The 242918-nt window shown below is 41.1% G+C and overlaps 12 protein-coding genes and 1 long non-coding RNA gene across 34 annotated transcripts; 8 read left to right on the forward strand and 5 right to left on the reverse strand.

Moving 5' to 3' along the window:
- Window positions 1-937: 937 nt before the first annotated feature.
- On the reverse strand, window positions 938-75809 carry LOC118214445 (nebulin-like). Of its 10 annotated transcripts, XM_035394394.1 has the most exons (133): window positions 75728-75809; window positions 74968-75097; window positions 74557-74634; window positions 70013-70063; window positions 68872-68988; window positions 68630-68737; window positions 68273-68377; window positions 67805-67909; window positions 67408-67512; window positions 67196-67300; window positions 66568-66672; window positions 66213-66320; window positions 66011-66127; window positions 65044-65145; window positions 64845-64952; window positions 64509-64613; window positions 64144-64242; window positions 63661-63765; window positions 63373-63480; window positions 62945-63058; window positions 62278-62475; window positions 62052-62159; window positions 61572-61670; window positions 60698-60802; window positions 60468-60575; window positions 59659-59970; window positions 59349-59555; window positions 58748-58852; window positions 58331-58438; window positions 57868-58179; window positions 57561-57767; window positions 56755-56859; window positions 56385-56492; window positions 55936-56247; window positions 54943-55149; window positions 54744-54848; window positions 54369-54476; window positions 53969-54280; window positions 53148-53354; window positions 52919-53023; window positions 52555-52662; window positions 52093-52404; window positions 51629-51835; window positions 51354-51458; window positions 51035-51142; window positions 50615-50926; window positions 50172-50375; window positions 49863-49967; window positions 49517-49624; window positions 49092-49403; window positions 48658-48861; window positions 48370-48474; window positions 48045-48152; window positions 47617-47928; window positions 47153-47356; window positions 46876-46980; window positions 46568-46675; window positions 46130-46441; window positions 45769-45972; window positions 45070-45174; window positions 43763-43870; window positions 43277-43588; window positions 42908-43111; window positions 42250-42354; window positions 41425-41532; window positions 40146-40457; window positions 39800-40003; window positions 39562-39666; window positions 38590-38697; window positions 37833-38144; window positions 37364-37567; window positions 36996-37100; window positions 36775-36882; window positions 36365-36676; window positions 35866-35970; window positions 35636-35734; window positions 35187-35288; window positions 34723-34830; window positions 34288-34599; window positions 33897-34001; window positions 33683-33787; window positions 33481-33585; window positions 33184-33291; window positions 32908-33018; window positions 32471-32668; window positions 31783-31887; window positions 31020-31124; window positions 30705-30809; window positions 30513-30620; window positions 30158-30271; window positions 29527-29724; window positions 28913-29017; window positions 28515-28619; window positions 28142-28249; window positions 27630-27737; window positions 27318-27425; window positions 26882-26986; window positions 26658-26762; window positions 26255-26353; window positions 26031-26135; window positions 25821-25925; window positions 25099-25203; window positions 24624-24728; window positions 24398-24502; window positions 23728-23832; window positions 23273-23377; window positions 22910-23014; window positions 22251-22352; window positions 21828-21929; window positions 21223-21330; window positions 20874-20978; window positions 20378-20482; window positions 20184-20288; window positions 19585-19689; window positions 18729-18839; window positions 18443-18553; window positions 18051-18152; window positions 17813-17917; window positions 15234-15347; window positions 14765-14869; window positions 13499-13603; window positions 11279-11392; window positions 10669-10773; window positions 9746-9850; window positions 8951-9043; window positions 6879-6971; window positions 5504-5596; window positions 5018-5125; window positions 4457-4643; window positions 3998-4090; window positions 3699-3836; window positions 3362-3465; window positions 938-1921 (listed from the first exon to the last, which is right to left on the reverse strand). In XM_035394394.1, the coding sequence occupies exons 3-133, from the start codon at window positions 74611-74613 to the stop codon at window positions 1748-1750; spliced, it is 18285 nt and encodes a 6094-aa protein (XP_035250285.1). In that variant the 5' UTR covers window positions 74614-74634; window positions 74968-75097; window positions 75728-75809; the 3' UTR covers window positions 938-1747. The 10 variants fall into 10 exon arrangements, with proteins under 10 accessions (XP_035250285.1, XP_035250287.1, XP_035250293.1 ...); XM_035394396.1 differs by lacking the exons at window positions 6879-6971; window positions 8951-9043; XM_035394402.1 differs by lacking the exons at window positions 52555-52662; window positions 52919-53023; window positions 53148-53354; window positions 53969-54280.
- Window positions 75810-79909: 4100 nt separating this feature from the next.
- Window positions 79910-90732, reverse strand: LOC118214156 (voltage-dependent L-type calcium channel subunit beta-4-like). Its single transcript, XM_035393798.1, has 13 exons — window positions 90209-90732; window positions 89098-89217; window positions 88666-88788; window positions 88106-88233; window positions 85403-85482; window positions 85087-85106; window positions 84577-84657; window positions 84235-84293; window positions 83461-83570; window positions 82882-83033; window positions 82423-82518; window positions 81639-81824; window positions 79910-81356 (listed from the first exon to the last, which is right to left on the reverse strand). The coding sequence occupies exons 1-13, from the start codon at window positions 90251-90253 to the stop codon at window positions 81267-81269; spliced, it is 1290 nt and encodes a 429-aa protein (XP_035249689.1). The 5' UTR covers window positions 90254-90732; the 3' UTR covers window positions 79910-81266.
- A 792-nt stretch (window positions 90733-91524) lies between these two features.
- On the forward strand, window positions 91525-99655 carry LOC118214157 (very-long-chain (3R)-3-hydroxyacyl-CoA dehydratase 2-like). 3 transcript variants are annotated; one of them, XM_035393800.1, is made up of 8 exons: window positions 91525-91606; window positions 92028-92291; window positions 94001-94118; window positions 94760-94778; window positions 95132-95220; window positions 95576-95697; window positions 96445-96623; window positions 97121-99655. In XM_035393800.1, the coding sequence occupies exons 2-8, from the start codon at window positions 92116-92118 to the stop codon at window positions 97201-97203; spliced, it is 786 nt and encodes a 261-aa protein (XP_035249691.1). In that variant the 5' UTR covers window positions 91525-91606; window positions 92028-92115; the 3' UTR covers window positions 97204-99655. The 3 variants fall into 3 exon arrangements, with proteins under 3 accessions (XP_035249691.1, XP_035249690.1, XP_035249692.1); XM_035393799.1 differs by having other exon boundaries at window positions 91579-91606; window positions 92009-92291; XM_035393801.1 differs by lacking the exon at window positions 91525-91606 and adding an exon at window positions 91770-91785.
- Window positions 99656-100190: 535 nt separating this feature from the next.
- tmem177 (transmembrane protein 177) lies at window positions 100191-102531 on the forward strand. Of its 4 annotated transcripts, none has more exons than XM_035393806.1 (2): window positions 100191-100210; window positions 100919-102531. In XM_035393806.1, the coding sequence occupies exon 2, from the start codon at window positions 100969-100971 to the stop codon at window positions 101896-101898; it is 930 nt and encodes a 309-aa protein (XP_035249697.1). In that variant the 5' UTR covers window positions 100191-100210; window positions 100919-100968; the 3' UTR covers window positions 101899-102531. The 4 variants fall into 4 exon arrangements, with proteins under 4 accessions (XP_035249697.1, XP_035249696.1, XP_035249695.1 ...); XM_035393805.1 differs by lacking the exon at window positions 100191-100210 and adding an exon at window positions 100400-100504; XM_035393804.1 differs by lacking the exon at window positions 100191-100210 and adding an exon at window positions 100409-100522.
- A 909-nt stretch (window positions 102532-103440) lies between these two features.
- Window positions 103441-113065, forward strand: LOC118214160 (leukemia NUP98 fusion partner 1-like). The gene is made up of 4 exons (XM_035393809.1): window positions 103441-105885; window positions 110248-110490; window positions 110997-111080; window positions 111476-113065. The coding sequence occupies exons 1-4, from the start codon at window positions 105724-105726 to the stop codon at window positions 111647-111649; spliced, it is 663 nt and encodes a 220-aa protein (XP_035249700.1). The 5' UTR covers window positions 103441-105723; the 3' UTR covers window positions 111650-113065.
- Window positions 113066-114106: 1041 nt separating this feature from the next.
- Window positions 114107-119941, forward strand: LOC118214159 (transmembrane protein 45A-like). 2 transcript variants are annotated; one of them, XM_035393807.1, is made up of 6 exons: window positions 114107-114297; window positions 116857-117061; window positions 117569-117781; window positions 118272-118456; window positions 119197-119342; window positions 119786-119941. In XM_035393807.1, exons 2-6 carry the CDS (start codon window positions 116872-116874, stop codon window positions 119877-119879), a joined length of 828 nt encoding a protein of 275 aa, XP_035249698.1. In that variant the 5' UTR covers window positions 114107-114297; window positions 116857-116871; the 3' UTR covers window positions 119880-119941. The 2 variants fall into 2 exon arrangements, with proteins under 2 accessions (XP_035249698.1, XP_035249699.1); XM_035393808.1 differs by lacking the exon at window positions 114107-114297 and adding an exon at window positions 114308-114901.
- A 2373-nt stretch (window positions 119942-122314) lies between these two features.
- LOC118213563 (vesicle transport protein SFT2B-like) lies at window positions 122315-131693 on the forward strand. Its single transcript, XM_035392509.1, has 8 exons — window positions 122315-122526; window positions 123112-123201; window positions 124434-124519; window positions 125606-125687; window positions 126486-126521; window positions 126708-126766; window positions 127392-127421; window positions 127637-131693. The coding sequence occupies exons 1-8, from the start codon at window positions 122461-122463 to the stop codon at window positions 127674-127676; spliced, it is 489 nt and encodes a 162-aa protein (XP_035248400.1). The 5' UTR covers window positions 122315-122460; the 3' UTR covers window positions 127677-131693.
- Window positions 131694-137088: 5395 nt separating this feature from the next.
- LOC118214463 lies at window positions 137089-138809 on the forward strand. Its single transcript, XR_004762620.1, has 3 exons — window positions 137089-137216; window positions 137362-137503; window positions 138347-138809. It is a non-coding gene; the product is annotated as an uncharacterized LOC118214463 (long non-coding RNA).
- A 2616-nt stretch (window positions 138810-141425) lies between these two features.
- Window positions 141426-166246, forward strand: LOC118214283 (glycine receptor subunit alpha-2). The gene is made up of 9 exons (XM_035394142.1): window positions 141426-142149; window positions 143788-143924; window positions 150804-150871; window positions 154469-154692; window positions 157046-157128; window positions 159636-159773; window positions 160976-161190; window positions 164172-164321; window positions 165483-166246. Exons 1-9 carry the CDS (start codon window positions 142082-142084, stop codon window positions 165756-165758), a joined length of 1359 nt encoding a protein of 452 aa, XP_035250033.1. The 5' UTR covers window positions 141426-142081; the 3' UTR covers window positions 165759-166246.
- Window positions 166247-167335: 1089 nt separating this feature from the next.
- On the reverse strand, window positions 167336-176813 carry fancb (FA complementation group B). Of its 2 annotated transcripts, none has more exons than XM_035394136.1 (9): window positions 176679-176813; window positions 174664-175646; window positions 172908-173063; window positions 172509-172601; window positions 171588-171716; window positions 170828-170994; window positions 169690-170096; window positions 168727-168967; window positions 167336-167852 (listed from the first exon to the last, which is right to left on the reverse strand). In XM_035394136.1, the coding sequence occupies exons 2-9, from the start codon at window positions 175618-175620 to the stop codon at window positions 167375-167377; spliced, it is 2628 nt and encodes an 875-aa protein (XP_035250027.1). In that variant the 5' UTR covers window positions 175621-175646; window positions 176679-176813; the 3' UTR covers window positions 167336-167374. The 2 variants fall into 2 exon arrangements, with proteins under 2 accessions (XP_035250027.1, XP_035250029.1); XM_035394138.1 differs by lacking the exon at window positions 176679-176813 and adding an exon at window positions 176437-176597.
- A 20-nt stretch (window positions 176814-176833) lies between these two features.
- Window positions 176834-198817, forward strand: mospd2 (motile sperm domain containing 2). Its single transcript, XM_035394139.1, has 15 exons — window positions 176834-177204; window positions 177300-177357; window positions 179393-179548; window positions 181170-181256; window positions 181983-182137; window positions 183781-183841; window positions 184522-184560; window positions 184878-185002; window positions 185450-185626; window positions 190870-190988; window positions 194087-194180; window positions 194722-194818; window positions 195448-195577; window positions 195674-195773; window positions 196139-198817. Exons 1-15 carry the CDS (start codon window positions 177172-177174, stop codon window positions 196340-196342), a joined length of 1635 nt encoding a protein of 544 aa, XP_035250030.1. The 5' UTR covers window positions 176834-177171; the 3' UTR covers window positions 196343-198817.
- A 4754-nt stretch (window positions 198818-203571) lies between these two features.
- LOC118214284 (ankyrin repeat and SOCS box protein 9-like) lies at window positions 203572-210265 on the reverse strand. 5 transcript variants are annotated; one of them, XM_035394144.1, is made up of 8 exons: window positions 209280-209313; window positions 207354-207925; window positions 207116-207195; window positions 206641-206748; window positions 206162-206312; window positions 205526-205660; window positions 205035-205226; window positions 203572-204442 (listed from the first exon to the last, which is right to left on the reverse strand). In XM_035394144.1, the coding sequence occupies exons 2-8, from the start codon at window positions 207439-207441 to the stop codon at window positions 204276-204278; spliced, it is 921 nt and encodes a 306-aa protein (XP_035250035.1). In that variant the 5' UTR covers window positions 207442-207925; window positions 209280-209313; the 3' UTR covers window positions 203572-204275. The 5 variants fall into 5 exon arrangements, with proteins under 5 accessions (XP_035250035.1, XP_035250036.1, XP_035250034.1 ...); XM_035394145.1 differs by having other exon boundaries at window positions 203572-204439; window positions 207354-210265; XM_035394143.1 differs by having other exon boundaries at window positions 207354-209885.
- A 150-nt stretch (window positions 210266-210415) lies between these two features.
- tbl1x (transducin beta like 1 X-linked) lies at window positions 210416-238340 on the reverse strand. 2 transcript variants are annotated; one of them, XM_035394140.1, is made up of 16 exons: window positions 238197-238340; window positions 237189-237379; window positions 220463-220566; window positions 218199-218344; window positions 216862-217081; window positions 216290-216422; window positions 215994-216141; window positions 215828-215891; window positions 215574-215671; window positions 215029-215089; window positions 214738-214859; window positions 214459-214533; window positions 214168-214274; window positions 213344-213509; window positions 212821-212922; window positions 210416-212450 (listed from the first exon to the last, which is right to left on the reverse strand). In XM_035394140.1, exons 3-16 carry the CDS (start codon window positions 220518-220520, stop codon window positions 212424-212426), a joined length of 1527 nt encoding a protein of 508 aa, XP_035250031.1. In that variant the 5' UTR covers window positions 220521-220566; window positions 237189-237379; window positions 238197-238340; the 3' UTR covers window positions 210416-212423. The 2 variants fall into 2 exon arrangements, with proteins under 2 accessions (XP_035250031.1, XP_035250032.1); XM_035394141.1 differs by lacking the exons at window positions 237189-237379; window positions 238197-238340 and adding an exon at window positions 224773-224856.
- Between the last annotated feature and the right edge of the window lie 4578 nt (window positions 238341-242918).

Here is a 242918-nt window from a genome sequence, read left to right on the forward strand (position 1 = left end):
GTGTTCTCTCCAATTACCTTAGTTTTAGTTTCCTAATGGCTCTATAAAGCACGCTGGTTTACGCCTATAATTGACCATAATAATTCTTAGGATACTTGCAGTCTACCGCTGTACCTGGTGCAAATGTCAGATTGAGCTCATTAAATAGGCTAATTTAGACCAGAAGTTGGCACAAAATCCTGAAACGGATCAGGACTTGTTGTGGGAACTTTCAAAGAAGTCGCAGAGCTTGGTAAAGCTAAATGGATGATCGACTAAAATTATTCTCGAAAGAGAGAAAGCATACGTTAGCAACAGGGAACGTGCTGTGTTTAAGATGATGCAAGTAGTTCCAGTACTCCCCTATTACAAGAACACTGCATGTTTGTGTGGAACCCCGCTTAAATGACTGAACCGCATTATCAGCCGTGTCTTTGTATAATCAGCCTGGGTAACTACTCAAAGTCTGTGCTTTTGTTGCTGTTGACATACGCAGGGATTTTGGTTGCTTTGAATAAGGTTAAATGGTGAAATGTTATGATGTATTTAACTAAGTAGGTAGCTACACTCCACTGTGACTAACGTAGCAGCTACTTGGACAATCCTTAGCTGATAAAGAGGTTAAGCCTAACTAGATATCTTGAACTTTACATGGATATCAGCTATGTATTTTTTACTGTATGGGTGTTCTGTCGCGTAGTTAGACAACACAGACAGGCTGCCCTGGCAGGGAGGAGGTGGGAGTGCAACAGTGAACCAGACCAGGAAAAAGGTAACACTGCACAGGGTCTGGTCCACTGCACGCTGCCTCTCCTGCCTGCAAGGGCATCTGAAACAGCCTAAAATAAAACCTAGGGGAACCGCTGACACGGTTCAACCCTCCAGCAATGGAATCACCCATATCAGATTTTTACATGAACACAAGTGTTAGTACAAAATTGACAAGGAGAGCCAGCAGTGATAGATCAGACATGGGAGATCAAGTGCTGCGGCAACTCAGTGTGCTTTATTAGCTACTGCTTCTGGTTACATGGCTTCCTTCTACCCCCCAGGCCCAAACACACATGCACTAGTGACCAGCATTCAGCAATGGAGGGAAGAGGCTCCTCTTAACTTTTCTGCCCTGGTTTGACTTCTCAAGATCTGCCAGCTCTTTGTCTTCTTTTCACATTTTCAGTTTTCATTTTCAGTGCTATGTTTCATTTTTGTTTCAGAGTTTTGTTTGATATTGGTTCTATTAGTCCTCCTTTCAAAAGGAAAGCATAGAAAAGTTTGTGTACAGCAGTTGAAACCATCCCTTTGTGTGTGTGTGTAAGTGTTTGAAAACTAAAATTCAGTTTCATTACACCAGTACTGAATGTGGTGCCTGTAAATGGTTTCATATACAAAATTACAGGCCTTTTCTCACTTTCTCGGTTTGGATGTATGTATTCTACAACAGATGGGATATATATATATATATATATATATATATATATATATTAGTTATTCATTAGTGTCCCATCATCTACACGGAGGAAGGAAAACAAACAGGTTAACGAAGTGGCATTTGATAAACATGCCGGAATATTTTACTGCACGGCATCCCTATACTGTCCTGTCACATTACAATGCAGCATGAAACACTACCCATTAAATGAATCTACATAGTCCATCTTAACTAACTACCCAAGATGGTTTATAAGTGGCAAGCTTTTTACTCTGTGGATGTGTGCCATACCCACTCTGGGGGGAGAGGGTGGGGTGGGGAGAGGGGCAGGACTTGTTTTTAGATGGCCTCCACATAATTGGCTGGCAGCATGCCTGTCTTGCCGGTTCGTTGCACAGTGCCGTACATCCAGCCCTCATCAATGGATTGCACATTCAGAATGACGTCACCATCCTTGAAGGACACCTCATCCTTATCTGCGGCCATGTAGTCATACATGGCGCGGACAGTTTTCTGCAAGAGAGGAAGGAAAGAAATGGTATGAGAGACAGAGATAGGATGAGAAAGGAGACAGATGGGATTGGAGATAAAGAGATGGACGGCAGGAAACTTGGGATAAGAGTGGAGAAAAGGATGAGTGGATGAAAGAGGTGAGAGTCCATGGAGGGTGGGGTGGAGAAGCTTTTTCATTTTGATGAGAGAGCTGGCCACTGCGTTCCTGGTGGGATTTGTCATGGAGTCAGAGCTCCTGAGGTTCTCAGAAGCCAAGCCTGACAGAGCTGTCAATTCTGTCTCGGTCACAAGTGTAGCTAAGATGGGATGAATAGCCTGTTCTCATTAAACATTTTTTTCTTAAAAACTTTTGTTCTTAAAAAAACACAGTAAACAGGCCTGAAATAAAGTGTTGGGAGATGGTACAAAAGAGAAGGAAATTATTTCCAAACGTCTGCAAAACAAAGCTAGCCTGTCTTGTGCTGTTTGGAGCCCTCGTTCCTCTTGCCGTTCCATGTTGAGCAATAAATCTGCAGTTGATCAGTGGAAGTTTTTTGCCCAGAAAAAAGACAATGACGCTTTGGTCAAAAAGAGCCAATTCCCCGCTGTGACCTTTGACACAGGTTTGGCGATGCATCACCCCTGCGATGAGTGTGGGCCAATGTGGTCCCTTTCCTATAGGGCCTAGGGTGTAAATCTCACTTGCAGCAGTCTGTGAGCTGAGGTTTGGGTTCTACAGGATGGCTGTTTTAGGCTCCACAATTTGCTCTCCATTACTGGATGTAAAAAAGTCAAATCACTTACTCTGTTTTGAGAAAGTGACACCTCAGAGATGAAGAGGCTTTCTCCCACAACAAGTATTTTATTGCTGTGTGTTTTTGGACATGTGTTGGAAGGTAAAGGACCATGTAGGCTCTATACTCACCCTGTTGCCTGTTCCCACCAACAACTGATCTATGGCCAATTGTACAAAAGCCTAGTTTCAGGTTGGAGTAAAATGTCTTATAATAATAATAGGCCATGCAGCCCATTTAGACTTTCCTTTAGTTCCTACCGCCTAGAATCAGGCTGTCCAGTCACATATGAAAAGGGCAGGTGGGTGCAGGTTTTTGTTTTAGCTCAGCATGAAGACACCCAAATATATACATACAACAATCTAATTACTGTCGTAGTGGTGGGATAAAACAATAAAACCTGTACCCACATCTACCCTTTTCAAATAAGACTGGACACCCATAAAATCACCTTAATTCATCTCTGTGTGAGAGGCTGTGCAGGAGGCTGTGCTATTTATGTGACTGCAGGGGAGTGAGTAGATGGCTGTGTAAGACGTTGTGTAGGAGACAGGAGTGTGAGTAGGACACAGTGCAAGAGATTGTATGCAGCAGATTATGCAGGAGACTGTGTAAGAGATTGTATGCAGCAGATTATGCAGGAGACTGTGTAAGAGACTGTGCTCACCCCGGTGGTGGAGGGCTGGGAGGGGACGGAGGACACAGCGGTCTGCTGGGTGGCCACAGAGGAGGAGCGCTGCTGCAGCTCCACAGTCTTGGTCTGTGTGTAGCCTTGGGGAGGAGATATACACATCATTACTTCATTGAGCACACAGGTGCTCTGCTTTAGAGCTAAACCTGACATATTTCCCTTTCCTTGTAAAATTTGTTTTCAGGTAAATGAACAGTCTAATTCGTTAAACTTCTCCAGAGGTATGTTATTGGTTTCTTACCTCCCTATGTTAAGCTTCTCCATGTTCTGGAGTTGGTGTTATTGCTCATTTACAGGTGTAGGTATAGCTTACCTGTGGAGGAGACGCCGAAGCCCTCACTGTAAAGGGACAGGCGATGGTCCAGATTCTCAGAGAGTTCTGACTTCTCGTCCCCAGCGCTCATGGCACTGGTGGAGCGGGAGTGCTCCTTGCTGCGGCGCTGCACCTGGACTGTAGGACACAGTCACCCAATCAGCACGGTCATATGACCACGCGATCAGTTCAGTCACATGGTCATGCTGTCAGACAGTCACACACTGTCTACAGCTGCAGGGCCCACACTGCTGGGCAGTTAACAGTCCCCCTGGTGGTCATCAGAGCCGTGCTCCTACCTGACATCATGTGCAGACTCCTGGACTGGATGTTGTCCTCAGCAGGGTCGTAGTCAAAGACAGAGCCAGGGTTAGTGCGCCACACACGCAGGTCTGTGAGGGAGGAGAGGAGACGTTGCTTATCTTCCTTGCCACAGGAAGGCAGAAGAGTTACAGATCTCTACTACAGGAAGGGGGAGGAATTACTAAGCTCTGCTGTAGGAAAGGAGAGGAGTTGCTGACCTCTACTACAGGAAGGGGGGGGGGGGGAGATATTGAACTCAGACCAGCTATCAGCCCAGTCCTACTGGTGTCACGGTGTGTGGGCAAACTGAGTGGATGGCATCAGGACTACTGCAATCAGGGTGTGTGAGCTGATTGGATACCAGCCCGGTCACACTGGGATCAGGGCATGTGGGTGAACTGTTTGGATGATATTAGTTTGGTACTGCTGCGGTCGGGGTGTGTGGATGAGCTGACCTGTGGTGGTCTCCTGGTCGTGCTCTATGGTCCTTCTCCTCTCCATCTCTACCACACGCCTCTGGATGCCGCGGTAGTTGATGTCGCTGAAGTCCTGTGTGTTCTTCTTAACGCGCTCAGTCACAAGATCAGACACCACTGGGGTGAAGCTGCCTTTGGTCTTTTCAAATTCCTGGTGGTACTTCACCTGCCGGACAGACCCAGAACCAAGAGTCTTAGATTTTGACGCAAAACCAACAAAATTAAGCTGCTAAACTGTGTTGGTGACGGAAATTATTTGAATTTGTATGTCAAAGTTAAGGGAAAATGCAGGCCTCTGGTCAGCCAACGTGTTAACAATATACCTCAAACATATCCAATATACCTGCTAACTGTCTCTGGAAATAAAGCATGGGAAATAAGTGTTCACTGTATACTTTGTGTTCCCATAGAGCCCATAGAACCGATTATGCTTCATGGACACTAACCAAATACACCTACCCTCCCCTCTCCACCCTCCCCTCTCGTTCCTCACTATACCCCCCCTATTTAAACAGTAGGGTGTAGAGACTCAAGGCTTACTCCAGAGATTATGCGCTGGGAATCCTTCACACGCCTCATCTCGGGCGTATCCAGGACAAAGGAAGCCTTCCCCTGGACTTGCTTACGGAAGCTGTCTGAATACAGCACCTGTCGGGCGGGGTGGGGGAGGGGGGGGGGACGACGACGCAGAATATGCATGGTGAGGGAAGACATGGCTGCGTGGCAATTGCCAAGATAAGCCACATGGAGAAGAAGCCAAAATGATGGTGCAACACAGACGTATGCCTCAGCAGAGGATGGACTGTATTAGTGCCTCAGAGGGATGAATTAGGGGGATGGTTCACTCAGGAAGGGAAGAACAGAAGGATACAGGGACTGAGTTAGTGGTGATGTACACTTGACACCAAAGCCGGTGGAATTAAAGCAGAAGACAGCAGAAGACTTTAATCATTAAAGCAACTCTAATAATCCACCAGAAGAGGGAGTTAGACAAGTTATGCGCACAAAGACAATTCAGTGGTATACCGAGCTAATGTTCTCCTGGGTCCGCTTGACCCTCTCCATCTCTGGAGTGAACACCACGGGGGTGCCCTTGGCAGAAGCGTCCTTATACAACACCTATGGGACAGAAGGAGAACACCCCCCAGAGGCCGTGAGAAACTATGGGGGGCAGTCCACACCCACACAGATGCTCTGCACATCCAGGCTTCTTCTGCATAACCAAGATGAGCGTTCCAAAGCAGTGCACCCAGCCACAGCACCTACACCTGAACACCTGTGATATACGATCAATGGAACTGAAATGCACTTGAGAGGTGGATCAAAAAGCATCAATTTGATATTAAAAACACAATGGAAAAATACTTTTTAATGCTAAAGGATTGGGTTTTGTCAATCATTGGGATGTGAGGACTGCACAGTCGAGATTCCATTAATGCTTCCTATTTTCAATGACATAGATAGAATTTTACGTATTTCCTCAGTTTACATTTCAAAGAAAACCAGATTTAAATTTATTATGGGATTATGTAGGCAGATACTGACTATGAAGGTACATCTGGAGAGGGTGCTTCCAAGAGGTGAAAGGAAGAGCACAGGATGGAAAAGGGTAATACTATGGAGTGTAGTGCTAATGGCTGGGACAGTAAAAATATACAACTGTGCAAAAAAACAAAAGCAGGAATTTTGAGCAGGAACACTGACACACTGCCACATAATACAGAAACAGAGATGTGCTAAGAAGACATTTCCACCAGAATATTTAGTGTGAATTCTCATTGCTCTTCACACCACACTACCATGGGTCAACAGCAATAATAAAAAAAATTCCTTGCAGAAGTTTTTGTGTTTTTGACATTGATACCTAAACACCACTATACTACTAATTTATTTTTAATAAAAGGAGCTACAGACCACAAAGTGTTCTACATTACAAAAAGTTAAAAAAAAAAAAGTCATATTGTTGAAAAATGATGTGATTAGAAAAAAGAACATAAAAAAGTAAAAATATATACATTCAGTGAGGGTTGGTGGATATGTTTCTTGTATATAACTCACCTTTTGTTAGGATAAATTCCAACATTTATGATGATGATAAACTATAGTATTATTTGCCAGACAGTCAAAATTTATATTTAATGTGTTTCTTCTTTTTTTTTCTTCATGACTTCACGTTACATTGTTTACTACAAACATCACAAACATTAATAATGACACTAATTACTCCAACTAAAGCGGTACAGGGACATGAGTTAGTGATGATGAACACCTCACATCACAGCCGGTTGTATTAAATACAGCACATAAATATAACAGATTTTAATCGTTAATACAGCCCTAATAAACCACCAGAAGAGGGAGTTAGACAGGTTATTTGTGTAGGCACACTTAAGTGGTATACCGAGCTAATGTGCCTCTGGATGCGCTTGACCCTCTCCATCTCTGGAGTGAACACCACAGAGGTGCCCCTGGCAGAAGCGTCCTTATAAAACACCTATGGGACAGAAGGAGAACACCCCCAGAGGCTGTGAGAAACTATGGGGGGTGGGGGGCGGGGTGCACACACATGGTCCGCACATCCAGGCTTCTTTTGCATAATTAGGATGTTTGAGCGTTCCAATGCAGTGCACCCTGCCACAGCACCTACATCTGAACATCTGTGTTATAACATCAATGAAACTAAAATACAACGGAAAGCATACAAGATGGAGATAAAAAAACACATAGATTTTTTGTAAAAAAAAAAAACACAAAATGGGGAAAAAATTGCTAAAGGGCAGTAGCTTTGCATTGACAGAACTGCCGGACAAGCCAGGCCAGCAAAAAAAAACAAAAAACATAAATGATATGCGACTGAGCATGCAGACTCGCATTGTCAAGAGCGACAAGCCAATGTCGCTAATGAGTAGTTGTCTAGTTATCGTATCGTTACACCCACTGTTCTATATTGATCACAGTTATGACCAGAAGAGGCTCTGGTGGGACCAAAACATGAAGAAAACCTAGCATATAACAAATGGCCTATGAGACTGTAAAATAATCCAAAGCAAGGTAAATTAAGACCCTGCATGTACCAATTGTACACGACTTGCAGTAAAAGCATATAATAGAAGGTAAATGTTGGCGAAGTAGCTAGGTAACTAATTTCACTGCCAGATTACTCAATTTATGAATCTCATCTAACAAACCAATTTTTTGGGCAAGTAAAACAACATCCCATTGCGCTGGCCAAGAAAGCAGAAAACCGTTGTCGGGACCATGGAAAGAGCACTAACACTGTCGCGGGCATTGACATTTGTTATTAAAGACGAATTTCACTGGTGAAAAGCCAAGTTCAACTTGGCTTCCCTTGAGGTTTTTTCAGGCAGGTTGACCATTATAGTCGAGCTTCACACAGCTCTAGTTATCTCTGATTGGTTATATATCTTTTCTTTTTTTTTTTAATCAAGGGATGCCAAATGCTCCTGGCTTCCACTGCAAGAACAGGAAAGCAGTACTCTCTATGGACAGACGGCAACATGTACTGAGAAGGAGGGGTCTGTTTCGCAGCTATCACTAGTGAATCTGAAGGAGCATTCACAAGCCAAAAAAACAAAACAAAGTAAACGCTCAAATGGAGATAAGAACAAACATATTCTCTTTAAAAAGTTTTTTTTTTCCTCTCTCTCGGCAAATTTTGGAAGAAGCTAGCCTCTTTTGGCTTCTATGAGACTACTGTTGCCTGCGGGGACATTAAAAAAATATACTATCGTACAAAATAGGACCAGGGATACTGAAACACTGCAACATAATTCAGACACAGATTTGCCAAAAACACATTCCCACCAGAACATTTAGCGCAAATTACCATTGACCTTCCACCATGCTACCATGGATCAACAGCAATGATGAAAAATTTCTTGCAGGAGTTTTTGTGTTTTTGACATTTGTATCTAAACACCACTGAACTACTAATTTATTATAAATAACAGAGACTACAGACCGCAAAGTTGCTGAAAAATGATGTGGTTAGACAAAATAGCACAAAAAGTAAAAATATAGAGAGGGTTGGTGGATATGTTACCTGTATATAACTCACCTTTTGTAAAGGTAAATTCCAAAATTTATGATGATGATAAACCATATCATTTGCCAGACAGTTAAAATTTATATGAAAAAAAAAGTTTTTCTTTTTTTTGTGACTTTACATTATTTACCACTAATAACATGAATGCTATTAATAACGCACTAATCAATCCAACTGGCAGTTGGAAACACAAATAAAGTGCTTCAGAGAGAAGAACTGAGGGGATGTCTCACCCAGGAAGGGAAGAACAAAGAAGGGGTACAGGGAGTTAGTGATGATATACAGTCCACATCACAGCCGGTGGTATTACATACAGCAGAAGATTTTAATTGTTAATACAGCCCTAATAAACCACCAGAAGAGGGAGTTAGACAGGTTATTTGTGTAGGCACACTTAAGTGGTATACCGAGCTAATGTGTTCCTGGATGCGCTTGACCCTCTCCATCTCTGGAGTGAACACCACAGGGGTGCCCCTGGCAGAAACGTCCTTATAAAACACCTATGGGACAGAAGGAGAACACCCCCAGAGGCTGTGAGAAACTATGGGGGGTGGGGGGGCAGGGTGCACACACACAGTTTGCATATCTAGGCTTCTTCTACATAATTAGGATGTTTGAGTGTTCCAAAAAAGTGCACCCTGCCCGGCACCTACATCTAAACATCTGTGTTATACTGTAACATCAATGAAACTGAAATACATAAGAAAACAATCAAGCGGGGGATTAAAAAGTGTTGATTTGTTAAAAAAACAATGGGGAAAATGTTTTTTTTTTAATGGTAAAGGGTTGGGTTTGGTCAATCGTTGGGATGTGAGGACTGCACAGTCGAGATTCCACTAATGGTCCCTGTTTTCCGTCACATATAATTTTATTTATTTCCTCAGTTTACGCTTCAAAGAAAAATATATGCATTATGGGAACTATGGGATAGATAGGCAGAATCTGACTGTGAAGGTACATCTGGAGAAGGTGCTTCTATGGCGTGAAAAGGAGGGCACAGGATGGAAAAGGATAACACTGCAGTGTAGTGCTGGCTGCTGGAACAGTAAAAATATATAATAAAGAGAAGATTTCTCTGAAGTGTATAGTAATGTAAAAAGTGCACACCAAAAGAGAACCAGGCCTATGGTTCCGCCCTGCATCTCCCAAAAACAGGACTGCACAGATGGTTGCACCCCATTTCTCCCTTTCCTGGCACTTACAGTGCTGAAGTTCCTCTGGTTCTCACGGACCCTCAGCATCTCTGGAGTATCCAGAACTGGAACATAGTGGGACATGGTCTTCTCAGCCTCCTCCTTGTACTTTTTCTGTGAGTCACAGAAACAGACTCTGCGTCAAACAAAGGCCTAATCCAGACCAGATTTAGACCACAGCAGTGGTTCCCAACCCTGCTCCTAGAGATCAACTATCCAATTGCTTTCTCATCTGGCACACCTGATTCTACTAATTAGCAGCTCAATAAGATCTATAACTGTTGAATGAGGTGTGCTTTCTTAGGGCTGGAGTGAAAATCTACAGGAGGGTAGATCTCCAGGGTTGGGAACAGGGATGGGAGTCATTGAACCACGGGGTCTATTTGTTTGGGCCATTCTATGAGTTTTTTTTTGTTAGCTTATTTTCAGTTTTATTATTTTAGACCTTGAGTTATTGATATTTTATTTTGGAGGTAGATGTTTATGGTTCAACCATATTTAGCCTGCTACCCTGTGGAGTTACAGTACGTTTGTGTCTTTATTGTGCAAGCAAACCACACTGAAATAAAAATATTTTATTGAAAGCAAAAATATACCTCAAAAGTTTTGAGACAAATATTAGATAGCAAAAAATATGAATTTCAAACAAAAAATATTTAAACTATTTTCATTTGCAGAGGTATAGGTGATGTGTCTCTATTGGCCAGTCCTCTTTGAACTGGCAGTTTGGCTACACCAACTGGCCGTTCCTACGTGTGTTTGTAAAAGACAAAAGTTGTTCTTCACTGATCATAAGTTAACATAAATACTGTGTAAACCATAGATGTAAACTCTGCAGTTACTTTGGAAAAGGAGAGTGAATGTTTTTAAAGCATACTTGTGCTACGTGTAGGAAATGCGCCCCTTTCTGCCATGACCTCTGACCCCCTCACCTGGCTGACGATTTTCTTCATCTGCTGGGCGTGGATGATATCCGGGGTGTCGATGACGGAGGTGTAGCTTGCACGTTCCTGCACAGCCGTCTGCTTGTACTTTGTCTAGGGAACAGAGACCGGGGTTCAGGAACAGGACACCATTGCAGTCTAACTATTTACATCAAAAAATGTAATACATATTTTATGCATAATGTGCCCTGTTGTGTATTTTCATTTTGCTCATTACGGTGTGCTATTGTGCCCACGTACCAAGGACTGCTCCTTTTTGGGGAGGACACCCAAATTCAAATACTTTTTCACAAGAAACCTTTTCCTGGAAGGCTTGACTCCTTCTAAGAAAGTAATTACGAGGGGCTTGGTGGAGAAAAATAACCTTTTAAAAATATAGGTTTGTACTATTTTTCTGATTTTGGTTTGGAGATGTTTGTGGAGTATTAACAGTTGCGCAGGACCAGTCATGCATGCTATGCCAGGCCTTTTCACAGTTTAACAATGTGTAGTTATTCGGTCTTAATTTTAGTGTGCCTTCCTATGTAGTCTATGTAAAACTTGTGGAGAATATTCACAGTGATACACAGGAAGGGTACTGCAGAGGGCAGGCACACACCTGACTGAGGATGTCTGTAGCATTTCTTGCCCTCAGCAAGTCTGGAGTGTCCGTCGCCAAAGCCAACATTCCCTTGCCCTTGATCTCCAGTTCAAGTGCCTTCTTGTACTCTTTCTGCAAAAACCCCACAGACGTTTACACCTGTCTTCTGCACATTCCTCACTATGCTTTATATTTCATACTGCAAATTCATTAAAGAGTACAGTACATCTGGGGAAAAGGATGAAATTTCTGCATTTCAGAAGCTGGTTAAGCATTAATCTGTGACTGAAAATCGAAACCAATGCCATATTATCAGATTTGACAGGTGCTACCATTAAGAATTAGACAAGGGAGACTTCTGTGAACCATTAGGGAGGTTAGAACATGTGACTTGGAGCTGTGGTACTGCAGAGGATCATGGGAGAGAGGAAGTTATAGGCAGGATGATGAGACAGAGCTGGGAAGTTACAGGGGTGAACATTAGTGATGTCATTAATGGAGGTGGCTCAAAAGGGAGCAGCCCTATTGGCTGAAGAAGTGGGGGGAAAGACTAAAGACTAGGAATAAAGAGGAAGATTGCAGCTCCACCTGTGGTATTCCTTCCTTGTATGATGTCCTGTACCTTCAGCGTTGGCTAGTTCTCTTCATTGTTGCCCGGGGTAAATAGACTTATTGTGTTTCCCAAATTATTTTGTTGAGTCAAAGTAGCACCTGACTTGTCTGTTCTTGATAGAAACACATTAAGCATTTAATAGAGTAAAGAAAATGTTTTGCAGATTGATCTGACAATAATACAAAGGTGTCAGCAATACTGAATGAGTCAAAGGATGGCTGGTATTGCCTGCTTATTGCACACATTCTACACAAAATCAACAGTGACAGGATCCAATCAGTCATCAGTCATAGTGAATTGGTTGAAGTGTCGTAGCTGCAATGGTTCTACATACTGTAGATTGTGTCAGTAGCTGCAGTAGGTCTATAGTTACTATGTGGCTGTAGCTGCTGTGTGTCCCTTTCAGTTCTGCTGATTGATCCACTTATCCCTACACTTAACAGCTGTGTGGTTTGGAAAAAGAGGTGTTGAAGAGGCTAGTGGACAGGAAAGAGATGTTGAGGCCAGATAAATCATATCGATGAACGCGTTTTGAAAAGTGGAAGGGTGAATTATTTAGAGAAGTTTCTCAGGAGAGTGAATCATGCATGATGGCTGCACCTAAACAGGGTGAAATGGAGAAACTAACAGCATTCATTGGATTACGGGGATAGTGGCGTTATAGGAAGTGGGAGGTAGAGCAAATCCAGGATACACAGTAGACACCTCACCAGACACTGTGCTGCAGATTCTCATTGTGAGAGAATGCTGTCTTTAACAGGCTCCTCAAAGCCCTGCTTACAAAAGACAGGAACATAAAATCCACCTGAAAAACACGTGGATACCTCAGAATAGTCACCCCATCACCTTAAACGTGTGTAACTGAGGTAAAGCAGCAAGGGCAATTTCTAACTCAGATGTAAAACAACATGGTCTTATACTTGGGTAATGGCACAACTGTTCTGTAAGTCTGAGAAGAAACAGCATAGTTTTTCTGCAAATCTGAGGTAAACCAACACAGACATTCTGTTATTCATGGATAAAATAGTTTGCTCATTCTGTGACTGTGACTTAAAAAGCAGCGTCATTCTGATGTTCTTCCTGGGGCTGAGCGGAGACTGTGGTTTGTGTGAAGGTTGGGCGTTCTGTATGGACTGTATGTGCCTGTGCCGGACACTGTTGGTGAAAGTGATACAGGCGTCATGTGACCAGATGTTTCTTAATGTGTCAAAGAAGATTTTTAATTCACGGGACCATCAGCACAGTACCTTCTTGTTCTGGTATTAGGGAATAATTCACCAAGTTCTCCATCCTGACACCACACTGCGCCAAACACAATGGGAAACGACCCACCCCAGTCTGGCTCGGGGTGCTGCTTTCTTATCATGACAGTAAAAGTGCCCCATCTTGTGAATGCATTGCAGTGGTTCATTGGCACCTTTTCATTCCAGGACAATTGCAAGAGAAAAGAACTCACCGCAAGGCTCTACAGGACAAGGCTTCTAAATTCTATAGAGGTAGGAATCTTATATTAACCTTTTTTCTTATTGGATCCAAGCCTTAGATTAAACAGAGCAAGGGGCTTAGCCTGTTGTAAGGAAGTGTGACAAGTCCTCCCCCTCCCACCCAACCGGAAGCCCTCCTACCTCGCTTTGCATATGCTGGGCCTCCTTGGCCGACACATAGGTGGGTGTCTCAAAGTCCAGCATGGCCTTGCCCCTCTCCTTCACATACCTCTCCTTATACTTCACCTGCAATTACAACAACGTACAAAGCCACACATCACCTCAGGGCAGCCTTCCCAGAATCCCCCAGCCATATCAGCTCTGAATGTGTTCAAGTCTAAGGTTTATACTGAGGTCTTTGACCCAGTCAGTATTAATGGTATTCATACTTCTGCAAACTCAAGGCTGTTCTCTCTTCTAAGATGACTATATCTCTAATTTTGTGCAGCTATAGTTTTTCACTATGACAGTGACTAGACGACACGTCCCAGACCTCTCCTAAATAATATTCAGGCTTTAGTTTCCCCGTGTGTGTATCCAGACCCTTTCCATTTTGAGCTAAAAGGAAAAATGATTCTAAATCAGCACTACTACTCTGAGATGCTTTGTGAATATAGGTCCTGTTCCCCAGGCCTGTATTTAAACGGTGAGAGGTTTGTCACGTTTGTGTTTGTTTTCATGAAATTATTATTCTAGGGGGATCATCTTCCATCTGTAAAAACACATTGTCATTGGCACTTTAAATTGTAAATCTCTATATAAATGTATCCACGTGTAATAATGTGTGTGATGCAAACATTTTTTTTACTGTTTCTTTAAAATGGAGCAGTGCCAAACAACATGTCTAATAAACATTTTCACATGATACTATTTTAAAGGGTAATTAAATTCAAATGAAATTTTACAATGGAATTATGAACAGTCATATGTACTTTCTTGGCCATGTAACAACTGTTCAACAGACTATACCACAAGTAAATCACTATAAAATGGGTGCAATACCCCTGAAAATGAATAATGTCCTCAGATAAGCTCCTTCAATGCCAAATCATACCTATTTTGTCTAATCATCTCCATTCAAAAGTCAATTAGTCAAAGACTAATTTTATCTGTGTCAGCGAAACTGGCCCTATAAATATTAAAGATTAAATATTATAGCAAGTGAATCGTTCTTTGACATGACATTGTCGAATGACAGCCAAATATATCCATGTAAGAATGAGATAAAATAGATGAGAGAATATATTGTGGGCTATTAATCTAATAGGTTGTTGGATATTAATATGTAGTGGAATATTAGTAGAATAGATGGAAGGACATTAATCTAATGGACTGTGGAATATTATTGGGTGTAGGAGAGCTCCAGGGGCTGATGGGAATGGGGATTTGGTTTAACTGGTGGCTTACATCACTAGACAGCTTGCTGGTGCTCAGGTTGTGCTGCATAGACAGGGACTCAGCCATATCCGTTACCGGCTTGTGCATCTTCTTCAGATCACCCTTATATATCACCTGTGAAATAAACACATATCTCAACCTTATATTTCAACTGTGGAGAAACACACATATCTCAACCTTATACTTCAACTGTGAGAAACACACACATCTCAACCTTATACTTCAACTGTGAGAAACACACACATCACCTTTGCACAGCGCCCTGCAGTCATATTGTATATTTAAGACATTTTATTTGAGATCAAAAGATGAATACGAGACAAAAGTACATGTACTTCACCTTTGAGACAAACATTTTACAATTGCAATCACTTACAGTGGCAGACACTCTTATCTACACACACACACACACACACACACACACGCACACGCACACGCACACACACACACCTTAACTCAGGATAGCAGCGACTCTCACCTCACTTGCTAGAACGTTAGCCCCCTTCATGGTCTCATACACCATACTGCTCTTCAGGTCATACTGCGGCCTCTTTCCCTTCATCTCTTTGTCAAACTTCTCCTTGTACTTCAGCTGTAACGGACACACGATCAGTGTTACTCTCATCCACATACAGGCCTACAGGCAGGTCCCGGGGGAACTGCAGTGCTCAATTAGTCCTAGATAACAAAATGCAATTTAGAAATGGGGAAAGAGATTAATTAGAAGGAAATTATACAATATGATAAGTGAGATTCCACCATAACAGACACATGGAGAGACACTACAATACTCTTATATTCACTCTATTCAGCCAGTTGTGGAAAGTCACTTATTGTGGGACAGTTGGGGACTGCAGCTTGCCTTCTAGGGCTAGTACTGTACAGTGACAGTTTTCAAATGTGAGATGATTTACATATATTTTCTCATAAATTTGTATTAATGTATGCACTACAGTACTCCGAAAAAGGCATTCTGAGTCAATACAGACAAAATACAACACGACAACATAAACCTCATATATACAAGATATATATGGGAAAGGGAACAAAAATATCTCCATTCCAGAGTTTCTGTAGAAAAACCAGTGTCAGTGCAGGAATTTGGGTGATGAGAGTGTACAGTATCACATCTGCACCAAGAGGAGTGTTTGAATGGCGTAGGATATCTGCACCAAAAGCAGCTTGTGGACTCCAACAGTCAAATTAAATGAATGCTAATGTGTTATGGGCTTATTGTCCCATTTATATTTTTTTCATTTCTGCTAACATTTTTTTCCCAAATTTATAGACTTTTAAAGATCTTTAAATTACCTTTGATGCAGTAATTCATCAAAAAAATATAACTCTTCAAAAAGAAACAATGCTGCCACCTACTGCTGGAGTGACACAAATGTATTTGATTGAATTTTCTGTACACCGTATAGTTAATAATCTTTCTACCTCTATAAACCAGCTTTATTTCTATCCCTATACTCTGTTCTAACAATAATGTGTAGAAGGAGGATACTTATCCAGGATTAGTGCATGGAGATAGCATCTCATTATACCACAGGCATACCATGGCTTCTATTCAATAATTGGTTTGCTAATCGTTCAGTTAGCCCAATTAACAGCACATTTGCACAGACCTCTTGGTGTAGAGGAGATGGAGGGATGCAATAACACATTCACCATACTTCTCTGCCTGATATAAAATGGACCACACATTGCTGCTTGACCTGAGAAGGACCACACACCTCCCAGACAGGCACCGCTGCCATAACACGTATAACACACACAAAGACCAAAGACAGTGAATGGGTTTGTGTCACATTGATAAACACATTGGCTGTCGGTCACACTGTGAATGAAAGTTGAGGTGCAGTGAATGAAAGGAGGAGAAAACAAGCCAGAAGGAGAGAAGCATGCGGAAAGGAGAAAACGTCCAAGAGCACAATCAGAACTGAAATATAGCAGGGAAAAGAACCTACTATAGGGACAGGGAAAGATATCATCTAAAAAATAAATGACATGAACCAAAAACAAACTAGAAGAAAGAAATCTCCCTGCTTTAACGCAGCAGGGCCTGCCACAAGGACATCCAGAAAATTGGAAATCGGTCAGTGGGAGACAGGAAGATGCAGGGGCAGGACAAGAAGGTGTGGTCCGTTCCCCCGGGTTTCCGGGGGTCCTTACATTACTAGTCAAGGCAGTCACTTTCTTAATGTGGCGCATCTGGGGGGTGTCAATGGAGGCGACTCCGTGGAGGGATGGCTCCCCTCCAACCTACAAATTGCAGTGAGACGAGTGGGGTAAGAGAGGGTGGGGCAAGGGGGGGGGGGTGATTGACAGGACAAGCACTTGGACAGGGCAGGATACAACAAAAGAAGAGCTGGAGACATCAAAGCACTGACATCACTGAACGTCAACACCGGGGGCCGGATACAGTCAGTACTTAACGCACTTAGGGCCTGATTTACTAAGGCCTTTAGCATATGCAAAATCTTTTAGCACAGGCAAAACTAATAACACAACAAATGAATGATGCAAAACAAATATTGGTCATGTTATTGTACTAAATTTACTAAGACCGTACTAAAGGTCTTAGTAAATCGGGCTCTTAAACTTTTTAAGGGCATATATAATTAAATTAAACCCTCCCGATTAACCTGATACCATATCTCAATAAAGTCAATTTCACTCTCTGTTTTGAGATGGGGTGACTGGAAGGCTCCTGTCAGTGAAAAGTAGTTTTGTTGAATGACGGACACTTTGTTGTGACTTTGTGGTCAGACCATTTTCAAATTCCTGCTTTTGCATTCTAAGGCTACAGCACAGCATAGTACTAGAAAGATGATTTCCACAGTGGAGGCGGACAAAGTGGGACATACAAGAGGCAAGGAGGAGGTATCAGCATGAGATGTGGTCTGAGGAGAACTTGTGGCGAGTGAACAGACATCTTCGTGTCACTAGTACAGAAGTAAATGTTCACTGAGGGACCAAACAGCACAAACACACAATGATCAGCTTGACCCAGCAGCTCTGTCTGAGTTTGGGGGGTGTTGGTGAAGACCATACCTCACTGTTCAGCTTGGACACCTTGGTTGCCAGGGTGATGTCGGGGCGTTCCTTCAGGGATCCACCACGGTGTGCTTCCATGCGGGCCTTTTCACGATAGCCAATCTGCCAGGGACACATTGCACCGTTACCCAGAACCATTTCCCAGCACAGCTAACAGCACATGGTGTGGCCTTCTGGGTAATGATGTTCTGACTGCGCTGACTGAAAGCCATGGACGTGGCTCAGGCGCGCTCACCTCACTGACAAGCTTGGCCGTGTGGGTGGCCCTCTTGATGTCAGGACGGTCGGCCACGGGGGTGTAGTGCAGCTTGGTCTTAGCATCCTTCTTGTAGGCCACCTGCAGCAGAATGGGAAGGGTCAAACTTAGCAGCTCTGTCTGTACCTGCAAGTTCATATATCTCCAATAAAGGACCACAAAGTCAATCCTGAATAACCCAAATAACAAGGCAGGGCAATAACAGAGACGGGGGTGTCACCCTATGTTCCTACTTGGGTCGCAATGCAAAAAAAAAAAGTACATTTATGCCTCTTCCTGACAGAAGCTGTGCTCTCAGACGTTGTTGGAAAAAGCCATTTTATTGGCTGTCTAATCTGTCGGGAAGCAGAGGAGGTTAGAAGGCTGCTCACGTTGCTCTGGTTCTTCATGACGTTCATGGCGTGCTTGACGTCTGGTGGGGCCAGCATGCTGTTGTACTTGGACTTGCCTTTCTCCTTCTCAAATTTCTCCTTATACACATTCTGTGGAGATGGAACAGACAGGGTTTGTGAAAAAAAGACCAGACAAAACAAACAAAAGGATATTTGTAAATACCCCTCTTTCAGTGAGGGAAATTAAATCCAGGGTCTACCCTCTCTTTAGGCAGGACATTGTGAGAACTGTTGTGTTTGGATAGGATTTCATGCGTGGACTCACCCTGCTCACAATCTTGGTCACTGCCTTGCTATGGGCAGTTTCACGCGTCTGGGGCAGGGTGGTGAAGGATCCACGCTGGCGATCTTTTTTACTAGCCTGTTTGTATTTCGTCTGGAGAGGGAGAAGTGAGAGAGGGGAAGTCATTTATGGCCCCTTGTTACGAACATGTACAAACACAACCCGGATTATACAAACACTGCGGGTCAATTGCAGTGTGACTTCAAGTTGGAGACTAGCACGGGATTTTTTGGAGACTTTCCATATTTTCCGGATGTAGATCAAAATCAAGACCAAACTGCCTCAGTACCGACTGCAGTGCGCTGTCAAACTCATTAGTACTGTATAGTCCAATTGTGTACAACAAGGGCTAGTCAGTTCCAGGATATTGTGCCAACTTCGGCTCTTAATTATTTAATTAGCTTAATTATATCTTGATCTGACATTTGTTTAAGTACCAGGTACAGCCACAGACTGGAAGTGTATCCTCAAGATTTTACTGTGCAAGTGCAAACCAGCATAGTTTACAGAGCTGTCAGAAAATTAAAACTATGGGAATTGGTTGGAACAAAAACCAGTATGCAGACTGTCCCTCCATGACCAAAGTTGAGCACCTCTGGTATAGTCCCATACTAATCCTGATTGTATACTGATGATTGCATAATTATATTCAATCAAAAGTCACCAGTATTAACTATAGCAGTTAATGTGCGGATAGAGGCATTTTTGGTCAAATAAATTATTGTTTCATATGCCCTCCTAATGCCAAAAGGGAGGCAAATAATTTTGGTCATCACAACACTTACATTATTACATTATTGAGTTATGTGATGGAACTATGGGAGCATTTCCTCCTTACCTCAGAGGACAGGGAGGATACGGATTTAGCGTGGAGGATCTGGGGAGTGTCCGGCACTGGTATGCACTGTCCCTTTGCTTTCTCAAACTTCTCCTTATATTTCAGCTGGGGGAACAGACAGAAGGGTCAATGCAATGAAAGGTAATTTTGGATGTGCACACAGTATAAATATGTGTGTGTATTTTTGTTACTATATACTATATACAATTAATATAATACATACCTATATTTTATTCAGGTATATATTTCTATTATATATCTGAATAGAATTACTCATTTATATATTCATGTGTATACATCAATGTGTTATTCTATTCAGTTACATAACAGAAATATAATATATTGCTATTTTTACTTTTGTTTGTCTGTTAAACTTACTAGCTTATAGAGTGTACACTTAACACGCATACTGCAGTGAAAAAAATGAATAGAAAAATATTTACAAACAAAAATGAACATACCTACAAAATATGAATACTTTACATACTTTTAAACACATTATTTCAATATATTTCTGCATATGATGCACATTTGTGGGGTTCTTGTGTTTGTGAAATTGAGCTGAACGGTGGTGGTGTGCTCTACGGGATGGTGCTCACGATGCTGGTCAGCTGAGTGTTCTTCTTGCACAGGGCCAGGATCTTGTCTTCTGGCACAGAGAGCTTGCAGCCCTTCAGCATCTCCCTGTCATACTTGTACTCAACCTGTGGGGATGGGCAGCCTCACTCAATATGCTAATGAATACTGCTACCTAATAATAATAATAATAATAATAAAAATATGTGGTACGTACATCGCTCTGCTGGAAAGAAGTCTTCAAGGCGTGAATAAAGTCTGGCCTGTCCATGGTCCAGTGCCACTTCCATTTAGCGGCTTCATACTTCCTCTTGTAGTCAAGCTACATGGGAGCCACACAATGTTTGAGAGGAGAGGGGAGAGGAGATACAGAGGATTCAGTGAGCATTGTGGTATCACACCATGATTGGGAAGGTTTGGGATTGCTGAACTAGTGTGAGTTGAGTGTGTGGGATGCTGTTAGATGAGTGTGTGACAATTTGAAATGAGTGTGTGAGACAGTTTGAGATGAGTGTGTGAGACGGTTTGAGATGAGTGTGTGAGACGGTTTGAGATGAGTCGGCTTGAGATGAGTGTGTGAGATGGTTTGAGATGAGTGTGTGAAACAGTTTGAGATGAGTGTGTGAGATGGTTTGAGATGAGTGTGTGAGACAGTTTGAGATGAGTGTGTGAAATGGTGTGAAATGAGTGTGAGATTAGTCCTGGTGTCTCACATTGCTGATGTTCGTGTAGGCCTCTTTTGCAGCGCGGATTTCAAATGCCCCTGGGTCCACGTTGATGTGAGCTTTGTTCTTCTCATACAGTTCCTTATATTTCAGCTGGAAAAGCACAGGGGAACAGTCAAACACATTGGACTGGAACAGAAGCATTCTGGACAGTACATTTGCCTTTAGTATGAGGTAATACCTCATCTACACATTTACTTGCCTGTTCAGTGAACAGTCTTATACAAAGCAATCTCATAAATAACTCAAGGAAATTACACTTTTCACAAGTCCCTGTGCAGCTGTATCTGAACAGCAACTCTCTTCAGTATTAGAGGGGGATTGTGGGATACCATACCATGCTCAGAATGTCTTTAGCTTTCTTCACGTGCAGCTGGAATGGGGTGTCATGGCCCAGGGTGTAACCCTTAGCCTTGGTCTTGTGGTATTCCATCTTATACTTGATCTGAAAGAGACAGAGTGTTACATGTGAGATATAAACTATCCAACACATGCACTGCTCCTGCTACAGTCCACAAGCATGATTATATTTACTTAGTGGTTAAAATTGTTCTCATTCTACCATTATACAAGTCTGCATTCAGCACATCTGGTGTAGATCAAGGATTCTCTAAAGGGTTAATGACTACACTTCCGTTCTCTGATATAAGTATGCCAGATTATGGACCATTATTCCTCATTGCCTGTCCACATGTGGACTAACAGAATTGGTTAAAAGTCCTGCTGATTTGCATTAATCTAAGCTAGTTTCATCAATCTAATTCATTATAGTCAGAGGACATGCAACAGGTAATTTTAAAGCATATATTTTATTTGGTAGTAGTTTGAATTAATACGGACTCTCTGGTTTAGCTGTTATATTTCTAAGGTTGTCCATACAGTTGTAGTGGGACAGAGGGTATCCCGGAGGCACACAGGCCGGAGAGAGCGGGTAACACTTACATCACTTCCCTGTCTGCTGCGCACGTGCACTTTGTGTTCGGGCGTGTCCAGTATAGATGTGAACTTGTCTTTGTTGAGCTCATACAGTTCCCTGTACTTCCACTGAGGGGGGAGAGCAAAAGGTTAATTATTATTATTATTTGTAGAAGTAGTAGTAGAGAATTTAGAAGTAAATATCTTTCTATATATAAATGGTCTACACAAACACAATGATAGCAACTATCTTGAGCTGTGCATACATGCTTTTGTCCATGATAAATTACACAAAGAAAGTAGTACAATGTAAAAAATAATTTAGCTGATGTGAAGATGTTCTCACTGCAATACAAAAATGATCATTATATAATTGACATAAACATACTGTAATCATTCAGGCATGGGCCTACAGAAATAGCTCTGATTGGCAGGGAGGACAGGGCTTACCTGGCTCCTCCCTTTGGCCTCTTTGGCCAGGAGGCTTCTGGGATCATCAAGAACCATGGTGTACTTGTCCTTCGTCTTCTCATAGACATTTGTGTATGCCCTCTGCACAGAACATCACAAGGTCACAGACAGGAGAGTCAGAGACCACAGATAAACAAACTGCACAAGGCACAGCAGCATATGCTCAAGGGAAAACTGAGGCCTAAATTAAGTGTGATTAAAAAAAGAAAAACATAAATTATGTACAAAAACAGACATTGTTCAGAGGCTCATAACTTTAGTGAATCCCCTTGCTGGAATGTTTTTGCAAATTGGAAAAACAAACTCCAAATCAAAAATCAAAACACTATACAAGTCGGGAGGATCCTAGATTTAATAAACAATATATTTATAAATTGTACTTTTTTCAAATGTACATCTGTTTCCAATTATGAGCATTTTACCTTTCAGGCTGAGAGTCCAATTTAGGTGAAGCAAAATAAAGCGTGTGTTATCCGAAAATGTAAGATATGGCTGTTACACACTATGCATACAGAATTATGTGTCTGAATGTAGTGGCATAATATTAACTGCACCACCCTGGTCTGTGTGTACACTTCACACAGTACAGTAATACACTACCTTGACGTGCTGTGGTCCTGCGATTGGATGTCACTTACATGATCGACGAGGTTGGAGGCGTGCTTAGCAGTCCGGAAGAAGGGAGTATCACTTGTGTATTTAAAGTTTGCTCTGTTCTTCTCAAATGACTCTTTGTACAGCGTCTGTTGACCAAAGACAAGACGGGGAAGATCTCAGGGAAGGAAACAACTCATGTTCTTCACAGAGCTTCAGAAATTGTTCTTGCGCAGTGCTATACAGTAAAAAGCAGCTAAATCGGAATTCCAGTGAATCTGCTGATCGGGTACATAAGACACCAGACGTAAGAGGGCTGTAATTAATGCTGAGTGTCTCCATGGTGCTCGGGCATGGAGGTCCTGAGGTGGTGCTCCTCTGTGACTGTGCATGGTACGGCTGCTTACCCCACTGTAGAGCTTCTTATTCTTCTCTGCGTGCAGCAGGTCAGGGGTGTCCCAAACGTAGCACCCAATACCCCTCAGCCACTGCAGGTCCTCTTTGTACTTAACCTGATTTCGGGAGGAACAAGAGGAATTTCACATTCAGAGTATAGCATTTCATTGATACAGCTATATACATCCCATACACCACAACTATATTACTACTAGTTCACCATTCCACCAGTCTGTATGTAGTAGTAATATACTATAAGAAACAAGACCAGATGTATTGCAAACAGAACCACTGTGCATGATACTGAGCGAATGATCACATCCACCAATCACTGAATGATGTGTGGATGCTTGTCTGTGTTCCATTGGACGTGATTGAAATGTGGTGATGGTGAAGGGAGATGCTGCAGATTTTCAAACCAGCTTAATGAGGCTAAAGAGTGAGGCTGGCGGGGGGCTACACTCACATCGCTCGTGGCGTCGCCCACCATCCTGTGGTGGAACAGCTCGGGCCGGTCCGGGATGGACCTCCACAGACCCAGTGTGCCGATGTACTTCTCTCTGTACTTCACCTGCAGAGAGAATGAGAAACAGACAGAAAGAGAGAGAGAGAGAGAGAGAATATGTGAGTACACATCCACAAAGACAAGGGAATGATAAATCCTCTGGAGCCACAGACAGTGGATTTCAGCACAGATTCTCTAGAATGACAGCTTTATTAACCTTATTCTTGACATTGAAAATTCTGATTGAATTGGATACATGCTCATGAAGCAGAGTGACCAATGAAAACTATGTGATGATGTGTTCTGACCTTGGGCATTTATGTATGGTATGTATATTCCTACACTGTACTATTGCACTGGAAGGCCACAACTGCCTGCAAGACCTGGGGGACTGCACTGTCTGCAGGTTTTTGTGTTTTCCTTGCAATCAGCAGCCAATCAGGTTCGGTTTATTCTTTAACCAATCAATAACTTAAATCTTGAATCTAGTACCTAAACACACCAAAAACCAGCAGGTACTAAACTGTGGTCTAGAGTAAGCAAGGAGACTGAACTGAAGCAATATAGAAGCTGACTATCTGGTTGCTATAGAGGGTCACTCCCCATACTTCCTCCTGTTGGAAACACTGACCTCGCTGATGTCATCTGTGACCCTGCGGTGGTAGGTTATGTCCAGTGCATCCTTCACTGTGTGGTAGCGTCCCCTGGCGCGCTGAAAGGCTTCCTTGTAGCGCAGCTGCAGAGAAGCACAAAGAAGCATATATGAGGCGCATTCTAGTTCCACAGTTCCAGAGGCTAATGAACAACCAGCCTAGTTGGGGGTCAGCTACTAAGTTCCAGAGTTACTGTGTACTCACATCACTGGCGTTCAGGTAGGACTTCTTGGCTCGTACCAGCAGGGGCGTGTCAGCGATGGTGGTGTACCTGTGCTTCAGCTTCTCATACTGACTCTTGTATTTGTTCTGAAAGGGAGAGGTGGGAGATTCCCACATCAGATTAGTCCAGCTAGTGTGGACGAAACAAAGCGAAACCAGTTTCGTTCTGCCAGCGTGCATTAGCTCACTCTACCAACAAGTGTAAATGGTAAATGGACAGTGTCACTGACAGTGTCACTGTAGCTTCCACAATAAAAGTAATCTCACAGATTATCTCATCAGAATGCGACTTTACTTTGTATAATATCAAAAGTAAATCCATCCATGTCAGGTTTCCTAAACAATGGCTGACAGAATTGACTAGAAAAGTGCAGCTGTAAAGCACCGGAAGGAAAGTGCTGCTGAGTTCTAGGACTGCAGTGAAACAGGGCAGCACCGGGAGACTAACAGGACTCACCTCACTGACCACGCCCTTCATGTATCGGGAGTGCGTCATGGTGGGCGTTTCCACCTCAGGCGTGAAGAAGGCTCGCTCTTTAGAGGCCAGCTGTGTGTACATGTACTGCAAGGAAGAGAGTGGGGGAAGAGGGGACAAAGGCATTCAGGAGTGGCTTAGCATCCCATCATGTTGCTTAGCATTTGCTACATCCTGCATAGACTACTGTGAAACGGGGTTTGATGTTCAGGTACATTTGAAAATATTTAGAGATCACCGCGTATCTGCTAAATAACACACTGAGCTGTTGCTTCTCCAAAACGGGTTTGATTCTGATGAAGACACTGTGTGTGTTGAATCATTGGTCTACTCGCACCCTATTTACAATAAAAGCTGGAAATGAGCTCCAAACTGTTTTCTTTAAAAATATTTAAATTTATATTTAAAAATAACAAATTTGTTAGGGTTGTAGTGAAAACCTACAGGATGGTAGATCTCCAGGAACAGGGTTGGTTACACTAGTGTAGGCTAACCAGCTGAAGAGCAGTAGCTGGTGAGGAAGGACACATGTTCATGTACAGGCACAATCAGGCAGACTGCACTAGTTCCAGTGCAGAGAGTGAAGTACACAAGATGCGCATCATTACTGCCCCTGTACCGTACTGGTTTGCAGATTCGAATGGTCAGTGCTGTAAGGCATTTTATCGGTGAGGAAGGAGCTAGCTATGGTCAGAGAGTTGTACCTTATTAGTCAGTTCCTGTGCCCACTTGGCTCTTAGCATCTCCACACTGTCTGGTGTGGTGGTGCACTTGGACTTCTCCTGATTGGCTTGAGCTCTGTACACCAGCTGATGGAGAGAAAGAAGGATCCCAAGATCAGGGTCTGCAGCTGCTCACCGAACTGGTTTTATTATCACATTCTTTGCATCACCTGATACCAGCTGAGTACTTACATTGCTCAAGTGTTGCTTGAGCTCGGCCACGCGCTGGTACTCTGGAGTTTCCAGCACCACGCGGGGGGTAGCATGCAGCTTCTTTGCCTCCGTGTCATATCCAATCTGGTGAAAAACAAGGAACGGGTTAGACACACAGAAGACATTCAGACATATGTCACAGGGTCTACATTTGGAACTGTTTCTCTGTTGCTTCGGGAAGTGTTGATTGAGAGGACACACACCCTTGACATGGTCATGTTCCGGACGTGCACCATCTCAGGGGTGTTGTATAGGAAGCAGCCAATGCCCTTCAGCCACTGCAGGTCCTCTTTGTATTTATTCTGCAGGCACAAAAAGTACGTGTACACACACACACACACAGGGCAAACCACACACACCAAATTGCTTAGTGTCTAGTTTGTGACAGGAAAATGTCTTCAAGTAATGTCAAGTGTGAAAATGTGAGCAAACTAACATCTGTTTTTACATTTTGCATGTATAGCCTGTTTGACCATAGAAGCTTCAGAAACTAGATAAACACCCTTATATTCATTTTTTATGACTTCTATACATATATTTGCTTCTGTAATTTTTTATGTAATGCAGTTCAGAATGAGTTCAAGGAGCTGTTGGGTGGTGTCGTACATCGCTGGTGATCTCGCTGACGTGGTAACAGTGCATCAGCTGTGGTGTGATAGGCAGGGAAATTAGGTTTCCTCTGTTGTTGAAGTACTTCTCCTTGTAGCACAGCTGTAAAAGGCAAAAACAAGATGCTTTGTGATTTTCCAGCAATTAGTTCAGAAAAGCCAGCATGTAAAATGAGTGAGGCCCTTTGCATGTAAACGGATGCATGTTTGGAGTCTACGTACATCGCTGACGGCTTCCTGGGTTGCCTTGACCTGTTTGATCTCAGGCGTATCGTAGGTGGGGTGAATCTTGTCCTTCTCCCTTTCATACTGTTCACGGTACAGGCGCTGGCAAAAATGAGGGGTCAGAGCAATGTCATTCATGTTGAATTTGCACTGAAAGATTTAGGATTTGGTTCATTTCTGTTCTCCATTTTCATTTCTCCATTCCCACAAGTGGACTTATAACACACACATTTTTATAGCGAACCATTTCACCTGCATGCATTCAGTGTGTCAGCATTGAGATGAAGCTTGATATTATGGAACAGTTTGCTCCTTTCTCTTATCTTATCAGTCCCGGATGTGGGACTGTGGGCCTGTGAGAGCTGACGTGCCCGTCTGATGGACAGATGAACAGGTACCAAACAAAGAGCAGGCATGACGTGCTGGGTCTTACATGGTTGATGATCTCATTGACCTTCCTGTAGTTGACAAAGTTGACACCATCGGGATCGATCGTGTAGCCCCTGGCCTTATTCTGGTCATACGCTTCCCTGTACTTCATCTACAGAAAAAAATTACATGTATGCCATTTTATAAACACACCCATCGGAAACATTAAGATAATACATACCATAAATATTATTTGGATATTTCAACAGAATGAAGAAAAGAATAGACAAATGATCAGCGAGGAAGGACAAGAAAAACAACCGCACAAAGAGGTGCGCAATTTCCAGCACTTGACGCTGAGTGACCGTGCTCTTACATCACTGCTCATGGTGCTGTTGATCTTGGCCTGTTTGATGAATGGAGTGTCCGGAGGGATGGAGTATCCTGTGGGCGTGGCCTTCTTATTGGCCTCTTTGTAGATGTACTGAGAGAGAGAGAGAGAGAGAGAGAGAGAGCGAGAGAGTGAAACCTCACAATATCCCAAAAAAGGATCTCTACAATTAGTTTTTTTCCACATTTACTCTTTTTTGGCAAATGAGTAAAAATTAATAAAATAACCTTTTCCAAGGCATTTATTTTAACATAACCTAAGAGATGCCCTGTTTGATCATGTACACGTAATGAGTACTGTATGTTTTTGTTTCTGTTGATATTTATGTTTGAAATGAAGATAAAATCCATGACAGGACGCTGAATATAGTCAGTGCAGGTGTGCTTTAAATGTATTTGCAGTGCAGGTGTGCTTTAAATCCCGATGTACATCACACTGAATGTAGTCACAGTGCTGCATGTAGAATGTAGTCGGTGTTTTTTTAAATGGTAACTTACGTCACTCTGAATGTAGTTGGCCAGCCGCACTCTCTCTGTGTCGACAGTCACGGCAGGAGCAGTATTCGTGCCCTTGATATTGGTTTCATAGTCTTCATGGTAATGATGCTGATAGGGAGAGGGAGAGGAAGAGAGAGGGAAAGAAATAGAGAGATGAAAAATTGAACACTGTATGTATCATCACAAAACCTGTGGTAAATTTGTGTAACACAACATGCCATGAATTATAGCCACCTTTACATCCTGCAGGCATTTCCTAAAGCCTAAATGACATAAGTTTTGTTAATGGACTATGCAGAGAGTGTGTGAGATGGACGTGCCCGTCTGTGTGGAAATGGAGGTGCTGAGGCGCCAAAGCCTCGCTGGTACTCACGTCACTGCGGTTTATTGCGCTCTGCTTGCAGGTCTCATACACAGGGGTATCCATCACCACGGTGTAGTTCTTAAAATGTTCCAGCCCCTTCTCTCTGTACTTATTCTGAAAGGGGCAACATTCATACACAAATTACTCTGCTGCTGTTTTTCAACTGTACAGAGAAGGCAAAGAACAGAGGAATAGTAAAGAAGAAAATAAATTCAGGGTGGTGAGGGGTAGCAAGTTAGGAGGAGGTAAAAGATTAATGAGGGAGAATAAGAGATGTAGAGGGAGAAGAAATTGAGAGAATAGTTTAGGAGGAAGTTTGGGGCAATAGAAAGGGTCATAAGGAAGGTGAAAAGGAAGAGGAAGTGAGCAGGAAGAGGATAAGAGCAGGACAGGAGAGCCTCACCCACCTCGCTCTGCAGGTTGTCGGCGTGTTTACAGCGCAGGATCTCGGGCGTGTCCCACACGTAGCATCCAATCCCCTTAAGCCAGTTCAGGTCGTCCTTGTAAAAGACCTGCGGAGACACAGAGCCTCAGACTTAGAACCACACACACTGCTCTAAATGTGGTTAAAAAAAGGTGTCGTCGTAACATCCTTTCATTTATGTTTTTAAATTATTTTGGCTATACATCTCTACATCCAAAAATGAGCAGATATTTAATTTTGCCTCCTTCATAAATTAGTTCTCTATGAATAGGGCTAGTTTTAGAGCTGCTAAGTGTATGTGTAAGTACTGGTGGTATAAGAGCAGGTTTGTGCTGTACTAGAGTATGTGTGACAGCAGGCCTGGTATAAGAGCAGGTTTGTGCTGACTAGAGTATGTGTGAGAGCAGGCCTGATATAAGAGCAGGTTTGTGCTGACTAGAGTATGTGTGAGAGCAGGTCTGGTATAAGAGCAGGTTTGTGCTGACAAGAGTATGTGTGAGAGCAGGCCTGGTATAAGAGCAGGTTTGTGCTGACTAGAGTATGTGTGAGAGCAGGCCTGGTATAAGAGCAGGTTTGCAGGGCAGGCGGGTCACTCACGTCGCTGAGCTGCTCATTGACCTTGCGGGCCTGGATGTTCATCTGCATATCAGGCAGGCAGGTCCACTGATGCAGGTATGTGCGATAGCCAATCTCGCTGACACTCTTCTGGGTATCATGGGCAGACACTACATCCAGCATGTCAGGCGGAATGTGGATCTTGGCCTTGCTCTTCTCATAGTTCTCTTTATACAGACGCTGGAACAGACACAGGCCATGTAGGAGGTCAGAGTTAGGATGGTAGTAGGGTCAGGACAGACAGACATACATACATACATACGTACATACATGTACGTATACATACACACATGCAGACAGAGATAAACATTTACATACATATAGATAGACAGACAGACATGAAAATTTGTCATGTGGAAATTTGTTAAAAAGTATAATGGAAATTATTGGGGAAAAATTATAAAAATGATCACTAAAAACACTGCAGCCGTGAGGGTGAGCCAGAATTGACTATACTGTAAGTAACTGCACGGTGGTTTGACCACATTATACTAAACTACACTGCAGTTTAACCACGCCATATTAAACTACAATGCAGTGTGACTGTACCATGAAAAACTACATTGCATTTTGATGTTAGGATTTCAGAATATGGAAGGAAACTGTGACTCACATCAAGGATTAGTTTCCCGGAGCGGATACACCTTGCTGTCATGGGGTCTTCCTCCAGGGATTTGGGCAAAGTGTACAGGGACTTGAACTTCTCATAATCTTCACGGTACTTCACCTAGACAAAGAACACACACCTAAGATTACAAACGCACTCTCACACTCAGACCGACTGGTTACTATGCACCAGTGCATTCACACTCAGACCAAATAGCTATTGTAAATACCACCAATCACACTCCATCCACACACATATATTTGTGCGCGTGTGTGTGTGTGTGTGTAATAGAGGGAGGGAGAGATAGATATTGTCGGGATAGCTGATATATTGCTGAGATACCGTAGCTTTAGTAACTTACGTTGCTCTGCATGACCTTCAGCTGTTTAGCGTGGACCATGGCATGGGCATCTGGAGGCAACGTGTAGCCGCTGGACTTGACCCTGTCCCAGGCGTCCGTGTAAACTTTCTGAGAGACAAAAGGAAGAGGTGTGCCCAGGTGTACACTCATACACAGCGCAATACATACATTTGGTTAATTGTTACTGCTTACATTGCTGTACAGGTACTTCAGGTTATGGCATCTCATGTAGTCAAAGGTGTCCAGGATAGTTGTGTACAAGTGCTTCTCACTGTTGTAAGCTTCCCGGTAGTTCAGCTAAAACAACACAAGGGTACAAAGCATTCATTCTCAATCTACCACACATGATATCCACAAGACGCAAAATAACAATATATGCAGTACATACCATGTTACATTTAATATGTAAATACTGAAACCTTTAGTAAGTAACATTAAAACACTGCAAGAGTCTAATGGTAAACCATTAACAGGTTAAAGGTTAACCACGACGGAACACAAACCCACATCACTGGCCCAGGTGTGGCCCAGGATGGCAGTGACGTAGACCGGAGTGTCCGTCACAATGGAGTAGTTATTGAATTCCTTCTTTCCCTCGGCTTTGTACTTCAGCTGTGAGGACGGAAGACCAAGAAATGTCACAAGAATGACAAGAAAAACAGTCACATTTTACCTCACCAGCCAAACAACGCTCAACTTGTTTCTAAAAACTGTCTTTCCAATCAACAAGGTGAATGTTAGTGAATGTTAAAGGAGATACAAAGATAATAACATCCAATGATTTGTAGGCTGTTATAGGCTAAATTATTGAATAAATGTCATATTTTTTCCTAACATTAAGAAAAGAATCTTTGAATTAATCGCACTCCTCCATCCTCCTGTCCACCTGAATTTAAAAAACTGGCATTGTCAAACAACTCTGAACTTTCCATTTAAAACTGCACAACAGTGATTCATCAAATAGGCACAGTTCACTACAAACATTCTCTTGACTGTAGGTTTGGACATGTAAAAAAAAACCCATACTTATTCTTTCAGTACATAAGTATTATTATTTAAAAAGACAAAGCATGTTGACAGATTGTGAAGTGAAGTATTGTATACTGCTGCTGTAAGTATAACATTAACTCTTATAGGACCAATACTTTGTGGTTGCTTGATTGGAAAATAGATGATTAGGATTTGCTAGAGGATGTGAACACTAGTACACTGTGAAGTGCTGTGCAAGAGATGCGGTGTGTGGCAGGCAGGTTCCCCTTGCAATACGCACATCACTCTGCAGCTCGTAGGACTTCTTGGCTCTGAGAATCTCAGGTGTATCCCAAACATAGCAGCCAATGCCCTTCATCCAGTTCAGGTCATCTTTGTAGAATACCTGAAAAAGAGACCAATCACCCCTTCAGACCACACCCATCTGCACACGGTCCTGGTAAACTTCATTGTCTAATATTCCTATCCTAGGTGGTCTTTAATTCATATACTGTTTCAGTTTTATGTATTTATCATGTTTGGACATGGATAATACTTTTCAGATGATATTGAACTGTAACTCTAGATGAAGAATGTAATATTGAAGAGTGAGACATAAATGAAAAGAAAATGGACCCCTGCTATCTGATGAGAAATTGCTTGGAGTTTCCCCTTTTATGGGGATTAGATTGCTCTGCCTGTGAAAGAGACGTGTCCATGTCAATCATAGAGCAAGTGCATAGTTTTTGTCTTAATCACAGTGAATTCCTAATTAAATTATATATAGCTGTTTTTCAACCCAGTGAAAATGAGACATTTAAGTGACTTTTGAGATGTGGCCAAATGTGGCCAATATGCCATGGCTTGCAACTGTGTGAGATGTGAGGAGGATCATCCTTATCAGTTTCTGAGGGAGACTTGCAAGTTTTTTAAGTGGAATAAAAACAAAGTTGAAGTTGGGGGCAGACAGAGGAAATGGTGAAACTCACATCGCTCAGGATCTCATTGGAGGCGCGAGCACGGATGATGTCGTTTTGTTCAGGGTGGCAGGTCCACTGGTGCAGGCGGGTCCGGTACTGCACATCACTCAGAATATTCTGGCAGCGCTTGGCCACCACGTGGCTGATCATGTCGAATGGGATATGCAGCTTAGTCTTCGAATCCTCATAGTCCTTGGTGTAGTGTCTCTGTGACGACACAAAAGAACGCCACGTCAAATTCACTGGGAAAGACTAAGCACGGTTTAATCTAACTGGGAGGGAGGAGAGGCAGCGATGAGGGGGACACACATGGTGAGTGCAGGAGAGCAAGATATGGCATAGAGGGGCAAAGGAAAGAGGGGAGAGGCAGAGGAAAGCCTGAGGAGTGCAGGAGAGAAAAAAGGTGGATAGAAAGAGAGAGGGAGGAGAACTAGACATTCTCTCACCATAGGTTTCATCTTCTCCACATCTGCGCACCGCATCACCTCGGGGAAGTCCTGAGCCATGTGCGCCATGTAATGGCCTTTGGCATGCTCATGAGCATCCAAGTATTTCACCTGAACGGGTACCACACCAAAGAAAACAGCAACAAACGGTCAAAACTTTACTGGAGACAGGCAAGTCTTTCGCTAAAATACCAAGGTTTTTTTTAAAGAAGATATACCATTACATGGTAGCTGATAGCTCAGCTCCCGCTCAGCTAAGATGGAAGAGCTGCTCACCTGACTGGCGAGCTCACGGCCGTGTTTGGCTCGCACCAGAGGGATGTAATTCTGGTCCAGCGTATAATCTGTGGCTTTGCTGCCATCCCATAACGACTTGTAGACTTTCTACAACCACCAAACAACATAAGAGAAAAAGAGCTGAAGAAAACCTACACTGTGAAAAAGACAGACAAAGATAAGCAAACGCAGGTGGATATAGTCTCTTTTCCCGCTTTGTTTCCATGTGGGGCGTGACTGAAAGAAGCAATGTAAATAACCATTATTATTATTTGTCATAAGTATTTTTCATTTTACCTCGCTGAGGTTCTTTGCCACCTCCCTTGAGTGGGCTAGCTGGGGAGTGTCTTCAGACCCAATGAATCTACCCTTCTCCAGGTTGAAGCTCTCCTTGTACTTCAGCTAACAGAGAAAAGAAAACAAAGAAAGGGGTTTATAAACCAGTAGAGGATCTGTTCAAACATTTATAGGCTTTTTCTGTTTTCTTGAGAATACTTACATCACTCAGGTTGAAAGCATTGATCTTGGCTAAGACAATTTCTGGACGATCCACAATGAGGGTGAATTTCCCAAAGTTATCTATGGCATCCTTAGTGTAATGTCTCTGAAATGAAAAAAAGAGGTAAAATGGTGAAAAGAGGAGCCATTGTAAATGCGAAGCAATATAATATGATAAAAATGAAATTTTTAAAATGTCTGAAAGTAGTACATACATTATTAACGAGCTCCTGGGCTTTTCGAACTTTGACATGATCCACAGAGTCCATTGCTACCCAGCCACAGCCACGAATCCACTCCATGTCCGCTTTGTAAACAACCTGAAATGTACCACATGACAACCACTCATTTTCAGAGAGTAAATAATTTACTTTCAACATGGCAATTTCTATGTGACTGGCAAAAAAGTAACAGAAGCAAAATATGAATGTGCGTGCACACGCACACGTGCACACATACACTGTTATGATATCACACTCATAGAGTACACCATATATACATATTGTATACACACCATATATCTGGCCTTTAATATATAAAACACAAATTTGAAAGATAATAAAGAATCAAGGCTTTAAACTGATCACCACTTAAGCTGTTACTTACATCACTGTTGAGATCATAGGCTTTCCTGGCCTGGATGACATCATTCTGGTCTGGCAGGCAGGTCCAGTTGTGCAGGCGAGTTCTATAGTTGTCATCATTGACCTGAATCTGGCACTTTTTGGCCAGCTCAATGGCCAGCATGTCTGCTGGGAGGTTGAATTTAGTCTTGGACATGTTGAAGTCCTTCTTGTAGAGAGCATCGCTGGCAATCTTAGCTGAGTTCAAGGCCAACATGAGCAAGGGATCATCCTTAATGCTGAGTGCTCCAATGTGGTGTCCAACTTGCTTGCGGTATCCTTCATGGTATTTGTACTGTAACGGCAAACACCAGAACAGGCTAAGAAATCTGAAACATGTTCACCATTGGCATTAGAACATGCCATATGACCCTTGGCCAATGCGAGGTCCCCCACCCTGCTTCCCATGAGCACTCACAGCACTCTGCATTTGTGAAGCTTTAGTGCACCGCTGGATGCCCACGGCATCTGGGGGCATGAAGTAGCTTTTGGCCTTCAATTTGTCCCAGTCCATTTTGTACAGTTTCTGCAGAATAGAGGATATACATTACTATTTATATCCATGATTATAATACTAATAATAAAAATAATGATCACTGGTATAACAACAACTGTCGTAATTATTATAATGAACAATAATACGTGTCATTATAATAAGGTGTATACACACCTATTTATCATCAAACTCAAAACAATAAAGATTAAAAAATTTAAATTGTGGTATGAAAAGGGACTACATATAACTCAACAGTAAAAAAAAAAGACAACCAGAATTTACTATTAGAATAAAATAAAAAGCACTGAATTATGGAAATATTGTGTTTAAAAATGACTGATTTCTCCACCAAAGCTCCCCATCATTTCCTGTTGGAGGCAGCATACCTCATTGATGTTTTTGGCGGCCTCCCTGGCAGTTGAGAACAGAGGGGTGTCCAGCATGGTATACTTCAATTTGTCCTTGTGCCACTTCTCACGATATTTCGCCTGGCCAAAAACAAAACAAAGTAATAATGAGGCCTCACTGATTTGGAAACAGAGCAGGAACAGATACAGTAATTCTTTAGTTTATGCATATCAAAGAATCCTCACCAGTAAATTACAATTAATTTGCTTTTCTTAACCATCTGAAATGTATTTATGATTTCTTTTAGCATTTCTCTTGTTTATGAGATTGTGAAAAGTGAGCAAGAGAGAACTCTGCATTCTCCCAAGCTATAGACTACATTTCATGGCTAATAGGAGGTAATAAAGGGATAATTAGGGCTTCAAGATAGCGCTGTTGGTTTTTAAAAATCAGAGTGAAATTTTCTTAATGAATTCTGTCCACTAACATCATTGAGGACGTCCGCAGCGTTTTTTGCACAGACTAAGTCCATCCTGTCGACAGGTGCAACAAACTTCTGCTCGTCCAGTTTGACTCGGTAGCCTCTCTGCGTGAGGGAGATGAAAAAGAAGATACGGTTCAAAAAAGGTTCTCACAAAAACTCACAAAATTGAGAAAATTCTTCACTGTTTGTAAAAAAAACAAAAAACAACTTGATCTAAAGCAAACAGCACTTACATCGGACAGGATACTCTGGGCATTCTTTACTTTGAGCACTTCTACGGACTCATGTGGGACCCACCCAATTCCCTTCAGCCACTCCATGTCTGACTTGTAAACCGCCTGCAAACAACAATACAAACCACCAGGGTCACCATTGCTTAATTTGAAACACATTTATCACAGTCATCACTTTTTTTTTTTATATCAGCCATAAACAGTCTCTCTGTTCATGTCTTTTTCACTTTTATTTTTTACCTTTGTTGTGATTTATTATAACACTCCATTATGTTTTTTTTCTGTCATAACTTATTATTTACCTCATTAATAAAATATCCTTTATTATGGAATTGTTACAATGAATCATTTCTTTAGCAAAACTGGTTGCACAGCAATATAAGTGAGATATAAAACTACAACAAAACTACAAATTTGATATTCGTGAAGAATGTTTTTATAGGTGTAAATTCATACAACACAGTTGATTGATACTTTATAAAGATTGTGGTAAACATACATCACTCTGTAGATCATACGCTTTCCTGGCCTGGACCACATCATTAGCATCAGGCAGGCAGGTCCAGTTGTGCAGGTAAGTTCTGTAGTTGGCGTCGTTGACCTGAATCTGGCACTTCTTAGCCAACTCAATGGTCAGCATGTCTGCTGGGAGATTGAATTTGGTCTTGGACATGTTGAAGTCCTTCTTGTAGAGAGCATCGCTGGCAATCTTAGCTGAGTTCACAGCCAGCATCATCAACGGGTCATCTTGGATGCTGCGTGCTCCAATGTGGTGTCCAACCTGCTTGCGGTATCCTGTCTTGTATTTGTACTGCAAAGAAAGAGATTTATTGGTTCATCCATTTTCATTTTTGCAAGATGGAGGCACTAACTTTGCTCAGAGCACTAATGACACAGATGCGCACTTACATCACTGGCAATGTCTCTGGAAGCCTTGGCACTCAGGACAGAGATAGCATCTTGTTTAATATGATACGCCTTCGCCTTCTGGTTGTCCCAGGCATAAGTGTACATTTTCTGTTGAAAAAAATATAATATAATTGAGAAATGTCAAACGATAACTGAGCTCAAACAATACGTCTGGTAGCCACAAAATTATGAAGAAATAGATATAAAATCAATTTACATACGTTGCTGACGCTCAGGGCATTGGCCTTGGCCAGCTCAATGGCAGGTGTGTCTGGCTTCATGTGAATTGTATTCTTGTCCTTTTCCCAGTTTGCTCTGTATTTCCTCTGCAAAATAAAAACAAGTGTTAAGACAACTGCTCTTCCTTGCATACTTCCTCCATTATTAATAATAATAAAATTGCTTAATCTTGTAACGTCAAACAACATTAGCACCTATGTTTGTGCTGTGTGCTGATTTATTAAAGAAGGACCTGTAGTCTTATAAGAGACAGAGGTGGCATGGAGGACAGGGGTACACAAAGATGAGGGAGAGATAGAGAGAATGTGACAGAGTTAGGGTGAAGGTGTGGATAGCTGAGGGTTCTCACATCACTGATGAGTTCAGAATTTTGCTTGGACAAGACAAAGGCAGGAAGGTCAACAGCACTGGTGAATTTGATGGTGCTGGGGGGCTGCCGATAGAGCCGGTCATTGAGAATTTCTTGGGCGTTCTTGGCCTTGTTCACTTCCAGGGAGCCCTGTGGCATCCAACCACAACCACGTAGCCACTGCATGTCCGCTTTATATGCGATCTGTAATAGAGAAGCACCAGAAGTTCAGCTGAGCACTGAGGGTCTGAGGCACAGTTTAGCTGAGCACTGTGCTGGTACATTGAGACACATTTAAACTCCTTGTGTTGAACCCCACCATTGAGGCACAGTTAAACTCAAAGTGCTGAGCTCTTGTGCTGAGGGGAAATTAACTACGTAGTGCTGTACGAGTGCACTGAGACACAATTAAGCTCAGAGTACCGTGCCTGTGTACTGAGCCATAGCATAAAAAAAGAGTTTCACTTACATCACTATGCAGTTCATACACCTTCCTGGCTCGGACCAAATCAGTATTGTCAGGTAGGCATGTCCAGTTGTGCAGGTAATTCCTGTAGATTATATCATTGATTTGGCGTTGGCACTGCTTGGCCATATCCAAGGACAGCGTGCCTACTGGGAGGTTGTACTTGGTCTTGCTCTTGTTGAATTCGTGCTTGTACAGGAGGTCACTGTATATTTTGGCAGCATTGACAGCATTCATGATCAAAGGGTCGTCCTTGATGCTGAGCGCTCCGATATGGTGTCCCTGCTGCTCGCGATATCCAGTCTTGTATTTGTACTGGAAGAACACAAAGAATTTGAAGTCTGCATGTGCATATTTCATTACATGTTCCAGGGGCATCCGGCTGTCACTGTACCATACCAGAAATCTTAATTTGGAATGTGAACGGTTTCAAGGTCAAGAAGGAAATGATGAGGGTCTTGACTGGTTAATTGATTCACTGATTGGAATGTGAAGTGTGCATTAAAACCCTGGGCTATTTAATATCAAGTAGGCTCACCAAGGTGAGTGTTATTTTTGCCAAAAAGTTTGGGGAGGTTTGAGGGATTTCTGCCCCTGATACATTTCATGCATTAAACCAACAAAGTCTTCACTTAAACTGCCTATAGTTTTAGCTAGAGCAGCTAAGCATTTTTCACCCCTCAGTTAGGTTATCTTAAGCCACAGCAAGCTTCAGGCCCAATTAAATTTTATCTAAATACTCCCACATTGAGAGACTCACATCACTGGCGATGTCCCGAGAGGTTTTGGCTGCAAGCACAGAGACGGCGTCCTTGGGTAGGTGGTATCCCTTGTTGATAATATCAGTAAAGCCTTCTTTGTATTGTTTCTGAAAAAGAAAACAAAAAACCTTATGAGTATAACTGAATACTTTGCACAAATACTCCTATAAATCTTATATTTTTAACACAGTGCTTAGCTGGATATATACTGAAACAAATTAGATTAAGCACCTTCCTCAAGGGTACAATGGTAGTGTCATACTCAAGCCAGCAAGCCTGCAAGTACATCTCAGTTCCCTAACACATTTGAGTAATTAACTGTTTCATCCAGAATACAAACAAAATATTAACTGAAATATTGGCCAATATTAACCATCACACTTTCTGTTTCTATTCTGAAACCAATTTTCCAGTTTTTGAAAAACATCTGACAACATGGACATCACTTCAATAATAGAGGTTGCTTTTGTTCTAATTCATTTTGAGTTCAGAAAAAAGCATAAAAATGGAAAGAGAGTGAGTGTATTTTTATATGTTAGAGTAATTCGCAGTAGGTACTGTAGTATAACACGTGTGTCATATTTGCGACCACAAAAAACTTTATTATGTTAAAGAACTCTGGTCAGTAATGTGCTGAGTTTACAGTAAGAGTATAATGCAATTAAAATTAGTATTCATGTACTTTGCAAGCTTTAGACAAAACCTGTCTATATGGCGTTTTAACCTATACAGTATAGACTTTCAGGAAAGATTATTGGAGCATAAAAACCAATATAATAAGTTCATAAACGTAAGATGAGAAGTTCCCCATTATTTTAATTTTCTCCAGAAGAAGGATAGATGTGGGGTCTAACAGTTATGTGAATTGTGCAAGAAAAAGGAGCAGAAAAAAATATGCTACAGCTAATATTCATCAGCTTCTTCCAGTAGGTTCCTAGCAGTGAAGAGGCGACGGCAGGGGGTCCTCATACCAGGCTGGTGTTGAACTTATTCTGCTGGGCCAGCAAAATCTCAGGTGTGTCGGGCATAATGTGGATGTTGAGCTTCTCCTTATCCCAGACCTCACGGTAAGCTTTCTGCGACAGGGGAACATGGAGCATTTTCAGAAACAACAGATATAATTTCTTCAGCAAAAGAAGACTCAGCTCATTAGATCCAGGAGCGTCTACACTATTCACTCACTCTACCCTTTGGCGATGCGTGCTATACCTGATTCATTAAATGATTGCTGGCTTGAGCCAGAACAAAAGGCATGGCGTCAGTCTTGCTGGTGAACTTGAAACTGGTGGGGTGCTGGCGGTACGCCCTGTCACTCAGGATCTCTGCTGCTTTCTTGGCTTTCTCCACTTCCAGTGAGCCGGAGGGAACCCAGCCCACACCTCGCATCCATTCCATGTCAGCCTTGTAGACATGCTGAGGTCAAAGGTCAGAAATCAGAAGAAATTTTAATCAGACAATGTGGCAGCAAACACATCAGTAAAAAACAGACCAAGTTACAGTCTGAGGATACTGTCAGAATTTGACCTCAGTGGTTATGAATTTTTAAAGTACTTACATCACTGCGCAGATCATAGGCTTTCCTGGCCTGGACCACATCATTAGCGTCAGGCAAGCAGGTCCAGTTGTGCAGGTAAGTTCTGTAGTTGGCATCATTGACCTGAATCTGGCACTTCTTGGCTAGCTCAATGGTCAGCATGTCTGCTGGGAGGTTGAATTTGGTCTTGGACATGTTGAAGTCCTTCTTGTAGAGAGCATCGCTGGCAATCTTAGCTGAGTTCACAGCCAGCATCAGCAACGGGTCATCTTGGATGCTGCGCGCTCCAATGTGGTGTCCAACCTGCTCGCGGTACCCTGTCTTGTATTTGTACTGTAGCAGACAAGATTTATATTGTTAATGCTTCAGTGTCTATTTCCATCACACCCACCACAAATATTTAATGTTTACATTTAAACCCTTTAACCTCTAAGTTATTCATGAAATGATTTCCATGAAACACAAACAACTTGAATATTTTTAGCTGCGGGCCCTGACAGGAGCAGAGTGATTTGTGTTGTGTGAGATGCCAGTGGACATCTGATGCAGCAGCTCATCAAATTAGATGTAGATCCAAAGTGCTTTTCTTCATCTAAATGGCATACTGGTATTGGACAAGAGAAAATATTTTGTCACCAATCCTTGATTGGTTCAACAGTTGCACATACAATTTTCTTTTTATTTTTTTGACTGTTGACTGCTTACATATGCTGCAAATCTCCACTGTAACACACCTAGTTGTATTGACTATAAATCAGGCTTAAACTCAGGTTGAAGAGCCTTGCTAACTGTAAATGAGGAGGTATTTTAATACAAAGTTTCTAAACACACTTTTGGAGTAAACCAAGTTGTATGCAGTGATGAATGGTCTTTCCCAGCGGGGCAACAAGTAACGTTACACAGGCTGAGCTACGCTATGCTTGCTAATTATGCTAAATAGCAGTGTTGATAACAGAGATTGTCCGATTGGCCGTCTGCCAACAAATATATTGTTTCATCAGAGAACAAATTTATTCACAAAATGGATCACCATTCAACGTTATTGAAGACTCCTGTGACAGATAAGTACTTATGATTACTTTCCCTAACCATTTTGTCATGAATTTCTTTATGACCGCAGCCCCTACAGACGCATTTTGCTACATATTTTTTAATATGCATTAATGCATATATACGGCTCTGGATTTGGACATTTAATGCGGAGAAATCAGGGGAATTTCGCAAAATTGCAAGCCCCCGCAAATATTGCGGAGTTTGGTTGAATTTGCATTAATTATTGCGATCGCAAGATTATACTCACATCACTGATGATATCTCTGGAGGCCTTGGCAGCTTTGATGAATACGGCATCGGGTTTAATGTCATGGCCTTTTCTGATTGCTTCTTCCCAGCCTTGGCGGTAAAGTTTCTGCAAAGAAGTTACTGCTGTCAGAGACGTTCAACCGGAGAAGGCATCCCAGGTCTGACCATGTAGCATGCAGAGGAGGACTGGAGAAGCTTTTTAAGCTTTAATAACAGGGGTAAAACAAAGAATATCACAGCTTTAAAAATATCACTATATGACTTTCTTCTGACAACAACAGGCCATTAAGCCCATCAAGAAGTGCCTTCATTTTCTACTTCCTAGAGCATATCTAGTACTGTGACAAACTTGGTATGAACACATTAAAGATTTATGCTTTTACTACATGGCTTGGCAAGCTAGGCCATGCACTGACCATTCAATATGTAAAAAAAAAAAGGACTTCTTGATATCAGCGTGAAATGTATGGTCAATTAATGTCAACCTGTGACCCCTTGCTCTGCTGGAAGAACTCAACGTGAAGCATCTTTTGTCAGCTACTTTACTTCCTTTTAAGAATGCAAAAACTCTATCAAATGCAAAACCTGAACAAATAAAGCATCCTTATGTTTTCCGTGTAACTGTTAAAGTGCATACAAGGAAGAAATGTATTGTCCTTTTTTGTACTTCTTCAAGAGCTTTGACCTTTATAAAACTGTCATGCCCAGAAGTGGACACAGTCTTGTAAATGTGGAAAAGGCTCTATGTGCTAGCATACAATTCTGAGTGTGTGGTGGTGGTGGATGAAGTGCAAGAGTGGGTGGAAGGACAGCGCAGGCTAACCTTGCTGAGGTTGGCAGCATTGGCCTTTGATAGAACAATCTCAGGAAGATCTGGCATCTGGTGAATTTTGAGCTTGTCCTTCTCCCAAGCTGCATTATACAATTGCTGTGAAAACAACAACAACAACAACAACAACAGCAACAACACATACACACAGTGGATATGAGTTTACAGTGAGTTACACAGTGATTGGTCTGAGACTCTAGTGATACAAAATTACACATGATTCAATGTGAAAAAACATGAACCTAGACAGACTTATCTCCCACTGAAATTAAAATCAGTCTGCAAAGAAAGCCAGTGTTTCCCTTAAAGTAAACTTTTATTGTAAATCCTCAGCTCCCTGTTTATAATATGTATGCACATTCCCTTTAAGAAAAGATCGTAATTATTGCATGAATCAACACCTGTCTGCTAACCACTACCTTGAACCAATAAAATATTATCAACAGTACAAACAGCATACATTTTCAAGTGGGTATATTATTTATTGCATATAGTCAATTCTGTTGTATTATAATTTTGATAATGTTTCTGTTTTGTGACATTATAGCATATTTACAATAGCTATAAGCTTTTTTAAAAAATTCTCTTAATCTGATTTTGTATGAGGTTTTTAAAAAATTTTTTTTTACAAGATTGGAAGTAGCCCACAGACCTTGCTAATAATATCAGCGTTTGCTTTTGCCAAGACCATTGGCATTGCATGCATATCGCTTGTGTATTTGAAGGTTTGTGGTTTCTGGCGATATAGACGATCATTCAGGATCTCAGCAGCCTTCTTAGCCTTCTCGACATCCAGTGAGCCAACAGGCACCCAGCCTGTTCCCCGTACCCACTCCATGTCAGCTTTGTAGACAATCTGGGGTCAAAGGCCAGAGATCAGGAGAAAGTAGAGTCAGACAATGAGGCAGCAACCACAGGAGTCTAAAACAGACAGACTTCCGTGATGGAAAAATCACACCTTACAGTCTAAGGATACAATCGGCATTTGATTTCAGTATTTTTGACATTTGAAAGTACTTACATCACTGCGCAGGTCATACACTTTCCTGGCCTGAACAACATCATTAGCGTCAGGCAGACAAGTCCAGTTGTGAAGATAAGTCCTGTAGTTGGCGTCGTTGACCTGGATCTGGCACTTTTTAGCCAACTCAATGGCCAGCATGTCCGCTGGGAGGTTGAATTTAGTCTTGGACTTGTTGAAATCCTTCTTGTACAGAGCATCACTGGCAATCTTAGCCGAATTCACGGCCAGCACAAGCAAGGGGTCATCTTGGATGCTGAGGGCTCCAATGTGGTGGCCAAGTTGCTTGCGATAACCTGTAAGGTACTTGTACTGTCGAAAAAATAACGCATGGAATGTTACCATGATGGCAGTTCTTACATTTCCATCACCAGACAATAACATGAACCATCTTTCATAATGTATTTCCTAACAACAGGGATGTCAAACGTATTTAGTGTTATCTAAACAACAGCTAAAGCAACCTTCTGCAGAGGAGATACTCACATTACTGGCAATGTCCCTGGAGGCCTTGGCTGCTTTTAAGGCGACAGCATCAACTGGCAGGTTATAGCCATTCCTAATAACCTCTTCAAAACCCAGTTTGTAAATTTTCTGCAAAAAAATAAAATAAAATCATTTATGTATGTATGCATGTATGTATGTATATGTTCTGTCAACCCATACAGAATTACCACTACGGAATAAGATGATTCTGACAGAGGGTGAATGTTTAAGCAAGTTTTCATGCAATTTTTGAAAATGAAGATAAATATCTCGGTATGATAGTAGGGTAGAAATGAGAATTTCAGAGAATAGAGATTACGAAATGATGAATCAGTATTATACAACAGCTTCATACTTAAAAATACCAACACAACATTGTAGTGTAGTCACGTGGACTAATTTTGAACCAACTTCATTTGCCAAAGGTGCAGTATGTAAGTTTGTTGTAGAACACTTTTGTTAATATTTGGTTAAATTCCCATCACATACAATCAGATAGCATAAATTAAAAGGTCTATGAAAAAGGCTCTGAAATGAGCCACTCCAAAATTCACCATGCCTCAATCTTAACAAGCAATCAGGACAGCTCTCTACCTCGCCTGCCTGTCAATCATCCTGTTACGTTCACAGCGCTGCCAGAGAACTGAACAGGCCAGGTGGGCAGAGCTACGCAGATAAGAGCAGACATTTTTCAAGTAAAATCTGATTAAACCCATTAGCTTGTAGCCGCGAAAGCAGCTGAGTTGATGGTGCGACTGGTGACAAAATAAACTGGCTGAAGTGAGCTTCCAAACGATGCGAAACTCTGGTTCTGACATCATACATTTGAAAGCTTCAAAACTATATTTTTACTCTCAATTTTGCATAGGACATACATATTATGAAAGCCAAGATATTGTCCTGCTAAAAGAAACCCTAAAACGGCCAACATTTCTGAAATAAACATCGATTTCTAACTGATTATGATTGAATGGGTCACATTACGTCCTCTCTCTGCAGTACTCAGATATCAGGCAGCATGTGTGCCAGTGTTTGGAGGGAGGGGCTTTGGAGGGAGTGCTGAGGGGACGGGTGGAACTTCATTTTTTTTTTTTTTCAAAATCTACCTCTCTCTTGCGTGTTTATCCAAACTTACATACTGTACCTTTAATGAATTATGAGACATTTACAGTACACAGAGCTAATGGGAATTTACAAAGCATGTATTTAAGAAAGTAATAATGGACATAAGATGAGACTGATTTCACACTGGAGAATGACAAAGTCTCTTGAAAGCAAAGTTAACTGTGAAAGGAGCATGGGCGTACCGGGCTGATGTTGAGTTTGTTCTGCCTAGACAGCATAATCTCAGGGGTGTCAGGCATGATGTGGACTTTAATCTTCTCTTTGTCCCAGACCTCACGGTAAGCTCTCTGTGAAACGGGAATACAAGCACAGTTTGAGAGGGAACTGAAAAAAAGAAATAAAAATTAAAAACAAGATCCCTTTTTTCTTGAGAAAAGTGTAATTTTGTGTATTTACAGTTGTTTTTTCATCTGCCAATTTATTTTCTTGGCAGATAGTGATCATATGGTGGCCAGTTTATTTAGAGAAGATCACATCTGACTATCCATTTATACAGCTGGACATTTTTTCTGAGCAAGGCAGGCTAAGCTACTGGCCAACTTCTCTGTAGAGCAAGGCAGCACAGAGGTACACCCCACTAGCTGAGCTGCACAGTCACAGCACTAGAGGAGAGCACTTCCTGAGCAGCTTCTACTGGCTGACCACAGCTGCCCCATTGACTAAAGAAAGTTGTTGGTGTGCCATGTCCCCCCCCTGGAAGATTATATGCCCAATTATTCACTGGCCTGCAGAGCTGCTGTCCAGTCAGTACTGGCATGTTTGAGATTCAATACCTGATAGTGGGGTGCATCCACAAACTAGAACACACTTATTAAGATGAACCACACAGTAGCCCCACATACATCTTTTTCTCCACCCTTTAGGTGCATTGTGCACAGTACCTGGTCCATTATTTTGTTATTGGCTTGAGCCAGAACAAGGGGCATGGAGTCTGTCTTGCTGGTGAACTTGAAACTGCTGGGGTGCTGGCGGTATGCCCTGTCACTCAGGATCTCTGCTGCCTTTTTGGCTTTCTCCACTTCCAGTGAGCCGGCGGGAACCCAGCCCACACCCCGCATCCATTCCATGTCAGCCTTGTAGACATGCTGGGGTGAGAAATCAGAAAAATTTTAATCAGACAATGGGGCAACAAACACATCAGTAAAAAACAGACCAACTTCCATGAGGGAAAAACCACCCCTTACAGTCTGAGGATACTGTCAGAATTTGACCTCAGTGGTTTTGAATTTTTAAAGTACTTACATCACTGCGCAGATCATAGGCTTTCCTGGCCTGGACCACATCATTAGCATCAGGCAGGCAGGTCCAGTTGTGCAGGTAAGTCCTGTAGTTGGCATCATTGACCTGAATCTGGCACTTCTTGGCTAGCTCAATGGTCAGCATGTCTGCTGGGAGGTTGAATTTGGTCTTGGACATGTTGAAGTCCTTCTTGTAGAGAGCATCGCTGGCAATCTTAGCTGAGTTCACAGCCAGCATCAGCAACGGGTCATCTTGGATGCTGCGCGCTCCAATGTGGTGTCCAACTTGTTTACGGTAACCTGTCTTGTATTTGTACTACAAGAAACAAGGACCAGTTTATTATGAAGATTATTTCAGGCTGTATAATATATTCAGATAACAATATTTAGGTCATTATGTATAAAAATAAAAAGGATGCCAAAGTAAGAATAAAGAACATACATCACTGGCAATGTCTCTGGAAGCTTTTGCAGCAACAACAGAGACAGCATCATGACGCAGGTTATGGCCCTTCTTCTTGGCTTCTTCATTAGCAAGTTTGTACAGTTTCTGAAAGTAAAAACAAAGTGAACCATTTAAAATTGTACAACAATTTTTACATCAATTTCTAACATAATTGTGATTCTTTGTATCTTTTTACATGAAAAGCAATGCATATGTATATCGTTGCAAACAAATTAAAATGGTGGAATAATTTTAATAGGCTGCTGTGTGTGGAAAAATTTCCTCTCTTCTGATTCATGGCTTACCTCACTGTAGATGATCTTGTTCTGTTGTGCCAGAGTTATTTCAAATGTGTCTGGCATGATGTGAATTTTGGTCTTCTCTTTCTCCCACGCTTCAGTGTACAAGCGCTGTAAAAATATAACTGAATTAACTGGAAATAAGTGAATCTGGTCACAGTCAGCATATGAATGCTCAGGATTCAGTACCTGATTGTGGGGTAAATCCACAAAGTGGAGAAATTTCTTATCAAGATAAGCAGCATAACTAGTCCACTGACATCTTTTGGATTGTGTACTGTACCTGATTCATTATTTTGTTGTTGGCTTGAGCCAGAACGAGGGGCATGGAGTCTGTCTTGCTGGTGAACTTGAAATTGCTGGGGGGCTGGCGGTAGTTCCTCTCACTTAGGATCTCTGCTGCCTTCTTGGCTTTCTCCACATCAAGCGAACCAATGGGAACCCAGCCTAAGCCCTTGAGCCATTTCAGGTCTGCTTGATATGCAGACTGAGTAAACACACATCAGAAGATGCGAGAAGGTTAAAATCAAAATTGTGTGAACTGATCATGTTCTAGAAACTCTACTATGACTGAGAAGAAGACCATAGAGATTGTTTTAATTAAGTTGCTAACTATGTGCTAAGGTAATAGAGATACCAATCTTAATTTATTGACAAGTAAAACTGAAAACAGTGAAGAAAATAAATACCCTAAAAGACTTGAAAATCCATCATAGATAATTGGTAGTAGAATATATTCACACTTACATCACTCTGCAGTTCATACACATGTTTAGCATGAACAACATCATTGGCATCTGGCAGGCAAGTCCAGTTGTGCAGGTAAGTTCTGTAGTTGGCATCATTGACCTGAATCTGGCACTTCTTGGCTAGCTCAATGGTCAGCATGTCTGCTGGGAGGTTAAATTTGGTCTTGGACATGTTGAAGTCCTTCTTGTAGAGAGCATCGCTGGCAATCTTAGCTGAGTTCACAGCCAGCATCATCAACGGGTCATCTTGGATGCTGCGTGCTCCAATGTGGTGTCCAACCTGCTTGCGGTATCCTGTCTTGTATTTGTACTGCAAAGGACATATGGTTTAGTAAACATATGGGTGCTCTTGTTATAAAGTTACTGATAATGTTGCTTCAGTTGTGAAAATTAACATCACCAATTTAGGAAAAATAAAGAACTTACATCACTGGCAATGTCTCTTGAGGCTTTTGCTGCAAGAACAGAGATGGCGTCTTCACGCAGGTTGTGGCCCTTCTTCTTAGCTTCTTCATTAGCAAGTTTGTACTGTTTCTTAATTGAGAAATGAATCAAACCATATTACATTGCAAAGCAATCTTTATATCATCCTACAAAAGCTAAATGCAACAAAGTAACAATTTCACTTTTGAGCATCATATTTGTTTTTGCAAAAACACACTAATTTCATGAAATAACAGGCAATGTTTGTGGAAAATCTCCACAAACAAAATACAACAGCTGAATCATTTAAAAAGGCTGCATAGCTTACCTCACTGTAGATGACCTTATTCTGTCGGGCCAGAGTTACTTCCAATGTGTCTGGCATGATGTGCACCTTGGTCTTATCTTTTTCCCATGCTTCAGTGTACAAACGCTGTAAAAATGCAAAGGTCATTGCAAGCATTTTGTTCTTGTGTATTTTAGTTATTATTTGGAATTCAGCTTCAATTTTTAAAAGCAATTATAGTATTTATTTTGTAAATCAAAAAATTCCACCTACTAGTAAGGTATTGCATGGTTTTAAAGTGACATTGTTATGATAAGATGGTGTTCATACCTTGTTGCCAATTTGTGCATTGGCTTTAGCCAGAACCAGTGGCATGTCTTCAGTTGTGCATGTGAATTTGAATTTGCTGGGGTGCTGGCGGTAGAGATTCTCGCTCAGAATCTCTGCTGCCTTTTTCACTTTCTCAACCTCAAGTGAGCCAATGGGAACCCAGCCTAAGCCCTTGAGCCATTTCAGGTCCGCCTGATATGCAGCCTGAGTAAACACACATCAGAAGATACGAGAAGGTTAAAATCAAAATTGTGTGAACTGATCATGTTCTAGAAACTCTACTATGACTGAGAACAAGACCATAGAGATTGTTTTAATTAAGTTGCTAACTATGTGCTAAGGTAATAGAGATACCAATCTTAATTTAATGACAAGTAAAACTGAAAACAGTGAAGAAAATAAATACCCTAAAATACTTGAAAATTCACACTTACATCACTCTGCAGTTCATACACATGTTTAGCATGAACAACATCATTGGCATCTGGCAGACAAGTCCAGTTGTGCAGGTAAGTTCTGTAGTTGGCATCATTGACCTGAATCTGGCACTTCTTGGCCAGTTCAATGGCCAGCATGTCTGCTGGGAGGTTGAATTTGGTCTTGGACTGGTTGAAGTCCTTCTTGTAGAGAGCATCGCTGGCAATCTTAGCTGAGTTCAAGGCCAACATGAGCAAGGGATCGTCCTTGATGCTGCGCGCTCCAATATGGTGTCCAACTTGCTTGCGGTATCCTGTTTTGTATTTGTACTGCAAGAGACAAAGACTGGTTTATTGTGTTTGTCCTTGTTACTCAGGTATCATCTTTTCTAGTGAGGAAAACAAATGCCCTTAAGCATTGTTGGAATTAAGAAAAAACTTACATCACTGGCAATGTCTCTGGAGGCTTTAGCAGCAAGAACAGAGATGGCGTCTTCCCGCAGGTTGTGGCCCTTCTTCTTAGCTTCTTCATTAGCAAGTTTGTATTTTTTCTGAATTAAGAAGCAACACAACATGTCATCATAACATTGCCCAACACAAAGCAAGTACAGGAAAGTAACAACTTTACCTATTAACATCCATTTTGGAATTCATTCAGTTACTTTGCGTGCATTTTTTAAAATGCGGTGCTTTTGAATATCGCTGCAAACAAACTAAAAAAGCTGAATAATTTAAAAAAGCTGATGTGTGCAGAAAAACCACACCTCTTCTTTTACGTGCATAGCTTACCTCACTGTAGATGACCTTATTCTGTCGGGCCAGAGTTACTTCCATTGAGTCCGGCATGATGTGCACCTTGGTCTTATCTTTTTCCCATGCTTCAGTGTACAAACGCTGTAAAAATGTAAAGGTCATTAGAAGTTTATATATATATATATATATATATATATATATATATATATATATATATATATATTCAGTTCCAATTTCTTTAATTCATTGAAATATTTATTTTGCAAATAAAAAAAATATTCCACCTACTAGTTAGGTATTGCATGAATTTAAAGTGACATTGTTATAATAAAATGTTGATAATACCTTGTTGCCAATTTGTGAATTGGCTTTAGCCAGAACGAGGGGCATGGAGTCTGTCTTGCTGGTGAATTTGAAGTTGCTGGGGTGCTGGCGGTAGAGCTTCTCGCTCAGAATCTCTGCTGCTTTTTTCACTTTCTCAACATCAAGTGAGCCAATGGGAACCCAGCCTAAGCCCTTGAGCCATTTCAGGTCCGCCTGATATGCAGCCTGAGTAAACAGAAGATGCGAGAAGGTTTAAATATCAAAAATATATGGACTGATCATGTTTAAGAAACTCAGCTATGATTGATATGAAGAGCAAAGAGATTTTTAATTCAGCTACTAAATTTGTCTTAAGGTAAAATTCTGCATATAGTGACAAGTAAAACTGAAACAAATGAAAAAATAAATAAATAAAAACAGTAAAATACTTCAAAATCCACACAGAGAAATGTATTCACACTTACATCACTTCGTAGTTCATACACATGTTTAGCATGCACAACATCACTGGCGTCAGGCAGACAGATCCACTTGTGCAGGTAAGTTCTATAGTTGGTATCATTGACTTGAATCTGGTTCTTCTTGGCCAGTTCAAAGGACAGCATGTCCACTGGAAGGTGAAATTTGGTCTTGGACTGGTTGAAGTCCTTCTTGTAGAGAGCATCGCTGGCAATCTTAGCTGAGTTCAAGGCCAACATGAGCAAGGGATCGTCCTTGATGCTGCGCGCTCCAATATGGTGTCCAACTTGCTTACGGTATCCTGTTTTGTATTTGTACTGTACGAATCAAAGAATGGTTTTGTGTTTAAAAGTGTCTTTTTCATGATGTATTATGACATGAAAAAATGACATGACAGCAATGAGAAATATAATATAAAAACGTACATCGCTGGCAATGTCTCTGGAAGCTTTAGCAGCAAGAATGGGAATGGCATCTTCACGCAGGTTGTGGCCCTTCTTCTTTGCCAGTTCATTAGCAAGTCTGTACTGTTTCTGTAAGGAAACACAACATTAATGGCCATATCTCCAATCATATCATAGCATATAGAACATGTTTTCTCATAGAGATCCAGACTTGAGGGCCACATATGGAAGGCATTTATACTTTCCTTCAAGTGCGCATCAACAGTTTAATCCTCCATTATTCTATGTTATGGTGTCCAGTATAAAATGATGAAGCTCTTCCTCTGAACACATGGCTTACCTCACTGTAGGTTATCTTGTTCTGTCGTGCCAGAGACACCTCCATGGAATCAGGCATGATGTGCACCTTGGTCTTGTCCTTCTCCCAGGCCTCAACATATGCATGCTGCCGGAAATAAGTGCATTTGAACTACTGACACCTTGCAAGGAAAACACCGAGATATAGCCATCGAAATTTCTAAAATGTATACAATCCAACTTCACAAAATAATTTTTTTAGCAGGAATACATTATTGGAATGGGGATCTTGGATCCCAGCCACCAAAGCTCTCTCACCTTGTTGCCAATCTGCCTGTTGACTGTCGCCAGAGCAACATCCATAGACTGCATGTCTTTTGTGAACTTGAATTTGCTGGGGTGCTGGCGGTAATGCTTTTCATTTAAGATGGCTGTTGCCGTCTTCGCTTTCTCCACGTCCAAAGAACCAATGGGGATCCATCCAATACCTTTTATATAGCTCTCATACTCACTTTTGTACACATTCTGTGGAGATTATGGACAAAGAATTCATTTACATATAAGGCCTTTTTCTGATGTAAATCTGCCTACAGTCAAGCCGACCATAACAATAGAAACAGGTTGTATGTTTCCATTTCAGTTTATTTACTCTGCAGTAGTCACCCAGATACCTAAAATACTTAATTGAATCTCAGTCAAATGTCACACAAAAGTGCATTTTATGTTCATGGATTATGTTGTTTCCTCAGAGACAGAGAGGTTGTCCATTAAGCAGTACTTACATCACTTGCAATAGTCTGCATATTGCGAGCCAGCTGAAAGCTCATGGCATCAGGAAGAAGCTTGTTGGTTGGGATTATCTGTCTATAGCCGGCGTTGGAGACCACGGCAGAGGCCTGTTTGGCCTGAACGACACTGAGCATGTCCACAGGAGCGTGGTACTTCAGCTTGGCCTGGTGATAGTCCTTTGTGTAGTTCCTGTCGCTTTGTATCTTGGCCACGTGCATGTAGTGCACCAGCAAGGGGTCGTCTTGCAGGCTACGGAAGCCTACGTGTTTACCCCTGGCTTGCCTGTAGGCTGACTTGTACCTGTACTGTAACAGAATAAAATATTTTTTGATTTATTCAGGGTTTTTAGTGACTTTCTGCACCACATCGTTGTCAAATTTCCTTGAAGCAACAAAATTTTATGAAAGCTTCGAATAGCTGTAGACATGTGGAATATAAAATATAATGAAACTTACATCACTGGCAATATTCCTGGAGGCCTTTGCTGCCGTAATTGAGATGGCATCTGGTTTGAGGTTATAACCTTTCTTGGCTAATTCCCCCATACTGGCTTTGTAGAGTTTCTGAAATGGAAAAAAAAAATCAGAGTTTAGATTTTCTTGGTAACATAGCCCTTCCAACAACGAAACGAAACGAAAAATACAAGCACACCACACACAGTTTCAGTAATGTCTTAATATGTACAGATGTGGGGGTACTTGTTGTGTAATCTGGAATTTACCTTGCTCATGGTCATTGTGGTCCCACCACACCTAGTATTACATTTCTCATAATATACAGTAGAGTACACACGGCAGCCATATATGTAGTAAAACTTACATCACTCATGTTGATTGCATTAGCTTTTGCCAGAGCGATCTCAGGACTGTCTGGCATGATGTGGACTTTGAGCTTATCTTTATTCCAAGCGTCTGTGTATGCTTTCTGCAATGCAATGGTAAAAAAAAATTAATTAATACATATTAATGTATAATTTTAACTAGACATATATATCCGAATATATATGAATATATTGCTTTCTGCCTACTGTATTTTACTCAGTACATACCTGATTCATGATCTGATTGTTGGCAGTGGCAAGAACTATATCCATGGAGTCCATCAGTTTTGTGGCCTTGAACTTGGAGGGATGAGTGCGGTACCTCGCGTCACTCTGTATCTCTCCACCGATCCTTGCAGTCTCCACTCCCAGTGAACCAATGGGCACCCAGCCAATTCCTCGCATAGAGCTGTTGTAATCACTCTTGTATTCATACTGGAGATAAAATGGCAATCAGATCGGAAATGTAGTTAGCCTTATGGTATTTATGACTGAGAACCTTGCCATAAGACAGGAAATCAATATGTCAAAAAGAATATAGTAATATTAGGTATGGCGAGTCATTCTCTCTTTCAGATAAAATAGTGATTTTTTAAAATTATTTTTTGTGTCACTACAGGGTAGTGCTTTTCAGAAAGTTACAACTCATAACTGCGTTCTAGTGCTTCGCTTGTCAATGCACAGTGCTTTCCTAATAGACAAGGAGTGGAAGCAAGGATTACTTTGCCACTTAAACTTGGTGAGGATTTTTAGTTATTTAATGAGTCAGGGCCTTGACTTATTTTCTCATCTAAATGATTGCACTGTATCGTGCAGTCATTGAGCTGGGGTGCTGAGTATACAGATAATTGGGCAGAAAGAAAGATAGATTTCTAACACTCCAGTGGAATGTGCAACACACTCAATGGAAAGGTTGTCTTTGGAGGGTTTCGATCCAAATATTAGTTTGGCCCAGTTGTGGTAACAATTCATTGAGCGAGCCTGTCAGTTTCACCAGAATGATGGTGATGGCTGTGTCAATATGCCCGCTGAATAAAAGTGAAACTCACGTCACTGGCGATGTTGTTCATGTTACGAGCCAGCTGCAGGGGCATGGCGTCAGGCAGCAGAGTGTAATGGTGACGGATCTGTCTGTAGCCGGTGTTGGTGGTCACAGCAGAGGTCTGCTTGGCCTGTACGACACTGAGCATGTCTACAGGAGTGTGATACTTCAGCTTGGCCTGGTGATAGTCCTTTGTGTAGTTCCTGTCGCTTTGTATCTTGGCCACGTGCATGTAGTGCACCAGCAAGGGGTCGTCCTGCAGGCTACGGAAGCCCACGTGTTTACCCCTGGATTGCATGTAGGCTGACTTGTACCTGTACTGTAACAGAATAAAAAAAATTTTGATTTATTTGTGGTTTTTTGTTAATTTCTTCATCATATCCATGGGAAATTGGAAATAAACTTACATCACTGGCAATATTCCTGGAGGCCTTTGCTGCTGTAATTGAGATGGCATCTGGTTTGAGGTTATAACCTTTCTTGGCTAATTCCCCCATACTGGCTTTGTAGAGTTTCTGAAACATAAAACAATCAGAGTTTAGGTATGATGGGTCACATCGCCAGTCCTGCAACCATGATTTGGGAAAAAGAGGATACCACACACAGTGCCAGGAATGTCTCATAATATATACAAATGCGGAAATGCCTGTAGTGTAATTTGGAACTTAATTTGCTCATAGTGATTGTGTTTATTGCATTCCCATTGCACTTAGTATTACACATTCTCATAATATGCAGTACAGACTGGTAAAAATGGTGGCCATACATGCAGAGAAACTTACTTCGCTGACGTTGACTGCGTTAGCTTTTGCCAGGGCGATCTCAGGACTGTCTGGCATGATGTGGACTTTGAGCTTATCTTTATTCCAAGCGTCCGTGTATGCTTTCTGGAAAAACATCAAGCAAAAATCATGATCAATCTAATGAACCACCACGAAAAGGAACTTGCTTTCAGCCAACTGTATTGTACTCAGTACGTACCTGATTCATGATCTGATTGTTGGCAGTGGCAAGAACTATATCCATGGAGTCCATCAGTTTTGTGGCCTTGAACTTGGAGGGATGAGTGCGGTACCTCGCGTCACTCTGTATCTCTCCACCGATCCTTGCAGTCTCCACTCCCAGTGAACCAATGGGCACCCAGCCAATTCCTCGCATAGAGCTGTTGTAATCACTCTTGTATTCATACTGGAAACAAAAAGGCAAAAAGAGAAAGATTTAATGGTTTGATTTCCATGGTTCTGGAGCCTATGTATCAGGCAACCTATCATTCTAAGATAAATAAAGCATATTCACTCAAATTATGTGAAAAGGCAAACAAGACACAGTGAAAGCGGAAAGTCAACATGTTCACTATATACACAAAAAACTGGTCAGTCATAGAAAATACTCTTGACTATATATTACTAAAGTATTGCACTCATAGACTAGTTAAATGTGGACTCCTAAAACAAGCATTTATCTTTTCACACAGTTTTACATTTATTGTTTTGCGTTGTTTCACAATGTTTCATTCCAAGTGCATCTTTCTTAGACATATCTTTACTGTGTAGAGTTATTCTGTTTTATGGCATGTTCTCTGCGCTAAAAACCTTACTATGGGAATGTGTTTTGCAAATTTTACCTGTGTGTATTTAACATAATTCCCAGCATGTTTCTTAGAGCTTTCTAGCATAATTCTGAAAGCCCTCATTGGAAAGGCTTAATATTTAGAGTAGACAATGAAATAAAAACAGACCACAATTATGAGCTCTGTGGTTATATTGAGGAATGTAAATGCTAAGGGCTTGTTAACCCAAAACCAGCACTCCCTGCATGGTAGCAGTCAGTCAGCTCTCAGTGCCAAAAGGAGGGGTTTCAGTCCCAGATGACCATTACACTTGCACAGTGATCAGAATGACACAAATGCATAATACATGTGGATTCACAAGCTTAGCTTTACTTTCACAACAGAGGGGACAGGGCTACACTTACGTCACTGGCGATGTTGTTCATGTTACGAGCCAGCTGCAGGGGCATGGCGTCAGGCAGCAGAGTGTAATGGTGACGGATCTGTCTGTAGCCGGTGTTGGTGGTCACAGCAGAGGACTGTTTGGCCTGTACGACACTGAGCATGTCCACAGGAGTGTGGTACTTCAGCTTGGCCTGGTGATAGTCTTTCTTGTAGTTCCTATCACTCTGCATCTGGGCCACGTGCATGTAGTTCACCAGCAAGGGGTCATCCTGCAGGCTTCGGAAGCCCACGTGTTTACCCCTGGATTTCTCATATTCTTTCTTGTATTGATACTGCATAATGGGAGGAAACATAAAGCAATGGCAGAAATGTGACTGTACGCTCAGCATAGTTCAACTGAGCAAAGGAAATAAATAAAGGTGATCATATCTGTGGAGCATCATGTTCCAAAACCTTTGTGCACACTCACGTTGCTGGCGATGTGTCGTCCCAGCTTAGCAGCAACAATGGGAATAGCATCTGGTCTCATGTCATATCCCTTGGCGATGTGTTTCTTCCAGGCATACTTGTAGACAGACTGTGGGGACAGACATGTTACCCTCTTTAATTCTTGTACTGCATCTCCTTTACATCACTCCATTATAGGAGAAAAAGGATCATTACAAGCGATGAAACAGGGGAGCAAAAAGAACTAAAGTACGCTAAATGGAGTACTGAGAATTCACACATGAAGAGAGCAGCCATGCTAACAAATGTACATTTAGCAAAAAAAGAGTCTTTGGAGGCTCTCTGTAGTATATGTGCACTGATCGCAGTGGTTGTGTTTTGTGTCCACTCACCGGGCTGTAATTTGCAGCATTGTATCTGGCTTGGAGAAACTCAGGAGCATCAGCAGGCAGGTTGTAGGTGTGCTTGACCTTCTCCCCAGAGGCCTTGTATGCAATCTGGAGGATAGGAAGAAATGTTTATTTGTGAAATGTGACCAAAAATACCTACATATCTGTTCACACCTGTACATACCCATCCACACACGTGCATACCTACATACTCACATACATTAACATGCTATTATACCTGTACAAACCCTCATACAGTACATATTGACATACATGTACATAAACCTGCATGGAAATACTCACATACATGTTCAAACAAACATTAATTAACATACCCACTTAGCTAAGCTACATGGCCAAAAGTATGTGGACACCTGACATCCAACATCTCATCCAAAATTATGGGCATTAATATGGAGTTGGTCCACCCTTTGCTGCTATAACAACCTCCACTCTTCTGGGAAGGCTTTATACCAGATGTTTCAGCATTGCTGCAGGGATTTGCATCCATTTAGCCAGAAGAGCATTAGTGAGGTCAGGCACTGATTGGGTGATTAGGCCTGGCTCGCAGTTAGCTTTCTAACTGATCCCAAAGGTGTTGGCCGGGGTTGAGGTTAGGGCTCTATGCAGGACAGTCCTGTTCAAGGTTTCTTCCTATTTTCAGCCAGGGAGTTTTTCCTTGTAACTCTCACCCTAGGCATTCTTTTAAGGGGTTCAGGTCCACATCTCTGTAAAGCTGCTTTGTCACAATGATCATTGTAAAAAATGCTATACAAATAAAATTGAATTTAATTTTATAAAACACTCACATTGTCCAGCTGCTTTCTGTTGGTTATGGCTAACGTCATGTCCATAGAGTCCAGCGGGCTGGTGAACTTGAGGGTGCTGGGATGCTGACGGTACTTCTTCTCGTCCAGCACCTGTCCCGCGGTCTTGGCCTTCTCCACATCCAAAGAGCCAATGGGAACCCAACCGATTCCCTTCACAGACCCCTCGTAATCTGATTTGTAGTTGTACTGCAGAGTCAAGTACACACAACAAAACATGGGAATGATGTGATGGCTGGCAGTGGGTTTGGGTTGGTTATTGGGTAAAGGAACAGAGTTTGGGACTCACATCACTGGCGATGTTGTTCATGTTACGAGCCAGCTGCAGGGGCATGGCGTCAGGCAGCATAGTGTAATGGTGACGGATCTGTCTGTAGCCGGTGTTGGTGGTCACAGCAGAGGCCTGTTTGGCCTGGACGACACTGAGCATGTCCACAGGAGTGTGGTACTTCAGCTTGGCCTGGTGATAGTCCTTTGTGTAGTTCCTTTCACTCTGCATCTTAGCCACGTGCATGTAGTGCACCAGCAAGGGGTCGTCCTGCAGGCTACGGAAGCCTACGTGTTTACCCCTGGATTTCATGTAGCCTAACTTGTACCTGTACTGTAAGGTAGAAAAACATTCCACTTGTAATAATTCTGTGAATGCACAGCACCTTTATAACAGAATATCCAAATTGCAAATATATGTTCTGTCTTTTATAGTACCGCCAACCGTATTGCCAATTAACCCAGAATTCAAGCATCATACTTACATCACTGGCAATGTCTCTGGAAGACTTGGCAGCAAGAATAGGAATAGCATCTTCTTTCAGGTGATGACCTTTGAGCAGATCCTTTTTGAAATTATACTTGTAATAAGTCTAAAAAACATGAACAGAAAAACACAGATTAACAGCTTATACGAGTTTTAGCGAGTTTAGTGAGAAAGTAATTTCTTAACGCACCACATTTGTAACTCGTTCTGTATATTGGTACATCAGACTGCATTTATTGTTTATCATTCTAGACCATGTCAGTATTTACCTTTAACAAATGGCTGAAATGAGGAGGCGGTGTGTGTGTATGTGTGTATATACATTGTGTGTTTGTCTGAGTGTATGTGTGTGTGTGTGTCCATATGTGCGCGCGTGCTTATGTGCGTGCACTTGCGGACACAAGTGTTTACCCACCTGGCTGATGTTGGCAGCATTATACTTGGCCTGGAGAAGCTCTGGTGTGTCTGGAGGGAGGTGATAGGTATGTTTGACCTTCTCTCCACTGGCTCTGTAGTCTCTCTGAAAGCACACATGCCCACGAATAAACGTGAGTTATATACAAAAACAGGTTTGTAACAAAGAGATGTTTTTGGAACTGAAACTGTGCAACTGAAACAGACAACATGATTGCACGTGCATCTGAAATTAAAGGCACTGACATATGTACATTGTCCCAAAGGGCTCAATCCTGTGCCAATTTGATAGTTTCCCTTATGAACGCTCAACTGGGCGACATTATTCCCAATAAAGGGCCAGCTGTACAACTGCAACATTTTATCATTACTTAATCTACTAATTAATTATACTGTAAGTATATATCAGTAAAAGTGGAAATATTAAATCCAAAGTATAATGCACATATTAGTGAACATTAGTGGATTATAGTTAATGTGATATTGATGAAAATGATCCGGAAGGTGGTGAAAAATATGCATGTGCCATTTCACTACATGCTGTACAGTGTTGACACATAGATTTTTCCCATAAAGGTGAGAAGCAGGCAAACTCTGCTCACCTCGTTCAGCTGCTTGCTGTTGGCTGCGGCCAAAGCCATGTTCATCGAGTCCAGTGGGCTGGTGAACTTGAGGGTGCTGGGATGTTGACGGTACTTCTTCTCGTCCAGCGCCAGTCCTGCGGTCTTGGCCTTCTCCACATCCAAAGAGCCAATGGGAACCCAACCGATTCCCTTCACAGACCCCTCGTAATCTGATTTGTAGTTGTACTGCAGGGATAAAATAAACACACACCAAGAAGTGGGAATGACGTGATGGCTGGCAGTGGGTTTGGGCTGGTTATTGGGTAAAGGAACAGAGTTGGGGACTCACATCACTGGCGATGTTGCTCATATTACGAGCCAGCTGCAGGGGCATGGCGTCAGGCAGCATAGTGTAATGGTGACGGAGCTGTTTGTAGCCAGTGTTGGTGGTCACAGCAGAGGCCTGTTTGGCCTGGACGACACTGAGCATGTCCACAGGAGTGTGGTACTTCAACTTGGCCTGGTGATAGTCCTTTGTGTAGTTCCTATCACTCTGCATCTGGGCCACGTGCATGTAGTTCACCAGCAAGGGGTCGTCCTGCAGGCTTCGGAAGCCCACGTGATGGCCTCTGTTTTTCATAAATTCTTTCTTGTACTGAACCTACAGAGAAAATCCAAAGAAATGTTGGAATCGTATCTTTGTTTTTGTCACTGTAAACAGCAATTCAGTCAGAAAGGGTGCTGCACCTCAGTGTATGTAAATCAATTAATATTTGAAGCAAAAAATGTTAAATAGAAAGAAATTATGCACCTTGATCTCTTCTAAATGGGTATCAAGATAAAATACTAGAAATTATAATGTAGGAAATCATGCATTATTATATGATTCATGTTATATCATGACATGCAAGGACATTACTGATGGTTTAATAGCGGAGTGTGTATATGAGGGGTGTGGCCTTACTTGAATGGGGATGTGTGTGCATCTGTGTGTCTGGGTGAGTGTGTTTGAGTGGTGTTGTTCATGCTGCTGAGGTTGATGGCAGTGTGTGAGTGTGTATTTGTGTGCATATGAGTGTGTGTGTGTGTATGTGTGTGTGTGTGTGTGTGTGTGTGTCTGTGTGTGTCATTGCAGTGGATGTCATCAGTGAGACTCACATCACTAGCTGCATGACGCGCTTTTTTTGCAGCGATGATAGGAATAGCATCGTTCCTCATGTCATATCCCTTAGCAATGTCTTTCTGCCAGGCATACTTGTAGTTAGTCTGAAAGAGATCATCAAGAAAGTCTGGCACATTTGGAATAAACGTTTAAGGTTTCACACAATTACTGCTTCTTGAAGAAGGGAGTTTAGGTGGAAGGGGAGGGAGCAGTTAGCCTTACGTACCTGGCTGATGTTGTAAGCGTTGACCTTGGCTTGGAGCAGCTCTGGAACATCAGCGGGCAGAGAGTATTTCTGATGGACAGCTTCCAGCCCTTTCTTATAATGCAGCTGTGAGGGGAAAACACAGTGGGAAATTAAATATCATCTAAAGGCCCACAATTTCAGATTGATGAGAGTGGTTGTACACTGCACACATCAGATAGCAACGACTTAAGGACAGCAGCATTTTGAGTGAGAGAGGGGGGATTTATTAAGAGGGGGCACCTCCCCCTTTTCGTGTCTGTACTTCCCGCTCCCGTCTGCTGTCTGTCCTGGCCCCTCGCTGGTGGAATGACCTCCCCGTGACGGTCAGAACAGCAGAGAATCTGACTACCTTCAAACGCAGACTAAAGACTCATCTCTTCAGGCTGCACCTCTCCCCACCCCTCCCTAGCCTATAGTTTAGCTCAATGTACCTAGTTAGGCTAATACGATCACGTTAGTTTTTATTTGGCAGGTTTGTTTTTGTCTGATTCTGATTAGGCAAATGTGATTTCAGTGCTAGTTTGTACTTGGCAGGATTGTTTGTTTGCTGAACAGGTTACTCTACAGGGTTGGAGTCCTGATCTATGTGGTCACTTCTGGCACTACAATCTTTACTTAACTCTAGTATGTTTCTTTTGCACCTCTGCACCTTGAACTAATGCACTTGTTGTACGTCGCTCTGGATAAGAGCGTCTGCTAAATGCCTGTAATGTAATGTAATTAAAGAAACGTATTTCACTTTGTCACTGCATGGGCCCCCTACAGTAGATTGAATAATGTACCTTCTGTCACTGCTAGAATTTAAGGCAGATGTAATGTTGTGTTTGTCACTTTGGTGAACACTAAAACTCACATCACTCCTTTGGATCTGGTTGACTTGGGCCTGGACCATCACAGGGTTGTCTTCTATGGCAGTAAAGGGGATGGTGTCAGGGTGCTGTCTGTAGTTCCTCTGAATGGTATGGAAACACATTGAGATGGAGAGGTTGCATTTTACAAATGCTGAAAAAGCACATCAAACCCAGGGAAAATAATTGATGGACCAATTTAGTTGTACAAGTATTTGATCCGCCACAATGATGGCCATAAAATCCCACATGGTCTCAATAAGGTATGTCCAACCAAACATTTTCCCTCATGTTCTGAAGTTTTCATGACAGCTAACAATTAGTTTTAATCTCATGTTAAATGTAAAGTGTCGATTGTATTTTTTTAGAGAACAATTAATTTCTTTAATAAACCTTTGGTAATATACCTTTAATAAACCATATTTGGCTTTGAATTCACCTGATAATAAGCATTTTGAATAAGCATGGCCGTTATTATGTCATACCTCACTAAGGACCTCAGCAGCCTTCTTGGCTTTCTCCACGTCCATGGAACCGTAGGGAATCCAGGGGGTGCCTTTGGTGAAGTTGTTGTAGTCAGACCTGTATTGATTCTATGGTCAGGACAAGAAAAAAAAAAACAGCACATTAATTTCCATGCATGTGATAAACACAGCAGAGTCCTCCCCGGAATGTGAGTTTCCATGAACCAGGACGGCTGACAGTGCTCACCTCACTCTGCAGAATGTTGGCTTTTTTGGCGAGGTCCAGCGACACACTGTCGTGGGGCAGGAAGTAGCGGTGGTGGAGTTGCTTGTATCCCATGTTGCTGGCGATGCCCTGAGACTTCTTGGCCAGAGTGACCAGCATCATGTCCAGTGGGGTGTTGAACTTAGTCTTGGATTTCTCATAGTCCTTCTTATACTCACGCTGGAAGATATTTGTTAATAATAAAATTGAATATTTGTAAAGTGCAGTTTGTGAATTGTTCATAATAAGTACTGTACTCATATAATATATTCAGTAGTAAATAGGACACTATCAAACAATTCAGCAATTCATGGAAGACCATTCATTTATAAGCAATATAAAAAGCATTGGAATGTTTTCAACATTAAATTCTGTTCAGTAAGAGGAGGTCTGAAGCTTTGTTTAGAAGGTGCTAAAGTATCACTGTCTCTGGTGTCCTCAGGTAAATCATCCCAAAATGCTCATATATATTTTGAGAAGGGTCTTGCACCAACAGTGGACTTCAGTGGACTGAAGCATGAACTTCAACTTCACAAACAACTTTGGTGGGTCCACAGCTGCAGCTCGCAGCTCACAGGGGCTGCTAGGCCCAGTAGGGTGTGCTGTTGGATTAAGTTTATTCACACTGGAAAAATGGTGCCTGACTTACATCGCTCTGCATTTTGGCCACGTGGACGGAGTGCATGATCTTAGGGTCATCCTCAATACTGAGAGCGCCAACCATGTGGCCTTTGGCTTTCTCATACTCCTTCTTATACTTTACCTGAAACAAGAGAGAATGGATATATGCATGCAATTAAAAGGACAATTAAAAGTGAGCAACTGTCCAACCCTGAAATAACCACTGAGCTCTAACTTCAAGAGGCGGTGGGTCATAGGGCAAGATGTTATGCAAGATGTTCAGCCCCCTGTGAGAACATACCTAGTAACTGCTTAATCTGTTTTTTTTTTGCATAGAATGCAACCGGCCCCATTTCAATCCCTCTAACATGGCTGTAAAATGCTTGTCCTGATTAGGTACATTCTTTAAGTGCACAACATAAAAGTAGTCCCAGGTGCACACCAGGGCTCACTTACATCGCTGGCAATGTTGGTGTGGGCACGAGCCGCCAGGATTGGAATTGCATCGAACTTCACCTCAAATTTCTTGGCTTTTACTTTCTCCCAGTCATCCTTATAACATTTCTGAAAAAAAGGTCAACATGACATGCTTTTAAAAGCACTGATAGAGATGAAAAAATTTGAGCATAAGGAAAAATTGATATATTTAAACATATGATTGTTCAGAATGCACACATAACCATATTATTGTTTAAATGAATGAAATTAGAACTTAAATGTTCTCTCAAATGGGGTTGCTCTCACATCACTTAGATTGTAGGCGTTGACTCTGGACTGAACAAAGAAGGGGAAATCAGGAGGCAAGGAGTACTTAATTTTTTGCTTTTCATAGTCTTGCTTGTAATTGAGCTGAAATAAAAAAAACACACACACACAGGATGTTAGTCTGCTGCATTCTCCTACATAAGGGACATTCAGTACTGCCCTCTGTCCTCTGATTCATGTTCAGGGGTCTTATGCATCCATTTGGTTCATTTGGCAGGTGTTATATTGGCACCACATTTTAATAATAAAGATTTGTCATCATGGCTTATGTTGTACAATATATAAAGAAGAGGTAACCTCAACTTTTGTTTGTTGCAATATCATTAAGATCAGGCAGTTTCCCTGTATGTTGTTTGGTATTATTATCAAAAGTTTAGATTTTGTATGTTGTTATTTATAACCAGACATAATAATTAATTACCTGTCTGAGGCAATACCAAATTGAACCCATGTGAAACTTACATCACTAAGCTGTTTGGCGTTAATGGCAGCCTGGACCTGGACTGGAGAGTCTGTGACTTGGGTGAACTTGACCGTGTCTGGGTGCGTCTTATAAAGCTTCTGAAAAGAGAAATGGCAGACAACAAAGAGAACAAAGAGCATCACTCAAACTGTCATCAAGGAATGACGTATATCCACATATGAAGAGAAGACCTGCGAAAGAGGTCAGAGCTGAAAGCTCTCCAGGATCCCATTTTAGGATTAAACTCCAATGCTTTTAATTATTTCACACAATGAAAATATTTTTCATGAGACTGTCTGTAAAAACAAGCAATCATAGAAGCTCTTGGTCAAGAAGATGAATGCTAATCAAAGAGAGTTCTTACATCGTTACACTCTCCTAACTTCTTTATGGCTTCATATTCAGGACTTAATGTTTGAGGAAAGTAGCATTTTGTCTTCATGTCTTCATAATCAGCTTTATAATTTTTCTGAAAAAGACAAGAAAAAACACATAAATTTCTTTAGGGTGCACTTGTATTTGTAAATTTGTATCTAAGGTACATGTCTACATTTATGATTATCGTTATTATAATTTTATCTTTAGTGAGTGCACTGTTTTCAGATTTTATGCAACGCCAGACACCTCTGGCTGGAAAAATGAGTGGCTTCTGAAAACTGAACTATACAGAGTTCTGGAGATGAGAACGATTTGCACTTACCTCACTCTTGAGCTCCTCCATCTTCTGACAGTGTAGCATGTAGACATCCTCATAGCTGCCAATATAATGTCCCTTTATCTCACGATCATACTTGTCTTTATAATGTAACTGTGAAAGACAGAAAAATGCAATCAGATCACAGCACCACCAAAAATAATCTTTATTGATATTGTTTCTGTATTACGAGAGGCATACTTACATCATTGAAGTTCTTTAACACGCTGTCCACTTTGAACTTGGGGGTATCACAGTAGTTGATACTGGAACCTCTTGTTTTCTCATAGTTATCCTTATAAACTTTCTGTATAGAGAATAAAACACAACAAGCACTGATCATAAGTAAAGCGACATGACTCACATATCTGATGTTGACTGATGACACAGTTGATGCCGATGACAAGACTCAGATCTTTGACTGTAGGACTCAGTTTACACTTCTGGGAAGTTTCTGATGGTTTATATCTAGTTTCCCTCAACAGAACAGCAGTCAGAACAGCACTTTATTCTTCTAACTTGCACTGCTCCTCATCATTAGACACAGGACTGGTTCTTTTCCAAGACTGGTTAAACAACATTATCATTGCTTAGTATTAGGTTCATAGATAAGGGGCCATAAATGTGATATAATCCACAGGTAATTCCAGAGATTTCATTTCCACCAAGACCAGTGCTACAGCTACCTTTCACACCTCACTGATAATCTTATGAGCGATCAACAAGAGCCCTGTCATTCCTCGTGTTCTACTGCCTATCTCTCTGTGAACTGGCCTGTGCAGTACACTAGCATCCTAAGAAGAGATGGAGCAAAAAGCCAGCAGGTTTTTTGGGGATACCACCAGGATACCATGAGGATGTATATCATCATCATAGACATAGCATTTAAATATAGCACAAAGAGCACTAACTTTGCTGAAGGGGTAACATAGTTTGAGTGGCATTGATTTGTCAACACTAATTATTCTGTATGCTATTAAGGGGCATATAATGGAGTATATATGTAACATCAATTAAAGCCAAGACTGACTTTATTCTCCTGTAGAGAGACAAGGGTGTGTGCGCAGGGATGGTTGCATAGAGGCATGAATCAACTATAAATGATGAAGCTTTTTTTGAAATCACAAACCCGTGATTGAACTGAAAGGGAGGCTCATTTGGCAAAAACGTACATCACTCAGAATAGTGCCGGCGTATCTCATCTGTCTCAGAAGGGGGTTTTCTGTGGCTGGGAGGACGTTGTAATCAGCATCAGCTTTGGTGTCCTCATAAGCCTTCTTGTAATTGACCTGCAGGACAAGCAGAAAAATAAAACATTATTACTATGGAAATGCACACTGTTGCTCACAGATGCTCATTAATGTTGATACTCACTGTGCTGGCATTGCAGCCAGCCTTCTTGTGTGTGCTGTACTCTGGAGTTTCCGTCTGCATGAAGTAAATCTGGTCTTTGAACTCTTCAAAGTCCGCCGTGTATTTTTTCTGGAGGGGAAACAAAAATAAAGGATGCCATTGTAAAAGCGGGAGGGGACAGGTGGGCATCTAGAGAAAGGAACAGATCAGCTCATTTGAACTAGCTGAGATCCTCATGCAACAAACATAAAGTATGAAGCAAACCCGCACAAAAATATTCAGTTTCACAAAACTACAGACCACTGTAGACAAATTAACCAAACTAAGATATGCCATGGCACTATATTTTTTCTGTGGACTCCAGGGTAACACTTACATTGCTGAGGTTGTCCATCGCCATTTTTCCGACAGCCACATCAAAGTACGGCGTCTCACACCACTGGCCTTTAACGTGCTTGTTATAGTCCTCATGGTACTTCAGCTGAAACAGGAAACAGATATGAGAGATCAGGGTAATGGTCAGATATTTTTCTTGTACATTGTAAAAAGTAAAAGACAATAAAAATCCCAGATGATCCATGATGCTCTTGTAAAGAGACTGTGATTTCAACACTATGTCATCATGAGGTTGCTGTGATGTCATGGATGCCTTAGCAGAGGGAACATTTGGGGTAAGTACAGTATTGGGGTGGGGTATGTGTAGTATAGGAGTACAATATAGGGGCAAGCACAGAATGGCGATATATAAAGTATTGGGGAACAGTACATTGCAAAGTGAAATACAGGACTAGATGCACTGGGGTGAGATATGTGTTGTATGGAAGGGTACAGTACAGGGATTAAGACAGCACAGGGGTAAATACAGTGTGGTGGTACAGTATATGGTTTAGGGCAGTACAAGAGTAAGTACAGTATGGAGATACAGTATAGGGCTTTGGGAGGTACGGAGGTAGATACAGTATGGGGGTACAGACATAGCACTGGAGTTGGAGTGTTGTACTCACATCACTGCGCTGGGTGAACACTTTTTTGGCCAGTTCCACATCTGGAGGGTCAGCCAGTGAAGTGTACTTGGCCTTTCGCTCGTCGTGACCTTTCTTATACTGTATCTGTGGGAGGCGACATGCAGGAGACGTGTGAGCTGTCAGTTTGCCACTTTTGCAAAAGGGCAGAGGTAGGTTGTGGCATTCGGTTGTGGCTGGTACGGAGTACTTACATCACTGATGATCTCCTGGGCCTTTGCCACACGGCGGAGCTCAGGGCTGTCGCTGTAGGGGTAGTACATGGTCTTATCCTCGTCCCATGACTCTGTGTACAGTTTCTGTGTGAACAACCAGACACAAGCATCCATTTTGCATTCCGTCTCACCAATAACCAACATGGCAATTTAAAAGTATAATTTGTACCCTTAAGGTTTTGCTGCATATGCACATGGAAATACTATTATGAGCTGGATTATTATAATGAGCACTAGATTATAAATGAAAAAAGCAATGTGCAAACGCAATGTGAAAAGCATCAGAATCTTAAAAAAGATTTTAGCTTCTTCTGGTAGAAAATGGCTGTCATTCAAGGTAGCACCGTTACTGCACTATGCCCTTTGTGAGCAATACCTTGCTGTAGTTGGCAGCATTCTTCACTGCCAGGACCAGCTCTGGGGCATCTGGGGGGAGCAGGTACCTGTCCTTAGTCTCTTCCCAGTTTTGCTTGTACAGAACCTACAGCACACCAGCACATTTACTGTCACATTACTCAACAGAGTAACAAACATGTCCACTGTCACTCTACTCCACACGGTGGCTTTTTACTTCCATTCTGTGAACAACACTGACACACTACCACACTCCAACACACACCAATACGTTTACAGTCCAATACAGATCAACATATTCACTGCCACACTGCAGAACATAGTTATGTACATTTACAGTTACATGGTTATCTCTCTTTATTATCTCTCTATTTCAACAAACTCCTACCAGTAAAATAATGTTTAGTATAACATGTTTAGTATAGGCTATGAGAAACTCAAAGAAGTTCTCAGTGAATCATGCTGATGTACAAAATCCAGAATCACTTACCTTGCTGACCAGGTCATTGACATGCTTTGCGTGAACAATTTCTCTGGCCTCGCCATCGTAGTTGCACTCCTTCTGAGATCTCAAACCATCTATGCGATATTTCACCTTTAAGGCAGAAGAACAGACCAGGAATCAATCAGGAACCTATAACCTGCAACTAAATACCTTTGCTGAAAATAAACCGAGCCAGGCATGTGCTATGGATTGTATCTTTTGAGTAATAAATGTGAAGTTATGGTCTTAAAAATAAGCTAATTCCACAGAGATATCCCTTGATCCGAAGTGGTATGTAAAATGGATGTGTAAAAATCTGTTTCTGAGGTGGCTGGTGGGGGTATTTTTGCAGGATGTACACACCTCACTCAGCTGCTCCTGCGCCTTCTTAATCCTGATCATCTCAGGGGTGTCAGACGTGATTTCATAGGGCTGGCCTTTGGTCTTGTCATAGGTCTCGCGGTACTTGTTCTACAAGGCCGATGGAACAACACCAAAAAAACAACAAAAACAAAAACAGAAGATCAGGTTTGAGGATCACTTGAATAGGGAAGGACAAGGACAGGTGTGCTGGATCCAGGGGGTGGTGGGGACAAGCAGCTTACATGGCTGAAGAGGTCCATCATCTTCTTGCTGTGGGCCAGGTAGGGAGTCATAAACTTGGAGGTGTCCACCTTCACCCTCTTCCTCACCTTTCTTGTAGGGAGTTCCCCTGTCTTCTCCTGAGGAGAAAGCAGTGATTAAGAACCACCGTGTGGCGTATGACAGACACAGATACCAACAACAACTCTGATGCAAAACCACAAACACAGTGATAAAAACATGGCATGGAGGTAAATATTAAGTGCTTCTACTTAGCAAGATAAATATCAACTGCTATATTCTTACAGTAAAAAACAATGTGTCCATCTTAGCATTTATGTAAAGAATTCATCCACATACTTCCAACAGTAAGCCATAACTCAAAACTGAAACTGAACTCAAAAATAGAGCAAATGCTGCAGAAATACACTGGATTTACATGGTAAATAGGGACTGAACAATTATGTTCCTCATGTAATAAATGTATTATTATAATTGTGTTATGATCATCTTTACTTACCCATAACAGCTAACCAAATATAAAGAAAGACATTTAAAACAATTCATCACATCACGTAAACATGGCAAATTTTGTCACTTGTTCTGTGCATTAGTACCTCAGAAGTGGATACACAGCAAGACTGCAACACAAGATTGGTAACACAGTAAATGGAGCAGCAGCCATTTTGAGATGCCAGCAGCAGAGAATGTTAGTGTGATTAGACCATGAATGCAAGGGACCAGGTTAGCAAAAACAACCTCCTGCTCTTATACCAGCAGACCAATCAAAGCAGACAAGGAAATGACTGAGCGCAACCACGCTGAATGCACCTTCAGCTCATGTGCAGACACCACGTTGCTAGCATTAGAGCTTACTAAGCTACATAACAGCATTCTGTTTTGGTAATGATCTGAGACGTTTGCGAGTAGTAGCTGGTTTTGTGACTAGCGTCCATGTAGCTGGAGAGCTAGGGTGTGCCCTGCTGTGAGAATGACAGACAGCCATTGCGTGAGAATTCAATCGATGCGTTTTATTATTTTTAAGTAATGTCCTCAAATGTATGGTGTAAAGGTAGACCCAAAACCAGCCCCACTCAGCACAAAGCACATTCTGTAAGCAGCAAAGAAGCATCATTTTCAGCATTGTGAGAATCCTTCATTTACCTCTGAAACCCATGTTTGCGTAATGGTCTGCGTCGGACCCTCCTCAAAATACTATAAATATAGGACAAACTCCAGTCATTCAGAATGAGGATAAAGAATAAGAACAATTAATATGCTACTGCATATTGTGATTTTTCCAGCTCTGATGCACAGAGGGCATTAGTGTAGAGGTTTGTTTCCCGAGCGACTATACCAGCCACTTTACAGGTCTGTGTCATAGCCCTGAACACTGAGGAATCAGATATAGTCCTTACAGACTCAGAAGTATTCAAATATTCCTGAAGATATTGACTTACACAGAAGTCTCACTTCACATCTCTGTTATCAAAATATCTTTGTTGATGAAGACGCAAAACAAAGCTTTTCTGACCCATTATCTTGCATGCGCTGCGCTACCTGAACTTCATGCTTATTGGTGCCATGTGTCTGATCTACATTAATTCATATTCAAAGTGTAATATTAATAGACACTAGTTAATAGTAGAAAATGAATCACACGTTTAAGCTCTTGGAGAGGGTAATCTTATAGTCAATGTGGATACAGATACCACTAACCAGTTACTTTTGAGTGACAGAAGCCCTGGGGAATATCTGGTTGCTTGATGACTTTATGCTTGATGTAATTATTTATCAATCCACTGTGACTCTCATTGCAGGCTTACGAATAGGTTTCCAAAACAGCCTAAAATAGCGATGAGCTATTTGGGCTGTAAGGCCCACCAAAATGTTTATATACACAATATACATATATGGATAATTACATAGAGATGAGACATGTCATGTCATTGGACATGATGTCACATTACAAATGAAAAAAACTTAAAGTAGCTTCATAAATGAACAAGTACATTGATAACCAATAAGACCTCACTGATGGGGACTGCTTGGATATTTATTGGTAGTTCCAAAAGGGATTTTGAAAGTAGCCAGAAAGTCCACCATTCAACAGCATCATTGTTCATTGTTTCCAACATACTCTGTGATTAGTGGAACACTTTTCTGGAGATATCACAATCATATCCTTATTTTATTATACCTGCATGCTGGCAGGAAGTGAGTGGCTGCAGATTACGCCTTTAAGAGCTGTTATTTTAGACAATATTCCACTCTGAAAACTGACCTACAGAGCAGGATGCTTGCTGCCTGCAGCCTGCACCTATTTTAACTTTATGACTCTGAACGATGCTGGTGGCATTTTAGCACTCTCTATTTCAGAACCTGACACTGATGATGGGACAGTCCGCAAAAAACCTCCAAATGTCCCTGCTTCCTCTGCACCGTGCAAGGCTATGACACAGAGGCTGCGCTGCCAGAGCTGAAAACTCTAACACACTTTGATTCACAATATGCCAGATGTAAGGGGCTTCTGCCTTTTCATCTATGGAACTGCAGAGACACGAACGCACAAACACATGCGTTCTCTTGCCAGTTGAATCATGTTCCACCACTGCGTCCACTTGCAAATGAGGAGAGATACAGTTCTGCAAACTGCCAGGTGTGTGTCTGCCTGTAGGTCTGTGTGTTTATGCCTACAGGTGTATAAGTCTGCCTGTAGGTGTGTGTGTTTATGCCTACAGGGGCATGGGTCTGCCTGTAGTTGTGTGTGGTTATGCCTACAGGGGCATGGGTCTGCCTGTAGTTGTGTGTTTATGCCTACAGGGGCATGGGTCTGTCTGTAGTTGTGTGTTTATGCCTACAGGGACATGGGTCTGTCTGTAGTTGTGTGTGTTTATGCCTACAGAGAGATGGGTCTGTCTGTAGTTGTGTGTGTTTATGCCTACAGGGGCATGGGTCTGTCTGTAGTTGTGTGTTTATGCCTACAGGTGTATTAGTCTGCCTGTAATTGTGTGTTTATGCCTACAGGGGCATGGGTCTGCCTGTAGTTGTGTGTTTATGCCTACAGGTGTATTAGTCTGCCTGTAGTTGTGTGTTTATGCCTACAGGTGTACGAGTCTGCCTGTACTTGTGTGTTTATGCCCACAGGGGCATGGGTCTGCCTGTAGGTGTGTGTGTGTGTGTGTTTATTTATTTGTTAAATTTAATGCATTGGCAATAATGTGATTTTTTTTCAAATATTTAATTTTGAATATTTGAGAGATGGCAGCTCTTTGGAAAGAAAGAGGAAAGAGAGAAGTTTACGGAGGGAAATAGAACAACTCTGAATACAGCCCTGTAGATTTCACAGTTTATTCCACAGTTGTTTTTTCCTTCTCCCTCACCCTCACCTCTGCACTCCCCCCCCCCTCCAATAGCACCTCCCAGCCTCCCTACCAGACTGCAGAAGTGAGAGATCAATGCAATGACCTCACAGACTGTGATTTACTGCAAATGCCTTCTCGTCTGACTGCTCCCTGCTTTGCAAAAGAGTTCCATTTCCATATTAGTATCCCAGCCAGGACCTGCCCCTCTCCCTGGTTCCACTTTAGTATCCCTGCCGGGACCTGTCCCCTCTCCCTGGGTCCACTCTAGTATCCCTGCTGGGACCTGTCCCCTCTCCCTGGGTCCATATTAATATCCCTACCACCACCTGTTGCTGCTCTATGGGAACTGCTCCCACTGAAAATATTCTCCAGAAAAATCCAAAAGAAGTGCATTATTTGAGTGATAATCCATTCACAGCATCTGATAATGAAGTGTCCTATCCACTGGATAGCAGAGAATCAGCATGATTCACTATTGAATATACCCACACCTCAGCATACGTATTATGTATGTTTGTGCCAGATTCATTTTAGGCAAGATATGTAGAAAAACTCTGGTACTGCAGTTCCATAGATTCAGAAAGACAAGCCATAATACTGTACATTAAAAACAATCAATCCCATGAAACCAGAAACAAATGCTAAAAATGGAAGAGTTTGTCTTAAGTACAAGTAAGTAAGTAAGAGTGTTTCTCTCCAATGTATGGGTCCAAAATATGTCACAATGGTGTAATAGCAGAAAACTAATGGCATTGAGTCAGAAAACATTATCTGGACACAAAGCATGTGAAAGGGTAGCTTTTCCAGAGCTGTTACAGAATCCTGGAACAGTGTGTAGCTGAAGGTAAAGGCATGTACAGTAATGTGTAATCTTGGACTACAGTTCTACTTTGACTTTAGAATAAAAAAAGAAGAAAAAAAAACAGATTAGGATTTCCAAAAATAGCTTCCTGGGTGATCTGCTTTGTACATGGGAGTGTTACTTCGCTGAAAATGAATATATTAGCAAAAATAAAAAAATAAATAGAATAATTCATAGGTATTTATTTGGTAGTGATGTAATATTAGGTCATATTTTTTTAATCAAGTAAGTATTAGTGTTAAGATGCAAGTATCATATGTAAGTTCCACTTATATATATATATATATATATACATATACATATACATATACATATATACATATATATAAAATAATAAACAAACAAAAGTATGAGGCTAAATTTTAACCCTTTTTAATGAGGAAATAAGAGATTAAACTGTTAACCTTCTGCTTTCACTCTTCCATTTAGCATTTGTTCAGAAGCATATCTGAATAAAATGGAAGAACTGTAAAAAAACACACATTATATTTGCACAAGTATACAGACGAAACAAAACAGCTGTGAACTTTTAGGGAAAGAGCAGGAAAGGCACAGTTGCTAATAGTGAGAAAAGTGTTTATAAATAAACTCATTACTTGTTTCAGAGTCTCATTTCATAGAGACTGACCACTACTGTGTAAATAAATACTGTCAACAATTATATGTAATTGGGTAGCCTAGACTGTTGAATCCTGTCATTTTACGAGTAAGGCTGTTGTAAAATGCTTTAATATGGCTTCATACCATAGATTAAATTTGTGTGTGTATTTTTTATTTTTTATGTTTTTTACTGCTTCTCAGTTTTTAATGGTGATTTCACTTGCGGCAGGCATTAATTAAAAATTTACTCAAAATGATTTACTCCAGAAAGTTGCCTACAAGGGGAAATATTCTGGAATGGAATGTAATTAACTGGTAATAAACCCTTCACCCCGGAAATGAAGTTTACAATAACGGTTCTAACATTCATTGAGGTATATTTTGTATGGTATGTACAAACAGAAATGTCAGATAAACATTTTCCTGAATTCCATCTATCTTTTGGCTTTTGTGCATAAAGTCGAGTGTTAGCTGAAGGTATAAGTGTCTCTTTATGTGTATGGAGGTCATCATCAAATGCTGATATGGGTCTGGGGGGATCTAGTAGAAATGAAAAAAGTGCCAGATGTTTTATATAAGAAGTGATTTACGTCAGGGTGGATGCTTGTCTGCATGAAAAAAGACGCCATACTGAAACAGGATCTAACTTTCTCGCAGAAGCCTGGTTTGTGAAATGCTGACCTGGAAATTATCAGGAGTCAGCTATTCATAGGTCACTCATACCTGCGGGCATAGCTTACCTACAGTACCAGGGTTCGAGTGAGGCACAGTCTGAGGCCCAAATTATCGCCCTACATTTTGTATCATAATCATATGAAAAGGTGACAAGTGTATGTGCCTGTGATGTGGAGGGATACGCTGGACAGAGAAAGAAAACTCACCTCTATAAGCTCTTCCTCAAACTCATCATACTCTTCCTCTATTTCTTCAGTCTGCATGATTATGCAGCTTCAGAGACTCTAAAAAGATAAAAGACATTAAGCTGTATTCCTCTTTTCACAGGATAAGAACACACGGCTGCATTTGTACAAGTCCTGGAGGCTACAGAATGATCTTCCTTTCTAATGTAAAGGGGAAATATCGGGTGACTTATACTGTAGGGATTTAAAAATGATTTCAAAGTTCATTAATTACAATTCAAACAGCAAGCATGAATCCTTCTATAACGTTTCATTTATTGCTTGATAGAGAATTAATGCAGAATTATGAATGATGGAGATATTTAAGTTTAAAAACCAAAACGGCATTAAAAAGAATGCAGGGATGCTGATGGATTAAATGACAGAACTTACCGTTAAGGTGAAAAAAAAAATCCCAAAACTTCTTTTCCAGCAGCTTTACAGTAAGGAAGCTGCTCTCTTTCCATCCACCAAGGGTCCCAACAAGTTTATTCCACTTTTGTGTTCCAGCAGTTCTTCAAACCTAAGAAAATTAATAAATTAATAAATTGTTCAATTACTGCTAAAGAAAAACACCAGAGAATCCACTGGGGAAAAAAGTGTAAATTGACTGAATTGAGTTGGAATGCTGTCTGAAGCCGGAGGCTTTGACACCCAAAACCTCAGGATCTGCAGCTCGGGGTGAAGGGCCCTGACAGCTGCCCCAGGGACCCTCAGATATTTGTCGTGTCAGCTAATGCCAGTGCCTGATTGGACGGCCTTCTTTAGCAGGGTGAGCTTCAATGCCTTCTGAGGCTGCAGGTTAAATATAGGAACGTTCTCCACTCCCTTTTTTAGGACCAGTCGCAGGCATTCCCTTCAAAAATGATGAATTCACTCATTTCTCAAAAATTAAAAAGATGAAAACAAGGGACAAGGGGGATTAATAAAATCCTGCCCGCTTTTGCGTAGGTTAGGGGCATGCCAGGCGGGCGTCGGCAGTGACCCAGGGTGACCTGCACCTTCCCAAGAGCGGTTGCCGCGCCGATAACGAGATCGGGCCTCATCAAGGGCACCTTTAGTGAGCTTTTTCTTTTCTTTTCTTTTCCAGTGATTTCCAAACCCAGGCCATGCAGAGAAAAAGCACAGAAGTGAAAAAGGAGATTGCTCTTACCAGTGATCCTAAGGTTAAAAGGTTTCTCACACCCCCAGAGCCTCCACAGCTCTTCCCTCCAGAGAAACTGTGGGCAAGAGCAGCAGGCCACCCCTGCTTCACAGTTATCATGTGGTCCCATGGGCCAATCAGAGAGTGGCTCTCTCGGGTTTCAGGGGGCTAAATATACCAAGTTAACACCTGCTCAGCAAATCCATGAAGAAAGGAATATTAGGGAAAACTATCAGGGGCCTATTAGACTTGTTAGCAGAAATCCAAACACACGTACACAACACAAAGCAAGATATATGGCATTTAATGAGTGTCAGTACAGCAGTACAGCTTGGTTCGGTTTTCTGGCTGAAACTTCAAGACCAAGGTACACTGAGAACCTCTGAGGTGAACCTACAGGGGTTTAACTGGAACCAGAGCCACCTAGGAACGGGGGAACATGAAATCTGTAAGGACAACTTACTGTCCTCAGTGCTTACAGCAGTCTGGATATCTCTCTCCCTCCCTCTCTTGCTCTCTCTCTCTCTCTCTCTACCTTCTTCTCTCTCTTTCTTTCTCACAGTTCATTTGATTTCAATGGCACTTTTTCTCTCTCTTCTCCATTTGGTCTTTTTCTTACCTCTGCCTCTCTGTGATTCTCGTAAGCATCGATGTACAGTGTAACTGGAGAGGACAGGCCTTTGTAGTGATAACTGTCATAATAGTCACTGTACAGTGTAACTGGAGGGGACAGGCTTTTGTAGTGATAACTGTCATAATACTCACTGTACAGTGGAACTGGAGAGGACAGGTTTTTGAAATGATGACTGTCATAATAGTCACTGTGTAGTGTAACAGGAGAGAACAGTCGTGTACAGTAAAAACTTCCTCTGTGCACATGTCGACAGCTGCCCTCTCTAATCTGACCCTTTGAAAAATACCTCAAGGGTGAAGTAAATAGAAAGCTGACTGTTCTCTGTTCTAATGGCAGTGAGCATGGAAGTCCCCAAACATTTCTTCCCTGTGTGAACAGCTTCCTGTGATCAGAAGCCTGAGCTTCATCTGTGAATGTATGCTGAAGAGCCGATCTGCATGGTTTAATCTCACAGTCCAAAGTTTACATGCACGTGTGCCATTAACTGATTTGTAGCAGACAATACAGCAAAATAACACATACAGCAATGAGATTGGACAGCAGTGTAGGAAAACTGTGGTGGTAACACAAATCAGAATATATTTCTATTTAAAAGTAAATTGATTTGTTTGAAAGAACATTTTTCAGTGCTTGTTAAAAACAATATTAGGAATATTCATGGTATATACGGTAAGTATAGTCTGCATCAGTGGCCAAAGAATCTGACTTTCTGAACTAATAATGCATTTTTCTTTGAACAAATATTTAGTCCTTTTTCAGAAGGGTGTACGGTAACGTTAATGTACAGTATGTGGTGTTGCTGGGCCAGTCGGGGGCAATCTTCCCTCTGGTCAAATAACACCAATGTCCAAGTGCAGTGATGTGGACATTGTGCTGTACGACACACTGTATTTCCAATGAACCATTAAACCGAGGTCCCGACTCACAGTGGTCATTAAAAAATCTGACATTTATTACAAAAACTAGGGGGGACCCTGTTGTCATGGCTAAGTTCCCCAGCTGGCTCTCTCAACCTTCCATATGATCATCTCCCAGTTTAATAGGCTAAAAACCTTTCTCCTTCAACCCTCCTCCACCTCAGCTGATGTGCAATGAGCATTCTGGCACAAAATATCTGCTGTGCATCACCCAGGTGGATGCTACACATTGGTTGTGGTTGAGTAGGGCATTGCCCTCATCACTGTAAAGAAAGCACTAAGAAAAAGATTTAGAAAAAGCACTATATAAATGCAAGCTATTATTCTTTTTTTTGTAGTAGTAGTAGTAGTAGTAGTAGTATTAATAGTAATATTATAAAGCGCATCTGTTAACAACACACTGTGTGGACCAGTGTGGTCATCTGGGAGAAACAACCTCCACATACAGTCTGGACTCACTAAGCAAACAGCTGTGGTGCAGTGAGTGTGAATTACAGCGCATCATGAATTTTCTTGTGAGGCTGCTCTGTTCTCTCTCTCCTGTCTCTTTTTCCTCCCTGCTTGACTGTCACGTCAACACAGGGGACAAGTGGCAGCCAGGATGGGGGGGGGCGGGGGGAGTTGGGGGTCGGTGGAATCTGAATAGCAGTGACAGCTGTGGCTCATTTTCACATTGCTGCAGACACACACACACACAGAGTGACTGAGGACTGCCCCTTTTGCAAATAGGGGTTTGGGCATCTGAAGTTACTTCTAAAAAATGCAGAATCCTGCTTTGAAGATTTCAAGTCCTCTTGAATGGTTGTGGTGGGATTAGACATGCATACACAAACACTTACTGTATAATCTCTCTCTATCTCTCTCTCTCACACACACACGCATGCGCGCGCGCACACACACTCACTCAGGCTTACCTTCTCTCGCACACTCGCTGCAGTCCCAGGCGGGATGTTTTTAGATTCCAGCTCCGTGACTTGGCCTCCAGGTTGCTGTTGACTTTATGAGGAGTAATGGCCCATCTTATTTACAGAACTTTAGGTCATATCAGCTGTTCTGTTCTGACCAATTACTTCACATTTGCATTATTCATATTGGGCATGTAAGATCCTGATTGATCTCCCCACAATCACCAACTGTGAGGATTATATATATAAGTCTCATCTGCACTCTCCTAAATTGAAGGGCTGACTAAACTGTGCATCCAAAACTGGGGAAAAAGCAAAACATGGGGCTTCAAATAAGTGATGTACTGTAAACCTGAAATACAAGCTATGTTCTTATACTCAGCATAAGAACATCTGTGCAGTCGATTTCAGTGGTGACGGATAAACCTGTGCTCTCAAATCTCTGTTGTCCCCCTCTAGTGGTCACAAACAGTGCCAAGTTGTTCTTTTATTATTCTTGCACACTCATCTTTCACTCACTCTCTCTCTTGCTCACACACACACACACACACACACACATACTACATCCCCCTGGGCACATTATATACAAGATTTGCCATTGAAAAAAGAGAATAGTTTTCTGAGCATTATCCACACGCACAATAGTGACAGTCCTCTGAGTGGAACAGCGAGAGTTAAATATCATGAAATAGAAACAAGAGATTGTAATTCTAGTTAAATTTAACCAAAAACCAAATACTCAGTCCAGCCATGTTTTAAATAGCTTCAGTGATTAATGTATGAAGTTTTTCCGTGTTTCTTTCCTACACTTGAACCAGCATAATCATCCTACTCTTGTGAGCTACTGTTGTGAGCTGAGAAATCATGGCATGCATTTTGATGGACATAAATGTCTATATATTTGACTTAGGCATTCCTAAATTAACAATACCATCAAATACCTGCCAGTTATGTCCATTACTACTTCTGTCACAATAACTGTCGGTGACCTACAACTGTCAGGGTTAACAATTGGCTTCCAGTCAGATCTCAGGGGAGAAACGCTATGACTGGCACGTGTGCTGACAGCACAGATTAGAGAAGTCCCATTAGGCAGCTGAATGACAGGGCAACTGGGCATATCTCAACAATGCCCACGTTCAGCTACGCCGCCACCCAGTCCAACATTCTCACACCATTAACACAAATGCCTGAGAGAATGTCACAGATTAGCAGGGCAGGCACTGAGCCACAAGGGAAACACAGGTGGTGTGGGAAACGGCCTACGGTACTATGCACAGTACAAAATGCTCAGCAGCAGTACAGCCGAAGTGTAGTAAAATGGGAGGGGAGAAGGTTTAAGTCATTCTTGAACATGGTATTTGACATTAACTACTTCAGTAAAGTATCCAGTTGTGTAAATGGACAGTATCTGTACGTAAATATGTTATGTTTCTCTGGACAATTGAGCCTTCTAACAAAGACATAATGTAATGTAAAGCAGTGGCTCACCACAAAGTTTAGAAAAACACTTTTTTGAATTCATTCTTATTCTCTTTTGGTGATCAGTTTCATTTTCTTGGTTATTACATTCATTCATGCTTGCAAAGCCTGAGCAGCTTAGTGATTCGATCCACATCAGCTGTAACAAAAAAGCACAAATTGAGTTTACTTCAAAATAATAGAAACACACAGGGATTATGTACTGACGAAAACCTGCATTGTGGGGAAATAAATATTTGTAAGGCCACAGAAGAATAATATACAAGGCTTTATTTATGTACTGTACTTCAAAGATTTTACTTGAACCAGATTTAAATTATATATATCCACTTCCCATAAAATCTAGTTTATGTCATATATTAAATTACAATAAAAGACAATATATGCATGCAGAGCTGAATTTCCATTTAAAACATCTTCATCACAACAATGCTTTTCTGAAATTAGATTTGAATGTCTGGGCGTTGCTGGGTAACAGGTAGACACATGACTGCACACATTTGCATAGTCATTTTTTTTATTTATTCTTCCTTCATTAAACAGCATGCCTATAGAGAATACTGAGGGTAACTTTGGGTAAACTGTGTATCCTTAGGGGAAAAAACAAAGTCAACAGCTAAATCAAACCAAATGATTCAAATTCAATTTGGTACGCCAGGACTGCCAAATAGGGTTAGTAGACACAGGCTGCTGTGAGCTCTACCTGCACCCGCACATGTATAACAGAAGTGGTGGAATCACCTGAAATCCAGGAAAAAAAACAAATACAACTCTCAGCTATATAAAATGTCCAGGAGAAGCAAAGAATTCACTGAGGTCCATTTATGTACGTTGGCAGTCCTGCTGGCACATTTAGTTCTCTATTTATTAGACAGGGACAATGTATATCATAAATGTTAATGCACCCAGCATATTGACCTAGAGTTATCTGAAATGCTCCTTTTCATCTGTAGTCCCTGTGATGATATAGAGTGGGACCCACCTGAGGGTCACTGAGACACTGAGGATCAGAGACAGCACCAGATTGGGCCAAACTGCCCCTCTCTGACGCACCATTTCGGGCCAAACCACCCCTCTCCGACCCACCACCCTGGGCCAAACTGCCCCTATCTGACCCACCACCCTGGGCCAAACCACCCCTCTCTGACCCACCACCCTGGGCCAAACTGCCCCTCTCAGACCCACCACCCTGGGTCAAACTGCCCCTCTCCGACCCACCACCCTGGGCCAAACTGCTCCTATCTGGCCCACCACACAGGGCCAACCTGCCTTTTCTAAACTACCAAACTGGGCCGATCTGCCCCTAAATGAAACATGTCATTTCTTTTTATTAATTTATCTGATTTGGAGTTTCCATCCTAAGAAATTCCATATGAAAGCAAGAGGTTTCCAGTTTCAGTAGCAAATAGAATACTACAAGGTACCCAACTGGGCGAAGTCAGAGAAAAGAGCATTTCCTTTAGCAGGAGCCAGCCTAGGTAGAGTCAGAGAGGGGTGGTCCCAGTGGGAGGGGCCAGAATGGGCTTTGTCATAGTTGTATAGCTGTATGGCACCTACTCCTTCGCCTTCTGAGAGCCAGAGAATTGTGGGTGTGGTTGTTGTGAACACACTCATTGGTAGTTCTCGTTTGATGTCATCAGGCTGCGACGCTTGATAGGGGAATGGCCTCCTGTGTGGTTGCTGCTTCTGATTCTTTGGCCCTGCAGGAGGAATGCATCACATCGGTAATAACATCACAATTAAACAAAATATTCAAAATCTATCCTGTGATACTGGAGCACTTCATGAATTTGCTTTAGTCCTTTTTATTCTGTAACTTGAACAGGGTGGTGAGGTAGGCGATGGGTGTGTTCCTGTAACCCGGACAGGGTGGTGAGGTAGGAGATGGGTGTGTTCCTGTAACCCAGACAGGGTGACGGGGTAGGAGATGGGTGTGTTCCTGTAACCCAGACAGGGTGACGGGGTAGGGGATGGGTGTGTACCTGTAACCCAGACAGGCCAGCGGGGTAGGGGGACAGCACGGTGGGGGCCAGGTTGCGCCCCAGCAGTGGGTTGAGCGGGGTGCAGTTGGAGGTGTGGGTGGCACGCCAGTATGCTTCCATGTACTCAGCCAGGTGCTCACACGCGTCTTCCAGCTGGTTTTCATCTAGGATGATGTCAAACATGTCCTGTGAGTGAGAGGGAGAAAAGCAGAGATGAGCAGGGGGTGAGTGAGAGAGGTAGGGCTGAGTGAGAGAGACAGGGGATTAGTGAGAGAGATAGGGCTGAGAGAGAGAGAGAGATTCAGGGTGAGTGAGAGAGGTGGGGAATGAGTGAGAGAGGTAGGGCTGAGAGAGAGAGAGAGATACAGGGTGAGTGAGAGAGATAGGGGATGAGTGAGAAACATACAGGGTGAGTGAGAGAGATAGGGCTGAGAGAGAGAGAGAGAGAGAGATACAGGGTAAGTGAGAGAGATGGGGCTGAGTGAGAGGGAGAGATACAGGGTGAGTGAGAGAGATGGGGCTAAGTGAGAGGGAGAGATACAGGGTGAGTGAGAGAGATGGGGCTGAGTGAGAGAGTTGTGGGTGAGTGAGTGAGATAGGGATGAGTTAGTGAGTTATGTGAGATTAGTGAAATGAGGGAGTGTTGAAAACGAGGATAAGGGTAAGGGCTATGTGGCTGACAGTTGAGCTAAAAGAGCTAAAGGACAGATGACAATCATAGAGTATGGAGCATGAGGGAAAGGGGGGAGGGCAGTGGGTGGGGCTTGCAGGTAAGACAGCACACCGGTGGGCACTGCGCCAGCTTGTCTGCTGCCACCAGCTGCACATTCAGGTATCTGCTCTGGGACTTCCCTCTGGACTTAATGAGGCGCTGCAGGACCTGAGAAAAACAGGTAACAGACAGATGGACACATCCATACTCATCGAGAGTAAGATCTGCAGAAAGGGCAGGGGGTTCTTTCAGTTTGTCCAACTAGTCACAAACAGCTTCTGGGATTCAATCAAATATTAAGGACTTCCTTCAGAAACATTAAAACTGATTTTACCAGATGCTTTTCCAACAATAGAAGACCTTTAACTGTACTAAAACAGACTGTTATTACCCAATGAGAATACAACTGAGGACACAAGTCAAGTGAGGAAATGTGAGAAGCAACGTGGTTTAAAAGTGTTCATTTCCGCATGCATCCAGGAGAGGGCAGCACTGACAACAAATTGCCAGTAAAAAGGCGCTGTAATTTACCTTTGGAGAGGACACTTTGACATGGACGAGGATGGGTGCTAGGGACGTCTTCATTAACTGCGCTGGATGGTTGATTGTGTCGGCATCCAACACGACCAGCTGCAAGGACCTGCCGAGTTCAAAAATCCTCTCCACTTCGCTCTGTACTTCAGCTATGAGAGACAAAAAATGAGCACCCATCCACACTAAACTCACACAATCAAATATAATGAAGTGCCACCTAAGCCTGGCTCATATTCAGTGTGCTGGTCACCCAATGGCAGTCTTTTAGAATAAAGCTTTCACTTAAGTAATTTCACTTGTGGCACTCAGCATACACATAGAAGAAAAAAAATACAGTGCTCAATGGTTCTCTGACACTGACATGTGTAAAATCCATGCAGTACTTGCTGAATACATAAAAACATGGACTTTATTTAACAGCCTAGTTGAACCTTACAGAAGGTGCCACAAAGTTGAAAATAAATACTATTTTCATCTAACCTTATTTTATGCACTATTCTCTATGTAGTCAATTGCTCTGGCAAAGAATGTTTGCTAAATAAATGAATGTAAACGCAATGTGTTCACCGGGCTTACCTATGCTGGTCCTGGTGTTGGACCGTTCGATGATGGCCCTCTTGCTGGGGTTGTTCAGAACTGACCGCTTGGCTAGCGATATGTCTGCTGTGACTCTGGTTATAGATATTCTACAACAGAAAACAAAAAACATACTGCACATAAATGCAGAGCTACTGAAATGATATGGTGACTTCATCCTTATGTGAGGTGCTGGATGGCTCATGGTTAAGGAACCACGCTGTGGTGAATGGATGAGCCTCAAGGCCTTGGATCAAATTTGAATCCAGACTGTGCCAGTGCCCACCATGGCTGGTAATTCCACAGGGCGATGTGCAATTGGCGCTTGCGCCACCCAGGGGTTGGAAGGGTTCAGTTGTTTAGGGATCCACGTTCAAGCTATCTAGCAACCACTGCTGCTTGAGGCCGATGGACTGTACGTGAAAGCAGCATATGAAAGGTCATCCTCCGACTCCACTCTGTGCAAGCTTATTTCAGCCTAATCTAGCAGAGCTACAGTACAAACCAACGCACTGAAGTCTATGGAAAGGTTTGAGCAAGAGGTTTTATTTGTTCTCTCAAACATTGACCTTGCGTAATTATCCACCTATTACACTAAGCTATGTCATTTAGATAAAGTGTAATTAAACTGATCCCTGGAGGAATGGAAGTACCTTACGCTTATAAACACAAAGGAAGGTCTCAGCGATCTGTTATATGGCTCTGTGGCCCAGCCAGCTCAGAGCCCAGCCAGCAAAGCGCTTTGCCAGGAAAAGGGCCAAAAAGACACCTCACCTGCCATCGAATCTGTGCTTGAGGAAGTCAAAAAGCGCTTTCTGCATCATGTCTGTCACCTATACAGAAAGGAGAGGGAGAAAGCGATGTAGAAAGAGAGATAATTAAATTGGAAATCGGTACACATTCAAAGCGTTCTGAAATGATGACAGTTTGACTAGCTCCATTCATTCCCAATGGCTCAGCCAGACACAATACATGGTTGAAATGTGGAAGCACTCAGAATGCCAAATATATTGCTTCACTAGAATTGCCAAAGAGTTTGTGTGATCATAAGGGAAGGGGAAATGTTCATGTAATTATAGACTTAGCCAATGGAAGGGAGAGAGAGGCACTGTCTACCTCGTATCCCTTAAGCGATGGTCCGACCAGAACCACAGGCCTCATAGTGGGGACCACATCATAGGGGGGGATGAGTTCGGCCTGCAGGGGAAGATACTGAGTGAAGCACAGCCTGTTCCACCATCAACCAGCAGGGGTTAGCCAGATAACGCATGGCTGTTCCACCATTACAATTGCAAGTGTACATTTTAAAATCACAGGTACATTTTGAACATCCCAACCTGGTTAAAAAGACACTTGAATCACAGCAGCTAAGTTATTGTCTTTTGTCGTTTGACATGTCTTTTCTACATAAAATTTGCAATTATTTAATTTAAATTGGAAAATTGGAATGACTTGAAATTGTTACTTGAATGATGTAGTCAGATCATCATTAATTATTTGATGATAAAGTGGGATATTTATGTCCAATACATTAAACAGAGATGGTGCATTAGTGCAAGCAGTCCCACAGCAGGTGTATAAATTTAATGAAATATACAATACATACACTTTATTTTTCATACTCACCACTTTCTGTTTTTGTTTCCCTATAAAGAGAAAGAAGGAAAAAAGTTATTTTATTGAATGCTAACAGGAGATGTTTTGTGCTCAAGCCTTAATGAACACCCAAACATCTGCCAGGTTCCATGGTTTTGGTTTCATGCTGAGATTAAAGTTTTAAACCACTCCAACAGGTAGGAGTACCCTAACCAAACCCTCTTTGAAGGCTATTTCAATTTTCAATTATCATTCTGATTGTTAGAATATAAGGACAGCATAATTCTTGATGGACAGCTGAATCAATGACAGCCCCAAATGCAGCCTGTCCTGCAAGTAAACTCACCTGTGGAAGAAGGGTTGGGTCTGACATTGCTGGAAACCATCTCTCCCAGGCTGGAGGAGGAGTTCCCACTTGACTTACCACTGTGTAGAGCAAAGAGTACAGTGTTATTCCATCCATCCATCCATTTTCTAACCACTCAATCCAAGTCAGGGTAGCGGTAGCAACAGGGCAAGCTGAGGAGCCCAGACATCCCTCTCCCCAGAGACTTCCTTCAATTCTTCACAGGGGATCCTAAGGCGATCCCAGGCCAGCCTGGAGATATAATCTCTCCAGTGTGTCCTAGGTCTGCCCTTGGGTCTCCTGCCAGCTGGACGTGCTGGAACACCTCCAAAGGGAGGCTCCCCGAGGGCATCCTAATCAGATACCTGAACCACCGCAACTGACTCCTCTCAACATGGAGGAGCAGCAGCGCTATTGCAAGTTTCTCCCAGACAGCTGAGGTCCTCACCCTATCAAGGAGGGTAAGCTCCACCGCCCTGTGGAGAAACTCCAATTTTGGCCGCTTGTATTCGCGATCTCACTATTTCAGTCACTACCCATAGGTAGTGACCATAGGTGAAAGTAGGAATGAAGATCTTCTGGTAAATCGAGAGCTTTGCCTTTTTGCTCAGCTCCATTTTCACCACCACCATCTGATACAATGCCCGCACTACTGCAGCTGCTGCACCTATACGGAGCTCGATCTCCTGATCCTTTTTAACCTCACCCGTAAGTAAGACCCTGAGATACTTGAACTTCTCCACTTGGGGCAGTTGCTCCCCCTCACTTAAAGGGGACAAGCTATCTTTTCCCGGGAGAGGTCCATGGCCACAGACCTGGAGGTGCTAATCTCCATCCCAACCGCATGACACTCAACTCCGAACAGGTATAGACTAGTGCTCATCACAGGTCACAGTACGATGAGGCCAAAAGGACGAGAACATCCACAAACAGAAGAGATGCCACCCCTATGTCCTCAAACCGGACACACTCCAGGTCCCAGCTGCCCCTCGAGATCCTGTCCATGAATACCAGGAACAGGAGGGGAGACGAGGGACACCATTGGTGGAGTCTGAAACCCACACTGAATGGGCTTGACCTACTGCCAAGAATGCAAACACAGCTCTCACTCCGAGCATAAGGGACCGAATGGCACACAGTAGCAACCCTCAGCACCCCACACTCCCACAGCATCTCCCACAAGATACCCCGAGCAACACAGTCATATGCCTTCTCCAAATCCACAAAACACATGCAGACAGGAGTGTTACGGTGGATCAGAAACCAGATCACAGTGTTACCGTGCATCAGAAACAAGAGCACAGTGTTACTGTGTTTCAGAAACCAGAGCACAGAATAAATGAGAGGCTAGCGAATCATATTATTAAAGACATACTATGCAGGATTCTTAGCCTCATTGTGGTCCTGTGTTTACAATCAAATAAGTCTCCTCCAGCCTCACCTCCATTGGGGGCAGGAAACACCCATGAGTGCAGCAAGCACAGCTAGCTGGATAGTTAGAGGTAATGTTACTTAAAGATCCAACAGAAAAAACTTTGCGTTGCTTTGCATTCCCTTGATGAACTTCAGCTGTCACATTTGAGAAAAAGTAATTCCAAGGTTGACTCTGGTTTTTGAATAAGCTCTGTCAGCTTGTCATTTTGCTTTACTGTACTTGTGCTTCTTCACCTTTCCCATTGCAGTAGCTAGCACCTACCCCACAGGCTCTGTAGCCATACCCATCCCTCACCAAATAGAAAAGAGAGTCACACCCAAAAACATCCTGAACACATCTGAGAAGAAATACAGACATAGCAGCACATATTTGCAAGGAGAAGCTTGCAAAGAGATTGCAGTGCATCATAAATATGACTGAACATGGCCATTTTCAAGGTAAAAATCCTGCATAGTATTCCTTAAATTTGAGGAAAACAAAGCACAGCACTACTATGTGATAAACAAAAATTAGTGTAACTACATCTCGCAAGGGATGCAATAAAAATTCCCATCCCCTGGGGAAACATGTTTTCTCCACCTCTATGAAGACAAATTATTTCTCATCAGGGACTTTAACAGGTAATTGGAAAATGATTACAGTACATTACACTGTGAATTTACGTACTCCAGTGAACACAAATCCTTCTACATCAGTAGCTAAAAAGCAGGTAATTGCTTGAATCATGTTATTAGTAAGCAAGCTTGCAGGTGTTCTACCTGGATAGCTACCCTCACATACACTAACTAAACGCTCGTGTTAGCATTATTTTTGTCACGTACTGTCATATTGCATTTCATTACACAGTTGCTCACTGGTGACCAGTACATGGCATGTAACACACAAAATAAACTCTAAAAAGGCACATATCAGCATGGGGGTAGACAAACGAGCATCATCATGGGTGAAGCTATCTACCCAGTCAGTGCAATAAAATTACAAATGCTTAGTTAGCATACTGTATGTCTAACCAATAACAAATATTGAAAAACCAAAATATACTCACAATCTCTTCTGGAGAGAATGAACATTGCATTAGCCTTTTTCCTAATCTAACAAGCCAGACAAAAAGCTAAACTTCAGGCATTAGTCTGATCACAGAAGGATGCATCCCTCCCACCCCACCATGCCATAATTCTCCCCAAACCCACTGTATTACCCATGGATACACGCCTGTTTCTCCCCCAGCCCCAGCCTTCACCACCCCACCCAGAAACCCAGAGCCTTACCCATGAAGACGGCCCTGCTTCTGCTCTCTCAGGATACAAATTTTCTCCAGTTTTAGGGGACTGGGGATGAAGCCAATCTCACTGCCTTCTTTCACCAACCTCCCAATCCACCAGTCATTACTGTACTTCTGCATGGCAGGACACAGAGAATTATTACTGCATGGCATAGTACTGTTTTAGGTTATTTTTAACCCTGCTGCTCTTCTTATACACAATTTGGAATTACCAGATGTGCCTCTTGTGTTGCTACTGTACACACCAGCTGATTTCACACAATACAGAGTACAGTACATTGCAGGACAGGTGTATTTTTCACTGATGATGACTGATGAATGCTTGTGACTGCTTGGCAAGTCGCCAGGGGTAAATACTGCAGTGGTTACCCAAGGAACTCTGGCTGTCTTTAGCGAAAACCTACTCCTGACAAAATTAGCCAATCACACCATTCAAGAAAGTTATCCTTCTTTCTTAGCAAACAGCAAGACAGCATCATATGCATTTAGATAAGAGCATGTGCCACTCCAAAGGAGAGTAGGTGTGCAGCGAAGAGGAAATGCTACCTCTTTAATGTGCAAGAAATCCTTGGCATCAAAGGAGATTGCTGTTCCTGGCACAGGAACGTCCACATCAAGGGCACCACAGTAATAGACATTGGTCTTCACCGCAAATGCAACTGCTTTTGTCTGTAGAGAGAGAGAGATTTATCTTTTGATGTTGGAAAATGAATATGCAGCAAAGGCATTCCCTTCCAAAGGCAAAAATGTGGTATCTCCAGTCAGAAAAGCTAGAATTTGAGCAGGAGAGGAGATCAGAGAGAAGACCCTGAACAACATCATGCCATTTTGAGTTGGAGATGGTGTGTTTTCTTTAATACATCTTGTGCTGTTTGGATGCCGTGCAGGCACAGAAACATGCTCTGTTTTGGGAAGTCCAATTTTTGAAGTGTTGAATGAGGTTGTTTATGTCATCCACAGGGTGGAAGAGGGCATCACCTTGGCCCTCTCCAGCTGCAGGGCAGCCTGCTGCTGCACATCCTGCCGGCCACCCTCCTGCTCCTCCTCCACAGACACATCCGAGTCCGATGGCCGGCTGGTGTAGGAGTCCGCTGAGCCCTGGAGGTTGAGCACAACCATTTCAGCTTTTCACCCCAGCTGAGCCTCAGGCAACTCAACACAGCCACATACAGCAACAGAAACCTGTCAAATGTGGGTCCTGATTAGGGGCTGAAGTTGTAATTACTCTGTTAGTGTATCTCACTGTGACTTTGTCTGTACGGTCATTCAGCCTATTAGCTCTGTTGCTACTGCACATAAAGAAGGCAAACACCCAATATTTGGTGAAACAAGATGTCAGTGTAACCACTAGGTCAGTGCCATAACACACTAGGCCACTCTAACCCTGTCATTACCATTACAAACACGAGTGACTGAGTCTTTCAGTAAATGTGAGCATAATTCAGCCTGTACAGTAACACGACCACTTACACATTGCTCTCTCTCTTTCTCTCTTACACACACACACGCACACACACATACATACACACACACACCTTTAGTAAGCATTTTCTCAGACAGGGATTAATCTGGCGTTTGTCCACCCCTGTAAATCAGACCAGAGCAGAACATCCATCCATGCAGAAACCATTTAATCAGACCAACTGTATAAAAATACTGCAGAGCCCTGGTTGTAGCAAGCCACGGACACAGACTAAAATGATTGTGTCTTCAGTTTGAGAGATGCGTGACTGAAATGCTGACAAAGGATGTCTGTGGCTAAATAAATGTGGAAACAAAAGGATCACCACACATACACGCACTCACACACACCATGCATATAAATACAAAAACACAAACATGCACACATACATACACAAGCACACACACACACACCCTACATACATTCATGCACACAAACACACATTATTAAATACCCAGACCTCCCCCACATACACACGCACACTCCCCCCCCCCTCCCCCCCAAACACCGTGCACCCTCCCACACTCACAAAAAATATACATCATGTACAAAAATACCCACCCCACATGCATGAAGTGTACCCCCATTAACACACTGCATAGACACACATGCCATTCCGAGACTCACCGCCTCTGAGTCTTCAAATCCATGCAGATATAAATTGTCGTACATGGAGATTTTATAATCCAATATGCACCTCTCCAGTGAATAAAAATGGATAGGAATCAACCACAAAAAATGTGTAAACCACTGGGGAAGATGTTTACATGTGTTTGCTGGTGGAATCCGCTTTTCCTGAAGGCTGTTGATTCACATGATAAGACAGTGAGGTTATCCCAACAGGCAGTGAAACCCTGGCATTATTTCATCTGCCTTCCAAACACAGAGCAGGAATGGGTCCCTCCTCTGTCATAGCCTGGTCACATGACCAACAGACCAGTTGCTGATTGGATGGACGTCTCTCCAGTCAGGTTGGTTGCGAATCTCCTTTGATTATAAGTAAAGAAGGCGGCGAGTGGGTCTGTGCCTGGAGAGCAGTGTTTTTTTATCGATCTATTCTCTCTCCTTCTCCATCTTTTCATTGCTCGCTCTTGCTTTCTCATTTGTCTCTCTCCTTTTCTATCCCTCCTATATCTCATTATACTCTCATAACATTAAGTAACTGTAATACATTTATATGAGAGTGAATAATATGTAATTAATGCAATGGTCAATAAATACAACGTTACAAATTAAACCACTGATCATAAACATATGAACCCCATTAAGGAAATCAGACCAAATGAGACACCTTGACCATATCAGACAGTGATGCATAACAAGCCATTTCAGTACATCTCCAAGAAAGTTTAAAATGTTCTGCTTATACTAATTGAACAGTGAGAGGCTATGTTGAATATATAAAACTTGCAAATTAATGTACAATTTATAGTAAAACCAATTCTTATCTGGTGTTATTTTTCACTTGTAGGCCACTATTGTAGTTTTTAAGATGAATCTGGAAATGTTTTAACATGTTTGAGGAATTAAATTCTGTTGTGATGATGGGCTGTATTCAGCCTATATTGCCTTTTATTGCAAGATCTCTAAAAGCACTTTAAGTTTACCCGTAAGTGTATTTAAACCACTACCACATGTACCAATATAAAGGGAAGACAGAATTTTTTCCAGAAAAATAGTTGATTTCAGATCCTTAATTAATCATATCCAGCCACAACCTATAAAAACTATTCACCAGAATGAAAATCTACTTTTAAAGGCATAATTTGTACTTTGAAAATATTATAAAATAACCATGCACAGTCATAACTATGCACTGGCAACCTCTGTCTTTGCACACATTTGCCAAATGAATGCTCCTCTGCCTGAATTTATTCTTCCAAAAAATGTGTTTCAGACATTTCTGGGCATGACACGCTTGTGGGGAGGGGTGGGTGTGGCTCCAGAGCGTGTAGGTGGGATCAGGTTTCAGCTAAGAGTTGTAAAACGGATAAAAACGGATGTAAAATTTAATGGATGTGACAGGTGAGTAGCTAGGCCTAGGCGAGTAAGAGGACACATCGTTGATTGTAACCAAGCGCAGGGCCACAGTATACATTAACTATTTGTAGCACAGAGGAACTACTGTTAGACCTTGACTGCTAACTAACTGGCTACAAGTTGAACCCATATGTTAACACCTGAAACAAGCATTTCAAATACAGGTATTTGCAGATGTAAAATGAAGTTTAATTGTGTGGTTATCAGACATTTAAGCAAAGAATTCGGCGAACATTTTACAATACGTATCGTTTTAGTTAGTGGATAGCCTACCTGTTAAATTGTTACCGCTCATCAAAACTTAGCTGCATTCGGTAGGCCTACTTTAGCTAGTCTACAGCAAATGTCCTAGCCTACATCACCATTATTAGCAACTAAAAACCGTAGGCACTCCATGTCGCCACAGATGTCGCTGCTTGGCGAAAGGACGCCATCGGGTTTTAAGATGGGGCAAAGGCACACCGTATGGCGGCTTCATCCCATTTCCTGCATCGATGAAGGAACGAGCAAGACAGCGATCAGTTTGTGAGTCTGCAGTCATGTCAGCACCAACGTCTATGAGAGCCAGTAAAGCTGGTCACAACGATGTGGGTCACCGGCGCAAGAGGGAACCAGCAGGAGCGTTGGCAACGGCGTATCTGGTCATATACAATGTAGTCATGACAGCTGGGTATGTATTTAACACAAATGAGCAAACTAAATTAGTCTATTGGTATTTGTTATTTAAAACACATTAGTAGCTAGAAGTGTTAATCCAATAACTGTCTGCTGCCATGCACAAATGCGTAGTCTACCGGCCATCTAACATCCAGCTTCCAGTCGATTGTTAGACTAACGCTAGCTAACCACACTAATTTATCAAACGGTTCAAAATTAATTGAAAGCGCTGCACCTTCACTAAGAGGCTACCGTCAGCTAACTAAATTGACGATTGATAATTAACTAATCCTAAATAGCGATGTTGTTTGACATTGCTGTCAGTAACTGCGTTTGGGCCAGTCATCAATAGCTAACTTAACTAATCGAATGGTACCGTTATGTGCTAGTAGGACGTCATATAAAATGCGGTTTATGTATCATTATATCCTGAATTACGAAAGACTTTTTCATAAATTAGCCGTACCTATTTTAACATTTATCTAGCTAGTTTAGGGCTTTCATCTTGTGTGTGGTTGGTTGGTTACAGTCACTGTGAGAATGCTCACCACATCAAACGAATCCACTTACTGATCTGAAACGAGCTAGCTACTGTAACAATTTCCGGTCTGTGTCAGTGCGGTATTCAGTGGTTGTTACCTGATAGCTGATTTGCGGTGTTAATTTACTACGATTGAACTACGCGTAGCTACAGTGATGTAGCTACAGACATACCAAACTAGCTGTTAGCTAGCAATGTTGCTGGTTTAATCAATCCACACATCATAGGTAGTCACAACACTCTGAGCGAAAGCAGTTAGACTCGTCAAAACTCATTTACACTGTCAAAACTGGACAGCCCGACCTTCGACAAATTTAGGTTGAGTGAGTATGAAGTCTAGTTTGTAGTGGTCATTTTTTCTGTAGCTAGTAGGCTAAGTGACCACTGTCAAGTCTTCCCATAGGTGGTATAGCTACTGAACAGCAACCATTTTGAGCTAGAAGGCTCACCACACTGAACATCAGCAGAGGCAGGAAGAGGGGATGTACTGAGACAATCTGGGTATGATTAGATGGCCAAATTGTGAGAATTTAACTGGAACTCTTGCTTATTTTCCATAAGTACCACACTGCACAGCATCTCTCCCCATCCCTGCACGGAAGTAATGTTTTATATGCTTGGTCCAAAAGTAAAAATGGCCCTACTGGTGTAGAAAACATTTCAGCAGCAAACTGTCTTTCCCATAGCATTCCCCAATTCAAATGCAAGCCCCAGACTGATGTGTTGTATCCTTCAGTCTCTATATTATCTGGTTATCTATTGTCAAATAAGCATCGAGTGAGATTACCTTATTTATAGAAAGAGAACACACGCTATTGTAATGAAAACGGATTGTTGGCTTCTGCTTTTCTTTTGTGATTTCAATAGACAGTTTTCCTCATTATTTTTTTTTATCAATAAACCAACAATTTTATATTATCTGTTGCCTAGTGGACAGATCTGTCAGTGGTCAAATTAAATGCAAAATTTAGTCTTCCTTTTTTGATCTATAATTGTAGGCTTTTTTTGTTCCTGACATTTGCTCTGGTAAACCCCAAAATGCAGTCCATACAGATCACCTCCTGGGTTTTGTAGAAGTCAGTTTGTTCAGGCAGATATTCAGTATCTCCTGGGAGAATCAGCAGAACCCTCAGGCGCTGTCAGTGTCTGGCTGTATTCTAACATCAGATGGGTGGTTTCAGGTGGCTGGTCATCGCTGTAGGGCTGGTGCGCGCATATCTCGCCAAAGGCAGTTTCCATGGCTTGTACTACTCCATAGAAAAGCCTCTGAAATTCTTCCAGACTGGAGCCGTTCTGGAGGTGAGTCCTGATGGCCCATGGCTATGCTTTGTGGCTTAACCACACTCAGAACACACAAATATGATAAGAGCTCTCAAGCCTATGATCCATTTAATTAGTGAATACATTTTCTGTGACTCATCTTGTATCAAACTGTGTTTGGTATGCCTCGAAGAAGAAAATTTGTGGTGCACAGTGAATTTATTTATGTTTGGAAACCACTGTGAAGATGTAGTATAAGATATAGTATAAATTATATCTTGGCCTGGATTCAGTCCAGATTTGTCCGTAACTGTAACTTATAAATACAGGTATTTGTCACAAACAGAGTGCCAAAAAAAGTAATATTTATTGCAAGTCAGTGTTAAGGTGAATTATTGGTTGAGTCCAATGCTTTTGTGTATCATAAAAGATATAATTTTTTACTTTAGGTTTTGTTGCACATAATGAGTTGTGAGTGTCAGCTTTAGTGAATCAGTCAGAATCACTGTCGTGGACATTTTGTATGAATTTGGTCAGCCGCTAAAATCTGGGTTCAAGAAGCCATATTTTGCCAAGGCGTGTGCTAGTGTTATTTTCCCAGAAGGACACGCAGAACTTTGAATCCTAATTTTTACATTATATTTCAGTTAAAGTGCTTTCTCCTCTCCTTTTCTCTGCAGATATTGCACTGTGCCATTGGTAAGTTTGGTTTCATTTCATATTAGTTACAGAAGAATATGAAACTGCACACCAGTATACAATTTTGCACCTACTGCCATGTGAAAGACTCTTCTGTCAGTGAGTCAGTTAGTGCTAATTTTATGAGAGACTGAAATTCCCTTGTTTTAGGGAACCATTCACACCTGATTTACAGAGATTGAAGGATAAATCTGACTGTTTTGATATTCAGACAATCTCCAGTTGCATACTGACACATTTCACCACCTGCTGCCCAGCTGTTCTTGGGATATGTTGTGTTTTGGTTCAGCCACGCGTTCCTGTAACATATGCTTGTTTTTGGATGCATCTGGGTGTTCCTGTGCTTCTGGCAGGCATTGTGCCCTCGTCTGTGGTCCTGACGGGGTTCCAGGTGATGTCCCGTGTGTTCCTCACTTGGGCTGTGACTCACAGCGTGAGAGAGGTGAGCGACACATGTCACACAGGAGCATGCTACTTCCTCAGTATGCGTTGATCTGTCTTTTAATCTCTGCAGAAGCGGCTTTGCTTAAGGTACTCCTAGCAGAAACTAGAAAGATTTGAACATCTTTACTTTTACTTTGTGTGCACCTGCAGCAGTATTAATCTTCAAAATTATCCTTAAATTGTCTAGTTGCTTTTGTTCTGTATTTGCTGTGGCAAGGACAAATGGTAGTTGTATACTCATCTGGCTAAAATGGTTCTGTAAAACCTCTTCCAAAGGAATTGTTTCTGAGAGACAGTGTTGTGAATATCTGTTTCCCTTCTCATTCTGACTCACTGCATTATTCTTTTGTCAGGTTCAGAATGAGGACAGTGTTCTCCTCTTTGTGGTTGCCTGGACCATGACCGAGATCGTTCGTTACTCCTTCTATACCTTCACCCTGCTCAACCACCTGCCATACCTCATCAAGTGGGCCAGGTAGGGCCGTCCAGCTGGCTTTACACATGGAGTCTGAAGAGCACCTGAATGCTAAATGGGTCAAGATGATGCCATAAGGAAGCTCATGATTAGCTTGCAGTTAGGGTTAGACAATATTTTGGATGTTCACACAAGTTACTGATGTTCTGCAGATGTACAGTGGCTGGTATAGGGACATTTGAAGGTTCTAAAGCGGGAATATTCATTTTTTGTAGAATAATTAGACAATATACTCCCATAGAACCTCCAGAGGCAAAATGTTGCTGTACAAGCTGTTTTGGGGTTTCATGAAGTGTATTTTCCTACTTGTGACCACAAGCTCCTGAGTGCCCATTAACCAGACATAAAGCCAGCAGGTCATCAGAAACCTCTGTAAACATCTGAAAGGTATTTCATTTCACACACTGTTTGGACTAATCTAAAACATACACTAAATCTGAAATAATATTTAAAAATTGCAGAAAGAGACCTGTCCCTTTAACTGTGGATGGAATTTATGAATGAAGGGTCACATGTAATGAGAAAATGAAGCCTCAAAATTTAGCCGGCAGTCAACTATATCCGGTGGCCGTGCCAGAAATTTTTCCCTGGAGGTGCTAAGGGGGAGGTAACTCAATACATGGAGGTGCTGATCATTTTTTAAAATTGCATAATTGTAAGAAAGTGCTTGGGGGAGCTGTGCCGGCACTATGCAGACTTATACCCAGGCACAGGTGTATTTTAGCCTCACCTTGTGTGCTTGAGCAGGTACACGCTCTTCATTGTGCTGTACCCCATGGGTGTGTCGGGTGAGCTGCTGACCATCCACGCGGCCCTCCCCTACGTCAAGAAGACTGGCCTCTACTCCGTTACACTGCCCAACAATTACAACTTCTCCTTCAGCTACCACACCTTCCTCATCATCACTATGGTTGCGTACATCCCCCGTAAGTACCCGGCAATCACATTTATGCTGCAAATTAATCATTTTATTATATTTTATTATGTATTTATTATACTGCTTGTATTTAACACCAGGCAGCATGGTAAAGTTAAGTTCACATAAGGACTCCTTACATGTAAGCGGCCAATTGTAGTGATTTTCAACGGGTGGCACATGCAACTACCACATGCACTGTGCTCACCTTTCATTCAATGAGGTTTCTTGCAGTGCTGAAAATTAAGTAGAGAGACTATTGTGTGGAAAAGCTAGTCATATGACTTGTCGTGCCTGATTTGAGAATAACAATGTTATGAACAATGTTCATTAAATCATATGGTGCATAGGATGAAACTATCCTTTTCGGTGTATGTTACCCACAGTGACTTAGAAAGGGCACATTATGTGATTTTGGTTGGTTAGAGAAGGATATCTCATAAACAGAGGAGGCCTTGAGCTGTTGAAATGAGTGCTGATGTGCTGCACTTGTCACTTCCTGCCCAGTCTTTCCACAGCTCTACTTCCACATGTTGTGGCAGAGGCGAAAGGTCCTGGGCCATGTGGAGGACCGCAGTAAAGCGGAATAAATGCTGCACAGATCAGACTTTGACAGGGAATTAAAACAGCCCCAACAAACCCCGCCTGTCTGCTCATGGAAGACACCCTGATCAAAATAGGCTGACTTTGGAATACAGTGGAAATTTCAAAGGACTACTGTGTGGAATTCTGCCTTTGTCGAAAACAGTTAAGTAAAAAATGTTTTTGTTTTCCTGAAAGGTGTTTTCTCTGTGAAAAAGATTTTTTAAATGGTATATTTAAAAAAATCATTCAAAGGCAGGATTCCTTTATTGGTTATGATTTTGGATATAATTCAACACGCCAATATGATATTGTAGGTGAGAGATTGTTGCATTTATGCAACAGCAACTCATGTAACATGTACATGTAAAAAATAACCACTGTCCTTTGTTGATACATGGCACTTTTCTCAACAAGAGCTGCTATGTCATTTGAGGTCTTCTCAATTTACCAGGGAAATTATATCCATTAAGAATGGGAAGCATTTCCAGTAAGGCAGAATTTGTTTGGGGAAAGAATTCATGAACATAATGGATTGACTCTGTGCTGTCAAATGGTGACTGTTTTAACCAATCAAAAGATTTTGCTATCCGTAGCAAAACACCATGCTTTTTTGTAAAAATCACCATGATTGTTCAACCCAGTGAGCCACTGATGACATCAGCTCTACATATTTCATGGTAATGAAGCCAACATTTCCTTCACTAATAGCATTGTACCTTTGCTTTGTGTATTACATTTTCAAGAGTACTCTTTAGTAGAACCCAATTAATATTTGAACCAGTCACCCTGATTGCTGAAAAAACTCTCAGTTCATAGTCCAGGCTCTTTGTCATGATTGTCAGAAGCAATGTTTTCTGATTGTGGTCTCAGTGTAGTGTCACAGTTTTGATTTGCGTGCCAAAATTCAGAGTGTTGACCATGTGTTGTGATTGAAAATGCTGAGTTTGTAATGTTGTATAATTTGATACATAAGGGGTCAGTTGGTATAATTTATAACTTAATGGATCATTCAGCTAGCAGGACCACACAGAGTATGAATTCATTTAACAGTTCATGCTACTGTTAAAGGCATACTATGCAGGATCTCTTTAGCCTTCCTGTGGTCCTGTGTTTACAATCAATAAAGTCTCCTCCATCTTCAACCCCATCCACTCATTCATCTTGAGTGCCAGACGCCATCTAGCTAACCTAACATATCTAGCTGGATAGCTGGAGGTAACGTTATTTGTAAGACTAACAGACATTCTATGAAAGTGCGTGAAGACAGAGATTGCCAGTGCATAGTTATGACTGAGCATGGTTATTCTAAATATTTTCAAGGTAAAATTCCTGTGTAGTATGCCTTTAACCGAGCATGAACTTGAATCCTTTTCATAATGCTTACCAAGCACAGTGTCTGTGGCTGGACCTCCTGTGAAATTTAATGAACATCAGTGAAGATGATTCTGATTCTGACATGGTGGGCATCATGCAGAGAGCCCCCAAACCCCAGACACAAGGAGGGTAATTTTTTTTCCATCAATGAATTAAATATAATAATTTATTTTGGGGCAACACAAAGATGATGTGAAGACACGCAGAATTGTTAATCCGTAAGTATAAGTACAGACTCATTCTGCACCTAGTTAACAGCCTGCTTGCTCAGCATTCATTAGTCATTCCTGCTGCTCCGATGCACCTACTTATGATGGACTTGAGGGACAACCCGGGCCCTGCCTATCTTTTTTCCTCATTCGTCACGTTTGTAACTTCTCTGACGTTGCAGGGCGATTTATGGGTCAACAGAGCAGTAACTATGTATTCATAAAATTATTGTGTAAATATTAATGTCTTCTCTTATTTATGACCTGTATTTAATAACCTGACACAATCTATTTAAACAATGAAATAACTTTTTTTAAACTGAATGAGCACTAGTGTCCAGTGTTTCCTTAAAACATTTAGCAGGCTTTAAAAAAAAATAAAAGCACAGATGCAGGCTTAAAACTGACACTGTATTAGTTGGTAATCCAGCCAAAGCCAGTGAGTTTCTTTGTTGTAATAGTGATTCAGTCAAAAAACAAAAACAAAAAACTTGAGAACAGAGTAGGTAGTTCACCTCTGACTTACTCTATTTCTTTTAGTCCTTCTTGCTGTTTAATGGACAATGATTGGAGTTTAACAGAGGCTTCTCAGTTATAGTCCTAAGCAAATTACATTTATTACGACATCATTATTTAAGCATGTGAAGTCCTGATTTCAATGCTCTGTGTCCTTCCCCTGAGAAGTACGAGGGCTTCGTGTGAACTAGAGCCTGTAATGAAAATAGTTTCCTCTGCTTGCTTCCTCCCCATCAGAGAGCAAATATGTGACATTTTGCAGATGCCGTTGAAGTGTTGAGCTTTTACACACTGCATGGGACCATCTCCAGAGTATGAGACCAGTCTTTGTATAATAAAATCTATATATTTATATTTATATTCTATTTATATATTGCTGTTATGAAATATATGATACTCGTACTAAACTAAAAATGGCAAAACAAAATGTTTTCTGTGTTTATTTATGTATTTATTTTTATACAGGGCTGTCTCCACTATTCCATTCATACATAAATACAGAGTGTAAACATACCTCAACTTTATCCAAAAGTTTCAAAATGAATATGTGAAAATACTGTATATTACCACTACAGGCAATGCAATTTTAATACATGGAATGCATTTTTTATTGCCTGACGATGTCATCTGTCTTCATAAGGTGTAGAATATAGCAAACAGCACAGACAGGCACTATCTACAGAAACATTTATGCATAGGCCTATTTGTCTAATATCGATCAAGCTTGTGCTTAGTGCAAGCTAGCTAATATTTTAAAACAGCAGACAAAATATAAAAATTTAAAATACAGTTTAGTAACGAAATAGTAAATGAGCTGTCAATGATCGGAACAAGTAAAATAATGTTTAGGAATAAGCAGTAGACGTCACTGCACTCCAGACTAAAGTGACTACGAGTCGATTCTGACTCCCTGGTGGGTGGTCTATGTAGAAAATGCATGCAGAAACACTATTGTACGCGTAGTCAATAACAATATCTTTAGCGGCAAAGTAGATCTGCATGTGTCGGGTGTCTCTTCCTCGTTTTTATTTTTATTGATTCATTCAGACCTTGAATAAATCGTCTGCAGCAGGTACCGTCACCGATAATCTGTAAACTGACGCGAAACTGTCGTGCTGAAAAACGTGCGGCTTCGAAGTGCTTTACGGCTCCCATGCCGCTGTGTCTCCGTCGTCCTTGCGGCATGTTAACAGCGTAAAAGTAGCTGGTATGTCGTGCTCAGTAGGTAAACTTTCTTGCCACTATTTGTGTCAGAATCTGGAAAAAGTTTAATATGGTTATGCGTGTTCTCATAAGACCGCCATGATGCAGGCTGTCACGCCGTTGTTCATTTCGTTCGATTGGTTTAAGGTTGGGAAGCTAAATAAGTTAGCCTGCGATCAGTAGCTTTAATTTGGTGTGGTGAGAAACATTTTGCCGATGATAGTATTATTCTTTCTAAAAAAGAAGGCGTTATTTTTGTCATTAATATATCTGTGCATTTGACATTTTTGTCAAACTGCTCGATGACTACCTTGCTTCCTACTGTTTACGTTTAGTTGTAGTCTAACAAAGATCTTTCGTTGTGTCATTAATCGCTTGAAATGTAAACTGGGATATTTTATGCGTATTTTTCATACAGATCTACTCCTCTGACGTCTGCCGAATATTGGGGGAGTGAAAGACTAAGCTATGTCTTTCCCATTCCCAAAGGTCACCGTCCTTGTTCAGAAATACAGAACTGGACTACTTATAGCCGGATGCGGAGCGGTGTTCTCCGCCAATATATTATATCACGCGTTTCCTGAAAATGCTTTCAAAAAAGTGTACCAGGCCTGGAGCAAAGGGGAACCCACAGATCTTTCTGAAAAACTGCAGAATACCTTTCAGCAGGTGCTGAAAGATCTTGGGGTCAGCTCCCCCAAGAAATACAATGCCTTCGCTGCCTTCGGCTTTCAGCCAGTGGGGGCCGGGGTGCCCTGGATGCCATCGGGAGCTCAGATCGGCATCCCTGCCAATTTCAACAGCACCCTGGATGACTTCACTGGCATTACGAACCGGGTCATCCTCATCAATGGGAAGGAAGTGGAATGGGACAGCAACTCTGGCACTGCCCTGAAAGATGCCCTGTTGTTCTCCTCGCAAGCGCAGAAGTTTGCGGTGGCCCGGGAGGTGGCTCGGCTGGAGAACGGCGGTCCGCTTCTCAATGCCACGGTGGCTCCTGCTTGCCTGGCTGGCGTGTGTGTCTACGGCGTGGCGCTGAAGCAGATCTTTAACCTATACAGCGGGCCAGCACTGCTGCGCGGCGTGGTCAACGTGTTTGCGCTGGGCCTGGGCGCCGTCTCCTACCTGCTCACCACCGACGCCGTCAACCAGTGGCTGGACTACAGCTCAGACCGGAAAGCCGCCAGCATCTCCCAGGACTATGCCAAGGGAGGGGTGGAGTTCTACGACAAAATCATTTCCCGCAACAAAACCCTGCGTGCACTGATGGGCCAAAAAGGGGAGGAGATGTATGCACCGAGCGGCAACCTGTTCCCCACCAGCATATTCCGTATGAAACACGCCCCTTACACCTCCAGGAGGGAGGGCATTGCCAGCCTTCTGAAGGAGAAGGCTTAGGAGGTACTCTGATATACTGTGTGCTGTCTGTCAGAGAGGCAGGCCTGCATTGTTCGATTGGGCAGTTTAGGGTTTATAGTTATTTATGAAATGTACTGCATGTAATATTTCATACTGTTCTTCTGATCTCAAAATGCTTTACATATAGAAGGGAGCTCAGGGCACCGTCCAGAGGCTGGAAAGTGTGTGTTCACCTGGCAGGAACCGTAGCTGGTGCAGTTACAGCAAGAACTTGACCCTGGAAATATAAATATAGCTGTGGCACTGTGGGTAAAATATGACCATTCTGGTCTGCCCAGCTCTGTTTTTTAAAGGTCTCTGTGGTGGAGTGAATTTCAATGCCGCGGTGATAACTTGTTCTTATTTGACAGAGTGGGGATGTGTTGTGGCTCATCAATAACACGGCTGATGTTTTGATGTTATAAGGGATAGGCTCTGTCCTCGTCCTTGAATGTGGGCTGCTTGTCTCTCTTTGTCATTGGTCCGTGAGTGTGTGGACCACACGTCCTTGTGGGGTTCTTGAGTATGTCATCTGTATGGCTGTGTGAGTTGCACACAGCAATGTAAATTAAAGCAGAACGACATTTGACAAAGCACCCAAATGAACAAAATAAACTTGATTTTTTAAATATTTGTGTTGTGTGTGGGTTATCATGGAAATGTTCAAGCGTGCTAAAAAGTGTGTTTACAATATGAGGGAATGTTAGAGTGTGTTAACGTATTTGTGGCTGCAGTGCAGAGGCTATTTAGCACACATGTATCTACAGTATTAGTATGTAGTTGTATGCAATGATACTAGAATTGCCAAAAAGTATACCAGACTCTTTTATTAACCATGTTTGTTTAATTTGAAAGTTGGGTATGTAGTTTGTCAAATAATGTCAAAGTACAGTATAAACAACATATTTATAAAAAGAGGAATTGATTTGTTTCTGTTTTGCTAAGGAACCCCTAAGACTTTTGAATGGACTCTCATGGGTCCCTGCTTTTCAGAGAAGGAAATGCTATATTATGCTATTCACTTTGGCTGCATTTACGCCACCTGGTAACAGTGACCCAATTCCAATTTTTAGCTCACGTGGCACAGATCGGATGTGTACTGTAACGTGCAGGAAAAAGCACACAGAATCGGATATATGCAGATGTAAACGTGGTCAAAAAATAGGATATAGGCAAATCATCGAAATTGGGGTTCAAGACCTGCGTTGTGAACATAGCCTTTATGTATTTATAGTTTAAAGCTACCCAGTGGGTACCCAGGGGTCAGTTTAGACTGGTGCATCACTACTTGGTTGGGCAAAATTTCCCATTATTCTCAACTGCCTATATCAGGATATGAGCAGTCGTACTAAATTGTACCATACCCGAGTGTGACACATAACTTTCCCTTCCTTATGACGAACTATCAGTGTAAAAATGATGCAGTGTAGACTTGAAATGGAAGAAGGGCTTGCAGGTAGTTACTGGGCCTGTTTGTGTAATAACTGACCAGCCTGTGCTGTAGTTACAGACGGTGCGTCAGCATTCTGGCCACGGTCGATCCTTCCCTCTCCTGTCAGGGAGGCAACCGCCCAACAGGTGTTCCGCTGCCACCGGTCGAATTCAATAAAACTATATTTCATTTACACGGCTGTGCGTGTGCTGTACCAGGACACTGCTCCAGCCCATCCTGTAAACAACTGCAACAGAAGGTCGCCCTGTCTGTCCTTCTGAAGATGACCTCATATTTTGCGCCTGCGGCATGCAGACTGGGTGGGATTTCAAACACATTAAAAAATTTACTGGGACAAGTATCTTTGTTAGTTTCTCCCAGTGTGAAAAGTCTATTGGTAATCATAATTATCTCTTCAATATAATGTACTTCATGAATTTTGTTCTTTATAAAGTGTATATACTGGCACATACTCCAAAGCAGACTATATCAAACCATTTCCTGACATTCACATCAGTCAGCGTTGCATGCACTGTATACTTGGTCATTTTGACATATCAGGAACATTGTTCTTTCATAGTTTTACCATGTCAGGCTACGTGTAAAGTGTCTATCCTTATATTTTCAGCTTTGGTGGATTTGGCGATATCTGTGATGACTGGTGATCACAAAAGTTTGACTTCACACTCCAAATACCAGAATTCCATTTGAAACAGTTCTTACCAGGTCTTACTAGGTAGCAATTGTCATTGTACCCTTGAGCAAGTTACTTATCCTGCATTGCTTCAGTGTATATCCAACTGTATAAATGGATGCAATGTAAGTGTTATGTAAAAAGTTGTGAAAGTCATTCTGGGTGTGTGCTATAGTACATGCTTGTAATGTAAAGCACATCATATGTTTATTTTTCTTAGAAGATAAGCCAGCAGTAACATATTTTGCGGAAATAAAACTGCCTAGAGGCAACCAACAATGTGCGTCATCACATTTGAGTACATGGCGTGATTGTCACACCCAGTGCAGTCAATGTAAAATAGCACATGGAGGAATAATTGCAGAACGCAAACATCTAATTGATATTTCAACAAAAATTTCTACATTTTTTAATATGAAAAAATTTATGATTGACCCTAAGAATACATTATGTTTAGGTCTATAATTCACCGTATCGCTTCATTAATTGGATCTTAGGGACCACTGATTTAGGGCAGGTCATAGGGAAACAACAAGGAACCACTGGGGCCATATTAGAAGAGATGATAAGTTCAAGCCTAGTGCTGAGGATTGTTCTCAGACCATTAACATATTAAGATAGAGATGAGCTACTAATGAATGATTGAACTGGTGGTCTTAAAATGTTGAAAATTAAAGATCACATGGAACTTACTGCATAAGCAGTTACTCTGGTGCCAAAGTCCGATCCTGGCTATCTTATTCTGGCGCCTAATTAGTTCCATCTTGTTTTAATAGTTCCCTCCCACCTCACCTTGGGGCTACTCCCATGAGATTGTTTTTGATTATGAGATATGGAGTAATCACAAAGCAGGTACTAAAACTGCTCAGGCCAGCTGGTGTTTGTTTTGCAGGTAAAAGCTAAAAGTGTCTGGAAATGCTCTGGCCGCATTCAGTCTCAGTTTCCATTGTGCACTCCTGGTCAGGACAGAGGCAGGCTGGCCTGTGGAGGAATGTCTGTCTGTGGGTAATGACGTCTGCTATTGGACCACTGTGATGATTCCAGCATCTAAAGCACAATTCTAGTCCACAATGCCCCACCACCCTCTACCCACATTGAAATGTTGGGGGGGGGGGGGCTGTTGGGGGTGTGTAAAGAAAAAAAGAGCCAGAAGCGCTCCATAATTATTGACAGGTTTGATGTGCTCAGCCAGTGGAAAGTATTGGAAAATTGGAGTTTCAGCACCAGCTGCCCTCTGGGCTTGGACTGGCCCTGCTAGGATCTGTAATGGAAAGATGGAAAGCAACTCCCCCTAACCTCCCATTCCCTCCCCTCCCACATACACAGCCTTACTCCAGCCCCAGTCCCTCCCTCTCCAATAAAGAAGAGGTTTCAGGGGATTCACTTAATGACTTTGCTGAAGCCTGTACAGTGTTTTCTCGTTCATGTTCTGAACAACAATCTCCAGGAGCCGCTTTAACGAGTCATCAGGATCTAATTACGGCCCCCAAAGTTTTCCAGAGAAAAAACAAGGCAACAGAGCTCCAGAGTACACCTGTCTGTGGGACATCGAGTTCCGAAACGCACTCCAGTTTGGCACTGCCCAGGCTGGCCCAGACCATACCGGACCGGACCGGCCCTTTCTCTGCAGGAACCCGGAGCCCGCGAGAGCTCCTCACCCAACTTCACTCTGTCGCTCAGGCTTTACCCTGCGATCATCATGGACAACGACGAGGACGAGGACGGGAACTTCACCAAGTGGATGAGCAGCTACTGGGGGCACAGCGCCGGGGACGAGCGGGCCAGGGAGCACCGGCGCAGCTTCAGGAGACCGTCCCTGCCCCGCCCGCCCCAGGACCGCCGCGCCTCGCTGCCCTGCCAGGTAAGACTAGCCGCAGGCACCAAATCATACCGTATGGAACAGTTTCTAACTAATCAAAATGGCAAAACCCATGTTTTGGCAATGGATTAAGCAGTTATTACCAATAAATGCATTATTAGAGGTGCTCTAATGTGCTCAGCGACCCATCTGATTAGCATGTTTTGCTTCAAAATCTCAAAATATAAATTGGACTGTCCACATGCATGTTATCACAGTTTCATGTATTTTCAAAAAAGTTTGAGGAATTAATAGGGGGATAGCTTGATCATGACACCATAGATTAACTAGATTATTATTATTTTGGCAATCATTGTTCATGGATTTCTTAGACTTCAGTACGTCTGGATAAAGTTGTCTTGTTTCACAAAAAAAGTCTGAAAACAACATGATGGAAATCAGAAAAAGATCTGTTGTAGTTTTTGTAGAAGATCAGATAAATTGTTTGAAAATATATCCACACAATACAGATGTTTTTCTTTTAAAAGAACATCTTTCAAACAGATGAACATGGCATATTGAAGACGTAAGGCAGAAGAGGTGGTTCTTGCTGTATTGCTGCTGCATTTTAGAAGGAAACCGTGTAGCCGTTTGGCTGGTATGAATTCAAAAAAAGGAAGTACGGTAGTAAATAGTAGTGACACATTTACTAGCTCTTACTAGGGCAGGGCTGTGGCCATGATCGACTTTACTGAAAACAGCGAGTTCTGCTACTTGTTCATTCAATGGGTGGTGGACATTTGAACTGGGATGTTGAATAGGCCCATTTGCTTTTGTGCAATGCTGATTCGATTTTTGTTTTTAGTTAAACATAGTCTTACTGTAATTCTAACCTTCAGCTGGCCTATATTCGACTTTAGTGTGATAAGATAATTAATATGGATAGTTAAATAGGTCACACAGAGCCAGAGGGCACTTAGTTTAAAAAAAAAAAAACATCCCACTGTCCTGAAATAGTTAAAAAGGGTAATTCCCTCTGTAGTAGTTCAGTAGGAGTAGTTCAGTTCTTTTTTTATTATTGTTTTAGTTTAAGTGCATGTTTTTTATTGGCCTGGGCATTATTTGTATGCGATGATGGATATTTTGGAAATTATTAAGGATGTTTTTATAGAAGTTTCTGATTACCTGCTAGCTATACAGTGTTAGGTAAAGGTGTTTTGTGGGATCCTGAAAATACAAGTAGGTCAACAAGTTTTACAAGACATTACTTTTATACCTTGTTCACTATGATACATATCAGTTTTAATATCCTATTAGTATGTCTTTCCTTGCTCCCAGGTTGCAAGTGTGATAACAGTGGTAGTCAAACCCAACAGTGGTAGTCACCACTCCTGAGGACTTCCATGATTCCCTATGGTTATCGTAATAACTCTGATAATCATGCATGTACCCATGTAAACGGCTGCTATCAAAGACCCCAGGGCAAAAAGGGACATGTAAGTTCTATATAGTTAAATACGCTTGTTTGGTCAGTAAAAGATAGAATGTGTTGCAGCATGATGCCCTGCAGCAAGTGTAACTACGCCACCCCTCAGTTTATACTAAGAGCGAAGGGAGGCTCTGAATTTGGTAAGAGATTACTTTAGATAAAAGATGGACCAGGGATGTATAAAAATATATATACTATTATTTGTAGTAAAAGATTGTCACAGTCTTCAAGTACTCACTACAGGTAAGGCCATTCTGATAATAAAGTAGATTGCATTGTTGCGAGCACCATTAACTTGGTGGTTTAAACAGTATAGAAGAGCTGGAGCAAAGTTATACCGCGCACATGTTCTTTAGTTAAATTGGGATAAATATACATTGCAATCCGCTTCAAGTATATATGACACACACAAAAGAGTTCAGATACCAATACATGAAATTACTTTCCCATTCAAATAGCACATATCAGTTGCCTTATTTAAACAAATAGCGGTTTACAACATTACACATCAGTTTCAATACGCAGCTTAACTCCGCCTCGATTAGTCATGCCATAATTTGCGGCCCTCACATCAACACAAACACTACGGTTTTACGCTTATGAAGGAAAACAAAATGTATAGATATAAATAAAGTGCAATGCGAGAGCATACACAAGGCATACCATCAGGAAATATCCTAACTTGCGTTAGCAAAGGGACTGGTTTGTTGAACTCGCTTATCTGCATAAATAGGACACATAATATGAAGTTAAACATGCAAAAAAAACTGCTTTCTTGTTGAGTGTGCAATTGTCGGAAAAACAAATATTCCAGTTTATCTCAATACAGGACGTGTTTACACGCAGAATACAACGGGGCACTAGGCACTCGCTGGCACATAACTACACATGTAAAAAAGAACTATCGGCTTTCATATAGGCCTATATAGGAATTTCATATATTGCAAACTTGCATGTAATACAAAGCAAGGATTGTTTATACCTTCAAGACGCGACTGAGGTCTCCCAACAAACACAGGGAACAAAGTGAGGACCTAAGGCTTACTCGCCTATGCCTGTTACGGTATTAGAAGGCGCGGTATTACCTGTTGCGCACCCAACGCGCACCTAACATACGGGTCCCGCTGGCTACACAAGAATATGAGAGTAAACCTTGAATCTGTGTAAAGCAAACATAAAATTATAATTTAATACAATTGTCTCAAGAAATAAGTCCTGAATGGCTGGGTGCAGTCCGTAGTTCATTTGAAATCTATTTGTTTGTCACATTTCCTGAATGTCTTCATATCGGACATTACTGAAATTAAATTCTGTTACTTTGAATCTCTGGCCAAGTGCTATGTGCTTCATCTACCTTCTTGCCTTGTGAGAACAACAAATATGGTAAAAAAAAAAAACATGATTTGTATGTTCATGATTAATAAATATTCCTTCACATCACCTATGGACACTGGAATGAAGATGCTTGAAGGTGCATCACATACCTGAGTCAATACTACACACCTGTGTGTGCCTTGACCTAGCATTACATTTTGGCATGAACATTAATGAGTTTTTTTTTTTCTGTTTACAAGGACATATTCTTGAAGCTTATGAAATACATTGAAACATAATGTGTAAGGCATATTCTCTCAATGGAAGAATTACAAACTAGATATTTAAGGATTTCTAGGATAGAAGAAAAATTAATTTATGATGTAAATTATGTGTGCATAAACCCATGTATAATAGTCTGTACCCCACTAATATTCATAATGTGGGGGAAAAAATCTAACAATGTGTGTTGGACAGTGTGTAAATTACAGGTGCTTCAATTTACAATTCAATGTATTAGTCAAAATTGTCAGAATCGCATAACAATTCAAAGTTATTACCATTTCTATTACAAAAAGTCATTGTACAATCTTATTTTTATCTTGGTAATATACACCTGCTCTCAGATAGGTTCTGTAGTCCAAGGTTGTTTGATAATGACCAATTGAATTTCTGTAGAAACAGGGCAGGAGGTTCCAGACTATATGTTTTCCAGATACGTGCAGGTTTTCAGTGCCAGCTGTGAGGCAACTTGATGTTGGCCCAGTCTGAAATCACATTGTGCCTCTCCACTGATTTCATATTTGCTTTAGTAGAAATTGTTGACATTTGGTATTGAGGATCAGGGGACAGAAGAGTAATTAAATCATGATGAGAATGTTTTTTTCTCCTTTTAATCATCTGAAATTATCTCAGAAGATAATGCACTGAACAGCCTGCCAGGATATGTACTAGAAGGTGAGACCTTGGGGTATTCAAGATCAGGCTTGACACTGCTCGACCTACTCAAGTTGCTTTTGGTTTTGTTTTTCTCTTTTTATTTCAAGCTGTCCCTCAGCGCGAGGGAGGAGAGAGATAAGATGGAGTAGTCCTTGTGTAGTTTGGGATGGTCAGAGGCTGAACATCAATACGGCACCAAGTCAAAAAACACTGTGGTCACTGCTAAGCAGAATACATGGTTGTGACAGTATGGAGCTGCAAATTTATTGACACGTGCTGCACTCAAAATTGGCACCTCTGACTCCCTGTGTGATTGGATCAAAACATGGTCAGTCATGATGCAGGTACCTTGAGAGGTGCTGCATGATAGTGAAAAAAAACTATGGAAACCTGACATGAGGAGAAATAAGGATGTGCAAAGCAGAAATCACCGCATATGTATAACATCCCAGAATGCCCATGTATGAAAATGGTGGAGAGGTCTGATTGCCTATAAGTTTAGCTGCTAGAGGACACCTCAGTAACTTCCCTCAGTAAAAGAGGGATGATTGTTGGGGTAGGCTTTTCAGGTGCTTTAGTAAATTGCTGACTTGGTTCCATCCCTTTCTCTGTGTCTTTCTCTCCCTCTTTTTTCTATCTGTCTCTCCCTCCCTTTCTCCATCTCTCTCTCTTCCACCTCCTAGTCCCAGCTCAATGCTATGCAGCTGAACCCCTTCCACACGGCCACCCCTGCATCCCTATCCACCCACACCAAGTCCCGGGACAAGACAGATGCCAAGCCTCACCCCCGCGCCTGCCCTGCCTCCTCTGATGACAACAGCCACATCAAGAGCCCCCTGGTGAACAGCCGAATCGGCACCATCCAGGAGCTGTCCGAATCCCTGGAGAAGCGGCTCCACTTCCGCGGCCACAGCGTCACGTCCCTGGTGGGTCTCCTGGCCCGGTGTTCCCTTTCAAAGCTAGTTGTGCTGGAAGCACTGGAGGCATTTTCTTCCCCACAACGTCAGATGTTTCTTCTGAAATCACTGACTGCAAAAAACTTAATGACATGGTCTTAGTGATGCTCACATGTTGCTGTGGCTGATAGCTTGAATTAATCCTTTGTTAGACAGAAGGATTATTTTAATATTGTCATTGGGAAGAGTACTTGTTGCACACATTGCAACAGTTTCCATCTTATTGATATTGACTTATTAAAGTGTTCCCTTTCTTTCTGTAACTTTCAATCCGACAAATTTGAAAAAAATGACAATTTTTCAAATTGCTAATCTGAGCCCATGATGTTTAATCTACCGCATAACGTATGCATTGGTAAAGTTATAGTTATGTCCTCAGTCACACTGATGCAATTTCTCTGCGGGTGTGATTGCATTTATTCATGTGGTAGATTTGAAAAAGCCTTATTTGTGTGGTGTGTGCTTATGACATGCAGAGCGACGCTGAAGACCTGTGTCTTATTTGCCATAATGAGGCGAGGGGGAGAGAGACACGCTGCGCACACCGTCCCCTCAAAGAGGTACGTCTGAGGATATGGAGCACTCCCTGCAATAGCAACTGGCTCACCTGCACCAGAGCGTCCCCTGTCCTAACGCCAAACTTACCTGGCTATTGTGCCACCTTTGTCTTTTTAAAAAACGGTGTTACCAAATAGTATGACTGCAAGACTGGGCTACAAAAGGCAAGACACTGCATGGCATAAAGCTGTACAGTATGTAGCGGTCTACAGCCTTAAGCCACATCACAATGGAGGGTGGGGTGGAGGGTGGTGTGATTGTGTTTATCAAGCCTTGTGTAGTAATAATAAAAATAATAACGGGGTACATTTAACAGCACCCTTTACAATCCCACAGTACTTTGCAGTGAAAGGGAGTGATTTAAACTGTCCTTCTCTGACTGGTTGTCTTTGAAAAGGGGAAGAGGCCAGAATGGAGGCTGTGTGGCAGTGGCAATAGAGGCAGTAGTGCCGCTGGTGGTGCCATGTCAACGGTGTGCAACGGACAGAGGTCCAGAGACGCCTCTCACTGTGTGGAGCATGAGGATCATCGCCAAACACACAGGAAGCTCTCTCTGCGAAGGCAGCGCTGATGTCACACCTCCCCCTAACTTCCTGTTGAACACTCTCCCCACTTAATCTCGGCCAAGCCCTTCCCTTTATTAGCCTTGCTCCCCAACACCTATTGTCCCGCCCCTCTAACCCCTCAAAAACAAAGATCAGTAGGATGTCAGTACTACACACCAGTGTGTGCGTCACATGCCAGAGACAGTATAACATATGTGCAGATGCGTCACAGACTTAAATCAACACTACACACCTGTTTGTGTGTCACACACCTGAGTCAAACACTATACTCAGCTGTGTGTGCATCACATACCTGAGTCAATACTACACACCTGTGTGTGCCTTGGGCTGTTTTTTCTGCACTGCATGTTCGGAGTATGGATGCTCCATGGATAACACCCAAAGTGACATGGCTATCTATGTCCTAACCACCTTCACAGACATAAATTTGCATATGGTCATGAGAAAGGCCCAGCTCATAGTTTGTTTCAACATCAAGTCCAATAATTATAATCATCATAATCATAGTTTCAAAACCACACCTAACTGTGCTGCCTTCACTTCATTTTGGAATTTATTAGGAAATTGGAGGTCTTCAGATTCCTTCTCAATGTTTGTGTGTACTTATGCACTCTGCTCACAAAAAAAGTATAGTTGCCATATTGTCCATGAACAGTAGCTGTATTGTAGCAGCTTTGAACAGCTTTAACTGTCAAATGTAACAGGCTTGTGGGTATGGTTACCTACAAAGCTCACATTTTATAATAAAGATTTGTTGCAAATTAATCTTACATGATTTGCTACAAATAATGAAAAGAAACTAAATAAATAGTTCAAACTTTTGGTAAAATAAAGATTTGCTTTGTCAGTAAATGAAGCAATGCTTTGGCCTATTCTGCCTTCATTAGGTGATAGACAGGGGGAGGTTGTGTCAGCTGAAATGTTGGCTTTTACTTTACATTACATTAAAGCTGAGATCCAGCATACAGGAAATATTTTTTACCTGTATATTTTGTTTATTTTCATAAATTCATATTTTCTGTATAGCACTTGAAATTTTATCAAGAGAAGGTTTTTGATAATATTAATGCTCCTTAAAAAAAACTTTATCATGAAACAACATTTCCATTTATTTGGATCTTCAGGTGGGTGAAATGTTTGTGCCAGTTTTGTTGTTGTAAAGTCAGCCAGAAGCATTTCAAGTAGTCTTAAATAGTCATATGTGCAAACTGTTGTATGTTGGGACATGTATTCTGTAATTGGTTGTCAGGTCACAGTTAAAATGGATTTTAGACGCTATGCCCTAGCCCAGTGTCATTGTCATCTCTGTACATTAACTTGATAATATTCAAAGCAAATAAATATATTTGATCTGTTGCTTGGCTGAGGAACTCTGTTTCAAAGCACAGTGGTGTCAGTTTACACCCTTTATTAAAATTAAATGTCAAAATTTCTCTCATACTACACGCCTTCCCATTTATTTTCTTTGTCTTTCCATTTTTGGCACGTCTGTGTAACCATACTACCTGGCCCTAAATCCAGTCTGTGTAATAAACCAGGCCTTCCACTGCAGTTTGGTGTGGACAGAAGAGACCGAGTGCATCCAGGGGCCAGTCTTAAATCCTGGGATGTATGCCTGTGCAGCCCAGCAGAGGAGAGGCCAGCAGGGCACTAGTGGAAGTGTTCATCCAGAATCTTAAAGAGAAAGAAATCATACTGATTTGGGAGCGTATGGAATCAGTTTTTGATGGCATTTAAGCAGTCTACCCATAAATGTAATACGTAATGCATGCCAATACCAATTTAAAATGCAATGTATGATATTATAATTCGTTTTCTCTGCAGTTATTAAACAACTTTAAGCAATTTATAGTCGCTCCGGCTCGTCCTAAAGCAATTCGATTTTACAAACTACTTCTTCCAATCAACAGGAAATCGCGTCTATTGCTTACATCTTTACACGTTCATGAAAATGAATGTACGCGAAAGCAATTGTAATCCACGCAATTTATTCCAGTAGCCTGCTTTGTATTATAACACATAGCCGCGCTTTTGAAATAGTGTATTTACATTTATGGGGTTCACGCATTTATTTAACCATATACTGTGTACAACACACACAATTATCAGCGATATTAAATAGCCTAACCTTTATTAAGAGCAAGCTAAATCACTACGTTTAATCACATTAACGGAAATATAATAAGAACCAAGTGCACAGGGAAATGTTTCCTTGTTTCAAGCTTTTGTTACCAATCTCAGATACATTTTGACGGTTTATCAAACGAAATCATAGCCTTCTTGAAAGAGCGGTGTTTTACAGCCGTACATAAGAGTAAACAATTTCTTCCGCGGGCGGAGTGTAAGTGTACACGTGGAATTGAAAATGACTGAAAGGGTCTTTAACCAATCCAAACAATAAAGAACTGACGTAGTCCAACGATCAATATCCAATCGTATGATTTATTCAGTTTTGCCAAAAACTGAAAATTATATACCGTCTTGTTGGACAAATTTGTCGTCAAACAGTTCCATCACTTGCGTGATGCGACGTCGATGCATCTTTCCCTTTAGGAAGAATTTCAAGATCGTTAATTATTTTCTTTTTTGACGTTCATGTGACTAGGAAGTCTGATACCGTTGCTTTCAGAAACTTCAGAACTGAACGGTCAAGGTAGGAAAATTAAATTGGCTGTACTAGCCATGTTGGCTTAATTACAAGTTGATAAAAATGTCATTAAATACAATTTTATAGTTGATCAAGACACTACGCTATAAACTTGTATTCGGATGTAGAACGCGGAAGGGCAAGAGTAAGATGACGAGCTCCGAAATGTTCATAGAAATAAACTAATGTAACAATCAATTTTTGAATAGGGTTATATAATTTTGCAGAAGCATTTCCAGCAGTTTTTTGATCCCGAGGCAAAGTAAACTTATTTGCAATGGCTGTATGTGTGACTTTTCTTGCCATTGCACCCAAATTAACAGTAGAGTGCACCTTGGAAACCTAACTAAATGAAGTAAAGCAAGAAAAACTGTCAGTAATTACCAATTAGGCTCATCAGAGCGAGAGCATTTTAAAGCTATAGATTATTCGGTAATGCAGAATGATTTGGGATACCTTGTGGAGAGAAATGGCTTTGCAAATACATCAGAGAGCAAGATATGCAGCTGAGACTTCTTGAACCTCAGCATTCTCCAAGTGGCAATCAGGATCAAGTGGCACATCACCATGGAGGAGGCACTCAGGGACGGCAGAACGGGAAGAAAGGCAGGTCTGGCTAGTGTGTAGGGTCTGATGACCTTTTGAAGATGTAACAGAGTGGTAACTTTAGTTGCCTTATAGTCTTGCACCAAGGTTTTGAATTTGATGCTAGCTGATATCGGTAGCCAGTGGAAGGTGATGAGAAGGGGAGGGACATGGCTGAGTCTGGGATTTTAGATCTTGCAGGAAACTAACAAAAATAAGCATTGGAGTTTGCTGAACAATATTGGAACTTTGATTGGAGCTGTTTATTATGGTCAGATGAGATGTGGGGTTGGCATCCGAAGGACGATTGTTTTGAAATGAATGTCATACCTACATACCTTATGGGGTAGTCTTTTATTATTTTATTTTTTGTGTCTGACATGGATTTACTAGGCTATTGGTAGAGTGTTATTGATTTAGACTGCAGCTTTTTAAAATGTATTTTTTCTTTTTGGAAAAATTAAACTGGCTCATAAAACACTGGCTGATATTGCCCACCGTACCTCTGCTTCCTATGTTCGGACACTTGAGCCATTTTCTTGTTTAAAAAAAATGCTATTTTAAATTTCAATTACTGACAAATAAGTTCTGAAATACTGCTTGTGCATGTTTGACGTTGGATTCTTTTTAGACAAAGCTCTCTCTAAAGGTGTGGATGTGCATACACTGTATGGGATGTTTATATTTGCGAATGTGTTCAAGTGTGTATATTCATATGCATGTATGTGTGTGTGTGTGCATGTGTATAGGTTTGGGCGACAATGTCTGTATGCGTGTGTGCATGTGTGTGTCTGTGTGTATGTGTTTGTGCCTGTGTGTTGGTGTGGCACAGTGGTTTGTCTCACACCTTGTTGTTTAACAGCCTGTAATGGAGGCCCTTGTTAATTAATGAAATGCATGCTCAAAAACCAAGGATCAAAGATGCTACTCTAGGGGCTGAATACTAAATATGAATTGCTGTTGAGAGGTGAGAGGCAGGGAGAAGTTGTTATGTATCATTGAAAACAGAATCAGCAATGGCTGACCTTGGTCTCTGATGTCTGTTTTAACCATTTGTTTTGCACATATGTATTAGGTAGTGCACTTATGCACACAGTTACAATGGAACGTGCTGTGTTGAAAACAAAATGGCTGGAACAGTCAGCATCTGTTCCAGGAACCCTTGTATTGACATCATGGCCGTGGTAATTCCAGTTGTGTCTAATTGGTTTTGGAGAGCACTGGAAGGGTCCAGGTGCCTGAGTAGCAACGTCCAATCATGTGTGTGGAATGCGGAGGAGATTTCCGTGACCTGCCCTCCACTCAAAGCTCAATCAGAGCTCAGACGAGGTCAGCTTCAAAACCCTCATTACGTCTGATTGTCCTAGTACGCTTAATCACAGATAGACTTCTGTCCGCTTTCCACTTTCTGGAAACTTCTGTCTGCTCTCCAGGGCAAAGCTTCATAAACAGCAATATTTTCAGATAAAATAAACCTTATATTGTGTACACATCCTTGGCAGTCCTTTGTAATAGTAAAATACTGTATGTATGTGTTGGGCTATAATAGATTAAATGAAAACAGCAGGGAATAATCCTCTTTCCAGTTACAGACCCACTCAGACCTGTCTAAGAACACACCACATCTGTCAACTAAATGCCTGTCTCCTGTTTAAATGCACATGGAAACACGGGGATGTATTCATCTCCTTAATACTATTGTGTAGATTGCATGTTTATTAACTGTCTACCTATTTTCTTGGGTCGTGATGCTCGTGAAGTGAATGATTTGGGTGTTTGCTCATTTTAATTTATTTCTCCAATTCAAACGGCAGTCAACCATATAAGTGAATTCCAGCAACCAATACTAATTATATTAATACAATGGATGCATTTTAAGGAAGCTCTGGAGTGTTGTGTTGGATATTGTTACTAAAAGCAAAAAATGACAACTTTGCCTCAAACATGTACTTATAATGAAATCTTTATCTGCTGTTCCAGGGATTGTGAGGAATCATGGGTAATTTTAAGGGCCACGCCCTGCCTGGAAGCATGTTCCTGATGGTGGGCCTATGGTGGGCGGGGAAGTCGTCCTTTTGGTATGCCGCACGCAGAAAGAAGAGTGCAGGACTCCTGACCAGCAGGGCTGCTCAGCGCCGCCTGGAGGTCATTGAGGGCGTTACCATTTTGTCCTTCTCTGTGATTGGTGAGGGAGCTGTTTCCTGAGAACAGATCATGAAATTTGTAACACTTTGCGAGTGATTGAATGGCAGCTTTAAACGACACAGGCAAATGGTAAATGGACTGCATTTATATATAAATGGTAAATGGACTGCATTTATATAGCGCTTTTATCCAAATTAAATTAAATTGGAGTGTGTCAATTACTTTCATATTGCCATACTTGGTAACCGTTTGATAAAAGCAATAGCTCAATTCAGGCCAGAAAATGTACAAGCAAAAATAACGACGAGATAACTATACAAGATCAAGTCAAAGTAGGCTTTTCACCAATACCACAGTCAAATAAAGTGCGGGGAGAACATGCGCAAGACAAAAGTGGCTGAAGTCTCCATAAAAATGACAGTATTATTTGGAGGAGTTCAGCAAGTCAATGGCTAAAGGATGTCTTAAGTCTCATTTTTAGGTCTTGCGGTCTCCTGTGTCATGTGATAACCTGCCTGGTCATGTGACTCACTGCATGTGTGCGCAGGGATGCTGGCGGAACAGTTTGCTGCAGATGGGCCACAGCTACATCTCTATGACTATGCCGAGCATCAGTGGGACCACCTGATGAACTGGCAGCATGCCACCATGTACCTGTTCTTTGGCCTGGCAGGGGGCGTGTCTGTGGCCGTCCATACCACTGGCTCTGCCCCGCTTGCCCTGGACCGCATGCTGCTAGGCGTGGCATTCTTCACTGAGGGTAAGGAGAGGGGTTTGGGGGTGCAACATGTTGTTCTCTTAACTCCGTACTGAGTTAGCTGGTGAGTTTGTGGTCTGTACTGTTGCTTTTATCATGGCTTAAAGTTCTCCAGCACTATGCCGGATTTCTGTCGTACGGCTGTTTTAGATCAGTGTAATATATTCTTGGCTTGCATTTTTGTTTAGGGTGTCTTAACCAATCACGCTCAGCCATCTTATACAATATTCCAATGTTATGCGGACAGCATATAGACCACCGCGGCACATTTGTGTACTTGAGGGTTCACTTTTTGGGGTAAAACAATAGGCTGAGACACACCAATACAGAAATCTCTGTATAAATTTAAAAAACAAAAGATATGTTTTGTAATATATACTGCATAACTAAAGTGTCTACGAATTTGTCTACAAAAACGTCCACAAAATGACACTTTGCTTTCATCTCTGAGCTGTGTAATACTGACTCCCCCTCCTGTCTGCTGGTCCCACAGGGTTTCTGTTTTTGTACCACCTGCACGGGCGAGCCATGCTGGACATACACATTCACCAGCTGCTGCTCTATGCCATCTTCGGAGGGGCAGCTACCGCTTTCCTAGAGGTCTTCCACAGGGGCAATGTCTTACTGGAGCTGCTGAGAGCCTCCTTCTGTCTGCTGCAGGGCAGCTGGTTCTGGCAGGTGTGTAAAATGTGTCAAATGTGTGAGTAATATGTATTTCATAAATGTGTGTGCACATGTGTGTACAGTGGTATGCAAACATAATTAAGAAATGCAAGTTATGGGGCACTGTTGAAGTCAAGACAAGATCTGGAAGACTGAGAAAAATCTGGTCAGATATGCACAGCAAAAGCCACATATCACTGCAGAGTACCTGAAAAATGTTTAGTGACACCAAAGTAGTGGTGCACTAGCCCACTGTGCAGCACTGCTGACACAAAAATGATCTGCATGGAAAAATTGTCAGAAGGAAACATTTCCTGAGATCTCTCACAAATTTCAACACATGAAGTATGCAGCACAACACTTAAATATGCCAGAGACTTTTTACTGTTTACTGTTTTTTTCTATCTATTGCATTTATCATATAACATGTTTTGTGCATTAAAATTTACAAAAATATGTCATGCTTCAATTTTTTCCCTGCATAGGATATGTTAGTTTCGTCTTACCTAAATCAACTAAATGTGTAATTTGACCAGGAGCACCCTGTATTTGCATACCAACTCTGTGCGTGTGCACGGACGCATGTGCATGTGTCTTGTGTCTATTTAGAGCATATAAAAGTATGTATATATGTGTGTGCGGATGTATATGTGTGTGCATGTGTATATACATATGTGAATATAACATGTCTGAAGTGGCTGCTTATATTCAGTAACATTGTGTGACCATCTCAGTGTCTCCTGTGGTTCCCGTAGATTGCCTTTGTGCTTTACCCACCCAGTGGGGTGGCAGAGTGGGACCTGAAGGACCACAGCAACATGATGTTCATCACCACGTGCTACTGCTGGCACTTTGCCTTCTCCCTGCTCACTGTGACTGTAGTCTACTGCACCGCCTGCTGGTGAGAGCTCCTCCTTCAGCCCCACCCCTGACCCCACCCACACCTGCAGAACTGACAGTCTGGGCCTGCCAGCCACACTGCACGTCTGTCGGTCTGGCTGTGTTATGTGTTACTTCATAGTTAAAGTGAAACTCTATGTTTCATAAGCCTCTTAGGAAGAGTACTGGTGTGTGGGTCATCCTGTTAAAACTGTGCGTGGATTGATATCATGCATTAACTTGTATTATAGCTTGTATTGAGGGAAGGTTATAAACTGCTGCAGCCTGCTTGTTTGGCTTAACTAATAGTGAGCAACACATCCAGACATAAAAGCTGAAATCAGTTTTAGTGCGGTCCTCCCCCTGTATACATTCCCAGAAACAAATCCAAACTAAGCCATTGAATGTGCTGGGAACTGTGGGTCCTGTGGTCAGTGTTCATAATGTGCTAAACCCCCTCCACAGGGTTGTACATTCTAAGCTGAAGAGGACTCCCTCAATGGAAATGGGACTTTTGAAAACCACAGACAAGGAGCAGGAGTCCGAAGATGAGATCTAATGGCTGCCCCCTCCCACCTCGCTCTCACATACAAACACACTAATGCGCACACACACACACACACACACTGCTACGTGCATACATACACCTGTGCACACGCACACCCTCATACACACACATGCTCACATCACTCCACACTGGGTCTCAGGATGAGAGAAGCTAATCATCTGTCTGGTGCTCTGAGTACATGGTTCCTTGGAGAGCCCCAGACCCTGCCTTCATGTCTCACCAGAGCAGGGATGAATTCTTCTGCTCCCTGGCGTGGGAATGTGATTCATTAGAGGCAGAGTGCAATCCATTGCTTTCCTGGCCCAGTGATAGAGCCCTTTCATTGAAGCATGTTTCTAGAATTTTGTCCCACACAAGAGCCCTCTCCCAAAATGGCATACACGTACAAAAAGATTAACCACATTCTATTTAAGGTACATTCATTGGTATTTCATTCGATGTTCTCAGCATTTTTAAGGAATTTATTTGGCAGCTACAGTACAGCTAAGACTATATATGTGTCCAAACAGGTCTATGATACACCATCAAGTTTAAAAAATCCATGTTTTGAAAGACATCAGCTGTCCTTTGACAGCCATCAATGTTGTAATTGTTTTCTTTTTTTAAGTGTCATGTTGGCGTCCAGAACACAGACATTGTGCATAAAGACAATCAAAATCATGTTTTTAGTAGTCATATATAATGAACCGAAGAAAACAAATGATGTAATAGTTAGCCTTTATTCAAATTTTTCAGTTGTTCAGAAGGATTAGCCTTTGGCCATTTTGGAAACCATGTCTATTGTATAATTAACATTAAATTAACATTTAAATTATAACCAGTCAGCGGCGTGAATGTTTAGTGGACTGCCAATCAGAAGTGAACTTGAAGTGAATATCCATACAGGACCCACCTTGTCAGACCACCTGTGCTCATGTGTAGAAATGACAGACTTTAGATCAAAAGGAAATTTGACTTTTTCTTGTCGATAAATTTGTCTTAATCTTGTGGCATAATAAAGACTTAAACTGCAAGAAAAGCATTTCCCTGCAGTGCGAGGGTCCGTCGCTCCAATTCTGAGCTCTGGATATCCAATGTAGTTTCACAGTCCTGCTCATTTACACAGTAAGTATTCACTTTTATTTATGTAAAGAGGCTGCTTCTGAGTTGCTCTGTCCATACATTACAGGCTTTTCCCTATAGGTTAGAGCCTTGGCCTCTGCTTTGTCATCATCTGACTATGACCAAAAGACCAGAGTCACAGGGTTCTCACTTTGGAGGCCCAAGAAATGAGAAATATTTGGAATCCCTGCGCTTAGGGATGATGATACAGAAACCCCCACTTTCTCTCTTTCTTCAAATCAGAATATGGGTGCTTGAGCAAAAGCTGCATATTTCGGGCAAAAAGGACCTGAGTGCTTTTCAATCACAGGTAATACCACTGACAACAGAGCCATAAGTCACCAGTAGTTCTATAATTCCACATTTTCAGTTCATTCAAATGTACAAATTGCTTTTAAACAACAACTGCTAGCTCACATTGTGGCCAGTGGTTAAGACTGAGATCTTTACTAAACTAAACCTGCAGTGGAGTCGGCTGAACTCTTGCAAAGAATGTAGCTCCCCTCTCTGACCGATGTCCTCAGTAACTCTGGAAGCGTTATACTGCCATCAGGTGGAGACACTTTTTAATCATTTAAAAAAATAATGATAACAATTCAGGTGCTGAATTAAGTTATAAAATTATTACTAATAGATTGTCTTTAAAAACGAAAATGTGTTGCTTTGTTTTGCACACATAAAATGTGATCATATTATGACTAAGATATATCATGTTATAATATTATTTGCCACAGTAACATTTGAACTGTAAGTACTCAAAATGTAATACAGGATTAAAGTCAATATTTATTATTGTTTACACGCTGATTGTTTTTCTAAATAAATTATAAAATAAATTGTCTGTTCCCATATTCATCATGTAGTGCATCTGCAGAAAGTGATATTTCTGCAGTGGGTAGCCTATTTAATGATTTACTGTATCCCTGTTGAATGTGAAGATTTGACTTTATTTTCCACCTTTGTACTAAAACATCTATGCAAATGATGTGAAATCATTAGAGGTAACCTCAAGGGTGAAATGTAGCCTATTAAATATACATGCAAGAAACGTTTTGTGTACAATGTGAGATTTGTGAGCATAATTTAGCTACTGGGACTGTGCAAATAGACTAGATTGATGTTGTTTGGCTATCTGCACTTATCTAGATTTGTTAAACAGATCTACATATCATTACGCACTTGCGAGGCTTTCTGAAATTAGACGAATATGATGACCATATTCAGAACGCCAAAGGGACTGCAAAGATAGATACAAACACATATCAGTCTGCTGTTTCATAATGATACTGTCTACTAGCTTATTCATCTCTCTGACGCGGTGTTTCCGTAGCAACAGACACGGAAGTAACATTCGTAGAATTCACCTGTTGCGTGTTCAACAGGAAAGAGAGAAAATAACAAGAAACAATTGAAGTAACATTGACGGAACTCGCGAGTGCCGGCCACGGTTAGAGCCCTTGCATCGACGTTCATGGACAAACTAAAGAAGGTTCTGAGCGGCCAAGATGGCAATAATGATGACATTAACATCGTGGAGGTAAAGTTAGACGTTCAACCATCCATGATTTCAGCGGTGTAGCTAGCTGTAGCTTGTGTAATGGGCGTTCAGCTATAGTGTGGCTAGCAATAGCTCGTTTGCATTTAAGTACGGTACCGCGCACATTTGTGCATAGCATTCACAAAACAGTTATGGAAATATATGGATTAAGCTGTTTGCCACTAACGTTACATCGAAGAGAAAGCAACGTGTCGTGTCAGACTTAGTTAAGTTAGCTTTGATGATAAAGTAGGCTATAAACAAGTTGTTCACAACAGGTGAAAGTTACAGTTAATATTAGCCGGTGGTGGTTATGTGCGATACGTTACCGCCAGGCAGAGTTTGTGATTTTAAATACTTGCTGCTTGAAATCTATCACAATATGTTATAAATAATTTGCATACGACAGAACGGACAAATTCCCCTTTGCAATGTGGTTATTAATATCGAGATGCCATTTGAATGCATTGGAAACTTGAGCCACCTGTATTTCCAGGTGTCATGTTAACACTCAATGGGATTACTGTAGTGACACGTATATCGGCTATTGTATCAAAACTTTCGTCCACTTCTCTCACCGGTTAGGCAGCGAACCGAGCCTCAACTCTGAGCTGGAGTACACGGATAAAGGGCTTCGCCGCTTTCTTCGTGCTTGGAGGGGTGTGCTCGGTGATGGTAAGTAGCCTCGTAATTATTACGTCATTGTGGCTTCCGAAGTCTGTCGAAGGCACGGTATTTTTTTTTTTTTACCACACGGAATATTTATCATATCATTGTTCAGTGACGCTCCCATCGGTGTTGATTTAAACAACTCACTTAAAAACAAGTAGAGTGAGTATGTACAGGTACTCGCGACTGGTTCGTCTCGCTCTGAGGAATGTCTCGAACAAAGAACGTTTCCCGGCTTTTCGCAGACACGATTCCTCACGCATTCCAATTGCGGCTTTTTATGTTATTTTTCAATGCCATTAAAGTATGATCATTATTATTCTCAATGCCTGTTCATGTGCACTGGACCTCAGATGATGTCACATAGTAACACTGAATTTTTTTTATTTAAACATGACATTCGCACATACTGTGTGCCTGATAGTTTTTCTAGTTTATTCACTTATGTTGTGAACCCAAACATATTTATTAGTATCTTATTGAGGAAAAAGTATTGTATCTAAAAGTAGGCCACTCAACATCATGTTGCTTTTATTATGTCCTTCAGTTTTCTTTTCAAAATTGCATTTTATTTTCAGCATGAAAGAAAGTTCAACTACTGTAACTCACACACCAAATAACTATATTTGAGGCTATGGACAACACTGTCCTTGATTGATTGATTGATGTTATTTGGGAATATTTTTAAAAGACATGTACTGAAGGTGAAATTCCAAACACAGCGATCACAGCTGAAGCAGCAAGTGATCTTCCTTAAATTTAACATAGTGAAACCAACTGTAGGCAGAAGCAGAATTAGCAAGGATGCAGTGCACCCATATGAACAGCCATGGGGGTTCCCTGAGAACCCGAACATAGACTCTGACTTGATTCATGAAAACATTGTTTAATGAATGTTGGCAAGTAACACTGTGTATTGTTCACGTTAAAAAAGAAATAATATATTTTTTAATCACAGTTGATGTTGAAATGGAAAAGTAGTCTCATCATGCCTCACACCCAATATATGACAGGCTGGCTCCAGACAGTAGAGGAAGTCTATCTGGAAGAATTTCAGCTGAGAAATGTGAAGATTTCCAAATAATCTCTGTTTGCAAATTTCTTGAAAACAATTTCTGCATCCTTAGAATGGGCTAATGTTTTACATTGAATGGCCTGAATGTGATGACTGAATGTGCTCTATAACTGTAATGGTGATTCATGTTTTATTTAATTTTTTATCTATTCTCACTTCTCAGGGGGTGTGTTTTCTGTTTCTTCCAAAAATTGGATTGATTTTGTTCATTATCCTTTACACCATTGGCAACATTTGCACTCTGGCCAGGTAAGTACCAGTCTATGTGCTCTACAGCCTTCACAACTTCAGTCAAAACCTCTTTACCCTAAGGATTCCTGCTCATCTTAAAAAGAATGTCATTTTATCATTGTGTCAGGCAGTTCAGTTTGAAATCAAGTTTCTTGTTGCTTTGTAGCATAATAGAGATGCATGCACATTATCATTGTGAATAGTTAACAGGTGTTACAGTCAAACAGCGTTTGTTACGAAGGTCCATTAAAGTTTTTATTAGAAGTTTCATGCTTCTCACTTCTTGGTGGCTTTTTAGTTAGTTTATTTTTTAGCCTCTTTTGGATAGATAGGTCTTTCTGGGGCCTTTGCTTTGATTCCAAACCTGGTCCAGACAGGTATACAGTGTTTACTTATTAATGTACTCACAGTGACTGGATATCTTTATCCAGGCTCTTGTTGAAATGCCTCCTGTGCAGCTTCATTTTTCCCTTGTTAAGTACTTTGACAGGTATGTCCTTCTGTTAGCACTAAATTTGTTTGATTCACAGGTATCTTCTGAGTTTTGAGTGCAGAAGCAGGATAAATAAAATAATTATTGCCTAACATGAAGCACAGCCTCTGTGCCCGGGCGATCTATGCAACTTTAGTTTGTGCATTAGGGGCCAGATGCATGTTAGATTGTTAATCTAAGGTAGTTACATAAGATTCAGTTTTTTCTCTGGAAGATCCTCCTGTTTTCAGACTTGCAGAATATGCAAAAGACCTGCCTATAATGCAGTTTGTCAGGAAACAGAGAATCTCATTTAGGCCTTCCCTTTGATCTGACTGATTAATGCAGTTATCCATTTGAAGGCTGCTTTCATCTAGCTAGCCCGTTCTCAATGGTTCAAAGAAAAACGAATGTACTTTTATGTAATTCCCTAGATATTGCTTTTTTAATGATTTTGGAGTAACATTATGAAACTACTTGACATCAGTGGAACCCGTAAGTCTGTTACCAGACTGCGTCCCGTTTTGGTTGGACAGCACCATTGGTCTATCTATTGGCCAGTGGGTTCATATGTCTGGGCCTATGGGCTGGAGGCCGGAGGGGTGACTGAGTGTGTATGCCCGTGTCTGCAGCACCATGTTCCTGCTGGGGCCCTGGAACCAGCTGAAGAGGATGTGTGAGAAGACCCGTGCCTTCGCCACCATCCTTATGCTGGTGAGACCCCTGTGAACGTGTACCTAACCTTATCTCAAGAGTGTTACATCGCCCCCTAGAGGAATGCTCTCATACAGGATGTATTCTGTTACACAAAGCATTCATCTCTTATGTCTTCTCTGGATAGGGAACAGGCTTGTGACCCAAAGGTTTTGGGTTAAAATCCAGGGCAGCTGTTGTCCCCCCTCAACAGTGTACCTAACCTGAGTGTATATACAGCTGTATTACTAGATATGTAAAATGTAGGCTCCGGAAGTCACCGTCAATGTACATTGTAAAGCATGCCTGTAACATAGACGTAATTTAATATCATTTTTGGGAAATGAAAAATGAAGCAGATATTCTCACTCCAAAATTAGAGGTATAAACTCCAAACAGGAAGTGTGGTGCCACTGATAGCACCACTGGGTAGGGATGTGCTGCTACTTGAGGTGTATCAGTTTTGTGGAAAAAACTTGCAATACACCAGCAGACTGGTGTAGAAGTAGGGCAGATTTTATTTACAGGACTTACTGAAAAAGAGCAAAAACTAAAAAAACAATAAAATAAAAACAAAAGCTTGAAACAAAATGTGCAGATGATTTACATACTGCACAATGGATACATCTAGCTCCAGCCTCACAGCAGACTGCCCTCTTAGTAAGACGAAAAATGACCCTGCCCCAAAAAAACCTCACAAGTAAAGGTAACTGCCAGGCTTATGTACCTGAGATATACTGGTTATATCCCCTATCACTGGTAAGTGCCCTTTCCTTTGCTTTCGTGGTAATGAGAAACTGTTCTTTGTTTTTTTCATAGGTGTTTCTTGCCTTGACTCTCTGCGCTGCTTTTTGGGTAAGTAAACCTCTAATTGTATTAGCTTGGTGCACTGGAATGTTTAATTAGTTCCTTGGATATTTTGTACTGGTGACTGAACACAATTGCACATCTACGTGTGCTGAATAATAATTAATCTAGCAGCTATTGATCAGTTGATTAATTTTGTCTTTATTGTATGTCCTGTGTGCGTTTACTTTTCAGTGGAAGAACTATGGGCTTGCTTTGCTGTTTTGCATTTTGCAAGTCATTTCATTTGCTTGGTGAGTAGTGAATATTACATTAATATACGGCTCTATTTTCACCTCTCAAATGGATTCATGTTGTCATTGTATTGTGGAATTTTGCTGGAAGTGTTGGAGGTTTGTTTTGTATCTCTAATAGTTAATTATAAAAAACCCTTCCTCATTCATTGCTCTTTGAGTAATATTAAATCTCAATACTTCTGATAAATTTTAAAGGCAAACAGTCCTATGCTTTTCAGGAGCATACACTGCAATGACAATTTAGTTTGTTTATCTGTGAATCAAGTCCATTTTAAGCATTTTGGGAAAAGTCAGCATTAAACAAAACTGTTTTTGAACGTAACTTAAAATTTGACTGCAATATTCATTAAAAAAACTACAAATCAAATGCTCAGCAGAATCCTGATTCATTATTTTTATTATGATTTTTAAGCCAGGAAAACCCTATTGAAATTTACATTTTTTAAAACGGGTTACCTATATGTACTCTAAAAGCGTGAAAAACAACTTTGTCCAACCAGCCAGATAATTAACCTGCTTTAGCTCTTGGATTTATACTTTTAGTCCCTGTGATTTTAAAGGAAAACTGAGGGGAGGGACCCACAATGAACTTTATTGTAATTATTTTTGTATGTTTTTTCAGGTACGGTCTGTCCTACATACCATTTGCAAGGTAGGCTTTTTTTGTTCACAGTTTTTTTTTTTGTTTCATTTGATCCAGATAGTCCATACAGCATATTTTGGCTCGTCATAATGAATAAAACATTTAGGTACCGTACATGGACATTTTGGCTTCTTTTGGAAATACATGTTGCTTGTACAATATGGACTTGGATTGTGTCTCAGGTTTGACTGAATAAAGAGGCCTTGTATGTGGCTGCTTTGCAGGGATGCAATGTTGAAGCTGTTCGCCCTCTGCGTGAAGTGAGGAGGGCCTCCCTCCACGCCCCCACCCCCTGTCCTATCCCTGCTTTTAGGACCATGAAGGGAGCATACCTGCAAAAGTTTACAGGTGCCACTCCATCCTCTAGCAAAATGGCACCCACCTGCTGTCCTGAACATTTTACAAAAAATCTCAAAGAGGGCTAAAAGCTTTTGTTGAGGGTAAATTGTATGTATATTATGTTTCTTTTTTAATCACGCAGACTGACAGAAGGAATAAGAGCTCTGTTCACATCGGTCTAAATTTGGACTTCTCCACACCTCTGCTTTCCCCTGCTGGGAGGAATGTATATGCTGTAGATGATACACTGTGTACCTGTACAAGTGCCTTCTCAGTCGACGTATCTCTGGTTGAGGGTTAAAATGAACAAATTTAGTGAAGGACCTCAATTATGTGTTTATATTAGTGTTTAATACAGTATTTAAGTTTTCTTCACTTAGTGTGTATGCATTTTATTTTCTTTTCCACACTCCTAGCCGTAAACAAGTGTATTTATTAATTACATATAAGCGGATAGTGAAATAACTACTTTAAAATACATTTGAAAGGATTCTGTTACACATAGGAAATGAAAGTACCATAATCCTGCAAACTGATGACTGGCCTGGATTCCATCTACAATTGTCCTATATTTTAGCTTATGACCTAAAGCAAGTTTTTGCAATTTTCTTCATGAACACAGTTGAGTGAGTTCATTTTTGATGATTGCCTAACATTAACATTTATTTGTATGTTAAATATAAGGGCAAGTGTTGAATGAATGTTAGCCTTTTTCTTAAACTCAAAGATGAAATGAACAATGCGATATGATCACCTCTGCTGTTCTAAAGACGAGGGAAACCTATATACTGCACATACAGTACGTGCTGTATTTGAACAAGAACATAAGCTGCACTGCGTAAAAGCCTGTAAGAATAGGGACCAAATATTATTTTTTGAAGGCAGATATCCAGCCTGTACTGGTGAATGGAGATTTTAAATGATCTTTTAAAAGTAAGGAAGCATTGGAAAATCATCCCCAGGGGAAGCATTCAGCTGCAATTTTTCACTTGTGGAAATACAGGGTGCCTGCTATGCCCAACCAAACTCTTTATCTGGGTTTTAATGTCTCAAAACCAAAATCCTAGGTGCCTTTACATCTAGTGGCACAGTATGGTGGAATGTGCTAGAAGTAGTCATTCTCTGAGCTGAAAACTTCTTTAGAGACACATCCATGCCACATTGCATCGGCCTGGCCTGTCTGCATCACTGAAATCCCTGACCCTGATCTGTGCGTGTCCTCATGGTGCCGCTGGGGAAAGAACCATCTCTGTTAAATTTGTACTGTGTAGATAAAGACACATAATGAGCCAAAATGGCCGGTATGGCCTGTTCTGATCTGTGATGCTCTAATGTTCTAACATTCTGTGATCATTCTCCTCTGGCCTACCAGTAAGAGAAGTTCTGCTGTAGTCTAGGGTATACGGTATGCTGCATTTTTACAGGTTAGATTTCTTTTTGTCATTTTAATATATCTTTTTAGAGTTATATTATTATTAGTTATATTATTGCCCACATTGGGGGGTTTTCTGTTCCTTGACACATGTGTTCATAGATATAGGTGACATTTTTGAAATTTCTTTTCATTTGAGGGAATTACAATCAGTTACTATTGTAATTCCCTGACAATGGTTGATTTTTGAATATCTGAACTCTCAAAATAAATGACCTTTCACTTTAGGCGTTTACCTTGATGGAGAAACCTGGTATTGCTATTCCTTCTTTTTGGGTTAAACTTTTAAGGAAGTTTCTTTTTCCAGTGCTTACACAACTTGTTTTTTTTTTTTTTAAACTCATGCAGTTGGTAATGAGGAGGCTCTTGTTTCTAAAATGTTACTACTTTAACTGCACTGCAAGTATAGTTAATGCAATTATGTCAAATACCATTGCACAGTAATTTACTGTTAAAGGAGCTTCTATCCCTGATACAATGTCAGTGAACATGCATGTCTGCATTTAAACAGCCCATCTTAGCCTCCCTACAGTATTCATTGGCTTAGATTACAATATTTATTTTATTTTAATTCTGTTAGCCTGTTAAGTCCTCTTTTCCTATCAGTGTCTTTGTCTTTCTGTCAGAACTACAGTTTCAATCTGTTACAGCAACTCCAAATGTTATTAATCATTAATTTTTTGGTTAATCGTGGAATGTGTTTATTTTCTAGAAATGTGTGTTTACTTCAGCATCTCTGCCACTTCGGGGAAGTGATTTGATGCCTTAGAAAGTGGCAGTTGTTCATTTTGACTTCTAGTGAACTTTTCTCACTCGTGGAAGCTTTTGTACCAGGAAGGGGCGTGCTGTTCTTCTGTGCTGTTGGCCTTTACTTTACACAGAAAAGGAGGGAACAAACTTCAGATTAAAAATAACTTATGTGCCTTATGTGAGTAATCTCGCAGGGAAACAACATTTATACTTATTAAACACAATACATTTTAAAGCAGAAATGTAATGCTCCTGAATAAATTTAACAAATTTATATCTTGAGCATTTATCTAAAATCTTACATCTAGTGGTAAAAAGCTGAATCAGTTTTGTGTGCTTTTTAGGGTGTTGGTTGCTGTTAGTGCAAGACTAGCAGGCATTAACTGCTCTCATAATATGTGAGGTAGATTTAATCTCTTCCATAGCTGCAGTCCATCATACCTGGGGTGACCCAGTGGTGTTCTCATGGTAATCTATTATTTTGTGTTTCCTTGGCAACTTGCACTTCCCTGCTATTTGTGATCTGAAAGGTCTCTGCAAGTTTAGGTCCAGAGGACTTTTATAAACCACGAAAGAAGCTAATGGGGAAGCAGTTTGCTTTAAAATGTGAAAAAGTATTTTGTGTGTAAAAATGGTGGTATAAGTTTTTTTTTTTTTGTGAGTTTAACTCTCATGTTTTTCATGCTGGATCTCTATATACCAATAATAATAGGATAATGTACAATTTAACACACTTGCTAGTTTGGTTAGTTCGCTAGCACTTGTATGTCTTGATAAATCCTAGCAGTTTAATGCCTAAAACACATGCAGGAAACTTTATGTGTATATGCATACACACACACGCACACAATCAACAGATGCAAATTCAGAAAGATCTTGGTTACGCAGAACTTTCTGGCTGTGGTCTCAATGATACTATAACACTTAGCTTTCAAAGGTCAACTGGACAGCAGGTTCATTGGTGATTTATCAAACACATTTATAAATGGGTTTTGGGAATTTCCAGATGACATTATCTCATGCAGTTAGGCACATGCTTATTAGGCACTGTTCAATCAGTAGTGAATAGTGTGTATATAGTAAATAGCTAATTATTGTCTGCCAGGAACACAGCAGCCTGCTCACATCCACACCCAATCAGTGTTGAAGTTTAATTAGGTTTCTAAGGATTAAATCAAATAAGAGTCAGAAGTACAAAGAACAAAAATAAGAATAAAGGCGTGCTGTTGTTTTTTTTATAAATAAATTGCTACTGCAGAGCAAGGTCGTTGTGCAAAGTGATTTCCAATGATTTACTTCTGGGTTTTATTCTGTTCGTACACAGTGTACCTGAAATAAGTGTCAGTGCAATCGGCTCTGTTACAGCGGATAGATGTTCCAGAGGATTTCAGCAGAAATTACCTGTGGCTCTCAATTTAACATTTTACTTTGCATTTCTTTCATTGCAGGTGTTTTCTGTTTAGAAATGTTCTGTTCTGTCTGCTCGTGATTTTATAGGGATTTCTGTTCCTTTCTGTGTCCTCTTGGAATTGAGATCTTTGTGGCCTGGATTCCATTTACATAAGATGAATAACTGTTTGAATGTATTACTGAATTTGCCCTTTTTTCTCAGTCAGCTGTTCCATATTATTTGTGTTATTTTTATTTTGTTTGTCTTGGGCTTTCAGTTTTGTTCCAATCAACTGGCTGTTGGTAACGACTGCATGTATGAAACACATAAGGTCTTATGTTGTTGAACAAAATAAATATTTTGAACATTATTTCTGTGTGCCTCTTCTGTGGGAGAAGTCCAGCACCATGCACTGTGTTTATAGCCTCAAATTCCACATGTTCAGTTGGATTCAGGATGGGTGATTGACTTTGCCAGTCAAGAACATTCTGCTTTTTGGCCTTGAAAAATTCTTGGTTGTTTTAGCAGTATGTTCAGGGTCATTGTCCTGCAGCAAGGTGAAGCGCTGTCCAGTGAGTTTTGAAGCATTTGGTTAGATTTGAGCCAATGTTTCTGTACACATCAGAATTAATCCAGCTGCTACCGTCTGCAGTCACATCAATAAAGACAAGGGAGTGTGTTACTGTATTTTACAGATGAGGGGGGGTTAATTTTGATCATGAACAGTTATTTTATTTCTCTACACTTTTCTTCACTTTGGTACAGGTTAATACTCATCTCATCTGTTCATGATTTCCAGTTCCAGATATGACTCTATAGTTTTTGATGTACTTTTCAGCAAACTCTAATCTGGCCTTTCTGTTCTTGAGGCTTACCAATGGTTTGCATCTTGTGGTGAACCCTCTGCTATGCTGGTGCAGTCTTCTGTATGGTAGTCTTTGACACATATGCCTACACCCTGAAGACCATTGTTGATCTGTTTGACATTTGAAAATGGGTTTTTCTTTACAATTGAAAGTAGTCTCCATTCATCCACTACAGTGGTCTTTCATGGTCTGCCAGGTTGTGTGCTATTGCTTCACTCACCAGTGTGTATTTGCTTCCTAATAATGTATCAAGCCGCTGATTTTGATACATCCAATGTTTTTGCTGTCTCTGATAATTTATTATCAGCCTCATGATGGCCTACTTTACTGATATTGACACTTACTTGGCCCCCATGTTAAGAGACAAGAGCAACAGACTCAAAATGCAATTTCCAGGCCTAGAATCAACTCTAGACCTTTTGTTAGCTTTATGGGGCATGAAGTAGTGATGCAAAGACACACAGCTTGCCAAGAAACAGCTGAACTGCCAATTACTTTTGGTCCCCTGAAATTGAGAGAATGTATAAAAAGGACTGGAATTCCTACTCAGATCACCCAATATGGATGTAAATACCTTCAAATTGAAGCTATACTTTTACCTCATATTATTTATGAGAATATGTGCTGGTGTACAGAGCCAAAACAGCAAAAATTGTGCCACTGTCCCGTTTAACTACATAACTGTGTACAGTTGTGTGTGTGTGTGTGGGTATTTGTATGTACGTATGCGCATATATGTGTGTCTGTACACGTGTTTGCATGCATGTGCGCCTGTGTGTGTGTGTGTGTGTGTGTGTTTGCCCTGTTATCTACCTCTGGCATTTGTGAGTAACATCAGTTACAGGGCTTTGTGATGAATTCATTCATCACCCAGCACTGGCAGCATGGAGAGAGCATGTGTGGCTGTTCTAATTAAAGGAGCCCTGAAGGAAGAGTCGGGCTCAGCTGCATCTGACAGAGCGGACGCTAGGGGGCGTATGAAAGGGCCAGTTAAGGGGGGTGCACAGGGGCAAGAGGAAAAAACTTGTCTTTGTCCTGCAGTTATATATGTTGGATGAAGGCAACAGTAATGAGCTGTCATTTGTTGCATTCCCAATCTGGAAATATTTTTTAAAAATATTGATGGATTATAAACAATGCATGTGACATGATCAACTTAGCTCCATGATATGCAAAGAGGTCTCATTTGAGAAAATGTGTGGTATTTAAATCCACATATCAAAATATTGTAACATTGTTAAGCTTTTTGCTGAATTTAATGGTTGTACTGTGCACATAACAGATAAGGAGAAACAAGCTTTCAAAACAACAAGCCCAAAAATATGTGTTGAAAATATTCCTTTACCGTCTATACTGGCTGATAACACTGTTAAATTGTGCTTGCTTGCTGAAACGCACACACAGCTCTGATTATTCATCTGTATCACAGAGACACAGTGCACCAATTCCCTTATCAATGTGTGTCTTGGTGATGTTACCATGGAAACTGTGTGCACAGCTTGGCTGCAGTCTAAAAACAATTTATAAATGATGAAGGAGGTGCGAGTCATGCTTTAGGCCTGGTGACGGAATAATCCAGCGCATCAAGAAAGCAACAGAGTAATGTCAGAGAGCAAAGTGCACACATATCTGAGTGTGGCCCATACACATCACCATATCTGAGTGTGGCCCATACACATCAGAGAGCAAATTGCACACTTAACCAAGAGTAGTACATGCTCATCAGACAGTACAATGCACTTATTTCAGAGTATTTAATGTATCAGAGCATAGCACACATTTCAGAGAGTGCAGTAGACTGCATGTATCAGAGGCAGAGCACCTACATCAGAGACTGCAGTGCACATTCAAAGTTCAGCACTTGCACCGGATAACAAGGCACTCAGAAGCTAGCAGAGGTAGATCGATTGATTCAAGGAAACCAATGGAAATAATGCCTTGGAGGCATGGAAATTGCCTGGCTGTTCTGTGGGAGGAGCCTATCTCTGAGATAGCTGAAAAAAGAGCTAAAGGCACATTCTGCCAGCCAGAACTGACAGTGGATCATGAACTAGATGGCCCAAATGCTACACATTAGAAGAATATTTACATATAAATGTGAATACAAAAGTCTGAGGTGGAAGTATGCAGTTTCAGGGATAGTATCCCGCAGGCAAGCCAATGCCTTCAGCACTTGCAGCTCTAATAGCTAAAATCTCTTTTGATAACTTCCTTTATCCTCCTCTTTATCCTCCAAAAGAACCCATTCATTATTTACAATTTCAATGCTTGCTAGTGGTGTACTGATTACAAAAATAAGTACATTCTAAAAAAAGTAAATCCGAGAAGGCCCGCTTTTTAGGGCCAAATTTCTAAGGAGATCTTTTTAGGTTGCCATGCCCAGGTAAATAATGTGTGTAGTGGGTAGACCTTGGTAGTTATGAACAGGAAGAACAGCCATACAATTTTGAGCCTGCTAGGCATCGAAGGAACTGGGAAAAGACAACAAGGAGGAGGCTTGAGGGATCTGAAGTGACGCAAGCTCTTCACTCCCAAGGTTACAGACCAGGGAAATGTGGTTTATATGAAGCTAGCCTGGTCATGTGTAAGTAGTTGGTGAAAACGATAGGATGTTTTTGTCATATTTTTCCCCCCTGAAAATTGGAATTCCAGGGGGGGAAAAAAGCAGAAAACATTGCTTTTAGGTGCTTCTCTCACATGTAGCACTGTTGGTACCGTAGAGTGTACGGTTGATAAAGGAAGCCACTTCTTGTCTTGAGCACAGTGGTTTCAGGCTGCTTGCATCATTAAAAATACTTCCTACTGAAGATTTTATCAAACATTTAAAAAACTAATCAGTAAACAGCTACCCACTAAGAACTGGAGTGCAAACACTGTCCATGAATATACACAGGACTGCAGCAGTGCTGCTCGCTATGACAATTCTTATTTCATTGTCTATTTTTTTCTCAAGAAGCAATAATTAGACCAATGTAAAATGTGCTCATTTTTTCCAGGGAAATAACAGACAACATAAAAGAGCAAAGGCCAGCGAGAGCCAAGCTTCATGCTCTCCAAATGTTTCTATGACAACCTTTATTACTTTATTACTGCCTTACTTTCAAAATACACATTAAAATCTCATTTTTTACTGCCACTTTAAACTTAAACGCAATACCATTTCAATGCCTGGTAATAACATGCCAAATGAAAAGCTGAGAATAGTTTTTTATTTGTCCTCAATGTGATTGTAATTTCAGGGAGCCATTATGAAGGGTCTTAATCATAAGTCTATTTTTTTCTCATCTGCTCTAATGAAGTGTAATACTTTCCTGGGCTTGTTCAGTGCGGAATTGCAATATTGGTTTTGCCTCTCCCAGGACTTGTGTTATGAGAAAATTACCACCAAATTAAAATAGACTGTAATTTTTGTATATGTGTCTGAGACAGGAGGGGGGCCCTCATGAGCCTGATCATAGATACATTGGTCTTATGTGAGGACATTTTGTTAAATTAAACTACAATGTTGGTAAAAACAGCACAAATGTAATGCAGTAGGCACTATAATCATAGAGCTGATTTTACTTTTAATGTTTGTAATATATTGATATTGTTCATGTATTGTGTTTTGTAATATTATTGTATTGAATGGTTTTTGCAGTATTGTTGGTATGCTCATGCATCATGTATATAAGAAATATTTTAGAAAACTCCATATTTATCATTAAATTTATATTTTTCCAACAGCATAGATTAATACTTGAAATTATTTAGGAAACATTGGGTAGCAGCATTGCTTTATAATATGGCATATTTAATTTGTGTGAGCTAAGAACCAGGAGTGGAGTGGAAGATTCATTTTAAAAAATTGAACATTGCTTCAGAACATTAGATAATGGATAAAGATAATTGCTGATTTGTTATTGGAATGAGATGGTGCTGCAGCTCTGGCTGTAGAATAATGGCTACTGCTGTGTTTACCCGTTAGTATTTACTAAAAGAGATTTACCTCTGAGCATTTTCTCCATTGTATTTACCCCTGAACATTTATGCCAGCATATTTATACTGAACATTTACCCAACACGTTTACCTCTGAACATTTGCCATACCATATTTACCCCTATTCAGTATTACTCTAGTGTTTATCACTGTGAGGTATACTTCATCTGTATGAAAACAAATAAACAACCAAAAATGTTTAAAGAGGCCTTTTCTTACAGGACGAGAGACAGTCTGTAGACAGTAGTACGCATTACATCTACTTGTGATAGCTACTATTACACATTTAACAATAGCTGTTTTATACAGTAGCAGCACCATTATGCAGCATACCTGTAGATATCTGTATTAACACTCCTTAACATTAACATTGCTCTGGAGTGTAACAGACAACTGCTGACTAGGTAGTGATTTCCTGGTGGATTCCGCTGCAGAACATTCCATGTTTAAACCAAACCAAGCTGGTCACGCTGGTTTAAGCTGTGTTTTCAAAACGTTTAGTTGGTCAACCAGCTGTTCACCAGCTGACCAGCCTATATAGTCAGTTAGTCCACCAGTCTGGCCACCAGCTTACTCTACCAGTTTAACCAGCTTGGACACCTTTGTCCATCTAGAGACCTGCTTTGACCAGCCACGGACCAGCTATTATCAGATAGAAGTGTCGAAAACACTGCTAAAACCATCTTAAAACAGTTTAGAATCCCAGCTGGTTTTAGCTGGAATTTTCAGCAGGGCCATGCATACCAGGAAAATGTACTAATCAATTCATTACATTACAGGCATTTAGCAGACGCTCTTATCCAGAGCGACGTACAACAAGTGCATCAGATCAGGAATGCCAGTTGACATGGTTCCCCCTCTTTAAATTTCACCATCGTAACTATGCAATCTGCATGTTCAAATTACCAAACCACCAACTGCGCAGCGTTGTTGTGCATAAACGGAAACCCCACGCTGTTATGGTCGGCTGAGGAGTGATAGAACATGAGGGAAATTTCCCCTGGCTACTGCTCGCTAGATTGCGCCGTTAGTTTCAAACAGAGTTGAGGTAAGAAGCAATGTACAGTAACTCCTCCATGTGAAGCGATCAGCACGAAACCGTCTCTTATCCATCCTCTCATTGTTTTGACAGCCGGCTCGGTCCAGTTACAGTGCCTGGCCGTTAGGGATGAATAGCGATCTTGTTTCTGCAGATGAGTGGACAATGCTGACCAGAGACGCGGCGCATGTCTTCGCTGGCAGCATCAGAGGGGGGATGACGAGCGGCGGACCATGCAGCGGTAAAGCGCAGTGAAGGCACGAGACATGACAGAAAACCGTTTCACCGAACAACAGGTGCCTTCGATTCCCATTAAGATAGATTACTTTATACTGCTGTAATTGACATGGAATGGAGCCTATGTTGCCGTGTAGGATTCTGCGTGTGTAGCCTGTTAAATAGTGTTCAAAACAGGGTCGGGAGACTTACAGTGTATTTCTGTTGTGTCCCCAGATACAAACAATATCTGACATGTCCTGTACCTCAGCAGCAGTATCTTTTACAGACATAGGCACAGCAGTCAAAGTGAACCTAGTTTAGTGCAATGAGCATGAATACCTGCCTGTTGTACAAGCAGGATTCCTATGTCTACTGCACACACATTGATGGAGAAAGTTTATTGGCTTGTGCTGCCACTGCCCCTGATGAGCCATGATGGGGATGGGGCAGTTACTCAACCCAAATCCTCAGGGCAGAACTGAGCCCCTGTTCCCTCCTTCCAACAGGGAAACATGAACACGTGCTGACATCCCACTTGGGGACAGTTGGCCACATTTTGTATTACAAATGTTATTTGTAATAGACTGATTAGGACCCTGGTCTTTTCCTCTGCTCTGGGAAATGTTTCATTTATTTTTCTCACTCCTAACTTATTCTGGGAGCCGTGCACTGTTACAACTATACGCTTCCAGAGATTACATTCATATCTTGTGTGTATGTGCAGTTATCCTAGAAAATTAGGAAACACCGTACAAATTTGGTAGAGGGTATTTTAAACATGGATGTCTTTTTTGGTTATATACCGTACATATGATTATGTGTTAAAACTGGACCTGTTTTTGACCTTATTGCTTGTAACATAATGCTTGTGCTTCTGTTCCCATCGTTTATATTCCATATTTCTTTGTTCATTCTTCCAGCTCTGTCACTATAAACAAGGATATCCCCCTGTGTGTAACCAAGGACAACACCATTTTCCTATCCAGTCGAATCAATCGGATGAAAGCTAGGGGTATTGAGTGGGATGAAAAAAGATTGACAATGGGATAGATCCCCTCTCCCAACACTGACTGCTCTCTGGTTCGCTGCACACGAGCAGCAGCGAAGCTCAGTCTCTCCTGTTGTTTTCCAGATGAGCTGCCGTGGCCGGCTCTGTTCCTGCCAGCCGTCTGCTAGAGCAGGGATCGATACGGACGCTTCCACAGACAGCAGAGCGCACTGAAGCGCTCAGTGGGTGACTGAGCAGAGCGTGTTCCGCTAAAGATAACGCTGTGCTGGTTAAATGCAGCAGGCTGTTTCGCCACCCTTTACAGGCTGCTCCCCCATGATAGCCATTATAATAATGGATTGACAACTCTCTTAGATAAAGATATTGCAAAAATACTGTTTGGTTTTGATGAGTGATTCGTCTGTTTTCTTGTCATTTAACAAAGCAAGGCTCATTTTAATATTTCCTTCTCAAATATCCAATATACTTGTGGAGTATTTTTTCTTTTGACATTCTGACAAATTCAATGCCTGAGTTTTTATCGAATAATCAGATTTATAAGTAATTTAAGGCTTCAAGTTTTAAGCTTCACGCATTCTAGACCAGCGTATTATAACACTGCTGGCCTTGGAAGAATTTCAAGTAGTGACTGAGCTTCCACCTGTGGCAGTGACAAGGTTTTTAGTTTATCAGCTATGATTGTGATATCATGGGTGTTGTTATGACAGAGAGAGCCTAGCGTGCGTGTTTGTTTCTTGGTGGAGGTGTGACCAAAAGCAGGGGGCCTGGTGTCTTGGGTAGGGGGTGGGCGGTGCTGGTGTGTGAGCATGTGCTTTGCTGAGAGAGACCTCTGTATGTTTGCGAGAAGTGGGCAGGTGTAAAAATGGACTGTGGATGACTGCATATTGCTGATGGTGGGTTTGCCATTCACAACCCCCTTTCTTTAATTGGCCACATAGTGGAGAACATGGAACTGAAAGGTGTGGGTGGTGGGTCATGTGATTCTGAGTGCAAAGAGGGCAGGACACACCATGAGGACAAGGACGACAAGGCTTGGGAGTCTTAATTACCCACATTCTCTGGCTTTGAGCCTTGATTTGGGGAAATAACTTAGCAATTAGGGGACCTAACTGGTGGCTATAGCAAAGTCCCTGCTGATGTCAGCTGTCTGGGACAGTGTTGCTGAAAGACCAGGAGCTTTCATACATTTTCCCTCTCTTCTTCGCCATCACAACCATGATCCATGGTCTGTGGCACAATGAACCATTTGAACAAGCAAACCCTTCCCAGAAAACAAAAAAATCTTTATAATGCCCTTTGTGAATATAGATTTTTTAAATTGCATCACTGTATTTCATCTTCCAAAATTTTTACTGCATTACACCAGCAGTGGAGATGATATGAGGGCATGCATGTGGGTACATATTTAAGATGTACTGCTGCATCTGAAAAAGGAAGCCTGTCACCCAAAAACCCAGTTGAGAAAGAAAACTGCAGAGCAAAGAAAATAGCAAAATTTTTAAATCAGGCATAAAGGTGCAGGTCAGTCTGCACACAAAGTGAACAAACAAAACTTTTTCAGTCAATCAACCATCATCGGTGATATTTATTGTTACTATAACATGTACTTTAAGTGAAGTCACAAATGCTGAATTTGGCTTGTTTTCCTGATTTGCTGCCTTCCTGGTGTTATTTACTCAGCAGATGCCAGTACTACAGTGCAATAGAAACTAGGCCAACGGAACAACCTCACATGCTCTGCTGTCTTCAGCTGGTGTTTCAGACCTGTACCTCTCTTGTACCATTTCCAGTCATGAAGATTTTAGCACTAGTGTGGTGAAAAGGGGGCTGACAGAGAGAGTCCTGCCTTTTTATTTATTTTTTATAAACAGCAATATTATCAAATATTTTAAATAATTAAAAATAAATAAATAAAATAAAAAACTTTCCCCCCTAAGCACAGTTAAAAACTGAGAACTACAACCAGGGTTTTCTGAAACGCAGAATTAGGGCTTTCATTAAAAATGATCCTCTCATTTTCTCGCGATTGGGGTGCCAGTCCTATCTACACAATCCTGACTATCTGTCAGCAGTCCTCAACCTCTGCTGCTGCTGCGAGCATTCAGTTTTTTCAAATATGTGGTTTGTACGCTTGTTTCCAGGGCAACCGGGGAGCCGAATACATTCCTCATGGCGTCTTCCTATTGTGCCTTTGTTTCATTGACTTACATTTTGCATAACTGCTGAAGACTTTACGACGATGTTATTAATATAAGCACGTTTAGCCAATTCAAACCAAGTATATTTTGTCATACTGGTCATCTACCTATATACATTCAATTTCTACAGCTTTAGGCTGACTGACTCATCATTACACACGCTGACATCAAACGTTGAAAATATGTTTCCTTGCATTTTATTGCCGGTGCAGTCTACGAATAGCGTGCTGTTAGCTCCATATCTTAAAACGCATATATTTCACCATATTTCCTTGAATGCGCACCAAGTACGTGGCATGTTTGTTTTAAAACATATGTTGTTTTAATTTATTTTTATTCCGAACGACACACAATGCTTTGACGAAGCACTGTTTTTTTCTCTTCATTAAAATTAATTCTCCGGAGCACACTACTGGCGGCAACACAAACACCATTGCAATTCGAGATTTGGTCGATGTGGATGTAATAATCATGTAAATCAACATAGTTCGTGGGAGAGAAGCTTTAAACTTAACGTGTAACAAACTAAATAAATTAATATGACAGTAATGGGTGACTGGGAATTTTCTGCCATACCACAACTAAATATTTGTTCCATATTTCCTCCACCTTAGGCATACATGTGTGAAGGTCTTTACAGAATTAAATACAAGCGTTTAATTACTTTACATTTCGAATGCTACAGTACGTGTATGCTATTAACTTGAGAGACGCTCGCTTTGTTGCACATGCTAAAAGTAGAAGTATGTGTTTCAAATTCACATAATTTCAGTCATATTCAGTTTTAAATAGCACACGGCCACTACGATGTAAATTCTACAGGTGGTTTGCAACCTGGTTTGTACGGAACGGATGATTTAATGCAAGAACTGCCTTTGTTTTCTGAGTGAACGTCCTCGTCAGTTATATTAACATCAAGTCTTATTGAGAATCTACTCACGTCCTTTAACTGTCTCCGTGCGCTTGCGCGCAGCTCAACCAGGAGCTATCCAAATTCTGAAATGATTCAGTGGAGCAGAGCGCACGTCTCATTCCAATAGTACATACCCATCTTTCCAACCCAAGACTGTGTCGACAAACCCAAATGTTCTTTTTATAGTGAATATATTTCATGTAACACATCTATTGGCTGATCAGATCACATTACAATTAATTAATTATATGTAATTGTAATAAGTGTAATAAGTAATGATTCGGTGTCCCAATATTAAGGTTTGCGCGCACATTTTCCTCCTGTTGTACTGTATTTGGATATCAGTGCTCCACTAAATTTCACTATGATCCCGAGGAGTGGATTACCTCCAGCGTATTTTTTGGCACCACCGAAAATATCCAACTGCGCTTTGGTAAGAAAGAAAGCGATATTGCCTCGTGGATTTTTAATTTGACTGACATTTGTCCATGGAAGAGAACAAGGAAGTGGAACATTGACCAAAAAACCAAGAGGAATGATTCGTCCCTTTGTTAAAATTCTTACTGCTCTATTTGCTTGTGTCTTCGAGGCTACCAACTTCAGGTATGTGGAACTCCGTCCTGGCTACATTTTGTTTGTGTGCGCGCGCATTTAGAGTTACCGACATACAATCTACAACTGACTATATCACATCGAGAGGTTAACAAAATATGAATATCTTTCACATGATATGCATGTGGTTGAAAATTGGATTGCGTGCGCTTTATACCAAAGTTTGAAAGGTGCAACGCGTTCGAGAATTCCACCTGGAAACAGACTAAGATATGTAATGGGAGTGTCCTCCTGGTTAAATGCACGCGTCTTCGTATTTTGGTTGCGACTTCTCTCAGTGTACAACACTTCCACTAACTGTATCACTATTGTACGCAAAAAGATTATTGTATCATTTTCTATTGTTTAAATCAGACCCAACGGGAAATATCGATATTTTAAATAGTACCGGGCAAATAGTTGGTTTTGGACAATAATGAGTATCAATATATTTTTATTAGTGATATATTACTGTATCATTTAGATAATTAATTTATCAATTTAGCATAAACAAGATCACGTATAAACAAGTTCGCGCGTCAGACTCATTTCGCTCAAATTCCCTTATGATGCCATACATTAACAATACATGTAAACAAACGTCGTCATTTTAATGGAGGCATAATTTAATTATGGATCAGTTTCAATTAGCTCACAAGCTGAGATGATGCTGTGACAGGAAACGCAGTATATTGTCCTTAATTTGCTCAACTCAACTGTGCTCATCACGTTGGAAATGCATTGCTGACAACAGTTGTTGAACTTTTCTGAGGAAAACACTGAGGCATGTTATCATAACAGAGTGACAGGAAGTGCTGTTTCCTATGGAGCATATACCATAACAGCATTTTGGACAGGAATTTATGAATTGGTAATAGAGGTGGAAGAAAATTGCTTGTTGAAAACGAATGGATTATATTGAATAAGGGATACAAAACAATGATGAATGATACACAGTGTGTATCACCGCTTGTCTTTGGATTGACAACATTTCCCATGCAGGAAATACAAAGAATGCTGAAATGTGTTGTACATGAGCTATCAGAAGCACATGCATGTTATTTTGGACACACCTTTTCCAGGAAGTCATCATCCTGTCTACCCATAAAATGGACAGTGTCAGTCAAAAAATAGATTATAAACGTTATTATAAAACAATGAATGAAAAGACAAGATATGCTGCTTCTCCAAATGTCGATTGATCCATTGTGCCTTATTCCGGTACTTGGCAGAATAATAACTAAAGCCTTTTCCCTTGACAATATAAAAATTTCACAAGTACTGAATGTCTTGTTCCCTTGTCCATAATGCTTTTGCATATGTGTTTGATGTCCAGTCTCAGAATTCAGAAGGTGACAATGACAACAATGTTATTATTAGATGTAGACGTACATCCAGTAAGATTGATTACTATTTTACTACTACTACTATTATTATTATTATTATTATTATTATTATTATTATTATTATTACACCTGTACTACCATTAAATTACTTTTAGTACTAATAGATAACACTGTACATATGGACTTTAGGTAACATAGCTGGTGCATATGATACTAGTGAAGGTAGCTTGTGTATACCACGGTTGGTTGTGAATGGACTACAATGCAGCTCTCTCTCTCCCTCCTCCCCTCTTGTTTTTCTCAGGGCGATCAGTGCTAAGGAGTATGACACCAGGGCAGCAGGTCGAAGCTCTGCACTGACCATGTCTCCCTCTGATTTTCTGGACAAACTCATGGGTAGAACGTCAGGCTATGATGCTCGAATAAGGCCAAATTTCAAAGGTACATTTGTGACAAAAATTAGTTTTTGTCCTCATTTGAATTGCATTGCCTGCATTGAAAATGTATAACATAAATATATAGTAGATTTTTATGTTATCATGGGCACTGTGTCAACCCAAAAAATTAGAAAATCAAGCAGTATTATTTTGTTCAAAAAGGTTCAAGTCTCCCCATCTCGTTCAGTTGCTGAATTGAGGATGATTTCTGTGTGCACTGGTCTGATAGGTCCTCTAGGTTCTCTAGGAATAATGAAGGGGTTTTTCTTTTCATTTTGAGCAAATCATATCTTTCGGTTTCCTTGCAAAACCAAGACTTATATGCAATATTTCTTGCTTGTGGGCATGTGTTGGCATTCAAAATGCCAGCAAAAGAAGAGCACTGCAAATGTCAATAGGTGCTTAGCCTCTGATAATGGAACAGGATTCCATTATCAGAGGCCCAATCTCAACCCGCTCAGGACTGCTACAGGTACTGCACATGAGAGCTGGGGAAAAAACCAGCCTGCTCTTATTCTCCATGTGATTTAATCTTCCTTCCTTTGACACCAGAGTGAAATGTGCACTCTGAGGTACCCATTCCTTCAAAGTGCGTCCTTTAACTTCTAACCTTTTATTTTTGGCACTTGTCGGATGTAAACCTGTTTGAGTAAAACAGAGACTGCTTCTAATGGAGGTCATCTTATGTCTTCCCTGCGGGGCTGGCTGTGTAGATTCCACCAGCAAAGTGTTTTTACTTCTTTTTCCATGTCGTACACTCAGGTTCACAAGCATGGGTTGGGCTCAGCCCTTTTAAATGGGCTTTTCAGTATATCTAGAAAATCTTAGGATAGTACTGTTTCTTAATGGGTTTTTCCTCATGTATCGACTATAGGATGGACAGCCACATTTAAATTCTCTTAGACTGAGAACTATTCAGATTTTTCATATGTTCCATTTACACTATAAACCTCTATGAGGGTTCACAAATGCTCTGATTCTGTTTTGAATCTGAATTAATCTGGGAGTTCCACATTCTCACCGAATCCATGTAGACTTCTCTGAGGTAATATCTGTAGTCTTCCACATCTGATCTGTGGTGTTAGTGGATGTACAAATCCCACAATAAATAAAACAAAAGGTTGTTCTATAAATTGGAGGAAACATGCAAAATTGGCATTTTTGTTCTTGTATTTTAGGCATCAGTCTGACAAGATTCTCTATATCACAGTTTTTTAAAGGACAGGAGTGGAATGACAATGTGAAATAACCCTTACAGCTCCGTGATGCTAGGACAGGTGGCTTTGTAAGCGAAATATTAAACTATGAACAACACCTTTCATAAATACACTCCACTCACCAGCTGTGATGAGACATTGAATCTACCCAGTAGTATTAAGACCAAGATTCCCTCTGGCTGTGAGAGACACCTGAATCCATCTGTTGTGTTGTTATGTATACTGATATGAGGGGGGGGGGGGAGAGAGAGAGAGAGAGAGAGAGAGAGAGAGAGAGAGAGAGAGAGAGAGAGATAGAGAGAGAGAGAGAGAGAGAGAGAGAGAGAGAGAGAGAGAGAGAGAGAGAGAGAGAGAGAGAGAGAGAGAGAGAGAGAGAGAGAGAGAGAGAGAGAGAGAGAGAGAGAGAGAGAGAGAGAGAGAGAGAGAGAGAGAGATTTAAAAACCCTTTTATTGGGACATTGTTCAACCACAGAAAATTACTGTACTTCAAAAATAGGAATAATATACAAGCAACATAAAGAGAGAAACAATTAACAAACTAACCACAGGCAGAAAAGAGAGAAATAGCTAGAGAAAAGAGAGAGAGGAGGAGAGAGAGAGAGAGAGAGTGAGTGAAGGGGGGGTTCGACTGGAGCAATGAAGTGGTCAGAGACACAATCATGCGATCAGATTGGGGGGGGGGGGCAGAGCAGGGAAGGAGCAGAGGCGCTCAGTTTCCTCTCCACTCCTAACTCCAGCTCAGCAGACATCTCCTCTTTCTAAACCCAAGCATTTCTACAGAGAGGGGGGTGGGCGTCTATTTTTAGCTGAGGGGTAAACGTAGTGGTGGTGACGTGGAACGTGGAGTATTTGATGACAGAAAAGGCCTGAGCAGAAAGAATGAATTTATCTGGAGAAGCAGCCATTTGTTGTTGCCAAATTGGATGAATGTTCAACAACAGGCATACAGATTGATCTATGTGCACATACTATAGGCTTACATGTAGACGTGGCTGACTTAAAGGTACGCTGGTACAGTTGGCTTACAGGTAGGTATATGGGCACGTACAGTCAGCCGACAGGTTGACAGGTATAGTAGGCTTTCTTGGCGTATAGAATACATACAGCACTGCCACAAATTATGGAAACATTTATAAACAGATTTTTACAATTAATGCAATATTTTTAAATTCTCTTTTTGGCATAATAGATGTAATATTTTCATCAACTAATAATTATTATACCTTCCTATATGTATGAATTCATACCTACATCATTGAGCAGTATTGTATCTTACACTTGGAAAATCTATAATCAGCTTGAAATGTATTTCTTTGTCCAGTATTTTTCTACATAAAATTATCATTTTCATGAAAAGAAAACGTTTTTTTGCTTTATTTCAAATTACTGATGGTTAGGTCACATACAGTGATGTCATTAGCATTCATGGTCAAGAATACATTTTTATAGGCAAATTGGCTCAGAGAAACAGCAACAGAAGAAAGGGCACAGATAAAAGACTGAATAGTACTAAACTTCTTTTTAAAACAGTGTTTCCATAATTTGTGCCAGCCAGCACTGTACAAATTGACAGGCACAGCTGGACTACAGATCTGTGCACATGTACAGTAGGCTTACTGATAGACAGATACACTAGGCTTACAGGTACAGTAGGCAGGAGCACAGGCAGACTGGTGTGCTCTTACAAAGGCAGACACTATTAATGGGACACACACAGGGATGATGTCAGGGATTTTTCAGGACCATGAAAAGATATCATATTGAGCCCCACCACCACAGGCCACCCCCATCCCTGCAAAAACACAGCACAATTTTTTGAGGGCCCCTGTCAGTCAGGGCCCTTGGAATTATCCCTGCACTTTAGAGGAAATGGGGTATATGATATGAAAAATAGGATTCAAATGATGCAAACATTACAGTGACCCAATATTAGCCACAAACTTATTTTTAGGGATTGTGTTTTTTTCTTTTCTTTTTTCTTTGTGCAGCGGAGCTTGGCGGCTCAGTGTGTGGAATCGCAGGAGTGCCGATCAGTCTCCCTTTCCTTGCTGCCTCTGTAGAAACGATCTAACACTTCGCTGTCCCAAGTGATTTCAGGGGAATAATACAGTCTTGCTTGTGTGCGCCAATGCACGTACACGGGTGGATGGCTGGTTGCCGATGCCCTACTGATTCATGTCATTCCTGTAAATCAGCAGAAGTGTGCAACAGTTGCCGCTGTTGGGCTTATGAGCGGCATGGTGCCCCCGAAGGATAGGAGAATAAACCGCAGGACAGGTGCAAGCAACCAGAAATTTGCAGTACAGCTTTCCAATTTACCCAGCTGAATGAAGAATTTCATTCAATACATTCAACATGCATGTTTTATTTCATTTAGCATGTGAATGTTGCCTTTTCTTCTGTGAGGATTAAAGAGAAGCAGGGGTCCTTTATATTACGTGCGGTACAGCATTGATGCTGTAAACGCACTTGACCACCATGGTGCACAGCCCTGCCATTCGCTGACTCCAGCTGAAACGATTGAGTGATTGCCAGTGAAACCTGTGTGGATCCTGCTTCTTAGCTCAGTGTTCTTCATTTGACTCTTTCTGCTCAGTCCACATACATAACATGCACTACACTCCCTTGCCCAATATATTTTTTTCCTCTCTGGGTGCTCCTGTATTCTCACAATGGATTGCAATTAGCCTTGCTTTGAAATGCACCAAGTAATTACAGTCCATCCTTGTACTGCAGTGATTGAATGGTAGAGAGAATAATTGGTTTCTAGGCCATGAGTTTGATGATTTTAGGTACAGGATTTTTAGTTTGTCCTGATAGACAGACTGACCATTCAGCACCATGTGGCAGCACTCCCTCATTACCAGCACTGCTTTGGACTGGGGTTGATCACCCTTTTCCTTTCATATTTGCTAGGCCCATAAAATGCCAACCTGATCTTATAAATAGCTATGTGCCCTTGATATTCACCACTACACATGCCCTAAAACCATGACAACCTCCCTTCCCCCGCCAACCCTGAGCAAAACGCCAGCACAGTCGGGAGAGACGCTGTCATCTTTCATGACGGCCGCCGAGATCAAGATAGTGAAAAAGAACCTCGCTTTTCCTTGCTCTGCACTTTGCGGGGCATACATAGGGCCCACATGATGCACATTTTAAAGCCGCAGGTCTGTAATGTTGACAAAACTGTTTCACTGCGCACCACATAAGCTAAACAGCAGCCAAACTGTTCGCTAAACTGGGCAGCAATGAGTGTCTAGCACTTGTCAAAGTTACTATGATGAGTCATATTGTGATTTCTGCTTTCATGAATTATAATGCTGCCAAATAACTGCCAAAATTGGGAACACATTTTAAAAATAGTCCAGGCAGCCCTACATTAGAGCACTGTTTTGTTATTGTTTGTCAGTCATAAAGTTAAATAGCTCGGTGTGATGATTAACACAAATAGCATTTAAATGCGTAAGTTTATCTCATGATAGTTATATATATCTATTCTGCTTATTATTTTATCCTCTGATAAATAAGATAATACCCTAGACATCTGATAGTTTATTTGAATAAGAGAATACAAGGTGCAGTGAATTAAATATAAAATAATAGTTTCATCATGTTCTTAACATTCACTCACAAATGAATGCAAGTGTTAATTATTTTTATTACATAGAGTTTGTCTACTTAATTCAGGTTATTGCTGAAAAAAAAGTAGATTGCATTTATTTGTGAGTATAAGTTAAAGAAAAATGTTGGTTGATTCTAGGCTTGGATTTTATTTTATTTTGTTGTTGAAATATTCCATTGCTGAAATGCTCCCTCTTGATTTGGTGGTAACCACAGTCACACTTCCACATAGTGAATTAGCACATACGCACCATGGATGAGCACGTGAGGGTTTGGAGGGGAGTTTGCTTTATCAGGCTTTCTAACTGCCTTCATGTTCATCCACTTTTTTATGAGAAGTTAAGGTCAAATGCTGATTGAATTTAGTCTTTAAATAAAGCACCCAATTAAACACTATTAATGCTCATTATGAATTTTCACACATACTTTGGCTTGAAGAAAACACTTCAGCTTGCGCATGAAACCCATTTAAATATTACTTTGTTGACAGTGCTTATGAAATATTATTAAAACTATAATGTTATCAATGACTGGCTGATGAAATGAAGTCTTGGATTTTGTTCAAAGTTTATTAATCGAAGATCCACAACCATTGTTTGGAATTTTTGCTTCTAGTTTTAGAGTAACTGGGAAGAATCTGCTTTCATTCATTTACCGTTCCAGTCACATTTTACAGGTCATTGCATGGATGGTTTACACACATCAGTCACCCTTAGAGAGTACAGTAATAAACAGGGTTGACATTATAGAATGCATTATAAAGATAATTTAAATTGTTATAAAGAAGAAATCATAAAGCAAGAAGTGAAATGTTTTGCCACAGTTGCAGTGAAATTGCCCCCATTTCTCTTTTTTTAGTTTTGTTTTACCCCTTAGCAACTCATGCAAAGTTTGCTTCTACTATACAAGATAAAGATGCTCTGGCAGACTACCAAATACAGCAACTAAATTGGTCCCAGCTATTAAAAATGGATGTTACAAAGAAAGATTTAAGGCACTTACATTAAAAAAAGACTGACATAGATGGGTTTTTTTCTAGAGGGATTATCAAATTGGATTCAATTAAATATTTCAATTTTTCACAAAAAAAGTCAATTTTGTGCTGATACAGTTCTTACAGAGTCATCATTGCATGCAAATGCTTTCCGGGTCATTTAATTAACGTAGAGACTATTTTGGTGTTGAAGACTATCCTTGACACAGTGGTGGCTACTCCCTAGACTGCTGCAAACTGATGAGCCAAGATGGGGTGAATGGTCTGTGAAAAACTGGACTCAAAGTACCTCATTGCTGTTGACAGGATATGGTGTAAAGGAATTGATCACGGAAAGCTCAGTTTGTCTGTGCCAAAAATAATTCTGAACACCTGAAAACGGCATAAGAATGAAAGCATTGTAAAATGCCCATTCTTTTTGTTGTTCTTGTTGCCATTTTTACTATTGTCTTTTTAATATAACTGCATGTGATGTCAATATTACTTATACAGGAAGTACTTTGCTGTTGGAAATGCTTGTGATAAAGCAGTGGCCTTAATATTTCATTAAGACCAAGATTGCAGATTAACATTCAATAACACTGCAGAAAAACAGGTACATCTACGGTAATCAGGCAGATGTGCTCTCATAGGTATTAGTCACCTGATGTATGTCAAGCAACAATATCACTGGATGTTAAATTAAGGTAATAACATTGGAAGTCAGATTCAGATATGAAAATTGTCTAAGGTTGCATGGCACTAAAGTACCTGAATGTAACTTCAGAAAATAAAATAGCTTCAAACTTTCAAGATGACAGGTTGCTAGTGACTGATGATTAAAGAAGCTGCTGTGCATTCTGGGCTGAAATGTCCCCGCTTTCCTTCAGTACATATCACCTAACTCTCATTGCATTCCACAGGTCCCCCTGTAAACGTTACTTGCAATATTTTTATTAATAGTTTCGGCTACGTGACAGAGACGACCATGGTAAGTGGAGATAGGCTTTGAATTTGTGTTCTGTGCCAGAAAAACATGCAAATGTCTTGTTTATCGCCCAACCTGCAGGTCCACCCGTCAATGTTACCTGCAACATATTTATCAACAGCTTTGGTTCAATAGCAGAGACTACAATGGTGAGTCAAGAAGGTCCTCAGAACATTCCTTTGGGCCTTGTTCTTTGCCCTCTCACCCCTCCACCCATCTGAAATAACACGTTCAAACTTAACTGCATTGACTATGTCTATTGGCGGGACAGAGTGGAAGGTTTGTTAATTAGACAGTCTTGGAATATTATTCCCACTACACTCCTTATGCATGTGTTGCATTTTATTTGATATTGACAAAAAGCTTGACTCCTGGCTGGTAAGCTAACATATTTTTAAGTGCAATAGTGGGACACGTGGTCTGGTATCAAGTCCAGATCATTCCAATGATGACTGTGACCTGGAGTCCTGCAAGTGCGACACATAACTGGCTGTAGCAAGTGTGTGCCTTCCTGGACTGACAGAAGATGGTGTGTGGGTATGTCATTATGATTTCCCAGTCTAAATTGGGAAATAAATAAAACTGGGAAGGGGGGTGGGGGATGGGGTGGAATTATCCCAAAAACGGACTGCCAGCAATTAATTAATCTCAAACACAACAAGACTAAAACAGCTGGTGATTCAAGCCTTTTGATTGTAGTCAAATTTGAAGCCAGCTAGTAGCTGGCTGTGATAAATCACGCTCCCTTGGAAAGTGCAGCTGTTGGGACCGCCAACAGACTGCTGTCAAAATATGGGCCTGTAGCATCTGCAGCACAGCAACACTCTCACGCGCCTAATCAGCCTGCATGGGGTAGTACCGCTAACTGCATCTGCAAAGCCAACCACATGTAAACACAAGACCATGCCATGAAGCCAACCCTCTTATTTCCTTAGGAAATAAGATAGGAATGGATGATTTATAGTATGCACAAAAATGATCAATGAAATAATGAATAATAATGAGTGAAATACTGTCTTTTTTACATTGTTTAAATCAGGGGTGTCCAAGGAGGGCTGTTTCTCGATTTCATGCAAACTTCTGTTTTTTATTATATTTAGTTAACGGTATTTTAGCTACATTTCTTGATAGGTTCATGAATGACAGCTGAAGACTCCCATGCTCCATTATGAAGCATCTTTTTGTGGTTTTTAATCTTTTTTTTAATGGTTAAATCAGCGTAGGTGTGTTCAGCTAATTTGTTAATTTAGCCAGTGTAATTAGTGACAACAAAAACCTGCATGCACACCAGCCCTGCAGGACTGGAATTGGCCATCCCTGGTTTAAATGCATCTCAAGGAACTCGCTAACTTGATTAAATATTTTTTTCTAGAAATGTACCACCTGCAGAGCAGTTTAATTGTTTCTGGAAAGTAAGTCTATATTGCTTGAAAAGTAAAGGTTCAAGTAACTGATAAGTGGAAAGGTAGTTCTGAAGTTGAACAGCAACTATTCTGTTCAACTAAACAGGGCAAATTTTAAATGGGTCTCTAGTTGTGCAGTAGTTGCGTAGGTGTTTGGGGTTAGCACCTGTTTTTTAGAATAGGCGTGATTGCTGCCACCTTCAGGCTGCTAGGTACAGTGCCAAAGGTGAGAGAGAGGCTGATAATAACCAGCAACAGAGGGAAATGGGCAGGAAGGTAAGATTTTACTAGTGAGGTGGGCATTTGGTGGAGGTCCTAGATTTAAAGATGACTTCTGATGAAGTGGAATCATTGACAGGGAGGAACAGGTATAGATAGAACCTGTCCAAGCTAGCTATGAAGAGGAAAAAAAGGACCTCAGATTCAGTAGTAGAGATGGTGGATTACTTCAACTCTAGTGTGAAGGAAGCTGAGGAACCTATTGCAAAAATCAGTGGAAAATTGTAAGGCGGCTGCAACAATTTTTTAGTTGTTTTTGTGACAGATGAACTCTGAATTCCATTCTTCAAGGAAACAATGAGCTTGTGAATTTAATTTTGGGTCAGAGTGAAGGCAAACCTGTCAGTGAATCTACATTAAGTCTTATATTCATTACATTGCATTCATTTAGCAGATGCCCTTATACAGAAAAAAAGTACAATGTAAGAGACATAAGTGCATCCATGTCAGTAATATGAACAACCTTGCTAACAGCACTTCCAGATCAGTGAGAGTATGTTCAACATCATTAAATCACTACATGTAAGTTAACTCCTGCTGGCCTAAAGCCATAATGTAAATCATATATTCATACAGCTAACATCCATTTAAAACCATAAAGCAGGCTATAAGAATCCTAATGCAATTGCATAAAAGTACTTGCTAGAGGGTGGGAACAGGAAGTAAGCCATGATACAGTCTGAAGAGGTTTTCAGTCCTTGATTCTGCTCTACTGGCATCCATGGCAAGTTGCATTCCTCTACTAGGCGGCCAGTACAGAGAGGCATTACGACTGGAAAAAGTGAACAAGAAAGCTGAGGAATCTCAGTCATAAATAAGGGCAGTTGGTTTGCAATGTTTTGGTGTAAACTTTTACTGAGGGTGACTGAGGGGGGTGGATCAATTTGAAATAAGCGCTGTTTGATGTGCACTCCTAATTTAGTAACAGTCAGGAACAACATGCATAGAACCGCAAGCAAGACTTTTCAAAACTGAAATGTCTGCAAAAAGCTTCTGGAAACCGGAAAACTCCATGATGCTCATTAATCTGCTGCAGTGTGTTTATTCCAACAATTCTACAAATATGGCTTAGAACATTTTTGCATTTGTAATAATTATCAGCCATTCAGTGCTGTTTTGGAGGAAACTGAGTGGAAAATACATGACTTCTTGGCTTTCAATTCAGCTCATTGCAAAATATTTCAGCCCTTTTTATAGAACCTTCCTATTTGATTTCATAACAAGTATTTGAACTTGCAATAAGTTCATACCTGCTGTAAACACAATAGATATCAATGATTACCAAACATGGCAGTAGATAAACACAGACACAGAGTTTACTCAATGTTAGGTAAGGAGGGGATAGGGAAACATTTTAGGAGGGAAGCTGCCTCGGTATGATTTACTCTATCAAAATGGGAAATCCCTAATGGGCCTATTTTACTGCCTGGTCTAAAATAGCTTGATGAAATGGGGCTGATGACCCAGATAATATGGAGGAAAGCGCTTCTGTGCATACACAGTGTATACTTGTGTTTTTAAGTAATTCATGAATACTGATTCACTGTTGCAGAGTAATTGCAGCTTTTAATTTTGAATGGAAATATTTTTACATTGGGATGGAGGTGCAAAAATTATTCTTCCTCTTAGCATTTTGTTCATATTTCATAATGTCACAGTTTAGACAATCAGATGAATCAAGTCCTGTCTAGTTTACCCATTTCGTAAAATTGTAGTCATTATAATCATGAAATAATTAATAGCTACGTATGTGTCATATAGATCCTTTAATAAAGGATTTTGGCATGCAGTACAGATCTGTTGGATGTTAATGTCAAATTTGTATTGAGTCCACCTCAATAAAAATGTTATAACTCCCATAACATTGCCCACAGCCTTGAATTGCAGTCACAGGGTGATTCGTTTAGTGGGACCTTGAGTTTGAAGGTTTGGGAACCCCGGTTCTAACAATGATTTCTGGTACTGGGATCTTAGTAAAATTTTAATTGAAAAAAATTGTGCAATTGTTCACTGAAAGGTTTGTCCAGAGAGGTTTGTAATTGACCGCCCCGCCCCCCCTTGCAGGACTACAGAGTGAACATCTTCCTGCGGCAGCAGTGGAACGACCCCCGCCTGGCTTACAGCGAGTACCCTGATGACTCCCTGGACCTGGACCCCTCCATGCTGGACTCCATCTGGAAGCCTGACCTGTTCTTTGCTAACGAGAAGGGTGCCAATTTCCACGATGTTACCACCGAGAACAAGCTGCTGAGGATCTTCAAGGATGGCAATGTGCTCTACAGCATCCGGTGAGTTCTCATAAATGGCTGTTTCTGATCGGTCCACTTGTGCTGCATGAGTAGTCATACTATGTATGACTTTCAGTACTTTCTTTTTTGGAGATATATCAGGTCTCAAATTTGTAATTTTTTGGGCAAGGCTGATAGTACTACTTTTCAAGGACTGCTTATCTTTCACGATTAAGTTCTTGGTGCAGCAACACACTCTACAACTGAACCCAAACCATGCCAGCTGTGGCCCTTCGTATAGTGCATAATTGACCATTACATGACTATTAAGCACAAAGAAGCCAAAATGACAAGTCTAGAGGGGCTCATTGCTGAGTACTGACTCCTCTGATCAACTGGCTGTTTGCAATCTGCCTGCACCAGCTGCATCCGTTGGGCTGCCCTCTGGCTCAATAACTGCCAGATCAGCTGGTATACCCTTTATGGTTAGTCTTTGAGTTTGCCCCATTTATTCAGCCCAGAGCATGATTTGATTGATTTTGATTGTATATTGCTTATAACTGTACTACTACTACTACTACTACTACTACTAATGATAATAATAATAATAATAACCAATAACATTTTGTTGTTCACGGATGTTGGACACAGAATAAAATGTATTATATCTCATTTTCTTTCATTGATATAAATGTTTAATCCCTTCCCGAGCAGAAAGTGCTGTAAAAAAAACTGTAGCATAGTAGCATTTCCCAAATTGAGACATTGCGGTACAAGTCTATTTGAGTGCCGCTCTGTCTCCACTTTGCATAACATCTTATTGCTAAAGGCTCTTTACATGTAATTATTCCTCAAAAATGTGTCTGCTACATGAAAGACTTCCTGTCTGGAGTGCACAGCTTTGAAAGGATTAAGTCCGCCCCCCTAAACCATCACGCTACCTGCATGCTAATGAGCTTCATTGTTATATTTTCACATGGGGACTTCTATTTATAATGGAGTTCAACCAATTTGGAGTTATGATGTGGGCACACAGACCGAGTACAGTATATAGTATATAGCACAGTGCACAGTGGAGCAGAGGATTCTAGTCCCAAAGTAACACTTAATACGAAGTGGCTGTTACATTCCTTGCCTGCATTATTTTCCTGGAGAACACATTCAAGCATTAGCAACATATTATACAGGCTGTGCTAGCCCTGGTCCTGACCATGCAGGGTTGGAGGGGTGGGGAGCTGAGGGAGGTTAGGGAAAACAGATTATTGATAAACAGAAAGGAGGGAGGCGGGATTGTTATTGAGGCCCCCTCCTCCTCCTCGCTTCTTCTAATAGTCAATAGCTATAATTGTTACATGCAGTTCTTAAACACACACATGTATGATTGAAGAACAGCACTTGCCATTATTTTGCATATTTGTCTTCTTGAGCAGATGTTCCTTGTCCTAATTAGGCAGACCTTGCATCAGGCCCCAGTATGTGGTGTTTTCTGCTACAGCATCATGAAACGCTGTTTACGCGGGTCAAGCTAATGAGGGAGAGTTTGCAATCTGTCCGAATGTGCACACATGTTGAACACTCCAGGTATGCACTAGCCTTTAGAAGCAGCAGTACCGGAGGGAGGGAAAGAATGAGAAATTTCCTTTACATGTACAGCTGTCCTCACGCAGTGTGGCAGTTTGCTTCTCTTATTTATCAAGATTGTTACTCACTCACAGGCAACTAATACCTTTTTACTTACTTGAAGTTAATCCTTTCATTCATGCAAAATTTAACAAATGAGCACATAAGTAATCTCTTTAAAATCGACCTCTTTTAATGGGTCAAAGCAGAGTGTTGCTTTTTCTGTGTGTGGATAATGCAGTTCATTAATATTTCTACTTTTTCCCCATTCTATTTTTTTTCAGTGGAACCTCTGAAAAGGAAAAAATGGCTTCATATTGTCACATAAAAAACACAAAAAATTGAACCAGCTGTATTCTAGGGGAAATACTGATTGTAAATACTTGTTAGCTTGTTAATTACAACAGTCTACATGTGGCTTAACCACCAAAATGGATTAGCAAGCCACATTTGTTAAATCGAGATCACCTTGCTCATTAAATGTGCTGAAAAAAGTCTATTTAGAATGTTTAGTTGTTGTTTTTGTATATTAATTGCATATATCACAGAGTTGTTTTTTTACCCCCAAAAAATGTCTTTATAGAAAAAAATACCATATATTCTTCGAACTAAATAATGAAACAATTTAATGTTGGAAATGTATGTTATCATGGAAAGTTGGGGACATTTGAGTTGAGTGTGTGTATGAAATTATGGAATATTGGGAGATCCCATATGTATATGCCTTCTGTATTACACGCAAATAATATGTATGTATATTAATGATGGTATGTTGATGTTTTCCATCTTTAAGGCTCACACTCATTCTCTCCTGCCCAATGGACTTAAAAAACTTCCCCATGGATGTACAGACCTGTGCAATGCAACTGGAGAGCTGTGAGTTACAGGTTTTTAAAAAACTTTGTTTTACAACACTTATCATATACACTTAATATATAGCACTTACCATAATAACACTCATCAAGCAACTCTTAATATATACACATTTTTATGGATAATGGATATATTATTATGAAAGCACATTTATATTTGATGAAGACTTTTATTTTTATATCAACTTTTATTATGAAAGTATGATTAGGTGCATGGCTTTTTTAAAGATGTGCCTTACTGAGTACCTAGCTCAGAAGTAATAGTTTGACACTAGTAGCCAAAAGTTTTTCCTTTTCTTAATTTTATTTCACTTTGCTTTATTTTTGATTTCCCTACATTAATTTAATTGTGCTGATTATGCTTTAACTTTGGAACTGGAAGACCGACCGTTGATGGCTATATTCTCAAAAAAGGAACAGTGGGTTTGATTGACTTAATCATTAGACACACGGCTGAAGGTGTATGAATTATGGTGTATGTCTGGCTATAGAAAAATATGTGGAGATTTGAAATTTAACAAACCCATAACATAAGTTGCAAACTTGGCTCAGCTTTGTTGTGTATCATTTGGAAAGAAGACCGTGGAACGAAAATTGTTGAGGTTCTGATGGAAGGAATTTATCCCGTTGAATGGAATTTGGAAATTGGATTGTGGATTGCTTGAAGCGAGGATATATGGAAATGATCGCTGGCTGCTTTGAAAATCTGCTGGAGTGTTCTTGCCTAAATATTACTGATTTCTTTCATGTTGCAACTCAAAGATAATGGTTCAATGTTATGGATTTTTCAGAGATGGAAATGGCTTTGTAGCCTGTGGACTGGAAACACTGCGGCATATGTGAATGGATGATGTCTGCTTTGGGGGGTGAAACTGGAAACAATGTCATGCCAGCCAGTTATCCCAGCCATTTCCCCAAGAAGAGGGCAACTGTAGGGGAAAAAGGACTCTAAAGCCCACTTATAAAACCCTGGAGGAACAATTCAACAGCCAAGGGTCTGGAAAGATCTATATTATAAGGGAAATAAAACAGGCGCAACTAACAGTCAAAATAAATGAATCACAAGTCATATGAGTGATTATGAAAATGTGAATGCATTTCAATATAATATTGTATGTTTTATGCACTTGAGTTAACTGTTTCATTATCCGGGAAGTCTGCTCCCTAAATGTTGAAAATAGCCACTCCACAATCAGCGTGCCTAATCTGAATGATTTTCAAAATCTCTAATATGATGCAGAAGAGAGCAAAGGACTCCAACTGAAATAAGAGTACTGCAGCCACCTTATGCTTCTGTAAATCATAAAGCACGTCGGCCAAGTTAAAGCTCAGGCTGAGCATGCAGGTCTCATGGTGTGTGCTGCTGCATTAGATGATAAAATGCTTGTTGGAAAGGGAGACAGTAGATCTGAAATTAAGGATGGGGAGGCATGCCTTGAAAAGGGACATTGCTGCCTCAAAGAACAAGGTTAAAGCTGTGAAAATTTCACCAAAGCCCACCTTAGTAATATCTGCAGTGTCTGTTGTTAACGCCTGCTCTATCTGATACTGTGAATGCATACTTAAAGTCCAAGCAGGAAAGGTTTGCAAAGTAAGATGATAATGTAATGTAATGTAATGTAATGTGGAGGAAGATTAATTTATTGATAATGTATGTGGCACATCTTATCAGCTCACTACTAAGGATATCAAAATAAAGACTGGTAACCACGGTAACAGTGACCAACATGCCTGTGAAGGATGCTGACAATGGAAATTAAGATATAGACAGTGCCATGGACCTAACATATATCCAGAACAAAAGGACAAGATTTCAAACCTTTTGCACCAAATCATCAGACTTACACTTATACAACTCATACTATATAAATGTATTATAAAGTAACATACAATTATTGTACTGTATAACACATACAATTATCATGCATTCATCATATGTAATTATATAACACTTCCTATATGCCATTATCATACAACACTTATCATATATAATCTAAGATGCACACCTATATATAATCCTTAGCATATACATTTATGATACAAATTTCATAGAGTGAATTTTATAAAAACAGTGGGCTGGCTACAGGTCTCTCTCATTAATTAAAGGCACTTAGTAATCAGATCTATTTATTCATAACTACCAAGTAAAATGGACTATGTGAAACCAGTTACTCAGATTTTGTTGAAGTCTCCATTGGGTGGAGTGTCGCAATGTGACAACAGCAGTCATAGCATACATAATCTGTAAGAAAAATGTTCACCTTCCATATAGGAGTAACACAGAATTTTATCACCAACAGAAATTCACATAAAATATTATTTTTAATGTAGTCCTTTTTCACAAATTCCAATACACTCCTATTCTGAAATGTTTAAAAAAATAAAAAAAAGATTCACCTATAATAATGGCTTATATCCCAGATAGCCATGGAGTGCAATTCTCATTGCTGGATGATAATAACTGGAAAAGATATCCCAGCACCCGGTTTAAATAGATTTTGTTTCCCCCAGTTGGCTACACCATGAATGACCTGATCTTTGAATGGCTGAACGAGGGGCCTGTACAGGTGGCAGAAGGACTGACTCTGCCCCAGTTCATCATGAGAGATGAGAAGGAGCTGGGATACTGCACCAAACACTACAACACAGGTGAGGAAGGGCCCTGCAGTCCCATTACTACATGCTGTGTCCACAAAAACATGCTTGTGATTGTGCACATTATCCTTGTCGGTTCCTGAGATACCAATAACTGGCTATAAATATTGATGCTTGAGGAGACGTTTCACACTAGAAAATGAAGTAGCAATGTAATTTTCTTACCTAGAAATAATTTTTGTACTAGAAATGACAGCTTTCGGCAGTGTCGTTTTATGAATTTCATTAGCACATAAAAAAGGCTGCACAATGCATAATTTCAAAATGAATGCAAGTCTACAGATGAGGAAGATCTAGCTACGGTTCTGCTTTGAAATACCAATAATAATAATCATAATTATAATAATAACAATAATAATAGTGATAAAACAAATTGTCCTTTGCAAGAATGAATAATTTGGAGGCTGTATGTGCAGTTGCAGCCATCCATAATGATATAATCTCTTAAATATTCCCGTTTTCATTAATAACTCACTAACATGCTAAAGTGGATAATCATTCCAGAAGCATAATAGGACAATTATGCCTTAGCTGCATCCATTACTTCCACTTTCATACCTGTTCCATTGCCTATTGAATGTCAGCCATAACTCTTATGTTGAGGTTCTGTTGTACTCACGGGGCAGAGCTCTTCCTTGAGGTAGTTTTTCTTTAGTGCACACGGCCATTCGAAAAACAATGTAGCGTGCATTCTGTAAATACAATGTTCCAGGATAACCTACCTGGACATGTACTTCAGGAGTCACTGCACTATAGGTACTATATATGGCATCACCTTATAGACACATGAAAACATGTTACTATGAAGCATACCAGCTGCAGCGCTAAAGCCCAGGATGTTGCACCTGTGCAACAGATGGACCGGTTTATTTCAGTCTGGCCCTGTGCACATATGCTGAATCTAACACTGTGCTAGTTGGTTGTGTGCTAGAAGGTCCAGTGCACATTACCAACTGTATAGAACTCAGAGCCTTTGGTAAAGCATAAAATAATTTATTTGGTCAGGCTAACATATAAGATGCAAGTTCATTAAAGTCAGGGGAAAAGTCAGATTGTCTGTTTGTACTGTGTCAAATATGAATTAATATTAATGAATCTTTCGTATTTCGCTGATCATAACCTCACATGAAATCTTGTTTTTTATTAACTGACTGATACAGAAATGTGGTTTTGAGTGCTTTCTGTTCTGGTGTCAGGCAAATTCACCTGCATTGAGGTGAAGTTCCACCTGGAGAGGCAGATGGGGTACTATCTGATCCAGATGTACATCCCCAGCCTGCTGATTGTAATCCTGTCCTGGGTGTCTTTCTGGATAAACATGGATGCTGCACCCGCCCGGGTGGCCCTGGGAATCACCACAGTACTCACCATGACGACGCAAAGTTCAGGGTCCCGGGCCTCCCTGCCGAAGGTCAGATCTGCACCTGGACAGTCTTCAGATGTGTACCCGACACATACACCTGTGAATCCAATCACACAATTGATATTGTAATTTCATAAACCAATGGTTCCCAAACCTTTTTATCCTGAGGAGCCCAAAATGACCACCCTCTAGCAGAGCACTTTAGTGAAATGGTTAACGACTGAAATCTTTATCCAGCACCTAATATGGGCTAAAGAGTGGTGGCTATTTAACACACTAGTAGATGGCTGCATGTTTAAATCCGGTTAAAGTTGTTGTTTTATGGTTCTACATACGGCCTGCAGCTATTTAGTAAAATGTAATAATCATAAAGATGACACTATTACTGTGGATGTGTAAACAAGACAAGATGTATTTTATCTAGTACATGTCATTTATATAAACATGTCATTTATATTTTCTTTACAATGAAAATATTTTTTGTGAATTTAACTGAATGCTGCAGAAGGCTTGTCTTCATGGAAGCTTAAATCATGCAATCAATCTTGCTTTGTTTTCATGGTTAAAAATAAACCATTAATTAATGCATGCTGTGAGCATGTGACAGAAAACCCCACAGAAAAGATCACTTCCATAGCAACTTGGTCAAGGGAAGGTATTACAAGCTGTTCTCCATGGAGACCATCTCCATGGACACCGCCTGACAGTCTAAGTCCACAGCTCTGTGCTGTTCCAGTCCACTGGGCGAGTATGCGAGCCGAGTCTGTGGTACCTCCCCAGGGAAAACTTCATCAGTTCTAGCCATTAATAATGATTATTCCCAGGGATCTATACCCGTAAGAATTGTACACCACAGTCAATTATAATTTGACCTGAAATCTTCTGTCATTGCCAGATTTCTTGAAGACATTATTGACCTTTCCCCCTTGTTCTCCACTATTTGAAAATGAGAAACATGCCTTTCAAGTCACCCGGTATGTCACACAGTATCACGCCCACACAAGGAACCCAGCAAGTGCACTTCAACACATTCATGCGTAGATGTGTATCTCTCCCGTGACACCTTGCACATTGGGAAGTACTATTGCAGTGGTAACCTGATGACCCCTGGATGATTTAAAATGATTTTCCTGCTCCTCTTTGTTCTTGGTTATCCTTTCAAATTGCTCATATTCTGTAATTTGGGATTTCCAGAGCAGCAGATGAGGTTTCAGTATTTGGATGCATGATGATCATTATATCCAGCTGTCAAACAAGGTTGAGCAAGGACATAGTAATTGGTTTTTTTAACAGCTATTGTAGACCATTCAAAAAGCACCATGATCCAGAGCAGTCAATGTCTATCACAATTGAAATTCTTGAGACTTGGCTGCTTTCAAATGTTGGATTTTTTCCTTCTATAGTGCAAAACAGCTCATCGCGATGGCTTTGATAACAGAGATCACTCGATATCCATGTGTATAATGAATTTATATTGAGTATTACAATAACATCCAGCAACACATATCTGCAAAAGATCAATAGAGCTCTACTATAATGAACTAAAAATGATTTCCATAGACTGAAAACCAGAGCTGTAGGTATTTACAAGAATTCTTTGTGGCATGAGACTGAGCATTATTTATTTATTTATTTATTTGTTTTTGCAATGCAAATTACCCACAACTTTAAAGTATATATAGAGGGACAACTTTGAATTTCTATGGATAAACAAACAGATAATTTGCTTCAATTTTGGAGGTAGATACAGATGAAAATCATATACAACCTCACAAAAATATGTGTTGAATCCTTGGGGAAAATTAGGGGGATTTGAAATTCCCTTGAACTTGCATGTACCCATTAATTAGCTTAACATTGCCACCATCAAAGAAAGCCATCATTACTTCTTTGCAAATACAACCTAATTACTATTTCTGCTGATACAGCATTTAGCTAGCTTTTTGAAATGAATACAGAAACTATACAAGGGATTTTTTTCTTTTCTAAAATGAAAGCTACGGTTCTGCAGTTCAATTACAGTTCTTATGACAATTAGTGTCCAACATAAATTAGTGAAAGTTGTAACAGGCTATGGTATTATTGCGTTCTCAGTGATATCATTGGACATTATGTGTCTGTGTTAAAAGAGTACTTAGACTAGATGATAATCAGTGCTCTAGTGGGGTGTTTTCATTTCATTTCATTTCACACTTTAATGTGTTCAGTCACAGCAAAGTGTCCTTTCACTCATGCTCTCTCTTTGTGTGCTCGCTTTCAGGAGACAGTAATGTGGAAAAGTCTTTTTCTTATTTTCATAAATTAGGATATCCCTACCAAGCAAAACTGTGAATATGTGGCAGATGAGATATTAGATGTTAGATTTGCCACACTTCACCTTCAGTAAGAAGGCACAAGTATTTGGACTCATACATGGCCAAAAGTATGTGGACATACTTGTCATACAAAATGATGGGCATTACTATAGTGTTGGCCCTTTCCTTTGCTGCTATAGCAACCTCCACTCTTCTGGGAAGGTTTTACTGTACACTGTAGGGGCACTGCTGCAGGGATTTGCTTCCATTCAGCCAGAAGAGCATTAGTGAGGATTGGCACTGATTGGGATTTTAGACATGGCTCTCAGTTGGCTTTCCAATTGATCCCAGAGGTGTAGGGTGGGGTTGAGGTCAGGACTCTGTGCAGGCCAGTCAAATTCTTACAAACTGATCTCGACAAAATCATTTCTATATGGACCTTGCAGTGTGCCCAGGGGCATTGTCATGCTGAAACAGGAAAGGGCCTTCCCCAAACTGTTGGGGGAGCACAGAATCATCTAGAATGTTATTGTATGCTGTAGCATTTGCCTTCACAGGAACTAAGGGGCCTAACCCGAACCATGAAAAACAGACCCAGACCAAGGGGTGTCCAGATACATTTGGTCATATATATATATATATATATGAGTGTGTGTGTGTGTGTATGTATGTATGCATATAGCAGAGAATGGATCACAGAAAAAAATGAATGATGGCCTTTTTTGTGCTTGACAGGTGTCTTATGTGAAGGCCATTGACATCTGGATGGCCGTGTGCCTCTTGTTTGTGTTCGCTGCCCTGCTGGAATACGCGGGCGTTAACTTTGTCTCCAGGCAACAGAAAGAGTTCCTCCGATTGAGACGCAGACAAAGACAACATCACAAGGTGAGAAAGCCTACCACATGTGTGGTACTGAAGAGCATCCTCACGGCAGGGTAACAGCAGGTTTTTTTTAAGTAAAAGTGATGTGATTGTATATGGGCCTGAGTTTAATCAGCGTTCAAGTTTTAATTGCAAATAAAAGTTAGTTAAATTTAATAATTTTTACACAATTTGGCAAGCTAATTGTTATTGTTTTACTGTTAATAAAGAAGAGAAAATGTAAATATTAAATATGGTTTCATAATATGTTACGAAACATATTATACCAAAGCTACACGGCTATATTTAATCTTATTGAAAAATACATTACTTTTATAATCTAGTTATTCCTTCCCCCACAGAACCTGCAGGTAATTTTTTTTATATTAAAGAATTTCTGTTGTGCATCAGTATGTCTATTCTTGAAAATACCTCCAAATAATGACACAAATTAAATAACCAAAGAAAGAAATTGAAATGCAATGAATGCATTGCATATTAATGTTCTCACAGCTTAACTGCCATTTGGACCTGGGCTCCTGTTGAAGAACAAAAATGGAACCGCTGGGGGACATTCAGTTAGCTGCAATGTGGTTACTTGGTATTTTGAAGCAAACAATTTTTTGTGAAGTTGTGAATTGTGGCTAGATACAATCACATATACTGTTAAAATTTAATATGAGTAAAACATGCATTCAGGAAACAGCGACATGCGTGCATGTCAACAACGTAACACTCAACGTCACACTAACTCAGATTACCCAGCCCAACCTGGACGTTGGTATTTGTGTGGCACAGCAGAATCAGTGGTCAGACAGTGAAGAGCTGTCTCGCTGCTGCTGGCTAACTGAATTCAGAGATGGGGAAAGTGTGTCTGGTTTGATCAAGCTCTTCCTGCTGACAGCTGGGCAGTAGGATGGGGAGGGAGTCAAGCCTCTGTGTCCAACCTTACCTTTAAGCAAGCAGCTGGAGACGTGGCGCTCGGGCACTCTCAGAAGTGAGAGCAGCTACTGCGTCTCTCCAGCACACCCACACCTCAGACGCAGCCACTGGCAAAGCCTTTCATTCAACTAGGCACAACAGACATACATGGTACATCACCCGGTATACTGCTTATACCGCTAGCATCGTTTGGGTCTGATACTAACGCTCATGTCGTGTCCCTCCCCGTCGCTGCACTGCCAGGATGACGACATGAGGGAGAGCCGTTTCAGTTTTACAGGATACGGCATGGGCCACTGCCTGCAGGTGAGGGATGGAACTGCAGTTAAGACTACCGCGCCAAACCCCGCACCCCCTCCCCCAAAAGACTTGGATACCACCAAGAAGAAATTTGTGGACAGAGCCAAGAGGATTGACACAGTGTCCAGAGCTGCCTTCCCGCTGGCTTTCCTCATCTTTAATATCTTCTACTGGATCACCTACAAAATCATTCGGCATGAGGACGTCATCAAGGTGTAGCCACGCTGTCCGTCTGAGCCACACAGACATCTGAGAAAATAAACAATCTTCAAAACATCTCTTTATTTGTTCTCTATATGCCTAGACTGTATAGCGAGGCTATGAGGAGCGTGTTAAAATAGTTTTTCTTAAGGAATAGAGAAGGTGATCTTTCATAGTCATCGACAAAATGTACATATATTCAGTATAGTGAACATATATTGGAAAAACGGAGCATGTTTATTATTTATGGTTAATCGCTGGAAGCGGATTTTTTGTTTAATTATACATTAAGAGTACATACTCTTTAGAGTTGAGATGAGCTAACGTATGTGGACCAAATTTTATAATATACTGCCTTTGTACTGTACTTACATGAGAAACATCGTGTTGGTTAATGAATAGCCTAGGGAGGGATTTAGAAGGAAGTAGTTTTGTGTGGAAAATGTTTAATACTATGTGGAAATATAAATCCTACATGAATAAAAAAGTATTTTGGTGAAGTTTAAGTTCTTGAGTGTCTTTTTTACAAACCAAAAAGTGACACGCAGTCCTTCTCATTAGATTTGTTAAGAGTGAGCTTAGTGTAGCAGAAACATACTTTCTTACAATCCTCACTTTATTCTGCCTCTACAACATTCCAGTGCCCCCATCTCTCTCTATTTTATTCTTTGTTCTAGGTTTAGGATTTTTTCAGGTTAATATTTCTGCTTTTTGTGATATTGAATACCCCGGGCTCTTACTCTGTAATTTAAGCGGTTTCATTTTCTTGAGAGGAGAAACAAAGCCCTTGCCATAAGATCAGTTTAATAATTCCATGAATCCTGTGACTTTATTGGCTGCCTGCTGTTTTTCACCCTTTCATTTTGCTTCACAGCCATCATCCCTTGAGCACGTCCTTAAGTTTAATTTAAAATGCACCTCATCATTATCTCTTTTTAAAAATGCTTTAAACAAGGAATTTTTCTGTGCTGGACACACTGAACATAATCTCTCAAAACCTTTTCCCTTTGTTTAACTGATGCTTATGCGTCCCTTAATATATAGCTTTGAAATTTTGTGTGTACAGATGAGACAAAGTTATTCCAAAATTCTAAAATGCCAGATTTGGGTTACAATGGACAGACTTGGTACTTTCACCACATACATTGCCTCAAAGTATAATTTTCAGTACCCTGCACTACATTTTAGTTTATCTTTGTAATAATGACCTTGTGTGAATTCTTTGTTGTTTGGGCAGATGCTCAAGGCCTTTTCACTAAGATTGAAAGATAAATGTATCACTCAGATCATGGGAGAATCAGTTGTCTCAAGCAATATATCTAACCATCCTGTCAACGTGTCCAGAATAAAATTAAGGGCAGAGGGAGCCTTTAGAGTCTGAAGAGGTATGTCTTCTGTCTGTGTGTGATAAGAGTTTCTGGTTTCCTGACAGGCATCTAGAAGTCGTTCCACCACCAGGGGCACCCTAACAGACAGGTGACACCATTCAATGTGGAAGTTCACCACAGTGCTATTTGCCCTAATGGGAGCCTACAAAGCATGCATAGCTAATAATGTGAATTCAGTGGTTTTAGGGAAATAATAAAAAGAAATATTTTTTGACAAAATGTTTTCTTAGTTTAATTAGTATTTTTTTAGTCAGGGCAAGGTGCAGTAGGAAGAGGCCATGCCTCACACAAGTCGAGGGCAGCAATGTCTGTCTCGAGCTGAACCTGAGACAGGGCAGCCACGAGCCTGCGATAGTGCTCAGTGTCCACCAGGGGGCTCAGCCTCCTCCTGCTCCTCTCCCGTTCCATCCCCCACTCTGCCCTGTGCCTGTGGAGCTCATCTGCAGGGCTGTTAGGAACACAGTCTGTGGGGGCGGAGCCTGTGGTGACGGGGTCTGCGGTTCCCTCCACCCACCCCAGTCCCTCTGCCTCCTCCCTGCTGGTGGCTCTGTGGAGCAGAGAAGCCACGCCCTCCCGCAGGGCCAGCGCCTCCCTCTCCAGGGAAGAGGCCAGCGCCTGCACAGGGTCCTGTTCCGCCCTCTTCTGCCCGAGGGGGTGGATCCAGTGTGACGGGGGCAGGCAGCGGCACAGGGAGTCCAGGAACTGGAGCAAACGGTGCAGGCCCCTGGGAGGAATGCAAACACGCCACACACTCACCCCACACGCATGGGCAGCAACAGGAATGCAGCAGCCACGGTCTGGGACTGAGGTCACACAATGCGCACATTTTTGTAACAGTTCATTAAAATGGCTGCTGACGTCTTGATGAGCAGATTGGTGGAGGCCTTTTTAACAGATTGGGCATAATGTTACGTCCAAAATTTTTTGTTTGTTTCAGTTAGAGTATAGCAGCCGTAATGTGGTTCATTTCTGTTGTGTAGCTGCCACAAAGAAAAAACTGTCTTGTGATACAAATAATCTACATTTTACCATGCTATGTGCTGTGCCTGTTTGCTTTTTCTACTCATCACTGGCAGATCAGAATCAGAGTGACTGAGCAGCAAGCAATACCAGTAATTACAAAAAAAGTAGTCAAAGAACAGAATGAAGAGTTAATCACTAATCAATGACATAATTAACTCTGAACACCACTAAGTGACCCAGTGTCTTGGTGCTTTCTGCTCAATCCAGTTTGTGATAGAGAGCTGTGTAAAAGCAGCAGCAGTTTACCTCTCCCAACAACATTAAGAAAAGATACGCAATCAATGTATTTAGTAAAGAGATTCAACTGAAGCCAAAAGATTCAGATGCATCAACATGATGCCTTATGTGTGTGAAACTGGGTTTTGTGCTGATGGCAGTCTTATAGAATAAGGTCTATAGTCATCACAGGCATGCAGGTTGATTAGAGGTAAACAACCAATCAGAGTCTATGTTTTCAGGTAGTCTAATATAAGTACTTCACTTGTGGCAGCAAATTCAACAAGCTATCTTCTCAAGAACAAACATTTATATGCATAATCTACCAGCAGTCCCTGGCAGTTTTGCGTGTAAATTACCTGCAGTAGACGACCAACTCCCCAGTGAAGGGGGTCCTCTCCTGCCACTGAAACAGCATGGGGGAGAGCAGGCGCTGCGGGTCCGACAGGATAAAGTCTGGCTGCACCAACAACCTCTCGCACCTCAGGGCTCCCAGCAGCCACTGGGGCATGTCGAACAGGGTGTGGTCTGAGCAGCCGATCTGGAAGCACCAGGAGTCTGATGCAGCCAGTAGGCTCAGAAGGTCCTCACTGGCCTCAGCTGTGGAGACATGGGGTATGGTGGATACGTAACACAGACATTCATAATTATACATAAATAATGTACATTAAAGAGAGTGACACTAGATTTTAGCGGCCCTAATTGTGAAAAGCATGGCATTATTTACCCTCAGGCACTCAGGCATGCAGCCTCTCAAAGAATTTACAATATTCATAAATTTAAAAGGACACATTTTTGACAACCATGACTTTTCATCTTTAGTTGCTAACTATGACAAAATCTGTACCTTTGTTAGATCCTTTCCTTCTGAAAGGCATGGGTGACAAATCTGGCAAGGTTTATTTCAGGAACTTCGAAGTGCAAAATTGTGGCTTTTGTTAGGCAGAAAACACTGTCAGTGCATGCCATTTTAAGATTGTACTACCTACCTGAATTAGAAAGAATAATACAAAGTATGACCTTATATTCGTTATAAAATTTTATATTGAGGTCTGCCAAGCAGAATCTAAGAAAGCACTTCTGAATGATTCCCCTGTAATTACGTGGCATGTTTCACCTGTGCTTCTCATGTCTGATTATTCAGTTATTAAGCTGAAGTGGTTATGAAGTACAAAACCTAGGGCAGAGAGAAAGACCATGGAAAATACACCAAGAAAGCTGCCTTAGAAATAAGTGAAAAGCGCAAGACGGGGTGAAGAGAGGTGTGCGCACACTGAAAGCAAGGTGGGGACTGTGACTGGCTAAAAGGGACCCGTTTTCACCTGTGGTGAGCGTGCGGTCGTTGAGCAAGCGTGGAGTTAGCTTCCCCTGGGCTGTGTCCTGGATGTCCAGCCCGATGAAACCGCAGTGCATCGCCAGTGGACCTCCGGGCCTCCAGGGGGCAGCAGCTAAGTGGAGCAGGACACGGCACGGGAGACTGGCGCAGGCCAGGAGCGGGGCCAGCTCGGTGACGGCTGTCACTGTCAGACGCGGCTCGGTGCCTAAACCCGCCGCGCCGGCCTGGTCAGGCTTCTTCCTCTTGGCCGGCGGCTCGAGGCCGGACAGGCCCGTGGGAATGAGGGGAGCGGGCCGGGGCAACCGGAAGGACCTGCACTTAGCCTGGACTACCGGAGGGGCGGGGCCTTGGCCCGCCTCAATCAGGAATGACAAGCTTGCGCTCTCCAGCAATCTGAAACACACGTTACTCACAGTCAGACGCATCATTCACAGTCACACATAGGACAGACTCACAGAGGAAAACAGACTGCTTCAGGGAACACTAAGGGCATTGGGTAAATAACATAAAATTCAGTAAAACAATAAAGGAATAATGCTCATTGTGGCAGAAGCAGCCGGCCTGGTTATCAGAACATCTATGTAAATGATACCAGAGCGAGCTCTTCAACAGGCTTGGTGACATTGTGGAGTGCTCTTAGAGAATTTGAAACAGGTCAGGAAGGTCCAGGGGTACCGGTGCTACCTGGATCATGCCAGCACATACGGCCCAAAAGGACTTTGGGGGGGCCGCAAGTGTGCCTGTTGCCACGGTGACCAGGCAGGCATTGTTCAGCCAGTAAAATTTCATCTCACGGCAGGTCATAAAGCAAGCAGGTCATTCTGTGATAGCTATCAAACCCATAAGGACCCACTCATATCTCCATGGCACGTAACACGTATCTGGCTCGTCCGAGGCAAAATGTCAACATTAATAACAAAACTGGGTCTGAAATTAACGCAGACTATTCACTGAATGAATTGATGTTTTCCACATTTGCACCTACCTCGCTATAATTTAAGCCATAATCTAGTGTGTGCTTTTAACCTAGTCTGTAGTTTACTCTAGTGCTTACTCAGATTCAGCTATACTGAGAAACACACGTGAACAGTATTAATGGAGTGTCAGAGATGTTCCCGACTTACGGAGCAGCGTCTGCGGTCAACTGCACGCCTACAACCAGGCGGTCCTCCATGACTCTGTGCCACACCTTCTCTACCACAGTGGGCAGGGCCGGGGGAGGGGCCAGGAGCTCCTCAGCCAAGCCTTCCTCATCTTCATCATCATCATCCCAGAGAGACACCAAGCCTTCCTGTGGGAGGGGAGAAGGGCAGTGCCCTTACACAGTGTAAACACACCTCCCCCACAGGACTGCGCTACACACTGTAACTTATTATAATGTTGCACCAGTGCAGTTAGTTTTCTTCATAACACAAAAAACAATCGCATAAATCTGTGAATGGCAGATCTATTTTGTTATATTTTTTTTTTCTGGTGTCATAGAAGTTAAATATAAATAATTAATTTGTACAAGTGATCAGTTCAGAAAACAAGCAGGTGGGGGAACAATGGTTTCCTCCTCTGTAAGAACACTAACATCAAAAGCTACAAAAGCACCACACAAATCAAAAGATTTTGCTCACCGTACAAGAAAATTTTATTCCGCGACACTGTATCTTGCTAATTGGCAACTTTACTGATTATGATTCAACCAGTCAACAGAGTCTAATTTTCTTTATTTGCATTGGTACATCCCTGGCACCTGCAGTCAACACTAATACCAGGTGTGCAAATAGTCATTCCACCCACACTCTCCACTACATAACAACGGCAGGTTCAAATCTGTTTTCAGCCATTTTCCATTTACAGTTAGACTCAGCCACGCTCTCCCATCGCCGCTCCTACCTGCTGGGCGCTGGGCAGGGCGTGCTCTCTTCCAGAGACCAGATCTGTCAGGGCTCGGGCCGACTGCCGCACCACCCGCTCCTTCTCCTCCAGGTCCCTCTGGAGGTCTTGGATAGAGGCCATTCCGCTCTGAGGAGTCAAGCGGAAAGCAAACAAGCTTGTTAAAAACAAGTGCTGTTAGCGGACTACTGGGTGGGCCACCCTGGTACAGTCTGCAATCCTGACTGTGCCAATAGTTAAGCCGAATGGACTTCACAACAACCGCATCTAGATTCAGGGCCGCCTTCTCAACAGTGAAACAGAAGCTAGGATACAAGTGATTTTGATGCGGTGGTGGGATTAAATAATAACTTGGGTGGGATTTAATGAATAAAATCTGAATTTATGTATTCATCAGTAAAATACGAAATGTTTTTATAAAGCAAACCAATAGAGTAGAATACGGTGGATGTGATTGGCCCAGCCAGTTTTTATGTGCAACAGTGTTAAAATTTTAACACTTACAGAAGTTTCTGACCACCCTGCAACCTTGCAATGGCTGGTAGGGGAGCATTTGAGCATAATTTTTAAATACATTTTCAAGTAGCTCAATTTTATAGTGCTTTTACATCATGCCAGGACTTCTTTACTCAATAGTACTCAAGCAGTACAAGCTCTTCATTCCCAAGGATTCAAGCAGTAAGACTGAATCAGGAAGGTACAATTTCCTTCATTGCAGCATCTCAGGTGGCATGTGTCACAGAAAATAGTTCGAAAAAGAAAATGAAATTGGATTTTTGAGGAATAATAACGTTTCCCACCACTGGAGGGGTGTTACTGTGAAAGGTGCTTTAAAATTATATGAAGTGCACTTTCTTGCTTTAGACCATCTGCAGAGTACCTGCTGTCTAGACTGGAAGGCTTGTACAGAGAGCAGTGTACCTGCAGTCTGGACTCTAATGCCTGCACAGTGAGGAGATGGTTCTCCTGGACAGTGTCAGCACCATGAAGCCCCTCACTGCTCTCTGGATTGCTCTGAAAAACATGGAAGGTTCATATTGATTCACATGATGGTTTTATGCCACCACACTACCACAATGATCACCTCCACACGTACTGAGATATCTGGGAAATAGTACAGTAAAATAAAAAATAAAAATGTGACATGCATCAAAACATACTGTAATAACATCAAAAGAAATCAAATAAAATCCAGAGAATTTGCAATCTCTTATTGAATTTTATTTTTAAATATTTTCAAATTTTAGCAAAAAATAATTGTGGGGACTAGGTTCCACTCCTGAGAAAAGAAAGAGTGAGAGAAGAAAATGAGGCACTCACAGTGTAGGTGATATCACCGAGGTCGGTGATTATGAAGTTGGTTGGTGCAGCCCCAGGATGGCAGTGATCATCAAACAGTATCAGTGCCTGGTCAGTACCACAGCCAACAAAGTCATCTACTAGGAGAGAGAACACACCCTGCCAGCAGGACGCCACCTGTCAAAAACACAGAACAATCACAGCTGAGAACCAACCTCAGCCAAGAATAAATCAGCCAGCAACCAATCTCAGCTGAGAACATAGACAGACAGGATCCTGGGGCAGATGACTGCGGTCCTGCTTAAATTACATTAGATCACAAAATCCACAGAAGGAAAACCGGCCACTTCACCTCATGGAAGCTGAGCATTTTGTCTAACATCTAGAAAGCATCCAGCACTGCATAAACCAACTGAACATTTCAAGAGTCTCTGCGTCTGCCAGGCTGGGTCAAACATTTCCAGGGTCAAGCTTCGACCTTGACTATGTCATCAGCTGACTATGGTCAAGAGTTTGTAGGGTATAGCTGTTTTTCTCGCTCCATGGGTATGTTAGGTTGCAGTCAGTCTACATTTTGCTACATTATGACGTCCTGATACTAGTCAGATGGCTGAGCTAGTGCCATCTAATCCATTTAGGCCTACATCTACTGAATGTGTACTTCTCAAATGCACCTACAAGACCTGCACCTGTAGTTTATCCCCTGGAGTTAGAAATTATTCAAAAGAAAAAAATTTTTTTAAATGTTTTAATTTCACATGCTTATATCCAACTTTGACAAATTTAACTTAACTTATTCTTCCCATCCAGACCAAATCAATATTCTGATATTATTCCACAATTTATTTTTTAATTGTACTGGCAGATCATGTGGTTTTAAAAGAAGGCAACTTCCTGTCCCTTCAAATACAATGCAACCCTCTTAACCCCCAGTAGGAATTCTTAATCTTTCAGGTACGTGCTCGCCGCTTGGGTCACATAAGGTAAATTTTATTTGTGGAAGTGTCTGACTAGAGGCATTTAATCTGGTTGTCTATGACATATATCATTATTGCCATTGATGAATATTCAGCAGTAGCAGGCAGCACTGTCACTCCGTGTTTGTTGGAGGTAGAAATTGTGGCTCCAAACTTCACTAGCCACAAGAGTGCGGGTCATACACTTGCCCACTGGCAAAGGATGCACTGGAACACACTCGCCATTCAATATCAAGTCATGAGTTTACAGATATCAGATGCACAAGACATCTGAGGATCTCTGAGGTTTGTGACCCAGTCGTATTAGCCTAAATCTTTTACAATCCTATTTTTCTCTGCTTGTCCAACATAGAATTTGTGTATAACAAGTTGGCAAATTTCTCTTCTCACTCTGTTCATTTAGGTTTTGGGATTTGTTTTGCACTTAATCACGATTCTTTCTAATAGCTGGTGTTTAGTTTATATAATGAATATGGACAGTTGCAAATACTGGTAGTGGTAAGTAATATGGACAATATGGATGTGAGCATTCCGCAAGGTTTTTTGCATCTCATTATCTAATCATGTTAGTTTGTGCTACATTAGTAAAAATGTCAGTATTAAAGAGACAGGGCACATTACCACACATCACTAACAGGACAGTGTAGCAATTACCTTTACCCTGCTTTGGGAAAATAAATGGGTTTCTCCCCAACCATTTCATAACCCATTAATGCATTAGGAAACTCCGTCCTGTCAAAACACACAAAAGTACTGACAAAACATGTTAATTTACCATCTTAATAAAACTATTGGAATACCTGGAAAGAGTCTTTCCAAACAGTGCACACATTCCCATGGCTGAAGGAGATGGCGAAGAAACAGCCGTTCCTACCGGTGTCAACCATCAAGATGTTCTGAGGCTCTTCAAACGGAAGAACGCAAATATCCCGGGGGGCTCCACCCTCAAACCACACAAGCTGCTTTCTGCAGGTTGCTGCCACCACCGTTGACTTGAGCCCATCCTCGTCTTCCTCTGCCGAGATGAGAAGCATGCACTTCACCACGGAGCTGTAAGCGTGAGGCAAAACCCAGGCTCCATCAAACTCTTTTCCTTCCTCCAAAAAATACCCAAGGTTCCTCTGGCCCCAGACATCTGCCTGCGCATCAACGGTCCTTTCCTTTGAGGATATTTGGGAACCAAATATGATTATTTTCCTTTTGTCCAGGGGTAGCTCCCCTATGAAACTTACTGAAGATAGGCGAAGGGGCACTGGTTTAACTTCTCCCACTTGTAATGACATGTAATAAATGATGCCTGCATTCCTCCATAAGACAGTGGGACCCTGTAGAAATGTCAGGTTGTCTTTAATTTCATACAAAAGCTTAAATTCCAGGTGAGGACACAAAGAATTTGAGTGGCTGACTGTAAGGAGAATGTATTTGAAATGAGCCCCTTTCTTCTTGCGCTGTTTGAGCAGGAGGCAAGGAACAGTTAGTCCAACTTTCACATCTACCACGGAGGCACAATCGACAACGTCGACACTGGTGGAGCTGCTTTTGTTAATGACAGTCATTCCTTCTATTTTGATGGGAAAAGCCTTGGTTTCCCTATGGAATGACATCCGGGTCACTCTCAGCTCTGATCCTCTCTGGCTCTCTCCCCCACTCGCCAGACTGTGAATGAACTGGAAGGAAAGGATATCTCCATTGTGGTTGAGCAGCTTTGAAGGCTGTCCCCTTTGGGAGAACACAGCACCTGAAGGAGGGGCATCCATTGTTCAGTGGATGTCATGTGCAGCCCCTAAAATGCAAAGCTACAAGTTACAATGCTGCTTCAAGGCCAAACAGGACAATACTTGAGCAATATTGGCATAGAGTTTATTTCAAATGAAATCCTGATTAATTTCAAATAAAGCGACTGACTCACAGAGGTTAATTAGAGATATTACGGCAGATAAAGAACCTATAACATGGCTGTGTAAGGATCCCATACATCTGATGAGCTGACCCACACAATCACCTTGTAATATCAACCAACTTCCCACCACTGCAAGAGAACCAAGTTTGATATATATATACGCACGCAAACTTGTTTAGCAAAATCATTTTTCAGGGAGCAACTGTAGGCTATTATTTGCTCATCTTTATCAAGGTTCTAAATAATTTTGGAAGTCAGTGTATATTTATTGTATATAGCATAGTTACGTTGCGAGGGAAATAGCACGATAAGCACACACTTAATGCGTGGTCAAACTGCCGGCAATTTACATAATCTCCAGTTCGTTCTTCCGCTGCTAGTTAAAACAGAGTATCGAGTTAGCCTTTTCCATTACAAACTTGGAAACGCGTCAAGCGAAATAAGATTAAAATGGGATGCAAATAGTTACAATACAATACAGCCGGCACAACTAAACGCAAATTATGCAAGCAATATGCAAAACTTGACTGGAGACCACTGTCCTGAGCACGAAAACAAATTAAGATTTACTTCGTTTTTTTGTTTGTTTGTTTGTTTTTGTATCGGCGACGCTTTTCATGTTTTGTTTACAACACAGATCTAACAAAAAACCCACACGTCTGTAAAAACACACCTGAAGGTGAATTGCCCCTGCTGAAATACCGTAATTTACTTCAACATCAGACACTTCAGATTTACTTCAAAAGGGGGTATGATAATTACTCGATTGCGAGAATATATCGATACAGCAAGGCGGCCTATCGAGCAGTAGGCACTCCTTTCTTATTCCCCAAAACGGAACCGAGAGTTAAAGTCTATAATAATGCCTACTACAATAATAACCACAATGAGATCAGATATATCGCAGTATATTACCTTCAGAACTATGATACATTATATCAGTGTGCTAACAAGCCTAGCGCCTCTCCATATTGGGTACCCACTGTCTTGCCTTCAAAAACCAAAAACACCCGCTTAATCGCATTGCATTTTGGGAACCACGTGGGTCAAAGAAACGCGTCACAGATTAGTGGAGGGTCCGGAAATGTGGTTTGTTTTGACTTTTTCCAAATGAACTCTGCAGTGATTCATTAAGAAAATATCAAGCAAGCAAACTGAATAGCTACATGGTGTCATTTTATGTTTTGTCGATGGCTTTCAGTGACAGTTCAACTGAATGATTTTAAGCTACAGGTCGCTCAGTCAAGGTTGGAAAATTGAGGAAGTTAAGAAACTGACTCCTGTGGTTTCTCCTATGGTGGAAAAGCAGCTCGGTATAATTCATATCTAGGAGCCAAAATGGCGATGGAGGCGGTAGTTTTATGACTTGTCCTTCCTCATATGGCTCAATCCACTTGACAGTGTGACCATGGCGGATGGTGGGCAGGCAGAATCGGAGCAGGTAACTAGCTACCGGTCGCAAGCGAATATAAGACGAATATATAAACTTTTTTTCAATTGCAGAATCATTATTAATTCACTTCACCGTTTCAACAGGACATCGAAAGGAAAATACAAGAAGTTAGACAACGGTTCAAGGAGGAGTACGTACAAGGTAAACTAAGTTAGCAGGCTAGCTGGCCAACGTTATGCGTTATGATTTTAGTATCGTTATTGGAAAAACTGCTTGCTCATTGTCATTCAACTATCATACACCTAAATAAATTGTTAGTGGTCTTGCTTATGAATTTAAGATTGTGACTCGTCTTTGGATTAACTTCGCTAGCTAGCTGTGTAATTTAACGCTTAATCTTGCTATCAGATATCTTAAACTTGTCTATACTTTTTCTTTATTATGTTCATGCAACGTTCACATTTAAACGGTCTGGCTCACTAAAATGCAGTCTTGATTTATTTGAACAAAAAGAAAATGTTGCCTATATCTTGTTAGCAATGAAGCCATGTCTTTAAAATATCACACTGTAACTGTAACTTTATTTATGCCTGTTGCACTGTAGCAATGACGATGTAGTTTGATAATCACAATGTCATCGCTGGTTTGCTGGCTTTATCAGTTACTGTCTGTAGCTAAACTTTTTAGAGTGGTACACGTCGTTAAATTTAATGCACTGCATAGCGGGCTCGCTATAATAATATGCCGTGGCCCTCATTTTGTTGACAGTATTAACTACTAGCGGTGTATGTAGCCATCTATCTATATATTTTGCTTTGTTGCCATTGTAACATTGTAAGTTACCACAAGTTGTATAATATTTTATTAACACTGCATTAGTTAAGTTGCACTCTTATTAGTAGTAAAAAGAAGGTGGCTGATGTTATCTGTGTGTTTGGAGAAAGCAACGAGTGATTTTTGCTTTTTGCAAGATTTAAGATAACGTTTCGGTATTACAGGTTTGACAAACACGCCCTTTCTGCCCCAAGGAATTTAGCACTTGGCTTTGATTTAAATCGTTGGCATACATAAACACAATTCCCTCGAGAAAAGATCTTTGCTTTACACTGATGTAAGTCCCTCTACACGTTTGAACGCCTATAGATATCCCTCTGTAGGATATCTTGATGCACTGAATTTATAAGCACTGCATTTTGGCGTTCTTCACAGGGGTAGATGTGATATTTCAGTCTTGAGTCTTCATTAAGCACACAGTTGGTACTTTAGCAACAACTACAAATTACTTTTACTTAGTTCATACTCTTATGTTACCAAATTCTTTTGCAAATTCGGGATTCGACGGCCTGTATTGAGTGTGTAGAACCTGATTAGAAATTATTCTAATCAGTGTGTGTAGAAATTATTTTTTGAATGGATACAGATGCTTTTGCTTGTAGGTTTAGAAACATAATGGAACCATGGCCACAACACTGGACAGATCCTGGTTTGATGACAGTAATTTGATGAGAGTGCCACTTAACATGAGCATTCTGCTTTGTTTTTTGTAAGCTATGTCTAGGTGGGTTTCCAGAAAGGCAACTTGGGGACCCCAAAATGACACTTGGTAACCGCATGATGTTATGGGTGTTTAGAGATGTAAAATATTTTTAATTGTATTCTACATGCTAGTTGAAGACTTTTGCAGAAAATAACCGTCTTTCACATGTCACATTTATTATTCAAAATTAGGCATACTCCTTATTTATTAGAGTACTGAATAATAATAGTAAATGTATTTAGAGAATATATTTAGGTGCTCACCAATATAAAACGGGGTCAAGACATGAAGTCCTTCATTGAACATGCCCTCTGCGGTGGAGTCAAAGCTGTTTTCACTGTCCTCAGAAATATTCACTCAGATGAGTGATTTCTTCCACGGCCTCCAAATTTTGAGCCTTCTGTTTAGACTTAGACAAAATTATTTTTTGTTGTTAAACAACAACCTTTTTAGGCATAATGCCCCAAGAATTTTTCTTGCTGATCTGTAACATTTTCAGCATGCATGCTGAAAAACCCTGTCAGCTGGAGAGTGTGCCATATTACTGTCTGCATGATAAGGGAAGAACTGTTTGAATTGCCTGGTCAAAGTAAGGTCAAACCTCAAAGCCACAAGAGTTAATGATGACCGAATGCAACTTGACCTTAAACCAGGGGAGGAAGTTGCACCTGGGTTGATTTGGTTTTACTCTCCATACAGATTCATCAGACAAGTATGACTCCAGAGACGTGGAGAGGCTTCAGAAGGATGTTGCGCTGGTGGAAGGCTACCTGGCATGGCGGCTTTTTGTGGTGGAGGACGCCTTGAAGATGATTGACGAGAGTTTCCAATGGAGAAGAGAGTTCGGGCTGAACGGTAGGTCGACTACCATGATATCCACACTGGGTTCCACACTGGGGAGTGGACAGAGGAAACTGCCACAAGAAAAGAAAAAAAAACATATGCTGAAAATGCATTAATTAGCAAAATAAAAATCTCTTCTTTGGTCCATGTTTAAAAATTACTTGCTTTTTTGTTATTTGCCTTTTGAGGCCTTTGTTTATAACCACAATGCAGCAATGTACTATGGGACATCATTGACTATTCTTGGTTTCCAGGGATGGCTTTAACAGTTTTGATTTGACTTGAAACCAAGGTATTCAGTTGAACACATAAATTAACCCAAATCTGTTCAAATCTAAGCAAATTGGTAATGGCTCTTTTGAGGTGTAGAATTTACATCACATTGGCCATAGGTCTTTATCGTTGCATCTTTTATATGTGCAGTCATGTTAAATGTGGAGCTATTTTCTCATAGAGGTAATGCTCACGGTCAGGGTATATGCACGTAATGTTAATAAAAGGCTGCTGAAAGGGCACAGAACTGCTTCATGTTGAGTATTTATTCCAGAGCAGTTAAAGGAAATTCCTTTTCCAGGAGTAATGATCAATGATCAATTGATCAATGTAATGGATCTAGGGTATAATTTTCCAGTGTTTCCCCACTTTGGTTGTTATGGGTGTTTTTTTTTTTTTTTTTTTTTTTAGTTTTCAAAAAAATATATTAAAAACCCCTTCCTTCTCAGAAATGTCTGCAGTGAAGTGCTGTGTGTGGCACCTTGACTGAGTGTGATTAGCAAAGGATATGCTTGATCAATCGATTGATTGATTGCCTGACGTTGTCAGAAGTTGTTTGCCATTGTGGACGTGATGCAGGCAGACATCTTGAAAGCGGCAAATAATGTAATTCTTTTAATCAGTTGTTAGTGACAAATCTACAACTCTGGCCATTACTGCTGCTTTGTGGCTGGATTGAGGGCGTGGTCTTGTGTATATGTGCAAATACGTACAGATAAAGGCTCATTGTGCTGAGATCATGAAAGCCAGCATTCATCCTGCCCTGGGTACTGCGGTCTTTTGTGTCCCTTTTTGCTAAGTGTCTTCCGAATACAGTGCTGCTTGATTACAGTGATTTTGACATTTAAATTGACAAGACTATGAGTTGCACACTGTGTCATCAGCATGAAGAAATTGAATTCACACACAAAGTACATTTCCACGTAAGCCAATGGGCTTCATTAATCATAAGCCCAATTTTCCTGTGCCAGCTGGTGCAATGTCCCTTCCTATTCCATTCAGTGGGGGTTGTACATTTATTTCTGCAGCTTTCCTGTTTGGAAAAACACACTGCACATTATCTTCAAATGATTTTGTTGGTCTTCAAATTTAGTTTAATACAGGGCTTTTCCAGTCTAGGCGCATGATGGCTCATTGCTGAACATTATTGCTATGTTCTTTGCTCACAATAAGAGCATGTGCTTCACAGCACACAAAGGCCTCTACTTATCTGTGTGGAGTTGTTTGTAGAAACCCCTCTAAGTGTAATGTATGTGTTTGCATATATCTATATGCGTGTGCATGTGTGTTGTAGTTTGTGCTGGATGTTGTCATATGCTGTTAGACATCGCCTGTAGAAATGGCTGTGTTGTTTTTCCAGACCTCACAGAAAGCTCCGTTCCCAAGTGGATGTTTGAGACCGGAGCGGTTTATCTCCATGGCTACGATAAAGAGGGCAACAAATTATGTAGGTTACTCACCGCTTTATTTTTCTATTTGGGCAGGGTTTTCCTTTTAGCTTTCCCTAATTTCCCTATTAACAGTAATAGGGCAATTAATTCCCCTAATAAAACCCCTTGCTGATTGGATATGAATACCAGGTTTGCCAGGTTTAACCACTAGCACTAACTGGTAAGCATATTGTCATTTCCAGCTTGTGTGGCTGTTCTGAAAGTACAAATTTTCAGTACTTTTGTAATTGGTATCATTAACTCTCATTGATACACATGTATTTGGAGCAAACCATTTTTTCTTGTTCCTATCAATTGAAGGATACAACGTAGTAATTCATGTGAAAGAAAAGTAGCGTGTGGTAGTTCTATAACTAGCAGCTTTATCGTCGTGCCTGGCAACCAAGGGATCCACCACACTCATCACTTTCTTATCACTTTCACTCTAAGGGCGATCCATTTAGTGCTGCATTTGTTCAAATTATCTGTTTAAGCTCAGTTTTATTTACTCAGATTGGTGCAAAGTCATTTAACTCACAGCATTTTGAATACTTGTGTGATGAAATTAAATAAATCAATAGTACTGTAAATTGCAGGTTTGAGCAATGAGACTAAAAGAGTCAGGTATAATGTAGATGTTCATGTGCTTTAGTTTCCTTGTATTTAGTACTAAAGTATCAGCCCGAGCACATTCACTGCAAGTGGGTGCCTTCCTGACCCTGTGCTGCTGCTGCTGCTCTCAGTCTGGTTCAAGGTGAAGCTGCACATCAAGGATGCAAAGACCATCCAGGAGAAGAAGAAGTATGTTGCTTTCTGGCTGGAGCGCTACGCCAAACGGGAGCCAGGCATGCCCCTCACGGTGGTTTTCGACATGACTGAGTCTGGCCTCAGCAACATCGTAAGGCTGCAATCTTATTTCATTACAATTACAATCATTTCTCCTACAAATTTGTGTAGTAATAATAATAATAATAATAATAAATAATAATAATAATAATAAGGTGATGCTATTATCCTGTGTTTTACTAAGCAGCTCCATCTTAAAACTCAGTATATTTGGGTCATTGGTTAGTGTAGGTATGTGGCTGCTTTGAAAAAAACAAAGTATGTTAACTAAAGCCTTAGTATACACCCTAACATAGTGTACTACTCTTACCATGAAGGCTGTGGCAGGGTTGTTGTATGCACCTTGGTTTTACTGATCAGAGACCTTTAAATCTTCTGGGTCAATCCCCCAAACTGCTTAATCCTGAGGCTGACTTTGTCTCAGTCGCTGCCTCCCAGCAGCAATCCCCTGTCAGCCTGCTTGCCAGTTTCTTACACCAAAGCCCCTGCTCTTCCATTAGAAACACCCCAGTTTTCCCTTTGGTTCACAAAGCAGGCTGATGAAATACCAAAAAAATAAAACTAAATTCCAATGATAAATCTGGCAAATGTATTCAGATCTGCCTTCAGTTTCTTTAAATGTAGGTTGAGTAGAATGTACTTTATTCTCTTGTTCTTCTTTTTTCTCTAATGTCTGAAAAAAAAGAATAATTGCATTGTCTCCCTGGCCATAGTGGAATTTGGTTTATTTATGGATGTCAATCAATAACTTCAGCTAATTACTCATCCTTATAGTTCAAGGGTCTGCTAATTTCAGGTGAGGGAAGTTTGAGGTATATGGAACAAGAGTAGATCTTGTTGCTTAGTGCTTAAGTTGTCTCCATTAATGTCTATGTTTGCTTCCTCTCACTGCATTTATATAGCCCTGTAATAGACTGACAGTGTTTTTTTTTTTTACTGTTTAATTCATTTGAAGGATGCATGTGCAGGTAATTCTGCCAGACAGTTCTCTGTTCTCTCTGTGTGCTGATTACTTTGTTTGTACTTTGTGACTTTGCTGCTGATTACAGTGGTTTCCTGTGTGTGTGTGTGTGTGTGTATTGCACCTTTGATCTAGTCTGAACAAATGAAAAGGGCTGGGTGACAGTTTCTTTTGTGTGAATATCACCTGTCACAATACACTCACCTGTCACAACATTAAACAGTCAGTGCTTTTTTTGGCAAATGTTGCTGAATATAGTCCTATGGAAAGATAAACAGTCACGGGAACCATCAGAGGTTGATGGCATGAGTTTTGCTTTCAGTTCTGAGCTCTTTCTTTCAGTTCTGAGATCTCAAGATCATTTACCAATTCAACGATAAGACGTGGCGGTTCTGACTTTGCATGGTGTGCCTATACAATATCATATTGCTTGATGTTGATTGTGTTTGAATTAAATGTTCTGGTGTTGTGTGGTTATGTGATAAGAAGCTATAAGATAATATTAAGATAATAAGTGTCTGCATCGACTAAAGCGCTGTTTGTTTGAAAGAAGCATGTGACTGTTTCAGATTCTCATAATTAGGCCACTTCATACCTGCAGGGTGGCTATGCATAGTCTGCAGACAAGTGTTGAAATGCAAGGGTTTGAAGTTCTCTGTTACTTGTAGACCTTGCTGTGGGGATTTGTATCTGATACATCAAGTCTAATTCTCTTTTAATTTTTCCGTATTCAGGACATGGACTTCGTGAAGTACATCATTAACTGCTTCAAAGTATATTATCCAAAGTTCCTGTGTAAGTGTTGCTTTTTTCCCCTCATTCCTTACTGGTGTTCATATTTTCTTTTTTTCAAAACTGAGTGAGAAGCAAACAGCAATTTTGAACAAAATAGGTCTCACAGGTGGAAAACTACACTTTTCTTCATCAGTATGTTACATGGAGTGCATGTTAGCAGGTTATATAAGTGAACACCCATAGATTTAAATTGCAATCAGAACGTATTCAGGTGCAATCTCTTTTGCTCATGCCCATGACAATCTAAAAACATTTTTCTTTAAAGTGCCCAACTTCAATTGTAGGCTGAAACGTCGTCCTTCGAATCAGTAGAGTGCAGCCTTCTATGCCCTACATAATGCACCATTTAACCGGTGAAATATAGAATGTATGAGGTACTGCACTTGAAATAAAATTGGTTTCATTTTACCTTGTAATTTCGGTGACATTAAGAATCCCTTTTCCAGCAGAAACCTGGTTACATGCAGAATTTCAAATCAAATATTTATTTTCTATACCCAGCTTCCCATGCTTTTTGCAAGTCTTTAAAACCAAAGATCTGTTTGAAAAGGTATATGCTTTATTGAAAGTGTATTTTCTACTATTCCAAGTCGGTCCTGGATTAGAATCTTGATTTGAGTTCTGTCTGAAAGAGCTGATCCTGAGAATCAGAATTTGACTGTCTTCTCTTCTTTTATCAGCCAAGATGATCATGTACGAGATGCCATGGATCATGAACGGTGAGTTGTCCTGTCATAGTAAGCTACATTAATAGTATAGTAATAATCTATCTCCTTTAGTAAGCCTTTATAGTGCACAGATGTGGGATTTTTAAGCTGTGGGGACGTTGTTATTTAAAACTAACCAAGACATAGACACTTAGGGTTCAACGTCACAGGCGGAACAGAATTTGCTGACAAAACTTAATATTCTAGTTTTCCATTGACATAAGAGATTAAGAGAACTGGTGGTGTTTCCAGATAACATGTCAAGTAGCCCTACAATTTAGGCCTGTGCCGCAGGACCAATAAACAATGCCTTTCCCCTCTCGTCTCAGCGGCTTGGAAGATTGTAAAGACATGGCTTGGTCCGGAAGCCATCAGTAAGCTGAAGTTTGTGACCAAGAGTGATGTCCAGACCTTCATTGGGCCTGAGTGTCTTCCACCCCACATGGGAGGAACCGTACGTACCCCTGCATTTACAGTTTAAGTGCCGTTCAACAGGTTATGTGGAAATGTTTCGCTGCCCTGGGGCTTAATACAATATTCGGCATAGGACGATGTGAAAGGAAGAGCACTGAATTACTTTATGGGGTTACGTAATGCGCCATTTGAGATTCAGACTTTACTTGCTGTTTATTTGATGGGTTTTGTGCATTTATTATCATTTATTAAAAATAATTTTTTATTGATAAACCTAGCAAGATCATGTTTTATTTGTATGTGGTTATAAACTGATATAGCTGTTACAAAAATGTGCCTGTTCTTGAGGTATTGTTAATGGATATTTAGAGTATAGGACTGGCTTGTTTTTACTTGTTCTGTTCATGTTCCAGAGACCTGTCTTAAACTGGGATTGTGTGTGTGTGTGTGTGTGTGCGCGCGTGCATATGTATATGTATGTTTTTAGGATGCCTTTAAATACAGTTACCCTCCACTTACCGATGATGACTTCCAAACCCCCATGTCTGAAAATGGACCTATTGCCAGTGAAGATGAGACTGAGAGCAAGGATGGTGAAATGGAATCCAAAGAAATCCTGGACTCCAGCTTCAGCTCAGAGCCTCAGGCCCTCCGTCCCAGAAAGGTATGAGGAGCCCAGGCATGCCTAGTCACATGAAGGTGGTGGAAAAACATGCAGTAGCCCATGTTTTAATGTTTTAAACAAATAACCTTTTATTCCTTTATAATCCGTTTTAACAGGCTTAGTTTTCCGCAAAGTAAAGGCATACAGTATGTGTAACAAATTAAGATTTTGTTTTTATCTACAGTCTGTCCTATTCTGCTTGTTTTTAACGGGGAATCTGACTGCAGCCTAATGATAGTATTAAAATTCACTTCAATGTAATGTTTTAACGATTAATGCACATTTCACAGCACCTACACCACTTTAGATTTTTGTGATATCTGGGGTTGACTTAAAACCCAACTTCCTGCACCTGTGCAACACCAAGTGCCTGTTTTTTGTATGATGCCTTTTACTGGTACAACATCACATCCCTGTACTTGTACAGGACCTGACACCTTCTTGCATGACTTGCCTTGGACATTGTCAGAAACTTGTCCTTGTACAACCTCAGACACCTTATTGTACTTGAACCCTTGAATCTAGTGTGGCATATTTTGCTTTAGTTTTTGAGCGTGGCCCTTTCTTTGAATACTATGAAAGAGTGCACCTTTGTAATCAGGCCCTTCAAAGAGATTTAGAAGTCGGTAATGCTATGATTTGGCCACTGTTTTATTTTTAACTTTTTATTTAAATGTGTTTAAAATCTTTCACTTCTGCATTGTCCGGCCAAACTGCCTTTCACAGCAGCTATCACAAGGTCCCTGCACAAGCATCACATGAGCCCAAAATGATCTAAGCACTTCAGAGGGTGAAGGGCCTTTTCTGTCCAAAGCCTCAAATTTTTTTTTAATGATGATGATTATGGTAGTGAAAATTATAATAATCATCATGAGTGTCATAATGTCATCATTCTTATTTATGATGTGAATTTCATACTTCACATGCACTCAAAGCACTGACTTGCATTTCTTGCAGATGTCACTGAATTCCGTAAGCTCTTCCTTTATAGTCATAGCACTTGCCCGGCAGTTGAATCCCACTGCAGCTGAAGTAAGATGTGCATATGAGTACCACTAAGCTCTTGAATCGTTACTGAAGCCTGCACCGTTATTCCACTCGGGCAGATGTGACATTTTGTGTGTGGAAAATGGCTGCATTTGCCTGTCCCACACTCTGAGAATGTAAAATGGAGGAAAATTCTGTGTTTTATACTGTTGAACAGATTTTTACAAGATTGCTTCCTGCCAAGTGCACAGACCCACGCATACACACATTCTTACATATATGCGCTGGCACATCCACACATGCGAACACACGCACCCTCACACATACACGCATCACATCCTGGATGTCACAGTTGCACTGGTGTGGGCGAGCCGTGCTGAGCCTTTAAGCTGTTCCGCTGCATCTGATCTCTGTCAGTGGAGACCTCTCCCGGCACGCAAGCATGCACGCACACACACATACACACAGGCCCTCGACGACCCAGTGGCTCAGCCACACGCACGTCACAAAGCCGCTCGCGGGGCCATTGTGGTACAGCTGCGTCACCTCTTCCCAGCACACAGTGACTGAGGCTGCCTGACCCCCACAGGTCAGAACTCACTCACAGCCTTTCATAAACTATCTGGAGCCTTTAAATACATTATGATTGTGCCGCAAAAGGCAGTGTTGTCAGTATGTACAGTGTTTGGACGGCCCTGCGTTTCACTCTGGATAAGAGTGCCTGATAAAAGTGGGAATAAAATAGAACAGAAAGCATGCGGTAGGTTTACAGGGTAAATTGAACTGAACGTTACAGTGGAGTGGATGGAAGGGGTGGGTGGGGTCACAGTGAAGCCACAGGTAGCAGGCTGTCTGTGATGTACTTGCATGGGCAGTCGGGTGGAACCACCCAGAATGAGACAAGTGCCTGCTTCATTTACGCCTACTTTCAGTTATCCGTCGTTATAGAAGGGCTTGTTGGTGCGGTTGTGGAAAGAGGAGGATTAAGGTAGAAGGAGGAGGATTAAGGTCCACTTCTGTGCTCCTGGTCAGTTTAAAAAGGCAGCTACAATCGCAATATCCCTGGTAATTTTTTCCCCCCTTTATTCTGCAGAGGAGGTTTGCAGTGTGGTTGAGCTGAGCAAGACTTTGAATGTTTCTGTGCTTGTGCAGCCATACTAATTGTGCCTCTCTGTTTGAAACAAAGACTAGTAAGGCACCACAGGTCCTGAAGCCTCTCCCCCTCCTTTTTTACACTCCTTGTCTGAAATCACCATAAATCAACCATTCGGAAATCACAACCACAAATCAGCCACGCATTTTGCCAGTCTCGTACCAGTTATAATTGTCCAATAAATGCAACACTCCATAGTCCCAGTTTGCCATTCAGATTTGTACCAGGTGCTAATCTGGGCAACATATATGAACAGTGAATCTAAGTTTTCATGATGCAATAACAGCCTGGTCCTAATCCCATCAGATTTATTGCGTCTCACAGAAACATTTAAAAAGCTTTCATGTTCCACTCCTCAATTACACACGTGATGTATCATCATCTTCCAGTAGCAGCTGGTGTTTTCTCTGACTGTAATAACAGCAGGATGTGCTGCTAGCCTCTGTGAGAAAACATGCTACTTGGAGCCTGTAAAATATACCTGTGATTAGGACTGAGCTGAGGGGCTGTGGGTGGTCAGGTCACATGATCAATACCGCAATCCTTGCAGTAGGACAGGGATCAAATTGCCCAATTTGAGTTTTGCGTGAGCAGTGGTCATGTTAATGCAAGATTCTGTGTTTTTACACAGAAAAAAATCCTTTTTTTTTTTTTTCCCCAAAGATTTCAATGGGCGATGACCCAGACTTGAACCACAGCAAAGTAATTATTTCTGTTTTTATTTTTATGTCTTTCGGTGTCTGACATTTGTGTTGATTGATCATAATATTTACTCCGCTGTTGGTAGCTAAAGTTAAAACACTAATCGTTTTCAAAAAATCTAAACCTTATTTGTAGCTTATTTCAGCCTGCTAGTCAAGTGATTTCATTTCACTTTTACAATCATGCAGTACAATGACGTACATTTATTGTGGTGTTGTTGGGAGTTGCCAGATTATGATAGTAGATCCTCCCCCTCGCCATAAAATGCCTCACCTTAACATAGTAGTACTGTTTAACAGCTTACTATTGTGTCATTAGAATGACCTCTGAACCCTTGAATTGAATTAACATTAAGTAACATTTAGCCCTATTGCATACTTTATGTTGTAGTGACAGAAATATTATTGTAAGCACTGAACACTGTCAGCCTGTGTACATCATTACCATGGAAATATGTCCATATCTTTTTTTTTTTTTACACAATTCAACATGGAATTCAACATGCTGGCATCACAGAAAGAAAATGGTTCCTTTCTTGGCATCATGTAGGCCTACCATACATTATTCCAGTGGTTCCCAAACTTTTTTAGCTAAAGTTAAGTTTTAGCCTTCTATTGTTTGCCATATTCCAGAATTACGCAACATTGATATAATTCAATCAGTGCGACGGTCTCCTAATTTCAAAGATGAGATGGTAGGGCTAAGTGTATAGTTGTGATTGAAAGGAGCACTTTTCTTGAACAAAAGAAGTTCAGAAAGAGTTGTCCTTCATTCGACTGCTCCATTTAACTTGTGTAATTTCTTGATAACTTGAACCAGCATGCCTGCTCAGTAATCTATGCTGAATGTAGCCCAATTTGACCAGGGCTTTAGTCAATTTAAGACATTGTCATGGTTAAGATGGGTCCTACTTTCAAGGTCATATTAAATTTATAGTATTTTTCTTTTTATTTACTGGCTGCCAAGTAATGTGGCTCTGACATGTGCCAATTTGAGAAACCAGCTAAAACCATCTAAACACCACTTTAAGCAGATGGGTCGCTGAGCATAGCATGTTGGCATGGTGGTGTTTGTACTTTTTGTGGTCCCCTCCATTTTAAAGAAGTTCGTTTTGAATGTTATGGTTAAAATATGTGAACTAAATCTAAGTTAGGAGAGTGCCCATTTTAAACAAAAAAATGGTACACATTTTCCAGTCTTAGTGGTCCTTTATTTCATATGAAAATTTCACACTTCCTGTCTGATCAAAGCACTTCCAGTTTTGTAGCTTGTGGTCCAATGTAAGTGTTCTGATGTAGAGAACCTGTTGCTCTAAGGTTAGAAGGATGCAGCCATCTCAAGTGGCTCCAGTGCAATTTTTAAAAATTTATGTTCACCCTAGCTTGTATCATAATTGGCAGAAGTGGAGTTTGACTGATTGATGACTAATTTTTTCAGAGTTAATATGAAAAAGTTGGTATCATTAAGTAATTGTTATGAGTGCCATATGTACTGTATTAAAAATTTCGCTCAAAGCTTTGCTACTGATGTGTACTAATGTGCCTTCCTAATGCACAATCAATGCAATATTTTTAAAACTGTATTTACTTGATTTGAACACTGAATTAAAAGCATGCTTGGAAATGCAGCTGGTTGTGATTATCTTTATTGCTTGTATTGGACCTTTATTGGGCTATCAGCCTGAAGGGGGAAGTGCTGGGTCAATTCTGCTTATTTCAGCAGAACACCACCACCTCCCACCATGACTCAGTTTCAGTCTTACAAAGTTCATAAGCAACTTACAGTCCCCTTTCCCCCACATCTTGCATCCTGTTTTTAATTTCATTGTTTGCTGCAACAATTCTGTATGAGCCACATGAGAATAACACCAGTGTGGAACTTGGTGGCCGATGAGTCAACCCGACCCCCAACCCCCCAGTCACGTGGTTACCCCGCCTGTACAGGTCTGCGATATTAACCAATCAGATTTTGGCATCAGGGTGTGCTTTTTTTCTGTAATCCCAGAGTCACGTGACCGTAGCGCCAGGGGCAAAGGGGAAAGGCGGAGGAAGTGGCGTGCGTCCGGGGGGGGGGGGTTACTACTTGCTTCTTTTGGAGCACTGTATGGTATTCTTATGTTCTGGTGTTGAGTCATTGTCACAGTACAGACTATGAAGGCCCTGTTTTGGGGTAGACTTGTGTGTGTTGATCCCAGTGTGCTTTGCTCCAGTGTGTGTTCTTTACTGTATGGAGTGAGGTAGCTTCAGTGTATTTTTCAGTATGAGTGAGACTTTGGGGTGGTTAACCCAACCAACTCTTAAGTCATGGTTTAACCCTTAGTGCCATAGTTGTTATCTATGCTTTCCCTCGTTGGGAGTTGCATGCTGTGCTGGTCTCCTCACCGCTGTGTTGGTGTTGGCAGGTGAACTTCACAGAGGACGGTTTGAGGCCAGAGGAGGGTGACAGGATGGACACTGCCAGCAGGACCAAGGCCGCCCGGAAACCGCTGACAACCTTTAAGGGGTCCTTACTGAACATCAGGTACTCGCACACATACTCAGAAACTCGTACATTAATACGAGTGAATCTTTAATCCATAATCGGGGAATTTTCTCCTGGAATGTCCAAAAGTGAGCATGGCATGGAAAAAATTGATCATTTGAATAATATTGTCGCACAGTGCCACAAGATGACTAAGTAAACCGAGTAATGAATCTACAATAAATCATGTTTATGACACATAGGCGAGGTCAGAACACTTATTTTGTCATCTTCCAGACAATACTTGAACTTCATGTAACCTTGCCATTGCTAAGGGGCTGAGTACTTGCGCAAGTGAGAATCTTCTCATTTATTTTTCTCAAGTAGAAAATGTACAGAACAGTTTTTAGAGGGGAATCTTGTAGCAGATATACACCCTTTGAGAAAAAGTTATATTTTCACAATGGCAAGTTCAGATGGCTTAGAAAAGTGATTCTGAAGAGAATCCTCTGTATACTTTGATGCATTATTCTTTCGGTTAATGGCTTAATGATTTTTCCTCCTCAGAAATCAATAATATGAGAAAATTATTCATTCTAATCCATTAGACGAAAAAACACTCAAACCACTCTCTCCCACCTTCTTTAAATAATTTGATGCATTGTAGAAGCAACAGTGCTAGTCATGTGGAATATTATTTATTATTATTATTGCAGGTAGAGTCAATTATAAGGAAGGTGTTCTCAAGAGGGCTTTTGTAATTAAGTTAAGAAACAGTACCCATGGTGTTTCTTGGTTCAGCCCACATGAATTAACAAAAGGTGGTTGTCACCTAAGGTAGAGAGAGGCATAAAAATTCAGCTTTATCCAGGACTTTTAGTTTGAGCTTGTTTATGTGAGGTAACTAAATCACTGAGTTATTCCTAAGACCCCTTGAGTTGAATACCAAGTGAGTGGTTTTCATCGGTTCAATGGATTAATTTTGGGACTTGAAATAACTATGATTTAGTTTGAATTTGAACAGCTAATTTCAAAGTATTCCAGTCTATATGTATTAAGGTACAATTTTACCTGGGGCTCAGTATTGATGTATGATTCCTTGATGTATTGATGTAGCATTTATTGCTCTCTTTTTTGAATACCCCAAGCTTTGGCAATCAGTTTCTGCTGGCATGGTTTTCACTAATTGGGGGTGAGATGGGGCCAGCTCTAAAGTTCACCTGCTATGACTGTACCTGTAAGGTTTTTATTGCTCTTATTGAACATGGAGCAGATGCAGGGGGTGGAGTTATCTACTGAAGGCATAAACAAACATGTTTGCTTCAGCAACCAGATCGGTTTTTACCAAATAAATCATTGTTACATTATCTTATGTTTGCTGGGGTACACTTAAAAGCTGGAGGCACATAGCTCGGCTGATTTCCTGAGTAGATGAAGGTTTTTATGCATTGTGTACCCAATCGATCTGCTTACTCAGAGCCTTGGTGGTTGGGTTCATAGTTCTTTCTGCGTATTATTTTGTAAACTTTAAGGTCAGCTGATGATTTTGCTGCAGATGACCTGAAAATACTGCATTCAGCCAAATCAGTGTCAGCCGTGTCACTTTGCTTGTAATGTACTTATGAAAATATGCCACTGTTATTTCACGATATTTTATTTTGAGTGGATTGTGGCATTTCTTAAATCCCTTTGTCCAATAAAAAGCATAAGAGTGTGTGGGTGCACCCGAGAAAGCAGGATGGAATCAATAGCTGTAATTCAAATCTTTCCTTCTGATGGGAATACCAGCAGAATTACCATGGTATGGGTGTCCTGTGCAGTACAATGCATGTCCCTTGTTTTCTCATTATGAATAAATACCTTAAAACATAAGCCAATACATGTTCCAGTGGAAAGAAACAGCTATCCAGACAGTGATTAATTTCTGAAAGCTGCACTGTTATATCAATCTGTAAATTCACAGTCCTAATCTGTGGAAGGTTTATGAGTGGGCGCTCGAGCGCCTGGTTCACGGATTAAACCCAGCAGAGAAGAATCTTAATCCCAGGGCTGTTCTGAGAATTTCAAAGAGCTACAAGTTACATCATGTGAAGCGTTTACTGATTCCAAATTAGCGCATTAAAGTAATACCCTAAACCAGGGTAGTACATACTGTTTCAGAAGGGAATTGGGGGGCGGGGGGGGTGGGGGATGTCTGAGAGTCTCCACCAAATCTTCAGAGGCTTGACCGGGTCTCCAGCTTTGACAGATTTTATTTTATGTAAAACAGTAGCAGCTTTCACTAAAACCCTGGATGTGTCATATTTTCTGTATGTGAAACGAATGAATTTAAATATTTTTGTGGCACCAGTAACCTCATGGACAGCCCTACGACTTAGCCATTCTGAATACAGAAACGTGACTCGGTTTTCATTGTGTTCAGTGGTGGATATCAGTACTGGTTCCCTGTCAAGAATATTCATAATTTATTATAAGGATGTTTATAGGCTAGCATCTTGACAGCCACGTACACACATTTAGGTAAATAAACTGATTTATCCCTTGGTTTATTATTTCCCATTGGTTCTGTAATGTTACAGAAAAATAATCCATTTAGCTAAGTATGCTACGAACGGTATACATGACCAGTGATAATAAACAATGTTTCAGATTTTCATCCGTTGATACATACATTTGGTGCATTGATACGTACATTAAGTGTGTTTAATATTATGTACAAATCTGTGGAAAAATTACAGATGATCCATCATCCATTAATTTATGAGCCCTGTAGAAAATGAGCTTCTTCTGTGTGTGGCCATCCCACTACTGTTGAACATAAGGTTCCGTTTTGGTCGCTGGTGATTTAATTTGGCTGGACGTGACTATGAGTAGGACTGCTATCTTCACTGTGGATTGTGTTAAAAGTGAAGAACAAATGTTAAATTTATTGAAATATATCTTAGCATTCAAGGCCAAAGACCAAATTACTTGTTCATTCTACCAGCCATTTGTGCGTGCTAGCTTTTCAGACTTGGTGAATGCTAAACAATGTTTGTGATGTAGTGAAAAAAGGTTGTTCTAAAACATGGGCTAACATTAGTTAACCACCACGTTGTTGAATGCACATCTGTCATACGGCAGTGAAAGGTAACAACATCTGATTGATCTCTCCACAGTCCAGCCGAGGAGCTTTGCTTTGGGTCTAAAGAGACTGAGAAGAAATGTCTGATCATCCTCAACAACGTGACCAAAAACCAAGTGGCCTTCAAGGTGCGTTTGAGCCTGTGGCAGTACATTCCATTACTTAAACATTGTTTTCAGTAAATAATCTGATTTACTTACACAGGTTTGGGACTTCAGCTCGGTGGTCTAATGGGGTTCCCACTTTTTTGATTGTGATCACAGACAGGGGTTGGATGGGTGGGAGGGATTGCTATTGCAAAAGGCACCTTTGGTTTTGGCCTATAACATTACACAAAAAATATTTTCCAGGTCAGTTAATTGTTTTGCATGACATTTAGGCAATTCTCTCATCTTCCATGACTTTACTTTGACTGGAAAACTGCATTAAAAAGTTTCAGGTTTTCTGGGACGTGTAGGAACCGTCTGATCTTATCCTGTGTTGAGCAGAGCGGGCTGCATGGGCCGTGATTTATAACCCAGAGCAGACCTACCCCTGTAACATGAACACAGGTCACTTCTATAAACGCTACAGCTGGCCTGCTGTGATGTGCACACTTAGATGCTCTCCCTCCTGTCAGTGCGGTACTGTACACGGTGTCCAGCATATAAAGCGCCTTTGTCTCGGCAGGTCCGTACAACAGCGCCAGAGAAGTACCGGGTCAAGCCCAGTAACACCAGCTGTGAGCCAGGAGCCTTCGTGGACATCATAGTATCCCTGCACGGAGGTATGGTGAACAGCCGAGCAGCACTCTTCTCCACTTGCACTGCGATTCTGCCTAGTCTGTCAACTTATGAAAGTGCTTGCAGTGCCTAAATCACACCATCACTTAAATCCCGGCCATTCAGGGCTGATAGAACAGGAGTAGACAAGTCCCTTGCGGGTATTTCAGTAGCCCATCTCCTATTCGTCTCAATCTCCAAAACACTCAGCATTATCTAGCCTTAGCTCTAATCATTTGAGAATGTGCCTTGGATGTTGCTGACTCTTTATATGATAAGGTGATAAGAAATCTGAAATGTCAGTTGTTTCTTCAGAAATGCCAAATGTGATTTGGAGGACTTTGTTTGAGAGTTTTTTCTACTTCCCTTTTTCTAAATTCACTAAAGCCTTGGGACCTGAATTTTTTTTTTTGTTGAGAGATTCTTTTGATCATATAAACCTCATGCTCACATAACCACATAAACTGATTCTGGATTGTAATCATAATTCTACTATTCTGGTACTGGTACTGTTTGGTATCTATTAGGCATGTCTCTGTAGGACTGCATTTTGATTTGTTCTCCAGTAATAGAGCTCTTGCTCTGCTTCTGCTTTGATTGGTTCTGACCCGGCCTGTTTCACTGGATTCCTCAGGTTTCCAGTCCTCTCCTCAGGATCGGTTCCTGGTCATGGCTGCAGAGATGGAGAACAACGCTGGGACGAGTTCTCCAGAACTTGCACAGTTCTGGAAGGATGTCCCAAAATCAAAAGTGATGGAGCACAGGTAAAATATAACATCCTACAGAAAAAAGCAGTTTTTCCCCTCCTTCTGTTTGCTCCTCCCACTTTGATGACATCTGTGTGTATCTTCTGCCCTTAGGCTACGGTGTCACGTTCTGGAGAGCAGTCCCATCCCTAGCCCTATGACGGACAGCCCCCTTGCTTCTGGGACCAGCAAACACCAGGACCTGCAGACTATGGTGAGTACTGCCCACACACCCAACAGGGGGTACGTTTCCTGTTCCTCAGCTGCTTGCTTAAAGTGACCTAGAGAGTTCACAATGCCACAAGTTTTTGCAACTTGAGGAAATAATTTGCCTTTCCATTTCCCTCGGGTTCCTTTACGTTTGAAAGTGCTTGGATTTTACAGAGTGCTTGAAGGTCATCAGTTTTCTTATGCATTATGCATTTTATGAAACCCTCCTTTTTCTGTAGCTATGCGTGTGCTTCACAAAGTAAACCCAGACTGTTTTGAAAGTCAGTGACGTAAACACTGTGAGTGTTGCTGCGTTAGAGACGCTGGTCTTGGGAAGAGCGGCAGCCTCAGAGTCTTTCTCCTCTTCAGCTCCTGCGGGTGATGGCCAGCACTTCCCGGCTGGAGCAGCGGCTGGACCGGTGCTTGTGGATCCAGAAGGTTCTGACTCTCCTGGTGTCCTTCCTGATGGCGTTCAGCTTCTGCACCCTTTACCTCGTGTACACTGGAGGCAGCCCTTCGGGTCCGGGCCCCGCACCTGACTCCGCCCCTGGCCCAGCCCCACCTGCTTCCTAAACATTAAACAGTTGGAGCCCCAGCGAGGAGGAATACCCCAGTGCGTGACACGGAGACCAAACGAGGGCAGCCGGTCCCCTCTGGTTTCTGCTTGGAGCAGAGCTTGTGACAAAGCACACCGTCTCATTGGAGAGGAGCCGATGATCATTCAGCAGGAGGCCGATGTCCCACAGCGAGATTGGCTCTCCTTCCTGATGTGAAGGGTCAAGCGTGAGTTTTCTGACACTCAGGACTTTCCAAGAACTCAATAACACATCTTATTTTATAGTGGTCATCAAGAAATTAATGATGCCCTTATTTATTGTAAAGGTAATTAGTGCTTAATTGTAATTTAGAGAATTGTAATTATGTACCATATTTCTTTTAAGTGTAAACAATAAAAATGCACATTTGGTTTAATTTTGTTTTTTTACAGCACCAATTTTAACATCATGTCTGGACTTGCTTTCTCAAGTCAAACAAATGTGTTTAGTGGAAATTGGTGCTTGGGCCAGTCCTGCTTATAACAGTGGGACAAGGTACTTCATGTTAATTTTATGATTCTGCATTGAACTCTAAGCAAATCTATACATAATATATCCTATAATGGAAAATATTAAATATTTTTACATGTAGAGTTGTACAGAAACTACAGCAATGTACGTGTTGTTTCAATAATTTTATTTAGGTAATTATGCATTAATACAGTCACAGAGTAATTGCTCTGTCAGCAGTTTGCTTCATTATGAGGAAGAGAGCCTGAATTGTGTATCTGTGTCACAAGCTTAGTTTTGAGTGTAAGTGGATACCATAAATCAACAGCTTTCGTTTTAAAGAAAAAGAAAATGTATTTGCCAATTTTCTTATACTCCCTCAATCACTGTTTCCTTCAAAATAACTTTGCTGTAATAATTACGGGTCCAAAAATGAACAAGCATTTGGCAGTGTAGCGATCATCTAGCATAAAGTCATTATGCTGCTTGTCAGTTCATACACTCTGGCAGCCCAAATGCATGTGAAAAGGGGAAGTTAATAATCCCATTTCATAGAAAGGTCTGACGGGTCTGAGTCAGAAGGCCATGCTCCCCCCACCCCCCCCCCCCCCCACAGAGTGGAGGTGTTACCTCTCAAAGCAGGCGGCAATCGCTCATCACGCTAATCGCATCCCTCTGCATAAATAAATGCTGAATTTAATATGAGTGTTTACCGCCTGCAGTTCGTATGGCACGCGTTCTCATTATGCAATGATGAGGACTCCATTTCCTCAGAACATTTTAAAGACCTGGTGTCTCGAGTGGAACAGATTAGGAGGAGGTTTTTATTACAGAACCTTACCTCCCTCATCCCATGATAATTCTATATCACAGCATTATATAAGCCTTGTGAGTTGTACTTCATTGATCTCCAAGGGAACGTTTTTGTGCTACTTGCTTATTAGGTGGCTGTATATCTTACTTTTTTATTAGATGTCTTGTTAAAAGGGTAAAACAAATGGTAATATATTGGTTTAATTTTTTTTAAACAAGCTGAATATTTTCATCTATATTTGTGTACTGTCAATATTGTAACACAGCTGAAGTTCCTTGCTACATTACAGTGTTTCCGATTCAGCCTTGCTAATGTAGCCAATCATTTTTAATAATAATGTATTTTATTGCCAATATATGAAACCAAAACTGTGAGCGGGTCACTGCTGTTTTGCCCTTAAGCAGTGTGTCTAATCCATGATGCTTCAGGTGGAATAGCCAGGTGCATAAAGGGATATAGATGCTAGTATCACTATTTTTTTTTAAAGCTGTGCGAATTTCTTTGGTTAAGGAGGTCTGCTAAACATAATTTAATTATTTACTGCTAAGCATCATTTAATGCAGCATAAATGTTGCTGTGCACTGGCTCAAACCGTTGCATGGGTGGATGATTATGAACTCCTGACTGGCAGAAAATGAGTATGAACAGTAGATCTCTGAGTAACCATGGTGTTCACATCCCAATGGAAGACTGCAGGCTGTTAAAATCATTGGAGGAACATTGTCTTTGTGACATCCCTCCTCAAACACACAGAAATATCAATTTCATGAATAAGCCAAAACCATGATGCTGCACTGGCAGACAATAATAAAAGAGAATACCTGTAACACTGCTTATTTTTGAGGAAGAAACTAATGGATTAATCCAAACTGACGACTTCTGTGAAACAACTCATTACAGAAACACAAACCTGCCCGTTTCTGCCCAGGGGCTAATCTAACTGACTTTTTAACTCAAGCTGCCAGCAAACAGAATTCTTGAAAAAAGGAAAAAAAAAAAAAAACCTGTTGGACTTCTAATGTCACAAGCTAGTGGCGATACAGATGAGATATATATTTGGCAACACTGCAACTAGCTTTGTTTGGTGTGCAGTGCTGTAACCACTGTTTACACCTGTCTGAACTGAAATACGGTTTCAGTTATACCTTTCTGTAATACCTTTGTTAGAAAATAAAACTTGGAGTCTTACCCTTAGTGTTTTAAATGTATATATTTTAATACAGCCAATGGACTAGTGGGTCTTCTTCCCTAGCAGAGAATAGAAAGGGCCTACGCTACACGGTATAAACTCTGTCTTCCCCTCTCTGTAATTGGGGGAAACAGCTTGCCTGTTGTCCTGATGCGACTGCCATTTGCATTTAACAAAACCTTAAAGTGATTTCTACCGAAACTGGCAGTCTGACCTGTCACAGAGGATTGGGTCTGAGTAAACATCCAATGTGCAGTCAGGACACATCTGCTGTGGGGTTCAGCCTGGCATTCTCTCTGTGGTCCGGGGGCCATGACTTTGGGACCCCAGTTCCATGCTCCATAATGGAAGAGAGACTGGGAATGTAAAACAAAGCGATGGATACGACTTCGGAAAACCTCTTTCCTTGCTCACTCCGGGGAAATCTGCGGGAGATTGGCATCTCCAATTGCTCAGTCGATTTGTTTTAATTACCCGAGCGCATGCAACCAAAAATATCAAGGCAATTACTGCTGTGGCAGAGGAGGCGAGACCGCTAAAGAGACACAGCAGGAAGGCTACAAATCGCTAACGAGATCCAACTGCAGAGCAATCGAGCCAGGTGACGCTCAAGAAAACAACGTGCTTGCTCAGATCCCAAGCTATTTCTCGGTTTTGACTTCTTGCTTTGTGCGTAGTGCTACAGCCTGTCTTCAAGGTTTTACTAATGGGTGTTGCGATTATACAAACTTTTGATTTAACCCACCACAGAAGGTACTGTAGTGATCACTGCTGGTTTTCATAAATCCATTGTACTGGCCAGTTATATACATCACAGTTTTTGTTGGGGGTTGTTGGTTTATGTAACACCATATAATGTCCAGTCATATTCATAGGCCTTTCCCGGTCAGTTGTGGAGAGTGCAGGCTAACATCTGTACATGCTGAGGCAGGGGAAGCCCTGCCTGCTGATACCCTCCCTGTGTGGGAAATGGCCGAAATGCACTGGCATGGTCAGGATTGCGTTTCTGACCAGGGACACATTTTCTGACCATGGGGCACATTGGTGCACCAAGAACCAGTGCTTTACCTGGGCACGTTGCCCAGAAGTTCATCTTTTTTATTGTTAGTACAGTGAAGTCGATCTTGAATTCGGTCCTTAATCCTGAGGTCAGGAAGTAATCCACAGCGCTGATTCAGCATCAAACACCAGCAACTGGAGAAAGAAGCCGAGGTGAAAAAGCACAATGTGACTGACTGGCCACCTCTGTGTGAAGCAACAATGTTCCACTGCAGGTCACGCATTTGGGCGAAGAGATCGATGGGGAGTTAAGCGTTCCAGATAACAACTGCCTGCCCCCCCCCCCCTCCCCCGCATCCGGGTGAACCGGTGGAGCCGAGTCTCAGGTAAGCTGGGCTTGAAGTGCGGTCGTGCTCCTCTGCAAGCGGTGCTCTCTGTCTCTGATAATGAGTCTGTTTCAGAGGGGTCACGGGCTGGAATTAAAGGGCTGTGCAGGGTTGATGCTTCGTTGGACAGAGTGGCTCTGGATCGAAACTGTTGTAGGCACAGGCCCACAGAAACTGCCCTCTCGACCCACCACCACCCCAACCGTGCACTCTGTTTACACACCAACTGTCCCACTACATCACCCTGTCCTCTTACCTCAACAGTAAGGGCAGCCATGCTGCTCTTACCGGAATTTAATTTTCCCAGCATTTTCTTTTTCAAATTCAACAGCTTCTAAAAACGTATATTTGTCTTGCATATACTAAATATGTGTATGTACCCCTTTATTTAAAAATAAATAAATAATTTACATAGTGTATGAATGTGTAATCACAGGTAGCAGATGGAGTACGTAAATATTCAAGGATCATACATTCACATTTTTTTATGATCCTAAATACTCTGTGGACATGAATTCATGTTAATATGAAAGAGGTTTAAAGGTTAAATTGAACTTGAATCTGCTTGGATGGCAATCTGCTTAATAAGCAAGTTTGTGATCTGTGACCCACTACAATGCTCAAAACAGAACACGTGTCTGAGAATTAAAAGGAAATCAGACCCCAGAGTCCCAGACACTGCTCATTGGGGGGTGTAAGAGGGAATTCAGCTTGAACATATCCTAAATTTCCATGTCACAGATAAAAAACTTAGGGGACAAGCTGATCAAGGTGGCCAGGACTAATTTTAAAAGGCAGACATACATTTCCCTTTGAGGGGCCCAAACTTATTTCAGGGAGTTGATTTTCTTTAAATATTGTGTAATTAATGTGTTAATAGTGCGCCAGGCAGGGGATATTTTGGAGGAGGTGAAAAGGGCTTATTTCTGGATATGGGAAACAAACCTTCCCAAATCGCTCACTCCTCTCTGCACTTTGCCCCTGTGTTAGATTCTCTGGCCACATGTTATCTGTGTGGTTTTGCAACAAGGGTAGTGATTATTTCCTCATGAATTTGGCAGAGTCTAGTCTATTTCTTGAACATAATATTACCAGAAATAAAATTATAGGGATAAGATGGCAGCAGTGTCACCTTGTTTTTTTATAAAACCGACAAAAGCTCAACCAATCATTAAGTGCATTGGCAACAACAATACTGGCAGATACCTTTTGGCTACTTTTTAGTAGTGTTGACTGTGGGCACTGGAAACACAGCAATGAGGACATTAAATTTCATTTCAAGGAGTGCCTTCAATGTCCTCTATTGCACTGTGCCTTATTCTCAACAAGAAAATGATTAATGGAAAAATATGCATTAGCCAATTGCAATGTGGCATCGGTAAACAGTATTTTTGCTTGGACTAGTATGTTGTGAAACGGAATTTGTACACCGGCTGGAACTAATTAAAATCTGCACTGTGAAAACAAATGCGACATTTAATATAAATGTAAATATGCATACTTTGCAATACATAGTTAAACTTAATTTAATGCCAGACACTTCAATTTGTATTTACCATGGCAAATTATGCAGAAGTACATGGTAGATTCATAAAATTCTTCTTTAGTAACATTGCAATGAAATGACGGGAAAAACCTTAAGGAATTCATTCATTACATGGTCATCTGTGTCTATCCTCCTTCACTTTGATCTTCCAATATAATCTCCTCTATTGTTAGAGAATGTTTTTTTTCAGACATGGTGAGAGGTCATAGTGTGACAGCCGCTTGTAGGAGTTCTCAGAATATAACTTGGTGCCTCTCCACTTGAGGCTTTTAAGACGGCTGTGATCTCCACCTATCGGGTCTGATGTCAACTGCGATCAGTGTCAGGCATGGGCAGACCTGACAGCCAGTTACAAGGGGCCGTTCAGGCACAGCTGTGAAAGAGGTTTCGCATACCGTCTCTAAGGATCCACACCACACCCGAGGGTTCCATCATGGCAGACACGACTGCAGGATTCATGCTAACACCATTTCAGGGAAATAGCCCATGAAAACTGACAGGATTTACAGATAGAAATAGAGGGTAAACAGAGAAGGAAACTCCTAGTGGCCAATCCTAAACTTCACCTTCTCCCCACCTCCCTTCTCTATCCTCTGTTTTCTTGGAAATCCAGGGTGTTCTGCCCTAGTTGTTCTCATAGCTGTGTCATGTGAATGAGCCATGTCCACATATGTTAGAGAGACAGGCTGAGCACTAAAGTACTTGCTTTACAGACAGTACTAAGATTTTAAACACACACACCACAAATTAAAAAAAAAAACATTTAGTTGGAAGAATCCAGATAATTCTTCAATTATAAACAGCCGTCTTCCCCTAAAAGTCAAGCACCCAATCTGCTCTACAAAAACAGCTCACATGCTCTGAGACCACCAGCCAATGAGCAAAAAACTTTTTTTATGGTTCAACCTGTTAATAATGCAAAAAAAAGTTATGAGTATCAAACTACTGAACTACATGTAACAGGTGCAGTACCTCATTTGACTGGTGTGTGTGTGTGTGTGTGTGTGTGTGTGTTATCTCGCAAGCCACTCAACCGCCCTCCACACAACCTACTAGTGGGTCCTGACCCAGTGTGGAAACCACTGCACAACGTGCCTGGCATCTTGTTTACCTAATAAAAAATATTGCTATCACACTGATGCTCTCCCTTGGCTAAGGGATGTTTCATGCCTTGAGAGCCAATCTCAAAATTTCTTGTCACCTATTTCTTTTAGATGGACTAAAGTTACTCCAATGAATGAGAAAAAGGACCTCATAAAAATGTTATCACTACTGATAATTCTCATCCCTGTTATGTATAGAGCATTTGTGTTCACAAATTCTTGTGATCTCGTTAAGTTTTACCTATATAATACAAATTGCAATTTCACGTGTGGTTGTGTGATTAAAATACATACTTGGTCTAGACCTGCAACACTGTTCGATAAATAAACAGATTTATGTTTTTGTTTTCCCTTGTTGTTCAAACAATGGATTGATTATGATTATAGATGTGGAAAATTTAAAAATGCAAATTAAGTATTGTTCATATTCTTTGGAAATTAGAGCGCGCGCACACAGTTTTAAATCCAGTCTGGATCTAGTCAGGAAAAGAGATACTGTCCTTCCCCCTTGTGTCTTTTCTGAGAATTACAGGTACCAGTCACACACACACACACACTGAGTCTTGCAGCTCAGCCTCCGACCTCACTGGAAGGACCTCGATTTAACCGTCAAATGGCAGATCATGCCATGATGCATTTTACATGGGCACCTTTTCTTCTGATATTACAAGGCTCCTAGTGCAGGGTTATGCAGATCATAAAATAATTCTGCAAGCTCATTCCGCCAATGCGAAACCGGAGAAATATCTGTACCATTTTAATTAAGCAACTTTACAAGTTTTTCTGAAAACATTTTACAAAAAACTAGGCGTTTAACAACAATCTGAAAGGGTGTTTTTTTTTTTTTTGCAACTTCTCACACGCCAGTGTGGCACCAACAACAAGCTAAAATAACAAAAAAAAAAAAAAAAACACAAGAAAATAAAACAGCGCGACCACTTCCCCGTTTGCCGCCCGTAACTGGCCCGGTTTTCAACCGGCGCCAGCTCCTATAGCCTATATGCCTATGCTCCAACATCCCAACTGAGGATTACTTTCTTTTCCCTTTATTTCCTGGTTCGAACAGAGCTCCAAAATAAAACGGAACGAAATCTTAAACGCGCTTTCGGTATGAACTCCCAGTCTCGGCCCCGAACTGTGGAGAGCAGCATACCTTTAAGCACCTGGGCTGATTACCCAACGCAACCCAGGTGCCTTTGCTCTCTCCACCAGCCGGCTAATGGAGAATGCCACAAAAACAAACAAAACAAAAAAATAGCAATAATTCGCAATGCTAGATTTAGCCAACATTTTAACCTAACCGGGAACATTACTAGCCTACCATTTTAACATGTCAGTTAAATGAAAATATTAGCTCACTCTTCTTCACAAACACCATTTGGCAAGTTGTGTAGGCTAATCACCAATTAAATTCCCTTCGTTTTCAAATGACTGCTTGGCTCCCTTGCCAATCCTGTTCGTCTGATTGATACAGAAGGTATTCTTTGAGCTCTGATGGTAAAAGTAGTGAGCTGATCTTGCAGAGTCTCGCTCCTCCCAACACTCTTCTCACAGTCAGGCGACACAGCTGGAGCAGGCAGGTCACTCCTGCTGGAAGGACAGCGGTGTGGTCTTAGAATGCTAACAACAGCAGATAAAAGATTGCTTAAATGTTACCACATGCATGGGCACCTACTGTCCTAGTCCTGTTTAAATGAGTAGTTCTGCCCTGCAAAGCTCACACTATTTTAAAATGTATTGATTTAAACATTATGCTAAATAATAATTATTGGAAATGACTTGCTTGGGCATGCTGACCGCGAACCTATCTGTTTAGTGTGCATTTGGTATATGTCCAGCAAAACATGTTCCCTGGGATTTTGTTTCTAGTATAATTTGGCTGCACATAATAAATCTAAAGGAAACTATTGGAATTATTTATGGAACAGGCCAAGGGAGTCTTTAAATAAGCACTTTCTAGAAGAATAAGGGACTAAGGTTATGCAGCTGGAATGTAATGGGGATAATTCAGCTATGTTGGTATGCCTAGCTCCTAAATAGATATAAATTATATCCAATGCACCCATTAAGAACAGGTTTAAAATGTTCTTTTGACATTTGTTCATTAGATAAAAACACTCAGGAAAATGTATCTGCATTAACCAAGACGGTTACCTAGGACAGAATGTTTAGCTTGGACTACCTTCTCTCTGGATGAGAAGGGTCTTTGTGGCACTGTTGGGTGGAGCAAGGTCTAGGGAGCGGTTTCCTGCCGTGTCCCTGGCATTGCCATTGGCACCATGGTCCAGGAGAGAGCTGACCAGCTCAGGACAGTCCTGCTGGGCCCCCAGGTGCAGTGGGGTGGTCCCACCCTTACCACTGTTCACACTGGCACCTAGAGGGGCAGAGTCCCACGGTCAGTCAGCTGTGTAAGGCCGCAGTAAACTCTGCAGGTCACAATGCAGCAATCATAACAACCCTGGAGATTTGTTCACTTGAAAACTAGATTTTCATTGGACAAATGAAATGGATTGATTTACATTTTTCTTATCGAAATAGTACATTTTGATTTGTCAGTGAATATCTTACAGTGTTAATGTTAATACCAAAGCCAATAAAGTAAAGTTTGGACAGACAGACATACAGAAATATGTCAGCCCAAAATAAATATATAAATAACCAAGCTTGTCATACCAAACTGAAGCAGTTTCTTCACCGTGCTCAGACGCTGATTAATACATGCAGTGTAAAGGGGTGTGCCCAAATATTCAGAGTAGCAGTCAACATCTGCCCCCTGCTGGACCAGGGCCTCCAAACAATCTACATGACCTGGAAACAAAGAGATATGCAAAGATTTGGTCACTGTTTCAAGGGATTTGCAATGTGATTGGACTGTATCAGGATGCCTGTTAAATTGCAATTCCCCACATCCTGCTCTGTATGCCCCTCTCCCTTTGTGTGGTCTGCACAAATCTTTCTCAATGTCATGCTCTCTCTATCCCACATCATCCCCCCTTCCTCTGCTGCTTTATTCCTCAGATATAAACATTTTGCAAAGATGCAAAACATCTAGTACAATGGTTAAAAACTTTTTGAATTTTAGGTTGCAATCAAGGTTTATTTAATATGATAGTAAATTAATATCAATGTAACTATAAATATTTTTTTTAAAACATGGAAAATAATAATATCTGTACGACCTGAATTCCTTATGGTATAGGTAGACTTGTGACAGTTGTTATTATGACAGGACTGGGACTTCACATTGATGCCCTGGGGGGCCTTGTTACCAGTCCTGGACACTGCTGACTCTGTGCTGCAACCGCTGACCTTCAGCAGCAGCTTGGTGGATGGGGGAAGTGGAATCTGTGGGCCCGTGGGGTGTGGCTCCATGCTGGAGGAGGAGTCTGACACAGGAGAGGTGGCCCCTGGCACAGGCGTCTGACAGGGGAGTGTCCCGATCTACAGTGGTTGTGTTCACCTGGTGCCGTACACAGCAAATCAGTCTTACAGGCAAAATTCCCAATATTACATTCTTAAAATTACACCAAGAACAACACAAAACATTACAAGAGAGGGTAGCATTTCATGGCTCCGATTTGTTTTTAAAAAGCTGAAGAAAATACATATTCTATACAGCATTTCTCTGGTGTGCTATCATATCTAAGGGTAATTGCAATACCCCTGACATAGCTGAACTCACTTCATCAACCTGTAAACTGAAGGGAGACAGAGGCTTACACTGTAGCTAACAAAGAATCAGCAGCAAATGCAGAAACGCAGCACAGAAACACAGCTCAGCTGCTCACATTTGCTCCACGGTCTATCAGAAGCTTAGCACAGGCTGTGTGTCCCTGCAGGCAGGCCACGTGGAGAGGAGACACTCTGTCCAGAGAAACCAGATTGATACTGGTGCCCTGGGAGTGAAGGGCAGTTAAAATGGGTTATTAAGCAGCCTTATTGCTAGGGCCACAGATAAGATCGGGTATTCTCCCACAGCTGTAGAGAAATCATCACAAGCTCTTCCATCACAATGCAAAATGTTCTCCATTTCCTATATATAAATGTCATGTGGATATAAGACTACAATAATACAGTATACAACAACAACAATAATAATAATAATAATAAGTATTAGTATCATGTACTACTACAGCTACTGCTGCTATTACTACAGATTCATTGGAAAAACAGCGAACCAGTAACAAAAAAATGAGTGTAAATACAGGAGTATAAAAATATCTAATCAGTGATGTCACAAAGCAACCAAATTGAGAACTCTACCTGATCAATGAGAGTGCATACAGAGAGAAGCCGTCCATGGTAGGCAGCATCATGCAACGGTGACCAATCAGATTCAATATCTGTTACACAAAAAAAAAACACAAGACACTGGATATCTGAGAAAGTTGAACATGTGCATTCCATTGCGTACCAAAGCTGCCACGGCCAATGAAGCGGAACAGAGATAGCAAAACAGGTCAAAGCAAATATTGTTAAAGATTCACATAATCACACTCACCACTCATCAGGGGGTTGGAAAAATACACAACAGACTCTGCTTGACTGCTGGGAATCTCCCCATTTTCATCCCCTCTCTGCGAGTCCATTCTAGTTTGTCTTTTCTGTAAACTGATCCTTTTGTCTTTGTTTTTATGTAATGCATATCAGCGCTGTCACCTTCCTTTCAAAGTGATCTTTCCTGTTCTGCTGGGCCTGTGTTTGCATGCGCAGAATGTTCACTGCTCACAGGTATAATGACACGTGAAAAATGTACGACAGCCTCTTTCAGGGGAGAAGGGAGGAGCATGCTTTATGCACCCCGTCACATGACCTACACTGAACATACACGTGCAACATGGTGTCATTCCACTGAAATAGATCATTTCTGCGCTCAGGGTAGATGTTATCTGTAAGCATTGACATGGGACCAGCTAATGACACCAAAATCCTCACCTTAATCATTAGAAAGAAAAAACAAAACTGACTTCATGCGAGCAGTCACAGGCAGCTTCCACCTAAACCCATTTCTGTGAGCTGGGGTGATGGCTTCCCCTGCTATCATCATATTTTGAAATACATGATTAGACAAACCTGTGAAGAGAGATAAACAGGGACATTGGACTCATTTACAACTTCAAATATCGCCGCTTTCTTCTGGCACATTCCTCTTTAATTCCCCATTCTTAGCATTTTTGTCTCCATTACTCCATTACTCACATACATAACCCATATTCAAATGGTTAATGTCCAGTGCTTAAGAGAATATACATGTTACAAAAGAGTACAGTTCTGTTTTTAAAGTGTAATATATATGTAATATATTTCCAGCCATTGATTAGGAATGAAATAACTGATAGTATAAGGATGCATGGGGAAATAATGTCATCCTTTGCATTATGACTATGTAAAATGCAATATTTTTGAGGGTTTTTGGAGACATAATCCTTATTCTGTTACTTTTCCCCAAAACCACAAGATGGCAGTAAACAATAAGAAAATATGTGACTTTAAATTTTTATTTTAGCTTATTTTTTGACATATCAGCATTGTTAAATGTGTGTTTACATAAATTGGAACAAGGGGTAGCTGTGGCCTTAAGGCTGCCCTCAAACTGATATTAGCCAATTCATATTTAACAAGTCCCTCCATTTTAAACAAGGGGCCCCATTATATAACACGGTATAATCTGTGTATCAGTGGAATGCTTGTCCATATGCCAACCTCAAATATAGCAGAATTACAAGTATTTGCATTCCATAAAAAAAACTTAAAAAAACAAAAAACAAAAAAAAAGTCTGTCCAAGCTCACTTTTCTTGTCAGCATCAGATTAGTTTGCAGTAGGTTGTCATGATAGCTAGCAACTGTTGTTTTTTGGCTGCAATTTATGCCAATGATAATAATAATAATTAACATCATAATCATCATCATCATCATCCTTATCATCATAATAATGGGAATTTTAAGATTGCTCATTAGGCTACTTCATGCTGTGCATGTGATTACATTTAAGGGACCAGGCTGCCTAAATCAGGAAGTGAAGTTATATTATATGGTTTTATATGCTAAATTAAGGTTTTCATGTCAGGAACTAATTAAATGTGGAAACTATGTCATGTATCCTTAGGACTCAGTGTGAAACACAACAAACCTTATTTTACACACGAAGGCCAGGGGGTCTTGTCCGCAGCAAGAATGTCCTGACCGAATTTGCTCTGCTCATTTGGTATACAAACTCATTAAATATCCTAGATTCAGCCACAACCAAACTGTACCTGGTTTCCATCCTGAAACATTCTCGCATTCTCTAAAGTCTAAACATCTGTTTTTGAGAGATTTCATATTAACTGCAATCTTTTCAAAATTTATAAACTTTTGTAAATTTCTGTGGATGTGTACACAATTATCAGATTATGATTCCCAATACAGTAAAACAAATTACAGTACCTGAAATCTCCGTTTGGCCAGGTTTGCTTTGAAGAGACAGTTGAAGTATTAGGAGCAGAGTCCAAAGGTGTTTTCACAAAATGTTTAGCAACATGCTAATCAGTTACTACAATTCCAAGATCACGGAGTTTGGTACAAGTTTATAAGACCTGTAAAGATGTTATTTTGCACCCACTTTGGATGGAAGGATCTAATTTCAGTCTTAAATCTGCATACTTTTTATGTGATAATTTTTCTATTACTTGTAACCCAATTATTCTTTTATTTAAAAAAGGTTCTGTTTTGGGTGGATCAGTAAGTGATGCCAGTGTAGCATGCAACGTTGGTCAAGTCCTGAGGGTTTATAAAAACACACTGCTCTACTTTTGAGACCCAGAGAAATATGATGGGGAAAATAAGGCAGATACAAAGCTCATTAAAACAAGGGGGATCCCTGTAAAAACTGTAATAACTGCCATTCTAATTAATATTTCCATTACACAAGCAAGTCTCTTAAAGATGGCTCCTTGACTGAGCAGATGCAAAAATCTCTGATTTTATAACAGAGCGAGCGAGCAAAAGGTTTACATTTGTGTTAGAATATCAGGCTTGTATATTGCGTGTTTATTTCATTTGATTCAATAGTGTGTCAAGTCCAGCCACCTCCTGCAAACAGCTCATTACATACTCAACTCAGAGTGCAGGGACCGGGATTTCAGCCCTAATGCTGTCAATGGTGTATTTCAAAAGATGAGGAAAATCTGAAAAAACAGGAACCTGGCCACAGGAACCTATGGCTGATTTAAGGGTGACCCCCTCATGATGCATTTTATTTTTCCTTTTTATGGCTCTGATGACATGTTTTTCTCTGGCTGCACATCCTGCCTGTTCCCCTCTGTTTAAGAGGTGTGTGAAGAAATTACGTAGGTGGAAATAGGCTTTGGGTGTTTGTTTTCGCACTGAACATTGGGTCATGTGACCTGTATACTTCATGCATGGTGAAATCTGTAGTGATTAAGCTCAGGCATTGGTTTTCTAAACCCTGAAACACAAAACTCTAATTGGCCACACAATCAGTGGTTTTAAATCTGCTGGATTCTGGTAAGACGTTACATTTCATCACTAAATAAAGCAATGAGAGACAAGACAGATACCGGTTTCCGTTATCAAAATAGAGCGATTTATTTAGTTTCATTGAGTAGCATTTCCTCGTTTTGCCCTGGTGACAGGTGACACTGAACCCTGAACAGGGGTAAGGGGCAGAGCAGTGCAGGCGTGGGACCTGTTCCACATCTCACCATCTGCCTGCTTCCTCGGTCTGACACAGACCGTAATGATTGTGGAAACGAGGCAGCAGCTCTCGGCTCCTGAGACAAACGTGAACCGCTGACCAAAGTCCGAACGCGCCCTCAAAAATAACAAACATTTCGATGAGGACAAATCCACAGCAGGCAATGTGGAAGAAAGTACACCTTTTCTGTTCTGTGGTTCACTGGACTGAACCCACTTAAAGGGGAAATCTAAAATGAGCTTGACTTCCAAATGCTGCAACTGAGAAGTTGAAAACGTGTTGCATCTTTCACAAGATTTGAAATGAGCACAAGGCAGGAGTTCAAAAATCACACTTTCACATCAATTGCAGGGGTCACAAAAGAGGATAAGCCTAATGACAACAGAAAGGGGAAACGCACTAACAACTCAGAGAGGCTAGTTTGACCTCGATCAGGCCAATCACAGATCAGAGAGCCTACTGCAGGTCTCCCACTTCATGATTAAAATTGACCTGATGAGGACACCAGTAGAGGACTGCTTGATCAGTCATTGCCCGTCTGATTAAAAAGGATTTCACCCTGACTGACGACAGTCTGAGATTGCTTCCTGTCACAACATGATTGGTTGTTCTCAACACCACTCCACTCATCCAAATGAGACGAGGACTGATTCTGACTCTACCAGAACTGTGGATCCCACACGAGGAGGCCCCACGCACAGCCAAGGGGAGCTGGATAATCTAAGCACAGTCATGGCCCAGTGCCTGCAAGATACAGAAGAACCCTTGAGCACCGAGGCTCAAGGATGGAAATGTGTACTGTATATAAAACATATACACAGTATATAAATGTGCGCATCCGTCTAATTTACAAAATCTTTACATTCATTACATTTACATCTAGAAGGGAGATACAAAAGTGAAAACAGTGTTTCTGTAAGCATGGATATTCACTTTTTCAATTTGAATTAAATGAAAAAAAGAGTCTCCGCAGTTTTTTTTTTTTCCTGTAGATTTTCCTGATCAAAGCATGAATGCTTGAACAAAGTGACAAGCTAAGCCTTTCAGTAGTTCAACTAAACTAAAGAAAACCCAGTCAGAGAACATGGACCATTCACCTAAAGGACGGGGGTGGTTAACCACAGCATCCTCCAATCAACACATGTTGTCACTGCAACTTTGGAAACATCACCTGTAAGACCTCATTTTAAAGAAGGCAGTCTGTCCTGTTCTGTCTATTCAAGTTGTAATATAAAACATTTTTGCTTTATTTTGAAACCCTGCCCTACCAGCCAACTTATTTTTTATTGACTTTGGCCATCCTTGATTATCTGAGGAACTTCTCAAGTCTCTGAGTGCCATACACATCTTAGGCAGCTAGGGAGAAGCCAACTAATGAGGCCAAGAAAAGGTAGCTATGGTCACTCTCCAGCTTGTATGACTTCCAAGAGTGACAAAATTGCATGACGTTTATCCAGCTCAGGTCTCCCAGGTGACAACATTGTCTCACTGTGGTCTGTACCCAATGCTCAAAAGGACTGGATTACCGATTGACCGTTCCACCCTTTGACTGACAAGTCCAAATGACTGAGCAGCTCACGCCCCTTGTCTTCAGACAGGGAACTCTTATTTGGTTTGTAGGACTATGATTTTTTGGCACAGCTGTTGGGGCCTTTGCCGTTCTCCCACACCTATCCTGAGGGAGGTGCTAGCGAGCAAGGTCTGCCTTCACTGTTGGGAAAGAAGAGTTTGCCGATATTCGTGCGGTTCTGGAGACGGTGATTCCAGAAACCGTTGAGACGGAACAGAGAAGGCTTCGTGCCACATGGTTTACAGTCCCAACTCCAAATTCCCCACCAGGACACGGCTCCATCTTCAAAATCGTGATCAGGACGCTATTTCCGAAGGTCAAGGACACACACCTGGAAAGGAGAGATAAAACAGTGTGCTCATTTTGCCTGTTAATTTCTTTCTGGAAAAGAATGTTCTTTTCTTTTGGCCTGCAACTAAATTAGCAAGTCACGGTTTCTGACTTGCTAACGATAACAAATTTAAAAAAAATCTTAAATGTATTTTCAATATGCAAATCCAGGCATGTTCTATTTGAATTAAACTGACTTTATACTATATATTCTTCAGTGTAAGAAACCAGGCCATTTCATATTAAGCACATATTAATTTACTTCCTCATTCTGGACCCTTCTCCACCATGAGACACACTAACTTTCAGCAAGTACATAATGTTGAAGGCTGACTTTCTGATGCCTCTGATAACATTTTGGGCTGACTTACCGATCCGTCTGACGCACTGGCCCCCACCTTGTCCCCTGTGCTGTTCCAGCACACCTCAAAAATGCCTCCTGTCCCCTTGTAGCTGTGGACAAGGGCCCCGCTCTGAAACACAATGAGACAGTGTCACCACCAAACCACCGTGAGGCGATGCAGAGAACACTCCATGCTCGAAGAAGCTTCCTTTCCATCTCTTCACCATCCTTCCCCTTCTTTCTTTGTAAAAACCATTTTACCATTTTAAACTCCAGTTATCCTTCTGCCATCTTTCTGATAAACATTTTACTTACAAAAAACTTACACAGGCTATATTTTACATACAGATGGATATTTACTGAGGCTGTTTAACATAGTGCCTCTCAATTGGTTTCACAGCAGAACCCAAAGCTTTTTGGTTACAAATGAGGCTCCTTAACCACTTGATTTTGAATATACCGACCAGGAAAGGTACCAGTCCTTCCTCTGTGAGTCTGTGAATAAAGGGGCTGTAGCCCGCGTGGTGCGCGTCGTGCTGAGGGAGTCTCACCGTGGTGTTCCAGATGTGGACGCACTTGTCGAAGGAGCCGCTGGCCAGGTGTTTGCCATCAGGGCTGAAGGCCACGCTGTAGACGGGCTCCTGGTGCCTGGTGAGCGTGTGGACGCACACGCCCCGCTCCACGTCCCACAGACGCACCGTCGAGTCGAAGGACGCACTGCAGGGAGCATGCACATCACCGTGGTGACCTATTTACCAAATCCCTCACTACTCATAACTCATGTGAAACGGATGGAGCTGCTAGTTTGCATACAATCAAATGAGGTAAAATAATAACATAAGGACACAAGACTATGTGATGAGCACATATTCACAGATCCAGCCCATGTAGTCTCGTCATTCTTCCTTCTGCCCAGACTATCTAGCACTGTGTCTCCAGCCTGTTTATGAACACTGGAATGGCCTCTGCGTCCTCTTTGTTGCACCACTGAGTCGCCACTGCCACTTCAGCTCAGATTCAAGAACTCGTCATTCATGTGAAAAAGACAGTTGTGTGCAATCAAGTGCAGCAAGATGTCTGAAGTGATTTTGTGGAGTGTCTCTAAACTCAAGGTAGTACTGGCCCTAGTCTAGTAAGTGATTGCAGAAACAGAACTATCACAGAGGAAATAAATCCTGAAATTATATCTATAATATCTATAATTAGGTTGTAATACAATGGACATTCCCCCTGGTCACATAATCAGATTTCTGTCCCAAACCATCAATGACTAACAAAATCTTCTGGTTTGGGCCATCCCAGGACCTGAATTTGACAGGACTTAATGAGTAGCATGAACCCTTTCAGGATCTCCATGAGCAGCACAGCGCCCCACCTGGCCAGCATGATGTTGGAGCTGGGGGGACTCCATTTAATGGTGTAGATCTCTTTACTGTGCGCCTGTAGGTCATGCACACACGTGTCCTGCTTCATACTCCATATCTAGAAAAGAAACACAAACTGTCAGAATCAAAGGCACCAAACACAACACAACCTCTTGTTACTTTTGTCCATAATCAGACCAAACGAAGCCGAACAGAATGAGGAAAGCTGGGATTGAATAGCTCCATGTCATTCCTGAGTGAGCGTGCTCTTCACCCCTGAGAGGGTCCCGGAGCACCCTCACCTTCAGGGTCATGTCATCAGAGCAGGAGGCCAGCAGCATGCCCGACGGGTCCCACTTGATAGCGTTGACTTCATTCTGAAAGAGGACAGCCATTAGTCAGGTCTAGGCACTGGGGGGTACTACAATTCCTACATATACACAGGGCAGGCTTTAGTCATTAAACGGGAGCCAACCTGCTCCACATGCCCACGCATGCACACACACACACACACACACACACACACACACACACATAGGCAAACACACACATGCACGAATCCACAGAGAGGCTGCTCTCACCGAGTGTCCCTGGAAGGTCTTTAGTGGGCGGTCGCTGCCAAGGCGACAGACGTGTATACACATGTCCGTGCTGCAAGAGGCGAAGGTGGTGTTGTTCTGCCAGTCTACGTCCAGGGCGGGAGCTATGGGCACAGACACAGGCTCTTCAGCAAATCCATCTTATGCAATCTTCATCAAAAATCTCTGCGGGTCACCTTATGCTATCTTAACCAAGACCATCTCTGGGGCCACCATACACTGGGAAGATTAGTTATCAGGTATCAGATCAGTCTCTGACACTCTGTGACCTACCGGAGTGGAAGGGGAATTGCTGCTTGGCCTCGCCTGTGTGTGCATCCCAGATGATAGTGGTCTGGAGAAACAGGCACAGGCACTACGTCATTAGGCTCCTTGTGAACAGTGCTACTCACATCTCAAGGTAATCTTTCATTATTCCACATATAAAAGGTCTGCAGTGGGAACTGACCAAAATGCCAACCGGCTTTACTTGGTACTCGAGCTATAAAATCACCAGGAATATACTATAGTGCTGCCTCTTGAAAAAAAAAAAGCTCCACAACTGGATTCTGAAAAAAGTTCACTGTTAAGCCTGTTTAGGAGCCAGCAGCAACCCACATACTAATAATGGCACTGCTGACAGTGGCCTTCAGAAGAGCCTGTACAGCCTGTACTTAGCTGCAGTGCTGGTGTGTGGGTGGTGTGTACACTGCTAACTCGAGAAGCACAAATGTAATTCCAAACCAGGGTGGAAAAAAAAAACAAAAACAAAAAAAACAGCTACGAACAAATGAAACAGAATAAAGTATCTCCCTGTGAACACTGCCATGGCAACAGACCTTGTCCACTCCTGCACTGAGGATGCAGTTTCCCTTCTTGTTCCACTTGAGGGCAAATATAGGCCCTTTGTGCTGTCCCAATGTGCTGGCCAGATTACCTGCATACAGGTACAGAGATTTGATTACATTTCACATATTTTAGCCTTACTTGCAAAGACAGGAGGAACCAATGACAGACCAGCACAGAACAATTAGGTCACTGATAACCAAGCTAATGATTTCATGAGCCAATGAAATGGAGTGATTAAAAATACCATCTTTGGTCCATATCCTGGCGAAGCCATCATACGATCCTGTTGCTAAGAGTGTCCCATCGCTCTGTAGGGACAGATAAACTGAATGAATACAGAGCTTTTATTTAAAAAACGGCACATTACATCACATCACAGAGGTGTAAGTCTGCCACAGGGGGGTGCTCACATTCCAGTCCAGGGAGGTGACGTCTTTGTTGCTGGGGACATCCTGGCCCCCCTCACGGATGCAGTGGCGGAGGACAAGCTGGGTGGAGCCACCCCCACTTATGCCATTCTGATTCAGGTTCCAAATCCGTGCAGTGGAGTCGCCCGAGCTAAGAAGAGATTAACCACTGTCACTCAAAACACACTTATATACTCTCAAAGACACACATACAAACACACACACACTCATACATTTCAACGTGTGCATACACACACACGCACGCACGCATTCATGCATACGCACACACACACACTCACCCAGAGGCCAGCAGGTCAGTGACAGGGTTCCAGGCACAGATGAAGACCTCAGACTCATGTCCCCGCAGCACAGTTGCCTGGCTGGCTGGTATCTCCACATCCCCGTCCATCTCCATGTCCTCCATGTGATTATCTAAATACACAGCACCACACGGCTCACTCTCCCTTCTCAGGACACACTCGTGCCTGTGCAGCCCCTCCCAGAGAGCCTGGGGATCAGATCAAATATCGCACCCTCCCTGTTTTTGAAAACTACACTGCTTCTCTGTGCAACTTTGATGCAAAATATGATTTTATTTCCTTCGTTTATTTCAGTTTTTATGAGTTCACATTTATGTTGGTGAATTTATGTTTCCTGGGCAATATGACAAAAGCTTGAGCAGCCTCCCAAAACTCGAACCACATCAGCAGGAGCGGTGAGGGAGGGAACGGTAGTGGCGGGGAATTTTCCATTTGTCGATTACAAAAACAAGGTCCCTGACCACATCAAGGCCTGAGGGCTGCACAAACGCACACTGGGCCAGGTTCACCGCAGCACTGTAATAAAGTGGAGTTTCGCCCCACTCCCTTACTCATGGTGTACGCGCCGTTCTCCTCGCCGTTGACAGAGGCCTCCCTGTTCTTCGGCGCACTCTGCGGGCCTGGGACAGAGGTGGTTGCCATGGCGCCCGAGGCCTGCTGCTGGGCCAGCCTCTCGCGGAGCGCCTGCTGCCGGCTCTGCACCACATCCGGCATCACCGCGTCAATCAGGGACAGTGACTCGATTGGCCGGCCGTCAAAGACTGTGCCGTCCTGTGGGGAATGCACCACGGGCCACATTAAGCACATGCAGTGGACTGCACACTTAAGGTCAACAAGGGTCAATGAACACTATATTACATACAATGTTATACACATATACTCAAACAGTTCACTGTATGCTACAGGTCTGCATTAGTTAAACTAGCTTTACATTAAACCTTTGATTGCATATTACATAATACTTTGTAGGCAGTGTAAAACTAAAATCAAATTGGCTACGATTTGTAGGTATAACACTTAAAAATTAATTCATAATACAGAAGGTTTATTGGAAATAAATATTAGAATACATGCAGCAACTAAGATAAGAAAAGCACCCTAATTCCCAAGATTTAGGCAGGTTTATCATTCATCGCAGTAACCTGACTGGAAAATAGACGGTAGTTCGCAACATCGGTATCATTAGTGCCACTGGTTATAGTACATGCACGGAGGAAATGTTAAAAGCGAGGGACACTACGAATCTGTGAAATGAGCAGTATTGCCTTCAAGAGCCTTTTCAAAACTCAAAACAGCAGTACACACTTAAACTAGCCAACTACTTTCTCAGTTAACTGCGGTTCATCACAACATGACCAAATGGCATTCATCACAGATCAGATTGGTCTACGTGGCAAAACATCAATTTAGGAAATGTAGTCAAGTTTGGCTATTCAACAAAAAAAACGGCCAGGGAATTTCTTTTTTAAAATAAAAAAAGATTTTATGCTTTCTCCTCATTTATCGGCAGTGATAACTGCAGTATGCTCCGCTATCAATTTGGGAGAGTGCAGACAAGCATATTCTTTCCTCCAGCTGCCATTTCGTATCACACTGGAGTCACCAGTCAGACTCACACAGACACAAGATGAAGAAAAACACTTTATGTGCAGCTCAACAGCTGGACCATAGCCAACTGATCAGCCAGCAGGGGTCGCTGGTGAGCACCGAGATGGAGTAATCCAGACCAGCTGAAACCCTCCCTTCCCTGGGAGCTGCTCTGTGGGGCTGCTGGCCACTGTTACTGAAGCCAGTCAAACTGAGGTACCTACCTCAAGGTTACAGCAGCAGTGTACACCTCTGCATGTGATTTCATTTCAGGGTGCCGACCGGGCCAAGTGGCTCTTACCTCATTGATGCTGACCTCGGCCTCCACGTACTGCAGGCCCTTCTGCAGGATGGAGATGAGGGCAGCAGGGGGCACTAGCGTTCCGTTGATGTTGGACTGGCTGATGTGGCTTTCCATGCCAAAGGTGAAGGCTGAGTGTGAGAAACCTGGAGGCACAGGGACACAGCAGGTATGAAAATATATGCCTCAAACACTCAAATACACACACACACACACACACACACACACACACACACACACGCATGGAAACAAGCATACACACACACAACCATTGCCATTCACACATAAGCAAACCCACACACGCACGTACACGTGCGTACATAGTCTACATACACACCCACATACACACAAGCATGCATAAACACACCATTAACAAGGAGGCAGACCTAACAGGTTAACGCAGATGTTATGGAACAATAATCTGAACATTTCACTCAGGTTGTCATTACAGACATAGCAACACTAATCGCCTACAAACACAACACATCTCAAGCACAACCATGCGCCACAGCAGCACAGGCACTACAAACATTTATAAACAACTCTTATGTTTCTCATTGTTTTTATGGCCCTGGCGATCCAACCTTTCCTTAAAGCTCTGATAAGGCGGGGAGACTGGCCATTGCAGACATAATACTGCACTGCATATATGCACAACATCTACTGTCCAACAGTCTCTACCTGCTCAGCTCTTTCACCATCACAAAATACAGTGCTGTGAATCCACCCTTCTGGATTCAGCTGTTCTGACCTGACCCTGGTGCTTTTTCTCCCACATTCATCTTTCCACATTTCATATTCTTTTTCTTGGCCCAGACTGGTCTGGCCTGGTCTCTCCTGGAGTGAACTGGCTCATACTGGTCTGGCCTGGTCTCTCCTGGAGTGAACTGGCTCACACTGGTTTAACACATCGCACTTACAGAAAGAATATGTACGATGTGGCCGTGAGCATGCCGAGTGGGGGATGGGGTGTTTATTGTGGCACTGTGGGAAGGCCAATCCATAGGCATTGGTTTCTCATGAATAAGGATACAAAGACATGTCTGCACTGCAAAATTCCATTACTGCCAGGAAACATTACACTATTAATACAATATTTGCCTTGTATCCATTTCCGCATAGTAATGAATAATACTTAAGAATGCAGACAGCAAGCATAGACAGTACACAATTCACAAAGTAAAGCTTCGATAACAAATGCACACGTAACCCATACTGCCGATTAGATAACAATTTGTGGAGGCCACACAGGTATTTCATTAAAATAGGCCATGAATCAAACATTCCTACTGGGCATATAGGAATTTCACACATCCACTCTTACTCAGAATCTAACAGGTTTAAACCCTTACAAACGACCCCAGCTTATACTCTAAGATACTTCAAAATAATGCAATGTTAACTAGTACAGCTAGAATTCCATCTAGCATCACACAATTGTTGATATTATACATAATCACACATTTAGTTGCTCGTGTACAATTCCCACACCTATCAGTGCTAGCTCCATTTTCTACTGATCATCAGTTCATACCGCAAATCACAACCATTTGATGCTGAACAGAGCTGTAAAGCTAAATAAAGCAGCAAACTACCCCGCAGTGCCAGTGAGTATCTGGCTGTATCTATGATAAGGTCTGCGTAAGGGCACAGAACAGAGAAATATGATTAGTGTTAAATCAACGCTGTTTTTTTTTACTCAGTTAGAACACAGCGTATTCTTTTTATACTCAATTAGAGCTGAACTGCCACTGGGTGTTTTAGTGGGCAAACCAATAACAGATTGCCTCTAATTAAAGGTTAATAATTCTGCTTGTGTTGTCACGCAGCAGATAATGTTCTAGATGATGTTCACTTATATTAGATCAATGATATAATTAGATTTTGGGTTCACACAGTACTTCACGTCAGATGGTAAACAAAGACAACAAGCCACAGCAAGCCACAGAAAGTAAAAAGACGAGACGTTTACTGCAAAAACATACCACCCAAAAATTTCAGATATACTTCTAAACATTATTCAAAACTCTATGCCAGTAAACAGTGTGTGAGTTATCATCAGATAAGTTACTATGAGCACTATGCAAAAGCAGGTCAGATAACATACTATTTGTATGATCACTCAAGAGAACTATAACACCACTCTGAAACAGCAGGCAATCAATCAATCTGTCAATCAACCGATTGATCAACTCCTACACCTTCTGATCACCAGCAAAAATAAGCAGGACATTTTTCCACTGCGACCAGAGAGATGGTCTTACCTGATTCTTGTAGGTATCTGTAAACCAGGAAGTTGACTTCATCGCTGGTTATGCTCATCTTATCCCACCTCAGGGGCTGAGGTCTACGAAGGGGTGAGCCCACTCTGTGGAGACAGGACGTGCTTATGTACACATGATGCAGGCCTGCGAGTGTCTCACAATGTGAAGAAAACAGGAAGAAGAATAAACTTCTGATAGATTAAGGTAAATGTATGTCATGTGTCCAGTCCACGGATGTCCACAAAACACATCAGAACCACAAAGACAATTTGGTCTGTGCATACATATGGAGGATAGCATGTTCTTTCATAGACAAATGTTAAAAGGCCTGTCTTCCATGTTAAACATCATTAAATATCACTTTGTGATAAGCTTGTCCTTACAGCTTAGGGTGATTAAAAAGTGAGAGAAAGCAGCAGGTAGGTGTTCAAAGATATCACACTCTTGCTCAACCTCTACTTATCTTTCTGCCATCCAAAGAAATACAGTAAACCCAGGCTCTCCTAAGGACAGTGCACCAACCCTGCCCAGACCCATAAATGTGATATGATCACAGGGCACTGAAACATGTCCGATCTGCATCATAAACCACCACCCATACTTTTCAGCCAGCCACTATGACGACTACATTCGCTTCTGTCTGCAGTCATGGCTAAGCACCTCATGACAGTGGACTAGGGGGCACAGAGCGGGACAAGGCGGCTGGACGTCCATTAAAACTGAACTGGCACAGGGCTGGTGGGCTGTACAGGCCATACCATTCCTGACACTGGCCTCAACGTCCTGCACAGGGCATGCAGATATCCCTGGAAAGCTACAGTATCCCAGCATCTCAACATTTAAAAAATAAAATATATAAGGCACTTCCTCCAACCAAAGCCACTCTCTATTTATACATGTACTACTGACACCATCTTTTTGAATGGAATGATTTGACACTTTCGTACTGTAATGCATATAATCCTTCACACGATATATTCTAGTATTAGAGAATATGGAGGAAGGGTTATGTTGATACTTGGTACATTGCTGTTCTTTTGCAGAGAAATTGCACAGCTGTTTTCCATCATCTGTTCATGGTTAACACTGTTGAGGAACAGCTCAATTTCCAAAAATAATAAAAAGCAACAATCATGACTAAAGCTGTCCTGCTGCTTGCATTAGATCCATTCCAGAGAGCTCTCCACACAATACTTCACAGACAGTGCCTTTAGGAAAGGCCCTTTTTCAAACTGCCTTTCCCTCCTGTGGACTTACTTTCAAAAAATGCAACCAGCACTTGGTCCAGGAATGGGGGACATGATAACTGTCCCAGTCAGTTATGTGCTTTCCTCTTAAGACTTCCTGCCTCTTAAAAACATGACAGAAATGGAGGCAGGAGTATTTCTAGTTCTGAGGGTGTGTTTTTCCCTATCCTCTTCCTGTCTGACCTACATTTTCAAAAGCTCTGGGTTGGGCACAATTCCCACACATTTCAAAGTCATGCAACTGATAAATGTTTTATTTTCTTTCGGAAATTCTCCACGGAAGACCTGGCTTTAGCTTTGGGCATTCAAATCTGCAGTTAGGATTTGGTAAAACACTTTATTCTGCCCCTTTGAACAGCCCATTACTCCAAATATTTGTCTTGCTTTAACAGACATGTAATCTGTCATTTGAGTGGAAAATGGTTGTGTTCTAAAATTATGCCATGCTGTTGCCATAGAATTATATGATGCAGCCAAAAGACAGAGGCAAGAATTTTTGCACGTTTTGAAAGCACATTCTTTTTACACGTGGTATTTCTACAGCCATATTCCTTGATAGGGGTTTCTATAATAAGTTTTAGAATTATCTTCACAAAATCTTACAATAATGTCCCAGTCATCAAAAAAATCCAAATGATCAATCCTTAATTCAAATGTCCGTAAAATCCAAATGAAGATTCCCAACAACAGAGATTGTAAATTGCATTAATGTCAATACCGTGACCTCTTCCTCTATAAAATTCAGCTGTAAGTCAAAGCACTTACATTATCAGAACATTTCACAAAGGAAAAATCCACTAAAAATCTGCTACTATTGAACAAAGTAAGATGTTTGAATCACTTAAAGCTTCAAAAATATTTGAGAGCCCTTTGAACCAAGGTTTAGAATTCAAGCAAATAAGCACAGCTTAAGACCTTCAAAAAAGTGTCAATGTCAACTCTGAAAGAGCACCACACTAAATAAATGATTCAATTTCAAAAGATACTGTATGTTCAGGGCTAAAATACCTGCAGTTTCCATTAAATCTACAAAGTAATAAAATGACTGTAAAAAGGAACAGAATATAAACTGAAATGTTTTTGAAAACCTGTGATTCTGCTGGGAAAAGTAATGTTAGATTTGAGTATACTGTATTCAACTGTGAATACTATACATTCTGAAGTTAAAGGGATAGTTCCCTTTCTGAGGATTCTGATATAATTTCAGTTTCAGTGCTGCAGCGCAGTTTTCGGTTGGCCCAGTTTGGAATGGCTCACACAGATGTATCACAAATGTACATTCATTGCAGGAGAATGGGCTTATTTTCACTCCTTACACTCATCCTTGCACCTGAGGTCCATCCAATGGAGAAAGCAAGGAAAGGATGCAAGGATGAGGTATGAGGACAGAGGTAAATAAAATGGACTAAAAGAAAGACAGAAACCCAGAAGAATTAAAAAAAAAAAAAAAATCAACATCAGGAACAGCATGAAAGTCCATTAAACCGTATGAAAATGCTCTGTTAGAGTAAAAAAAAAGCTCACTGTTTATCCACCTAAATAATTTCCTAAAGGTTTTTACTATTTGTCTGCTTCCAAAAAATGTTTCTGGAGGTTTTTCTAGTCAAAACACTGAGGGCAACACTATAAAACACTGTGCTTTCATCCCCTACAGTGTAAACTGTGATGGCCTGCTTCGGGGAAAGCAGTGCAGTGATGAACATGTTTTGGAACACATAAAGCATTCCATCAAAGGCAACTGTGCAGAACTATTGTATAATAGCCAGTGAGTCATGTCCTTTTTAAACACTTATAACTGGTTAATAGCACCACAGGAACAGACAGCCTTTCCAAAGCACTTATGTGCACTATAACTCAGAACATTTCCACAGATATACTTAGCACAAGCTGCATAAAAGACCATTTTTGGGGAAGTTATCCAGGGGGGTGGGGGGGTTTTTGGGGGGGCTTGGTTAAAAAAAAAAAAAAAAAAAAAACGTATGGCCTACTGTAATAGGTAAAAAGTTCACGAAAGGCATTAACCATAATACATTTTTAAAGACATTATTAACCCAATTTGGACCCAATCTCCATTTTGGAATTACACCTCAAAGTTCTGCATCAGTGGTAAACAAGCATGCTCAGTAGTATGCTCTATGCAACTGGTGTGCAGCCAGCCGTATTTTCACTTCGCAGTCCAGTCTGCACAGTGCAGGCATTACATCAGAGGAGTATGCAGGCAGACTGTGGGAGTCCCAGGAGAAAGCTGCCATTGAGACCATAAGGCATGGAAAATCCCACTGACTCAAACCATCCTTTTTTCCCACCCTTGGGAATACCATGATAAACCTAATGTGAATGTGTGAGTCCTCGTACATCAACTATTAACCCGCTCTTTATAGAACGGAACTGATTTGCACATGAATTATATGTTCCTACACTAGAGACAGACAGGAACACTGAATTCATTTACATTTTCAAAATCATTTAGAAATAATAACCGATCACCAGCCCAATCCAATGCAACCTTTCCTTAGAATCTCCTATTTTTGTAGTTTTTAATTGCATTCCCACTGGCTACTTCTCCCGTATCTATTGATATGGCGCACTGCACTTTAGCAGAAAATCACTCCACTAAGACGGAATACAAATTGAACATTACAACACAGTTAAATATTATGGAAAAAAAAGCCTTTCGAACATGACACTGAATCGTGAAGACTTTACAAACTGAACACAACAGCACAGTAAAATGAAATCATAAGATTGGGTAATGATCCCCCCCCCACCCCACCCCATCCCCCTTCAAAATTTTTACACAGCACTGCAAAGAGTTGATAAATAATACATTCTTTGTCAAGAATGAAACAAAACTACACTAAACTTTCTGAATATTTTTGGAATGATATTAAAGATTTTGTGCTTATTTGAAAATCAGCGATTGGACTATGGAACAAAATGGTTGCCATGGCTTCGTAATGACAAACAGCTTTCAGTCCAAGCTGTAAGCAGTAGTAGCAAAGAGCAGGGAGTACCCTGTTACGCAAGTTCCTGCTGAAAAAAAAAAAAATGCAAGGAACTTACAGGTTTCTGCTCTCATTCGACCCCTCCAACCCCTGACAGGAAATTGAGAGCTCTCCACAGATAAGTACTAACCTTCACGTCAGGCCCTCATAACTTTTTGCCAAACCGGTAGATAAGCCAGATCATTTCCTGTCCTTTAACTGTCATTCTGTACACATGCAGAGAACTGCGCAACACAATGGTAACATTAACACGGCACAATTTAATTAAGGGAGGCTCCGTGTGGATCTTCTTGTCTGAACATTTAGTCCGATTTCATATATTTGTCCATGCAAGCCCTTTATGTTTGGAGATTTGGCTTCCTCTGATGTCTGCTTGCTTTCTTTCACCACACCTCTTTATGTCCTTGTCTAATGGTGTCAGATTCACATTAATTCAGTGGAGCTCTGAAGTGTACTCCATTTCAAATCTGATAGATCAGCCAAGCCCAGACTATTGACAAGGGTTTATCTGTAGTTACCGTGATTTAAATGGAACAATGGCCCAAACATATCCCTTATATAGCCTACACAAAACTTACACACTTGCAGTTTTCATACCAGGGCAATAAGAAGAGGAAAGAACTGAGTTAACAAGGAGCAGTCTGCAATTGGTCCCGTTTTCATGGTACAAAACACGGCCTTGTGTGCTCAGTTGTAGTTTCATTACATAATCTACTTAAGATAATCATTTAACTTAATTTTATTTTCACAGAAGTACTGATAAGTTCCAGAGGTTATTGTGTAGAGCGGTACGGCACTCCATGCAAAGACACAAAACCTTTTTGCAACTAGTAGCCTATGCAAAAATATTCCCATTAACTCTGATTTCAACTGTATTTTTGCCTGAGTGTGTGAGTTAATGTAAGACTGCTGTTGGGTTTGGCTCTTAGAACACCTCATCCTTAATGAAGGACTCAAGGCCTACAGCAAGAAGCGATTTAGCTGCTGCAGAAGTGCTCAGCTGCGTAGTGCTCAGTCAAACTGGCACGCCTGTGAGAGACGTAGACAAGAGTAAGAGTTTGCAGTTGTGCGCATGTATATATTTTACCACAGAAACCTTACACATGGGATGTAAAAATGAATAAATATTGAGACTACGGATGCTTGTCCCTAGCATTTGATGGAGTGTAGGTGATTTTCACTCAGCATGTGAATCACAGGCACGTGTGCAGCATCTCCTTTCACAGAAATCTCAAGGAGAGGCTGCTCCTACTGCCGGTGAAAAAAAAAAAAAGCTGTTTTCATTTCCTTTCACCGAGTGCAAAACAGCTTGCGTGAAACAAGCAAACAAAAGGCAACAACCAAAGAAGATACCTAGGTATAAAAAAATTCAGGTCACACTCGGGATATTTTTCAACATTGCAGGAAAGACAATTCGGTGGGAGGGGCCACGTGTGCCGGAGGAACAATATGCAATTTAATGCAATTCTGACTCAGTCACACAAACATATCGTCCCTCTTTCGGCATGTTTAGCCCAGGGATCATGAAAGACTGTCTGTCCCAGGCTGTCGTGCGCCACGGTCAATTAGCTAAAGACAAGGCCTTGGCAAACTAGCTAATGAGAAAGCCCTGACAATAGTCCCTGAAGGGTAATGTGTCCCAAAGGGTCTTTCATAACCCTGTCAGTTTGTTACATCAGCACACAGCAGTCAGGCCTACACCTTTCTCTCTGCATTAATGTCTGCTCATTAAAGTGCAGTTCCACTTAAATTCTTCCCACAGCACTTGACTTGGCAAAAGGGTAATTGTCATCTAATCAGCATTGTGTGATGACTCTTGTTTTTTTTTTTTTTTGCTCTCTCCACAGGTCGGTGATTGGGCATACCTGTGGAGCAGGCTTTATATACCGGCTCCTATTGGTGGCTGCTTCCTTTGACATTTTTCCCTTGTTTTCTTTTTGTTTGACCACCTGACACTTCCACCGTTGTTTTTCTCCATTCCTTTTTATTATTTTTTCTGTGTTTTATACACACTCATTCGTACTGATGCTTGCATGCACACCATCAGATATACATACACACATTTGCATTATTAATTCAAATAAAGTCTATTTTTGCACTCTATATTTGGTCTTGTGTTTCCAAGTTGGGGCTGGGTTCAGGGAATATTGGCCAAAACAACTGCACACCTGAGAATTGCATATAAATAAGAGTGATATATTTAAATTTCTGACCATATCTGGAAGTGGAACAGCTTGCTGGTTGATGAAATATACATGAAAAAGACATGATTATGCAAGCATGTAGCACTCTGGAAAAAAAGTTATCTTTTCTATGACAGTATGCAAACCACAGCCAAGCTAAATCTGCTTTCTCAACATAACATTATGGCTCAGAATAGCTATTTTCGTAAAATGAAAGGGTCAGCAAGACAACTCCATCAAAGCCCTGCTGCAGGTTTTTCTACTGTAGTGGAGCAAAACTGGCAATACATTCTGCACATTCCTTTCTGGGCAAGTATGTGTGCATGTGTGTACTCATATTTTCCAACACAAGGTTAACAGTATGCAAAACATCTTCCAAACTGTGATTTGTCAGATGAATGGTATGTAAAACACCTCCCAAAGTGTGACCACAGGATATGTTAAATGCACTTTATAGCCTCTATATGAAATGGTTCCTCTTCTCATTTCCTTCATGGTATAGCCAATGTAAGCACTCAGGGACTGAAAATAAACTGGAAGCTAAACATCAGATGGAGCAACTGGCCTACCCATGGGGGAGAAAAAGTTCTGTACAGAACAGCATTACAATAAGCTACTGCCAAACTTCATGACACAGCATTATAGCCTACAGTCCAACAGATTAGTACCTTGTTGATATAAGAAAATAAATATTTAAAATACCAATATAAGAGAATAAATACTTACATGACATTAAACTGACACCCTGTGCGTCCTTTGATTCAACAGTCAAAGGACCTGCTGTGATTCACTGCTGAATTACAAAGGCTCTCCCATGATTATGGTTATATGCTTAGCACAGCTTGGCTGTGATTGGTTTATGACCACAGTCTAAACCACTGATGCAGTGCTGTGTCCAGAGCGGAGGTGCACGCCATGGACTGAATGGAACACGCAATCAGACAACCGCTGCCGTGCAACACGAACAATCGCAATGGTGTATGATCGCCTTTCTCCATTTTGACTTTCTCCATAGGAAAATGGTAGTAGTGCAATATGCAATTAGCTTTTGAAAAGTTTGTTCTCATTCAAAAGAGAAGTAGTCTGGTTCAGTAGCACCACTCCTTATCTCATTTCAAAAATATCTTGGTCAATGGTGACATTACACAGGGTGAGTTTTATATTTGTTATATTTTTTTACTGTGATCTGTCATCATATTTCCCGTCCCCCTTTTTAAAATGGTTTGTGTGCCTTTTAAAATGTATAAATGTTACGTGAAATAAATTTCACAAAGTCTCATTCAGCTGACAACCTTCACTACAGCTACAGTAAACTTCCCGTACAATTTTACAAGATTGTGTATTGCAAATTACTCCCAAGCCACCAATCCCACACAAGCATGCACACGCAAGCAAGAACACACGCGCGCACGCAAACACAGACAAAGACACAGATTAAAGGCGTGTGCTTTATAGATATATTGTACTGCATAGAAGCCACAGACTGCACAGATCAGACTGTGAAACTATGCAAAAGAGAGAAAATCTCATGCGCAAGAGCCGATTTCTGCTGGCTAAGCTCCTCTGGAGTGCTATGAATAGCTCTTTATGCTTTGTGCTGAAAGACTCAAGGACAAGGCTCCTTGCTGCTCTAGTTCTAATGAGAGAACTGAGAGTTCAAAGCAAACAAGATTAGCTTGGTTACAGAATTCTAACATATAGTGATCCCATGACATCACATTATCATGACTCACTACTATACTACCGTGTTACCATACCAAGATACAATACCAAGGTGGCTGGGTTTTGACAATATTTAAAATAAGGAACAGAAAATTAGTGTAACTTCAAAATGAGGAAGGCACCGATAAATGCGTCGGGGCTATTTTAATAGAGATTCAGATAAGGAAAAAAAACTACTGAACAAATAGTTCTGCTCCTATGCATGCAGCTGGAGAGTAATTCATATGGAGCAGCAGAACACTAGGAATCACTGCTTCCCAAGTGGGGGAGGCACATGCCTATTCGGCTTTGCTAAAGACCCCATTTTCACCTGGCAGGTCACCATCTGACAGATGTGTAAACAAGGCCTGGAAACAGCAGCCATTTTCTCCTGACTGGCCCTGCTGAGTAAAACCTGCCTTTTAAGCCCCTTGGCAGTGGGGGAGGGGAGAAGAGAGAGAATGAAGAGAGGAAGAGAGTGAGAGAGAAGAGCGGAAAAGGGGAGTTCTCACTCTTGTCTCATCTTTTTTCACTGCAATTCCGCAACTCAGTTCACAACACAACAGATGTACACTGAGCTAGGGGGAGTGGGGTGGGTAAGTTGGGGGAGGGGGGGTATGGGAGATCCCCGTTTCCATGGGAAATGGTACACTATGCTGCTGTTTAACAACCAGTCCAGTTTGGTTACATTCAAAGCAGCTGAGCAGTATAGTGGTTAAACACACTGAATGAGTCCTAATGAGGACCAGAGCTGTAGTACCCCAGACTGAAGAGCAGCCAGGGACAAGCCCCACAAACTACAGCTGCACCAACCGAGACCGTGTGAAACACGAGCTAAAGAAGTATCCCAGGGAAAGGCTGTCTCCCTAGCCAATAAGCATTAATGGAGAGTAGATATTCAGCCTGGGTGCATCAGGGTTGGGTTAGAAACAGAAGAAATAGGTGGTGTGGGGTGAATCCAGGAGGATGGAACAAGGGACCATGTAGTGAGATAGCAGCTCCAGGAATAACTTCTCTCCTCATAGCTGCCTTGTCATTGTGGCTAGCTGCCTCAGTTCATTTCAGTTCCGCATGTTGTTTCAGTCCTGTGTCACTTCACAGGACTGAAACAATGCCTCTAATGGCATCATCCGAAGCCCTTGCCCTGAGATGGGCCCAGAGGCAGCACAGTCATGCCATTTCTAAAACTGCACATACACTCCACTACATTGTATTTCCAAACTAAATGTCTTTTCAACAGTGCAACTGGCAATAATATTACTCAGGGAAGGAGACTTTTTGTCAATTGGGTTTCTCCACCTTTATCTTATCCAGAACGTCAATTGCTAGACTTCTCTTCAACCTCCAAAGAGAGTCAAAATATGCCTCCATCTTGCCTTTCCTCATCTTCCTTCACCGACTTCTGGAATGCTGCTTAACCAAACTCAAAGCCGCAGTACTTTCCCACCAAAGCACAACAGGGTCAACATATTCAGACTGCATTACAATTAAAACCAAAGTCTGTTTGCTCTCATGTGAATAGGCATAGGCTAGTTTTTTTTTTTTACGCAACTCAGTCTTTAACACAACACAGTGATAAAATGTAACTTAATGTAACTCAACACTCAAAGGTTAAATATTTCTGATGCCACTAATTATACACATTTAAATACACTTCTGAAGAAACTACCTCTAGCATAAAAAGGGCTGGCGTTTGCAATATTTTCTTCCATCCGCTTGACTGTACCCCACCCCACTGATCGCCTTAAGCTCTGTGCTTGTTCTTTCAGGCTCGGAAACCTCTCACTGTATCATATAATGCTAAATTATGCAAATCCTTTAATTACGGTACCGAAAACAAAGACAGCAACGTTTCCCGATGCCAACTCTAGCAAGAATTTCACTGGTGAAACTGTATATTTTCGTCCTTTCCAATGCTTTGCCTTCCCCAGCTTCCATAAATCAGCCATCACATGTTTAAATATTTCTCCTCTGTGTGCACTACAAGTTTCCACTGCTACTTAATATTTCAATTTACTAGCAAAAGTACCACAAAGGTTAGAGGTAATTGGGTGCCTAAGGGAACATTTATCCATTAAAGGAAAATTTCGTCCAAAAAAGATGACTATTTTTGTCATCTGTAGATGATAACACAGACAAAACTTAGCACAATACATACACTGCCCTGCTTTAGAAGATCTTATAGACAAATTACTCCCAGTGATGCAGTTGAGAAAAACCCCACTCCAGTTTTGTATGAAAAGTGTACGTACATCAGAATTCATGCTTGCAGCAATGACAAATTGCTGCAAAAAATGTGTGACATATAAATCTATGGGACCACATCAATATAGTAAGGTGGGGTGTCAATATGATGTCCCCATGTTATAAACTTTACATCAGTATACCAAGGCATTGCTGTTTTTTCTTTGCCTCAAGCCCCCATAGTTCATGGCAACATCTTTATAATGTCTATGAGATGCCATTTAAGTGCTTGATGAGAAATGTACTAAAATGCTAAATTAGGAGACTGGTTTTGCTAAGCATACCTTATAAGAATTGTAACTGTACAAAAGCGAGTTCAAATTAAACTTTAGTAAAACAAATCAAGTAAAAGTAATATTTGAGTAATATTACTTCCACCATAAACAAACATCTTATACATTCAAGAGAATGAGGTGATTTTTTCTTTTAAACATTAATACTGAATTATGTATATATTCATGAACACCAAAGGCTTCCTCAGCAAACTGAGAATGGCAGCAGCAGCCGTGCCACTCTATACCCTTCTAATGCAGAACTGCTGACGTGAGGCAGGTGTGAGCTGGTAGGTACTCTGATGGGAGCTCTCCTGGGAAAGCTATATTCCATTACAGTACATTACTGAAGGTGGTGTCAGTGGGCCAGTATGTTCCAAATAGAAATCCAATGCCCCAGCACAGTGATGGGGCACCATGCTGCAGAAGGTGTCATCCTTCGGACAAGATGTTACGCCAGGATCCTGACTAACAGGGGTCATTAAGGATCCCATGGCACTTTCCCACAGAGCAAGGGTATTATCCCCAGTGTCCTGGTCAAATTCCAAAAAAATGTCTCTGCATCGAAAAAAAGTCTCAATAGAAAAATAACTGAAAATGCACCCAGGCAATGAAAGTTAGATTCAGGTTCACTTGAGAAATATTAAAGCCCCACAAGCACGTCATACTGCAGATACATCCCGAACAATTATGAATGTGTCCTATTGAGGCTACAATTCAACCTCAAAAATAAATGGCTGCTTTACAAATATATAATTATAAGCTTCAAATTTATTTCTTGTTGGAAAAGGGAATATTGGCACTGTGGAAAAGAGGACTCTTTTTTTAAGTAAATAAAATCACAAAACTATCAAAAACAGAATTTAACTGGGGATAAACATTTGTATCCACAAGATGAGAATACAGATTTTATGTAACATTTCTAGGACGGTACACACAAAACACAAAAAGGCTTGACTAGCACTCAGACTAGACTGCATAACTTCATCCCCATAGGAAATGCCGGGGATGAGAACTGAGCTATTCTCAAGCTTCAATGAAAATATCCAGACCAATTACTGCCTGTAGAACAGACCGTGTGACTTTAATCCATCTTGTTCTATTTGGGTTGTGTGTAAATAAATCCCATTTCCCCTGAGAGGGCACAGTGCGCCTGAAAGATTTCTCGCTCTGCAGATTTCTCACCTTGCATCATAATTGCTTGTTAATTACGGAGCTCATCCTTTCTGCTGTCACAACAGGAAAATCACCCTCCAGTCAGTGAGTCTCATTTCCTCTCAACATTTCATAGTTAACCGTGTGCTGCCCGACAGGGAAAAAAACATATTTCATACTTTGTATAAAATACATGCATGTACAGTCATATTTAGGAATGCACAAGGGCAGCCTAAAATACCTCATTTATCCATTGTGTGTGCACACATTCCTTCACTTTAAAATGGATTCCTAAAATCCCCTCGCCCCCAAACAACAGAACACAAAATCAAATATGGCCACCAAACCATGTGTACTGAATGTCCATGATAGCATAACCTCACCCAGAGTAAAGGCAGTAGCATTATGGCCGGACAACCTAATCCAGTTATGGCTGTCTGTCTTTCTAATCAGCTGTTCTCACCCTCATGTATTGCTGTCTATTCCCCCTGCTTACCTGGAACATAAGCCAGGGGTTAATGAGTATGAAAGTATATGATAATAAACATAACTTCTTGTCCCTTCTCACACAGAAATGTACACCAGCAGGTTCATGTTTTGCACACATATTCCGACAAGCGGGAGATGCAGGCAGTGATGATTGATTGTTTGGGACCAGCTTGTATAACCACTTGTGAGGGCACACTCATGTAAAAATGAACAGGTGTCTGGAACCCTGGTTTATAAAGGTTAATTGGACAATATGTGTGATTGAGGAAGAAAGGTCTTAAGTTTCATTATTCATAAATGCAAAAATGTCACTTCGTTTCATCACATATAAGCAGGGAAAACAAAATAAGAATAAGACGACTGGGATGCCACATTACTCTTAGAAAACAGAGCACCTCTATGAGTCACCACTGGTGGATGCTTTCTGTCTATACTTTCTGTCCAGGGTCCCTGTGGGAAATAACCAGAAAGAGAAACAATCCAGAAATAACCACTGGAGTTGGTCTATTGGTTGTTATGAATATAATGCTTCATTGGTGGAGCTCCCATCTGTTTTTCTATCATTAAGGTGCCATCTTGACGTCTTATCCTTACTTTATTGTCCCAGTATGTAACAAGGAATGAGGAGGACAGTTTGACAACAAATGTAAAAAAACAGCATTTGGGGGCTGCTGGGTGGCATACCCTTAAGGCACTGTTATAGTGCATGGATGGGCCCCACTTCAGAGTTTGGAGAGCAGAACATGCTTGTCTGTGAATTGACAGACAAAGCTGTAGCAATGATTGCCGATATAAAAATGGCACTAAAAGTTTAAACTGTGTAACAAAGGCACAGTTTGAGCCAACTGACATATACGCACATGCACACACATCCAGACAGCCTGTCCTCAAACACAAAATGATTTCTATCAACACCCTTCTACCCCCTTTTTGCTAGACCACAAGACCTCCACCTCGCTTTTGTTTAGACATTGAGATGACAGGTGTACAGATGGCTATCTGTGCTGACAGATAGACATTTGCAAAACCCCAAAAACCTCAATGACTGACTACAGCAGTATTGTTACTCTCTGGCTCCCAGGCGACAGTTCAACCCAACATTTCAATAAAAACAGCTTTACATAACATCCTAACGGATGCCCTGAGTTTAATACCCAGCCACCCCCAGACAATCCAATCAACAGCACTACTGGGAACTAATCTGTGGCTGAGGAAATTAAAGCTGGTGGAAAAAGCATGGCTTTGCTGAACATTCAGAGAACACTAAGACAGAGAGGCTTGCCTGGAACATCATGTTCTGTAGAAAGTTTTCACCAGAATAGGGTTCATCAGGATGAACAGAGATGCAGCCAGACAACACTTATCTACATATTAGGCGGACAACATTTTCAAACACAAGAGCCAACCTCAGCTACACCCCCAAATCATAGCTTGTTAAAACTAGCCTGGTTATTTTCAAGCTAAATATTAGGAAGTCATTTAAAAGCTTGAAAAGAGGACCACGCTGGCATAAGTGGATATTTAAAGTGCTTTTATGATCTCTGATCATTTGTATTATATTTACTTTGATATTATCTGTGTGTAATTATAACTAATAGAGGTTAGATCATACATATGTATTCTAGAGTATCTAATGAAATCTAATCAAATTAAACAAGGCATTCCACAACCCTTATGCCATCATCTCGTCTGGAATGCAGATTGATCAAAATGGAACTACAATAAAATCATCTGTCTTAAGGAGAAACTTACCTTCCCTGTTTATGATCCTATGGCCTTTCCTACTGAAAAGGCAAAGCAAATTTAACGAGCCTACCCCCTTACTCTGGATGGTGCACCCTGAATCCATTTTTACAGTATTACCCCATACGAGGCATGAATGCTCGTTTCAATCTACGATACCATAACTATCTAGCCTAATACTAATAAATTATTGGGTGTTTAATGCACAAATTCATCTGACAAGATTAGCTCCCCTCAAAATATACTGGTACTTCATTTTTTGCCCAAAAATAACTGTATCAATGTCCCTTTATACTTAGATCTCTTAGCTTCTCTGTTTAAAAAGAAAACACACCACACCCCCACTCTACTCATATGCAAGAGAATTTCTTGAGAACTAAAAAAAATTCCTGGCATTCTAAAATTTCAGATGAAAAGAAACTGGCATAGACACAATGCAGCCCACCCCCGTCTCCAGTTTTCCAGACATAGTCCTCACAAATCACAGTTTAATTCAAAGTGAGGAAATAGATTAACTGATCCAGAGTGGGGATGGTTTCCTTAACAACCCACAGAGCTTGTTTTTCATGGCCTTGGTCAGTTGCTTTCAAGCTGTCGCTCTGCATAAGGCGTGGAGGCAACAACAGGGTCACGACACAGCCAGACACAGTTTGGACCAGCTCACAAATATTACAGTCTAAACTCCAAAATCACTAACCTAGAGCAAACTTGCAATAAAACGGTGTATTATTTCAAAATATACCCACTGACTGAGAGTTGGCCAGCGGATCATGTGAAGTTGTATGTGTGTGACAAATAAAAGTTGCACTGGACAACCACTTGAACCCCACATCATAATCATGAACTGTGATACTGTTATGAAGAACAAGTGTTAGCCAGTTTTTGTAATGGAATTATTATTATACGGAAATCACCAATATTTTCATGTTGGCTCACAACATTATGTTCTGAAAGCCTGTAAGCATGTAAACCATAACCTTTTCACATCAAGGCCACCAAACATGTTGGTGATTCTCCAGCAAAAAAAACCAACGATGGGGTATTTCTGGAATTTTAACAGCACTGGCCTTGGGATATTTGAATTATTGTATGTTTATGCCAACATTTACTCAATTGTTTTATTTACCTTATAAAGGAGAATTTTGCTGATATTCAATTATATTGGCCTTTACTGTGGTATAACTGAAAAGGTTTGTATGTACATGTATGCCATGCCCAGGTTACTTATGGGTGATCATCTATAACACATTTATTTCTCTTGGGCCAGTAATAATGTAAAGCCCACTACTGCAGTCTGGGAAAAGAAAATAATTTTATATAATGAAAATAATGATGTGGGTGCCAATTCCAATTTTCTTTTGTCTGATGAAGAGCATGTAGCTCCAAATGTCACATTTTGTTGGGTTAATAAACACTTCTATCTTGGGAGCCGTATACAGTATGAGGACTATCACTAGAAGAAAACAATGCCACTGTCAATCTTTTGTAAAACCATACTAAATAAACATTTATATCAATATACCCTCCCGCCCTTAAAAATTTGTGGAGCCATAGGATTCTTTTTGCTGGCCTATACTGGCCCATAAACACCTCGCCGTGCAGCAAATCTGTCTTCCCAGGAGTTCTCCCATCCAAGTACTAACTAAGCTTCAGATAATTGACATGATAAGGGTACAGGATAGTATAGCTATGACCATACTTGCTCAACCAGTTTACTTTCAGCAATACAATATATGGCTTATTTTGCCTCTCACATTACATTTTCCATACAGAGCACCTTTTTCTTTACAGAAAGATGCATCTTTCCTTTGCCTGGAAACAAAGCTTATTTTGTAAACATTACGAAAGAAAACATACATTAGCTAAGAATCCAATACAATTAATCGATTATAGTTATATGCAACAAAGAAGTTTACAGGTAATAAACATCCGGTCATACAGCTTCACCAGACTCTGCCTCTTCAACAGGTGATAAATATATAGGGGTCCTGTTAGCCTTGCCATTGGATATCGGTCTTCGTGCAACTACCATTAAAAACTATGACGAACTTTGTGCGGGTGTTCATATTTTAAAAAATACTAAATGACATTTTCCAAATGACTAACAATCCTGTTACAACCGTTTATTGGAAACCAAATCTAAACATTCGGCAGCTAGCAGGATACAAAATAGGCTACTGAACCCAAGCAGTTCAGGAGGCACTGCGGTGCAGTCCTTTCCTCCCCTCCCCCACCCCAGCGCCTGGGAGTATCTGCATGGGCAATGTGCTTTATGTCTTCTGTGTTACAAAATTACAATCATAATCACATGAATCTACTCAGAAATCGTAGTTGGGGGAAGATATCTGATAAGGCGGAAGACATGATGCACGACAAATATAAGACATTTTTAGAGTTATCGCTAGTCACACGTTTAGTAAAGAAAACAAGGCTGTGATACGCCACGTCTTTATTTAGAGTAATTCTTAACACGTTCTAATTAATGACGTTCAACATTAGAATGAACAACGTGGTACACTCATCCATAAATTACGTTAATGTTTCACCAAATGCAACAACTCACACGAGGAAACTATTACTTTGACAATGTCCCAAAGTAGTTTCTAAATGGCAGAGACCTATTTATGAAACGAAAAAGAAAAAAAACGCCACACAATTGGTAAAGAATTATCAGGAGTTCAACTTACCTTAACTAATCAGATAGTGTGTGCGCTAACGCCGCCGCTTCCACCTCCTTGAGGAAAAGAGCCTCCAACTTCAGTGAGCCAATGTGGACTTTACTCCCATATTACAAGTCTTATTCCCGCGTATTGTTGCTGTTGATAATCCGCAGGGAAACAGGGGAAGCGATGCAAACATCTATCGTCGATTGTTGATGCTATGGAAGTGGAAAGGTGAATGGTGCCTATACTATTAGCTGAGTTTTTGGAGCCTTTTTTTGTCCTGCGCTACAGGAGACAGCGGCAAACACTCGCAATCTTATTAAAGAGAGAGACACACTTTGAGATAGGAGCACCGTCAGTGACCTACAATGGAAAAATCAGCAACTGACCTTAAACCCGTGTCTCTACACGCTCTCAAAGCACCACCCGATAAATTAACACAACAATGAAAGGTAAATTAGATGTTAACAGAATTTAGGGACACTATTTAAATAAATATGCACGATGCTCTTTGTCCCTCAACCTTAAACTGTATTAGGTGCAATGCACGATTCTGCTCATCCCGCTCAAATCATCCAAGATTGCTTAATCTGTGGACACACAATGACTTTTTATAGATTTATGGATACTGTTCATATTTTGTATGGCATTTCGTTTAGGTTTTATTGGTCTTGAAATTAGAAGCACATATAGAACTAAATGTCAGGATGGGAGCTTAAAAATGTAAGATACTTGAAGCAAATCTGTTTATCAAGAACTCATCTGAGGTCTAGTGTGATTATTTTAAAGAAACTGAAAAATTAACTGCTGAAGGCATTTTTCCCGGCTATCATTATATCTTAACCTGAGGGACATATGTTATGCTGTGACAATTAGTCACTGATATCTCATTCCCTGGTTCAGGTTTGTATTATTTCCTAGTTTTTAAATAATTACGCTTTAACTCAAAATATGCAACAATACTGTAATCTGGGTCCAGATTCACTAAAGAGAAGTCACACTAATTTAAATCTCAAAATGATGCAACGTTACCGTGTATCTGTGCTGACTCCCCTCCCCCACACCGTCTGTGCGCGCCCAGTGAGCTTCGTTTTTTTCGCCTGTACGGTCACATTGTGGTTGATTAATTCTCCTTTCGTCTTGCTCAGTCATTCAGATTTGGAAAGTAAATAACAAGTTGACATCATTACAGCTCTGCATTAGTGTGACACATTCCACGGGATACCGTGAGCTTTAGAGTAGCTGCGCCCATTGCAAGGGGAGACATGAAAGTAACAGCATACTTCACTCTTGATCAGTGTGAATACAGCAAAAGTTCTTTAATCTTTAGAATGATATCTTCCGACAGGACTGTCTTATTTTTTCATGTTTCGTGCAGTAATTGTAACAAATTTACATATAATGTTTGTGTCACAATTATTGACACAATAATTAAAAGCTGATTTTGGCAAAGCAAATTCTGAAGACACTTTCACAGTAAGTGACATAAAACATGTTTGGGATTTTGCTGTTAAAAAGACAGCTGACTCTTTTCATCTTTCAGGCCAGAGACTAATAGGCCTATTTTTGGTGAGGGACCCGTCACATTCTATGAGCCAAAGCAGTACTTGTATACACTTGTGTTTAGATAATAAAGCCTTATTTTGAAAACATTAACACTTTTGAATTTTTATTTTCCATATCATTGCTTTCTTTAGACCACTGTAACCATAAAATTAATTCCCCTGTCTGACCATTTATTATTCTAATGTGGGCCATGTCCTAATAAGCCCATGAAAATCTACTATAAACAGTATATATTGGCGCAAAACGGGGCTTTAAAATAATATATAACACATGGTGAACATGCAACCAAATAAAATACCATTATACTCACTTTCCAAAAAGCCAGAAAATTATATATTGTGATTTGTTTGCAGCTACCAAAGTAAAAACACTGTAGAATAGCTCTTTCACTCTCAAAGGGCTCTCCTGTTAACCAGCCCAATAAATCTGGTGATATATCCTTGCTGGTGAACATGGGCCAATAGAACCTATTGGAACAGAGTAGCTCACCCTGAATGTTAGTCTAAGCTTTGCACATTAATCTAGTAAGTTTGCTATTTGATTTTAGGCAATAGTGTAAAATAGTGTAATAGAAGTGACATGGAATTTTAGCTCACTCTTCTTTGCAGAACGGTTTTAAGCCAAGGTTTTGGAGCATGAACTGCTCCTTTCAGATCCTATTGGGTTCAAGTCAGGACTCTGACAAGGCCAGTCCAAAACTTTTTTTGTTTCTTTTCTACCATTCAGATGTGGAATTGCTTTTGTGTTTTGGATCAGTGTCTTGCTGCATAATCAAACTACGATTTACCTTTTGCTCACAGACAGATGACCAGACATTTTCCTTATGAATTTTCTGGTACAGAGCAGAATTCATGGTTCCTTCAAGAATGGTAAGTTGTCCAGGTCCCAAGGCAGTGGAACTATTCCAACACCATCACACTAACATCGCCATGTTTGACTGTTGGTATGATGATCATACTGTAACATGCTGTATTTTCTTGACACCATACATAATGGGACCTGTCTCATCCAAAAAGTTCCACTTTTGACTCATTTGTCCATGAAACATTATCCCAAAAGGCTTGTGGATCATCCAGGTGTTTTTTTTTTTTTTGCAAGTGTGTGATGAGCATGAATCCCGTTTTTGCCCAACCCATTTTCATATTGTGGAGTCATGAATACTGACTTCGCTGAAGCTAGAGAGGCTAGCTGTCCTTTGAATGTTCTTCTGGGATCTTCTGTGACTCCCTGGATTAGATGTCGCTGTGTGCTTGGAGAAATTTTGGCAGGCTGGAAAAATTCACTACTTTTCCAAGCATTCACTATTTAGAGATAATGGCTCTCATTGTCATTCAGTGGAGTCTCAGAACCTTAGAAATGACTTTGTAACCCTTTCCAGACTGATATATTTCAACTTTTTTCTCATCTCTTCTAGAATTTCTTTTGATCATGGCACAGTGTACTTGTAGAAACTTTGTGGTGACTACTTCACATCGATAGTAAGGTTCAATATGAGAGAGGTTTAGATTCAACAGGTTTGGCTGCAATCAAGCCTGGCTGTTTTCAATCAGCTGAATTTAATTATCAATTAAATTAGGTTAATTAGTTGATTGAGTAATTAAAGAGGCAATTACGTTTTCACATGGGTGATTAGACAAAGGGAAACTGAGTAAACAAAAAACACATTTTTAAATTTCTTTTTCTTTTATTTAATGAAATCATTTTTTAAAAATGTTTTTTTTAGTGTGTTTACTCATTTTCTCTTTGTCTAACAGTACAGTTTGCCTCAAGATCTGAAACCATTCGGTGTGACAAATAAGCCATAACAGAGGAAATCAGGAAGGAGGCAAATTCTTTTTCATGGCACTGTACATGATGCTTCATCATGCTTATGTATTAAGTAGGTTTAACATTTGTTCAGGTACTAATCTTACTGGATTGAATATCATTGATCATTTCTCAGAAAAATGCCTGCCTGCTGCTTGAATATTCATGTAAACATTGAATCGTTAAGTTATTTTTAAACTTAATTAATGTATATGTCAATAATAATTTCCCAACACAGAGCTCTACCATCTTTGTTTGAATGGTGAAACTAAGATTTTAGGCTGAAGGCAGTATCAGTGACAATTAAAGCGAATTAAGAACATACATAATTATGAGAGAGGGCCATTCAGCCCATCTAAGCTTGTTGTTTACCTACAATCTAGCCACATTTGTCAGCCTTATAACTTTGAACCTCACTAACTTCACTATAATACTTCGGGATCCATTTCTATTTCACAAGTTCATGTAGGTACCATGCTTTCTGGTGGTGCTCTGGTAAATTCTGTACACAGCCACACTTTTTAGGCTCATTTTCAGCTACCATTACAATCCTTAAAACATAAAACACCGGCACAAGTCTGGGTGAAATGAGTGTGTGAAATGATAAACTGCCCCAACTAGCCAACCCATTATCAGAAATGTGCTGCCACCAATCAGATTGCAGTAAGTCCAGGCCAGAACAGATAGGACATTTTTTGAGGTTGAGTGCCTGGTGTTAAGGCAGTCTTGAGAGTGCCTACTGCTATGTCAAGCCTAGACTAGGCACTTTCTACATCATGTTCAATAATTCTGTTCTGTCTCCTGTAAACAAACAGTATGACCATAAGTCATTTATAATAATTCAAGATTCTATTAGTCTGTCTTTTTCATTCTGTTTGCACAAAGACCTGACAAGATGACACCCTTTACCGAACACTACTTTCTCTGTGGCAGCCTGTGCACATTTCTATCGGGCACACGTATTATGGGGTGTATGGTAAGTGATCTTCCTGTGAGGGAGCTGGCGCTGACCTCTTAACAAAGAACAGGTTCAATCTGTTTCCCCTCCCCCACCCTGAGAGACTGATGAGGGTCACATGACCTTTCTAGACAGCACAGAGCAGAATGGTAATATGTAGCCGTGGGGGAGGGGGAGTCGTGAGTCACAGGGTTCTCTGCCGGCTTGTTGTTAAAGGGTGGGGAGGAGCTTGACGAAGCCGCTCAGCTCAGGGGATATCCAGCTGCATCTCTCCCGTGCACCCATCAACATATTGGATTTACCTCTTGGGGCGGCTAAAGTTTATTTCTATTGTAAACAGGGTACAGAGACACAGCAAACCTGTCAGCTGGGGAATGACTGACTGAGAAGGGGGGTGGGGGGAGTTGGGGGGGGGGGGTGTCTTCCCCTAAGAAGATTTAGCAATTGAATTGAAACTGGCTTTTTGTTTTCAATGCCACAGTGTGTCTCTCTAGTATCACATACAGTAGTTTGAGGTGCATTTTGTGATATTTTGATATTTAAAAATCGGAATGTCATTTGTTGTCATACTATCCAACTTACACATGATCAGTTCACTGAACACTGCCAAGACCATTGAGGCATCATGATAATGGCAGTGGATGTACAATATGAGAACAAAGTATCCCTCAGTTTAGACAAGAATACAGAACTGAACATCTGCTGTATGAATATGTTGGCTTGATCAGCAGAGCAGTTATGGGCATGGTTTAATATCAGTACATATCTGAACATGCAGGAAAACAGCACTCTATTAACTTTTTAACTCCTTGACTTATTCAGTTCAGAAAGTGAACCTGAACAGGGACAGAGAGAAACATGTGGCCACTGTTAGATAGGCTGTTATGATTATGGCATTACAGGCGGGAAAATGGACAGATGTCCCAGACAGGAGAGCTGGGGTCAAGGGTCAATGGCCTGCATATCCTGCAGATTCTCTGCTTTTAACCAGTTCATCCTTTTGAAGTGCTTAATACATAATCATTTCAGCTGGTTTAAGTATAAATGAAACACTATGCATACAGTGTTTGCCAAACTCTTCACTCATACCACTGTGTACTCTGGTCTTAACTTTAATAACAAAATAAAGCCGGATAAAATGTTTATTTACCCAGCATTAGGTACTATTACTCTGTCGACAGTGTACTATCCAAATACATTCTTATTTACATTATGCTCACACTGCCCAGAGTTTCAACAAAGCCTTTTGCAAGGAAGTTCATTTAGTAAATACATGAATAAATAAATCCTACTAAGATTCAGCAATTCATTTTTGTCTCCTGTAGTGGACATTAGCTTCTGGTCTTAATCTCAAGAACCACACATTCCATGCTAAAACTTACACTGCAAGGGACATTCAATAAAAAATAAAGCATGTAACATAA

This window comes from Anguilla anguilla, chromosome 15 (assembly GCF_013347855.1).
Source record: "Anguilla anguilla isolate fAngAng1 chromosome 15, fAngAng1.pri, whole genome shotgun sequence".
In the NCBI taxonomy this organism is placed as follows: Eukaryota; Metazoa; Chordata; class Actinopteri; order Anguilliformes; family Anguillidae; genus Anguilla; species Anguilla anguilla.

Bases quoted from the DNA above. Each gene is read 5' to 3' on its own strand.
- LOC118214445 (XM_035394394.1), bottom strand. From the start codon at position 74,613: ATGCAGACTGAAGAAATAGAGGAAGAGTATGATGAGTTTGAGGAAGAG. The intron at 58,853-59,348 runs GTGAGCAGAGTT...GTGTGCTTTCAG, and splicing joins ACAGCAAGCAGCTGAACGAG to AGAGACTACAGAGCCAGTGG. The intron at 56,860-57,560 runs GTGAGTGTTTTA...CCTATCCTCCAG, and splicing joins ACAGAAAGCAGCTGGACAAT to ATTGCATACAAGGCCTCTGG.
- LOC118214156 (XM_035393798.1), bottom strand. From the start codon at position 90,253: ATGTACGACAATTTATATCTGCATGGATTTGAAGACTCAGAGGCG. The intron at 85,483-88,105 runs GTAAGGCTCTGG...TGCTCTACACAG, and splicing joins AAGCAGGGCCGTCTTCATGG to TGGTAAGTCAAGTGGGAACT. The intron at 83,034-83,460 runs GTAAGCCCGGTG...TGTCTCTCATAG, and splicing joins CAACACCAGGACCAGCATAG to CTGAAGTACAGAGCGAAGTG.
- LOC118214157 (XM_035393799.1), top strand. The intron at 95,698-96,444 runs GTAGGGCCGTCC...GTGCTTGAGCAG, and splicing joins TACCTCATCAAGTGGGCCAG to GTACACGCTCTTCATTGTGC. The intron at 96,624-97,120 runs GTAAGTACCCGG...CTTCCTGCCCAG, and splicing joins TATGGTTGCGTACATCCCCC to TCTTTCCACAGCTCTACTTC.
- tmem177 (XM_035393806.1), top strand. From the start codon at position 100,969: ATGTCTTTCCCATTCCCAAAGGTCACCGTCCTTGTTCAGAAATACAGA.
- LOC118214160 (XM_035393809.1), top strand. From the start codon at position 105,724: ATGGACAACGACGAGGACGAGGACGGGAACTTCACCAAGTGGATGAGC. The intron at 105,886-110,247 runs GTAAGACTAGCC...TCCACCTCCTAG, and splicing joins GCGCCTCGCTGCCCTGCCAG to TCCCAGCTCAATGCTATGCA. The intron at 111,081-111,475 runs GTACGTCTGAGG...GTCTTTGAAAAG, and splicing joins CACACCGTCCCCTCAAAGAG to GGGAAGAGGCCAGAATGGAG.
- LOC118214159 (XM_035393807.1), top strand. From the start codon at position 116,872: ATGGGTAATTTTAAGGGCCACGCCCTGCCTGGAAGCATGTTCCTGATG. The intron at 117,782-118,271 runs GTAAGGAGAGGG...CTGGTCCCACAG, and splicing joins CGTGGCATTCTTCACTGAGG to GGTTTCTGTTTTTGTACCAC. The intron at 119,343-119,785 runs GTGAGAGCTCCT...CCCCCTCCACAG, and splicing joins GTCTACTGCACCGCCTGCTG to GGTTGTACATTCTAAGCTGA.
- LOC118213563 (XM_035392509.1), top strand. From the start codon at position 122,461: ATGGACAAACTAAAGAAGGTTCTGAGCGGCCAAGATGGCAATAATGAT. The intron at 126,767-127,391 runs GTGAGTAGTGAA...ATGTTTTTTCAG, and splicing joins CAAGTCATTTCATTTGCTTG to GTACGGTCTGTCCTACATAC. The intron at 127,422-127,636 runs GTAGGCTTTTTT...GCTGCTTTGCAG, and splicing joins TCCTACATACCATTTGCAAG to GGATGCAATGTTGAAGCTGT.
- LOC118214283 (XM_035394142.1), top strand. From the start codon at position 142,082: ATGATTCGTCCCTTTGTTAAAATTCTTACTGCTCTATTTGCTTGTGTC. The intron at 154,693-157,045 runs GTGAGTTCTCAT...TCCATCTTTAAG, and splicing joins AATGTGCTCTACAGCATCCG to GCTCACACTCATTCTCTCCT. The intron at 159,774-160,975 runs GTGAGGAAGGGC...TTCTGGTGTCAG, and splicing joins CACCAAACACTACAACACAG to GCAAATTCACCTGCATTGAG.
- fancb (XM_035394136.1), bottom strand. From the start codon at position 175,620: ATGGATGCCCCTCCTTCAGGTGCTGTGTTCTCCCAAAGGGGACAGCCT. The intron at 171,717-172,508 runs GTACACTGCTCT...TTGACTCCTCAG, and splicing joins CATTAGAGTCCAGACTGCAG to AGCGGAATGGCCTCTATCCA. The intron at 168,968-169,689 runs GTGAAAACGGGT...ATGTCTCCACAG, and splicing joins CGACCGCACGCTCACCACAG to CTGAGGCCAGTGAGGACCTT.
- mospd2 (XM_035394139.1), top strand. From the start codon at position 177,172: ATGGCGGATGGTGGGCAGGCAGAATCGGAGCAG. The intron at 181,257-181,982 runs GTAGGTTACTCA...TGCTGCTCTCAG, and splicing joins TAAAGAGGGCAACAAATTAT to TCTGGTTCAAGGTGAAGCTG. The intron at 184,561-184,877 runs GTGAGTTGTCCT...CTCTCGTCTCAG, and splicing joins GATGCCATGGATCATGAACG to CGGCTTGGAAGATTGTAAAG.
- LOC118214284 (XM_035394143.1), bottom strand. From the start codon at position 207,441: ATGGACTCGCAGAGAGGGGATGAAAATGGGGAGATTCCCAGCAGTCAA. The intron at 205,661-206,161 runs GTCAGCGGTTGC...CTTTGTTTCCAG, and splicing joins CCACCAAGCTGCTGCTGAAG to GTCATGTAGATTGTTTGGAG. The intron at 205,227-205,525 runs GTATGACAAGCT...CTGCCCCTCTAG, and splicing joins GAAGAAACTGCTTCAGTTTG to GTGCCAGTGTGAACAGTGGT.
- tbl1x (XM_035394140.1), bottom strand. From the start codon at position 220,520: ATGAGCATAACCAGCGATGAAGTCAACTTCCTGGTTTACAGATACCTA. The intron at 214,534-214,737 runs GTGAGAGCAGCC...GTCCTCTTTCAG, and splicing joins AGACCTTCCAGGGACACTCG to AATGAAGTCAACGCTATCAA. The intron at 213,510-214,167 runs GTGGGGCGCTGT...TGCTCCCTGCAG, and splicing joins TCCAACATCATGCTGGCCAG to TGCGTCCTTCGACTCGACGG.